Source organism: Eulemur rufifrons, chromosome 25 (genome assembly GCF_041146395.1).
Source record: "Eulemur rufifrons isolate Redbay chromosome 25, OSU_ERuf_1, whole genome shotgun sequence".
Lineage (NCBI taxonomy): Eukaryota > Metazoa > Chordata > Mammalia > Primates > Lemuridae > Eulemur > Eulemur rufifrons.
This window is the reverse complement of record NC_091007.1, coordinates 2,279,463-2,545,829: the sequence shown is the minus strand read 5'-3', so window position 1 is coordinate 2,545,829 and position 266,367 is coordinate 2,279,463. Positions and strand designations below refer to the sequence as shown.

General features: G+C 45.8%; 1 protein-coding gene across 2 annotated transcripts; it reads left to right on the top strand.

The window, feature by feature from the left end:
• Positions 1 to 79,424: 79,424 nt before the first annotated feature.
• On the top strand, positions 79,425 to 230,738 carry SFMBT2 (Scm like with four mbt domains 2). 2 transcript variants are annotated; one of them, XM_069458629.1, is made up of 21 exons: positions 79,425 to 79,517; positions 97,877 to 98,028; positions 106,219 to 106,313; positions 108,350 to 108,590; positions 155,480 to 155,568; positions 157,242 to 157,488; positions 163,479 to 163,576; positions 176,443 to 176,544; positions 180,801 to 180,948; positions 188,779 to 188,861; positions 192,945 to 193,071; positions 203,414 to 203,527; positions 205,882 to 205,924; positions 207,851 to 207,921; positions 210,286 to 210,425; positions 216,344 to 216,453; positions 221,628 to 221,803; positions 222,041 to 222,207; positions 222,514 to 222,780; positions 223,511 to 223,639; positions 226,004 to 230,738. In XM_069458629.1, exons 2-21 carry the CDS (start codon positions 97,929 to 97,931, stop codon positions 226,142 to 226,144), a joined length of 2,688 nt encoding a protein of 895 aa, XP_069314730.1. In that variant the 5' UTR covers positions 79,425 to 79,517; positions 97,877 to 97,928; the 3' UTR covers positions 226,145 to 230,738. The 2 variants fall into 2 exon arrangements, with proteins under 2 accessions (XP_069314730.1, XP_069314731.1); XM_069458630.1 differs by lacking the exons at positions 79,425 to 79,517; positions 97,877 to 98,028; positions 106,219 to 106,313; positions 108,350 to 108,590 and having other exon boundaries at positions 155,501 to 155,568; positions 157,433 to 157,488.
• The last annotated feature ends 35,629 nt before the right edge of the window (positions 230,739 to 266,367 follow it).

Below are 266,367 nucleotides of genomic sequence, written 5' to 3'. Positions count from 1 at the left end.
CTGGGAGACCGCCCGTCCTGTCCCGTGTCCGAGTCTCGTCACTTTGCGAGCCCGCCGGCCCAGGGCCTGTCTGCTCTGCTATTTATTTCACTCCCATCCTCTGAAGCTCAGCCGCCGGTTTTCACGCCAGAGGTGCCAGGACCGCCGGCCCACGCCGCTGCCAGATGCTTCCACGATTCAGAGCCCAGAGGCAGAGCCAGAGCCAGAGCCGGAGCCGGAGCCGGAGCCAGGCCTGGCCGAGCCGGTCAGCTTCCCCGGGGCGTCCCATTATGTAAACCCCAGCTGGGCAGACAGTCCCCAGCCAAGAGGCCCAGGCCGCCGTGCAGCGCTTGGAGCAGTGATCTGTTGTTGCAGGTGTGGCTCCCAACACCGCAGGGAGGGGGTGTTACTAGGCAAGGCCTGTTCCCGCTGCGTCTGCGGCTGCCTTGTCTAAGAGCAGAGAAAAATACTCCAGCGAGATACCCGTAGCTACCACTCCTACTCAGAAAAAAGTTAAGCAAAAAGTATCAAAGTTGAGTTTTTATTTTAAAAATTATATTTTTACTTTAGATAAATACCACTTTCTTTCTCTTCTTCTCTTGCTATAGATCTCTCTCTCTCTCTCTCTTTTTTTTTCTTGCAAACAGTATTTGCCATTAAGTTTTCTGTTTTATTTGGAATTAGTATCTGTGAGCCTGAAACCTCATGCCAGTGCTATACTTAGGACCTTTTCATTTCATTGAAAAACACGGTGTTTTCTACCGGCTACATGGGTAGTGAATAACAAGCTCTTTAAAATAAATGCAGAGGAAAGGAGGAATTCTCTTCCAGATGGGGAAACTGAGGCAGAGTGCCATTGGGTGATTTCCTCCCCCCGCCCCCAAGTTATATAAAAGAGTTAGAGCAGGGCTAGGCTGAACGTCTAGAGTTCATTTTGTTAGCTTTGACATTCTTTCACTATCTGGGTGATCATTTATTTGCCTTGAACATTGATAAATAAGAGGTGGAGTTACTAAATGAGTAATTGAATGAGATTAAGAAATATGTCACAACTAGAGGAGACACATCTCATTGTTATTATAATAGCGAATGTTAACGAGACATAATAATTGACTCATGGGGACCCCGAGCACGTCCCTGTCTCCGAGTTTCAATACCCTCCCTCGTCTACAGAAGAAAAAGCATCTGAATGGGTCGTCTTTGATGGTTTCCTAATTTTAAGTGTCATATTCCCCAAATAAAATGGACTGAACATTCTCTACCCACCCATGCTAGGTGCTTTATCTGCCTCGGTTTGGCTTTCTGGGGACTGTAGGCTAAAGGGAGGGGGTGCGCGTTGGGGGCTGAACCATCACAACAGCGTCAGAGCCGGGCGCTGTGCCGAGGGTGTGGAGACCGGGGCCTGGAGTGAGTTCCCCTCTGCTCCTGTCAGGAGTAACATTAGACATTTAATGGGATCGTGTATCCTTACAGGTGGATTGGGAACAGGGTGCATTGCTTTAAATTTATCTTTTGGCTAAACCATGTGCTGTGAACCGAACGTTTGCGTGCTCCCAAAATTCATGTGCCGAAGCCTAAATCCTTAATATTGGTGGTACTTGCAGGCGAGACCTTTGGAAAGTGACTAGGTCTTGAGGGCAGAGCCCCCCCCCGTAAATGGAATTAGCGCCCTTGTAAGAAACTACACGAGAGAGGTGATCTCTGTCCTGTCTGCCACATGAGGACACCACGAGGAGACAGCCACTTGCAAAGCAGGGGGGCAGCCCTCACCAGATGTCACACCTGCTGGCACCTTGACCAGGGACTTCCCAGCCTCCAGAACTGGAGAAATAGGTATTTGTTGTTGAAGCCCCCCAGTCTGTGGTATTCTTATTCTAGCAGCCCAAGCTAAGGCACTAAGTCAGTCCACATATGAATTCTTTTTTTCTTTCTTTAAGCTACCCAGAGTATACACAAACAATGCTGCTATTAAAATTGAAAGGACTCTTGGAAACCCGAGAACACCATCCAGCTAAAATAAACAGCTAATAAAATAAACACGGCTTAGCAAATACTTACAAACGTAGCTCTAAATATTTATTTCCGTCAGTTTTAAATAGTAAGTAGGGTACAAGATAGTTCATAGTCAAGAGACATTTTCTCTTAAACAAAAACTTGTAAGAGAGTGATGTGTCAAAACAAACAACATATTGGTATGTTTACTTTTTTGAGGGAAAATGGAATCGGGGCTATTGAGAATAAACATGATGAATCTAACTGCACTGCTTGTTCGTGGGAATTTCTGAATTACGTACAATGATGTGTAAACGGACTAGTGACATTGGTAGAATAGTGTTGGAGTAACACAAGTTATGGCAGAGGAAAGCAGGTTTACAGCAGGCATTCCTACGCTCTTCTAAAACCGCCACATGCACGCGAGTATCTAACCTCTCAGTCCATTCCTACCTGGGGACTGGCATCGCCAACTTTGATGACCTTATTGGCACTCGTTTACCTGCCATCTTGCTTGGAGCTTCTTCCCTTTGGCTCAGGGACTTCTCTCTCCATAGGTACCGCTTCCAGCTGTGGTCCTGGCATTCCTCCCTCCGGTTCTGAGGGGTCCTGCCGGATCTTGTGTATAATAGATTTTTCCATTGCGCCATGTTGCATTCTGAATGGAGCGACACCCAGTCAGAACAAAAGCAGACAGGGAACACTCGGCGGCCGTCACTGGTAGCCCGTGTAAAGAGAAAACACACCAACCCCTGGTATGGAGGACTTCGGGTTAGCCTCTGTGGGTTTGGTTACTTTTGCTATAAAATGAAGGGGCTGGACCAGGTCATGTGTAAGATCCTGTTATCTTCACCTTCTGCCCTCAGATGCAGATACTTCCGGAACTGCCAAGTGGTAAATGCAAAATGATTCATTCGGGGACCCCAGTATATTTCAAGTTCCGGTGTCCCGGGCCTGGGGATTCTTAGGAAGACAGACAAATTGACACCTCTTTGGAGTTCTCGGTTTAGAGCAGGACACAGAAAGAATGCAAAGGCTGGAAGCGGGTGTGAGTAACACTGTCAGAGAGCTTTGCCAGGGGTGGCTGTGTGAGCTCAGACGATTATGAAGGTAGGAAGGAGGTCAGGAAACCGTTCCAGAGATGGAGAGTTAAGCTTGGAGGAAGAGGAACATGCACAGGGGCAACCACCAACGTTATGTTTTCTGTGATGTTAGGCGGCTGCGGGCATCTCCCCCCGCCCCGCAGCAATCTTCTCACTGCGCTCGGTCTCAGGCACAGCGCTGGGGGGGTGGCAGTTTCTGAGAACCCACAGCAGAGGACACTTGGGGGATCCTAGGTGCCCCGCTCGCCTGCCCCTGTGCCAGATCAGTGTCCAACCCTGCACCCATGTCACCTGTTCCCTTTCCGCCTGCTCCTGAGACACAGGAGAATGAGAAAGCCGGGGGACGGTCACAGAACTCTGCCACCTGCCCACAGAATCGACAGGGCTGCTGCTGGCATTTGGCAAAACCAAAGTCACCCTTTTCCTGTCAGTGCCTTGGCCTCCCTCTTGGTTGCAAATACCTTCCCAAAAGTTTCCTCTAGTCTGAAACCTCTGTCCTGTGATTCGGCCCCCTTGGGGCTTCTATCTTGTCTTTTATTTCGGTGTCAGACTTGCTGGAAGGACCAGTATGTGAACCCTCATGTTTCCCATCCCCTGGTCCGTCGCTAATAGCATCAGATGCCGCCTCCCTTGGCCTCTTCCAGATGCCGCCTCCCTTGGCCTCTTGCTCTTTGACAAGGCGCTGAGTCCCTTTGCTTCTTTTGTGTGATTCTTTTATTAACCTGTCGTGTGTCCTTTGATGAATTCTTTTCCTCTGCCAACTCGCGGACGTGCCCCAGGGTGCTCCCTGATCCTCTCCGCGCCCTCCCTCAGCGGCCTCACCCCCTCCGGGTTTCCACACCTGCCTCCACAGACGTGCGTGGCTCTGACTCTAAATCTGTTGCGTCCACTGCCCTTTAGTTGTCCTGACATCACCTCAAACGCAGGAGTTCAATCAAACTTTCCATCTTCAAAGTGTCTATATTTTACATTATAGTGTTTGGGATTGGAGATCTGGAAAGAAAGGAAGAAGTTCCAGCACCATCCTTTCCTATTCTGGTTGTTGGAAATAAAGGAGAAATACATACATACATATATATATGTACACCCACCCGCGCGCACACACACACACACACACACACGTGTTGGGTGCATTTCATAGCAAACCAACCCCAAATTAATTTTCATTGACACAGTGTGCTTCCTGAAAAATCCCTGTTAATCATATTATTTTCTCAAAAACAACAGCTGTGTTTGTGCAAGACCCAGTTGTCCTGCTGGCTCACTGGGAATGTCTGATTATATAAGTTGAGACTCCCATGTACGAGGTTTACGGACATGCCCATTAAATAACTTCACTGAAATGCAAGCACAAAATTCCGTAAATACATTTTAGTATGTTTTTTGAAAACAAACGTTATTTGCAATGTACAAGGGCAAAGCAGACAACACCCTGCTCCAGGTCACTGAGTGAATAAATGCCCGAGTGCTACACAGAGACTCGTCCCTCCTGTCCCCTTTCCGGCTGGACGTCCGCCTCCCGTCTCCCGAATCCTCCGGCCAAGACGGTCACATCCCTCTGTTAATGATGACAAGTAAAAGATCGCCCACCACCAAAGTCCGGCTTGTATTCCGAAGGTCCATGTGGAAAGGTACGGAAGAAACAAGCCTTTTCCTGGGAAGGCAAACACAATTTCAGGCTCAACTCAAGAGCAAAGTGTAATTTGCTTTTGAGTCTAGGAATATTCTAGAAGCTAAAAGTTCTAGGACGTGTAGGTAACTACATGTCCTTTTAATCTCTTTATCTGCCTGGAAAAATGAAAACAGAGCATTTGGGAAACTGGTGATGAAGAAACACAGGCTAAGACTGTGTATGTTATCGAATAGCAGTAACATTATGGATTGTTCATGCCATTTGCCCGGCAGAGAAAATGCTTCAGAACAAACACGCTCACTTACTCGTTCATTCCGCTGATATTTAGCACACACTATGTGGAAGGATCGGGGCTGCTTTCCCACCCAGCCCTGAGATGCTGTTTGACGTAATGAGTTCCGAGAACAGGGGACCTCGCAGAGGGGCGGATGGAGCGGACAGGGGCTCACAAAGGAAGGCTTTGTCTCCAGCCTGGGGCCAGGTCCAGGTCTGGCAGCGCGGGGCAGGTTTGGAGGGAAAAAATGTCTCGGAGTGTTTTATATAATAATTTATTCTTCATACAAACTATGAGGAGAAGGAAAATAAGTTACATAGAGGACGTCTAGGTCACTCTCGTCGTGGCGGTGCCCACATCTGGGGTTAGGCTGGCCTGGCTGCAAGGTTCTTCCTCTTTCCTGACTCTGGGCTGCTTTGGACTAAACAAGGGTGGCTTCTACGGCGACTGCCGCGGGCTGCTGGGCCACCTGTGCGCCGCCCGCCCGAGCAGGTCTGGGGGTGACTGCAGGGCAGTCTTAGCCCCCGGAGGCCGTGGTTTCAGCATGGTCTGTTTCCATGCAAACGCGGTGTCCACTGTAAAGAAAGTCATGCTGCTTTGGACACTAGGCAGGGTGGGAGAGGGCAGGGACTTCTGATGGCTGGACATTTGGGGGCCACATCGGGAGGTGCCCTTCCACCTTCCAGGTGTTTCTTGTTGGGTGAGGCTTTTCTTGGACAGAGATGTGGCTAGCGAGGGGAAGAATGTGAGGCCCACGGAGAAGCCTGGGCCAGTAGTAGCTTTCTGAGGCAAATCCCAGTTAGATGGGAGGATGCAAAGCACATCTGAGCAGGCGTGCGGGGGCCTGGAGCGCCGGATGGGCAATGGGATGGGGTGTTGCCACGTCTGGTCTGGGCCCAACCCCCAACCCCCAACCCGGGCTCCATACACAGAAAGAGAGAGAGGCAGAGCTGACATGCATATTTAGTGGCTTTTAAATGTCACTTGTCTTCTTGGGAGAGGCTGAGACAATGCAGCTATTGGTGTGATTAATGAGCCGCTGGGCTGCACCTGGCCGGGGGCGGACGCAGAGGCAGCCTTTTCCAGGGCTGTGCTGTGCGGGGGATGTACCCCAGTTTCTGCAGGGGAGATAAGCAAGTTGCCAGGACAGCTTGGGGGGGGGGGTGGGCATTAAGAATTGAGGTAGCAGAGCTTGAGATGGGTCACAGGCACGAGGAGAGAGTCCTCCAGGTTGGAGGGGGCGGGTGCCGCAAAGAACACCATGACCCAGACCTGGGTGCGGTGACACCCCTGCAGTCCCAGCTACTGGGGAGGCTGGGGTGGGAGTCCAGGAGTCCGAGGCTGCGGTGAGCTGTGATCGTACCACTGCACTCCAGCCTGGGCAACAGCGAGACCCCTGTCTCTGAAAAAAATAAACAAAAAAGAACAGCACAACCCAAAGGTGACAACCTTGGGAAAAGTCTCGTGTGTCCCTGGCCAGCCTCCTTTGCACCTCATTGGGCACCAAGGCTCACTCAGATGAGCGAAGGCAGATCCAGCTGGGAGCTGCCCGTCTTCGGGGAAGGTAACCGGTTTCTGGGGCTCCCCGAGGATCTGCTCCCGGGTCCCTGACTTGTGTCTCCCTGTCCCCTCCTCTGTCCCCTCCTCTGTCCCCTCCAGCGGGCTCCACAGTGGGAGAAGTAAGCGGCAAGTTCCGGATCATTAGGGGACCCTCGACGGATCCCCCTGTGTGTGCTGAACTCTTCCGAGTCCCGGACACTTCGAGCATCTGATGAAATACGAGATCTAGGGACCCTCGCTATTTAAAAAAATAAAATGTCACAGCTCCCGCCAGAGCCCAAGCCACACTGCTTTACCAAAGCTTCCAAAGCAGCAGCGCCCGATGCCGTCGGCAGGTGGCAGTATTCAGCACGCAGGCCAAGGACATTCCCAGGGCCTCCCCCGAGGCCAGGGCGAGTTGAGCCCACCCTTTCTTGCTCCTGGGGTGGGATGGAAGCTCCCACCCAGTGGCCACTGACGACCACACAGTCGTGCAAAGCCAGCCCTGAGTGGTCACCCTCTCCTGCTCGCTCTGCCCTCCCGGAAGCCGCGACACCCCTCGTGGCCGGGCCCTGCTAGGGTTACAGCTGACCGTGCTGGTCAAACAAGGAGAAAAAGCCGCAGGTTGAGCGGAGCCAAGTCCGGTCCCCACGCGGTAGGGTCTGGGCTGCTGTCGCCACAGCGCTGGGGAAGAATGGAGCTCGTTGTGTGGGGTGGAGGGGGCGAGCCAGGAGGTGTTAAGCAGAGAAAATGGTTGAAATTCAAGTCGAGGCGATGCTGGCAGCCCGGCGCCTGCTGTTAGACAGTGCGATGGACTCTGATAAGCAGAGGCTCCTTCCCCACCCGCCAGCCAGCCCGGAAACTCCAGCACCCCCTGGAGAGGGAAGGGCAGGTGGGGAGGGGTGCGGGGAGCTGGGGCTGGCAGGGAGCGTGGCCAGAGGGGCAGGAGGGGGGCTGAGTTTGCTCAGCACCCCCAGGTCGGGCCACTCAGGCTCTGGCTATGGGGCATGAGGAACGTGCACGGGGAAGGCTGCAGCCTGCAGGGCCCTGCTGCAGGGGTGAGGGGAGGAGGGAGGCAGTGGAGGAGAAGCAGGGAGGGCCCGTGTCCAGGGTGCCGGGGTGGGACGCAGAGCCTGCAGACAGACCCCGTCCTGGGACGTTGTCGACTGCCAAACCCTCCCCGACCAGCTGTGAGATGCCTTCCCGCGGGAGATCCAGCCTGGCCAGCACCCACATTTCCCTTTCTGGGCCAGGAGAGGGGGGTGACTGCCCTTCCTGGTGTCATCAGACTTGCGTGGTGAACCTCAGAGTCCTGTGTGTCCATGCACAGCCGGGTGGCGGTGCTTAATGCCACTGACGGAATCTTATCATGCAAGAATATTCAGTGCCATGGGAAAGTGTTCATATCTATTGAACAGAAAAGAGTGCGGCATACACACCCTAGGAAAGACCACAAGAAATGTGCCACAAGAGTAACAGCGATTACTTTTGGGTGGTAGAGGTATAGATGACTTGTATTTCCTTTTTTATATTTAGTAGTATCTAAAGTTTCTACAATGACTATGTAGTACTCCACATGGATATATACATTATATATAACTTTTGTAATAAATGTTGCAAAGGTATTAACAACTTATCCTTTCTGTATCCGGATGCCTGACTTAACACACCCTGACTCGGCCTGAAGGATCATGTTTCAGGCCACGTGGGCTGGTCCATGCCTGATACTCTTCGTGGTTTTGACTAGTGACACTCCATCTTCACTGAAAGTGGTCACTACTGTTTGTCTTCAGTTTACATGTCCTCAGGCTGAAGTTTTCCTCCACCCAGAACCGGATGGCCTCAAAGAGGAATAAGAAGTTTATTATTATTATTTGAAACGGAAAATGATTTTGAACAAGACCCTGCAACAGGGTTGTGAATAATGGTGAAGCACGTTTTCTATTATAAAGTTTATCATAAATCCAGGCTCAGCCCAACCCCCCCCAACCACTCACCCCTGGTCACTGATGGTGCATTTCTGGGGAAAGAGGACCCTAGTAGCTCAGGAAAGGCACAAAATGATGTGGGAACAATATTTATGATTCACACTGCTTGGGGGTGGGGAAGGGGAAGGTGGGTTTGGTGCATAAGCCAGAAATATCTTGAAGTTCTAAGAAGCTAAGGGCCATTCTGTTTCCTATTACTGGTACATCTGGGGCTTAAATAAAGACAGATTATTTTCCATTTCCTGTCCTTTGACTGAACCACACCAGTGACAGCCACCAGCCCTCTTAGAGTCTAAACTTCCCTCTGTCCCTCCTTTATTCGGAGGCTGACTCTCAAGGACAGGAAGCATCAGGACAGCCCCAAGTCGCCAGGGTTCCCAGGCTGTTCACAGAAAACTGGGAAAGCTATGCCCCCCAAGGAGAATGCTTTGAAACACAGGCAGAGCGGGACGTCTGGGGTGGACACCCCAGCAACTGTCTGCCTCGTGGACGCCGCCAGTGGCTCTCTCCTTACCGGAAGGACGTGTCATTTCATGGCTTTAAGGGTTCCTTGAGGAAATCTGAGTCCTCGAGAGAACGTTCTTTGCAAAGGCTGACACACGATGATGTTTCCTTCCTCCCCATGCCCAGCAGAGGGGGCTCGCGGCCAGTTTCCCACCCTGGCCCTGGTGCCTCGTGCTGCTCCATTCTGCTCTCAGAGACCTTTGGAGGTGCACCGAGGGCCACTTCTGTGACCAGGAAGGGCACGCCAAGCATTCCTAAGGATGAGGATCTGGAATGTGGTCCAAGAAACCTCCTGAGCCTGCGGGGGGCGGGGGCAACGTAACAATCACCAGGACAGCGGAGTGACACCAATGCTAGGATCTTGGCCATGTGACAGCCTTCTCCCTGGGGAGCTGAAATCCCCTCGTGCTACCTGTTACCAGGAAACTGGAAGGAACGGGAAAATAAAGCACATAGCTCAAAATTATGTATGTCGTGGAGGGGTGGTGCCTTGGGGACAGTGAATCGAAATCCAGCAGAGGCAACGCTCAGGTATCCGTGAGAGCCCAGAGGAACGTCCTCAAGTCCAGGAAGCTCCCCGGGCTCCCAGTACGGGGGACTCGACTGAGCTTTTGTTTTCTCCCCTAACACGTGTTTGCCAGAACCGCCTCCAGATGAGTATGATCGACCGGTGCGTGTTCCCCTGCAGGGCCGGAGCAGTGGTTCAAGTGTCAACAGCAGGTTCAGTCCGTGTAATCAGCGCTTGAACAGCCAAGAGCTGGCGAGATCCAGTCCTTCCCTGGCTCCAAACTCACGCACTCACTGACCAACCCACTCTCTCTCTGACTTCTCAGATTGTTTCCTATTATTGGCCCATTCTCGGGGAGGGCTCTCGTGAGGTGTGGGATGTTATCAAATGATCAACAGGTGTCCTCAAAATTCCAGCTGCATATAGGAGCTCCCTCTAAGGAATCCCAACCGGGGTCTGTGAACCAAAATGCAGATGCAAGCTAATGGCATATTCGTCGCCCTTAGGTTAATGTAAGTCACTTTCTAAATCCATCCTGCCTGGGCGGGGAATTCCTGGATTGATAAAGGGTTCCCTCCTTCCCCAGGTGTAGTGGTTGCTGGGATGGGATTAAGGGCGGGGCAGCACCACAGTGGAGCGCAGGCCCCATCCTTCTTCCCAGGTGGGGCAACTGCTCGAGACAGACCCAAAGCAGGGCGCCCTTGTCCCTAGAGGAGCCAGAGATCCTAACTATCTGCCTCACATAACCACTTCAGAAAAGCTCAGGAAACCAGTAGAAGACCAAGCCAGAGGCGGGCATTGCTCAGATGGATATTGTGTCTGCCCTACAGCCTTGCACAGACGCGGCCAGTCTGCGAGCCGCAGTGAAAACCTCAATCCCTCCTTAGTGTTTCTCTGGAGCTCCCTCACTTTGCAGTGAGACTCATGAGCCCGGCACAGCTCTGCGGAATCTCATTCATCAGAAATCACTTTAAGGCGAAGCAGGCGGCTGCCGGGGCCGTGTGTGGGCAGATCGGGTATCCGGCGGCTGCAGACTCGGATGAGCTTTGCACAGAGAGGCAGGCGGGGACTAAGGTCTCAGGAAAGAGCCAGGGGTTTCCATTATCCTGGGCTTCCTGGGAAATGCAATCTGGAGATCAATTCTCGTTAAACACAAGTGATACCGATACCTCTGACAGGTTACATCTTAAGTGATAATGAAAAGCGTATTTCCTGACGCTTCGCTGCTGTGAAATGCATCCCTACTTGGGCCACAGAGGAGGTCTCACGCTGAGACCGTCACCGCCCCCCCTCCCCTCCCCCAGGAAGCTTCCTGGTTCCTGAGTTGTCACTCAGCGGTTTCAATCTGATTTTCTTTACTCAAGTGAAATAGAACGTGGCGTTGGCGCTTTGTCTCTCCAACTCCACCAGCGCAATCGGTGAAAAACCAGTTAACATCAGCGTACGCCGCAGAATGAAGACTGCAGTTTGCACTAACACGGTCTTCAGTTCTATCCCTGGACAGAGTTTATTAATCACCAACCGAATCTCACTGAATCTTATAAGCCTCTACAGTTCAGGAGTGGTGTGGCAGCCGTGATGTGAAGTCCTCCCTGCGCGTGTCATGCGGGACAGAGTCTCAGCGTCCGGGCCGTGGAGTGGGAAGCGGAGCTGCCAGGAGCCCGGGGGACGCAGACTTTCAGGAAAGCACGAGAATTTCTACGATGGCCGGGAACAGTCACTGATTTGGCACTTTGGGTGTCAAGTTGTCAGATTTTACCCCAAAAACTTTCTATTGGGAATAACGGGAATGTTCAACATCTCTTTCTTTTGAAAGACAGGACTTATTGATCCTTAAAAATCCCTAAAGCACAGGAATAAGGAACAAAAAAAACCATACCCACAATATGTTACATTGGTTTCCTAGGACTGGATACTTTTTTGGTGTGTGTCCACTCCTGCAAACACTAGGGTGTTTGATTTGTGCTTTTTTTTTTTTTTTTTTTTTTGAGACAGAGTCTCACTCTGTTGCCCAGGCTAGAGTGAGTGCCGTGGCGTCAGCCCAGCTCACAGCAACCTCAAACTCCTGGACTCAAGAGATCCTCCTGCCTCAGCCTCCCGAGTAGCTGGGACTACAGGCATGCGCCACCATGCCCGGCTAATTTTTCTACATATATTTTTAGATGTCCAGATAATTTCTTTCTATTTTTAGTAGAGACGGGGTCTCGCTCTTGCTCAGGCTGGGATTTGTGCTATTTAAACAGACCTTTGCCAGGGACTTATGATGGAAGTACAAAACCTGTTAGTTCGGGGATACAAACAGTCTGTCCTCAAGGAACTTACTGTTTGGTAGAGAAGATAAGAAAGGCAAGTATATAATAATTTCACAATTTAGCAGCTGGGAGAGTTTGAAAAAATGCTCAGATGTGCTCTGCATTTTAGTAAGTAGGGTGGAGGATGCAGACGGGCAGGACTGAGGGAGGAAGGGTGTGATGGGGCCGGCTTGGGGAAGAGGTCACACCCACTGTGGCAGCCCTCAAAGCCAGGATGCTGCCCCTGTCTTCACAGAAGTCCCATCCCTGCTGCAGGTGGCGCTCGCAGACAGCAGGGGGACTCAGCCCCATCAGAGCTTTTTCCTGGTTCTGAGCTAGGAGCAGTAGTGAAATTTTGTCGCCTGGATACTTGGCACTACAATAGAATCGCCGATTAAAATGAGCCGTGAGACCAACTGGGGAATCCACGGTGGCCACGCCTGCCACACTCTGCTTCTGCCAGGGGGAGACTCTTTTTTCAATGACATTTACAAGCCCCAGATGGTGGGTGGCTTGCCACTGCCAAGAAACCAAAGATCTCTTAAAACTCAAGTTCAAATCAAGTTTCTGAATTCCTTGGTGTTCTTTTGTAAAAAAAAAAAAAAAAAAAAAAAAAAAAAGTAGAGTAGGGAAGTGTGCAAACCATTTTCTAAAATCTTGAGCCACGAAAGTTCGCCCGTGTGTGGGTCCCCTTGTCATTACTCACTGTTCTTCTCGCTTTCATCCTGCTCCCGACAGCTACTCAGATCACGTAGATGGGAGGACCCCGCAGCCAAAGCACTCAGAACTCCCTGCGTGCTCACAACGTCCCCACAGCGAGGAACGGAGGTCGAGCACACCCAGTGCTTTCCCTGCGAGAACTTGGGCCTGGTGTTAGCCAGAGTTAAACTCTCACACACAAAAATTGGTGTTATCAGTCCCAAAGGATCCTTGATCGCTTTCCAGCCTGAGTTGTGCTGGGCGGACCGTCCACGTTGGCTTGCCCGGGCTGCGGGGCGGCTGTGTTTTGGAAACACTGCAGGGGCCATGGCAACAGCCCGAGAGCTCCCCGCCTCCACCCGCGGAATGCAAGTCCCGAAGGCGTGATTGTGCAGGACCAGCCACGCTCAGGAGCGACCTTATTCCAGCGAGGAATGAGCCTCCATGTCCTTTGGGCAGTGAAAGACTCCACGGACCCCAAGGGCCACATCTACAGTCCTGGGGAACGAAGGAGGAAAGAGTCTTGCTTGTTTCAGTTCTGTCTTCATCTGAATAGAATATTTAGTTTTGCTTCTCAGATAAGAAAGAGAACTTACGTCAAACTTTCACTGCATTTTTTGTATGCGACATCATGGAGTCCCTGCCGCCCGTGCACCTGCTGTCGGTGTGGTGGCGTGTGCCGCGCCGTGGGATTTTCTCAGAGATGCACCATCTCTACTCTCAGGGAGTTTGCCTTCAAGAGTGGAAAAATATCCAATGAGGCTTCTCCTTGAACCTCAATCTTTACTTTAAAATTACGGACGGAGTGAAATGGTGCGCCTAACACACCACACTGAAAATTTTCTCACCTTCCAATCGATCACAAAGCCGCTATTTGTCAACTAAGGATGGAAAAAGAAAAATCTGTCATCTGTAAATGGCTACCCGGTGGCCCCTGGCGGGTGGCATCCACTTGCAACCCTCCTGCACCCCACGTAAACCTTAATCGGGGTGCATGACACGGCCACAAATCGGCGTGTGCTTTAGAGGACACGGAGAAATTGCAAGATCAAATTATTAAAACACAATTTGAAAAAGACCGCTTGGCATGAAGACAGCACATCAGATTCTAAACCAAAAAGAACCGAGTGTTGGATCGTCTACTCTTTCGGGTAGGTGATGTGACTGTTCGATTCCTCCACAATTCAGTTATGGCTCTGATTCCTCTCAGGTATTCAATCCTTTTTCTCTTTGTCTCCAGGGTGCCCACAGCTGCTTTGCACATCTAACCAGGACATTCTTCAAGTCCTTGGGGAAGGAGGGCGCATCTGCTACCCACTCTGCCAAGGGCATTACTGAAGCCAGGCGGGAGCAGGGTTCTTAAGCAAAAAGGTGGGAGAAGAACACAGATTTCCTTCACACTGGGCTGTGCAGATTAAGCAAGATACATAACCTCCAGGCCACAGTGAAAACAGAGCCCGTGGAATTCAGTGGAAGTCGCCTGTGACAAATCATAGGCGTTGCATTCGAGAGAGCTGGAGTGCTTCCTTGCAAGGACTTTTAAACTCCTTCCAAACAAGTACATGCCAAGGCTGACCCTCATGCGCTGAGCTAATTCTGACCAGCGTTAACTTGACCTGCTGGTGACTTTATTCCCACCCACTCCCAGCGTTTGGAGCAACTTGAAGTAGCCGTTCCTTCCACCCTCCCACCATCCGCTCCTCTCCCACAAAAAAGGAGACGGAGAGAGGGGCCCAGCCGGATTCCGTCCACTCTGCCCCTTCCCAGTTTCTCTCTTTCTCACCACCCCCGGCGCTAAATGCTCCAGTGTGTGTCCTATGCTTAACTCTGCGCAATTACGGAATGATCCGATTCTTCCCAGCTCCAGAGGGAAGACATGACTGCACGAAGATCAGAAAAACAAGAAGACAAACGCAACATTTATTCTCCTGCCTTCGAAGGGCGTCCGAGCGCTCGAGTGAGATGTCGGGTTTTTATAATAGGTCTTGGGGCTGCAGTTTGCTCCCGTGTTGACGTGTAACCCAGGGAGACCAACTGTACGGTGATGTGACCAATGTATGATCAATGCCCACTCTGTGTGAGGCATCGTGAGTGACGCCAAGGGCTTATTATCCAGCGGCGAGGCAGACACACACACGAGACAATTAACTCACTATAGGAGGAAGTATATACGTAGGGATCTGGCAGTGTGGACACAGCAGAAACCGTGTCGTCCAGCTGGCGGGTGGTTCCTAATGATGACAGCATCTCAGCTCCTTGGTGGCCCATTTCTGGGGTGTGGCGTTGGGGGTAGTTGCTAGAAACTCAGCCGGGGGTTTCTCCAATTTCTTCAGTCCCACCTACGTTTCTGGGGGTCATTTGACACCCTGTAATGGATCTCCTCTGCCTGCCCCGCCGCAGCAGACCCTGCTCTTTGCAAGTGAAGCCTGACCAACGCGGCCCAGGGGTCATTTTAGCTCCTCAAGCTCCTTTTGTTAGCCGAGCACAGGAATAGCGGTGAGCTGACAAAGACCCTTCTATGGGGGCCCACAGGGTGAGAAATCAAGCTGAAGCAAACAGAAATGCCACACCAGTGTCTCCTTCTATGACACAAAGGCTAAATCCGCCCAGCCTGGACCCCCTCGGTCACTTCCCACCATGCCCCGATAAGGAATGATCCCAACGGCCCACCATGCAGGACACCAACTCCCCTCCGGAAACAACGTTCATCGGGTACCTAAACCAAGAGCGAAGGGAGCAGGAGCTGCCACTCAAACACACGTGGGATTTGCCCACCAGAAAAGACCCGTAAATGTGTCTTCACGGTGGGAAATGTGGCTTCTCTTTCCCCGATGTCTCATCCTTAAAACCTTGAAAAACTTCAAGACTTTGCATTGGCAGCCAGCTCTGAAATGGGGATGCCACATTGTTAAATGAGCCATCGTTTCTTTCCCCATCGTCCTGGGGATTAGGAACGAGGACAGAACGCTCTGCAAAGCAGTAAGAATTTCAGGAGTCCACCAACCTATCTTCCACCATTCTACTCCCTGGGCCGTGTTTTCATAGCTTCTTACTGTAGAAAGACAAGGAACAAAATCCATATCGTTTATTAGTGTGAGACTGGAAGTAAGTTCCCTCCCAGGGCCGTTGTTCTGTTCTGTAAATCGTGTTACAAAGACCAGCCCGGCAATTCCAGACCACTAGACTCGGTGCTGTCTCCCCAGATGTGATGGGGGCTTCCACGACACGGGGGGACCTCGCTTCAGCATCAAGGCACGTCCTTACACTCTTACTCAGATGTCACAAATCCTTGGGAGTGACGACGTCCAGCAGGGCGTCCTTCCACGTGGTCACTGCGCTGCAGCTGCGGAGCTCTTTTCTAAATCGGGTGTGAGCAAGCCGCCACTGCAGGTGGCATTACCTGCTCCCTTTCTTCTCTGATCATGTCCCCAACGGTGCCCCTCCCTCCCTCTCTGCTCCCCATTCTCAGTGGGGGTGGGGAAGGCTTCCTGGCCCTCAGTGCTGACTCAGCCCCTCCTGCCCTTGGACCCCAGGCCCAGCCGTCCTCCCTGCCCCTCCCTGACCGTCCCAGGGCTCACGGTGCCCACCAGCATCTGCTCCTTGACAGCGCCACTGTCATGGGCGCCATTTTGCATTTGGTCCCCATGAGTCGTTGATGAATGTCTTTCTCCCCCACTGCAGTGTAAGCTCCAAGAACAGGAGCCGGGGCTGGTTTTGTGCCTTGTGTTACCCCCAGAACACAGCACAGTGCCTGGCACACAGTAGGGACTGAGCAGAGCTTTGTTGACTGAATGAATGAATTTAAAAAGGGAAGAATGTTAGAGAATCAATTAAACATAAAAATAAACAGAAAAGGATGGGGCCTGCCATGCAACAGGAAAATCAGACATCTGTATTGTCCACAAAGCCAAAAACACAGGGCGGAGAGTAGTTCATCTCTGTGTGTACCAAGCCCAGCACGTGGCGGTCGGGCCCCATCAGTATTCGTCGAATCAGATGCTATTGCACCAGCCTGTCTCATTTTTGATAACCTCCGCCTCCCCCAGAGCTTTAAAAGAAGCTGACCAATCCATTTTTGCAGATCAAAGGCAAAATGCATTGCAGCATATCCAGGGAAGATGAATCGAGCAGTTTCCCAAAGACACGTTCGTTTAACATTAAACACTGTTCGTCAAGTCGGGATGGAAGAAAGGGAAAATCTTATCACCATGAAATCAGGTTGTCCTGCTTAAAAAGTGCCATGGTGGCAAAGAAAGAGGGAATATCAATTACAGATTCACTCGGGACTGCTAATTGCTACCTGGAGCCAATTTTAGCTGTATAGCAATGAGTGAAAATTAAAGATGTTATGCATATTTGTTTATATAGAAAATTCAATTAATTTTATTAACAAAGGCAGTGGTGTATGTTTCAGAGATGGCTGTTCCGTAAGATCTGATAGGCAGATGTTAGCGGAGTGTATGGAAAGGGCTCTTCGTGCTTGTTTTGACATATCAGAGCAGTTAGAAGTAGGTTTCTTTCAGTGCCGTAATTTTATGACTCTCGTCTGCACTGTACCTAGCTGTACCTAGCTGCAGATGCATCCGATTCTAGGCCCTTAACATGGGAAAGCGTTTAGAAATGAATGAAACATGCATAATATATACGTTAACGTTCTCTACATGGTATTTCTGTCTGTCCCAATGATGTCCACAAAGAAATTGAGTTGCAATATTGTTATTGTATTTATTTTTGCAATAACTTTGATCGTAAGTGATAATGCCATTTCACTCTCACAAGATGAGGACATTAAGGTGGAGAGAGTTTAAGAATCCTCTTCAGACTAAGAGCAGTTCAGTGGGTAACCCGGAAATGTGGACCACATTCATATGCCCAAACCAACGGCATTTTAAAAATAAGCTTAAGTTAAAGAAAATCAGTAAGTGTTCCTGAAATAATTTTATGCCTTTTGTAAATATTAGGTTTATCTCATTTGGCTTTCAAATGTGGTGTGCAACAGGAATAAGAACGACTGATGATGTGTTACAGGTTATTTTATAAACTAAGAAAAAAAATACCGCCTCGATGGGTCATGTTTACCATATTCAGAGTAAAAAGCAACAGGAATACAAGTTATCATTGGAAAAAAAAAAAAATTCTTCTTCTTCAGTTCCACTAACTGAAAGTGGTAAAATCTAACCAGGCTCTCCAAGTACACCTTTCTTCCTTTGGCCCCTTAAGATGTTTCACTAGAGGAGGAGGAAAAAGAAAGATCAGAATTCCATGGCAACGTTTCCCGATTTATTGAGGTGGAAAAAATCAGGGGCAATGATGTGAAAAAAAAGGAACCTATACCCCATACCTCTGTAGGGTCTTTTTTCTTATTATTAATCACAAGACCGAAAGCTTTGAAGCGATCTCCGTTTTCTCCCCGGGGGACCCGTCCACAGCCTCCCTTGTGCAGTCTCTCCCGGAGGCCTGCTCGGTTTCAGTACAAATACCTGAAGCATGTGGCATTGCGATCACGCGAGCCCATTGTGTCCGAACCAATCCATAAAACCACAAATCCGTTGTTTGGGGCATCCTTTGCACAGAGCAGAAGGGCTGAGCGGACCTAGTCTTAATTAGTCATCATTATTTTTAAAGTGGCTTGTTTGGGGCAAGTACACAGATCTTAGAGACGCCTAAATCACTGGATTGGTCTAAGACCGCTAGAAAAATTTACCAAGAGCATTTTCTAATGTGACCTCACATGGACTATTTTAATTTCTGAACAAAAGAGCCCTCCCATCGAAGTAGCCCTTCTTCCTCTCTTCCCGCTGCCCAGCAGGGCGCTCCCGGGTCAAACGATGCTTGCAGGGCTCTTCGCATCAGAACTGTGTCAAACTTGCCCCTCAGGCGTTCCCTGGAAGTGGAGATACACACAGCGTCCCGTGGAAGTCTCTTAAGGCAGATTCTGCCACTCAAGGGCAGAATAAATGCTGTGTTTATTGCTCTGTCTCTAAATTCTCTCTTTGCTTTCTTGCTGCAGGTTACAGGGAAAGGCCCAACTGCCGCCACCTTCTCCCAGGAACACATCCCTGCAGCACCTGGCTAAGGTAGCTCAAATCAGGGAAGGAATCGCTTCGCTCCTTTTACCAAAAATCTGGCAAATAGCTCACCTTTTAATGGGATTGCTCTAGGAAGTAAACTAGTAAATTATTTTTGCCTTTCTTTGGATTGCCTTTATAGTTATGAAAAATAGCTAAGGTCTGGTTATTCATCGTTCATTTATCTGTCTGTCTGTCATCTGTCTGTCTGTCATCTGTTCTGTGAAATGAAATGAGCACACTCAACTGTCTCTTCCGCTGCCTCTCCTCAGGCTGGAAAACTCCAGCCGTATTTCAGGGGCCGCACATACTCATTTCTGTTTCCCTCTCCTTCAACTTAACAACTTAAAAACAAAAACAAAAACAAAAAAAGCAACCAGTTTTGCAAAGCAGACTAATTGAGCACTCTCAGAACACTTGGGCCAAGTCTGCCTAATGAATGCAACAGGGGCTGTGAAGGCATCTCACACAGGGCTGAGGGGAGGGCCCGGGACGCCGGGCAAACCTAACGTTTGCAGAAGCCACCAGGAATGGGGACGGGGGGTGGGGGTGGGTATGCTTGTCTGAATTCCCAGCCTCAAAGTGTTTAAGTCCCCTTCCTGAGGAGCCAAGAGCCATCGCTGTCAGAACGTTGACGTTAATGGAAGTGGACACGCACCGGGGTGGTCTGGGGACGGTTGTCACCGGCATCTCGTCAGCCTGGTGCTAGATCACAGGGAGTGGCCCCTTGCAGGCCTGGGTGACCCCCCCTCCCGCCTCCCCACTTCTAGGTTCAGAGGTGGCCACAGTGGTAAGTCGTAGCCTGCCGGGAACAAGCTCAGTGCTGTTGGAATCTGCAATAACCGTTCCCCGATATGTCCCCACGCCCAACACACACACAATTATTTGTTTAAATTTTAGAGGGAAATTTGAAAAGCATGAAAGGAAGGTTATAAGGAAATGAAGCAGCAGGCTGTTCTGGTTAGAGGCCACAAGATAGGCAAAGGCAAGAGAGAAAGGGGAGAAGGACGATGGGAGGAAAGTTCTGGAAGGTCACAGCAGTTGGGGGCACAGGGAGCTGAGGGCCGTTTGGGCACTTGGTGGCCAGCTCTGATGGCCCGAGTCCACGCTGGCCCCGCCTCCAAACCCAAGGAAAGGCCTTGAAACGTGACCCCCCCCTTTTGCAAAATAGTGACATCAGTGTTTCTGAAAGTCACTTCTCTGCCCTCACCCTCGTGGGAACAGAGGACACGCCAGCCAGCCCAGACCCTCATATCACGGAAGGTGGTCGGCGGCCAGCGAAGCACCCAGATCTGAGGCGGGTTTTCCAGGTGGCAGCGAAACTTAACGAAAATCGAGGGTTTTTCACGGGGACTTAGAGTCTTTCCTTGATTCCTACCGCTCACCTCCAGAAAATCATTGTTGGGTGACAACGTCCCCTCATGTCTGTGGTTTTTAAAACTGATTTCTAAGGAAATCCTGCCCTCTAGCTTTCAAGTCTTAAAATTGAGTTCAACCTGACGGCGCCCCACCTTGGCAGATAAACAGGTGAATGTCGCCATCTAGTGGATTGTTGTCATAAGGCACCTAAATGAAAAGAAAAACTAAGAAAAGGGCTGATGGATTCTCTCGTGTCCTGAGAGCACACCGATAGACGTGTATTGTCACTATCAGTAGATGTCCTATTTCACTTATGTGTAGTAGAGCTTCTTTCTATGACGTCGTCTATGTTTCCTCCCCTCTCCGTGACAGAGGACGACTTAGAGCACAGCCCCTTGTCACTCAGGAAGATCACATGATACGTCTCTAACAGATTTCTAAAATCCCTTCATTTGGCATAAAATCACAAAGCAGCCAATTCTCATCTTCTCGACAATTCCCCCGGGAATAAGGGAGGCCAGAGGCTGCAGAAAGTGCACATACTTCTGACACGCGCCAAAGTTGATTAATCCATCTAACGACCTTCTGTGACAGCAGGAACTCCGGAGCAACCGCGGGACCGGCGACAGACTGCCCACTGCCGATTCCATTCGACTTGGCTCAGCCACTCACCCAACACACGGCGTGGATTGTTTTCTACTGCTGAGTAAGGAAGAGGTGAGAGTCATTCCCCGTCACGAAAATGCACTGCAGGAGTTGGGAAAAACGCAACCGTGTTATAACCTGGACGGGGAGGGACCGTGAGGATGAGTGGAGCCTGCTGTTGTGTTCAAAATCTGGTCACGACGGGGGACCTTCTCAGTTCGTACCTTCTTGCCTAACGTTGAACGTTGAGTCACGTGAATGTATCGGGTACTTTTAAAAGAACAGGTGCTCAGTTAATTTTGTTGAAAGAAAGAATGCATTAGTGAAGGGACATGTGAGTTTGATAAGGACAAATGACTGGGTGCTTTGAGGCTGCCCCGGTGGCCTCCCTCAGCCTAGAGGGTGGCAGCCACTCATGCGCCAGCCTTCCAGGGAGCATCTTGAATGCAGGAACTCGTGACCACAGAAGAGTCAGGGTCCACAGCTCCGGGTGGGGTGCACCCAGGTGAGTGACTCTGGGCATTCCTTCCTTCCCGCACTCACCCCTGCGCACTGTTACTCCGCACAGGTGCCACACTGAGCTCTGAGGACATGGAGAAGAACAGGGAGGCTGTGGTCCCTGCCCTCAGATAGGCTGGATTCTCAGGTACCTCCTGGGGCAGCTCCTTCAGTTTGCCTTCTAGCCCAGCTCTCTTTGGGTGAGCGTCCTAGAGCACTGGCGTGCTGCGTGGCGGCCACCCTCGACAGAACAGGAGCTTCCCACGGGCAGAGAGCAGGGGCCGCTGGGCACACCGCATCCCGGAATGACGCAGGATGATACAGTAGGAGGTTATATAATTAGTATGTAGAGTATGAGCCAGAGAGGACACATAAAGAAATAGACCTCTGATAGTGTCTTTTTTTTCTTTTTTTTTTTTTTTTTGAGACAGAGTCTCACTCTGTTGCCCAGGCTAGAGTGAGTGCCATGGCGTCAGCCTAGCTCACAGCAACCTCCAACTCCTGGGCTCAAGCAATCCTCCTGCCTCAGCCTCCCGAGTAGCTGGGACTACAGGCATGCGCCACTATGCCCGGCTAATTTTTTGTATATATGTGTATATATATATATATATATATATATATTTTTGAGTTGTCCATATAATTTCTTTCTATTTTTAGTAGAGACGGGGGGGTCTCATTCTTGCTCAGGCTGGTCTCGAACTCCTGACCTCGAGGGATCCACCCACCTCGGCCTCCCAGAGTGCTAGGATTACAGGCGTGAGCCACCTCGCCCGGCCGAGTGTCTTGACTCTATAGTTATTTATTCCATAACTCACCCCAAAACAGACCAAAGGGAATTATCCTACTTTTTCTTCTGGAGTAATGCGGTTTGGTAACATAGATACAATCACTTCGTTGAATTTTCAAGACAACCTTTAGAAATATGTTGTTGTCATCGTGGTTTGGAATGAGGGAGTAGGTTCAGAGAGGTTAAGTGGTTTGCCCAAAGCCACACAGGTGGTGAAGAGCTTCGTTAGACTGACCCAAAGTCTTCTGATGAAGCCCTGTGCTTCTGGCATTCCTCCTCCCAGCTTCTCTTCAGGGACTTTAGGGACAAAGCATTGTAGTGTCCTGGGAGCCTGGGGTGAGGACGCCGAGGTCCCCACCTACGAATCTTCTTGTGAGGCAAGTGGAGAGCTGAGTGACTGGAGGTGCCCTCCACCTGGGTGTGGGCAGGACAGAACGCAGGGTCGTGGGTGGCCCCTGAAGTTTACTGAGGCCGCTAGCTGACCCCACAGCAGGTCACCTTACACGATGTAGCCGGTGGCGAGTGACAGGTTGCGTCTCTGGCTGGTGATGCAGTAATTGAGTGTGATAAGATGCCAAATAAAGAGGCAGGAAGTTAACGATGTGTTGCCTTGTTAAGCAGAGCTCGCCACACCTCATTAGATTTAAAAGAGTTATCTGAGACAGGGTAATTATCAGAGACAGTAAAACTGTTGTATTAAAAGATAAAAAAAAAACAGTATCAAAGAGAAATAATTAACTGCTTAATAGAGCATCTCAGAGCTGGTTGGTCCAGGAATCAGACTCTGGGAGGCTGTGGGGGCTTTCAGCTGGGGGAGCCTCAGGTGACATGGTCACTTTGGACCGTGTGCTTTTAAATAGACTCCGAGTGTATACTGGGATCGAAGAATGGAATCTGCATGGAAAAATCAAGGTCACCTCGCACAAACTGTATTGACGGGAACTTCAGTTCTGCTTAACTCGTGTTCATTGGTAACTTCCCGAATGACTCCAGATGAGTGAAGATGCTCATCTGTGTCAAGGAGCCCTCGGTCCCCAAAGCAGGCTGGTTAAGAGAGTCAAAGAGCCTCAGTGGCGCTGCAGGACCACATGCCACATACCGACGTCGAGGTCTACCGTGGACCACGTATGTGATGGTGGTCCCATAAGACTATCATATGGTATTTTTACTGTACCTTTTCTGTGCTTGGATATGTTTAGACACACAAACACTGTTGTGTTGCAGCTGCCTCAGTATTCGGGACAGGCACGTGCTGTACAGGTCTGTGGCCGGGAGGGCCGGGCCGTACCAGCCAGGTACTGTGTGGCAGAACGTACCACCTGGGTTTGCGTGGGTGCACTCTGGGATGTCCACACTGCAAAATCGCCTAGCGACGCATTTCTCAGAACATAGCCCCGTTGTTAAGCAATGCACGTTAAGCATGTTTATTGCTTGGGGAGCTACCCACTGAATCACTTTTCACAAAGCGAAATGCCGCCAAGTCGGGTTGGCTCTACAGAGCCCTGGTCACAATCAGGTAGTTAATGCAAAGAGGCTGTTCCTGTTTCTTTCTCCTCCCCCTCCTCCTCCTCACTCCCTCTGTCCTGTCTGTCTCCTAGTCCTCTCCCCTTGCTGCTCCCCTGTCCGAGCCTTGCACCAGCCGTTGGTGCCACCGACACTGCTTGACCCTGGAGGCGACTGAAGCTCGGGGGCCCTCACTCTTGCTGGGGGGGGGTCCACCGGCCTCATCCCTTCCCCCCACAGCCACAGTGCCAGCAGAGCCCGCGTTTTCTCTCCCTCTTCTGGGCGCCTCCCTTCCTGCCCTTCCTGCCCCTCCATCGCCCTGTCCCCAGAGAGCTTCTGCTCTGCCCTTGCCCTGGCTTCCGATGCTTTGTCCACCCCTTGGGCTTCATCCAAATATATTTTTAGAATTCTGTCTTCAACTGCATCAGGGCCTCCGGTTCTGTTCTCTTCTGACTTCCTGTAGCATCCCACAAGGACGTGCTTTAAAACTGGCGTGCACACTCCGTGTATTATTTCCCTGGAGTTTCACGGGCTCACGTCTCTTCTACCCAATGACCAAAAAGCCCACGGGATCAGTTCTCCTGCACGTGCTCCTCAGTACTTCCCATGTGTTGCTTGTTCAGGAGGTTGCCAATGAGCACGTGAATTAAACGGGATTGAACGTGGCTTATGCCGCATAACCTTGATTTTTTTCACGTGGGTCCCTGTCTTAGTTCCCAGTGCACACGTGGAGTCCATTTAAAGGGGATTGTCCAAAATGACGAATGCAGGCATATTAAGCTCGACTGATTTTGTGGATAGTAGAAAAAGAAAGAGGAAACTGCTTGGGATAGATTAGAAATTGTGTTACTCTATATGGGTCAGATTATTTCATTAAAACTCTTTTTTTTTTTTTTTTTTTGAGACAGAGTCTCACTCTGTTGCCCAGGCTAGAGTGAGTGCCGTGGCGTCAGCCTAGCTCACAGCAACCTCAAACTCCTGAGCTCAAGCGATCCTCCTGCCTCAGCCTCCCGAGTAGCTGGGACTACAGGCATGCACCACCATGCCCGGCTAATTTTTTCTATATATATTTAGCTGTCCATATAATTTCTTTCTATTTTTAGTAGAGATGGGGTCTCGCTCTTGCTCAGGCTGGTCTCGAACTCCTGAGCTCAAACGATCCGCCCACCTCGGCCTCCCAGAGTGCTAGGATTACAGGCGTGAGCCACCACGCCCGGCCAAAACTCTTGATATTTATTCAATTTCTGCCAACGTCCTTCCTAGAGGCAACGTCAAATATATTTAACTTCAGTCAAAATTCAAGACTTGTGAACAGAAAGAGAAGGAAGAAGACAAACAGGGCTTAAATATTGCACTAAAGTGATAACGATTTGGTAGTTACATTGTAGAGCAAAAAAAAAAGAAGGTTTATAGCATCTTTGTTTGTTTGCTAGGTAAAGAGAGAAAGAAGAAACATATACTATGTTTCCAAAAGCCGGGTCATCCGAACAGGAGAGGGTCACGGCTCCTGCACGTTCGCAGTCTCATACAAATTCATTTTACAAAAGGAAATTTTTAAGACCAATAAATGTAGCATGTTAACTTTTTAACAAATAGGTCACAATAGATACTTAGTACAAAAGCACATAGAATTTCCTGAGACTGGTAAAAGCTCTAATCACAGCTTTTTTACAAAGTTGACATTTCAGAAACTTTGATATTTTTTAAGCCTAGACATGTAGTAGTTCAAATGAAGAACTTAGTTCAAGTAATTTCGGTAAAATGGCAAGAAAAAAAGAAATCCTATATTCTCATCAAGTCATGTCCTATAAGTTAATACCTAGAACAGGTATTCTTACCCTTTTGCTAATGGTGGTCTCTTTTAAGAACAGGGTTTCTTAAATTTTCTGAAAAAAAAAAAAAAAAAAAGTTGAAATTTCTGCCCATGTTAAAAAAATTACAGATGTGGACATACACATAATGTCTTTTGAACTCTATTCAGAGGATTCAATAATTATTTTATACCATTCAAGAAAGACAGTAAGCTCCCCAGGTGAAGTCCATAAACCTCAGCTGAAGAAATGTTAATCTAGAAAAAAATATTTGGAAAGAAGGTAGTAAAGGAATCCATAGTTCATTCTGTTGTTTAAAACGATTTTATTGAAAGCAAAATTTATTTTATTTAAATAATTTATTTTAGGTCTGGGTGCTGAATTTTCATCTTTGGGTGGATAAAATAATTTGTTTTCTGAAGCAGAACAAATGTTCATCTTCCAAACATGAAAAAAGAAAGGAAAGAAAGCTGCCCCAAATGTAACACTTTTTACACGTATCGTTTTGGAAATAGCAGCTTGAATGACTGGAAGTCCTCGTGCTAAAAATGGACCCGCGGAACACAGTGCTCTTCCTCCCTCACGTCTCATCTATGAAACGGGGATGGCCCAGAGATATTCCCAGGTGGTGATGCCACGGGACATGATGCCACGGGAGGTGATGGGCTGGCCACACTCTCAAGAGCTGCATTTTATTGGCGACTCCCACACGGTTTTCCTTACAAACCTACTCAGCCCACATACTTTTCCCTTACTGCAAATTACAGCATTTGGGGAAAAGTGTTTTCTTCCATTGTACATATATGTGGCACATTATAAGTGGGTTTAAATTTATGCCAATTGTCCCGGGGGGAAAGGAAACCAGAAATCAGAGAATTTTAACACCCTGAGGTCCCACCCATCTAATTCAGCCTCTTCTTTTTTACAGACCGGGAGAGGGAGGTAGAACGAATCGCTCAGGGTCACACGACTACGTAATGTCAGAGCTGGGACTCGAGTCCAGGGCGGTCCCCACTTTCTCTATTGTTTTCGCAGATGTGCTGGACTCGGTCCAGGGCAGTGGTCGGCAGCAGTGAATTCTAGATGCTAAATGTATGGCTTTCAAAAAGTCTATTTCTTTGTGCCTCAGTTTCCCATGTACAAAATGAGAGCCCAGACAGTAACGCCTGTCATGACGTGAGGTTAATTTATACAAAAAGTGCTGCTGCTGCTTACTGGGGAACAATATAATTTTTAATTGTTGACGAGAAGTCATTTGACAGCTTTCTGGGGTCCCATTGTCACGGTTAAGTGCAATGTGGAGGAGGGATCACCCCCACACACGGGCTCCCTACACCTGGAATAAGCTACAAGTCTGAAGAAACAGGACTGGGGAGGGGGGTGATTATTTTACGTGGAATCTCATTTTCTCAGTCACACCAGGCAGCTCCAAATTTTTCTTCGAGGGCCTTGTCCTTTGACCGGAGCATTGTAGACATCAGGGGAGCGGACAGGAGGGAAGGGGGGAGGTTTCAGAAAGGAGGAAGGAAAATCTACCCACAATGTAACACACTTGTTACAGCCCGAGAAATCCAGGGTGCGAGCAGAAGAATTTCCCTTTTCCCTCCTGTTTGATAAGGCAGCAGAATTTATTGTGCCTGAGCTTTCAAATCCGTTCCTGAGCCGTCAGCGAGGACAGCAATGTTGCCACGCTGCCCTCTCACGACAGGGACCTGCGCTGCTTAGCCCTAAAGTGTCAGTGCAGCGGAAAGCTCCAGAAGAGAGGCGGAGCCACAGCTCCTGGTCCCAGTGCAGGACATTATTACGGGAGAAATTCGGCTGAAGCTATCACTCGCCTCAGAACTACTTAAAAAACCCAGCACCACTCAGCGTCCTTTGTCCTCGCTGCCTTTTTATTTAGGATTGTGGAGAAGTGGGTTTAGGGAAGCGATAGCAGCTCCTCCTCCCTGGAGACAGCAGTATTGACTAACACTGAAAAAGCAAATAGTATCAGATAACCTACTAAAATAAAGCAGGGAAAGTCATTATACTTTTACTTTATTGATCCAGTTCCGGGCTACATGGGGAAAAAAAAACAACTTACATTGTTGAAGCTGGAAATCTCTAAGGCTGCGACAACATGCTGTTAAAAAGTGGTGCATTTATCTACACACAGGAAACAAGACATTATACCGAGCGGGGGCCGTGCTAAATAGCCCAGCAATGTGCTTAACACCAAACAAACAAGAAAGGAAAACAACCTCGTGAGGATGGCGTGTCTACATTTTTAAAAATCATTGGACAGGCTTTCGAATAGATCAAATTACACTTAAAATGCTTTCTTTTGATCCTTAATTGCTTCAAAAATACATTGTTATAATAGTGACATCCTTTAAATAGGTTTTAGGAATAGAGTCCATGCCGGTTTTGCTCACAGTCCTGTACCAAGCTCATTTAATATTTGCAAGTAAATGAATGTTACCCATCATGCTAACATTTAAGGTGTTAACATATTTAACTTTGATAATTGCATTAATTTATAAGTCATTACTAGGGAAAAGATAAACATGAACAATTGCAAGGATTAATATTTTCCTAGTATACACACACACATATATGCATATACCTATGTATATATGTACACACATGCATACAGGGTATTTATAAACACACTCTACATACATATTGCAGCAAAAGCACTTTTATTTGACAGCCTCCTAGTTGTGGCATTTGACATTTACAAAGTAATACATTCCTCCAGTAAAAAAAAAAAAAAAACTTGGATTCAATTGTTTTGATTAAGTCATGGTTTTCTTTGTGGTATTTAATATCATGTTTGTACAAATTTTTTCACAGGCCAGCTGCTACTTACTCATCCTTTCTCACAAGAACTTTCCCAATCAATTAATTAACTAAGAAGCATTTATTAAACTATGTGTCAAGTTCTGTACTAAGAGCTGTATGGGATACAAAGAATAATATATTTCCTGCCACCAAGAAACATAGTTGAGTAGGGGAGACAGCTGTTTTTTCAGGAGTTTGTGCTTTAGCATCATGAAACAATCCAAGACCATGTGAGCAAGAAAGACAAGCACTGACCAGGTATCTACGTGATGCTGAAGTCATTGAGGAGTAAGTCAGAAGGTGTTCAAGACCTTGAAATAGGCTGGGCGCCGGTGGCTCACGCCTGTAATCCTAGCACTCTGGGAGGCCGAGGTGGGTGGATCGCTTGAGGTCAGGAGTTTGAGAACAGCCTGAGCAAGAGCGAGACCCCCGTCTCTACTAAAAATAGAAAGAAATGATCTGTACAGCTAAAAATATATATAGAAAAAAAAATTAGCTGGGCATGGTGGTGCATGCCTGTAGTCCCAGCTACTCGGGAGGCTGAGGCAGGAGGATCCCTTGAGCTCAGGAGTTTGAGGTTGCTGTGAGCTAGGCTGACACCATGGCACTCACTCTAGCCCGGGCAACAGAGCGAGACTCTGTCTCAAGAAACAAAAATGGGCATTCTCTTTTCTCCAGCATACATTCTTTTTTTTTTTTTTAAAGAAAAAAGAAATAAAAAAAAAAGACTTTGAAATAGAAGTAGACTTTAGATATGTGGAGAAAAGGGAAACAGAGGTAGAACCAGGAACCATGTATGACAAAGGATTTTAATCAATGATGTTTGGGAAACCAAGATTCTAGATTTTATCCCAGGACAGACCCAGAACACCAGATATAATTAGACAGTACAGTTTAGCTTCACCTGCAGAAAACAGCTTTCCCTGAACTGTGTTTTTGGTTATTTCCTTGACTAACCTCGAGGCAGTCTTCCAGAAAAAGCTATGTAAAAACCCCAGAACACCTCACTAGTGTTTTCAACAAATGGTGCTGGAACAACTGGCCATCCACATGTTAAAAAAAAAAAGAAAAGAAAAGAATCTAGGCACAGACCTTATACCCTTCACAAAAATTAACTCAAAATAGATCATTTCCTTTTAAATGTAAAAAGGAAGACCATAAAACATAGGAGAAAGTCTGGATGACCTTGGGTTGGGCAATGACTTTTTAGATGTAATTCCAAACGCATAATCTATGAAAGAAATAATTGACAAGCTGAACTTCATTAAAATTAAAAACTTCTGCTTTGAGAAAGACCCTGTCAAGAGAATGAGAAGAGACGTCCCAGACTTGGAGAGAATATTTGCAAAAGACACATATGATAAAGGATTGTTACTAAAAATAAACAAAGAATTTTTATAATTCAACAATAAGTAAACAAAAAACCCTATTAAAAATGGGGACAAGATCTAAACAGATACCTCACTAAAGAAGATACGAATATGGAAAAGAAAAATATGCAAAGATATTAACATTGTATATCATCAGGGAAATACAAGTCCAAACAACAGTGAGACACCACTACACTGCTATTAAAATGGCCCACATCCAGAACACTGACATCACCAAACGCTGGTGAGGATGTGGAACAACAGGAACGCTCATTCACTCCCAGTGAAAATGCAAAACGGTGCAGCCACTTTAGAAGACAGTTTGGCAGTTTCTCACAAAGCTAAACATACACTTACCATGCAATCCAGCGATAGTACTCCTTCGTGTTTACCCAAAGAAGTTGAAAACATACGTCCACACAAAAACCTGCACACGGATGTTTATGACCGCTTGATTCATAATTGCCAGAATTTGGAAGACACTAAGATCTCCTTCTGGAGGTGAATGGATAAATCAACTATGGTACATCCAGACAACAGAATATTATTCAGCATTAAAAAGAAATGAGGCCGGGCGCGGTGGCTCACGCCTGTAATCCTAGCACTCTGGGAGGCCGAGGTGGGCGGATCGTTTGAGCTCAGGAGTTCGAGACCAGCCTGAGCAAGAGCGAGACCCCATCTCTACTAAAAATAGAAAGAAACTATATGGACAGCTAAAATATATATATAGAAAAAATTAGCCGGGCATGGTGGTGCATGCCTGTAGTCCCAGCTACTCGGGAGGCTGAGACAGGAGGATCCCTTGAGCTCAGGAGTTTGAGGTTGCTGTGAGCTAGGCTGACGCTATGGCACTCACTCTAGCCTGGGCAACAGAGAGAGACTCTGTCTCAAAAAAAAAAAAAAAAAAAAAAAGAAATGAGCCATCAAGCCATGAAAAGACACAGGAACTTTCAATGTGCGGTGCTAAGTGAAAGAAGTCATTCTGGAAGACTACACACGGTGGGATTCCAGCTATAGGACATTCTGGAAGAGGCAAAACTATAGAGACATTAAGAGATTGGTGATTGCCAGGAGGTGGGGGGAGGGAGGATGATCAGGCACAGGAATTTTGGGTGGTGGGATTACTCCGTCTGATGCTATAATGACGTGCACCTGTCGTTATGCATGTGTCCGAACCCATAGAAGGCACCACAGCCCGGGTGACCCTAATGCAGACTGTGGACTTGGGGTGATGATGGTGTGTTGATGTAGGTTTATCAACTGCAACGAATGTTCCATCTGGTGGGGGTGTCGATAGTGGGGGAGGCTGTGTGTGTGTCGGGGAAGGGGTACTGGGGAAGTCTCTGTAACTTCTCAATTTTGCTATGAACCTAACACTGGTCTAAAAAATAAAGCCTATTTAATACTAATCACATAGGGGCCAAAATAATCACGGGTTGTAGGAGTTGAGAGAACCAGTCACCAGCTTGCTAAGTTTTTAACCTCTCTGAGCCTGTTTGCGCGTCTGTAAAATGCAGATGAAAAGTCAATCAAAGGAATCACTTTTCTATGGATTAAACTACACAGAGGAGCTTTAATAAATACATATATTTTTAAAAGCCATCTCACTGTGACTTTAACGGTCGCGCTGCTGACGGGAACGTTGTCCACCACGTGGTGCGGAGTGTCCTGTTAGAGCCCAGGGCAGAAAGGCTGTAACCCCAGTGCCAGGAACACCAGTCTGCTCTTCCGGAGTAACTCGCCCTGTCGTCCTAAGGGAAGGCAGACGTCTCATCGGCGCAAAGCCCTCGGCCAGCAGCAAGCGCAAATCCAAACCAGTGGCCAGGAGCTCATCGCATTGCGGTACGTGCTCTGGGTGCTCCCTTCTCCTCCACTCCGCCTCTGCCTTCTGCTCTTCCTTCCTTTCTCCTGATTTCTTTCTCTCTTCATTTGGACTCCATGGTGCACAGTCTTGGAGCCTCCCCAGGCGGTTCCCCCGCGTCTGCTGAGACCTGCACTTTCTTGTCATTTCTGAGCTCCTTGCTGTCTCGTGTCCGTTGTGTCCAGCACAGATTCCGGCTTCGGCCGCTGCCTTGACCTCCCCTTTCCCCGCACCGGACCCCAGGGTGGCGCCTCCCTCCCCGCCTGCCCCTGCCCTGTGCCGGGTGGGTGGGGGCTTCCCTGTCCCCCGCTGTGCAGCGTCTGTGTCCACACTTGGTCCCTTCCGGTTCCCTCGGCAGCTGCTCCCACAGGCCTCCAGCTGTGTCCCCACCCTCGCTCTGGGGTGACAATCTCCAGCTCTGTGTTCCAGAGGAAATCAAAGCCCTGAGACCCCGCAGCTTCCCGCGGTGAGGCCGGCACACGGACTCACTGCTGCGTCTGACCTAGTTTCTTCTTCCTTCCTGTCGCCGTGGACAAAGCGGCCCTTCCCCCTCCGGCCAGCATCTTTTCATGATCTTTCAAGATGTTCAAATCTCTTCTACATAAAAAAAAATCTCCGTCAACCAGACCCCGCCGTCTATCCACTGCCCTGAGCCCCGTTCTGCCGCGTGGTCCCGCTTCGCAGGGTCTGTCTCTGCTGTGTCCTCCTCCGTCCACCCCCCGCTGGCCCACCCCCCTACACCCCAAGATGCCCAGGGTACCAATGACCACCTTGTCACTCTTAGTCTTGACCTCACCTTCCCTCTCGGTAGTTATCTGACGCCGTTCAACTTCCTTTTCTTGCCCGAACGTGATTTTCCCTCGGCTTCTGAGATAACCCACCCCACGGGATTGCACCCCCCTGACCGCCCCAGAGGTTCATGTTCTCTAATCCCTGGGGGTTTTTCTGCCTCTGTCCATCCCTTAAATATCGGCATCCTCAGGGCCCCTCGAAGCAACCTTTCTCCATTCCACAGACACGCAGAACCCATCAGCACCAGGCCTGCAAGGTCGGCATCCACAGCCAGGGACCCACACACGGTGTCAACTCATCCCTTCTCTTCCCCAAACCTGCCCTTCCTTCAACGTTCTGTATCTCCATAACCGGCATCCCCGACCAGTCGAACAAAGTCAGACATAATGGAACGCATGCTGTACGACGATTCTGTTTGCATAAGGTCAAAAACTTACCAAAATGAAACTGTACTTTTCAGAGATGCTTAAGTGCTCAAAACACAGAAAGCTGTGCCAGGACGGCGCACACACTTAGGTGCCAGAAACTACAGGGAAAGGGATTCGGGCTATCTGTTCCCTCTGGAGGGGCTCGGGAAGGGTCTATGGGATGGAGGAGGCTTCTAGAAGGTTCTAGAGATTTCTAGCCACCTCTGCAGACCGAAGGCCACACTGATGGCAAATGAGCCCCTGGCCCCCAGACATGAATGCAACAGGGGGCCCACTTCATTCATTCCTGGTGTGGGCACATCGCCGCCGTGTGCAGGGAGGTGGAAAGGCTCTGCTGGACAGACTTCTCATCAAGGAGCTCCGAGTCCAAAGGACGTGTTCTGTGTGGTGTGGGTTCCACGGTCCACTCTCAGCACTTCCATCTTTTGGAATCTGTGCAAGGGTCTTAGGAGCAGTTTCTGCCCCAGTAACTGGGAGAATTTGAGCCAAGTCCATTCACATTTCCTCTTCCTCTCCCCTTCTTTTCCCCACTCCATCCTCTCCCCTCCTGCTACTCCTTCTAATCCAACCTCTCACTGCCATATGGTGTCTGGGAGCACAGTTTGTGTATCTAAATGTAGAAAAATAAATTATTTTAAAAGCAATGTTTTTCAACAGGCTTTTAGTACATGGAATCCTAAGAGCATATGAAGTTTTGATCTCATTACAGAGCACATATATCATCACTATAACTTCTAATTACAGTGTGTGCGACTTTTTCAAGCAATTATATTCACAGATCCCTTTTTAGAAAAATTTTATGTGCAAAATAATCTTTACATGCTGATGAAATTTTAGCAAGAAATGTTTGCTGAGATGTTATTTAAAAGTCACATTATACTCTGAGACCTAAAAAAAAAAAAAAGGAAACAAAAGGAAAAAAAGGAAGATATTAAAAAAAATAAAAATAGGAAGTCACATTAGGAAAAAAAAAACACTGACGTTATAAATTGATCAAATATAGCTATCTCTAAATTATAAAAAATTGAAATGATTGAAATTATACCAAATAAGTTAAATAGACTCTTTAGCAGTATTATAGAAAAATGTTGGTCATTACCTTTAAGTCTAATCCTACTTCCTTGTGTTCTGCATCAATTAGAACATTAATAGCTTCATCTACATGACAATGTGGTAAGTACAGTAACTTTCTACCTGGCACACAAGCAGATTGTGAGCATCAAATGACATTGTATGGAAATGTATTGTTACTGTTGTTTATAGAAAAATAAATCTTTGAGCATTCTCAGAATTAATAAGTCATCAGCATTAGCAAGTGTGTTGCAAACATTCAGTTTCATTTTACTGAGGCATGAGTTTGGATAGTCCAAACACGGAGGCCATTGTACTAGAACAAGTCGCTTGGCTGGTGAGTAAACTTAGCAGACAGCTTAGACGTAGCCTCGCTTTGACTTTCATTCACGAATTCATTCAAGTATCCACCGACGCCTGTTCCAGCAGGCACCGTGCTAGGGGCAGGTCACGCACGAGTGAGAAAGGAACATAGATAACTCTTTCACTAAACCTGGCCGCTGTCGTAGAGACTGTTGCTTGTCAACAAGAACCCATCGTCCCTTGTTAAGAGTAACAAGGCTGAGGCTGTGCACATGTGGGCCGACTAGTGACGGAACCAAGGAAATGGGAGAGTGATACGAGCTGTCAGAGGTCGGGGGCTCCCTGCCTTGGCTGTGTGTTCGTTCTTCTTCCTGTGAGCTTGAATGTGGAAGCACCTTAAGGTCCCGCTTGAACCGGGCACCTAGCACCACCACTCTGCAGCGGGAATTGGCAAACTGCACCTTCGGGCCAAATCGGGCCAAACTGAGCTCTTGGTGAAGCCACAAGGTGTGTTGGTGTGGGCAAAGCCAGAGTGGATCTGAAGTTTGGATTGTTGAAACCTCAGGAACCAGAGACAGTGTCTGTGATGGGAAATAAACAACTCCGGAATTTGCATACAGAACAGTTTAGAGACGGTGGGCTAGCAGGAGGGGAGCCTTGGAAACCTGCCCAGAGCTGCCTTTGCAGGAAAAAGCACAGTGTTGGCACCTGCATTTTCCATCCGGCAGCTCAGAAGATGTCTCCAGTCGCCAGGTCTTGCGTTTCCTGCACGACCACTAAGTCTAAGCCTCTGTGGCACGTGAACAGGCCACAGAGAAACGGTTCCTTGGTCTTCGGGTTAGAATTAGGAGTAGCAGGATTCAGAAATGTTCTGCCACGTGCTTTGGGCAGGAGCAGGAGACAACACTGTGATTTGCTTATTTTCAAGTCTGCGTTCTGGCTGCCATCGACGATGTTCTAGTGTCACCTTTACGTAGAAGGGACTCATCTTCAATCACATCATGTGGCATTGAGGCAGGACCACGGAACGTCATGCCTGCTGGGCAAGATGATGGGGAGATACGGAAACTGTTGCTTCCCCACGAGTTAAAGGTGACGATCAGCCGGGAAGTCGTCAGAAGACAGGAGCGCAGGTAGGCACTGCAACGGTGCTGGGATGGCGGGTGCCCACAGAAGGCTGGGATGCTGCTGTTGGGCATGCAGAGGGCCAGCCCAGCAGCGCGGCTGCGCAGAGGATTGCGTCCCCAGAGAGAAGGGAAGTTGTCACCATGGGTTTCAGGTCAGCAGCACCTGCAGAGAGGAAGGCAGGTCTGGAACCACGCTGGCCACTCCACCACCCACCCCTCATCCCCAACTTCATGCCTGTGGACTCCAGAGACCCCACACTACCTCGCAGGCCACCAGGACGCTGACGCTGAACTGCGGGAGTCTTAACTCCATACCGCATCCGTTTCACGAATGCCAAGTATCGGAGTTCTTCTAGCTGCACCTTTCGGAGAAATGGGACGCCAGCTTCAGGATCGGGTCCTCAGGGGTATAACCTGCAGGTCCAGGTGGTGCCCCAGCCGCCCACTGCCCATTTTCGAGGCTCTCTTCCAGTAGGGTGCGCCCTGCCCAGCCACAGGCTGTCAGATTCCACATCTCATGGGTATCTAAGGTGCAAGACTCTGTGCTGGGTGCTCTGGGGCATTAAAAAATTAAAAGCCACGACATGACTCCTGCCATCAAAGAATTTATAATCTAGTGAGACCCTTGCAAAGAATGCAATTCGGTGAAGGCTGAGCGTGCTCTTGCTCATGCCAGGAGCTCCATGCTGGGTGCTGCGCAGAGAAGAGGCCTTCCCTGGAGGAGTTTCCAACAGTGCGAACCGAGGACAGACCATCCATGAGGCCCAGGGGCAACTTCTCAGGCAAAGAAAAGATGGATTGCAGCCAAACAGAAGCCGGAGTCTTGGCCCAACGTGAGGGACACGGGTATCAGACTTCGGAGATTCATTGCTTTATTGAACAAACAGCTGAGAATTGGGCTGCTGTTCTCCCCAGCACAGCTGTACGATGGCCACAGTGCGTGAGGATGGGCACAGACCCGAGACAGGAGTCAGGCGGAAGTCCCTACGGGGTCAAACCAACTCTGCACCCACAGGCCTGTCACCACCTGCTCTTTCAGTTTTCTGTGTTGCAACCCAGGGCCACTGAGAGTGGCAACCAGGGAAAAGGGGCCCGGAAAGTTTGAGGTGTTGCTTTGATATTTTTCAGGAGGCATAAAACAATTACTTATCATGCAGATTAATCACAAAGCAGAGGAACATACACAAACCTCGGTGACTTTTTTTTTTCCCTTTTCTTTTCTAACTTTCTTTTGCTGTCACAACTTTTTTAATTTATTTTTTCCAAGCATTTAATAAAGTCTTTTGAGAAACAAGCAGGTCAAAGACTTGAAGGAACATATGCCAACACCACTTAGCAAATTTCCCTCCCAGACATCCACTTCCAACTCAACCATCTGCTGCTCCGTCAGCCCAAGTATTTATAGCATCTCTCTTTGTCCTCATTACCCGGCCCTGCTTTGCGTGCCACGGATTCCAGCCTTGGCCTCCCCGTCTTTGGAAGAAACAACAGGACAGAGTCAACTTCTAACCATCGTGCACTTTCTTTCCATTTCAGACATTGCGACAAAGTGACTCCTGGTCTTAGAGAGATTTGCATCATAGCTGATCAATAATTTGCCAAATACTCAGCCTCTGTAGAACAAAAGCACTTTGGGACTTTTCCCTTCTCATCCTAAGAGACCCTCCTCGGGTGGACCCGATACTCAGAGTTCAGTGGAACAACAGAAAGGGAACCACTGGCATTCAGTCCTCTTTTGAAAGTGCTGGATTCTATTCACAACTTAGGAAATAATATTATTGACCTAGAAAATCACAGGACTGAGAACAAGAGACATTATGCTCACAGCGACAAAGGCAATCAGATCTATTCATCCCGGTCTAACCGGAAGGCTCTCATCTCTGAGCGGAAATCCTCCACCTCAATTTAGGACTGGCCCAGGGACCACGGGTCTGTGGCCCTTTGTAGAAAAAACTTCTTGGCAGCATCAGCTTCTCTGTTCACACCACGACCAGCTGGTGGATGCAAGACCCCGGACAAGGAGTTGGCTTTCCGATCTGTGCTTCCCTCTGCGGGAATCCTAGAGGGGCCAGGGCCCAGCCGGTGCTCACACCGCCCGTTCTTCTTCATGTGATCAGAGGGAAACTCGCGAAGTAGCACCCCCATACTGTTCACACCATTGTGACCCCCTCTGTCCCCCAGTCCTAAATCAAACTGGAAGCAGCAGCTCCTTAAGCATTTGGTAACACAGTTGTACATGTCCCAAGTCTAGGTGGAACTTGCATGACTTTTCTAGTGTTTTAAAGGAACAGGTCTCCCCCAAGAGCAAACAGGCACTTGCTCCTCACCCATGAAGGTGCTGGAAAGGCCCACGGCCAGGAGTACTTGCAAGGTGGCCTTGGATGGGTCCAACGGTGCCCTGTTGTTGGGCCTCCAGGTGGGGACGTAGGGGTTGGTGTCCACCTGCTCTGGAGAGGGGAGTGCGGGAGGGGAAGCCGCACAGGCTCAAGAGTGCAGACAGTAGGGTCTTGGGGTGGTGGGAGAGGCCCCTGGACCTCAGGGGCACCCACATCTGTGCTTAGAGGACACAGAGATTTGGAAGGGTCTGGGGGGAAAAAAAAGATATGAGTTAAGGAATTAAAGGGTGGGGAAACAGAAAAAAAAAAAAAAAACACCCCAAAATGGAAAGAATGCATTGCCTTTGGATTTTGGGTGTTTGAAAGTGTTTTTCATACTGAGTCTTCGATTTGATATCAACACAAACTCGTGCATTTAGTCAAGCAGGAATCATTAGCTTCGTGATCTCTTCCTCTGGGATGTCGAGAGATTAAATCGTTTGAGCAAAATCAGCCTCGCCCCCCCTCCCCCCCATGCGCACGCGCACGCGCACAAGATGCCGCTGGAGCGAGACCAGGAGCCGGATGTCCCAACTGCTAACCTGCTTCTCTGCAACAAGGACCTGGCTCGCAAGGAAAGAGAGAAAGGAGTTTCTGGAAGTCTCTGGGGGCTGCGTGTGAGCCTGTGTACGTTTTATAATCTATGGCTGGCTGGGACATGCGGGTTGATGCTGTATTATAGATTTCTTCCTGGGCTTATCAAAATCCTTGGGTCCTTATAAACAAGCGCATGCTCATTTGCTTCCTGTGTTGCATCTGCTCTGTATCACCCGCTTGCAACATTCCCAGAGATGTGCTTTAGAGCCACAGATCAGCAATTTCGTTGTGTTGCATTCATTTATTTGCTTAACAAATATTTATCGGGTTTCTAACATATGCCAGACACTGTGCTATGTCCCGGGTATATAACCAGGAAACATGACGGATTCACGAAGATGTCCAGGGCTGCGTGTGGTGAGCAGTCACAGCTCGAGAACCTGCCATGAATCCTTCTGGTGGTCAGAGGTGAGCAAGAGTGTCCAGGGAGACCTTATCTTCAAGGACGAGAGCTGGGGCACACTGGTTTGGTGTCAGGATGATCGATCATGCAGGGATTAGAAGAGAAACTAAATGTGAGTATTCGTGTTATCCACTGGAGCCACCACTCATGCAAAAACTTTAATAAATACCTTCCAGGTGTCAAGCACTATGCCAGGTGCCGGGAACACAAAGGATAATTAGAAACAAACCTGCCCCTTGGAGCCTTGCAGCCCAGCGTAGGCTCTGGGCAAAGGGGTCCATCATGGAAAAATAAGTAAATATTTAAAGAATTCTTTCAGTTGAATTGCTGTAAAACTACTTAACGTGTTTAAAGAACAAGATGTCCTCACCGGGGCAAGTGATGACAAGGTATCTGGACAGACGTAAAGGATGCATTTGCAGCCAAGTGGAGTGTCGGGAGCCAGTGGGCAGGGAAGGAGCCGGACCCGGACACACCTGGAGCAGAAGCCACTCCTTCTAGGCGGCTGCAGGCCCCCAGAGAGCAAGACGGGAAGGTCAGTGGCAGGATGACGGTGTCAGAGCACAGGTGACCCCCAAATCGCGACTTCCAGAGCTCATGGGGCAGGAAGTAGAGGCGGAGCTGTTCCCACTTTTGAGGGTGTTGAGGAAACCACTGGTGCATGGAAAGCAGGTTGACTAATGTCCCTTTCTTGGAAATCTGACCGGCAAGTCACAAAGAGCACGAGTAAAAAGAAATGAGTACTTCCATCCAATCAGCCCTAAAACAACATTGTCCTTGTTTATTTCATGATATAAAAGCTGTCACCAAACCTCAGGTAAGTAACTGTAAATGGGATGCCATTGACATTCAGTTGAGGTTATTTGGAGGGCAAGAGAGAGCAGGTTTCTTGGTTAGTTAAAATTAGGTGTGGTCACACATAACAGAAAACCACAAAATAACAGTTGCTTAAGCAAGGTGGAGTTTTACTTCTCTGTCACGAAACTCTACAGACGGGCAAGACAGCCTGGTGGTCGCTAAGGACCCATGCTCTGATCTTTCCACGCTGACATTTTCAGTGCATGGGTGGCTTTCATTTCCAAGGCCACCTCAGGGCCCAAAATAGCTGCTGGGGCTCCAGCTATCACAACTTTAAGGAAGGAAAGAGAAAGAAGAAAAGCAGAAATGCAAAACGGACTCTTCCTAGCAGTCTATGCCTTTCAAGAAAATTTCCTGGACCCGCACTCAGCATTTTCATTTCCTTCTTATTGGCCACAGTTTGGTCACATGGCCATGTGAAACTACAAGCAAGGCCAAGGTAAAAACACAAGTTTGGTCTTTTAAGAAGGGGGAATGGATGGATATGGGGTAATAACTGATAGTCTCTGCTACAAAGTCATGTTTCCTCTTTTCCCTTGTCCTTCTGTCTTCAGAGTCTAGACCTCTTGCATGGCCTCCAACTTCCTAATCCTACCCCATGCGTGGGCGAAATAACGTCCAGTACTGTTCTAATGCTCTAATGGAATATATATGGCGGCGAGATGAGATTAAATAGGCAGATACGAATAGATCAGTTTATTATGAGGAATTTCGAATATTGCTCACACGACCACGGAAGCTGAGAAGTCCCATAATGATCTGCCATCTACAACCTGGAGGCCCAGGAAAGTGGTGTAATTCAGTCTAAGTCTGAAGGACTTGGAACTGGGGGAGCCAAGCCGTGAGGCAGGAAAAAGGGGCGGACTCCCCCCTCCTCCTTTCCAGGCCCTCAGAGGACTGGATGAGGCCACCGACATGGGGAGGGGGGTCTGCCTTACTCAGTCCCCCCTGCCCCCGCCCCCATCAAATGCGAGTCGCATCCGGAAACTTCTTACAGACACACCCATAAGCGATGTTTGATCTGGGCACTCCGTAGCCCAGTCAGGTTGATACATAAAATGAACCATCACACCCCCTCCCGGAAGACTTCCGGGCTTACCCTAAGCGGATGTGGAGTCACCTGTCTCGGTCCTGTGATGCCATAGGTCCGTCTGCCACAAGGGGAATCTTCCCCTCCCTTAGAACAAGGCGCCCCGGCCAGGTCAACCGAACTGGGAGGCAGGAAATCCGAGTTCTAACACTGGCCAGCTATCTATACCTTCACGCCCACGGTCTCTATAACACGAGGACGTTGGAGCAGAGGATCTCCAGCTTGGTGACAGTCTGCGCTCCCCTATCCGAAATTCTGCCATAAAAATGTTATGTCTTTGCCTTAAGGTTTCTCGCCTTCCTTTCCAGTTTGAATGTAAATGCTCACGAAGGGTTAGCATCTGAATCCATTTTTCATAATTTACAGGTTAGCGTGAATTGTTTTGAGAATTGTGATCAATGAAGCTGTAAAGCCTTCATTTCAGCCTCATTCCTAAAAATACAGAAAAGTTTACAAAAGGATAGCTGATTGGGTTTTTTTTTTTTTTTTAATCTTTTACAAAGTGAGGATTCTCTTTCAAACCATTGCTAGGGTGGTTTGCATAGCTCTTTGCAGCCTAATTGCTTCAGAAACGATGAAGTATAATTACCAGCTCTTCTGTGTTTTCTCTGATTTTCGTCTTGGTGCCTGTGTAGGTTGATTTCAAAGCAAGCCTTTGAACGTCAATCTCTTCCACTGAGCCACAGTGAGGAAACAAGATTATGGCCTTGGCTGCCAAAGTAACAGCTGTTTTTTTTTTTTTTTTTTTTTTAAAGTGTCACAAGTTGCTACATACTGTACTTTTTAATGGAAAATCCCCCCATTTGAGCTCTTGTTATATTTTCTGTGGTATCTTGAAACTTCTCTTGGATAGGAGCCATCTGGATTTTTCTGTGGTCTTCTCAAGTTTCAAAATAGTGATACTTAGAAGGTATTTTCCAGGGTTTCCATCAGTCAAAGACTCACAGTTCTGAAGATTGTGTGCTGTTAGGGCAGACAGGATGTCCTTGGCGCTTTGCCAACAGATTCCTGTTGTTTGCCTTTTTAACTCACGCCCCTGGGGTCTCTGTCTTTGTCCCTAGTTCACTGGTTTTCTAAGTATCTGTCCCCTCGGCTATTTGAAATGCTTAGCTCGGGTTAGTGAAGCCTTAGGACCTCCTGATTTCTTGCTTCTGTGGTTCCTAAAAATTAAGACATATTTGTTGAGTATATGTCCACCCAGGGAACAAAAACATAATCCTAGAACAGGCTGTGTGAAAGGGATGCCCGGCCTCTCCTGCAGCGTGATCAGGGAAACATGTACCAGCTTTGGAATTAAACTTACATCCTTAAGTGCCAGACGGCTTTGGGCAAATCACATTTCCTCTTTGAGCCTCACTCGTCATTTGTAAAACAGTGAAGCAAATATTACCTTGCAGGTGTGCTGCCATGCTTAGCTATGATGTATGTGTCTGAAGTGCAAACAAAGAAACAAAACCAAATGACATCTTTAAATTGCCCTTCTGTTGTTGGATACCTCAGTTGTTTTGGTGCCTCATTATTATAAATAATGTTAGAGTAAACTGTCTTGGTTTAGGTTCTGCTATGCAAAGGCACTGGGGTCACCTTAGGTCCTGTCTGCCCAGGGCCCCTCAGAGTTTCGCCTTCTAGTAACCAGCAGTTACTGTAGACACAGTGTGCAGGGAGGAGGAGGGAGGGGCTGGTAAACATATTAGGAGACATTCCAGTTGCATGAAAAGTATAGCGTGGAGCTTTTGATGGAACATGGAGCACTCTCTAAAGGACATCTTTGCTCTTGTGGTCCTCCATTGCAGAACAAGGACATGACTTTAACAGCATCATCAGACCACAGACCTTTGATTTAATGATCGTCTGTGTCTGTGGTCTTGTTGGTCCTAGCATCCCTCTCTGTTTCTAGTCACGCAGACCTGTCATGTATCCCTTTCAAAGGGGTTACATAAGACGCGTGATCCCGTACACAGGTGCATCAGTCCCAGGAGAGGCGAAGGGGTCGGCAGGGTGTTGATGGAGGAAGATGCAGGTGACAGCTGTGCAGTGATCCTGGAGAGCCAGAGCTGACTGGAGCAAACACAGCAACGGTACAGAACAAAACCCTGGCACCGATTAACTCCGGGGAAAACAAAAAGTTGTGCAGAGGAGGAAAGGTAATCATAGTTTACTGCTCGTCTTAGCAAGAATGGCATTTACATGGCCATAATAAGGTAATCACCAAATCTAAACAAAATTATTGTAAAAGACAGGGGACTGGAAATTGTGGGGGGGAGGGGAGGTGAGAGAAAGAGAGAGTGAGAGAGACAGAATACTAAATACTAAGTTTCCAGAGTAATAAATCAATAAAGCAAAATCTGAAAAAAATCTAGAAGCAGCAATGTATGTATTTTACTAGACATGTGAAACCAATTCCAAAAGAAACAGCTAAAAAGGGTTGAAAAGTCTAAGGCATAGAATATTCTTTCAGTTACTTGCATGTATAATTTGGATAACAGTTAAGATGACAAGGGCGAAAAAAGCAGCCAAGGAAGAAACATTAATTGGAGTACTTCTCAAGCAAACATCCTTTAAAAAAATAAACAAAATTCTTTCTTTAAAAATTAAGTTGTATTTTACTTCTGTGACATGAATTTCCTTCCCCTGTTAAAAATAAAAATCCTTTCTACCTCCCCATAGAAAAATATATTCCTAGCCCTAAAAATAACACAACTAAGTCAAAGTTTAATAAACTGTGATGTAGGCTGATAGCTTTGATTTCTTTGTTGAGGCATAATTTACATACAATAAAAGCCATTCATTTAAATGACATTCTGATTTGCATCTGTGCAACCTTTACTGTAATCAAGATATAGATAACGGGGCATTTCCATCTTCCTGAAAAGTTCCTTTGGCCCCATCTCCGGCAATCCCGACCCACAGCCTTAGGCAACCCTGGCCTGATTTCTGTTTCTTTAGATCAGATTTGCGTTTTCTAGACTTCCTATAAAATGAGATGAAATGCACAGTACTGTCTGGCTTCTTTCTAAAGCACTTGAGTTCCCTCTGTGTTGCTGTGTGTTGTTCTTTTATTGCTGATAAGCATTCCAGCATATAAATATACCATCATTTGTTTATCTAAGATAGAAGTTTTTGGCAAAACTTGGGAGAGTTAAATTTTTTTCTTTTTATTCTTCAAGTCTCTTGATTACAAGCTCTTCCTCCCTACCAGGCAAACTCCCTCCACGGTCAATTACCAAAAAGAGAACAAGGAACTGACCGCGCAGTCGGCTGCTTCTGGGTAACCCAGCTCGGTTGCTTAGCAACAAACAAGTAACTGTATTAGTTTAGTGGATTCTGAACAAAAAGGTAATCATCTTTTCTCCCCAGATAGATAGGAGATGATGCTATCCCAAGTGAAGTGGAGGAAAAAATAAAAACCATAAAAATGGACAGAAAACACATCTAGCAAATAGAGACACCGTGGTGCCGTCTGTAGTCCCCCAAGTGTTCTGTTAAGAACCCAGGGATCCTCATGCAGACGAAGCACCATGGTGTTAGGCACTGCTGTGCACAATCTTTTCCAACGCACAAATAAATGATACCCAAAATGAACAACTCAAACAGAAATAGAGAGAAACATGTTAACCTTTGTTAGCCTTAATTCTGCAATGAATGAGATCCACGAGAAATGTTGTCCCATCTGAATGTCCCTTCCGAACGGAAGACAAGAATTCCAGTAGATGTTACCCTCTCCGCTCACCATCCTGAGTCATCGCCTTCCGTAGTGAAGGTGATTGATTTATATCTGTTCACCTGATTCCTTAATCGCATAAAGAACGGCATCCATTTTGCACATTTTGCAGGTGACGTTGCTGACAGAAGGTTTCTTTTTTTAACTTCCTTAGGAGTTATGCCAACCTGTGAGCACCTGGTGGGTGCTTTCATGGTGGGCACCTGCCTCCCAGCACCCAGCACAGCAATCCAAGAGCAAGGGCTTTGCTGAGAGTCGTGGATTTAATGAGCACACTCTCTCCCAGGCATTTAATGCAAAGTGTTTAATAATCAATCAGAGATCGGTTTCACTTAGTTTTACAGGGTTGAAAGGGAGACAGAAACCCTTCACCATCATTTTGCAGCTATTGCTGGCAAGCTGTTTTCCACCCCCCTCCTGACAACAGATTTCTTGGTTTAAATCCTGCCCCGAGGGGATGGGTGTGAAGTGACCGTGCCTGGGTGTGTGGTAAAAGACAGTTTTGCAGTTCCATTTACTGTAGGGGCAAAGTTGACTGCCAAATAATTGGTTTACCTCTCCGCTGTCCCCCTCCCCTTTTCTCAGGATCGTGAGGATCTGTTCTCCCCATAAATGCCTTTAATTGCAGCCTTCAAAAGAAAAGAGAGGAACACATCTTTCAGAGCGGCTATTTTTTTTTTTTTTTTTTTTTTTTTTTTTTTTTAATTTTCAGTCTACTTAAAAACGTTGTGGTCTTTTCTGGTTTTGAGCTGCAAAAGACACCCCCTTGGGCTCTGAGCGGTGTGTGCTGGGGGGGGGGGCACACCACGACAGAGAAACAGGAAGGCGGGCTCTGCTCAGCAGCCTGCAAAACCAGAACACATCCTGGGCCTCACGCAATGAACGAACATCTTACCGCCACACGGTGCTGGCGAACGCAGCTGCTACCCTGGAACTGAGGTGGAGCCACCTCTGAGTTACTAAGTGGCTGCAACGTGTTACTCTCTGCTTGTGACATTTGGTGGCTGTGGTTTCTGCTCAGGGCAGATTTATCAGTTAAAAGAATAGACCTGAAAAGTGCGGCTTTGCACATTAACAGACTCCGCTTCACAGCGGCCACGTTCATGGCAGTTCACCGAAACTGATTTCGCCTTTGAGTTCAAAGGCTTAAGATTCCCAAAGAATGTGTCCGGGTGTGTATATTTCAAGATATACAAAAGAAGAGCCACATCTCTTGCTGCTTAATTTTTAGCCTACTGTTCCTGAGGGGTAGATACTGCTGGAAGAATAAATAATGAAAGCCGTTGGAGCGCAGCAATGTTCTCTAAAATTCAGATTTGGTGTCAGCGGTGGCACGAGGTTTTTGCTGGGTTCCAACTCATCCCTTCTTCATCTTTCTGAGTTTTGATTTCTTTTCTCCTCTCTGCTGTTAAGTTTCTGGCCAAAGAGCATGCAACCGACGGTGATAAGAAAAAGTAAGAAACAGCTCTCCGTGCAGCAGTAACGAAATGGAAACTAAAAATTGCTGCACGGTTAAGACGTGAGCCAGTTACAACATACAGCAACACAATGCCGTGGCATTGGTCCGGCCCCCTGATTCTCGATCGAGTTGGCAGATATTTGTGGGGTGTCTCCTATGCGTACAGCACGATATATACTCATTCCCGGGGCTCAAGAAACTTTTAGCAGAGGAAATTTGTTCTAAACAGAAATTCTCAAAACAACTTGAGGATCCTCCAAGAAGGGTATTTGAGTTGGAGGAAATCAGAGAAATAAAGGGCGTGGGTGTGCGGGGAGGGGCTCAGGTGTGGTCTGGACAGAGAGGGGGACCGCAGGGGGCAGGAGATTTGGAAGCAGAGTCACTAGAAAGGTTCCCAGAATGGTTTGGAGGGTTTGCTGCAGGGCCAGGAGCAGAAGAGGTGGCCCCGGGGGGCCTGCGATCACCCCATGTCTGGTCTTGTATGAACCCATGAACCGAGAATGTTGCTCATGGTGGTCTTGAAGGCGGGGCTGGGGGTTGATGAAAGAGCAGGGGGGTAAACAAATAGTTGCAAATAAAGAGCAGTATTGGGGAGCCATGGGCGGCATGCAGGGGGGTTGGGACTGTACCCCTGCCCCTCGGAAGGCGGGTGGGGGAGCCTAGGCCGAGGGTCCTCCCTACCGGGGCTGTGCCCTTACCTGGGGGGGGGGTAGAAGCCAATCAGTGCCACGTGCTTGGAGCTTCGCCCTTGGCTGAGCCTGGCTAAGGTGCTCCGACATTTCCCATGAGCCACCTGGGAACGGCTTCAAGTCTCTGCAGCTGTGACCACCCTGGGGCAGAGACATCTTCCAGTGACATCTGAAGACTGAGACAGAAAGTGGCTCCTGGTTAAGACCAGAGCCCGGACTTTCCCACCCAGGTGTTTTGACTCTCCTGCCGCTCTGCCACGCGGTCCCGGGATTTCTAACGGGTCCACAGACCCGCAAAAGCGCCTGCCGCAACCAGACCCGGAGCAGATCTGGCTCTGGATGTGGCAGGCCCACCCTGGGACGAGGGGGCAGGGTTTCTCCACCCGACACGTGCTCCCGGGCAGCGGTGTTTGCAGGGCTCAGGGAAAGGCCCCGTGCTCTCCCCGGTAGCCGCACACACTCCCTTGGGAGGGATTCTCTCTTTCGTTCCCCTTTCAGTTTCTGAAGAAACGATCAGAACGTTTGTGCCATCTGCGTTGGGTGGTGGTTTGAACGCAGTTTCGTTCCTGTTTATAAAGGTAGGAAATACTCGAGGCTATATTTAAAAGAGTTTCGAGACTGGCGTGGCTACACTGTTCCTGCCTTACCCAGACAGGTGGCCGTTCCCGGGGACCAGCTTCTTCTCCTGCCTAAGTGAAGATGTGTAGGATTTGAAGAGACGGATTCAGGCTTGGTGAGTGGCTGTGACCGTGCTCTGTGTGTGCATGTGTGTGCGTGTGTGCTGTCTAAGCAGGCATACACACGTTCAGCCACCGCAGGAGCTGCATTACACAGGCGGCAAGAGTTCTATGTAGATCCAAGTTATCAGCCCTTTATTAATAACACCCTGGGTGGAGCTGGAGCCCATTCTACTAAGTGAAGTATCACAACAATGGAAAAACAGGCACCACCTGTACTCACCGTCAAATTGGTACGAACTGATCAACACCAGTGTGCACACCTGGTAGCAACTAACATTCATCGGGTGTCGGGCAGGTGGGAGGGGGAAGGGGGATGGGTTTATTCGCACCCAATGGGTGCGGTGTGCACCGTCTGGGGGATGGACACGCTTGTAGCTCTGACTCGGGTGGGGCAAAGGTGATATATATGTAACCTAAACATTTGTACCCCTGTAATATGCTGCAATAAAAAAAAAGGTGGCAAGAGCGACACATGAAGTGTGTAACAGACCTTCAAAGCTATGTGAACAGGCTCGTTTTAAGGTCCCCCACACTGTTTCTGAGGAAAAGAAACCACTGTCTAACCCCAGATCGTGAAGATTTATGCTTAGGTTACTTTCTATGAGTTACATTTAGGTCTTTGATCTCTTTTAAGTTCATTTTTACACATGGTGGGAGGCAGGGGTTCAAATCCGTGTATTTTTTTTTTTTTTCTATCTGCATATTCAGTTGTCCCAGAACCATTTGTTGGAAGACTCTTCTCTCCCCCATTGATTGACTTAGCACACTCGTCAAAAATCAATTGATCATAAATGAAAGGATTTATTTTTGGCCTCCCAATTCTGTTTAACTGCTCTGTGTCTCTATCCTTGGGGAAGTATCACTCTATCCTGATTATTGTAGCTCTGTAGCAAGTTTTGAAATTGGGAAGTGTGAGCTTTCCCTCTGTGTTGTTCTTCTCTCAGGATTGTTTCGGTTATGTTGAGGTCCTTGCATTTCTGTATGAATTTTAGGATCAGCTTGTCAATTTCTATATAAAAAAAAAAAAGGCAGCTGCGATTTTGATAAGGATTGTGTTGAATCTGTAGATCAGTTTGGGGGATGTTGTCGTCATAAAAACAGTCAATCTTCCAGTCCCTGAACACCGGATACCTTTCCACTCATTTAGGTCTTCTTTGGTTTACTTTAACAATGTTCTTTAGTTTTTAGTGTACAAGTTTTGCACTTCTCTTGTTAAACTTACCCTAGGTATATTTTTAATGCTAAGTGGAATTGTTTCTTATGTTCATTTTCAGTTTGTTCATTGCTAGTGTATAGAAATACAGTTGATTTTTGTATTAATGTATTGATTTTGTCTCCCACAACCTTGCCAAACTCATATATTAGCTTTAATAGATTTATGTGGATTTCTTAGGGTTTTCTGTGTATAAGATCATTTTGACGGTGAATAGACATGATTTTACTTCTTCCTTTCCAATCGGGATGCCATTTATTTCCTTTTCTTGCCTAATTACCCTGGCCACGCTCTCCAGCATGATGGTGAGCAGAAGTTGTGACAGCGGACATGCTGGTCTTGTTCCTGATGTTGGGGACACAGCTTTCAGCCTGTCACCTTTAAGGATGACATTCGCTGTGGGTTTTTCACAGATGCCTTTTAACCCACATCCTAATTTGTTGGGTGTTTTTATCATGAAAGGATGTTGGATTTTGTCAAATGCTTTTTCTACATCTATGGAAACGGTCACATGGTTTTTGTCTTTTATTCTATTAATATATAGACAGCGTACGATGCTGATTAATCTTCATGTGCTAAACCCACCTAGCATTCCTCATGAGAACTCCCATTTCTCATGTACAAATCTCATTTTACAATGTCCCTACTGAGCTTCTGTTGCTATAGCAGTTTAGTCTTTGTCTTAGCAAATACCTGTGTTTACATGTACTTGTTAGCTAAAATACAAAAGTGTGTAAGGGAGTAACACCAAACCGAGGGGAGTGGGGCTTGGGGGCGAAGGGTGGTGGTGAGAACATGTAATGGGGGCCCACACTTGTAACTGTAAAAATGCTTTTATTCTTAAATGCAATGGGGAACTAACAGATCTTTACTATAGTATTCTCTATACCTTTTTGAATGTTTGAATTATTTTGTTTAGAAAATCTACACCAATAGCAGATATGAAAATAAGAGGTACAGAGGGAGTAAATGATAAAAAATTATTTGGATTAAATAAGTCTAAGACCAAACGTAGTAACGTGATAAATAATCGTAGATGGAAGGCTATTTGACTGCACTGAGCTTGTTCTGGAACACTCTTTGCTTCATAGGATAATGATAAGAATGATTCATGTGTATCAAATTTCCTCCCGGAGGATCTAGGGTGAGAATTTTTCACCTTCAGGGAATAAAGTGGTCTAAATCCATAGATTCCCTACTTTCTTAGGTATTCAAGAGCTTCAGGCAAGGAAATGCCTCCAAAATAAAGATCCGGAAGCCATCTAGAGCACTTGGGGACACAATCAGGAGTTTCCAGAGTTTTCCATCCATTTACTGAAACGTAACACTTTTGCTGAACGAGTTTGCAACAGGTCAAGGTTAAGTGAGGACAGGAAATACTGCTCAACTACCATTAAAAAGGAGGAGGCTTCTGGTGAAGATGTCACAATGTGGTTTGAGGAAGCAGGAGTGTGAAGTTTGGACGCTGAATGGATGTTCTAGTCTGAGCAAAACACCCTCTACCCCCCGTGCTCCAGAGACCTTAGGTGAAATATTACAGAAGACCGTGCTTCCAAAGAGTGAAGAACCGTGTGCATTCTCAGGACGTCCAGCTGAGCAAAACCTTGAGATTTCCAGCCTCTGCTGTGCCCTGGACACCAACGTGTACACTTGGCGTGCAGATACCCCAAGGCCAGAGAAGAAGGAATTCCATCAGGTACAGTGAGTGCCCTGGGGATACCGATGCCCCCGTCTGGGAGGGTAAGATCCAAGGAGAAGCTCGTTCCTGCCTTCCTCTACCCTTGGTGCTCACACCCACACGTTTGCTCTATTTTTAAGCAAAACACCAATTTTCTTTAAAAATCCACATCATTTGTACTCTTGTTTTCGGTATTTTGGCTGGTGGCACCTGGTCCTCTCCCCCCTTTACTAAATCGCCCGTTTCCCCCCAATTCTCTTTCCACTTTTGAGATGGTTCTTTCTTTCTCCTGGGTAATGTATAGGCAAAGAGATGGAAGATCTGTTTTAAAATCCTAGACCCGCCTTGGTAAACATAAACACTCCACTTTGGCTGTGACGGGGACTCCATTGTTGATGGGGCAGCGGATGTTGTCTCTACCCTTCCCCATGGATTAGAGTTTACGCTACGAAGCTAATTTTTCCAGGAAGGAAATGGCAGATGCCCCTAAAAATGAGGTGGCGCTGTAGCAGAGGAAGGCGAGGACAGGCGCCAAGCGCCTGCCTCTTACCCAGCACAGCCGGGTGGGGTGTAAAGGTTTGCAAGGCGCCACAGTTGTTGAATATGGCACTTGTGCAGCCAGTTTGCCAAAGGCTAAGTGTCCTTGCTTGTCCTCGAAGTTTTGGAGTCACATATTCAATGTGGAGCCAGCTCAACCCCGTGGCATCTGAAGTCAACAAATAACCAGAATGGTGACAATGGCACTTCACAGGTCATGCAGACAGGTCCCTAAGGCTATTTCAACACCTCTCAAAGCTCTGCAAGCCCTCAAGAGGCAGGAACCCAGGTAGAATAAATCACGAAGACCTTGTCTGGACTGATGATTTTAGGATGTTGAAGGACAGTGACACTGTGGGCCGTGAGCCCTTTGCCAACGCGCCCAGAGCCCCCCGCTGAACGGCAGGTGCATGGCCACGTTACGGAAGATTGCAAATTAGAAACAGAGCAAGTCCCCGTGATAAAATCTAGGCCACAGCATTATAAAATGCTCCCCATCATCTTCCTGACAAACCTAACTCAGTGTGACTGATTGATGCCGACAGGGTATTGTAGAAAAGGGAGAGTTCTAGCAGCAGGAATGAGTTGTGTCTTGCCCTTGAGAAACTTCACTCCTGTTCTGGGGCTTTAGGTGGTTACGGAATAGCAGGGTTTGATTGCTGTTGATCCGAGGAGAGTCTGACATAGGAATGAAGAAATAAAGTGGAGAAAATGCAACAAGCGACCAACCCCGCACCCTGATGCTCCTATGAGCGCTTGTTATTTGACGCTGGTTTTGCTTCACGCCGACTATATAGCGGAGCTAATCTAGTCGGTAGGATGGCGGCAGATGCTTTGTTGATTTGTGTGTTTAAGAAATATTTATTGAAAGCATATTGTATCAAGCATTGTTCTGAACTCTGGATATAACTAAATGGAAAAAGGAAAATCCCCGAGCTCATGGAGTTTGCCAAGTAACTATAAATTCATTCTGACCTTTGAATACTTTTATTTTAGTCTATCGAGTGGGCCTGGGGTAGAACGAAGTCCAACACGGATCCGGGACATCGGGTCGTATCCTGCAGACTGATGGAATTAATGCATTTCTTAAAATACACCTGGAGTTCCACTGAAGGCTACACGCATCTGTTTCTTGGTAAATGAGAAATCAAGTTACAATTCTATTTGCACAATGTGATCTCATTTTGCTAAAACATACGTGCGTAGGAAAAAAGCTCCGAAAGGCTGCATACTTATATTTTAAAAGCCGCCGTGGGATGCTGAGGGCATTTCGTGTTCCTCTGTAGGTCGCTCTGTGTTTCCCAAGTTTAATGCACTGAATGTGTTTCACTTTTGTAAGCAGCAAGCACCCTCTAAAAATTATACATTTTTGCTTATAAATTTTAAAATGACATTTCACATTTGTAAATAATTTCGGGATTATTATATCTTGCTATTTCCCTCAAATATCAGAAAAGTAAGACTGCTCTAATTTACTGGTTCACGCACTAGAAACATAGGGTTAGAATTTACAGTCCTAAAGATATGAGGCCACACACTTTGTTCATTCATCTGTAGTCTTCTTATCCAAGGGAAATTAACGCTAGCTGCCTTGTATTAGTTTAGCTGGTTCCAAAAGCAGGGCACTGAGGCGAGGATTTCGGTCTGGGTAGTTGATTTGGGAAGGGATCCCAGCAAGCACGGTGGGGTGAGAAGGAAGGGAAGCAAGGAAGCCCGTGCTTGCGAGAGGGCTGCCGAGGTGGGCGACCGGGCTCGCTCGGGCTTGGGATCCCAAAAGAATACACGGAGTGTAGCTGACGACCCACTGTCTCCCCAAGAAACAGGGAAGCTGTGATATTTACCCACGAACTTCCACCCCTTGCTGGTTGAGGGCTGCTCCTAAAGGCATTAATTTCCTGGCACTTTTTCCCGTCCTGTGCACAGGATAAACATCTGCTATGGCTGTGATCCCGGCCATTCTGGCTGCTGAAGGAGGCGGATCACTTGAGCCCAGGAGTTTGAGGCTGCAGCGAGCTGTGATTGCACCACTGCACTCCAGCCTGGGTGACGGAGTGAGACCCCATCTCTAAAAAAAAGAGAAAAAAAAAAAAATACAAAGCACAAAACCTATCTACTGTGGCCAGAGAAAGCCCCAAGGTGGAGAGAGACCTGGTCCTGAGCACTGTCTTGCTCCCCCTTGGAGGAGCAGCGTGTGGGCGCTGTGGCTCTCTGGCCGGCCGGGCAGGCGCATGTCGTCAGCGGTGAGCCCTGCTGGCAGCAGCCATGGGTGAAATCCCCGCTCTGGGTGGACTGCAGTGCAAGGAACAACACGGGTCTTGTTGGGGGACCACAGAAAGCGCAGCCCTGTAGTCAATCCCGTCTCGCCCCCAGGGCCGTGGTGGTTCTCAGGTCTGCCGTTTCCAGGGCGAGAGGGGGTCTGGGCTATTTAGGAGACACTGGAGACCAGTAACACACGTAGCCATTACAAGGCTGCATTTTCTAGCTAACAAAACAGCGCCCAGTGCCAAAGAACAGGGAAGTCTTTTTTTCAGCAAGGTTTGCACAAAGAAGTAGGGTGAAAGACCATGACTTCAGGAAGCACAGCTGAAAGAATCTGACATTCTAATAGAAACAGTCATCCATCTCGAGCCTAATTTCAGAAAAAAAAAAAATATATACTAGGTGGTGATTTCCTATCAGGTAGGTGAAACAATGGCCATGTTAAGTGGTTTCAGTGACTTTTTCGTTCTTCATTCAATTTTTCACGCATTCCTTTATTTACTCATTCCTGGAAATGCTCTCTCTACCTTGCAACCTTAAGAGGTGCAGCCTTTGGGCAAAGGTGGTGCAGAGAGGAGGAAGAGCCAGGTGGGACCCAGAGAGGCAGAGCTACCCTCACTTTGGACCTTTGTATGTGTACGTAAAAGGACAGTTTAAGAGCTGAAGGAAGGGCGCCTGTCTTTAGACCAGCTCTTGGCAGAGGGTGGAGTCTAAACAGTATTTTAAAAAAAGGATTGTCCTGTAAATAACTGGTGACATCCCATCACTGCAGAGTGGCCAGAGGGTAACGTTTCCTATGGCAAGTGTGCCCAGCAGTGGTTACACGGATGTTTGTTTTATACAAGCTATAGATAAAACACACTGCTAAATGAGAACCGCCACGGGACAGTTTATTATACTTGTGGTGATTTATAAAAGATCCTCATAAGCTTCTTTAGGCTTAACATCCACACACTAGTGAAAAGTCTTTTACTGCTCTTTTCTGGATTGCAATATGTTGATTTTCTCCCAAGACACCTACATTCTACACTATTTACATTCTACGTTATCTACATTCTACACTAAAAATTTGGACTGTCTCATCAAAGCAATCTTTTCTCCTTGATTTTTAAATAAATTGGTGGGTAGTATTTCATTCTGTCTTTGCATGCTCTTTGAAGAGAGTTTGCAAAATTTTCTGACTGCAGTTGACCATGGGTAACTGAAATCGTGGAAAGCAAAACAGCGGATCTGGGGGGGGACTGCTGTATATGGAACTCTTGGTTGATAGTGTTTTTTTCTTTCAGCACTTTAAAGTTATTATTTCATTGTCTTCTGGCTTGCATCATCTCTAATGAGAAGTCAGTCATTGTTCTTATTCTTGACACCACATTGTTTTTGAATCTTTTTTCAAATCTGACTCAACTGAATAATTTCTATAGACCTGTGTTCAAGTTTACGAATGCTTTCTTTTGAAAATTCAAACTACTGTTAATGTCATCCAGTGACTTTTTTATTTCAGACATAGCATTTTATAGTTCTAGAATTTCCATTTTGTCCTCTTTCAGAGTTCCCTTTTCTCTCCTGAAATACCCCTCTTACCCATTATATCCATCTTTTTCTATAAAAATTTAAAAGGATTATGATAATTGTTTAAATATTCTTGCTGCTAATTCCAGTAACTGGGTTTAACTGTGGGTCTGCTTCTATTGACTATATGTTCTTTTGATTATTGGTCAGCATTTCCTGTTTCCTTGCATGCCTCATAATTTTTACTGTATCTAAAATATAATGAAGATTGAAGTATAGTAATGTTTTTGTTTCCTGAAGAATGCAGGCCTAACCCTAACCCTTTGTCTGACAGGGTGAAGGGTTGATTATTCAGATTCCTTCTAGAGTCAAATTGTCCTGGGTCTTGGCTAAATCTTTAATTAGATTAAGATCATCTATGCTTAGAGCAACCCTCATTCCCATACTACTACTGTCTTTTGGATGCTATCAATATTTGAGCTGGTAGGCTTCCATTTTAGATATTTTTCACTTACTTTGGATTCAATTCAGCAGAGTCCTGGAATCCAAGCATCATAGGAATGCATGAGTCTTTGTAATTTTGTTCTACATCTTAGCTGTTTCTTCACCAATAGATTTTTGTCAAAATTTGAGGGTAAGGGCGAGGATGTGAGAGTTATTGGACCAATTTATTATTGCAATTGAAACACTTCTGTATTCTAATCCACTCCTCTAGCCTGTACTATCATCTACAGCTCAGCTGAATCCTCCTTCTTGCAAATCTCTCTGTCTAGGACAACCCTGCCATAACCTAGATCAGAAACTCTTGTCAGGAATCGAAGCTGCCTGGCTTTATCTTTGCCAATGAAGGATTAGTTTCTATAAAATTCAGTTCATTAAGTTTTCCTTTGACCCCTGATTTTTATTAGGCCCTTGGGAATATGAGATTTTTTTTTTCTCTGAATGTTTCTTGGTGTTGCCTTGAGAGCAAAGGTCTTTCTTTCATGCCCTTTCGAAGTGGAAATCTGAATCAAACATTTAACTTTTTAAAAAAACACATAAAATCACTGGAGGAAAATACAAGAGAATTTGTTTTATAATCTTAAAGTGAAGAAAGGTTTTTCAAAGCAAGATGCAAACCTCAGAGGCCATCCGGAAAATGATTTAATCAATCTCTCTATAGAATGTATATATCTTAAACTTTAATATGGTAAAATATATTGAAGACACATGACAAATGAAAAAATTTGCAACACATAAGACAAAGTTTACTTTAAAAACATATTAAGAGATTTTTTTTTTTTTTTTTTTTTGAGACAGAGTCTCACTCTGTTGCCCAGGCTAGCGTGCCATGGCGTCAGCCCAGCTCACAGCACCTCAAACTCCTGGGCTCAAGTAATCCTTCTGCCTCAGCCTCCCGAGTAGCTGGGACTACAGGCATGCACCACCATGCCCGGCTAATTTTTTCTATATATATTTTAGTTGGCCAGATAATTTCTTTCTATTTTTAGTAGAGACGGGGTCTCGCTCTTGCTCAGGCTGGTCTTGAACTCCTGAACTGAAGCAATCCTCCTGCCTCGGCCTCCCAGAGTGCTAGGATTACAGGCGTGAGCCACCATGCCTGGCCAAGAGATTTTTAAAAATAATAAATGAAGGAAGTGGACAAAGGCAGGTAGCTAAAATAAAAATCATTATATACAGAGTTCCAACATGGAAAGTCACTCAAACTCTGGAAGGGAAGGGGGATTTGCTTTTCATTTTAAACCATATTATTATTTGAATTTTTAAAAACTCAAGGGCCACATAATTTTCACAAGTAAAGGGCGTAGGTTATCACTATGTTACGGAATAGGGCAGTTAGCAATGTTCATTACCAACGGACTTACGCTGGTGTTGTACCGCAGACACATCATGCTCCCTTTGAATATCTTTACTGGGCCGGTCACAAAGCCACACAGGCAGAGCGACGTGTGAATCAATGAGCCAATGAAACTATGAATTTATTGGCAGCATGTGTGAGACATGCAAGTTTGCAGAATCTTTGGATAACCTCAAAATGCTGATAGATTTAGCAAACCTTATTGTTAAAGTTGGCCAGATAATGACTTATTTTGCTGATTTCACCAACAAAGCTAATAGTCCTAAAGGCTTTGAAAAGGTGTAAATAAGCTTTTGCTTTTGGGTGGGGCGGAGCTATTCTTCCAGAACAGAGACTAGCTTGTCTTACAGGAACTGTGACGGCATTTTGGAAACCAAGGCACGTGGCTCTGGGAGTCCAGGGTGTGGGTTCTGTTGTGTTTGCTGCACCCTAACTAGCAGGTGCCTTTAATGGGTTACTTTTCCTATCTGGGCCTCATTTGTCATACGCTGGCTGACGGCGAAGGCTTTTATTCCTCTAAAATTATGTAATGAAAAAAGAAAAATGCAAAACAAAAAATATATATATATATAAGCAGCACCTTCCACATTTTAGACTTGCTCAGGTTCCTGTTTTCCCACACCCATCCTGATGCTAGTTCACTTCCCCAGAGAGGCCCGGCCCAGTTTGTGGACCCGACTTCCGTTCATCTGAATCTGAGTTTTCATCATCCCCGAAATCGCTGGCTCTCTGAGCTTTGGTTGTTTTGATTACTGGAGGGATAGAAGCTCAGAGACGTGCATTAAATACACGTTTCTGGTTTCCCGTGTCATCTATGGATAGATAGATGTCTGTACTTATTTCGTGCCAAATTTTATCTCATTCATTTAGGTGGAGAAAGATTTGCTTGATGGGTTCCCGGGGGTCACCGTGTAGAACTCCCAAACTTCAGCAGGAAGCTGCAAGAAAGCCCAAGTTGTTTTTCTTAGAACTTCAAACGAGCTTCCCCAGTGAGCCTGGGGCAGGCCACGGCACTGTCAGAAAAGCCATTCCCTATCTGTGTCTCTGATGTCCCAGCACACAAGCGCTGAGCTCGGCCAATTTGCTGCGAGCGCGCATCGATTGTCTGATGCTCTGGGCCCTGCGCTGGGGACACAGGGAAGATGAACTGTTAGTTCATTCCGGGGGTTACTTTAGCTCGAAAACTAGCAAGTGAAAGACCATTTGTCAGCAGGTGAAACAGAACCGTGTTGGCGCGGAGCCAAGGGGAGTTCAATTAGGCAGAGACTAATTCGGCTGGGGAAGAGGAGGGGACGGTGCTCGTCCTGCGTGAGGCACAAGCACAATCTCCTTAGAAACAGCTGCTGCAAACAACCGCAGTGCGTGCTCCGCCCTGTCTGTCCCCAACCCCATCCTGCAGAGGAGCCACCAAGGGACAAAGCCGGGAAACCGAGGCCCCTTTCTCTGCTGCGGAAAATGAATCTGCAGCCACACGGCCGCTTCAAACACCCTTTAGGAGAGAAGTGCCGATGCCGCGTTCTCGGGGAGCGGTTCTGCCGTCTTGGCTGGCTTGTCTGTCTGGCAACAAATGCGATGGACAAAGCCACTCCTTTCAAACACAGAGGATGCCTTTATTAAGTCATCTTTCCTTTACACCGGATCTATGGTCTTCAAAAAAAAAAATATGGGGTTTTTGATTGAATTAAATGGTGTGCATGGAGGAGAATTGAGAACTTCTAATTAAGCTTATTTTTCTCTTGTCCTTTAAAATTCTCTTCCTCCCTATTTTTGGATGTACTAATATACATATATACACATAATATACTCATATGTATATTAGTACAATAGTGCATGGTCATTTTCTATAATTATGCATTTAATAGAGAGCTCAGGCTCGATTGTTTTTATTTATTTGTGGTCTTTTTTTTTTTTATATAGGTAGGGATATGACGCCATAGATGATTTTGGAGAGCGCTGCTTTAGAGTCTAGAGTCTGAACCATGATGTCTACCTCTGCTCCTTCCTAGCTAGGAAGTGACGTGGAGAACAAGGAAGCCTTAGACAGTGTGGAAACTCAAAGACTTTCATAACCCAGTTGAATGTTATGAAATGTTTTCAGAGAAAAACACCAATACAACAAAAAATAAGAGCTCAAGGAGAATAAAAACAGTCAATGCAAGTTATGAGTATAAGCATTTAAAGTAAGGATGGGGATTAAATCATTTTACATTTCGGATTATATAACTGTTTACCTGTAATATGTTTTTTTTTTTTTTAATTAGCCATTTTCCAGGATGGAGAGGTCCCCACATGGAGACTGTGGTCCCTGCCTCTTCTTTGTGCGGCTGTGGGGAACCCTGAGGGCTGAGCCCCCGAGTTCAGCCTGCAGATGGTTTGCCCGACCCGCTGGGCACGCGTGGCCCCCAATCCATCTCACTTAGGAGTCATTTGACTTGTTCGTTGAACAGGGTATTTTTATACTGAATCCTCCCTCGGGCTCTGGAGGGAACATAAATCATGGATTGTGAAGCCATGGAACATGCACGGCCTGTGGATTAGCAGATTCCTGGCTCGAGCGCAGAGTCAGCTGTCTACACTGCAGGATTGAAGCTGCAGGCATCCAGTTAGGCCCCGGGTATCTCCTCCAGGTGTGTGTCGTGGCACCCGGCTCCCTCCAGATGCCGCTCACGGCTCTGACTGTTGAATCTGAATCTCAGGCCGGGCCCCTCCCTGCAGCCTCCCCTCCTTCACCTCCCAAGTCCAAGCACAGCCTGAGCTGCGAACCAACTAAGTAGCTCAAGGAAGGCTTTAATGGGAAGAGTATTGATTGATGCAGAGGCCAAACACTACTTGCAAACTTAAACATGTTTCTTTCTTTCTTTTTTCTTTTCTTCTTTTTTCTTTTTTTTTTTTTGAGACAGGTTCTCACTCTGTTGCCCAGGCTGGAGTGCTGTGGCCTCATCACAGCTCACTGCAGCCTCTAACTCCTGGGCTTAAGCGATCCTTCTGCCTCAGCCTCCCGAGTAGCTGGAACTACAGGTGTGCACCATGAAGCCCGGCTAATTTTTCTATTTTTGGTAGAGATGGGGGCCTTGCTCTTGCTCAGGTTGGTCTTGAACTTCTGGCCTCAAGTGATCCTCCCGTCTTGGCCTCCCAAAGTGTTGTGATTACAGGCGTGAGCCACCGTGCCTGGTGACCATGTGTTACTTTTAGAGAATCTGAATGAAGGAAGCTCGGGTCACTGCTTGGGCACGGAGACTGGGCAGAGATTGGGTGGATCACACAGTGACAAAGTCGATCACTGTGCACTCGAAGCAAGGTGCTGAACCAACCAGGCAGGGTGAGGGGCGGTCCCGGGACCTCCGTGGCGCTGGCCACATCTGCTACACAGTGAGAGGGAAAGAGTCCTAGACTCTCCCCACGTGTCTGGGTTTTGTGCTGATGCTTCTCATACTCCACCTACAATCTTTCCCCATAAATCCTCTCGCAGGTGTGCTGTTTGGCTGTAGTTGACCTATTGCTTGTCCTCAGATGCAGTGATATTTCATTTCCAGTTTGTGACATATTAATATTTCACACATTACGGGGATTCCTGGGACAAGCCCCATTTTCAGGAGACAGGAAAGCCACGGTCACTGTAAGGGAGATGTTCCAGCGGCTTTTGGAGTCTTTGGGTTCTAACACATTAAAGCACGTGGTAGAATGCCGATACTCGAAACAGTGAGCATGTGTTTTCTTTTGATTTTTGCTTTCGAGTGGGAATCCATTTTTTTAAAGGACTAATTTGAACTGTGAGCTGCCTCTTGAGTCCCCAAAATGATGCAAACCTTGAACAGAATAGCCTGCACCTCACCTGTCCTTCTCCTAGTGACTGCAAAGTATTCCAAACACCAAGTAAGCCAAGGATACTGCACGCACCATCTTAAAGCGGGAGCAATGTGGGAATAGCGAGAGCATCATTTTTCTTCCCTGCCACCCCGTCCATTTTCCCAGGGTGCATCTATGGACCAAAAGCGTCGGTCACAGTGGTAAACCCCTGATGGAGCATTTCCCAGCCAGGGGTCAGGGGGAGGTGGGGACACAAAGAAAGGGACCTTGCAACCTCCTTTTTCCAGACTCTGTCCTAACTTCATCTGTGCCCCAATTTACAAATTCTTCCCTATCTTCCCAAGCACAGGTTCTTCTGCAAATAATGATCAGGAAATCTGCTTTAGAGGATCGTGCAAAGGTCTGAGCAATGGGGAAAAAAAAGATGCAGGGTTGTGTGTAAGTGCAGGCTTCTCAGCTCCCAGCCGGCTGCGGGCAGCCCTAGCATCTCCCATGCTAGCGGGAGCTCTTTGTCCCCGGTGCTGCTGTGGCTGTGTCGAGTCGGTGAGCATCACCCTAACTTAGGCAGCGCGCCTCCCCTCGGAGCGGCAGTGCCACGCTCTAGAAAGAACATGGGCCTCCGGGGTCTGTCCCACTCAGCCTCGAATTCCAGGCTCTGTTACTTATTAGTGAGCAAGTCATTAGGCTTCTTTGAGCCTTCAGTGTCTCATCACTGAAATGAGGCTAGACGTGTCCGCCTTGCAGGGTTGCTGTAAGTGCCATGTTAAGGGTGCCAGGAGTATACTGGGTTTCCCAAAAATGAGCTGTTCCGACGTTCATACTCTTAAACTGTGACACTTAAGAGAATAGTAAATCAGATTTCTTTTCTTCCAAGGGGACTGCAAACAAGAAGGAGGAGCTGGTCAAAATTTTGGATTAATAGGTTTGAGGCTTAGACAAGGCTACGGTTTGAATATTTGAATCACAGATCTCCACATCTGCAGGATTCTTAATGCCACAGAAGCGCCCTGTGCTTTCTGAATGTCCTTCTTCCTAAGGCTCCCGTGTTTGCCCAGTGGAGAGACAAAATTCCACATGCTGACAGACTGACACACAAAACCCTGACGTTCCTCAGCTACTGTGATAGCCCTTGCCAAAGTTTCAAGCCACAAAAAGAAAAAAAAAAAAACAAAACCCAAAAACCACCCACCCCTTGCCAAGGCTTATAAAAACTGCACAGTAGTTGCACAAAGATTCCAAGCAAGAAATTTCTCCATAACCCCAATTATTTGTGAGGTTGTTCTTTTTTTAAACAGAAAATACGTTCCTTGCTTGAACCAATTGCCGTGTTAAACGTCCGCCTTCATCACTCATTTTTATTAGCAGTCTAAACACAGGCCGTTTCGATGGAGGCCGTGTACGGCACACAATAAAACGGATTCATTTCTCATTTTCCTCTTATTATCTTTCAATTGCTCCGGCTCTTGATGCTGCTGAAAGTGGACATGAAGCGCCGTAGCCATTGCGTTACAGGAACGCGATTGGTGACGATTCCCAACACCCTCGAGCACACAGACGGGAGACACTCTGTCCCCAGCCCCTTACCTTGTCCTGGTCTTCATCACACTTGTTCCATGTTCATCTCATCAAACTGCCCATTTTTCGCAGGACGTTCTTCCTCTCCCGTGTGATACCCCGTCCCCCTCTGGGTCTGCAACTGTCTCGGGTCCTCTTCAGTGAATGTGAACAGTTTTCCCTTAAGAAAATACACACGCAAACACCCTCCACGTTACTCACGTAATTAAGTGTAATTTCTCCAGAAACGAGCCGCCCACAATCACTAAAGACTGAGTCAGAGACTGACTCCCCGAGCTGCGTGCAAATGATACTGTGTGAGGTGGTTTCTGGGTGACAGTCAGTGGTTATGTCACAAGCCAAACAGAGACAGCAGCCCCCAAGGATGCCCTGGCGCTTACTGCGTAGACTGTCACCTTCTCCCCGAGCCCCGTCCACCTTCCTCTGGACTGATTCCACCGCACTCATCACTACGTCACTCCAACGCTTGGTATAGCTTCCTAAAATTGGAATGAATGAGTTTCAGAAAAATAGAGTCTGAAAAAAAAAACAAAAAAACCCCACTTTGGTAATTCAAGTTACTGCCACTTATCTCATGGATAAACATATTTATCTTTTCTTTTTTTTTTTTTAAATAAGAAACGTATGGCAGCTTTCTCTGTGAAGCTCCAAACCGTTTATAATCTCATGGTTCCTGTGGGTTTACTTGCACAGGAGTATTTAACTAAAATGTGGGTCTTATGCAAAGCAGGCAGCATCCGTGGGCCCCTGAGCGACTCATGGCTATTTCTCTATACTTTGTTTCCTCGTTGGTCAAATGAGTATAATGATACCCAGTTCTCCAGGTTGTTGGGAGGAACAAAGAGGCAATGCCCATAAAACACTTAGCACCGTGTCTGGAGCCTATTAGATGTTTCATCAGTGGTGGCTATTGTGTCTGTACCCACTAGCGATGAGGTGACTATTCCGTGACGGGCGTTTTTCTGTGCCATCTTCATTAATCCTTACGATATTTCATATGGTGTCATTATCCCCATGTTACAAAAGGGAAAACTAGCAAGAAGAAGTAAGTTTCTAGCAAGTGGCAGAATTGGGCTTGGACCCAGGTCTGTCCACGTGCCACACCTCACGTCCTCTCCATGCACCATTATATATGCAAGAGCCCGAACCCGACATCTGAGAGAGCTGTGTCTTGGGGCCATTGGAATCTGTGCCATAAATATCTGGTACTTTCCTGCGTTTGAGTCTGCAGTGGCCACATTGGACATTCCTGGGCCCCATCCGGGGCAGAGCTGTCCCACCAAGGCTCCCCTGCCCGGAGCAATGTGACAGGCTCACCCAAGCGGGAACCATTCATTAGTGATTAAATTAGCAAGAGACGAGGTGCTAGCTTCTAAGAGAAGAACTCGTGGATCTTGGGAGATTTATAGCCTGGGAGGTAGGCAGAGGAGGGGTTAGCGGCAGAAAGCTTGTATGACATGATACAAATGATGGCATGTAAGAGAAAAATAGGGCAAAAAAGACAGTTAGGGTCAACTTCAGTCATACAACTTAACTCTGGCTTTTCAAGATACAAGCTCAGCTTCAGAAAATGTGGCAGGGATTTAAAATGATTTAAATATCCATTTCTTTAAAAGGTTGCCTTCCTGGGTCAAAAAGTTAACCTAGCTTTGATTTCTAGCCTTGAATAAATCTTTACAGATGAGATCACTTTCAAAAATCCAAAATGTGCACAAATGAACATCAAGTCATTTGAATAGAAGGGACATCTGGCAGCGTTTGGATTTAGAGCATCCCTCTGGAAATATCACTGACTTAATGATTCATCATTTGAAAGTGATGCAGTTGGGTCAGACAGATTTTTGGCAGCTTCACAAGCAACTGATCCTATTTTATAGAAAGTGGAAAGGGAAGAAAAAGGGGAAGAAAAAGTGGGAGGAAGAGTTGGGAGAGTCTACTATAAAGCTCCAGCCTAGATTCTTTCACATTATCTTGTTTCATCCTCCCATCTGCCTAGGTTACCAACGTCCCTGTAAGCTACTGCACTAGTCCCAGCAATTGCATATCCTGTTCTGTCCTTGTTTCTCTACTTAGGTTCATCTTTTGGGACACTTCTTGCCATATGGATTTGACGCATAGGATTGCCTTCCCAGCTACATGATTGGCTCTTCTCAGATCATCCAACCCACCCTTCTTTCATCTCACATTCCACTTGCCATTTCACCTGCCTCCCTCCCCCTTTCTTCAACTCCAGCCGGGTCTACCAGGGGCGTCCCTGCAGGCCCCACTGCTGCCTGCTATTTCTTAGCCTTGAGAATGACCAGGATGGCACCTCTGCGGCTCAGTGAGGAAAGTGAAACTCGGAGGAGTCAAAGAAAAATTGTTGCTCCAGGTCAAGGCCTCATAGCTAGTTTTGGAGCCAGAACTTGATCTTGAATTCATGTGTTCAGCCTAGTTAACTACTTAAATAGCATATAAATACGGATCCTTCTGGTTCCAAAACTCATGCTTTTAAAACTCTATCCCTCAAAGCACAGAAAACATGTACTGGTTGGATCCTCTATGGTAATTCCAGCCCAAGGTTTCCACCTCATCAACGCTTCGTCTGTGCCCTGGGAGCTGGTAGGTGCTTGATAAAAGTAGCCTGGGAGAATGTGGTTGCAGTTACAGTGGTAACGATTCTGAGTTCCAGTTTAAGGGAGAAAACACTTCTATTGGCAAATACACAGTGGCCCAAATATACCACCAATAAAGACTAGAGAAGGGAAGTCTGACTTTCAATTATCCTTAAATTAAAAGTCTATGCCACGCAGTTGAATATCTGAACAGAAACAATTAGTATCAATCTCTTTATCCATTGTTATCTTCCCCAACCCTTCCACCCATATTTCCATTTTCAAGTTAATAAACGTAAGCCCACTTTAAATTAGGACAATGTTCTTGATTATTTTGCCAGCTCTTCCCTCTGAAAAATGGGTATAATCCGGGTGGTGTTGGTGCAGTCAATAAACGTTAGATGGATATTCTGAGTAAGAGTGTTATGGGGACAGGATGATGGGGGAGGACTGCTCAGCAGGCTGGCTCCTGCATTTGTGGGGTGCCCTGTTACTTAGCCTTCTCTCGCACCCACTCCCCAGTGCCAGCCTTCCCACCTGGGTGCCCCAGGAAGGGAGTATTTGGGCAGAAAGGCTCCCTTCGGCCATGACGGCCGGCACTTTGCCACTGAGGAGACGCCGGCTCATCTGGCAACGCCTGCCACTGGCTGCGTGGCCTTGAGTGAATTACTGAATATCCCTCAGTCTGTGTTTCTTCAACTGTAAAAATGCAGATAATAACCACCTCCCAGGTTCGGGGGAGAAGTCCATAAAAGAATGCTTGTAAAAACTCCTCCCTGTTACAGACACACGAAGAGGACGTGCACAGTAGATTTCTAACACGTCTGCTTCCTACTTTCCTTCTTTCAAAAGCCAACATAGCAGGAGAGACAAATGTTTCCTAATTCCAAAATGAAAACACATGCTCAAAAAAATCACAGCCGCACGCAGATATAAGCCTAATACCATGTAGCGGCTAGCCCAGTATCTTTTAATAATATACTTTATGCCTAACTCAGCAAGAGAGCTTTGGAGAGCGGGATCAATTTTTCTTTATGACGCTTTTACCAAAGGAGTCCATGGAAAATAGGTTAATAGATTTTCCCGCGCGTAACTAGAATGTGGAAACAAAAACTGGGCTGTTAGGAAGCAAAATAAAGACGAAAACCAGCCAGGTTTCTACCTGCTGGATTCAGGATTTTAAACTTTATTAACCAAACCGTTTTCTTAATTGCATCCTCCCTTGGAGAACTGCGAGAGCTATTTATAAAACACTTAGGGCGGCTTTTTAATATAGCATGGACAGGTTTGTAAGGCTCCAGTCTTCGTGTGTGTGTTTCATGGGATCCGTTGGTTCCTTCAACAAGGAAAGCGTTTGTTCTCTTCTTTTCAAACACAAATATCTGCGGCGGCTCTTCATGTGCTTGCCTTTTGGAGGAGGGCTTGTTCTCTCTTTGTTTATGCTAATGTAATAAACTGTCCCTAGGGAGTTCTGGCTAAACATAATATTACATAGTCAGCAACAGAATCAATTATTGTACCAGCAGGAATGGCTAGTTTACTTAATCTCTCTTTTAAAAACAGTCGTTTCTGAAAAGGCATTTAATACCTTACTTACATGGACAGCATCAGGAAACTCCACTGTTAATCAGAAGCATGTTAAATCAAACAGACATGCGTAAGGCGACGGCCAAGCTTCGACAGCTGGATTGACTTTTACAGCACAAAGCTGTAAAAACATTTTATAGGTGGGAGAACCATACAGCAGCCCTGGAGGCGCACACTGGGTGACAAAGCTCGACCTAGATGAATCCAAAGACAGAATTATGCATTAAGTACCCAAGTTCACTTGAATGCACTATTTTTATAGGACAGGAGTACTTGGAAATTAAACACTAATGATGGGAAAGAGTATTTAAGAATTAATGAATAGATAGAAAAGATTTTTTGAAAAGTCCGAGATTCTGAATCGCTAAATGCATGGGTTGATTTATTTTGACAGGTGCAGTTTAGTTTTAATGATTTCAAATAGCACTTTGCAGTAGGAAACCGAAAGTCCTGCTGTGTGTGGATATGTATATGGTCATAAAATCTTGGCAATATGCGTATCACCATAAGTCTTAGTGTCTAAATCTCCATTAAGAGTATGCTGTTCTTCAGGTTTATGTATCAATGAAGTGAAACTACACAGATCTCTTCTGTTCTACTCAATGATGTGACTTTTTGATTATCATTATTTATCTCCAGTTCAGACTACCACTTCTTTCCGAAGAGCACACTGAGAATGTCATCTGCTGGTTGATAAGTCAAGCGCTGGTGCCAATTTTTTAATGTGACTTCGATCTCTCACTTCGCTGTTTGCCTCAGTTTCCCGAAGAGGCAAACATAGGGAGTGGGATCTCCCGGTGAGAGAATTAATTAACATCGATGTAAAGATATTTCAGATCTCGTTCGGAAAGAACTCTCCGTGAGGGAGAATGTTATGCCTGTTACGCCGTACGAGATAAAAGGGAGATGACTGAAGATTTCAAACACTGTGAAAGTTATTGAAGAATTAAAGAAAAAAAAAATCCAGAGGGATATAATTATCTTCAGAAAGACATATATCACCAGACAGACTCTAATACAGTGATGAAAGAGAGATTAAAAGGAAGCTCAGTGAAGCCTTCAGGGATTTGGGCCCCATGTCGCCGGTGAGACTAGCGAGACTCACGTTATAAAAACTCTAAATCAAATATGATCCAGAAGCCGGAATGAAATGAGATCAGTTAGGTTGAAACCCAAAACATAAGACCGCTGACAATCTCTCCCAAACCTTTTCATGACTTACGTATTTTTCGTGCCTCTGATGCCTTTCCTGTGGATCGTAACTGAGGCTTAATCACTGACTCAGAGAGCTCTCCCCGTCCTTTCGAATAGATTTGAATAGCCAGAACATTGAGGAATAGAGGTTGAATTCCTCTCTCCATCAGTCTTCCCCTCCTTGGTAATAAAGTGACATTCCACATGCGGTTGTCTACATAACTTTGGTTTAAATGAAACTTCTGTCCCCTCTCTTTGTGCCAGAGGAACATTCTCGCTTGCAGAACGGCTTGGCATTTTTGTGCACACACAGCGCACTTTGTGCAGAAAGGATCCAACTTCCATCATGCATGAGGCAATCTGACGTCTCATGTTGTCAAGAAACAACTGAAGCCAAAGGGTTCTTTCCGGAAGAGGACTCTAGGATCTGCTCCGGGGTGGCAATTCCAGCTCTGACGCGCATTTCCTGCATGAAGCCAACGCGACCTCTCCTACAGACTTGCATAGTGACCCTCTCCGGGGGCTTGTGTTCGGGTGGGTCCACGTGGTCCTGGAAACGTCTCAGGTTTTGCATTTTTTCCCCCCAGTAATGCTGACCAGTTTTCAGCAATAGGAAATTAGGAATTCTCAAATAAAATCATTTGAGCAAGAAAAAAAAAAATCTTCTTTGGAATAAAGCCCGGCTGAGGAGCAACGATTTTATAAATTTGAAAGGAATGGCCAATTCAAGAGGTAAACGCGGTGGTGTATAAGCGGAAGTGCTGTGCGCATGCTCAGAACTCAGGCAATACCGGTTGAATCATTTGCACGGAAAAAAATGTGTTGAGAAAAGAGAGATCCACGTGTACTCTTACAGGATATGAGCAAATCCAACAAGATTCTCTTATACAATCTGGATATGAATTCAGGCTACTAGAGTTGAATATCAACCATGATCTAAAAAAATTTCCTTTTGACACAGGGTCTCTCTCTGTCACCCTGCCTAGAGTACAGTGGTGTCATCATAGCTCACAGCATCCGCAAACTCCTGGGCTCAAGCGATCCTCCTGCCTCAGCCTTCCAAGTAACTGGGACTATAGGCACATGCTAGTATGCCCAGCTAATTTTTCTATTTTTTTTTTTTTTTTTTTTTGTAGAGACAGCAACCACAACATTTTTAAATTCAGCCTTGATACAAACTAACAAGCATCACTTTTTGGGGGCCAACTATTGTACACCATTACTATCTCTGAGCATTTAGAGAGCTATGTCCATTTTCAATCTGCTTCTAAATACTAATTAATCATTAACCCCTCCCAAGATGGTAGGATTGAGACCAACCGTGTCTAAGTAACCTATAATTGCTGTATCTTCCCCATGGATGGAAATATTAATACAGATGCTTCTGTCTTCCAAATCCAAAAGGAAAAAAAAAAATCTCCTAATAAGTACTTAGCTGATTTGAAGCTGTTTGGAAAACCAATTGAGAAATTGAAATGATGGATAATCATAGTGTACAACTAAGCTGTTGCATTTAACATTTATATTTTTAGAAGAGGATTACATTTTAAATACGGTAGTAATTATCATATCATGGAGAAGGCAGCCTAAAAAAAATTTTTTTTTCCTGCAGTTGCACTTGAGAATCAGAGGAAAAAAGTTGATGTTAGGAAAATTACCCTCACTCAAAGAATGCAGTTTGCCCAAGAAATAGTAGAAATCTGTAGGGATAAGTGTGGCCAGGCATATATTAATTACAGAGTACAACTGGTTACGTAGAGACTGAAGTTACTCATTTCAGCATCACCTGTAACCTCCCCATCCCATAACCACAAAGTAATTAACACACATAGCGGTCAGTGTACTACCCCACGTGTAAAACAGTTTTGTATTTGTCTCTTCATAGTTTCTCATCTGGATTTTAATCTTTTGTGTAGCAAGAATTAGCCACGTGAGTTTGGCGTCTTCCACAGCACTCAGTTTTTTCATCTGTAAAGTAAGGAGATAAAATAAATCCAAGATTCTCAAACTTTTGCGTGCATCTGAACCATCTTGCTAAAACATGGGTGTGAACTCAGGTGGGTGGGGCCAGGGCACTTCTACCCAGCTCCAAAGTGGTGCCAGTGATGCTGGTCCCAGGACCACGCCGGGAAAGGTAATGGTAATTCACTGGTTTCCTTTCATCTCTGTGAGATGTTTCTTTAGATGGCCCAAGGACTCCTGTCTTCGTCATCGAGACGCCTGAATTGTTCGTGGAGTTTAGATCCCATCTTGCCTTCTCCCCTCGCTCCAAAAAAAGCCCACTTTTGGTTTTACTATTACTTGTTTATAGTGTCTCTTTGGCGTGTCTATAACACGCTGGGCACAGTCAAGTTTTAATAAAAACCATTAGCTTGGAAAAAAATAAATTCAGCTCATCATAGTCGAAGATCACAGACCCAGGTGTTTATACAATCACCTCACTCTCCGGCCACGTCCCCTGTCCTACCTTTTCATGTTCTTTGAATACTCAATTAACAACCATGAGGTGACAAATAGTCACTGTATCTCTTTTCAGTTTCTTCAACTGCAGTTTGTCACCTGCAAGTGAGGGAGTGTGGTCTAGACGGCTGAGAGCTGGGATTCAGAGCCCTCAGTTCTGCTGGCGACGTTAGATGACCCTCTTGGGCACCACGACCACCAGCACAATCGTGGTGAGTGCCTTATTAAAGCACTGGGTTTATTTTTATTTATATGCTGTAAAATACTTTGAGACGCTTATTTGAAAAGTACTGATTTACTAACATAAGAGACACACCACTGGGGCCAGGCTGGCTGCGTCTGGAGGCCAGCTTAGTCCTCTGGCCCTGGGATCATCTTGGGCAAGTTACTTACTCTTTCCGTGTTTTGGTTTCCTTATCTGTGAGACAGGGAAAATTGTGCATAGGCTTGTTAAGAGGATTAAGTGAGTTAATTCCTGTCATGTGCTGAGAAGTACACTTGGCACGCAGTGAGTGCAATATGAGTATTTGCTAACATTACTGCTCAAGATCCAACTATTAAATCTCGTTTCAGATCATAGTCACTTATTTATCTATGAAGCAAATGTATATTTCCTGCTTGCTGCATACAAATTATTATTTAACAGCCATGATAATCCCTACTATATAAAATCTCGATAAATTATAAATATTAGATATTAAAATATTATTTTAATTTATTTTATTGTGTGTAAGCACTGTGGATGACACAAAATCGTATGGCAACAATTCTGCCCTCCAAAAATGCAGTGCCTTATGGCGGCGGTGGCGGGGGGGGGGGGCGCGGAACATGTACTTAAATAAATGTAACATAGTAAAGAAGGACTATTACCTACCAAAGTGTTGGATAATATGTTTGATGCTTCCTGTCCACTGCTATTGCAAAACAAAGAAGAAAACCCAAGCAAGTATATTACTGCTTCAGTCCTTGCATTTTATTTAACTTCTAAAGACTTTTAATCTTTCTGAAATTATTTTTTTTAAAGTGGAACTAGTATTATTGCTTTTGTGATTACAAAGGCAATATATGGAAAAGCATGGATTATCTCAGGAAGATTAAGGAAGACAGAGGTAACAGTAATTACCTTCTGGAAGGGAACCAGGGAAAAGAGAGAGCATTAACTGTTATCATGTTTACTATTTTGTATCCTTTAAGTTTTGTACCATGTACAAGTATTATCTATTAAAAACAAATATTTTTCTAAATTAACAGATGCATATTTTTCATATATATTTATCACACAGTGTAGAAAGTTATAAAGTAAAAAGTGATATCACTTATACCACTACCATGTGCTTAACCTTTTTATATCTGTTTCCAGATTTTACCAGGATCTGTGATTTCAGGCATATGTAAATGTATTTTTTTTTTTTTTTTTTACAAAGATGAGATCATAGTATACACAGTGTTTTAAAAATACTCTTCATGTTAAAAAACATAAATCTACAACATAATTTGTAGTGTCTGTATTATGTGCTATTGTATGCATATACTTTAGTTGATTTAATCAACCCCCTATAGATGAGTATTTTCAACAGTTCTCGGGTGACACTGTTACACATGCATTGTATGTAATTGTCTTGTTATTGTCTTAGACTATACTGCCAAAGTTCAATTTCTGGGCAGAGGATTTGCTCATAAAGTAGAGATTTAAAAGGAGCACAGTATGAGTAAAGAAATGAGTCATTTCCACCATTTCTCCCCCGCGGGAGAGAGGTGCATTGTGTTTTATATGCAGTAGCTAAAAGGATAAAATCACTCTGCCTCCCGTGGCTGGAAGGGGTGGGGGTTGTTTACCTCCAACACTATCTTTAGGATGCCAGGTGGGGATCTAGTGGAAGGATGGGATTGGGTCTTAGCAATCAATTATGATTGACATTCCTGGTTGCATTTCATTTTTGTTTCTTGCTTTCCGAAAGGAAATATTTTGCTTCATGTTTGAAGCAGCTTTAGAGTTATTTCTGGCTAATGGACATAAGCTGTTAATGTTAACGTTGTGGTTAATGTTTTCCCTAATGGAACGGGGGTAGAACTTGAAGGGGATCAGAATAGCTGTTTAGATCTCTGAGCCTACCCTTTGCACCTAAGTAGAGAAAAGAAATGGAAAATATTAGATTACATAAAGCCTAATGGCAACTTTTCCTTCTTTTTAACATGAGGAAATTGAGACTGAAAGAGGTTAAATCACTCATTCAAGATCCTGTAGCTGGGCAAAGGCTGAGCAGGATGTAGAATGCAAAGCTGTATCTCGGCGTGTTGCACTTGAACATGTTCTTGCTTTACGCACAAGTGCGGATTCCATGAAATCTATAATTTATATAAAGTGTTCATTTCAGTCTTGTTTAGAGATTCTGTGTTTATGGCATTTTCTTTCCACTTTTAATCCACAAATATTTATTAAGCACCTACTGTGTGCCAGACTGTGTTCCAGAAGTTGGGGAGACAGCTGTAACTAAGACGGAGTCCCTCCTGTCACAGTGCTATTCTCGTGGGAGAGACGGAGCTCTCAAGGAAATAGCAATAGGACACGATGACGGTGACCACAGTCCCATCTATTTTCAACCCATTACAAAAAAAATTGACATTGGTGTTGCTCATGAACTTTCCCTGGCTCTCCTTTTCATTGTAGCCTTTTCTTGTATTGCTAAATGACCCAAATTCCTTCGGTCTTCCATTCCATGTGCTGTCCTTAGCCTCTGGCATCTCTACTCTTATAAATCTTGGGAGTGCAGTTTAGGGAACTCAGGCTCTAGAGTCAGACTGCCTGAGTTCAAATTCTAGTTCCAACGCTCACCGGCTATGCGTCCATGAGCGCTTTGCGTAATTGCTCTCAGCCCCACTGTGGGAGTAAATGAGTTAAGATAAGCACAGCCCTTGGAGGAAGGCTTGGCCACCGTGTGTGCTCAGCCAGTGTTAGCTGCTGTTATTAATTCTCTGGCCTAAGGAAGTCTGCCTTTAGCAAGTGAACTATACGGTTTATTTGGATGCGTGTGTATGTTTTCCAGAATTTCTCATTTGTGCTGTCCCTAAGCAGTTCATTTCTGATTTGGTATAACTGCAAACCAAGACAGGAATGGAAGGTAGGTGAGAGTACTTAAACACAGAGGGCTTTCAGCTGAGCAAACTGCAGTTTCCATTGGTTTAGAGACTTGGAGAATATACAGTTCCACTGTTAAGAGGACAAGCTGAGAACCATCCTGTCCTTGAGGAGCTTGTATGTAGGAGAGATCAGAGTCGTGAATGACGGCGGATGGATTCGTTTTCAGATACTGCGCTGACTGCAAGTTAATTAAAGAGGCAGCTGCAAGGCCACAGGTCCTAGAACATACGCAAAATTCTTGGACCTGTCCACGGGGCTCCTGCTCACAGAGGCCACTTGCCCAGTGAGGAAGGAGGGGGAGCTTTCTGCCTTTGCTCATGCCGTGCCGGTTACTCAAACACTGGAGACCAGAGAAATGGTTTCATTCCAGGGTAAGGATGAATTTTCCAAGAGTCAGAGAAGTCCAGAGATGGAACGGGCTCTCTCTGGAGGGAGTGAGACGTCCAAACAGACTGGAAGCCTACTTGGGATACCGTAGGGATGACTTGGGTATGAGAGAGCTGGTAGACCAGATGACCTTTACTGTGCCTTCAACCTAAGAATCTGATTAGATTCAGGTGACCTGGGTTTGCTCTCTCGGGGAACACGTGGATTTGTTGTCAAGTATTTGAACTGATCACTTTGTTCAGGCTTCCCACCTGGGAATACTAGTACTCCTTGCTTAATTTAGAAGTTACAACTTAATAGCGTATGCTTATGCTGTTAAATATCATCAAACTTTTATGCAATTTATTCTTTCTGTCAAATGGGGCCGAAATAATCTCAGGAATTTTGTACTCACTGTTCCCTCTGCCTGGAGCACTCTGCTCAAATGTCACTTCCCTGACCTCCTCCCATATAAAATGTCACCCTCCCCTCCCTCATTGTCACTTTCTATATCTCCCTCTGCTTTACTCTTTGCCATTGTACTAACCTCCACATGACACACTATATATTCATTTGTTTGTTGTTGATCTCACCTTAATGAAATATACGTGCCCTGAAGCAAGGCTTTGTCTGTTTTGTTTGCTGTATTTCAGATCCTAGAACAGTGCCTGGCACATAGGAGTTCCCCAATAAATATTTGTTGAACGATTAAATGAAAGTAGAGGTTTGTTTTTATTTTTCATTAGTTAATTTTCCTCTATATCTAATTTAAAAACATTTACCTCCTCAAGAAATTGGTTCAGGAAACCTTGAAAAATCTTGGAGTCCCTCCCTGCCCTTGGTATGAAATTAAAATCAAAACCTCCAAGAATTCAGTGTGTTTCAGGGGCACTTACAAGGATAAAAAAAATTCAATCTTTGAAAGGATAAGAATAAAAAACATAGTGCTCTATTAAAACGTAGCTTAAATGACTTATTTTAAAAAAAGGGAGCGATTTTACTTTTCAAAGAAACATGTAAGTACTCTTTATGTCTAACATTCAAAGTATGAATAATTCTGCATGAATATATTTCAGTTTACTTATAAGTAGAGGTTTAATCAAATATAGTAAGGACCTAATTCTTCCCTTACCACTGCTATCTGTACTTCCCAACACTGTTTTCATTAAAAAAACAAATAGCAGCAACAACAAATCTAAAAAATCTGAAGGCAGTCAATAGTTGTCTCCAGCAGGTGGCGCTGCAAATCAAGTCTTTATAGATCTGATAACTTGCTCCTTTGATCGTGATAATGATTTATTCTGTAGCAAGATCATCTAAAGCGACGTATGCAGTGAAAATAAGTATGTTGGGGATTTTGAAGTTGCAATAAAGCTGGGATTGTCCAGCTCCCCACACTGAGTCTCTCATATATCATAGTTGGGCACTTATTAAAGTAGTGGGTACATAAAACAAGTTGCCCACGTGCTTATTAATAAAACCCCTTTTTGATGTGGGATTTTGGTTGCTTGTTTTCATTTGTGTAGTCTATTTTATATTATAAGTCCAACGGGGCACTTTATACTTCTGCACTGTGCCAAATTCAACCTCACTCGGGCCAGTAGTACACACAGAGGAAATGCTGTTCTAGGGTTGCAGACCACATCCCTGACCTGCACCGATTTTGTTTTTGTTTGTGCGTGCGTGTATGTTTGCTGATAGACACCCTTGGTCATAAAGGGGTTGGATTAGAAAATGTAAATGGTTCCAGACAACTTAAGCTCCACAACAAAAAACATCATATGCGTTCTAATGGCACTGACAGTGGATAAGAACTCAGCTTTGTGTGTTTATTGTTAAGCCATTTGAAAGGGATATTTCATATGATATAGACAAGAAGTTTTTATGTGCTATCATATATGTAAAAATACCTAGAATAGTGTCTGGTGCAAATTAGGTACTAAGTAGATTCTGTCTCTCCCTTCCCTGTGTTTAGTAGAGTGGAGGAATAAAAGGCACGTGCCTGACAGCCAGTCCCTGCTCTTCAACTCCACTGTGCCTAATAGAAAGTAAAATTCACAGGTGTCGTACGTGGTAGTACGCTACATCCAAATGTACAAGGCAGTAGCAGCAGAAGGTGGTAGTGACTTTTGTCAGGCTCAGTGGAGAAAGAAGCCACTAGTCGAAACTGCTACATCCCCCATAACCCATCTCAGCCCTTTCAGTAAATGGTCTTAGGAGAGGTCAGACGTTGTGCATTTTTTGATATGCCCTGTCCACTGCCGTTTTTTTTCTCCTGTTGTGAAGGAAGCCCGAAATGCCTTCAGATTATACAAGAAGCAATAGCAATAGTGTGTTTCTGAAATTTGTAGAAATGTATGACAAAGAGCTCTGCTAGGTGATGATGATTTTTGAATCACTACCCCTCACTGTACTCATTGAGAACTCCTAACCATTTTAGCGAGCCATCTTAATGACCTGGGCTTTTCCCAGAATGACTCTCACAGGTACTCTCACCTGAGCCCCGACACTTTCGTGGGCAACCCAAAACCCACACAGTACATGCAAAAACACGACAGTAATAAAAAAAAGAGGCAGGAATATGACCTCCTTTGTAGGGCAGAGGGCAATGGAGGGCCCAACACCTTCCCCTACGGTTCGCTTTACTTTATCACATATATATTTTTCCCTTGGTGACCCCGGAGTTCACACTTTTTGATATATTAAATTGGCAGAGATGGTGTTAGAATACCAAACAAGTTAATTTGTGGCTTCGGGGTGGCGTAGATTGCTAAGCACTCTTTAGAGTCTGAAAGGACTTTACACAACATCAAGTCCAATCCCCTCATTTTACCCCAGAGGAAAGAATGGCTCAGAGAGGTCACCGGACTTACAGAGGTCACACAGATAATTAGTGATGACACAGTGACTGAGGTCATTTGGCTCCCAATGCATTGACCCTTAAGTGCTTTAATTGGGGATGGAAGATAGGGAAAAATGGTGAAAAAATAAAAAAGAGTGTGTTTAGGTTTACTCTTCGTGACCTTAGGAGGTTGATGGAAAAATACTATCTATGTAGCCCTAAGAGAAAACAAGTTTGGTTTAAAGTCTCCAGTAAAAGAGGGGGTATAGCTCAGTGGTAGAGCATTTGACTGCAGATAAAGTCTCCAGTAAAGAGCAGATGGCCCAAATTCTTCAAATATTGGATTCTGGTCCTTTTCCTTCCTTCGTCCTTTCCTGTTAAGCTGGTATGTCTCATGTCTCATTAGAGCGTCTCTACATTAAGAACTCTTAAATATGTCATCTTTAAGACATTTCCTTTTCTCAGTAGGAAGCGATAACTTAAACATGGAATAGATATGAGCAAATTGAGCAACATTTTTCTCGATACGAAGATTAATGCAGTAAGATTTCAGTAATCACATGTCTTCAACATAAATAAATAGTCTGCATATAATTTTTCAATTCTTCAGGAATACTTTTTGTGAAGTAATAAGAAAACAGAATATGAGAAACTTTTCAACTGTTACAGATTTGTCATTTGAGCTGTATCATCAAACAAATGGAATAGTATCAAAATATTTTGCAATTAACAGATATAATTTTAATATTTTGTGTCATTCAGCCTCATTCATATTAAAAAATTCCCAAGTCCTTTTGAAGGCATAACTTAGATCTGAAGCTGGATTTAAAAAGTGATGAAATTCATGGCTTCACTCTAGGAATGAAATAACATCTACGGTGTGATCGAAGGCTAATTTGTGCCAGGATTTTTAGTAAATGTTAGCAATATATAGAGAAATCTTGCGTTAATCATGAGATTTACGTGGCGAACTTTCTCAGAGTTGAAGTGCATGTGGCTTCTTTACTTTGAAAGAGCGTTCACAGTTTTTATCAGTGCTTTATCCTGGGCCTGACTATGCCGGATTTCCCTCCATCTTTAAGTGAGTGTCTGGTTCTGAAATAAAAATGTAAGTTGAAACGTGTTGGAGTGGGAGGAAGGGGCCACTTTAATTGCCTCAGGGAATCTCCTAACCAATTTTCATTTGCCTCATTGTTGTCCTTGGATAAAGGAGAAGGAAGGGAGGTTGCAAAAAGAAAGTCAAGGAACCGTTCAATAAGTCACGTGCAAAAAGCCACAAAAAAGTGGGTGGGGACCACACTGCCAGAAATTTCACTATAGGCAAGGATGAGATTCTTCATGATAACGGTGCAACCACTGTGCACAGTCTCCCACACTCTGGGATCAGGTGTTCTTTTGCATTTGTTTTTATTTTGATGAAATAACGTTTCGTGCATAATAATGACTTGAAACTGGTAAACAAGCCTGGAGACAGCGCAATGGCTGTCTGCAGCTCACGTCGCCAGGGATCGCAGAGAGCGAAAACAAGGTCTCCCTCCACACCCGAGCCGCCCAGAAGCCCTGCGCTGGGCCGAGAGCGAGCGCCCGTCCGCCCCCGCGGGCGGAGCGAGGCCGCGCGGTCCCGGGCGCAAGTGGGAGGGCGCAGCCGCGGTCGCCGGTCAAGGCCACGGCCACCTCGGTGGGCGCAGCGCTGGCCGCAAGCGAGCGGCTCCGGGGAGGGCTCAGCACTCGGGGCCTTTCCCGCCACCGCGCGCTCTGCGCTTCGCCAGGGCACAAGGCGATGACCTCTTGGAGGAGAGGGGCGCCCAGGTTGGGTCTCCCCGCGGGCGCCACTGTGTGTTGAAGGAGGGAGAAGAGATGACCCAGGTGTTTGAGACCTGGGGCCGGAGCCCTGGGGAGTGTCTGGAGCCCACACTCTGGATTCCTGGGGGCTCTGAAGGAAGCAGTTCGGGGGTGCAGGTGGGACGGTTGGTTTGAAGAGTCCGCCTTCATCCACCTTCAGGGAAAAGAGTTCAGGGCTTCGGCTTGGTGTCCCCAAAATTTGTTGACTGGAGAGCTGGAGGGGTCGCAGACGCGGGTTGGAGCTTAAGACTGTGGCGCGCCGCGGATAGCCTTGATCCTAAGTCGCCTGACCCTTCTGGGTCTCGGGCGGCTCCTGTGTCAAGTCAAATGGAGGAGGGACAGGCCGGCGGAAGGCGCTTCAGACCTCGCGAAGCCTTCTCCACGGCGGGAGGAAGTCGGACTTCCCCAGACTGGCAGCCCGCGGGGTCTCCAGGCTGCCGACGCCGGCCCTGGATCTCCGAGCTCGGCCGATGGTTTCGGTGGCGGCGCGCTCCCCAGGGTCGCGGCGTGGCGAGACCCGTTTCCGGGCACGTCCCTCCGTGGTTCTGGAGCAACTCCAGCCCCACTGTCGGGGAGAGGGGCCGCCGGAGGGGGACCCCCGTCCGTCCCGCGCGCGGTCAGGCCCAGGCGCCCTAACTCCATCGTCAGTCCCCAGCCCTTCGGAGCGTCCACCTGCCCTCGGGGTACCCCACTTGCAGACGGCGCTGGGGTGGCGGGACGAGGGAGGGAGGGCGGAGCTGCGAACCAGCGGACGCCTGGAGGACCTCTTGGCCCCCCGGGGCGGGGCGGTACCGCGAGAGGGGTTCATGGGAAAGGGGTGGGAACAGAATTGGAAGACTCGGGCGAGATTTTATCTCTGTGACAACAGAGCAAAACCCCGAGCAAACGTGTCCATTCTGTTTCTCGGGGAAATTCAATCCAGCCCCCATCAGCATCTCCCCGCTGCTCCCCAGTGAAGGCGAAGCCCTCTTCGGAAGCCGTCTTGCCTACCAGGACGTCACCAGCTTTTCTGCACTGGGGACATTTCGTTCGGGCTCTGCCCAGCCGTTGCGCCCAAGGCCCGGGGAGCGCCTCTGCGTCCTCCCCAAACGCCCCAACCGAGTGCCCGCAGGCCCCGCTGATCCCCAGCCCTGCATCGGGCTGCGCTCCCCCCACCCTCCCCCGCGCTCTCCAACACGTCGCCGGGGGCCGCGCTTTTCTTGGGCTCGGGCAAAGACTCTTTTCATGCCCCATGAGAACCGGTCCCGGCCCGGTGCCCCACGAGACGCCGTGGCGAGCATGGTTACTTCTGTCCCGCCCGGCTCGGCATCTCGAAGCAGGCGGCCGTCCCGGGCAGCCCCAACCTAATTTCCTGCCCGTCCGAGCACGGTCCCAAGCACACTTCTCCCGGCCCCTCCGCCCTCCCCAAGGGGCCAGGAAATGTTCAAATCTTCATTGAATGGCTCAATTTCAGTGCAGGGTGGGGCGGAGTGGGCGGGGCCAAGGTTGCTCTTGGGATCAATTTCCTTGCGCTCTTAACGCTTTTGGGCGGATAAAGGGTAAGTTTGTGCACTTGGTGGGCCGAGGGCTTCCCACCGCGGAAACCCACAGCGCCGGGGACGTGCGGAGTGTGCCCAGCTGCCCCCCGCAGACGGGCGTGCGGAAACCCCTGCGGTGAGAACTTTCCGCAGATCGCGCGTGGAGGGAGCTCCGGGAAGGGAGGAAGGGGAGCGGAGCAGGGAGGGGGCCGCGTGGGCGTGGACTAGGCCGGGGTGGGGGGTGTCCGTGTCCCCGGGCGCTGGGGGCATCGCGGCGCGGGCGGAGGAAGGAGTCGACCACGTCCCCCAGGCTAATTGGCTTAAGAAATTTTGCAAGCGCTGGAAAAGGTCGTTGAAGGAGTTCGCGGTACAAAAAAAAAAAAAAAAAAAAAAAATCTTAAAAAAAAAAAAAAAAAAAAGAGAGAGCGAGCGAGCCGGGCATGCGCACAGAGAGGATGCCATATTGGAATGAGGCTGTAGTGGGAGCCGGAGGACCGGAGCGGGCGCGCGAGGAGGTGGCGGGCGGGGAGCGGCGATCGGGCGCGGGCGGGCGGGCGCGGGCCGGCGCGGGCGGCGACAGAGCGAGGCCGGCGCCCTCCCCGGCGGCGCCCAGGGCCCGGGTCCACGCCGAGGGCGGCACAAACTTCCCCAGGTAGGAGCCGCGCCGGCCGCTGTCCCAGCGCTCAGCCTGGCCCGCGAGTGGACCTCCGGCCCGCAGGTTGAGTGCGCCGGTCAGCGTCTTTTTTTCAGCTTAGGAAAAAAAGGAAGCCCGATCGAGCCGCGGTGGCGGGGGCGGTGGGGGTTTGGGGGAAGTGGGGAGGTGGGGAGCGGAGCCCACGACAAGGGCAGGAGAAGAAAGCGACAGCACTTGAGCGAAGCCCCAAACTCCGCTGCGCGCTCCGGGTTGTCATTTTTGCTTCTCCGACCCCTTCCCCGGCGTCTCGCATCCGCGGAATGCCCGGCCGCGCGGGAGTCGGTCCGGAGTTGCAAAGTGTCCTCCGCCTACGGGGGCAGCCTGCCCCCTCCCGCCGCCCACCTTCCGCCCTGTGCACTCATTTTGGCGACGCAGCCTCTCCTGCTGCCTGCCCCGCGCTCCCGCGTCTCCTCCGCGCCGAGGTCTCCTCTTTCTTTTGGTGTGTGTGCGGGGGGGAGGTTGGGAGGGAGAATGGGGGTGGGGGGGAGAATAAGGTTGTGGGAAGGGGGGCCTGGAGACCAGCCAGGGGGTCAGAAATCGCACAAACCTCCGAATCGCCCCTGTGGAAACGTCTGCCTGTGCAGCTGAAATCAAATTGTCACTAGTAGTTTCGGAGCGTGCTCCAGCGAGGGTGATCTTTTTGTTCATTTTTTTTTTCTCCCTTAAAGTAATATCCTGTCACTTGGGGCTTTCTTGTCTCCTTTCATCCGACCCCTTTTGCAAAATCGCTAACCTGATCTGGCCCTGGAGTTTATTTTTTAATGTGCGTGTGTGTGTGTGTGTTGCTGAAATCCGCCAAAAAGCAGCTGGGTGAGCTGGGAGATGTATTTATTGATTGTGACCCGGGGCGGCGGGAGCGGATTAGCCGGGAAAGGGGGGACCCTGGGGGTGGGAAGTGGTGGGTTCGCGGCCGCCGGACGCGCGTCCCGAGCCCGCTTGGGGCTGGTGTCTTTCTGGGGGCGCCGCAGCCGCGGGGACGGGGTGCTCAGACACCGGGCCGGTTTCAACATGGCGGGCCAAGGTGGCTTTTTCAAACTGAGAGGTTTTGAGGTGGGAAAAAACCCAACCAGAGTTTCCGCCGCTTAGTTTCGAGTCTCTTTGGCTACCCCAGGAAACGCTTTAGCGAATTAAGTGGGCAAAAAGGGAGGGAATGGGCCACCCCAGTTTTTCCCGTGGTTAGAGTCAGCGTGTCAAGTCCATTGCTGGAGGGGCCAGGGGTAGAGGGGCGCCGCCGGCCGGGACCGAGGCGGCCAAGCGCGACCGCCGTGCGCGCCCTTGGGTCCGTGCGCAGGCCTGGCAGTGCTGTTGCGGGAGGGGGTGTCAGAGATACGCCCCGAATGTGTGCGTGCGTTTTGGAACCCAGACCCTGCCTTGATTTGACGTGACAAACTGCTGACACGTGGTGCAAATACAGGAGGGCAGGGGAATGATTGATTTCGGCTCTCCAGGAGACGAGCTCGTGCTCCCCTTCCGTGCTGAACCCCGTGCGGGTGAAGCCCGGAGTAGGTGGAGCGAGGAGGTGCTTGCTAAAAGGACTAACTGTCCAGGGTGTCGGGTGCAGTCGCCTGCAGACGCCAGTGGGGTTTTGTGCGTGCAGGGGGCGCGCTGCACTTAGCGCCGCGCCGGGGTGGGAGGTGCGGGGCCGAGGCGCGGGAGGATGAAAGTGGAGGGGCAGAAGGGCGGGGGCGCGCGGATCTGGGCGGCACTTAGGGTGGAGACGAAGAGTTGCCCCCGCCACTTTTGGGTTTCGCGCTCTGGCGAAGGTGGGGGATGGGGAAAGCGTTCTGGGAAGAAATTGTCCCTTGCTCCAGTTGGGCACCGACCCCGGGGGCTGCACCCGAGAGGGGCGTCCTCTGCGTGGAGGGCGCGCGGGCAGGGCTGTCCTCTTGGGGTGTAGTGGGTGGCGAAGTGCCTCGGAAAGGCAGGCATCGTGGGCCCAGCAGGATCTGGGAATGGAGTTTTGAGAAGAAATCCGAGCCAGTTAGAGGAGCCCGAGGGAAAGCAAGCGAATCCGAGCTCAGAGGAGAGCCACCGGAATGCGGGAATGTAGCTCCGCCAGGAGCAGGGGCCCCGACAGAGGTCGCCCGTGGCCAAGACCCGGCAGCCGAGCGGAGAGACCCGGAAAAGCGGGGGACACGCGGCAGCCGCGCGCGGTCCCTAGGGCTGGCGAGGGCAGGTCCGGGCGACCTCCTCGGGACTCGCCAGCCTGTTCGCGCAGCGGCCAAGTCCCCAGAGACGTTTTTAAATAGTAGGGTTTAAAAAGATAGTGTTGGCTGGATCCGTAGTTAGCGCGGCAACGTGGTCTCCGGCGTTTGCTGGAGGGGGACTCCATAGGGTCACTCAGACCCACGCCGCGCTGTCAGAGGGGCCGCCCCTTCGCGGGTGGACCGTGGTGGGTGGGGGGCGCAGCCACCGGGGCTGGAGACCCCGTGGCAGGTTTTCCGTCCCTCCTGGGAGGCTGCGTGATGGAGGATGCTCCGGCCACCACGCGTCTCGTGCCCCACCACACCCGGGGCCGAGGCGCGTCCCCGGTCCTTCCAGCCCGCGCCTCAGCGCGTCCTCCTAGGGGCAGCTCTCCCGTGGGCTCAGCCGAGGTGGAGACCAGCCTAAAATGGCTCTGTGCTGGTGAAATGCAGTTTCAGCGCCGAACCCCTCCCCTCGTCCTCCTGACGTCGCTGCTGACAAGCGCACAATCCACTCCAGCGCCCCGAAACCCCCGATTTTGTACTGGGCTGTGCCGTGGAAGCGAATGTACAGTCGATTACAAAGGACATTCCGCGGGATCCTCGTTCTCGCAGGATCCAAGTTTTCCTTTCTTGTAGGGGGGAGGGAGGAACCGAGACCAGGCAGGAGCCGGGCCAACTACCGCCCCGGCACCGGGGGGTCGGGGCGCACCCGCGCCAGGGGGCCGGGGACCTTTACGCGTGAAAAGCTGAGGGGAATCTGGGGGTCGAGGATGGTGGCCATACCCAGCGATGGCCGCTGACACCGATACTCGTCCTCGGTGGCGTTTGTGGTGTCCGGGAGTCCTGAGACCACGCCGGGGAGCCTGAGCGACCGTTTCCAAAGTTCTGGAGACCAGCTCACAGTTTCGCTTTCGGAATTTTCAGGATCTGGGGGTTTCTGGAGTTATGCGGGATTCCGAGAAGGCCAGGCAACGTTCATTCTCCCGTGGTGCGGCGGCCTGGACTTGTCGCCCGCCCCGGGGTCCCCGGACCTTGCCGCGCCGCGCGGGATTTGGGGCTCCCGGGCCGCGCGCTGCGTCCTTGAGGGCTCCAGCGGCGCCGCCGTTGCCGATCCTGAGCCGACTGGTGGGAAACCACTTTTGAAAAGGGCCAACCCCTCTCAGATCCGGTTCCATCGCCGCTGCTCACCACTCTCCTTCACCCCTCCGTCCTTGCAGCGTGGCCAAGGGACCTGGGGGATCGAATGACGTATCTACACCAAGGGAATGGATCCGGGTTCCACCAGGTCGGACAAAAAGCGTAAACAGGGCTGAAATTGGGCCTCGGAGGCCTGGTTTCCTGCGGAGGCAGAGAGCTCGGGTAAAGCGGGTGGGGGAAGGGAGAGGCCTTGGTGATCGGAATGAATTGTTGGCTGGGCTCTTTGGAGATAGGAGATCGGCTACTTTTCCCCTACTAAGCATTAAATGTGCACACACTCTGCCCTCTCCCTTTCACAAGTAAATACTGTCTCAGATCTTTATTTCAGCTCTTGCTGGGACCAACCCCCCTGCCTGTAAGAGGGCAGGAGACACCCACGCATGCCCCACCCCCACCCCTGCCCCTCCAAGCCTCACCAAAGTTCATACCCTGTGCAGGACCAGTTCCTGGGTCAATACTAAAGAAAACACGCCCCAGGCGCAGGAGGTCTCTCTGCAGCCCCCATCCTGGAGAAAAGAGTGACCCACCACCCTGTTTTGAGGTGTGTTGCTCTAGAAGTGCCAGCTGAGACCTGCTCAGGTGAGAACTGAGTATTTCCCATTTCCCATTAGGACACCCTGACCCTGAACCTCAGACAGGCCATCCGGCTGGGAGATGCATTTCGCTAATGGTGGGAGAGTTTTTCTTCTTCATGGACTAATTTTTTTTTTAACCTTGCTAGTCATAAATAGCTAGCTTCGTGATTCTTATTTTAAAAAAGCCAGAGTAGGTTCCTGAGTCCTCCCTGTTTTCTTTTTATCCTAAAGCTTTCCTGGGAGTACTCCACATTTGACAAATCCCATTTCTCCTTGCTCTAGCTGAGATGATAGCTTTTCACTAGCGCCCCCTAAAGACTCCCAAATTTGAGGAGTGATATGGAGTGATGGGAACATTGCTCTGAGCAGTAAGTATATGGGATTCCATTTAATTGATACAGGATGCTCTTGGGCTCTAAGTCCATACAAGCGAAATTTAAACTCTCCAGGGCCTACACTTAAGCCTAAAAGTTTTTTTTTTTGGTCAGGATATCAGAGTAAAAGGTTTTTTTTTTTTTTTTTTTTTTTTTTAACTAATTTGAACAAATTTACTGTGGGATTTAAATAACTTCTAGTTCTAGTGTACTAGATTTGGATAACATTTCTCTTTGTGTTTCACTGTTTGGAACTTGTGGAGTTCATGTAACAGTGTACAGTGGTCATAAGGAGCTTTTACCCTGCTCTAAAATAAGAACTCATAAAAGTTTTTGTAGCATGATGACATTGGGATGTGTAATTCAGGACACATTTTGTGGTTTTTCTAACCATTCTGACATCTCCATTGCCTCAGCAGCAGCTTATTGTACCTATTCAACAACAACAACAACAACAAATTTGGGGAAATTACACTTGTCACAACAAACCACAAAGTCAATGCGTGCATTCAGTTTGGTGGTCGGCATCTGTCAACCCTCGCTCGTAAGGAACATTCCGGACAGAGAGGGAGGAATCCGGAAGCCGGGCTTCTGGTTTCAGAGATGGTTTGTGTAGCTGTGTGATCTGGGACAAGTGTCATCTTTCTTAGCCTCAGCTGCTTTATCTACAAAATAAGGACGTTGGACTGGAATCTTGCTCAGAGATCTCTCTGCTTCTATCTGGGGGGAAAAAGAAATCCATGATTCAGTACATCTGTGCAGCTCGGCCCACGTGATCGACGTTTCAGATTCGCTTCCCCAAAGTGTAGTGAAAGGATCACTGGCCTTAGGTGACGGTTGTGGGAGCAGCTGGTGAGGTGTTATTCGCTCTGCAGAAGTACAGCGCTGTTTCTGTTAAGTGATTTAAGCCCTACGTGGGGTCATGTTTTCGTACGGGCTCTGGAAAAGGTGAGCGGGACAGAAAATCGGAGGCAAGCACACGTGTAGCCTTCACAGATCACCCCGGTTTGGCATGGGCTGGGCCCGAGCAGGGTGTCTTTGAATACAAGCCGGGAAGAGGTACAGGACTTGGTTTTGCTCTGGTAATTCCTAGGATTAGATGGGACCATTCCAAGTAGCACTCTGTGTCCCACCATCCCAGATGTGGGGGGATGTCGGATCTCACTGGCTGAGGTTTATGATGTGGGTGGATTACGGTAGCCTCTTCTGGCAGCCAATGAGTGAAAATGTGTGGAGCTTGGTGCTCTCCATACTCCCTTGTCTTTAGGTTTGGCCGTGGGGCCGTGCTGCTTCTCTTTGTAAGACTAAAAATTTCCTGGGACAATTCCTAAGCAAAATGATCTTGTTGGCCCAAAACAAGTGCTGGCTGTGTTTACGTCAGTGTAAACAAGATGTTTAATAGGCAGGACCCTGTGTTGTAATTGAGGGAAGACACTCTGCTTGGAACTTTCAGTATCACAAGGAATGTCAAATGATTCAAGTAAGATTACCAAATAGATTCTTGGCTTTGCATGGTCAGTTCAGCACTGTTCTGATGGAAAGATGCCGCAGCACCACTTCCCATCTGCTTGGCCGGTGGTGAATTTTAAAAAAGTAATACTGTTTCAACCGAACACTGATGGTGAGGGTACCTGGCATAATTGATGAGATGACACCTGTAGGCTTCCGTTCATGTGATCAGAGAGATGTCTCTAACACTGATTGAAGAAAGACTCCCTTGTGCTTGTCTGTTTCATTCCTTTCTGTTCTGCTGAAAAACAAACATGATACATTTTGATACATCCAGGGCTTGTTAAAGCACTTGGTGAATTCTGCAAAGTAGGACAAATAATGTCAGCTGTTGTGACTAGAGCAGAGACAGGCGCAGAGTTGTGGGCGTGGCGTTGTGGGATCCAGGAAGAGGAAACGGCTTTTTATACTGTGAATTTTTCCCTGCAGTTGTATTGGCCAAGAAAAAAGAGTATAAAAAGATACTAAAGTATATACCCTCTCTGCTTCCTGCTAAAATTTGGCAAGTTGTTTTTTTTCCCCATTTCAATCAAAACTAATACACGAACTGAATCACTTTAAGATAAAATGCAAGAGTCTGAAATTCCAAGTGCAAGTTCCTACAACGTCTCACTTTAAATATAATTTAAATAAGCACCTACAAGGTGCTCTTTTTAAAGCAGAGCATTTGGATCTGTAGGTCTAGACATTAACAGTAAAAGCATTGTGGATTATTCTGATTTGAAAGTATCCATTTACTCCAAATACTTTTTTTATTTTAAATTTTTATGGATACATGATAGTTGTACATATTTATGGGGGCACCTGTGATATTTTGTTACAAGCATATGATGGATGAGTAATGATCTAATCAAGGTAATTGGGATGTCCGTCATTTCAAACATTTGTCATTTCATTGTGTTAGGAACATTCCAGTTCCTCTCCTCCAAATACTATTTTTTTTTTTTTTTGAGACAGAATCTTGCTCTGTCACCTGGGCTAGAGTGTAGTGGCATCATCATAGCTCACTGCAACCTCCAACTCCTGGGCTCAAGCGATCCTCCTGCCTCAGCTGGCTGAGTAGCTGGGACTACGGGCAAGGGTACACACCATCGTGCCTGGCTAATTTTTTCTATTTTTAGGAGAGACGGGCTCTTGCTCTTGCTCAGGCTGGTCTCAAACTCCTGGCCTCAAGTGATCCTCCCGCCTTGGCCTCCCAGAGTGCTAGGATTATAGGCGTGAGCAGGCGTGAGCCACTGCGCCCAGCCCCAAATATAATACTATTAAAAGTAAAAATGCCTGCTTATGTAAACATCTCCTGTTTGCCAGCCATTCTTCTTATTGGTTTATATTTAATCTAAGTTGAGTTTTGTCATCCTCATTTTGCAGAGGAGACAGGATTCAGACAGCTGGAGTAATTCAGTCAGAGTGACAGCCACGAAGAGAGAGCGCTAAGGTTGAACCCTAGTCTTACGTCGTCTTGAGATTGCCATGGCCTCCTCTTGCTTGCTTACTGTGTGTGAGACATTTTGCCTAGCCCTTTAAACCATCGGCTTATTTAATTTTAATAGGTGAGTGCTGTTCTATTTATTTTATTGATAAGGAAGTTGAGTCTTTGGAGAGGTTATACAAGGTCATGCAAATAGGGTTGGTTTGTTTTTAGTAGTTAATTTTTAAATGGAGTCAAACTAGAGCATTTTCTTTTTGCATTTAGTTCATATGATCATGGCAGAACAGAGCTTTTGAATGAAGCTTAAATCACTGTTTTTAAGTGTGTAAGTGAAAATGCTCCATGTCCCTGGGTTAGAATAGAATGTTGTTTACTATTGTATGAATTGACCATTACAGATTTGAAAAGTGTTGACATTTCATCTTGATTAGAAGGTAATTGGTTTTAATATAAACCAGTTTTCTCCCTCACTAATGTAGGTGAGAATAGGTTTTAAATAAAAGCTTTCAAGTCTGGGGAGAAGTATCGAGTAGAAATGCAAAAGACACTGTTGGAAGCTGGAGAAAGAGAGCTAGAATTTCCGTTTCTAAATAGTGTTGGCCACTGGTGAAAACAGTCTTTTAGGGTGAACTTCAGTTTTTAGTCTGTAATTAGATTTTATTTTTCATTTAGAAAACTGCAGACAAAAACCACAAGCTGCTCTTTCTGCGAGTCCCAGGTAAACACAGTCTTGGGCCGGCCTTTCTGTGGCCTCACCAGCTGGTTGTCAACCCCTTCCCGGGTACTGTCGGCCTTGGGCCAGGGAGCTGGTGGATCAAAAGGTCTTTAGGTGAGTGGAAGTTAATTTCACTTTTTTTAATGCACTAAAGAAAAAGTCAAATTCTGCCAGGTTGAAGTGGCAGAATTTTCATAGCTGGCATTATTTTTAGAAAGTATACTAAATATGGGGTAAATAAACCCTAGTCTGATGGTTAGAGTGAACCAAGTCCTGGGATTTCCTATTCCTGGTTCAGGGCTTTTTGTGTGACCCTGGGCTAAATCTCTTTAATCTTTTTTTTTTTTGACAGAGTCTCTCTCTGTTGCCCGGGCTAGAGTGCCATGGCGTCAGCCTAGCTCACAGCAACCTCAAACTCCTGGGCTTAAGCAATCCTTCTCCCTCAGCCTCCTGAGTAGCTGGGACTACAGGCAAGGGTGCACACCACCGTGACTGGCTAATTTTTTCTATTTTTAGTAGAGACAGGGATCTCGCTCTTGCTCAGGCTGGTCTCGAACTCCTGGCCTCAAGCAATCCTCCCGCCTCGGCCTCCCAGAGTGCTAGGATTACAGGTGTGAGCCACCACGCCTGGCCTTAAATCTCTTTACTCTTCAACCTACCCTCTGTTGGATTTTTCCTATGATGGATGGCAGAATAGAATTCTTGCTAGGTACAAACATATTTTAAAAACATATTTTAAAGAGCGAAAGGCATGTTTACCTAAGATTTGTGGCAAATACACTATCTTTTTTTTTTTTTTTTTTTGAGACAGAGTCTTCTCTGTTGCCCGGGCTAGAGTGAGTGCTGTGGCATCAGCCTAGCTCACAGCAACCTCAAACTCCTGGGCTCAAGCGATCCTCCTGCCTCCGCCTCCCGAGTAGCTGGGACTACAGGCATGCGCCACCATGCCTGGCTAATTTTTCTATATATATTTTTAGTTGGCCAGATAATTTCTTTCTATTTTTAGTAGAGACAGGGTCTCACTCTTGCTCAGGCTGGGACACTATCTTTTTATTGGAGAAAAATCTGACAATTTTGCAAGGTATACACTTAACAGTTGCAGAGGAAGCATTTGTGTTGGCAGCCATTTTTCCTGTTTCCCGTCTCCAGATTGGAAAGGATGTTTCTCTCCAGATGGGCTTTTTTTTTTTGTTTTTTGTTTTTTTAATGTTCTATACTCAGCAGTAGACATCTTGCCTGTGTACTAAACAGATCCACTCCCTGGGCATGTGCAACAGCAAAGGGGACCTGTCACTGGATATAAATGGTACCAATCGATGCGTGGCCTAGGTTGGAGTTCTTCCATTAACAAAGGCAGACATTCGTAGGAGATGGTTGTAAACAGCCTTCCCGTTGGTACTCTTCTGGAAAGAGACACACACATTGCTTCTGCAGAGAGCTGGGACCAATGCACGGAACGGAGTGTTGCGGGAGGGGCAGAGTGATGGCGCGATGACATAGCATGGTGGCACAGCACGATGGGACACTCCCGAGACTGAGGCTGTGTTACGGTGGTGGTGTTTGCATTCGTCCCTGTTGGGAAGGAACTGGGTTTGCCTTTCCAAGGGCAGTGCCGGGGGGAAGAAGGATCTCAGGAAGGAGGTATTTGGGAGGAAGACCAGGGTTGATCCTGAGATGGTTACCCTGCAGATGCCTGAACCTGAGGACAGGGACAGGGGTCATGAATATGCATGAGGGTAAGTCATTATCCTGTACGGTCATTGTTGGTACTAACTCCCAAGTTAAACTTCAGCTGTCTATGGAGATACTTTGGTCATAGTTATATTCTTTCGTAGTACATATCTCGTTTATAAACAAACAGTAAATGTAAAGTCACTTTGGCTATGGCTGTGTGTTGGAAGCTGTAGGTGGCATCACGCGGTGTCGTTTGGCCTGGATTTATTTGCTCAGGACAAGTCAGCGTGAATGCAGGTTGAGAGGTGTCCTCTGTATCCTGCACCTTTTGTCTTCTCTCATCCCACCGCAGCCTTTGGGCCAATTTTCCAGTGGGCCCAATGAACAAGAGGCATTTAAGGCCCCAAGTGTGTAAAAGGGTGCGTTTGAGAGCCTGAGCTCCTCGGTTGATTTGTTGATTTTTTTTTTTTTTTTTTTTTTTTGTGGGCTGGGGTTGTGATTTTTCTGATACTTACTATGTGGCAGGCAAGATCCTCAGGACCTGGCATCTTTCTTCGGGCATTTCCAAGGAGAGGGCTTCCCTGACCCGGTAGCGGAGGCCATAGCCAGGCGGGCTCTTCCGAGAGGCATTTCCGCACCCTGTGCTCATTAAAAAGTAACAGAAGTTCAGCAGCATGCAGCTGCCGGCGGTTTCCTACAGAAGCTGACAGCTTTCAAGAGCCTTCGAGGCTCGATGCCCTGGGGTCTCTAATCCCTGCCAGGCCGCTTCCCCGAGTGTGGGTGGGGAGATGCCAGCAGTTGGATGTCGTCATTTCCATGCAAGCTGATGGCTGTGCCGCAACCTGTGTTTTCTCTGTCTGTTCCCTCGTCCGCTCTCTGGCCTGATTACTGAAAAGTAGCCAATCTGGAACGAAACCCACCCATCGCCGTCCCCCAGCGCTGCCGCTCTGCGTGGAGTCCCAGACAGTGGGAGCCTCGGGACTTGGTCCTTGCCGTTCAGGGTCTTTAAGACCAGCTGGGCCGGGCTGTGTTCTTCCCAGCTGGCTGTAAATTGCAGGACACCCCTCCCCCTTTCCTCCGTCTATCACTGTGGAGTGCTGTGGCTTTGAGCAGTTGATCAGAGTAAGTCTTTGGGTAGCCTGTGGGGCCCTGTGTCAACCGGCCACCTTGTATCTGTTGGGTGGTTCTGCCTGTTTCCCCGAACAGGCTCTGGCACCTCAGCCTGTCGGCCCCTTGCCCAGCCTGGGATCCTTGGCCTGAGGGATCCCCAACTCCTCTTGCCTGTGCAAGCTTTGCTGTTTTCCTGAGGCCTGGCCCAAACCCCCCTTTTCCATGAAAACTTCTGTGACCCAGCTCTGACCATGGTGAGCAGTCCCTTCTTGGAGTCTCTTTCCCCTCCTAGCAGATGGCTATAGCATCTCGTCCTACCGCATCCACTTGGTTTTAATGAGGAAGGTAAGTGAAGATCCACGTTCCCTGACGTGCTTGAGTGAGAGGTGAGAGTGAGGAAGCTTCTAGAACTATCCCTCTGTTTTGCAGCTGAGAACAGTGTTCATTGGGGGGTGGTCAAAGGCCAGGAGCATATTCAGGTGCATGGAGGGTGATATCCCTCTGTAAACCCTGTCTTGAGTAGTTCCCTGCAGAGTCCCTTACGTTTTCCAAGTTCTTTACCAACCAGAGTGAGTTAGGGTGTTTTTATTGACTTTGCATAATGATTTTCAGTCAGCCTCCAGTAAAGAGTAAACTTCCTTCATGCATTTAAATGATATAATTTATAAAATTTGATGTATGCCTCATTTTGGGGATATATCAATTGCTTAAAAATAAAATAAACACCCGAAACGCCCTGCAGTTGTGGTAGGAACCCCCAGCTAGATTGCAGGGCCTCATAGGCGGGGGCTGCCCTGTGGCTGCTGGTCGTCTTGGTTCTGGCGCTGTTCATCGCCGGTGTTTTGGTTGGCTGGGGGGGGGGGAGAGACGTTCTTCAGGTGCTTTGAACTTTGTGGCATCTCTCAAGCATTATTCCTGTGCGGCTGTCTGGCTTGAAGTGATCAAGTCATAAAATGCACTCAGAAAATTAGGCACTGATTGCTAGGCATTATTGATGCATGTGGAGCTTACAGAAGGCTGCCTTGGAAGTTACTTTTTGAGTTCTCATAACTGTATATACAACACATGGTCTAGTTTACCTAAAATGATATATCTATATACACACACACACACACACACACACACACACACACATATAATGGGAGGCACAAATCTAATGTAGACTGTGACGTTTCCTTAGCTTTGTTACAAACTTGGGTTGATGCTTTAATTTATTCGTCTTAGTATTTGTAGCGATCGGGGGAATCCTATCTTTGGGGTTTGTCCAAGCTGTCCAAACCAAGTGTGACTACCTCTGTGCTAATTCGAAAGCTCTTGATTTTTTAATAAAGCCTTCTGAGCAGGCTCAGCCATTTGCTTACCTAAGGATGCTGTTGACTTTTGTGGCTTGCATGTTAATTTCTGGTAGAAGAAATCCTAGCTTGCTACCTTGATGCAAAGACCTGATGTGTAGTAGTAGTTAGCTGGATGTTGCAACCTCATCCTTCTTTATAGCAAATAAATAATTTGTAGGTGAATAGTAAGTAAATGTCCTTTCAAGATGGTGCATTTTGAATTTTTTTCTTCTCTTGAGCATGTAACTTGGAAGGCTCTTGTCTCTCTCATTTTGCATGTTTTTGAACAACTGATTTCACTGTCCTTATACTCGTGTAATATATGCTATTTGGGAGGTTGAGAGCTGACAGAGAAAACTGTGAATTAGGAGACATAGAATACCACTGTGGGACCAGGAGGCTGCCACCAGCCCTGGTATTTACCCCTTAATCGCCTGTTAGCCTCCAACATATCTTATTTCCTGTGAATCTGATTGTAAAAAAATTAGCATTTCTTAGGCCGGGGCAGCAATTTGTGTCAGATTTCAGTCCATTTTGAGTGAAAACCAACGAAGCCTGGTTGGAAAACGGTGAGTAAATTGCTGTCCCGATCAAGGTAAATCAAACTCTGAGCATACGGTGAATGGCAAGATTCCCTGGACCTTCTGCCCCGGACAATCAGTTCATCTCCCTTGATGGTGGAAGGAGGCAGGGCCTGTCTCTTCTTAGAGAGGCTGAGAGTTGGCTGGTGAGCGTGGGGAAGACATCTACTTCGACAGGCATTATTAGCAGAGTGATCTGGGTGACAGCGTGAGGATAAATAGAGAGGAAGCTCGCCTTGGCACTTAACGCTGCTTTTCATCTTCAAAGCCATTTGCAGACGTGGTTCTTCCAGATACTCCTCCGATTCCAGGCTGTTATTTGCATGTGGCTTCTTAGGAACACAGAAGCAATGATTTTCAGAGCCCGAGTTTGGGTCCCAAATTTGCTTGTAGAGCCTTCAAGAAGAATCCTTTTGAGATTTTCTCATTTTGATTGAAATATTTTGAAAGGTCTTAGCTTAGATGCCTGTGCTCATTTTGAAATTCCTGGAGTGTGAAATGAAACAGCTTTCTCTGTGATTTAGACATGCTAGATTTTTCAAGGGTTGCCTACAGCGTGTCTGGAATTTTACAAGCTTTTCGTGTAGACCTTTGCGTTTTATTTTCGATCTGGGGCGTGTTATCTTTTCTGAGTCACGTAAAGAAATACCAAACAACTGCAAACCTTCTCCTGTCGCAGGGTAGCAAGCTTCAAATTGAGTACGTTATTAGTTAGTAAAAACATGATTTTCTCAAACTATGTGAAGGCAGATCAGTTTGGAAGGTCGTCATCGGGGGCTCTAACTCCAGAGAGCCCTTCCTGGGTAGGGAGCCTGCGTTGATGCATGGAGATAAGAATGATTCCTAATGCTTAGGTAGCTTTGTTGCTGCAGTGTAAAGTCTCACTTTTTCATCTGAGTTTGGATAGTTCAAGTTGCACAGTGATAGCTTAACATTTACTGTGTCTAATAAGACAAAATGAAGATGGAAGAGTGGTATATTAGAACTGGCTTAAGGGAAGAAGAGAATTAATAGACTCATGCCTGGAAATCTGAAATTGGAGCTGGACTCATCATCGTTATTGCTTTGAATCTAACAGGAAGATCTTCTTCATTCTAGCCCACGTTTGCCTAATCTCAGGAAAGAAACTGATTCTGTCTCTTTGGGATGCTTGATTCTGAACCAGTGACAGGGAAACACTAAGCCCTTTTGTACTGGAATATGGGTGAATCCTTTGTGTCATCTGACCAAACTAAGAGCAAAGACTTAAAGTCACTAACCTTGGGATTTCCTCCCTGGATGACCAAGCGAGTCTCTCTGCAGTGATCCCTATAATCAACAACCTCCACCAAGTGCTTGGAGATACCAGTCCATCATCAGCCTTTTAATTCCCTACTCTGAAACATGAACAAATAACAAAGTATTCCCAGACGACAGAGGGAAGCAGTGAATGTAAAAAGTAGAAACCAAAACTAAGAGAGAAAAGTAACTTCTATGAAGGAGAGAAGAAAATCTTTAAAAAAACATCATTCATAGTCTCAGGGATATAATAGAAGATTGTGCATCCATGAAGCAAGAACAGGATAGGATGGAAAAAGGGAATATTATGAGAATTAAAGAGAGCTTTTAGAAATTAAAATGTAACACTCAACAGATGAGCTAGTGGGAAAGGTGAGGGAATATTCCAGAAGGTAGATTAGAAAATGAAGTGTTAGAAAGTAAAGGGGAAAATTAAGGAGATGAAGAAAGTCCAGCATTGGAGGGTCTATTAGAAGGAAAGAGAAGATGGAGAGGAGGAAATTAGCAATAATTTAAGAACATATCTTAGAACTGAAGAACATGAATTTCAATCTTGAAAGACATCACTCAGTGCCCTGAAACTCACAGATTACCACTAGACACATCTTTGTGAGATTTCCATACGTTAGAAGATCCCTCAGTTAGGATGGTATCAGACTTCTCAACAATGGAAGCCCGAAGGCAATGGAGAGAAGCCCTCAATTCTGGTTATTTTTCCAACTTAGAATTCTTTACCCACCTAAACTGTTGGTTAAAACATGAGAGTAGATTAGAGACGTTTTCAGCCATCCAGTTTTTCGCGTAAATCCTTTCTTAGGAATCTACTGGAGAGTGTGCTCCGTCAATAGGAGGGAGGACACCAAAAGGGAAGAAGACAAGAGATCCTATAAAAGCGGAAGGGGACTCCAGATCTCAGGATAACACCTGTGTTCCAGGCACAGAAGCAGTTAGTCTAGGTTAGAGCAGAAAAGAAGGCCCTAGTAGACATTACTTGGAGGTGAAATTAATAAAATATCTATTTATCTCAATTTATGGAGAGTTTGTGGAAAATTTGGATTTGTATCCATGATAGATATGTAGAAAACTCATGACCTGGAAAAAAAAAAAAAACAAGACCATTATTAAGTACAGGGAAAAGTTGTGTAAGAAAGACGTCGTCATAGTATACTACGTGGCTCAGCTGTGGCGTGTCAACAGTGCCATAGTAATGCCATCATATCTACCAGGAAAATGAGAGTGTCAGGAAGGGGTTGGGGGAGTGTGGCCTTTCATGGAGCAGTGGTTCTCAAAGTGTAGTCCCTGGACAGCCGCGTCAGCATCACCTGGGGACTTGTTAAAAATACAGCTCATCAGGCATTGACTAGATCTTCTGAATCTGAACCTCTGGGGGTGTGGGGCCCAGGAATCTGCATTTTGACAAGTCCTCCCGGTGATTCTTCCGCACCTTAAACTTGGAGAAGCCCTACAGTTTGATGAAATTACAGGTGATGTGATCTCCTCTCTTCCATTAGAGGTTAGGCTTATGCTGGGTCCCCCTATAGTTGGGGGATTCCTGTTTCACAGAACTAATTTTCCTCACAGTTTAAGCTCCTTGGTCAAAACTAATGTGAAATGTGATTTTTTTTTTTTTTAAACAAATTGAAGACAGCACTTTGCACTATGGATGTCTTTTTGATAAAAACGTAGAGCACCTACTGAGTATAGCAGTAACAATCCAAACATCCTAATTATGAGATTATTAAAAAGGAGCATAATTTGCTAGGATTTGGGATTGGCTGTGTATCAGCGACCCAGAGGTCGAGTGGTGTCAACACGAGAGAAGAGAGAAGCTTATTTCCCTCTGATGTAGCAGCCTTGTAGTCTCAGAACCCAGAACCAAGCTTCCTGTATCTTCCGTCTTCCTCTTCTTCTTGGGGGCAGTCATCTGCACAATCCCAGATCCAGGGGGTGATGGGCAGAGCTGTGCCCTTTCCACGCTATATTGAACATGTTAATCCTGCAAGACTACCCATTGGCTGGAATTTGGTGACTTGATCACAGCCAACTACAAGGAAAGCCAGGCAGTATAGAGGCATGGTAAACGAATTACGTTATTTGCCTGATAATAAAAATGAGACTCCCATTTCAAGTCATGTTTTCAATGAATCTTAATGACACGGGAAAAATGCTTTCTATGTAATGTAAAATGAGAAATGGGTTAGAATTCTATTTATGAACTGAAAAAAAAAATCCACAGAGATAAACTATTAATATCTGGAGAAGATACTGTAAATATAAAATGATCCCCGGGTGTTCGAATTACAAGTGATTCTAATTTATTCCTTTGTGAGTTTATTTTCTGGGATGTCTCCTGAAAGGGTGCCTGTCTTTTATGGGAAGGAAGAAAAAAGTAGACATTGTTGAAAAAGTCAACGTGTGACACATTAGTTGCCAAAGTGAGTGAGTTTTGCAGCCACCTGGATGGACATAAAGCCTCGGCGTGGAGTTGTCACTTGTCCTTGCAGAGTTGTGTGAGATTTCGCTCTGCTATGCCTTTGGGAGCATGCTCTTCGGTATTTGTATTCTCCTCGTTGAGTTCTACTTAAAGTGATGGATTTGGTGCATTTAAACCGAAGTCTTATTCTATAGTCCCAGATTGCCTTCCTGTAGCCTCTGGTTAGAGGCAAATGGATACAGTGGAATCCTTGAGGAGCCATAGAGACTTGAGCACACTTTTCCCCCCTTTAATAAGTGTTGTATAAGCCACTGATACTTAACTGATTTATTAATAGCTAGTGATACTCATGGACCTTTTTTTTTTTCCTTTACAGAAAATCTTTGTACCTGATGACATTTTTGAGGTGTAATGATTTTCTTGAATTTATAAATACATGAAAAAAGAAAATATGACACCTGTAACAGCATTTAAGGTTGCTTCTCCTTTGAAATCGTATTTATATAAAAGCACAGCCCATTCCATAAAAACCTGTGCTGGGTTAGGAAGTTTGCCATGAGTCATTTGTGGAATATTAGGGGGAAACTGTTAAGTCTCCATATGAAGTTTCTTAGGTTTAAAAATTCCTGTGTTTTCTTTTAACTAGCTTGACATTATTACATTAAAACTTTTAAGAGAGCCAAGAATCGATGGTTATTTAGGACGTGTTCCAAACTCTGAAATTCAGCTTACGGGCACAGTGGTCTAGCCGGGCTGTCCAGTGCTTCGGCTACTGGCCACATGTGGCTGTTTAAATTCAAATTCATTAAAATTAAAATGCAGATCCTCAGCTGTGCTAGCTTTATTTCAAGCGCTCAGTAGCCACACGTGGCTAGTGGTTACCGCGCAGGTGTAGAAAGTTCCATTAGATAATGCTGATCTAGAGATACTGAAAACACATAATAAGCCACCAATAATTTTTAATTAGTTTAATATCTAATGAGTGTTCATTAGTGCTCATACATATTTGTATGAGCCTTCAATTTTGACAAAATGTCCTAATGTGTGTGTGTTTTAAGAAGGGTATGGTGTTCCTAAAAGATATTTTACTAGTTTGTGAGTCGTGGAATATCCCATTGGTAGGTGTAATCCACTGTATTCTTTTTTTTCTTCATCTATGCTTGACCTGTTGCTGATTTAACATTCTTTCGACGTATGAAATGAACGAGAGCATTGAATGAAGGAGAGATTTAAAAACACCACGTTGGTTCCAGCTGCTCCTGGTGTCTCTGGGCTCTGCCGTCAGTGAACTAGACGGCCGGGTTCCGTGAGAACGGGCTCTCGCTCTGCCTCTCTTGGTCATACTAGAAGGCAAGTGAGGAATGGCAGTGATATTATAGGGAACGTCTTGTCCCTATTTCTAGTTTGCACAAAAGCAGATTATTTGCAAACGTCGATACTTTGACTGGTTTTGCTAAGAGATTACGTGTGACACTCGAGGGCTTTCTTACTGAGCCGTGTGGTGCGGGACCCCCGTGTGTGATGCCGAGGTCGCAGAGGGTTTGCTGCTTCCCTGCACTGAGGCAGAGGCGGGCCTCGCCCCATGCTTCCGCGGTGGACTGGGAATAGAAATGTAGGTTCTGTTTGTTGGTGAAAAATGTGTCCATCTCCCTGGTGATAATGACCTCTAGAAAACTGATGGTTTTGCCATGCTGCGACCTTTGTTGTTGACCTTGCACAGAGGTGCACCCTTTAGTCTTCATTCCTGGTATTTTCTCTTATCGACATTACATTGCAGCCTAAATGTTGCAATGAAGTGGTGGCAACACTGATAGGATCACGTCATCTTTAGAGAGTTTCGAAACAAGTTAATGTAATTCTTATAATTAAAGTGCTCTGATTTTTTTTTTTGCTTTCTTTCTTTCTTTTTGGTTGCTCTTAGGTAATTCTTCCTGCAGGATGAATTAAAATAAGGGGACGCTTACTCATCAGGAATGGAGAGCGGTTTGTCAGTTTCCAATATGCAAGACCCTTCATCTTCGCCCTTGGAAAAGCGTCTTGGTTCAGCAAACGGAAATGGAGACCTTGATTCAGGTAGGATTTTGTTTTCTAGATCCACCTGGCTTTTTGATATATTGGCCGATATCTTTCTGAAAATGTTCAGGAAACAATGGGGCAACATTTCTACCTAGATCTGACATTCTGCATGTTCCTGGGATTTGCTGTCCGATTTATTTATTTATTTTAAAATCAGAGTCTTGCTCTGTCACCCAGGCTAGAGTGCAGTGGCACCATCATAGCTCACTGTAACCTCAAACTTCTGGGCTTCCTCTTCATTCTCCCCAGTAGCGAGGGCTACAGGTGCATACCACCATGCTTAGCTATTTTTTTTATGTTTTGGAGAGATGGGGTCTTGCTATGTTGCCCAGGCGAGTCTTGAACTTCTGGCCTCAAGCGATCCTCCCACTTTGGCCTCCCAGAGTGCTGGGATTACTGTTGTGAGCCCCCGAGCCCAGCCTGTAGTCCTATTTAAAAGGCTACAGCAGCTTTAAAGTTTATGCAGGATTTGGGTCAGATTAATATTCCCATGCTAAGTATAGCAGGCTCAATTATAGTGAGATGACACATCACTTCAAAATCTCAGTGGCTTAAAGCAGTAAATATTTATAAATCATTACACCATCTCCAGCAGACCTCACTGTGCACCGTTCTCCAGGGTCGGGTGTGTCATGACCGGGAAAAGCAGAGCTAGAAGTCTTGAGCCAGCCATTCGGTGCTCTAGCTCAGAAGAGACAAATGGCTATCTTTGTCCAGCGTCCGTTGACCAGAAGTTGGTCATATGTTTATGCCACAGCAAGGGAGACAGGGAAACAGAACTCTCCCCCATGTGCCGGGGAGAGACAGGAGAACTGGGTCTGCCTAAAAGACACAAGACATTTGCAAAGTGTTGAGCACGTCTTTGAGAAAATTCTATCGTGTGAAAGAAAGTTAGGTGGTCGGGGTTTTTAGTAAAGTGGTTCTCCCTTCAAAAAAGCTGAAAAAACAAAACAATCCCCCCCTGCAACACAACCTTCCATTGAATGTTAATATTTAACTAATGAATTTACAAATGTATCTTTTTCTAAATGTTTACACAAATAGCTGGGTTTATTCAAAAAGAATACTTTTTTTTTTTTTTAAAGGATTGCCCTTATATGTACATAACAACAGATTAAATAAGGACAATTTAACTGTCTGAGTCATAATCATTTGCTGGGGTGAATTCTTGTAAAAAACGTTGCTCATTAACTCAGTGGGAGGCTTGAGCACTGTCTAAAGAAGTTACAGAGTTTGTCTTCACGTTTTGATGAGACCAGTCAGTGACAGGATCACAGATCGCTTGATAGCATTGACCTTGTTTGATGAAGTTTATTAAATTATATCTGTATCTGTAAAACACCTGGGAAACCCTCAAATAAGTGCATGCCTTAGTATGTTGAAAGAGGTTAATATCTGTTTCAAAATCAGCTCAGCTGCCCCAGGTTAAGATTTTCTACACGTACAGTGTATTTGAAGAAACGTCTTCTCCTACAGGGAGAGCCAAATCGTTATTGCCGGATAGAAATATGGAAATTCTTTTCCAAGAAGGCAAAGTCCCACAGACTGAAGGTTCATCCTCATTATTCTACTTCTATTTAAGTACAGATTTGTCCTTTTAAAGAAGCCTTTGTTGTTTCCCGAGTGACGTTATTTTTCCGTGTTTGGAGATCCTGAGCTGTCACTGTAGTTTTGTAGTAGATCATCTGTGCACGTTCGAAGTCTGTCACTGCGTCATTCTCCGTGGTATGTTTTCAAAAGTGCATCAAGAGCCAGCTGTGCGTTGGCTTTTCATGGTCACGCTGCTGCTATATATCTCTCTAGCTTAGTAGGATGCTGAGATTCATTAATGATAATCTGGTGTCAGGAAGATGATTTGTACTGACATTTCCTTGAGGCCGATTCTGTGCGTGGGAAGTCTAGAGCCACAATCATCCTGTCCGCGGCTGGGGGAGTCCGTGCCGAAAGCCCACGTAGACTCACTTCTTGATTAGTTCCTTGCTCTTGGGGGCGGGGGATGGCCTAAAACGTACAAGATGTTCAGATCTCTGATAGAAATAGTATTTCTCAATAGCTCTAAATTATCTTAACGTTGTTCAGCTATTGGCTGGGATCCCACACCCCTTCCCCTCAAGGGGGCTAATCTGCCCTTTCTCCTTGGAATCCCTGTGTATGCTCGTGCAGGGAGGAGAGTTTTAGATGACGCTACAAAGACAGACACTTCTAAAGCGGAAATAAATTGAAAGTAAGGATCTACGACTTGGGAGCGTGCAGAGGCTGACTTCCTTGTAGAAACTCAAATCTCATTTTGAGCATTGAAACTATTAATCAGGTGTGATTCTTCAAGGAGCTTCTTATTATTTTTTCCGACCTATGAAGACACAAAATGTTTTCAGTTCTGGAATCCCTCGTGGGGATGTTTTGTTCTGGGGCCAATGGGGGCGTGCTTGGGGCTGCGCAGATTCTTAGTGCTCGGGGTCTTTTCCTGGTGAGAGCTTCCAGGGGTGGGGGCAGGGGTGGGTTTCCATGTCCCGTATTCCAGAGAAGGCACGTCCAGTGTTCTCCAGCCGGTTCTGAATTGACTGTTGAACGAGGGACGATGGCTATATGAGCACGTGTTCAGACGACATGGCAGGCATCACAATTTCAGGTCCTTGACTTGTGTTAACTCCCTTCACCCTGCCACAACGCACTGCCGTAGCTGCTTTTGTTATCCCCATTTATAGATGGGTGAAATGGGTGGTGTGTCGGACGCAGGATTTCATCTCAGGCGTCCTGAGACACCCGGGGAGCCTGCCCCTTCGGTGCAGGGACGAGGCATCAGTCATCCTGACGCACACACAACACGCACACACACATGTGTGCACACACATACATGTGCACACACATATTACGGGACAGAGGCACAAGTCTGATTCTTTGCATTTTTTCCTGCACTCCACGTCCTGTGCTGGCTGATTTGCATCTACCCAAAAAGCGACTCCACTTACATGACCACCGCTCTTCTCTGAGAAAATCATGGGATCAAAGAATGGAACAACCTAACCGGGTTGCTCCGGGGTGTTTTTCTCTTGGGTTATTTGTGTCTCCCCACCCTGAACCCCAGCCGCTGTGATTCCTTGTCGTGAGGATCCCCGGAAAGGAAAACTTCAGCTGAAAACTGCAGACTCTGAGTCCCATTGCAGTTTTTTTTTTTTTTCCCCTCTCTTTTCCTAAGGAAAACTCACATCATAGCCAGGATTAATAACTGTCTCCCACGTCCTGCAATGGGCACAATATCACATTCCGCCTCCTCCCAGGAAGGCCGAGTGCGTGCCTGACGTGAGCACGGGGAGATGGAGTAGACGGGGCAGACGCATCCTCAGGTCCACGGAGAAGAAAGTGCTGCAGGATTCTGAGTCTTAAGTGGCCATGGTCAAAGCAAGCAGAACAACAGGCGAACGCAGAGCTCCGCAGACTCCTTGGCACTGTTGTTACAGGCCTGCTAAGTGTCACTTCCTGATGAGGAGTGTAGATAAAGCCGGTCGCACATTTAGACGGCTGAGCCTCTGCGTAGAGAGAATTATGCTGGAAACGTGGGCTGGATTCTTTTTCTTTTGGCGTTGGGATTATATTAACTGGAGAACCGCAGGCTCTTCCATTTGGGAAGGAGAGGAGTCAACATTCTTCTTAGAAAAACTCAGACCTGGGAACTTCTTGCTGCGAACGAGTTCTATGTGGCTCAATGCTCTTCCCTTTTTTTCCTAACCTCTTTGAATAGTTGCGGCTTCCCCTGGCTAGCTGATTTTTATGTGTGTGTGTGTGTGTGTGTGTGTGTGTGTGTTTTTTCCTTTTCCTTTAGAAAAACTCTGGCCGTCTGGGTAGCCCTTTGTGTTAGGAGAACTATCCCCCCACCGTGGCGTGGTCTTGCATTTGTGAGCTTAGGTCTAAGGTCAGCAGTGGGCGACTGTTCCTTTCTGTCTAAGCTATTGCTTATATATACTCACAATTGAACTAGTTTCTAAATCTTATGACAGTAAGAAGTGACTGTCAGCATTTAAAATAAGGAAGATTCGATGTCTTCTTTCTTTCTCTTTCCACATTCAAAACAACGCCCAGCACATAAGCATGTGCTCAGAAAGAACTGGGTTCATCCCCAATCTGCCAATTCTCAGTCCCTTTACTGGGTCCTGGGTACAGGCTTTAATATTCAGCCTTGTAAAGGGAGTCTCATTTGAGATTGTAAAATTGTACAAACTCAAGATTTTATTACTTAAAAAAAAAAAAAAGCGATGTATGGGCCACATGTTTATCCCATTGTTCACTGTGACTTCGCTTATACTCCGACTTCTAGTAAGGTATGCTTTTTATGTTTATTACGAAACATGCTGGTTCCACAAATAGCTTTCTGTTTTCTAAAGCTGGACGGCTGCTAACGAACACGCCTGTTTTCTTTTAAATTGTGAAATTTCCTCCGTCTCGGTGCACGGTCGGTTTTCATGACGTCATGGGGAAAGGCGTCCCGCTGGGTCACCGACGGTGGGGGAGACTGTCAGAGTTTCCTTGGTAAAAGGTTTATGGGTTTAAGAGGTTTATGAATCACCTATAAATATTTGCACCGGGTTTATGAGACCTCTCCTCATAAACATTGTGTGTGTTTATCTGTTGCTCGTTGAGATGTCTTTGGAGAGTCAGCTGCTTAGGGCACGCAGACCCCAGCAAGGGTTATATGTGACAGATTTTAAGAGGCTGTATTGTGATAACCTTAAATTTTGTTCATGACTTTGTTGAAACAGCACAGAGCCATCAGAGCTCAGTGTAAAGGTTTTGATTTTTTTAAATCCCGCCCTGGTCTGACGTTTGGGGTACTTTTTAAAGTGTTTTCCCTGGGCCAGCACAGAGTGACGGGGCTGACTGTTCTTCCTGACACCCTCCGGGGACATCCAGTGTCACCCTCTGTCCCCATGGTTAGCTTGACCGAATAAATGAGCGTACTCTGAAGTGTAGAGCCCGTTATGTTGGGAAATGTCGTTTGTAATGAATGACAGTTTGGTGGAAGCACAATTTTTGGTAAAATACTAATAGCATAGATTAGAATTGTACGAAGAATAAAGAGCGGCTACCAATGGTCTCAAAGTCAAAGTTGAGAAATCTGGGCTCCGGTCACCCCTGATTTGAAGTGATAGCATTGTTGAATTTTACTGGGTGGTGGTGACGCGGTGTGCTGGTGGCCTCCCATGCCACGTGCTGGTGGCAGGCAGTTTGTGACGGTTCAGCCTCGAATCGAATGTTTGTGATGTGAAGGGACAACTCGCCCGGCAAGATGGCCCGTCCATCTTTCAACCGCGGTCGTTCTCAGAGTCCTCTTGCCTCCTTCGGGCCAGGACTGAGTTTCATGCCGACGTCTTCCCCGCAGGTTTGCAGACAGGTTCTGGGGGCGCAGCCCACTCCGTTCTCTCTGTCTTAGCCGCCTCCTGTGTCTTCTCTTTGCCTGGTGTTGGCTGTGGAGTGTTTGAATGCTCACCAACACGGAGAGACAGGTGGGTCCGCCTTGAAGTGTGCCTTGGATTCTGCAGGTGGAGAAACGGGGTGCTGGTGGTTTTTGATGCGTGGGGTGCAGCAGGAGAAGGAGGGGGAAGGTGCTTTGTAAGAGCCCCGGCTTTGAAATCAGACAGCCTGCGTTGGGTGCCCGACTCCGGGCTGGGCAGCGGTGGCTGTGGGTGAACCCCTCACCGCTCTGAGCTCTTGCGATGGCTTCTGTGATTGTCCGTCCATCAGGGTTCTTGGAAGGCTTACGAGATATTGCATGGAAAGCGCTGTTTTAGTCCACTTTGTGTTGCTGCGACGGAATACCAGAGGCTGGGTAAAGAGAAGAGGTTTATTTGGCTCACGATTCTGGCGGCTGGAAAGTCCAGGTTGGGGCAGCCACGTCTGGGAGGGTCCCACGCTGCTTCTGCTTCCACTCCTGGGGAAGGTGGAGAGGATGGGGGTTGGGCAGAGAGATCACATGGCAAGAGAGAGAGAAAGAGAGAGAGAGAGAGAGAGAGAAAGAGACACAGACAATATGAGGAAGCCAGACTCTTTTAACCAGCTGCTCTCAGGGAACTAGTCCATTTCTTGGAGAGCCAGACCCCACCCCCGCTGGCGGGCATGAATCTATTCATGAGGGACCTGCCCCCTGACCCAGACACCTCCCACCAGGCCCTGCATCGCCACATCGAGGATCAAATTTCAGTATGAATTTTGGCAGGACAGGCTGCCTCCAAACCACAGCAAGCAGGTGGCAGAGAACTGACACCCAAATACAGTGCTGCTCTGAGGACCCTCCGGGGAGGGGGGTGGCTTTGTGGAGCCAGAAGTGTCCACACGAGCTAGCACAAGGGGGTTGGGAGGGGTCTGGTTGAGCTGAGGTGGGACTAGGAGGGTGGAAACAAATTCCGGACTTTCTCTGCAGCAAGTTCGCTATCCTCAGACACTGTGACACTCTGCTTGGACACAGGCAGATAAATGATGCTGAGTTGACGCCTCTGGTGCAAGAGAAAGCAAATTTGGCAGTCGATGCCCTGTGCTGTCTGGAGTGGGGGGAGTGTCGTGGGCAGAGCCAGCAGGTGCTTCCCTGAGGTGTTTTGCAGAAGGTGACACCTTGGGTGTGCTTCTCTGTGTCTTCAAAGCTCGGAAGTCCCTGGCATCACCGGTCCTTAGCTGGGGGCTGTGGGACCCGATGCCTTTTTTGGGGAGCACATTTCTGCCTGAAGAGCTTCAGCCCCTGGGTGGAACAGAATGTCGGGAGAGCTACAGAGGGAAGGTTTTCTCCTAGGATGGCTTTTTCTTTCTTTCTTGCACGTTCGATTATAAGTCCCTTGACTGGGGTAAAATTGAAGGAGGTGATTCTAAGCAACTTCAGCTTAGAAGGCAAAATCCAAAATAACTTTAGCATCTTCTGGCTTTACAAAAATTATCCTCTTCTCTCAATTTCTGAGACGGTACAGAGTATTAGGAGAGAATTACCCTTCCTACTTACAAGTTAAAATTTTTTAGTAGAAAAAAGGTAGTGAAAGCCTCCAAAATAAGGCTTTCCTCTTAGACCCAGCTGTCCCTAATTCTCCTGGCCCCCTGGGCAGGACAGACACCGTTTCTGCACTAACTGCATGGCTGAAAGCAGCATTTACACCTGGCCGGTGAAGTAGGCTCCTGCTTATAGAACATACACAGGTTGGACCTCAGCATCCATTGGGCCTTGTTGCAGGAGAAGGGAACCCAGATTTTCCAAGCTCTCGTTTGCCTGTTTGGACAGCTCCTCCGGTTGTACGTTGGTTCCTTATGGCAGCCTTGCAAATAGGTTCAAATACCGTGTACACCTTACTATTTCTTTCCATTTGAAACCACGACTTCATATGTATGCTACCTGTCCCTGCAAATGTGTTATTTGGTGCTTTTCAGTTATACAAATTACATCTTACGTACAGCCTTAAAGGTTTTGGGAATTGCCTGGTCTGTGCAAATTTCAAATGGTTAGCATTTTAAGAGCCCGGGTGTGCATCTGATTGTCCTTCTCTTTGTTCCGTGGGATGGGAGGGGCACACGTCTGTTGGTGGGTGCTGCTGCGTCCGGCCGAGAGCTCCATCTCCGCAGCAGGCGAGAGTCGGGGATCCTGGAGTCGGGGGAGGCGTGCCTGGCAGGTGTCTGTTTCTGTCCCTAACTTGCCAGAGTCCTTCTGGGCCTCGTTTGTTTTTTTCTTAAAATGACATCAGAGTCAGTGCTTTGCAAAGTTCCTTGTGGCATCCACAACCTGGTGTATTACTTTATAATCTCCAGCTACAGGATGAAGCCGTGGACAGACAGAGCTGGTTCTCCGTACACAGGATGCGTACTCGGTGCCCGATGGTTTCCCGCAGCCTGGGGCGTCCTCCGTGGCGCATTTCACGCTAACACACGGTCATGCAGCAGACGTACCTTGAAACCAGCCTCGTGTCCTTTACCCGAGAGCACTGAATGTTACTGTTAATTTTGTCAGGGTCGTCAAAGCAGAATTTCCCCGGTGTTGGCCTTTCTTTAGTCAACGTCTCTGAACGCAGCCACGTGAAGCTGGGAGAGGAATTCGGGGGTGCCCTCCTCACCCGTGGAATTAGCTTAACCTCCCGCACGCGAGGGTTTTCTGGTCTCAGGTGAAGGCCAGTCCCTTTCCCGCCTTCGCTCCAGCGGTGATATTCTCCTTTCGTTTTCCCACAGAGGAAGGTTCCAGCTTGGAGGAAATCGGCTTCAACTGGGGAGAGTATTTGGAAGAAACGGGCGCCAGCGCTGCGCCCCACACGTCCTTCAAACACGTACGTGAAGCGGCTCCTCCCTGCGACCCGCATCTGGGGTGGGAGGGAGGGGATTCTCCAGGGAGAAGCCAGAGAACCGATGGGAAGAAAGGCGGTGGGAAGAGGGAAATTCTGCCCAGATTGCATGGAATAAAAAGGGACGGTCCGTGGAAGTTAGTTGGGTTTTCACAGACAGCTGCAGGGAAAATGAGCCACAGGTAAGATTGATTCGAACAAATAAAAAGCTAACGAACTAGGCAAGTAGGTAGAATGTGTAATGTCTTCTTTGTAGGTGTAATGGCTATATATTTTTATTTTGAATTGATATTTTTATTTTGAAAGGACGCATAAAAGTTTTATAGCCGTTTGTGGGCAGGTGAGTCATAGCGGAGGAAATAACCATTAAATATGCTGAGAGCATTTGGACCCAGTCAAAAAAAAGATGCCGTCAATATTGTTCTTTGCAAACAATGTGAATAGTATGCCCAGCAGAGGGCAAGTCCTAGGGGAAAAAAAAAAAATTCAGTTTGTATCAGACTTTTGCTTAGGTGTGAGATATTGGTAATATGTCATTAGTAAGGAAAAGACTCAATTTCCAGGACCCAAGTTCTTAGGTGTCAGTATTGTTTTAATGGAAATGGAGATTTGACTCCGAGACACATCTTTGCACTGGGCTGCCCAGGGTGCAGAGATTTAGCCTGAATATCATAAGCACATTGGAGCACTTTCTTATCCTCTTCTTCCTCTTGGCTCCTTGGCTGAATGAAGAAGCCAGAACTTTGATTTCTTATTTTTATTTATTTTTTTCTTCTGAGGCAGGGTCTGGCTATGTTGGCCAGCCTGGCCTTGAACTCCTGAGCTCAAGCAATCCTTCCACCTCCCGCATGGCTGGGGTTACAGGCATGAGCCACTGCGTCCGGCTTGATTCCTTATCTTAATAAAACATTTTATTCTTTTTGGAGGTGCAGTGTTCTTTTGAAAGGGAATTTAAGATTTCATTTAAATTTGCATGACCTTGTGAAGGCAGGTGGCTTTCCCCTTTCTTTCTGTCTACTTATGCTGTAACGGCCAGTGTGTTAGGAATGTGGCTGTTCAGTAAAACCAAGAGCTAAATATTAAAACGTAGCAGCACCAACGCTTTCCTAGCCTACAGCGTGGCTGTGTGGTCCTGCAAAAGCCATTGTAGCATTTACAGGCTTAAGATGCTGGGATGATTTGGTCGTTTCCTTGGGCAGTTGAGAACAACTTGTTCCTTCCTTTCTGCACCAGTTTCTCTCTATCTGGGGCCACTCCCTGCTTTCTTTGATGCAATCAATTCTCCTGCCTCCCTTTAAGCCACAGTGGAGTGTCCTGGAGGTTGTCCCACAGGACACAGAACGTCCCCAGGCCTGTGTGCCAGGTTTAAAGGAAAAGCAGCATTGGACCCAGGGAAATGCAACTTATAATTCCAGCATCTCCTTTAAGCAACGGCTGCTTATGGACAGCAGGACATGTCAGCTCTGGAATATTATGAAAAAGTAGAAAGCTTTTTGGGGGGCTGACGGCTGATAAATAGCAACAGATTATAACCCTTAATTTAAAAAAAAAATCCATTTTCTAGGGCTGTGCTGTTCCTGAAGTAGCCATGACCGCATGGATCTATTGAGCACTTGTAAAGTACGTAGTCTGGAGTGAGACGTGCTCCAAATGTAGAATACACACCAGGTTTTGGAGGCTTTGTGGGAAAACAAGAATGTCAGATATTTCATTGATGTTTTTAGTATTGATTACATGTTGAGGCGATACAATTTTGGATATATTGGGTTAAATACAATATATGGTTAAAATTAATTTTATCTATTATATCTTGCTTTTTTTCCCCTTCCCCCTTAATGTAGTTACTAGGAAATTCAGCATGACATTTGTGGCTTGCATTATATTTCACTCAGACAAATATATGCCTGTTCCAGGGCAACAGAAGTATTTATTGGTTTAAGGTGCTGTGTTTATAGTAGTTCTTGTGATCTCCTGGATGCATGTGGCTAATAACGGCTTTTCTGTGTTTCTGACTCCTGAAGGTCGAAATCAGCATTCAAAGCAACTTCCAGCCGGGGATGAAGTTGGAGGTGGCGAACAAGAGCAACCCGGACACGTACTGGGTGGCCACCATCATCACCACGTGCGGGCAGCTGCTGCTGCTGCGCTACTGCGGCTACGGGGAGGACCGCAGGGCCGACTTCTGGTGTGACGTGGTCATAGCGGATTTGCACCCCGTGGGATGGTGCACGCAAAACAACAAGGTCTTAATGCCGCCGGACGGTGAGCCCCTGTTTCGAAGGCCTTGATTTGCAAGCGATCGTCCTTGATGCCTGTGGTTGCTGTAGGGGGCAGAGAGAACCTGGTAGAGCATCCCCAAGGGATCAAGCACGAAGGTCTTGCAGCACTTTGAACATCGTCTCTTGGGCCTTGTTAGCTGGAGGGTGCCGGGGTGAGCGAGGAGAGGATGAGTTTTGAGATGTCAGAGCTGGCTCTGGCGGTTGAGCCAGCCGTGCCTTTGGGAAATGAAAGTGTTTGAGCCTCATCCTCTAATTGCCGTCAGAGGGTAGGAAAGGAAGGCTGATGGGATAATACCAGGAATCGAGGTCTTGTTTTCTCTTTGGCGGTTGATTATCTTGCATTTTTTCTGCTCTAGTGAGTTGACATTTCAAACAGGACTAGACAGCATCTTCAGCAGGCTTCTCTAATAAGTCTTGGTCTGTCTTGTCGTGGGGAGGCTGTCAGGGTGTGAAGCATTTAGAAAACCAGACAGATGAAGACAGATGATGTCACTCTCGAGGGAATGATCACAAGCTCACAGATAAGATCCATTTAGTTGCCACAAAGCTGGGACTCTGGAAGGGGGCAGTTTCTCCCCTGCAAAGGGGACATCTGGCAATGTCTGGAAGCATTTCTGGTTGGGGGAATGTGGGGAGGGAGTTGCTACTGACATTTAGTCAGAACAGGCCAGGGATGCTATGCTGCTAGACCCGCCCCGATGCACAGGACAGCCGGATAGCTACGAATTGTGGGCTCAACTGGACATAGTACTGAGGTCGGGAGACCCTGCTGGGAAAGAGTGGGTTGCATATTATAATAAATTCATTAAAGAAACGCCTCCAAATCCATAAGTGAGAAAACCGAGTTCAGCCAAATATTTGAATCTCCACACCCTGTGCTCTGTGTTTCATGATGTGACAATGGCAACAAAGGTAACTTGCAGGCTGTCGGTGCTACCTTACAAGCACGTGCCACATCTTCTCAGCGGCCTGTTTTTATTTCGAAGTGATGTGTAGACTTTTGGAGGTAAAATCCTGAGGTTTATTTTGTCCGTGATGGTAGCAGTGGCCTGAGCTTTCCGAGTATCTGAGTTTTAGCATCTTCTTCGTAGGTTATGATACATTGTTTTTCTGGTTGGCGGGAATGGTCGGTGGTTTTTTATTACCCTTCGTTGTGCATAATTGATCGCCTGCTAAGGAGGGGGCCGTAAACCATGGCTGGAGTTTAAGAGTTGCATTTATGTGACATTTGTCAGGATTGAGTTCGTTGCCTTGGCCGCGGCTGACATCTTGACCCTGGATTGTCTCAGAAGAAGGAGAAAACGGGTCTGCCTTCGTTCCTTCCTTCCCGCTTTGGGTCTTTGCACCTGCTCTCTCCTGTGCCGGGAAGCTTCTTCCTCCCCTCTCTGTCCTCCTCCTCCAGCTGCCAGCGTCTCTGTCTCTTCCTCTGCACTGAGGTCGATGCTGACGCCGTCTGTGCCCGCATGTGAGGTCGAACCCTGTCTGTGCCACACGGACGCCTGGGCACTTTGTGCCCATCACAGTTGCTGTTGTGCTTTTCCTTTTGAGATATAAGTCACATGCCATAAAATTCGTCACGTTAAGGTCTACAGTTCATTGATTTTCAGTATGTTCCCAAGGTCATGCAACTGTTATCACCATCTAATTGCAGAACATTTTTGGATTGCTCCCAAAGTCACTCCCCAATCTCCCCGTCCGCCACAACCCCTGGCCATCACTAATCGACTTTCTGCTTCTGCAGATGTTCCTATTCTGGGCATTTGACATGCATGGAATTCTATCATATGTGTGTTTGGCTTATTTTACTGAGCATGGTGTCCTCAAGTCTCACCCCTGTGGTGGCACGTGTCAGAATGTCCTTCCTTTTCAAGGCTGAATAATAGTCCGTCGCACGGGTCAACCGCATCTTGTTTCTCCATGCGTCGGCTGGTGGACGTTTAGACGCAGTCGTACTTCCAAACGTGTGGTTCTTTGGACAGTACGTTCTACCCACCTGGACAGCCCTTGGTGTGAGCTCAGTCCCCCGGGAACCCAGTGCCAGCACGTACTGCCTGTGCCTGAGGACTTTGCAGCGAAGATTCACTGGGTCCCCAGCTGAGAGATGCCCTCACTGAAGGAGGCTGAAATCCTGCTTACGTAGTAGTCGGAAGTGGTAAGGAAAAGCATCGCAGCTGGTAGCAGGGCAGGAGCTGCCGGCGCTCTCCTTAACCTGCCTCCCTTGCGTTTGGGTTCGACCTGTGTCTCCCATCTGCAAGTGGAGCCTCCGTGTCTGACCCCTCTACTGAAGGACACTTTCCAGGTGAGCACTTGAGATTGGCTGTTGATGGATCAGGCTCTACTTTTGGTTCTCATTCCAGTCATGCATAAGCAGATCGGAGGGGAAGGAGGCATGTTTTGGCCTAAACAGTGCCCTATAATGCTTTTGGGAACGCCTGCATCACTCAGCCCCGGCCCCAGCCCACGTGGGTCCAAAGTGACATTTTTAGATCTGCCTTTGAATTGAAACCACCACTGGGGTGAGAAGATGTGATGTCACATTTGATGATTTAATTTTCTTGTGATTTCTCATTTGTCATAAATCAGCCTCTATGGGTGAACTGTACTGATGGAATATTGGGAAAATACCAGTTCTGGTTGGAGCATTGGAGACCTTCTCCCAGTCCCCCCACTCTGCACACAGACGCCATTCGGACACACCCCCACACTCTCAGGAGGGGACAGACACATGCGTGTCCATTCCAGGGGGCACGGAGGTGGGGGGAGTCCAGAGGGGAAGCGCGGGGGGTGAGGGGGCAGGGGTGGGAGAGTCGGGCTGATGTTTTCATCATCACCTTCATGACTCCCTCTTAAGGTTTGTCACGCGAGTCCCCAAATGCCCTTGGAGAGGATGCAGGGTGGTTTCACTTCTTAATAGCTTCTCTAGTGAATAGTTTTAGAGAGAAGTTCCGGGGTACTGAGTCTTAACACTCTGAGAGCTAATGGGTTCATTGGTAAAAATTCATGCCGTTGCTTGAGAGAGAGGGCAGAGTGTAGTAATCAATTCTTCCTTCTCACTTGGAAGGGACACGTGGCAGCCGTCACAGCTTCAGAAACACCGTCCCATTTGTACCCCACTGACTCTGTGCTATTAGACGAGACACAGCCCCGCACTTACAATGACAAGTTCAGAGTGAAAAACGGGAAAACCCTGGAAAAAGGGAAACCGTGAATGTAACTGAAAGATTGAACGTCTGTTCCAGCAGTCACAAGTTATGCTAATTTGAGGATTTCTTCAATGATTTTTTTTTTTTAAACTTAAAAAAAAAATTTAGTAGGTAAATCAATATAACTTGGAAATCTTTAGTGCAGAGAACAAAGTCAGGAAATAGCAGGTTCATGGGGCAAGAGGTTTTATTGATTGCTGTAGGGCGGAATAATTATTGCTTTGTAACCAGAGGCAGCAGTTGTTCCAGAGGGAATAGCAGGATCTATTTTTTGAGCAAGGATTCTTGTTCGTGTTGTTTTCTGTCTTAGAGAGCTAATATCATTGTAAATTCTGCAGCTAGGCCTGGTCGATCTTTGTTGTGGTTCAACTTGAAAGGCGTCGTGGAATATTAGCAGGAGTCACAGCAATCCACGGTGCATGACGTTGCTGTTTGGGTGGCTCCAAGGTGGGAGAGAGATTTCCTTACTGATCCCGGGAGGCAGGGAAGTGTCAAGGGAGGGGCCTGAGGTCGGAGCCAGAGGTCTGGGTTCTTATCCTGCCTGTGCTGTTAGCACAAGTCCGTGGGAGAGTCCGACCTCAGCGATCCATCTTTTGAAGGAGGGGATTGCAGTGTATAATCACCAAAGAGCTTTCCAGTCTGAAATGCCTTGGTTTGTGCTCCCAGTGAAGGAAGAAAGGTAGAAAGGTGTGGGTGCTAGTCGTCCTACTTAACGCTTGGAATTAGGGTCGGTAGAAGTCTAGCCCAGGAATCTGTCCTAACACAGAAGTGAAGTGTCTGAATTACTGTTGGGGACGATGGATTGGGGGCCACATTCACTAGGTTAGGAAGTTGTCGTGAGTGCCTGGGTGGGATTTCCCTCCATGAAGAAGTGTAGACGGCTGTTCCCAGCCGGACCCCAGAGAACCAGGAGTGTTCTGTCCTTGACCGAGTGGAGTCTGGGCTGTGGATGGCAGCCGGGGAGTGTTTGGGAATTCTGCCCGTTGTTTCCTGGGAGGAGGAAGAGGATGCCTCCCCTTGTCAGACTTAGCTCGTGGAGCTCCAGATCTTTCAGGATGTTTTGGGATTGTCCAAAGCAATCTCCTCTCTTCTGAAGTCACTGCATTGAAAACAAGCGATTTCATTATTTCAGACAATAGCTTTACAATGCACATAGAACTGTTTACGGTTCTGTATTTTCCTGCCTTGCGATTTATAGTTAATTTAAGCTGCGGATTAATGTGGGCCATCCTTATTCCGTTCAATGTCCCAAGGAAGGGAGGAGCTCCAGGATATGTCATTAGGACGTGGCTCCCACCAGCAGAGAACTCCGTCAACAAGGACGTGTTTAGAGAGACCCGGGCTCAGCGGCCGATTGGCCGTTCAGAGAGCGGCGTTCCTGCTCGGGAGCTAATCGGCACTAATCTTTCATGTTAAAAGTATTAAGGAACGTACTACATGAAAGCACCACTAAGTGCCGCGGAGGATTATGGCTCTTATTAGCGGAGCAAAATGTGCAACGTTTTGGCTTGGTAAATCAATAAGGCCTGATTTATTCATAAGCACATGCAAAGCTCGCAAAGGGCAGCTGCCAAATAATTATTGTTTATGGTGATAATGTACGGAAATCATTTAATCCAGTGACTGTTTCATTGTTATTTATTGCGAAGCAGCGACATTACCTCTTAATGTCTGGAGCCGGGGAGCTCTGGAGTTTGAGCCAGTGTCTCGTGAGTTCCTGCAAGGATGCTCCCGTGTGGTTGTAGGTACATACGTGTGGTGATGCGCATCCAAATAAAACCCCGCGGCTTATAAATGGGGGAGTATTTATGAGCACTTTCTACTGTTGCAATAAAAGTGTTGGAATTACGGTGCCTTAGGACTCCTACCGCTAATTTTTATTTTCCCCCGTTATTAAAATCTCTGTCGTTTGAATTGCAAACTCTGCAGTCTTGCCAGAATGACTCAATTTACCATTCAAAGTTAAATCAAAATTAGTGGAGTTAGTTAATATATAACTTATTTGAATAAAGGAATGTTTATTCATGAAGTGTTAGGAGAAAGTGTGAGGATGGCCTTCTGTTAGGTGGGTAGATGCTGCCAAGTTTCAAAGCCTGGTTTCTTAGGACTGTTGTGGGGAATTGCTGTTTTTACTGGGGTTGACGGGAGAGGAAAAGATGCTGGCGGGTGGGTGGGCCGCGGGACTGCGCAGTGGTCAGACAGGAGGACTTGTCGGGCCGTAAACATTGTTTAACTGTGGACCCTGAGAAGTAGAATTTGATTGTGTTTTATGAGACTGTCAAATGTTTAAAATTTATATTTAATATGTAAATGATAGTTTAGTAATATTAAGAAAACTTAATCACAACGTTTTCTTTGGTGGTCTTACATTGTAACTGGAATTGCATGTGTTTATTAATAAGAAAATTCAGTATGTACGCTAAAAACTCAAAGAGCAAGATTAATCCTAACTGGGCGCTCAGAGTGGGAAGCAGAGAGAGACTCGTTAAATACTAGATAGCTTGATGTACAGAGAACAAAATACATTGGGATAAGAAAAGGTAGCATGTATTAATATTTGACAGGTATGGCACTAAATAAGCCAAAAGTCATGGCTATGCATTAAAAAAAAGTGAGTTAGTATCCTGTTGTCAAAACCATTTTTGATAATGTGAAAGAAGGAATCTTCAGGTAGGAAACAAAGTCACCCTTTCTCTGTAGGCACTCAATGGACCTTTCAAACCGATTCACCTGGTTTTGAATTCTGTCTGATCAGGTGGAGTGCCTGCATAGACATTCACCGTGGTGTAGCCCATGTGGGCTTGGCTCGCAGAAGGGCGAGCGAGTGTGCGTATGTGTGTTTGCATGGTTTGATCTAAATAGGAATTTGAAGTCATTGTAGTACGGACCATTTGCAAGTCATGTCTTTTGAAAATGTGGATTATGGGCGCCTTTTGAAAAATGAGAAGACGGGGACAGTTGGATCTGTGTTCCACATGGCAGCCTTCACCTGGATCGGACACCTCTTCAGGTGACCATTCATTTGCCGTCCGGATCTTCTTGCCTGCGTGGGCCTGAACCCGAGCGTCAGGAGGGTTACAGACGTCCTTGTCTCGTCTCGTCCTTGTCCCATCTCGGAGCGTGTGACCGCAGGGTTTCACCTAACCGTTCTGGGCTTCGGGGCCCCTCTCACCACACCCCAAGTGGGACCAGACCAGTCATCGCCAAGGTTTCCGTCAGCTCAAAAATGTTCTGAATATAAGAATTCAAAGAAGAGCAATGAAGGAAGTTTATGAAAGGGCTCTGAAATAATAAGCTCTATGAACAGAAGACCAGGAAACTGTTTTTTTTTTTTTTTTTTAGCCCATGAAAGGAAAAACAGAACAAAGACCAAAAAAGTGAAGGCAGCTTCAATGATCTTCATATAAATCAAAAACCTTTACAGAGGTAATGGTGAATAACTCCATTTACGAGTAGAAAATGAGCGGTCCTTTTTCCTAGAAATACCTGTTTGGTGTTTGTGTTTGTTTTTGGACACTTGCTATACACCATGAACTCCCTTTATTGTTGTCTTGCATGGTGAATAAATGAATCTTGAATTTTATCACGTTTGTGTCATAACTCTGCAATTAAAAACAGTTCCTTGCACCCCCAAAATATTTTCATTTTGTGCCTCCTGTGGTACCAGGTAACTGCATTTAATCCTGTCCTCAGGACAGCCTGTAAGGTGGATGATAATATTCTTATTTTGCAGTTGAAGGAAATGTCACTATTCCCAGGTCAGGCAGCTCTTTGTAGATTTTAAGCTCAGGGTGATTCTTCCCAGTTCTGAAATCAATGCTTTGAAAATAGCAGGGGGGTCGGTAAATACTTATTGATTAAATTATATCAATAAGATTTTAGAACGGTCAGACTTAAAATATCAGAAAAATATCACCAAGAAAAGTTGCAGAATCAGCTTGTTGTGATTTTGAGAAGGTTAGTGTCCGTAATAGTTTCCGCTGTGTCTTCTTTGGTGGCCAATAGACGGGAGAACCGCGGTCTGGAACCTCTTTGCCGGATGGAAATCATGAGATTATGTAAAGTTATGGAAATCGTATCAGATGCTATTTGGGTTTTCTGCGCTCCGTGAAAACTGTGAGCACAAAGCAGTGACTAGAAGGTTTTCCTTTCTCGTGCTAGTCAGAAATGGATTTATTTCCTCTGCCTCTCAGTCCGCAGCATATGTAATTTAAGTCAAGCATGTGTTTGGTTCCGTGTGGAATTTGAGGGGGAGTCCGCGCTGTGTGTTTCCGAGGCCTCTTGTCTGCATCTTTTCCTCCTTAACTCTTTCATTTCCTTAACTGCCCGCGAATATCCTGAATCGTCCTCGCGTGCAGCCTGCAAGGGGAGTCCCACGCCACCTCTGAGCAGACGGGTGCCCCCGGCACGGCCCGGGCTCTGGAACGTGTGGCTGCTCCAGCCTGGCCCTGCCTGGCTGACCCCCTCCGTGTCCCCTCTGCAGCTCCCCTGTGTCCACGTCCACTCTGCACCGGCTGCCCACGAGTCTGCTGGGCTGGGAGCTTCTCCCGCTGCCCTTCCTGCTCTGGCTTCCTACGCAGGCCTGAGTCTCCCGCTGCTGCTTCTTAAGGCTCGTGTCATGGCTTGATGTTCCAGGGCCAGGCAGATGCCCCAGGGCTAGGCAGGTGTCCCAGGGCCCTGCCGTGTTCCATTGAGATTCATTTTGGGGCCATGCCTCTACTCCAGGGCATGCTGGCATTCCAGGGCCATCCTGATCTTCCAGGATCATTCCTCTACCCTACGGCTGTGTCCGTGTTCTAGTCCCTGCTGAGTCGCATTCCAGGGCCATGCTGACATTCCAGGGCCGTGCTTGAGTCCTTCCCTACCTGAGAAGTGACAGGCCCTCCCTGAGTTCAGTGTCCGTGTGCACAGCCCCTGGCCGCACGTACGTGTGCCCGCTGGGATGGCTTACACGGGATTCGCTGATGTGGATGTAGTTCCCGGTGCAGGGTTCTATAACGTGTGCTTAAAAAGGCTGTCGCTGATGTGCCTTCATCGTGGGTCACCTTGGGCTTCTTCCAGGGGGTGCATCTTAACTGTGGTACGGCCTGTCCTCAGCTCTGAGCAACAACCAACATGCCAGGGGTCTTTGATGTGGGCACTACACTGCCACTCGCGGGAGAGGGGCTTCCAGCCCGGGCCCTGCCTTTTACCGAGCTTGGTGTATCCCACGCACAGACAGACATGGGTATTGAAGATCAGCCGCCTCTCCGCTGGTGCCTGTGCCCAGCGCTGGGCCAGGTGTATTCAGTTCATACCAAACATCCTCCCTTGCGGCTTAAGGGACATGATTCTTTGTATCTCCTAAGCCCCTGGGACAAAGGCAGCTGTGTCTGAGTGCTGTGAATTTTGTGGGTTGTGGCACCGTCATTGTCAGAGTGCCAGATAAACTGATCGTCAAATCACTTGTCTCAGAGAGCACAAATATAATAGATTTTTTACCTAATGAAATATCACTTTGCAGTAGTGCTGAGTGTGCTTTGATTCCAGAGGTGCTTAATAATTAGTACAGAATTTGCAGCTGTTGTATACATTGGCTCGGGAATATTTTACAATAGTAAAGAAAATTTAGCTTTGTTTTACAAAGTCAAAACAAAAGTATTTTACGGTTCAAGTAAGGCAAAACAAAAGTATTTTACAACTCAAATTCATAGCATTCTCATGCACATATATATAGCCGTAGGTATGACCTGGATGAAGCTCAATGTTGATTTTTCACATTGGCAACAGGCTGGACATTGAATGCTAGCATTGTGGATAATTCTATTTTACAAACACATTTACTGAGATTAAATTCTGAAAAACAGATTAAAATGTTTAATTTTACTTACATTTTAGATTAAAATTTTTGATGCCCACTAATTATAATTTGTATTTTACTTATTAATGTGAGTCGGTAATTTAGAATATTAGAATAGTAGACTATTTGGAATAGGAGGATGTTTAGAAGGAAAATAGCATTTTGGAAACAAAATGACTAAATGTTTTGAACTTTGCATTTTCTCCAATTTACATTTTTAGATAAAACATATTAAAATGATGTAGATGAAATAATTATAATGGATTATATATTTTAATCCATTAGGTGACTTCCGTGACTAGAACATGAATTTTGTGAAAGTCTTGATTTTTAACTGGGTAGTTAATGATTTTGCTGAAATGAAGACAAAGTAGATAAAGATATAATCATTTATGAATTATGTAAGTCTTTATTTGATTACTCATCTAAACATTGCTGGCCCATCAACAGAATATCCAGACACATGTCATGATAATTACATTTAGTCATCTTTGGCACTGTGCCAGCTCCCCTCATCTGTGAGCTACAGCTTATTACGTACTTTTTGATTGACATTATGAAGATGTATTTGCCAGTGTAGGAAGATAGAACATTACTTAAAAGCCTGCTCACTTGATTGCTGACTTTCAAATCTTCAAACGTATGGTGTGTGGGTTGTGTTCATGCTCTGCACAAGGTACAGGTGAGCCCGTTATAGGTTTTCAGTGGAGCCCCTGTGAACTTGAAGCCTTTCGAAGGGTGACTTGGGCACGGGTGGACTTAGGGAGTCAGGTTCTGCACCCTAAAATTCTGTCTCTTCCGTGAGATTGATCTGCCTGGGACTATACCAGTGGTGTCCTTTTCTTCCTCCTCTGTCCCTGTGTTTCCTCTCCCACTTTGAGAAGAATGTCACCCTGGTGCCTTGCTCTGATGTATCAAGACCTCATACCAGCCTTCCTGGCCGTGGCATTAAGATACATCAGTTTACCTTTTTATGTCTGATCATCACACATTGTCATGTTATTAATGTGTTTTCATCAGGACTAAAGATAATTTTAAAAAATAAGCCAGGCGTGCTTGGTGGCTCATGCCTGGCTGTAATCCTAGCACTCTGGAGGGTGAAGCAGGAGGACTGCTTGAAGTCAAGAGTTTGAGACCAACCGGAGCATGAGCGAGATCTCATCTCTACTGAAATTGAAAAAATTAGCCGGGCACTATGGTGCTTGCCTGTAGTCCCAGCTACTGGGGAGGCTGAGGCAGGAGGATCGCTTGAACCCAGGAATTTGAGATTGCTGTGAGCTATGATAATACCACTGCACTCTAGCCAGGGAGACAAGAGCGAGACGCTACAAAAAGCAAAACAAAACTAAGCCAAAAGAAAATTTTTATTTTATGGTCAAAAAAATTAAAAACAAAATTTAATCGGACACTGCCTGTTTTTTTTTTTTTTAATTGCAGAGAAGTAGGGTAGTGTGAGCAGTAAGACTGCTGGACATAGAAAGATAGTACATTAGGACAGGAGTCTGGGGCACGTGGGATGGTTCTGTAAGTTCAAGGAGAGAAAGGAACTCTATACGGACTGATTGTTAAAGTGGCACTTAGTCGTGTGTATTTTGAAATGCAGCGTGGAGGGTCTCACGTCATTCTATTGAGCGTACTTATGGGAGTGGAGTAGCGGTTTTATTCAAAACGTCATGGTTGTAGAACACAGGAAGTTTCACCCTTTGTGACTGTTTAAATGAATGAAAAATTTTCGAATGCCAAATTGAAATTGCATGGCGGGGAGACAGGAGTTTTTCAAAATTCTTGTACAGGGGAGTGTATGAACAAGAAGGTCTAAGAACCAGTTTTCACAAGTGGCACTCAACCACGGCCCTTCTTTTTCACCCATTAAGGTTTTGTTTTTTTTTTTTTTTTTTATAATTTGCATGTTTAGATATTCTCAGGGCTTTGGAAGAATTTATCATAATTGAGCTGAGTTTCTATTTCCATTGTTGGATTCCTTTGGAAATATATCTGCAAGTCTTTCTGTGAGTTCTTTGCTAATGGGAAAACGAGACCTGGTGGAAAGATCTTGGGTTGATGGATAAAAATTCTCTCATGGGGACCAGCTACTGTTTTGGTCCACTGTACTACCATATCACTGTTGCCATAGAAATGGTAATGTTTTTATGTCAGTCTATGGATATTGAGGTTGTACTGTGTGTCCAGTGGTTTTTTCTTTTGGTGGGAATATACGATATGGTTATGATTAAGCATTTTATATTGAAGCACATTTGGCCAACGGCATGTACTCAGATGAGGAACCCATTGTTGGCGGTGGACGTTGTATATGGCAAATCCTAGTGTGCTTACTCATTTGTTGGTTATTTCTGCTTTGCTCTTGACTGTCTCTGTGTCTTGACAGGAGGCATGGGAAGCTGATCTATCACTCTGATCTCTGGAAGCCTGGGGATTGTCTCTCCTCTTGTCTGGGTAGGAACTTTTCTGAGACGGCACTTCTTTTCTTTTGTGTTTTTCAGATAGGCTGTAGTTCTGCTAAATGGCTTTAGAGGGCCGTTCACCTGTCATGCAAATTTACAAGAGCCAGGGGCTGACCTGACCCTGGAACCCGAGCGCTGACTCTGTGGGCATCTGCCAGCGGCTGTATGGAACGGTCCCTGCGCACTGCTCTCTGCTGGTGTTGAAATAAAATGTGGGCGTCTCTAGACCCTGGTTCTGTACATTAAGGGTTCTCTTCCGGCGAGCGTGCGGGTGGGAGAGTATCGGTGTGAGTCATCCTGCCCGAGCTAGTGGCTCAGCTCTGTCTGTCACCCAGTGGAACCTTGGACAAAAGTCACTTTATCTCTTGGCATTACAGTCTCATCCTTAAAATGACAGATACCTGACTTTGCTCTCAAGGTGATGCAAGATGCAAGTGCTGTCTGTAACCCGTCAAGTGCGAAGGGACCCTTCATCATCACGTTGTAACTTTTTAAAAAAAATTTAATGTAAGGGGCTCTAATGGTCCTTGTAGATAGGCCGTGACAAAGGGGGTGTGAGTGAGCAAGTGCCTCCCCCCAGAAAGGGGGATCCCAGAAACACAGCTCCGAGGCCCCGGGCCTGTCCCTCGCTGATCTCCTGTGCAGGGTACGGACAAACAGTTGCTTCTCTTCCCCGCTGTGGGCTCGGAGAATTTGGGTCACACCACCTTTGAAACAGTTATTTTTGCTTCGTGTTATAATTGTTTATGGATGCGTGATCTTATCCATTTGATTATGAAAGTAAGGCCCTGTGAACAGTCTGTCACCAGAGACACGTATTTCGGATCTAATGCTACCACTTAATTAAATGTGCGAACTTGGACTCGGTATTTCATTTCTAACTTTTGTGACCTCCGGTGTTCCCTTGTGGAAACGGGATGATGAGAACTGCCCCACGGGATTGTTTTGTGCCTTAAATGGGATTTGTATAAACTCCTCAGAGCGGTGCTAAGAACGTAGGCAGTGATAAGACATGTGGTTTTTTCCAATCCTTCATTCTTCTGGTTCAGGCTGGTATTTTATTTCGCCTTTTGATTTCTTGTAGTGCCTTGCACATTAGCTGCAAAGTGGATAAAGAACAAAGCCTCTGTGCAACAACAGCAACACACAAAGCTCATTAGCACCGGTGTGCCCGTGTTACTTATTGGAGAGCTTTTTCTCATCCCACCGCACTCACCGGCGGCAGTGACCGTGTTCGGTTTGGAATACTGGAAGCACCAGGTTAGAAGCAGGGGAGGACAGCTGTTAGTCACACATCCCGGCATCACAAATAAGTGATGTCACACAGCCGGATGGCCAGGGAGGAGACGGGGGATCCGGGAAGAGAGAGCAGTCGGATGGCGTTTACTGCAGGTGCCAGTAGCCCCGCACACAGGTCCGGAGGGCGTGCACTTACTGCAGAGGGAAGTGTCAGCTCTTGCACAGGAAAGAACAATAATTGATTTAGGTGACTTAGTCCTCAAAAAAGTTCTACATTTATTTTATATCTACCAGGTAGGTGGCGACAGCAAAGGCCAACCTCAGGGGCACACAGTGTGGAGGAAAGGAAGATTGTTAAGAGCTGCCCTTCTATGAATTGACGTGTATTATTATAGCTACCGTAGAACTCTTTTATGACACCCAAAGTATAAAACAGTCTTTATTTTGGCTCCTTAAACATGGGAGACCCCTAAGCCAACACAGCGAGCCTGGACGAGTTGACCACAGGTGCACAGGTAATGAAAGATATTTGTATTTTGAGATGCAATGCGCTATGCTGGTCAGCTCACAGCCATGTGGGAGGGCGTTTGGCAGGTGAGCAACCAGAGTGGTGCTGAGATGTGGAGGGGGACAGGTGCCCGGAGCTGTCACGGGGATAGATGAGGCCGGCGTGGAAGGGTGGAAGGGTGGCTGAGTGGGGCTGGCGTTGAGGAAAAGCTCTGTGATAGGTCAGGTATCTGTTGCGATCGATTTTCTGATTTTCTAAGGTGAAGTGTTAAAGGTCCCATCAAGTGGACAGTGCGTCCAGATGGAGCATCCAAGTCACCTGCTCCAGGCCTGGGGATGGGGACCCGCCAGAGTGCACATGATGCCATCAGCAGGAGGATGCTCTTGGAAAAAATCTAGAATCTAGGACAGGGTTGGGAATGAGTCTGGGAGACTCACTAGGAAACATGAAAGCATGACCCGACCTCGCCACCGTGGGGGGCATGAGGTGGGGGGAGGGGGCGTGGGGTACTCCTGGGGCCCTGAGCTGATCGCCCGGGTGAAGCCATCCTGCAGAGGGACGTCTGAGTGGCTTAGTTAACATCGGGAGACACCTGTGAGGTGGTGATATCGCCTTCTGGCCTCTTGGAGATGTGGCTTCCCCGGGGGGGATTTACAGATGAGTAGAGAGGTTCATACTACAGATTTGTGAGACTTCAGAGTCCGACGGAACATTGAGAGTCAGAGAAGGGGACCGACTGCAGGATCTCAGTGTCTTGGGCTCCTTTGGTCTCACACTGCTGTCTCCTTGGAGGGTGTCTCATCCTGACCACGGTGGTGAGAAGACGCGGTACTTACCGCTTCTAAGCACTTGCACACCCTGAGGTCCAGAGGCTGCAGAAGTGACCGTGTCTACTCCCTGCCATTCACGAGAACTCGAATGTGCCAGAGAGCTCTCGGTCAGGCCCGGGCAGGCAGCCGTGGTGTCAGCGCAGTTGCTGTTCCCTCAATAAGCATGAATGTTAAGCACTTTTTAAAAACCTGCCTGCTGTCCAGAGATGAGCACACATCTGGTTACACCCAGCAGCTTTGAGGGTAGAAAGATGACACAAAAAGACGCCTCGCTGTTTGTCTTTTAAAATATTTGTAGCGTATGCAGCAAGAATGTGCAGTAGCCAACCTGTATTTCTAAAGAGATTTAATCAGGGGAAGTAGTGAAGAATTGAAGAGAGATATGATTTTAAGGTTTTTCACAATTATTTTTCTGATTACTTCTTAGGAACTCACAGAGCTGTTAAGTGGAATTGATTAAACAATGTAAATTAAAAAAAAAGCCCTTAATGACATATACACGATGGTTATAAGAGACCCCCAACAGCCCATTGTGGATTATAGGAACAAGTTATAGCCATTAAAATGATCTGTAATTAACTTTTTCACACTAGATAGTTATATCAAGGTGTTAGCTTCTGTTCAGCTTATTTCTTAGAAAAAGCATGTGACACATGTCTTTTGAGACCATCCTAAAGCGAAACAACTCCCCCAGTCCACGCTAACTTGCCCCAAACATAAACAAACAGAAACTCTTTGAAGATCTCCAAAGAAAATAAAATGTATCCAAAACTTCCTGTCTTGTTTCAATGTTTCATTGTCCTGTAGAGATCAAGGGATGGTTTATATGCCTTGTTTAGTGTTATTTGGAGTAATATTTAATCAGATTTGTCTGTGAAATGAAGAAAGCAATCTAATGTGCAATTTGTTGGCCCATCAAAATTAATTTTAGATCCCCCATGAACATGGATCTTTAGATAACTACTGTTAATGTTTTGTTTTTTCCAGTAATATGTATATATTTATGTGTCCTTGGGTGGATTTCTTTGAAGCATTATGAAGGGAGGAAGTTAACATAAATAGCCAACCAGCAAAGAAAAGTCTATTAAAAATGCTATTAACAGAGCGGGGCACTGGTCCTTTAACATTTAAATGCAGTATGTTTAGATCGAATTTGATTTTTTTGAGATGCCTGCCTGCCTAGTTTCCCAGTTTGACTCATCTTTCTACTAACAAAAGAAACCGTTTGGCATTTAAAGGAGTTTTATCTACTCTACCCACATATGAATTCTGTGTGTTCAAATATTATGAAGATTTTTGAGTCGTTTTTAAAAACAAAGAGAGTTGGTTATTTTTGAGTTTTTTTTGTCTTCTAAATTTAATGATCCCCTTTTTTTTTTCCCTGAATCCCCTTTGTATTCTTCTTTCCCAAAATTTCCCTTTCCTGAGGGTTTTTCACTTTCGGCTGATTTGAGGGCTTTGGTTGCATGGTTTATATATTTGGATACAAGTGCTGTTCCAAAAAGGTCTTGAAATACCATGGCTCACATTAATTTAGAAGTTCATTGCTCTTTCCTGCAACTTCTGTATCTGCATAGTACAAGCTGGGTTCTCCTGTGTGTCCCCAGCAAGAGAGAGGAAGAAGGAGTCTGGGACCAGCAGCTCATCTGCCCTTGGCAGAACTCGGTCACTTGGGATTTCAAAACCTGGCAGTACCTGGTTACAAAGGAGACTGGGAATGGACTAGTCTAGCCCTAGGGCTGCTCTGTGGCTAACAACCCTCAGGATGGGGAAGCTGCGTTTACTAAAACAGGGAAGGGTAGAGAAATGCTTTTGGGGACAGTTAGTCTCTGCCACAATTCATTTAGCTAATAAAAATTTTTTTAGGATAAGGATTTCATCTTCAGAAAACATCTCAAGGAAAACATAAAAATCTTAAACTACAAAACCAAATGACTTTTCTTCATTTGGGAGTGAAATGCATTGTCCGTCATCGATACAGCACTTGGATTTTTAACTTGCCGTCTTTGCTGTTGATTGAATACAATGTGCACTTTCTCTTGTGTTAACTTTTAGAGCTATGAATGTTCTACATGCACAGTATTTTCAAGAGACAAATGGTTCTAAAAGGCTCGTTTTAAAACTTAGTGTGTCTTGCTCACACCCTGCGTGATACCCTCTTTTTCGTTCTGTTTTTCCCTGTTCAAGGTGAGTACAAAGAGATCGCCAAGACACAGCATCATAAAATTTTAGAACACCGGGGACAAAGAGACCCTTCCAGTGTCCGGACAGAAAGTAAAAACACAACAGATTATAAACGAGGCTGCTGATTAAAATATGTTGACTCAATTACTTTGCCCAGAGGGATCAAAGAAAAATTACATAGTGTGTATTATCTGATGTGGGGGGTCAGATATGTGGCTCAAAATTAGGCTGGTAGTTCCTGAACGTGGGCTTTAGTCTGGAAGTACGTAAGAACGAGGGAATTTGGGGATGTGAAGAGAACACAGATAAGGTGTTCAGTGTCGTTATTTTTGCCCTAAACACGGTAGGAATTGAGTGCTCAGCTAAGTAAGTAGTGGTGATTGATTCGGTATTTTATTATAGTGTCAGCGACTATTCTTGGCACTTGAAATACAATGTTGAACCAAAAAACGAAGTCTCCGCTCCCATAGGATTTCCATTCCCGTTAGTGTGTGTGTCCCGGTGAAGAAATTGACGAAGGTGAATGGTGGTTATGGAAGACACTGAATGGTGTGATGGTATGTCCCACGCGTCTGAGGACAGGGGAGGACGGACTTCCGTGTTTGTGGCTATTTACTGCTGGGCACACTTGTTGCCTGTTCTGTAGGTGTAGACTTGGCCATGGAATGAAGGATGTAAGAACGATTTTTTTTTTGGAATTAGTAGTTTATTAAACTGTAGGAGACGATTGTGTATTTGGAATGGTCTTGAAGGGGCTCGGTGACTTTAGAAGTCACCTCTCATTCCTCTGACATACATAGCTCCTCCTTCGCTCCCCCAAAAAGGCTCATACAATTCCTCAGAGGACATTTAATTGTCAGTAACCTTGCTTTTTAAAAACATTGCATCCAAGCGGCTTATGTTTCGGATCATTTACTGGTTGTTTTCTGATAGCTCTGGGTAAGACAGAGGAAATGCGGGCATTAGTGATGACGTTTTGAAAAATTGGAGTTAGGTAAATAAACACGTTTTATGTTGTGATTGAAAGACTCGCTCCAGCATGATACTTTTGTGGGCTTTCCTTCCCAGTGACTTCTAGAAGGATGTTCCGGAACCCCCATTCCGCTCCATCCACTAGTCATGTTGGCTCCGGCGTGCTCTTCAGAATGTGCCTGACACATTGGGGCTCCGCTATTACATGTGACAGATGACAGGAGGTGCTTTGTCTACAAGGAGGAACAAACTGACCAGATGGGAGCTTCTGAGAAAGAACAGATGGTGTGTCAAGGGGTCCCCATGGACTGACCCGATCAGAAAGAGGTAGAAAGGCCACAAAGTGGAGATAATGACCAAGGCCACAAATGAGGGTCTCTGGAGCATGCGTACAAGTAAGGTGACAGGATCCTCAAGTGACCTACCCCATGAACATAGTACAAGTCACACCCACCAGCGCCATGACAGTTCACAAATGCCATGGCAACCCCAGGAATTGCCTTACAAGGCTAAAAATGGGGAAGGTTCCCAGTTCCAGGAATTCTCCACCTCTTTCTCAGAAAAACCATGAATATTTCACCCCCCACTCATCACAGAATTAGAGAATCAGCATAAAAGGGAAAATGTTGTTAAACTCAGGGTCTCCTCCACTTGTGGGGGTTTGACCCACTCCTTGTCTGGAATGTTCTATGCTTTAGTAAACTTTGGCGCTTTGCTTGTATCTGCTTGGTCTGCTTATTTGCTCCCTTGACATTTTCTTCCCTCTGGCTCACTTGATTGTTTGAATAGAGTATATGATACATATAATACACAGAATATGTGTTGTCTGTTTATGTTATCAGTAAGGCTTCCCAGGCTGTTAGTTAAGTTTTAGTGGAGCCAGAAGTTACAAGTGGGTTTTCAACTGCCCTGGGGCCAGCAGCCCAACCCCCACGTCGTTCAAGGGTCACCGGTCATTCCAGTGAAGTTCATGCACATTCCAGTTTGTTGAAGTATTGCAAAAACGATTGTCTTGGGGTAAGCGTCGATTTTGTGAGATGAGTTAATTTTCCCGCTTGGTAGATTTCCTGACTGGTTAACCCAGAACCGGACAAGCCAGTGTGTTGTTATTTTTCCCTTTAGCTGTTGTTATTTCTGTACTGGGGGAGGCTGAGGGAGAAATTGGGCTGGTTGAGGAGGGCATCTGTGTGTGGGGCTGGGTCCACGTAGATATGGAAACATCAAAGTTTTACAGACTTTCATGGAAATCTGAGTAAACAGATAGGGCAATAGAATCTGCTTTGGTCTTAAACCTGTGAGATGAAGAAGAGCAAGGATTGGTATTCCAGAAAGCATTTTAAGATGTAACTTGAATTGAACTGAAAACATGCGTGACTGTGGTCCCGGCTGTTACAGACCGAACCTTGACATCTTTCGTCCCCAGATGTTCCCAGGACAGGTACAGTGGGCCCCAGAGGAGGTTGGACAGGGCCCTGATGGTCCTGGGGGCTGGACCTTGGAATAGAATAAAAGGATGCCCTGGCAAAGAAACCCTGTTTTCATGCAGCCTGTGTGTTGTATCTTTGGGCCTAATAATAGTAGTTCTGCACAGATATCCACACAGTCGGTAGGACATTTGAGTACCGTGTTATTTTGCATCTTTACAAGCTTTCATATCAACCATGGTTTTAATGAAGAAGAGAGAAGCTACCTCGTTAAATCAACGTACATATTCAATCAGCGTGCACATTAAATCATGCTACATCCTACCAGTGAAAAGAAATGGGCTATTTTATCCTTTTCACTGGGTTACGCCTAATTGGAGACAGGGAAGTTCTCCAGCAATTTATATTGTAAATAGTTGGATCTAAGGGTGTGTTGTCTGTCTGGGTTCCTTGAATTTTTCTCACTGAATTCCCTCTGTGTCCCTTACGTGTTCACCCACTTTATTCTTAGTGCTCAGTTTTTTCTCCATTGTTGTGCTAAAACTGCACATTCCTTAGGGGCAGTGGTAGCAATTAGTGCCAAGAGTCACTGGTCCCCTATTGGCCTCATGAGTCCGTTGCATTTGTCATTTGATTGCTTCCTCGGTTCCCCCAACTTGCTTCTTCCAGTTGTCTGCTCACTTACCATCCTAATACCTTTTTACATCCGATTTCCAGCAATTCCTCACTTTCTTGCCTAGTGGTACCACCATCTTAATTTGCCAGTAGAGACAAGATAAAATAAAACATTCTCCAAAGGCAGCTTTGGAGCATGGTGGTGTGGCTCTGCCGTTAAGACCACATTAAGTGTTGATTTTCTTTCCCTGTGCGGTCCTAGGCCAGCCAGGCTAGAAGTGCTTGTGTTCAGCTATCGGCTTTTATTATTTGTGAAACTCTTGCGTGAGCCAAGTATTGTTATTGTATCCAGATAGAATTCCAGCTAATTCTAGTGTAAAGAAATCAGCGAGGAGAAAAGGAAAAACATAATTATGCAGGAAAATAGGCTTTTATGACTCAATTAACATATTTTGCAGTGTTTTATGACTTCAAGGCAATATTTAATGTACAAATGATTTAGGATTTTTAACACTGTTGGAACTGAGTTAAGATGGATTGAATTATTAAGTCCTTTAATTTTTATATGTTTCCTGATATTTTATATTAGCAGGTGAGATTTGTTAAAGAAGTATTGGTCCTTTCTTTGAGGTATTTCCTTTGTTTTCTTTTTAGTGGCCGAGAGTCTATTGGAAAGGCCCTGGTTATACATCATGCCAGAAGGCATCAGAGTCAAAAATGTTTTGAGGAGCGATGTAATAACTGAAACAATCAACTTAGAGGGCTGTAGCTCAAAATCCTTGGCCAGTTGCTTTCACGTTTAATCTTTTGTTACTTTATGGTACAAAGAACGTAGTATCTTTTGCCTGATAGGCAGCAAGTATCATTTCTGATTTGAATTTGAGTTTAGCTCATTTATCGGACATCACGAAGTCTGTTCAATAGAGCAGGATGGATTCCTTTTCCACGTTAATGTGAAATGTTCGGTGCAGTTTATGTAGGTGTGTGTGTTTCTGAATATGCTTTTAAGGGTGTTATTTTTTTGAGAAAAGAAGGTATTTATTTGTCGACTTCATCATGATGGTTTGCACATTCTCCATAGCAACCAGGGGTGCATGCATACTCCAGACACACGTGGCTCCTGCATTGAAGGTGACGTTAGCTATTATGGAGAAGTTTCTAGAAGTGGAAGGAGGGCTGTAGGTGATACAAACGTTTAGCGTCCAAAACGTTATACACACATCCTCTTTGGACCCCGTGACCCTAGGGACTTAGAATACTTCCACTTTGGAACCCGCCCTTTAGGTAAGTCTCAGAGTTATCGCTCATTCACCAGGTGCCTGAGACACGCCTGGTGTCATGAGTCCTTAAAACTTCCCTTGAAGCAGCTGTTGGGCTCAAAAGATGATATTTGAATTATTTTCCCCATATTTTATTTGTGCCAGTCTTCCGTTTTTGTTTTTTTTTTTCTTCTCAAGTTGATAACATGGTCAGAAAACTAAAGTATTTACCGCAGACTACCGTGCAATTTCCCTTTGGCGCGTTCTGTGTTCTTTCGTTAGGTTCCAAAGCATCGAAACACGCTGCTGTGCTGGGAATAGCGATGTCGGAGTTCGCTGGGTTTTCTGCCTGCACCTTTTTGTTCTGGCATTTCTGTGATAGATCTTCATGAAATATCCAGGCTTTAATGAAACAACTCTTTTTTTGTAGAGAAATAAAATCAATGAGCCCAGTAGACTTGTTTTTGGTTCAGCTCGTTTTCATAAAAGCATTTTTATGAGCTGGGCGCGAAGTGATGGTTGTTAAAATTTCTCAGACATATACTATTTTATAAGGGCAAATAAACATATGCTGGTTCAATTGAGAAAGTGAGCTTACTGAACAATTTCTAACTTTTTCTGCACCTTTCCTCCCCAGTTAAAGCAAACTATTAAAGAATATGCATGTAAGGAAGAGGTTTTTAATTGCTATTGATACGAGTGGCACTGTTTTTTGCTTCTTTTATGTCATGCCTTTGGGTCAACTCTGTTGTTGCCTTACTCACATGCATTTGTGGAGTCCTCACTCATTTGGGTGTGGATTTAGATGCCCTCTTAGCCTCTCTCACTAGCCCTATTAAAGTTCACCCATTGGAAATGCTTGAAAGAAACAGAATTAACTGGAAAAGTCTCAGCTCTGCAAACCTACAAAACTCAGTGGCCCATCGGTAACAAGGGTCTAGACGGGTAGCATCCGTAGGGGACCACGGTCCGTAGATAGGATCGGTTGCAGGTGTAGTTCCTGCAGGAGCTGTAACCGTTCTCCTATCTTTTCACTGAGGGACACATACAAGGTCCCACATGAAACCAAAGCCGTGTTTCCCTGGGTCTCAGTCACTTTGTCTGTGAAATGGGGGATTCTCCTAGCTTATAAGTCTTCAGTGTTGGCCACGGGTAGGGATAGATGAGTGAACTTTTAAAAAGAGCCCCTTGAGATTCACAAACTACGCACTGTGTGTGCGTGTGTGTGTGTGTGTGTGTGTGTGTAACAGCGGTGGGTGTGGGAACCAAATGCTGTTCTGAAAACTCCCTCCTCGTGGGGAACGCGTTCTGGTCTCCCAGCCCCTCTTAGGAAAATACCTGTGTTTCCTTAACTGAAATGACTTTCCTAAAGACCATTGGATTCAGGAGCATAACTGGATTGATTACCTGTGTGTAAAGGTGGTTGTTTGAGATTACTGTACTGATCACAACTTTCACCTGGTTTTCCTGTTCAGATGGGTAGCGAGAATTACTTCCCTATTAACAAGTAACCCATAGGCAGACTTGTGGGTAGACAGTGCGTTGGGAATTAATTGTGTGTGCCACTGAATGGTGGAAGGTGGGGAAAGGGTCTCGCCCATGGGAGATTTATTAGCTGTGGCTCACACTGTAAAGGCTATTTCTGCACAATAACACGGCTTATCAGGAAGACTCGATAGGCTGGAGGACACAGGTCAGAATACAAGTACCAAAGAAGTCACAGAGCAATATTAACTGAGGACGAGATTTTAAGAAAAAAGAAAAAAAAAAATACCTACCTTTGTGCTGGGCCGGGCATGTTGAGGGAGGGACAGATGTTTGCTCTGTCCAAGGCGCGCTGGCTCGGGCTGGATGGTAGCTGGGCTCGAGGACACCTGGGGCAGCTGCCACTCCCCTCCCGGGGAGGACGTCAGTGCAAGGAGTCAGACAGGGCAGAAGGCACCAGACGGCAGAGATGAGAGACTCTGTCTTTGTTCCTCTGTTTCCTGACAGCAGAAAAACTTTTGATCAGAGATTGGTTTTGTGGAAGCAGCAAAAATTGAACAAGCACATCTGACTTGGGAAGGGGCGTGTTGTCTGGGAAAGAAGGAGGGTGCGAGGGGCGGGGGAGAGATGGACGGAGAGAGACAGAGACAGAGAGACAGAGACAGAGGGAGGGCGTTAGAACTGCTTTAGCTAGGGCGTCTTGGTGGAGTGTTTCTTGCTTGTAATCACGCAGGTTATCGGTTAACGTGTGGTCCTTCCAGAGTGATGTGAGCACACCCCCCGGGGTCATCTGCGTGGAGGATGCACGACCTAACGTGCCACAGGGTGGGTGGTGTGTATCCCCAAGGCCCCCGGGTGCCGGGTGACTTAGCCTACCTGCTTCCTCCATCTGGGACTGAAGCGGTTAGTGAATGTTTGGTCCTCAGAAGTCAGACGATGTGATTCCAATTAATTACGGGGCTGTGCCGAAGTGCGGTTCGACCTTACGAGGCGATGGCAGCGGGAGTCTCCAGATAGCACCCTTGGAACTAGCTGGACTAGTGATTTTTAAAAATAATGAGAAATGTTATAAAGTTAGCTGAGGGTATTGATTTATCTTTTGGGTTGTTAGAAAGCAGAATCTTGAGAAATGGGCTGCCGCGCGGTTGGAAGGGGATAATAGAGTGTTCCCTTGCTTTGTTCAAAGTCCTGCACGAACCGTGCTTTGGGCAGAACGAGAAGGGACTTTTACAGCCGAGGGGGCTCCCCGGGCGGCAGGTTGCCGTCGCTGGCCCCATCGGTTCCCGGAAACCGTGAGGAGGTTTCTCCAGGGGCTTCTCAGACCCTGAGCAGGCGGCAGCTAGGGTGGTGGTAAGTGTGGCTCTAGAATTCTTTAACGTTTCTCCCATTTCGGGGTGGAGTCTGGGTCTTCTCTCCTTGAGTCCGGGTGGGACCCAGCAACCTTGTGATTGCTGGATCCTGTAGGGCACAGCCACAGTGACCCCGTGTGACTTCCGAGGCTCCGATGGAAGGGGATGCAGCTCCCACGGCATTTGCTGGAACACCTGCACTTGTCACTGGTATCATCTCAGAACAGTGTGGCTTCCGGCCGTGATGACGCCAGGCCACACGGGGAGGCCACGCCTAGGTACCCTTGTCAGCAGTCTTTGTGTCTGTCCACTGTCACTGTGTCAGTCTGTGGACTGTTGCTGTGATCGTACTTCTTTTTTTTTTTTTTTTTTTTTTTTGAGACAGCGTCTCACTCTGTTGCCCAGGCTAGAGTGCCGTGGCGTCAGCCTCGCTCACAGCAACCTCCAACTCCTGGGCTCAAGCGATCCTCCTGCCTCAGCCTCCCGAGTAGCTGGGACTACAGGCATGCGCCACCATGCCCGGCTAATTTTTTCTGTATATATTTTTAGTTGTCCATATAATTTCTTTCTATTTTTAGTAGAGACGGGGTCTCGCTCTTGCTCAGGCTGGTCTTGAACTCCTGGCCTTGAGCGATCCTCCTGCCTCAGCCTCCCGAGTAGCTGGGACTACAGGCATGCGCCACCATGCCCGGCTAATTTTTTCTGTATATATTTTTAGTTGTCCATATAATTTCTTTCTATTTTTAGTAGAGATGGGGTCTCGCTCTTGCTCAGGCTGGTCTTGAACTCCTGAGCTCAAACGATCCACCCGCCTCGGCCTCCCAGAGTGGTAGGATTACAGGCGTGAGCCACCGCGCCCGGCCTGATCGTACTTCTATTCAAGGTAGTTTTCTAGTCTTTATTAGCCCCGTGGTATCTGTTCCTACAGCATGAAGAGAGCCGCATGATCATATCACAGTAGTGAGGGTTCAGTGTCTGTGAGCCTCGTGTGAATTCAGGAGCAGGTGGGGAGTTTGGGGCAGAAATGAAAGATGGGGCAAGCTCTCACGTTTTCCAAGCTTCGTGGGCTGTTTGGATCTCACATGGCAAATGTGTGTTATGGTAGAGATTGTCCAGGAAGGGGATTGCCTGCGGTTACAGACTTAGATAGAGGTTGCTCCATGGAAAGATTATAAATCAACAAAAAGAAGTAATGCCTGGATTTAAATGACTGGAGAAGGCGGCCTTATGCTCCTCTGTAGCAGAATTGGGAGACTGCGCGTTTAAACTTTTCTTAGTCACCTTATTCTTATAACAGATTTTTTTTTTTTTAAGGTACAAATATCTTAGTACATAGAGAAGCTTTTTTGTTTTAAGCGTAAAAGAAAGGATGGCCTTAGAGAATGAGTTCCATTTGGAACCATGACGATTTCAGCACTTACTTTATCAAAGAGGAAATTGTTATACAGAGCCCTGCAAATTGAAAGTGAATGTAAACCTCATCCGTTATATAAAATTTAACTCAGCCCAGATCTAGATGTAAGACATAAAACTGTCAAGCTTGTAGAAGAGGAGATGAGAGAAAAGCTTTGTGCATTGGGGTTAGACGAAGAGTTCACAGACATGAGAAAAACAAATTGATAACGTGGATTTCATCAAAATTAAAAACTTGTGCTGTGTGAAAGACACTGAATGAAAAGACAAGATGCAGATTGAGAGAAAAATATTTGCACATCACATACCTGACAAAAGACTTACAGCCAGAATAAAAAGGACTCTCAAAACTCAAACATCCCAATTAGAAAATGGACAAAGGACTTAAAGACACTTCACCAAGAAGGACATGCAGTTTTGGCAAATAAGCACGTGCAAAGATGTTCAGTATTATTAACCATTAGATAAATGCAAATTAGGACCACAAAGAATATTATTACACACCTTTTATGATTAGCAAATAAACAATTGCTGACAATACCAAGTGTTGACGAAGGATGTGGAGGAACTGGAACTCTCCTATGTTCCTGGTGGTGACGCAACATGGGAAAGCTGACCTGGAAACCAGTTTGGCAATTTCTTGTAAATTTAAACATACACTTGCCATAGGACCCAGCAGTCGTGCTCCTGCATAGTTACCGCAGAGAAATGAAAACTTATGCTCATGTAAAACCTGGGACAAATTGTCCCAAACTGGAAACGATCAGACGTCTTTCATCAGGGGAGTGGATAAAACAAACTGTGGTGCATCCATGTGATGAAACACTGCTCAACAAACAAATAAACAAGCAAACACACATCCCACCAGAATGACCTGTTGACACTTGGAGCCCCTTGGGAAAGGTTATGTATTGTTAGATTCCATTTTTATGACATTCTTTCAAAGGGAAAACTATAGATCCGTGGTTGCCAGGGGTTCGGGGTAGAGGGAGCAAGTATTATAATAAACATGAAGGGAGCTTTTCTGGGAGGCAACAGGCATCTATACATGTGTTAAAATTATAGAACTATATACCCCCAAAAGGTCAATTTTATTGTGTAAGAGGGAAAAAAAAAGAAAATGAAAGAAAACCATCGCAGTAATTCCTTTTGTTAATGCAAGAGAGGTGTGGGGAGAACATTTCCTTGCAAGGAAGGCCTGGCTGCCCCCTGGCTGCTGGGGCTCTTACCAAGCGGAGTGAGGGAAAGGAAGTACTGGCCGGCGAAGTCCCTGCAAAGCCCCTGGAGTGGAGGACGGCAGGGAGGTTGCGCCTCGTTTCACGGTAGCTGCCAGGGTCTGCTGACATCCTCAAGCTTGTCTTTTATTTACAGTGACCTTCCAAAAATCTTACCCAGAGAACTGTGTGGAGAAACCTCAGTGCAGCCTCCTTCCCCAAGGGGAAGCAAGAAAGGGAATTTGGTTTGGTTTCAAGGGCACATTTGGAAGAGAAAGAAGAGAGGTTGCTTTTGGGACTAGGAGACAAAGGCTTGACTTAACGTGATTCTAAAGAGCTGGACATTGTGAAATTTTCATTTTCCAGTGAACTTTGTAGAGATTTAACCACGCGAATCCAAACTGAGGCGAATCAGACCCGTACAATGAAATTACCATGTGCTGCTTAGAAAATTAAAGGGTAAACGCCCTAGTCTGTGCAGTGTGAAGGATTTATCTCGAGACAATGCAAATGGCTGTTATTAGCATTCTTACTGCTAACAGTATTTACGCGGGATGCCAGAAATGTTGTGAGTCTTCAGAGCCGTAGCTGCCTAAGCTGATTTCAGAGATGAACGCAGAGCGGAAGCTATTAAAGGAGGTAGACCCGTGATCCCCAGGGGTCTGCAGTTGAGGCTTAGGAGTTTGGGAACTTGCGGGGAGTTGCTGATGGGTGGGTGCCACTGGCATTTCCTGGGCAGGAGCTAAGGATGCCACGTGTCCTGCAGTGCCCAAAACAGGTCCATACCGTGAAAAATTGTTCCTCGTGATCTTGGAATGTCCTGCTATGCACACAGTTGAAAATCCTGTGTGCAGTTAATGGAGCCTGGTACCTAATTCCAACTCTAACTCATTTTTGTGTGGTTTATATAGTTCTAAAACAGTCTGCATGTTTCAGGAATACAGTAAATCAGAGGAAGATTGCTCTTTTTTTGTTTGTGTGTTTGGATCCTTAACAGGAGTTGTTTGCTCTTAGAAAATCATCTTTTCACTGACCGCTGTCCCCGGTGGTATTTGAATACAGCTGTTCACACGTATCAGTGAATGTTTGTTCTAGTTGTATACAGGACTGTGCTACATGTGCTATCTTTGTCTATTGTTGGAAATAACCATACGGAAAAGAGTGTCAACGATATTCAGCTTAATACTGTCTTTTATTTACTTTTTTCTTAACACCTTTATGGAGATATAATTTACATACAGTACAATTCACCCAGGTAAAGTGTGCAATTTGGTGGTTTTAGCATATTCACAGAGTTGTGTGATCATCATCAAAAACTAAGTTGAGAGCGTTTTCATCTGGAAAAGGAAACCCTTGCCCAGTAGCAGGAACTCCCATCCAACCCCCACCCCAATACTATTAAATCCCAGCTTATTTATTGTAAGTAGATAAAAGCTTTGACCACCGTATTCTACCTTCTGGTAGAGTTGTACCTGGGCCTTTATGTACCAAAACACACTTTATTTTATCATAGATTACTTCCCATTTTTTTTCTTATCTCAAAATTTGGGTATTTTATTGTTTTTAAAAAATTGTATATGAAGGCAGGCTTTGTTTAAAGAAACTTTATGTTTGGACATATCGTATGTAAAGAAAAAGTAAAGGAGTTGATAAAAAATATCTGCATGGCGCCTGTGTAGTTCTCCTAAATGCTAACATTTCGACGTACTTCAGGTTGGAAAAATGAACGTAGTTGAGACGATTTGTAACGTCCGTTCCCTGTCCAACACCCTTTCTCTTCAGTGGTCACGCTTTCCTGAATGTGGTGTTCATTTTCCCACGCATGTTTTATGTTGCACGTACATTTCTCCTTAAGTAACGCACAGTGTTGTTGTCAGAGTTTACATAAATGGTATCAGGAGAAATAATTCTTTGGTTTGCTTTCTATGCTCATAGCACAACTTGCCGGTTTTCTTCGTGATGGGCATATATCGTCTTGCAAATTTTCACTGTCGGGAACAGCACCATGGAGGCTGTTCTTGGATGAATGTTCCAGTTTCCTTGTGAGAGTTTCTCTGAGGATGACGAGAACACTGTTCTCTGCAGTGGTTACCATCTAACTGGTAGCACGCAGACGTTCCAGTTTTCCCATGTCCTTGTCAAGGCTTGATTTTTGCTCATCGGATAGATGTGAAACGCTATCTTGCTGTGGTTTTTGTCTGTTTTCCCTGATTGCTAGCTGGATTTGTGTCTCTTCCTGTGTTTGTTGGCAGTTTGGGTTTCCGTCGCCCGTTCTCCTGCACACAGGGGCCCCCTCCCGTTTGAGCACTGTGTGTTTTATCAGACCCTCCTTCGTGCTGTGCCCTGTGTGTGTGTGTGTGTGTGTGTGTGTCTCTGTAAGCATTCTTGCTCTATTCCAAGTTTGCAAAAATTTTCTCGTATATTCCTTGTAGAATTTCTAAAATATTAAAGATCTTCAATCCGTCTGGAATTGATACCCGTGGACAGGGCAGTCGTTGTGCAGGGTTGATTGCTTCCCCTGGAAGCTTCCCCCTCAGTACAGTGTGAGCCCAAACAGGGCCGTTTTCCATGTGTGCCGTGCTGTGGAAAAGCTGGGGAAGTGCTGCTCCTGTTTGCAGTTCTTGGACATTCTGCGCAAAGTTAGAGGTCAATTTGTCATGTTTGGTGAAACCCTCTCCCCTTGGAATTCTCACTGGAGTCGCCTAGAACTTAATATTCATGGAGGCACTGAAATCATTATGGTAGGAGATCAGTTGCATTTTCTAAAAACATATTGCAAATGGAAGCAATTCTATTTTAATTGTCCAAGACTCAGTGCGAAGTGTTGAAAAGCATCCCAGATGAGTAAGAAAGCTCGACCCTCCAGGAGTTCTCGGTTTAAAGCTGTGTCTTTGGAAGTGGACGAGACAGAGTGACAGATACTGGCAGTAGATAATTGTGATTATCCTAAGAAACATATAAACTCTTGTGTTAAAGAATTCAAAGGATGAGGAGACCATATCCTCCTTTGGGTCCGTTTACTTAACGATTGGGCAAATACCTCCACTGTGTGCCTTGAGATTGGGCGTTTTATCCCTGACACTGTTTACCTGAATCATTATGATGCTGATAAATGCTTCAGTGAAACCTTAGGTTCCCGTCTCCTTTCAAAAGGAGAGATACATGTGTCCTTTTAAAAAGAAGAGCCTCCCTCCTCTTCCCTCCCAGAAAGACTGTTAATTTGTTTTATCTACTGAGCAATCGTATAATAAAACTTGTCCTATTATTAATTAGAAAGAACCCATGCTGAGTCCTGAGGAAACTCAATAAGGGGAAGAGCATTCCGTGAAATTTGGAATAGGAGTGTTTTTTAGGCGATTTACTTAAATCTCTATGCTGTTCCCACGGGTGGAGGAACAGGGTGGTGGGGTGGGCAGGCTTCAGTGGGAATTGCTGACTCCTTGGTAATAGGACAGTTTGGAGTTACAGAATCAGTCACTTTCACCTCCCAGCGAAGAATGGTGTTTGCATCTGGCCTGGTGTAGCAGAGGATGTGGACTAGGGGACCGGAAGGATCCAGACCCCGAATCTCTGCTTCGGCACCCCCCAAAACGGAGGTTAGACTCTTGAAGCTTCACTTTCTGGCTCTGAAAAATGGGGGCAATATTCCTAAACCTCCCCGAATGGTGGGAGGAATGCAAATCGGTTCTGTATATCGTAGTGGATCTGGCTGTCAGCAGGTGTGACATGCACTTTTCTCTGCCATTGTTCATCTTACTTCCCATGGTGAAATGGACCCCCTGTTAAGAAAATACTGGAGTGGTTCTCCAGGAAAAAAAAGAAAATCGAAAGAAAGAAGATTTCCAAGTCTCTGCTCCTCTCTCCGTCTCCCTGAGAAGCAGCCTCTGTGCCCTGCTTCTCTCTTGATTTATTGTCTGAGTTGGAGAGCACGTGGCCGCAACCCCGCGGCCCTCCAGTCTGTTTCATTTACACCACGGGGCAAGATATTAGAGAACACTTCGTAACACAATTTGAAGTCCTTTGAGGAAGAACTAGATAAAAGCGAGTCATTAATTAATTTTTAAGAGTCAGCAGCTGCACACTCAGGCATCCCGTTTGATAGGGAAGGAAAACAAGCTCGGTGAATTTACATCGCCGTGCATGTGTGATGGCGTATTAAAGTAAGGAGGGCAATTCATCTTGCCAACTTGGGCTTGTCAGGCTTTGATTTCTCTCTCTCTCTCTCTCTCTCTCACCTAGTTCAATTCCTACAGTTTATATACTACAAAAAGATAAAACAGCAGCAACAAAGCAAAAAACTTCACGCGGTACCATAACCAGGTATCAGTGACTCAGGAGATTTCTTAAGGTAATTCAGAGACAGGTGTATGTTCGTGGAGAATGTTTGTTTCTCCCAAAGTCTAGGTCAAATGAAGAACAGACCTGGGTCCCTTCCGGCTTGAGGTAGGCTGGTTGGCACTTGAGTTCACTCAGGGACCTTGTGTTGGTGGCATTGTGACAGTGTTCGGTCTAAAACTTCAGATTCGAACACAAGTAACAATTTTGCAGACACCCGGGAGATAACCGCTGCTGGAATTTGAAGAAAGGCAGCCTGCACAGTTCCCAGCTCTGTGTTCTTACCCTAGGACTGCTGTGAGCCTGATGAGTTTGGTTTGGTGACTTCTATGCAAGCAGACTTCTATTTTTTGTTTGCATATTTATTGCTTTGCCTTGACATTCTGAGGGATGTAGTTTAAAGATGTCCTCCTGTGCACCTGCTTGACAAATCTACCCACGTACGCTCGGCCTCCGTGGCTCTGACTTTGTCTTCTGCGATCCATCTTCGTGGCTCTGCTTCGTCTGGGTTGGCCTCCTTCCCGTTCCTCAGACACGCCAAGTTCATTTATACCCCGGGGCCTTTGCACGGGCTGTACCTTCTGCCTGGGACACCCAACCCCGGATAATTGCACAGCGGACTCTCACTTCAAATCTCTGCCTGAGTTGCACTTAAGTCTCCCTGCCGTTAAGTCTCTGTCACTTTTTCTATGAAGAATTGAGGACTTGTGTACAAGTACAGTCTGCCCCACTATGGCAGGTTTATTTCTCTTTTTATCATTTATCATTGTCTGATGCACAACATATGTGCCATTGACCCTTCCTCTCCCTGGGCCCAGAGACACTAAGCATCACTGTGTCCTCCCTGCAGCCCCCTCAGCACCCAGGCTATGTGTTTACCGAAGGAAAGATAAGATGTTCTTGAATCGATGTCATGTTGTGGCCCAAGACATATTTAACAGGGTCCCCGTGTCAATTCCAGCTAATGAAAGGTAAATGTTAAAATTTAGCCCGTTCAAGTCCTAAAATTCACTACCAGACCCGGGTGCCTGCCGAACTCCAAGCACTTGGGCATTGGCTGTGCTATGGGTTCGGGCCGTGCAATTTCTAAGTGGGGACAATATTGCCCCCAAACAGGTGAAAAAAATCATACTTTTTAAACGTGCAAAGCACAGATACCCAATGCAGTACATAGAGAGATGTGTGGTACATGTGGTTTTAAAATTTGAGGAGTGAGTGATTAGAAAACATGTCTACAAGGGCTTCTTCCGAGGGTGGTAATGAAAGGAGAAAGAGGTGAGCATCCCTGGTCTCTGGGCGGAGGGTGTCGGTGGAAACAGGCGAGGACGATTCTGGCAGAAGGCCTCCGTCAAGCCCCAGAAATTTGCCGGTTATTCTTTCTGATCCTATTCAGAATTCGATAGTCCGACCTGCATGTGTGACAGCTCCAGTGCACACTTTTGTGTTGAAAGTAATTTCTCTCCACTCAACGTTCATTATAATTCTCAGGAAAAAAAAAAACAACAAAAAACCCTTTTCTTAGGAGGGCGCATGTCTTCATGGTATCGTGCTTCCGTTTGGGGATCATCTTCCAGTTGTGATTGGGAGAATATCGCCTTGTCCTCAGGCATTTATAGCAAAATCAAATTTCTTTCATCCAGAGATAACAGTTTCACCCCCCCCCCACATCACCCTCACTGGGGGTCTTCAAGCATTTCCTTGTTTATTGAATAGAATTTGGGACCTTATTGTGACGTTGCTGATCTGTGCATTTTTGCTTTAGTTTCTCGTGATGGGGTCTCGTGACTGTACCAGTAAACCCGTGTCTGTGTGCCCGGTCCACTCACTGTGGTGTTGGCGGCTCTGTGCTCAGACCGTCCGCGTCCCCCAGCCGAGCCAGGCGCTGCCCCCGTGGGAGTGAGGTGCTGGAATTTGTGTTTCCAGATCGATGAGGAGTGAGCGGTGCTTCCTCTGCCCCCCACGGGGTGGGACGGCGAACAGGTGTCTGGTGTGTGATATTCCTCCCCGCCCGAACCCGCGTCTGCTTTGGTTTTGAGACGGTTAACGGTTTCCGAGGAGCCACATCTGTATGCAGGGGGCTGGCGGCGCTGAGTGGCCGCACGTCAGAGATGCAGAGAGATGCAGACTTAAGTGCTGTCTATTCTTAGCTGCAGTGTTCAAGGCGGGGATGGGAGAGTTTTAGACTCTTTCTTGAGACTCATTCGCTTCCAAACAGCCAGAGCCTCAAAGGTCCCCAACACAGCAGGCACACCTTCCCCCACGCAAAAATAAACAGGGCGCACCCTAGCAATTAGAATATGGCTATTTAATTATACGAGAGTAGACAAGGTGAGGGGAGAGGAAGGGAGGGGCACAACACCTCCCCTTTGCAAAGGAAAAGAGAAAGTCTCTGTGACCTCGCAGGCTAGACCTTGGACTCAACCATCTTACAAGCTTAGGAACCTAGATTGACGTTGTTTCTCTCCCTCGCTGCCGTGCAGCGTGGACGTGTGGCATAATTTATGTCGTCAACATGGAGTATTTGCTCCTAGGTTTTTCGCAGTTGTACTAGAGTCTCCGTATTTCATTATGAAATGCAATTTCTGCGGGTTCTCCTGGGCTTGGCACATTTGCACGAAGCGGTGAGAATGATCCTTCCAGGGACGATGGCTTCAGGTCACATTTGGGAACAGAACTCAGTGTCGTATTTAGTTCCGTGCTCCCAACGTTGGTGGAGGGCTTTGCACTGTTTCACTTCAGCCGTGTGACGTCGCCAACACGGGAACATCCCCCAGGTCCCAAGTGTGTCTGGCCAGTGTTCTCTCCTGTCTGTCTCTCTTCTTCTGGAATTAGGTTATAGAGTCTGTTTACCTGGTAAGGAATTAAAATCTCAGCTTCAGGGCTTTATAATTAACCCTAGGGGAAAAACTACCTCCAGCATAACTTTCTATTCTGGGAGATTCAGTAAATACCGTTTGGATCCACTGATACCCCTTATGAAGACCGCTAACGTGGAGAACAGAGGTCGCAAAGCCGCACCAGTCTACGAATTTGCTAATTCATGATGGGTATTTATTTATGTACGTATGTACAGATGAAGCCCCTGAGTTGGCTGAACACGAGGCTGTTTCTGGCCTGTTGTCCAGGATGTGGGATCCAGGGCAATATTTCTGGGTTCTCACAGTCTTCTTTCCTCTACTAATCGATTTCACTCTGGCTTCGGCGCTCCTCCTCCTCCTCCTCCTCTGTGCCGCGGCATTGCCTACTGATGTCCTGTGCAGACGTGGGGAGTGGTCTGCCGGGCTCCTCACGCTCTGACTGCCGTGGGAGGTGGCCACGGAGCCCCGTTTATGTCCTAACCTCAGCGACCTGAAGGAAGTAGGAGAGTTTGCCTATGGCTTTTGCTTAAGGATAATCTGGTTTTTAGAAATGGTTAAAAAAAAGAAAACATTTTGGGCCAGAGGAATGAAAAGTCTTTTTTTCATTTTCATCCAGGAGAATGAAAAGATTTTCCTTAGTGATTTTCTACAGTGAAAAGAAATAATTCAAATGAGACACAGTTGATCTTTTCAGGCGTCATATTAACACTAGCCTTTCTTCAACTGTCTGCTAACTCCAGCACTTAAATAAATCCTTTTCTTTTTGAAAGTGGCATTTAAAAAGTGCTTGACAAGTGTAGTTACAGCAGATAAATTTAGCTCATGTGTTTTATCTACATAATCTGATTGTAATTTATATATGTTCAGCCTAGATAAAGCAGAGTCGTTTCTTACTACCGAATTTTTCTTTTGTCACCATGATGTGAGTGGGATATTGACTCTAACTGAAGGGTGGTGATTCATCACAGCAGCTTGCAGGGAGATCATTTATTGTTCTCTGTAGCTGAGTGGCTGCTGGCAGAGTCGTGAGTCAGTCAAGATAAACCCAAGTGGGGTAGTCACTCTCGGGTGATGACGGAGGATGTGATAGATTTATTAGCCAAATTCTCTTTCAAAGATTACTTCACATTCTTAGCAGGTGAATTTGCAAATAGAAAAATAACAAGTTGCCATCAGTGGCAGAATCTGTTAGTTTGCAAAGTGGGGGTGATACCAGGGAATGTCACAGTCAAAGATAATCTACCAAGAGATAGTCGCTGGAAATGTTCAGCTCTAGATTTATCTTGTTAAGTTCAAAGAGTGCAATTATGTTTTCAGTTATTCACGTGTTTGATAGACTGGGAAGATAGACTGGGAAGAAGAGATTTGTCTTGTGTACAATTGCATAGATTATATAATGTGACTTTTTTTTTTAAATTTAGAATTAAATACTGGGTTTTGTGTCCAACCCCCCCCCCCCCCCCCCCCCCCCCCCCCCGCCCCAAGGGGAAACTTTGTAAGCCAGGCTGACATCCTTCGCACAGGAAGCCTTTTCTTCTAATCTACCTTTTTCCTCTCAGGAGCTAGTATATAGTCAGGAAATGCACAGCAACTTACCCTTAAAGAAAATTCTAAAGCAAAGAGAAAAAAAATATAGACAGACCTTGCCAAAGGTAAATGTCCATGATTCCTGAGTTATCTTCTTTTTTCATCAATTTTATCACAATTTTTCTATGTTACAGTCTCCTGCAACAAAGAAATATCTGGCCCTGGGTGTCAATGGTGCTGAGTCCGAGAAACCCTGGTCTAAACCGTAGCCATCTCTGGCTTACTAAGGGCGTATTTAGGTCTTTCAGTTTACTGATTTTCCTGGCTGAGTTGTCTTTGGTTTTTCATCGTTACAGACATCCTCTCGCCCTTTGTTGAAATAATAATTATGGGTGTAAGAGGCTGTAGGACATTTAATGAATTGTTATTTTAACACTAGAATAAGATGAAGATATATATTCCTTTATAAAAGTGCAGTAGGGTAAGTAACGAGAGTAAGTCTATGGAGTGTCCCGCTAGCTGCTGAAACAAGTTAAGCTGAGGGCTCAGGGGCTTGATGCTGTTACGTTGATTTTATGGCTCATGTCACAGTCCACTGTGAACTGGCAGACAGCCATTGCTGTACAGTCCCATTCATGGGCCACACATCTTCCATCCCGGCACTGTGCCATCTGCTTAAGGCAGAGTTCTCCTCTCCATTCAGCTGGGAAGGAGAGAGCTTGGAGAAAGCGCAGCTTTGCTTTTCATGGGGAACAACCAGTCCTATGGCCCCAGCCAGTTGCAGGAGACCCAGGCAGGGTACACCCAGCTGATGAGCTCGTACAGCTACAGAACTGGGCCAGCCAGACGCAGAATACATAATAGGTATTGGTCGGCCAACAAATATTTATGAAGCTCCTTCAAAAGGGCAGTGAAGACCAGTGTCCAGCAGTCAGGCAGGAGGAGGTCACTCTCCCTTCAGGGAACAAGGTCAGATTTTTGTTCTGTTCAGTTTTCATCTCATCAGATGAGGCCCACCCACCAGAGGGCGCGCCATCTGCCTTGCTCGCTCTGTGAATGCAGATGTTAACCTCACTCAGGAACACGCTCACAGACACACCCAGAGTAACGTCTGACCGAATATCTGGATGCTCTCTGGCCCGGTCAAGTTGACACCTGAAATTAACCATCACAACCGTTCAGCTTGGGGATCCTTTCATGTGTCTTACGGCCACTTGGATGTTCGTTTCTGGGAAGCGCTTATTTTAAGTCTTTGTCCTTTTTCTATTTTTTTTTCCCTTTTTCCTGCTGACTTATCGTTCTTTATTGACCCTGTATTCGTCATGCATTGCAAATAGTTGGTTATTTTATGATACAGGCATTTGCAACTCGAAGGAGTTCACATGCGGCTGCTGAGTGGGGCATGGATGGCTATAGAACGTATTAGAAAAAGTTGTTTTGGTTCCTCTGCGGTTTCTCTAGCATGTTGCTGTTTTACACCAGATAATAGCAGCTGATCGCAAACTACCTTAGCACAGCTGAAGCTAGTGAGCTGCAGGGGTGCCGCTAAGGACTGTGGCATTGCTCATTCACCTCACACTCTCCCTCTTGGTGGCCTTGGGCCATGTGCTTTGTCCCTTTCAGCCTTGGACTTTTGTCCTTGTCCCCATTGATATAGCAGTCTCAGCCTTTCTTCATATTTCTCTCCGTCAAGTTACCTTCACCTTTTACTTTTTTTTAAGGAAAAGTTTGTATTTATTGTGGTATTTATTAGGTATGTAACATGTCTTTTAATATGTGCTAATGTTATGGTTAGGATGGTTATTATTGTTGTCAGTTTACCTGGCCTTGAAAATTCTTCCCTACACCTTAGTTTTCATAAGCTCTGCTGGTTTCAGTACAAGATTTTGCAAAATGAGAAGCTTTTCAGGAACACATATAATATAAAAGCAGAAATTCCTGCTGCTTCATATACTCTGTGGCTTGTAGTTTTGCTTTATATTGAATGGCCTTTTTGGTGAATGAAAATTCTTAATTTTACTAAGCTGATCTTAATTGATCTCTTATGCTTTCTGTGGCTCTAGTAAGCAATCTTTTCCTCCTCCACATGGATGGCATAAATGTATTCTCCGTTATTGTGAGTGTCGTAGTTTTGCCTTTCATGTGTAAGTCCTTAGTTCAACTGGAATTGATGTGTGTGCAGAGCATGTGGTGGAAGACTAATTTCTTTTCTCTCCATATGGATGAGCAGTTGTCCCAGCACCAGTTATTGAAAAGTCTGTTCTCTCCCCACTAATTTGTGCTGTTAGCTGTAACCATTAATCAAGTTTCTCTATTTGTTTGACTTCTTGGTTCCATTTCATTGGTTCGTTTATTCCCTTTACCATGTCCACACCTTTAACGTTATTACAGTAGGCCTACTTTTGTTATCTGTATGGCAAAGTTCCTTATTTGTTGGTGTTCTTTAAGAATGTTTTGGGTGTTCTTGGCACACTGTACTCATAAATTTTAGAATCAACTTACTTTGTTGTATAAAACATATGTATTGGGATTTGGATTGGAATGGCATTGACTAGATAATTTTTAAGGAAAAGTTACATCTTTATAATATAATCCATGAACCTAGTATACAGTCCTTTTATTTACATCTCCTTTACTATCTTTCTATAAAATACTATAGTTTTCTTTGTAAGGATTTTTTACCTTTTTGTAAGATTTATTCTTATAGATTTTATGTTTTGAAGATAATATAAATGTTATCTTTCAAAATTTACACTTTTAAAGTATTGTTTGCATGAATATTTTTATATAAATTGTGACACTTCAAGGAAATTTTTTCTTAAGATATGCCATATTCACTTACCCATTGTGATTAGGGATGCTTTAGCATGAGGAGGGAGGATTGGTAATTTTAGTTATTGTCTCCCCATACCCAGTAAAAACCACACATGCACTTTTAATTTCAACCAGTGTACACACGTATTGATAATCTAGCAGTTGCTAGCATTGTACAACATGTCCTGGAGCAGTGACAATGTTTTTTCTTTTCTTAGTCATTTGTCATTATTTTCTCTTTCTCTTTTTTCCCCCCCTTTTTGTTCGTTTCACCTTCTGTATCTTTTTTTCCTCTTGTTGCTATTTGTAGCATGTATAAATAGATTATTATTAGTTATTTTAAAGCATTCCTTGATTTGCTGAATCATAGCATTATCTGAAACTTCATTTCCTACCTTTCTGATACTTACTTCTGGGAACTCCGTAGCAGGGGTTAGCAAACTTTTTCTGTAAAAGGCTGCAGGGTAAATATTTTAGGCTCTGTGGGCCATCTGGTCTTTGTTGCATCTCCACAGTTCACTGTTGTAGCAGGAGAGCAGCCATAAGCAACACATACATGAATAAGTATGGCTGTGTTCCAATCAACTTTATTTATGGACAGTAAAATTTGAATTTCATGCAATTTTCATATGTCATGAAATATTGATTTTTTTTTTCCCAACCATTTAAAAATGTAAAAAACATTCTTGGCTTTTGGGCCATACAAACACAGGCGAGTGGGAAGGATTTGGCCCGCTACCATACATAGTTTGCCCAAGCCTGCTCTATAGCATCCTGTGTATACCTCTAACCGAAGACTTATTCCATGAAGTTGTCATTGACTGATGTATTTTTAATGGCTTCTTTTTGACCCCCGTGATCATAAATTGAATCTTCGTAAAATTAAGATACAGGTATGTTTTAATAATAGGCTTTCTTTCCAACTCAGTTGGAAAATGAATCAGGTTTAAGTTGATTTGAAATACTTAGAGTTTAGTAAATACATGAACTATATCAAATGTGTATAATACTGAAGACTTAATTTCTTTCAAATCTACTTAGAATTGTGTTTCGGTAATTGGGGCAGCCCTTAGAGATGGTTTTGTTTAGCTTCCCTGTCCCACCCCTGCTTTGTTCTGAGTGAGGAAGTTGGCGTTTGGAAAGGTTAAGTAATTTCACTAGAGTCACAAAAAGTGTAGAACTTGGCATATAACCAGTTCAATCCAGTACTATCCCTAATCTCATCACTTTGTCTCTCCTGCATCCTTGTAGATAAATTTGAGTGTCCCTAAAAGATTAAACTTTGATAAGTCAATGGTACAGTATTGGTATGGCATTACATTATAATGTTCATGTAAATGTTGCTTAAGTATCTGTTTTTTCCCACGTTAATCTCACGCCCCTCTGGATGATGTTCCTTCATAGCTGGGTGAGGCTCACTGTCACTGTCCACATACTGCCTCGCATAGGGGAGCACCTTGGGAATGGTTCTTTGATAAACGTTACCAAACCGAGCTGGGTCTGTTTGCCCGTGTGCAACAGAAAGCCAGACACCGAAGCACCGGGTTTTTGTGAGAGAGAAGTTTGTTGCAAGGCTGCTGTGGGGGGCCTTAGATCTGTAACCCAGAGCTGGGGGCAGGTTTTATAGCAGAGGGTAATAAGGTGCGATCTGATTGGATATTGCAGTGAGGTGACACAGATAGGCATGATCTGATTGGATCGTGCCATGGGGCTTTGCAAAGGCACCGTCTGATTGGATCACGGATGTGACGTCCGCTTCTTAATTCGGTCCCCGTTTTTTAGTCCCAGCACTTAGGTTCCTCCCGTGGTTGCACTCTTGGCTCATCTGGGCACGCTCAGGTTCCAAGATCTGCAACCTGGGGGTTCCTGGCAACTGAAAAAAACAACTCAACCATTTTATTGCACAAAGTTGAAGCAGATTGGGCTGGTTTAGCGGTTACAAATACTTACTGAACTAGTATCACACCAAGTCAGAGACAGTTTGGTAGATGCTAGAAGTAGGTCTGGTAAAATATCCGTGTTTCTTGCGGGAGTTTATAACACAGTGCAGAGTGGAAGCTACCTTACCACATCAATGCAGATTTAGTAATGCTTTGCTAACTGGTAGTGTCTATCTCTTGTCTATTCCAAACAAGAAATTTCCTTCTCCTTTCCTGAATTTGTTTTTGACACGAACATTTGTAGTTAGGAATGTTCTTTATGATGGATGGCATTTATAGGATGCTTAGGCATAGTTCAGCTAACATTCAGTGTATTTTGTATCTGTAGAGTTTTATGGACTGGCCTGGCACGCAGTTCCTCTCAGCAGTATTGCTATTACTAAAATGTGTTAGGGACCTTTGAAACTGATTTATTAAGGATCCCTGGGAACAAAACCAGTTTGTTAAGTTGGGGACTCCTTGCGACCGTAATGAAAAAAACAAGCCCATTAATGAGTCATTTGCTTGGGCTCTTTCTGTTTCTTTGCTGCCCCTGCAGAAGACCAGTTTCTGTGGCCCTGACTCATGTATGTGAAGAACACATGACTAATCGTGATTTATCCACCTTTCTGTCAGCTCCTTCTGTTAGGCCACACGGGATCCTCAGTAGCAAGCAGGAAGGAGGACTGAGATGAAAGAAAATGTAATAATCTTGATTTTCTCCATTCCCATGTAATCTGTCATCATCGTCTTTTTTTTTTTTTTTTTTTTTTTTGAGAGCCCGGGCTCTGTTTCCTGGGCTAGAGTGCCCAGCATCAGCCTAGCTCACAGCAACCTCAAACTCCTGGGCTCAAGTGATTCTCCTGCCTCAACTTCCTGAGTAGCTGGGACTACAGGCACGCGCCACCACACCTGGCTAATTTTTCTATTTTTTTCTAGAGATGGACTTTTGCTCTTGCTCAGGCTGGTCTCGAATTCCTGGCCTCCCATGATCCTCCCACCCCTGCCTCCCTAAGTGCTGGGATCACAAGTGTGAGCTGCTGCGCCTGGCCTGTCTTCTTCTAATGTGGTGAAAGGATTTAAGTTCCTGTCTGGCTCTTCTGTACGACAGTGTTTATGTCACTGCTTATAAAATCATCCTAAAATAGCACTAAAAATATTTCTTTTCCCTTTTTATTCGTACAGAAAATATTCTAAAGAAATAAGAATTTTGATAAGGAGCCATGTTGGAGGAGACATGTTTCCATATTATTACCATTTGGGGCTGGTTTTAAATTTTAGTAGTTTATTGGGTTGGGATTATTAAAATACTGGATAAGCTGACAAAAATCAAAAAGAGGTTATGATTAGTGGACAAGTGAATTCTAGGTTGCGGTTAGATTAAATGTCTAAATAAGGTCCTGTTTTATTATACCATCCTCTCTTTTTTTCTTTCTTTCTTTTTTTTTTTTTTTTTCCAAATCTCAGCTTACCCCATCTTCCCAGGTGGAAGGGATAATGGTTACAAAATGAGTATGAAATTTATTTCCCTCTACTTATCTGGCATGAACTGCTCCACATAAGTTGATGAATTACTGTTTCCAAGGCCGACATAATAGTTTTTGTTTTGATAAACAACTATAAATTTCGGCTAATATAGTCTAAGTGTTAACAAGAAGAAAACTATAAGTTAATATCTGTTACATTTCATTGCTTAAAAATAATTGTTAGTAGTAAACCTTCATTTTTGCAAACATAATTTGATCTTGTATAATTGATAGAAGAAAATTCAGGGAATTTGTGCAGGCTCTGTTTACAGCTGAGTTTTTCAAGAACTGCCACACGTAATAATCCAAATGAATTCTGTTTGTGTAATAAAGCAGGCAGAATTTATAGTCAACACTCAAAATGAATTACTGACAGCTCCAGGGGCGGCATATTTTATTTTACATATTCTAACCCTCTTGCAAAATTTTTATTGAAGTGTTTTATGATATACTGTGGTAGCAGTTTTGATTTGGTTGTCTGTTTGGCAAATCACAGAGGACAAAACCTTTGGGACTTACTTGAAATTTCCTGTTTGGCTATTGAGAAGAAAGATAAGTAAGTAGAGAGAGTCAGATGCACACTCAAATATACCTCCGTTGTTACTGCTGGCACTTGCAGACCAAATGCAGTTATTATTTTAGGCACTGTGACTGCTCAGGTTTTTCCAAACTGGGGAGGGAAAAGCACGCCATAATTTTTGTCCTTTCTCAACAATTTTCGTTTAATAACAACCTGATTTATAGTTTTGAATCATTATTGCAGCACTTTGGAATGTTCCTTAGAATCAATCACTTTTACTAGACTTTCCTTCTCATAAAAACAAAAAAAATCAAGCCAGTTAATTGCCTAGGTATCTCTGCTTATGGAATAGTCATGGAAGCCACTGTTTGTCATATCGGGAACTTCACCTGGGCTACACCAAGGGTCAAGGGTCAATATCATGGCTAACATTGGAGCTGTGAGTTCCTACTCAGCCCATGGTATGACATTGGTTCTCTCTATGAATAACTGATTAATTCCTGTAACTGATTCATGCTAATTAATTCCCACAGCATTCCTATCAAAGCAAATACTATGACTGGGGCAATATTAAAATTTCAAAGATGAATTCAAACTGTAAGAACTGAGTTTATTGCTGAAATATTTCAACCACACAAGCAGAAGAAGGAGGTGCCCAGCCTTATTAGTGGGAGAGTAACTCTCTGGTTGGAGGTTGTGCAGGGACTTTGGCAAAGGGTTGGGCTGAGGTTACGGGCTAGAAAATTTAGGTTAGAATTAAGAAGGAAGGCATTTCTTACACATGGAGAAATGAAAAGACAAGTTACAAAAGTAGGTCATGAAATAACCTTGCCTGAAGATATGTTTTGTTTTCTCTTGTTTTCTGGTAGACCGTATGTTATCTGACTTGGAGTTGTCGACCTGTGATGAGACCGTATTGAGGCTTATAAAAAAAATCTCTGTTGCTTCCCTCTGTTTGTACTTACCCTGTTTCTTGTGGTCAGTGGCCGGCAGGCTGGTCACTTGGGGGAGGGTTAGCTGCAGTTTGAGCCCAAGGCCATGTGCTATGGCACCAGGGAGAGAAAAAGTCAAAAGACCTCCTGCTGGAAGGTTCTCTCTTTTTCTGGGGAGGTCAGTCGTTTGTTCCATTCAGGCTCTCAATTGATTGGATGAGGTCCACCCACATTAGAGAGGGCACCTTTACTCAAAGTCCACCAATTTAAATGTTAATCCCATCCCAAAACACCCTCATGGAAACATCCAGAATAGTGCTTGATCACGTATCTGGACCCTGGCAAGTTGACACAATAAAATTAACCATCACGGACAGTGACGTGGATACTGTGAACCAATAGCCTGGCTCATTTCATTAGATATTTCAAAGATATATACAAAGGGTATGTTAATGCACATTTTTTTGCAAGCTTGCCTCTTTCTTTCTTTTTGAAAACATGCACCTAAAAGGAATATTGGAAAAAAATTGAATGGAAGCTCCTTGGCTCCAGGAAAGAAAGTAACTTTGCAGGAAGAAGTAATCAAGTATGAGAAAGAGAAACCTAGGAGAATAAAATCTTTAACAAGCAGGTGTCTTATTTCATTGAACTTAGAGCCCTGGGTTTGTGTGATATGTCAATTCCGTCTTGACAGTTTCTCTGCAGAGTGAGCTAATAAAAGACCTGTAGGAAATTGTTCTTAGTGGAGAGGGGAAAAAAAGTGGCTGCCTCTTTGGAAGGGGGATTCTTTAAAAGCAGGAAAATGTTTAAAAGAGTACCAGAAATGTCTATAAAAGTGAGATATTGGCAGTTAGGGAAGGGTTGGAGAAAATGTGCAAGAATAATAGAAATTCCATATTTCACTGGATAAAAATCTCTAACCAGTGAACACCGATAAGGTGTTAAGTTTCATCTAATAGTTTTAGAGGTCATTTATCATCTGGGCTCTTAAAGATATGCTGCAGAGTAATATGTGTTATGCTTGGAGAATGTCGTAAACAGTTTCTGTCCTTTGTGGCTTTTCTTTTGCAAATCCTGATGGTTTCTGATGCCAAGAGCTTCTTGGGCACTTGAGAGAAAGCACTAGGTCTCTTGGGGATTAAGATCCTGTTGTGTAGTACCTGGTATTTCTTTAATCTCTGGGTGCCTCCCTTGTCTGGAATGAGCAGTATTGTTGTTACTTACTGGGCTTTTGTATAGAAGGAGAACTCCAGAAAAATACTTAATGTCTGTCTCTACCTCATGAGATGTTAAGTGCCAGATCAGTCAAATGGACCCATTGCTGGCATTCTAGGTCATATGTGCCAAAACTAGAATTGTAAATGGTAACTTACCTCTAATGCAAGCAGTTACAGAGTAGGCAGATACAAAAAAGAAAAAAAAAAAAATGGGCGTACATTTGTGAATGCTTTTGGCAGTGCCATTGAATTAAATTGTATTTTAATGAAAGATCTTTGTAATGAATATTTATGGTAACAGTGGCTCTTAATCTGAATTCAACAAATTCTGTTTCATCAAAAGATTACTAAAACAGAAACAGTTTATAAAACCCTGTCATCTGTCAGTCCTTGCTTTGCAGCGACAGAAGTTCATTAACGACCTCCTGTGTGCCGGTTGTTCTAGTTGTTGGGTGTGTGGCTGTGGACACAGGGGACGTGGATGGTCCCTAGCCCCCCCAGAGTGGACAGTCAGGTAGACTGCAGACAATGAGCACAAACTTGTAATTGTCATGACTTGAATGTTAGCTTGGATTGCATGCTTGTTAGAAACAACGTTTAAGTGGAAAATCAATTTTTTCCTCACGGTGGATATAGAGATCACTTCTCTTAAGCATAGGACCATTTATCACTTGATTATAATTGTCATTCTTTTGTAATGAGATAGAAAATACATAGTTAGGGTACAATTGTATATTTTCTGGAAACCTTTGTTAGATAGTCATTTCATATTATCTCCATCGTGCCTATAGTTTAGATTATTGACTTACCTGTTTACAAAAGCTTAGGAGAATCAAGAGATTCTAGTGGAAAATCTCCCACGTAGGATTTGAGGCTGGCTCTGGCCCTAGTTTTTTTCTATGAACTTGGGCAAGAGTTAATTAAGACCAAAAGCTCATAGCACTGTTAGGAGGATCAAAACAGATAAAGTAAATGAAAGGTCTTTGTAAAGCATGAGGTGAGTACAAATTTTAATCTACTATCCCATTTTTCTTTGCTTTTGGTCTCAGTAACCTTAGCCACACAGAAGGGCCAACTTAAAAAAGGCTGTAGCATTTGAAAATGATTACTGCATTTTCTAACGATGGACAAGAACAGATTTTTTTGCCCCAAATATTTGTTTTTCCATGTGAGTATGCATGTGTAAAATAAAGAAGGTGGTATTTTATTTGAGAAAAAAAAAATCTAGTGATAAAATCAGATGAACGGATGAGTTGTTCTTTGATGCAAGTGTGGTAAGAACATTGCTATGCAAGGTGAAGCTCAACGTTCCACCCTAGTTTACCCGAATACCTTCCATGTTGGTTTTTCTCTCGGTCTCATGATCATTCTTGGGTGTTGGGTGGATGTTGGCTGAGGTGCACGTTCACGGCTGAAGGAGCAGGTGCTGCCACTGGTCTCCATTCTGTTGGCGGTAATGCCAGAGCTTGTTGGAGGTTTCAATTTGGAAATTGTGGGAATGAATATTATAAAATAACTGGAGGGTTACGTAAGTATATGTAATAATTTAGCATGTACTTATAACAACACAAGGGCTAACGTTTATTCGTGGCTTAGTGTGTGCCAGGGATGGTTATATTTTATTTGCATGTAGAGCACTCCCTGTAAACAAAATGTTGTCAGCACCTTTTATCAGTGAGGAAAGAGGGTAAGAGAAATTGAGTGAATTATCCCAAGTTGCGCATCCAGCGATGGCGGAACATATGCTGGAGCCTGGATCTGCCCCACACCCTTAAGACCAGTTTGCCTTTTGCCCATAACTCTGTGCCTTTACGTTTGGGCTAGAAAGGGTGACATCAAGCCTTTGAAGACCCTAGATAATGGCCCTTTATCAAAGGTTAAGTTAAGTACCATGTGGATCCCAGACTGCCGGCTCTCGCTGTGCTGCGAGGTCAGAGTTGCAGTGTGCAACGGTGGGATTCTGAGTCAAGCGTCTTGTTCTCACCTTTGTGGGCTTTGCAAATTCCTTGGTGCCCTGGGAAGGCGTAGGCCCCTCAGGGATGTGGGTACCACCAAAGGTAGGTTTTTCTTAGGGCTTGGTTTCTGAGCACTTGCAGAATGTTGGCATCCCAGATCTGATAGTTCTTTTTCCAAAGATGTCTCAAGTACGTTCCTTCCTTGTTCGCAGTGCTGACACCTCTCTTTTGGGCCCTGTCATTTATGCACTTGGATAACTGCAGCAGCCTCAGTTTCCCTGCTTTTGGACTCTTGTTTCCATTCAAACCTTTATACTATTGCCACGTTCATTTGATGCAGAGATCTCCTGTGTATTCGGTGTCTGTGTTGACTTCCTGGAGCGCCGATAGTTTTATTCCTGTCACTCAACATTGTTTCCTGGTGCTGTGTGCTCCGAGTGAGCCTTGGTCTGGCTGAATGCGGTACAGTCGTCCCTCTGAATTTGTGAGGGGTTGGTTCCAGGACCCCCCAACAGATACCAAAATCTACAGATACTCAAGTTCGTGGTATAAAATGGAGTAGTATTTGCATAGAACCTACGTGCATCCTCCCATATACTTCAAATCATCTCTAGATTCATCACAATGTCTAATACAACATAAATGCTATGTACATAGTTGTTACACTGTCTTGTTTAGGGAATAATGACAAGAAAAAAAGTCTGCACATGTCCAGTACAGACGCTGTTGTTTTTCCCAAATAGTTTTGATCTTCGGTCGGTTGAACTCGGGGATGTGGAGGGACGATTGGACTTTTCTCCGTTTCTCCTTCACTCCACGCTTCTCATTAGCACAGGCCAGTTTCTTAGTCTGCAAATCCTTCCTCCTTCTGTACCTGTGGAAACGTCTTCTGTACTGCAGAGCCGGGTTTTATTTTTCCAGGTGGAATACTTTTCTGAGTCCTCCAGCCTCGCTGGTCTGTTTCTTCTTGGACTTCCTGGATCATACACTTTATAACATCTTCTTTGCTGTTGGTAGGAAGTTGTTGAATAGGTTGTAAGACTTCAGGACTCCAGAGGCTTTAACCTCCTTGCTGCCCAGGTGCGTGGTAGGTGTGAAGTCACTACTTGTTGGCAGATTCAATGTCTCGATTTCAGTATTTACTTTAAGTGTGGTGCTTAAAATGAAGAAAAATACTGAAGCAATACCTACCTACGGAAACCTCCTGTGGTTTTAAGCTTCTCTGATACTTTGCTGCTGTGTTGAAGTGTTTTCTTCTCCCTTGTCTTGCCAGCAATCAAAGAGAAGTACACGGACTGGACGGAATTTCTCATACGTGATTTGACTGGTTCGAGGACGGCACCTGCGAACTTGCTGGAAGGTGTATGTATTGTCATTATACGTCTAACCTATCTCGGAAGCATCCCTGGAAGGTGTATGTATTGTTAAAATGTATCTCAGAAGCATCCCCGTTACGTGATCAGCCCTAACGGCACCTGAGCATATATCCTTCCGCAGATACATGCCTGCTCACAGATAGCTCTGTGCACATGGCCTGACCTGCTGTTGTCCTGAATTACTTAGGTGACTGATTTGAGTGGCATTGATGATGCCTTCCCTGTGATAAGTGGGAAGTTTGCTCGATGTGAATGTATTTTTAAATAACAATATGTTAGGATATCTTCCCACTATCCTATAAGTCTATTTCCTGTATTAGTAAATGTAAATAAAAATCTTGTAGAATAACTGTTTTGAACAGGTAACCACTAAGCGTGTATATGCACTAATACAGTCTCTTGGAGTACACTGATAAATGATTCCATTAAATATTCTACTTTAGATGCATAACCCCAAGATTTGAATAGACGTGTACTAACTAATAATTGAATTAGCTTCCCTTGTTAAGAACAAGAGGAGAAATGGCAGACTGTATTTAAATGTAGTTAAGACAATTTTAAAATACTAAAGAACAATTAGTTTGGTATCTTGATGATTCGTTTGAAAGTAAATTTATGATGAAACATTTTAATATTTACTATATAAAACAGAACAGGAAAAGAAAGGGTACTATGTCATAAATAAGTGTTGAATTACCAAATCTGCCTTTTTAAGAGTGTCCCTAAAAAGGGGGAGAACTTAATGAATAACAAGGAATAAGGTTTGAGTTTTGACAGAATCATATTCTCTTAACCTTAACTTTTCCCCATCTCATGAATGATATTGGCACTTTAGAGCATCAGTGTCTGATACAGTTCAGCAGGTTGTGTTTGTAAAGATTTGGCCTAATGTATTTGTTATATATCTTAATAGCTTCTATTTTAATTGTTTGGTTAGCAAATCAAAATGACGATGGCTCACCCTTTCACAGGGACAAATTGTCTTACTGTGTTAATTTTTGAAACGTATTTGCCTACAAGGCTGGCTGAACAAACACCCTTTTCATATGCTAACATATGCTAAGAAGGGGCAGTAATTATAATTCTCTAAACCAATTATCAAGTTAGGTGTAGAAATAACTTTACATAATAGTCCATTTAGCTGATCATTAATGCGTGTTAGACACGTCATCGACACACAATCAAGGTTTACTCACATAATCAAAGCACGAGAGGGTCTTGGGTATTAGAGCAGTGGTCATGGTAAGATGCACAAATGTTGAAGAATCATGGTATAAACTGGAAAAATAGACATTTTGCTGCCATACGTTTTTCTAGCTCCAGGCAAATTTGGGTATGACTCTTCTTAAAAGCATCCTAATTTCTAACAAATGCAATTTTAGCTGGGAAGGGTGATTTGTTTGGTGAGAATTTAGCACCAACTGTTATTTTCTGTTGTGATGTTGGTTGTTGGGCTGGGAATTGGGTACGTGGATGTGTGAATGGGAGGGGGGAGGGGTGGGGGGGCTGGCTGTGCCCGGGGTGGGGGTGGGGGGATGCCAGACTGTTGCCAGTAGCTTGGATGATGGTGTGAAAAAGCATTATCTTCTGCTGTCATCTGTTTCCATGAGAACCTTAAAAGAAAGTTTAAAATAAGGAGTTTTGCTTCTGTTTAAACAGCCTCTGCGAGGGAAAGGCCCTATAGACCTCATTACAGTTGATTCCTTAATAGAACTTCAGGATTCTCAGAACCCTTTTCAGTACTGGATAGTTAGTGTGATTGAAAATGTTGGAGGAAGATTACGCCTTCGCTATGTGGGATTGGAGGACACTGAATCCTATGACCAGTGGTTGTTTTACTTGGATTACAGACTTCGACCAGTTGGTTGGTGTCAAGAGAATAAATACAGAATGGACCCACCTTCAGGTAAGGGCCAAAGCTTTTCCTGCTGTGTAGTGTTTTTTTAAAAAAAAAAGATGGTATATTTTCCCAGATGTGTCTCTGGAAAATTTGTTAGCTCTGTGGTATCTTTTATATCTGAGGATATGAATATTAAGCATTTTAACTTCACAGTACTTCCTATAGAGAATAAAACCGAAGACCTCAATCAGTAGTATTCTCAAAAGAGAAAGTAATGTTGGAGGCCTCAGGGAAGTTGATCGAGTTCCTTTGGAATTAGTGGTTCAGACAGGAAAGATACAGTACATTGAGAGGTGGGCATATTCTCCACTTTTTTCTTTAGGGATTTTATAGTCTTGTAAGTAAGCTCCAAAATCTCCATTCATCTGGGTAGCCGTCTGTGTATCCATCCATCCGTCCTTCCCTCTAGCTAATCTTCCTTCCATCCATCCATGCATCCATCCATTCACCTACCCATCCATCCATCTAGTCTTCCATCCATCCATCCACTCATCCAAGCATCCATCCATCCATCCATCCGTCCATCCATCCATCCTCCCTCTCTTCCATCCATCCATCCATCCATCCGTCCATCCATCCATCCTCCCTCTCTTCCATCCATCTATCCATCCATCCTCCCTCTCTTCCATCCATCCATCCATCCATCCATCCTCCCTCTCTTCCATCCATCCATCCATCCATCCTCTTTTTCATCCATCCATTCATCCATCCATCCACCCTTCCATCCATCCATCCACCCATCCATCCATCTATCCACCCATCCATCCATCTATCCACCCACCCTTCCATCCAACCATCCATCCACCCATCCACCCAGCCTTCTACCCATCCACTCACCCACCCATCCACCCACTCACCCACCCATCCACCCACTCACCCATCCAACTGTTCTTCTTTCTACCCATCCATCCGTATTCATCCATCCACCCGTTTATCCATCCATCTGAATTAGCCAAACCACAATCCATTCTGACCAGGAAACAGCACCGAGAAGATCATCATGCTTTTTCCCTGGCACATCATAGATTTTCGTTAGCTTCAAATGCACCGTCAAATGACTTTGCACAGGCTTAACTGGATAGAATAGTGCATTATGTTCTGACATACCTAACTAGTCAAAAATCTCACTGTTTACAAAATAACCATTCGTGAATGTTTACTATGTGCCAGGTGATTTTACATCTGGTATGTTATTTATTTTGATTCCAAAAAAGTGCTGCACGTTTGGTGTGAATTTCATCTCCCAGCAGAGAAAATCGAGCCTGGGGTTAAGCTACCTGTCTGAGGTCCCCTGCTTCGGGGCCAGGTGATGCAATGCAGGTTCCCAGGTGCCGTGCCCATCCCACCCCGTCCCCCTGCGGCCCCTCCTTACCAACCTTTTAGCAGGAAACCCCAGAACAAAAAACGTTGGATTCTTATGGAGTCAAAGATGCCAAGGAAGAAATACATTTCTTTTAGAAACTGCTGATCTTTATTCTGGTCAGTTTTTCAGATATGTTTAGAATAAAGACTTGGCTCTTTGCTTTGTTAAAATCACCAGCATATTTCCCTCCCCTATGAGTTGCCGATGTTAGTCTTGGGTACATGGAGGTGAGGAGTTATCTGTCTTTTCTGTCACTCAGGGGCTTTAACTGAAAAAACTTCCTGGCTCTGTATTGCACGAGTTTGCATCTGTGTTAAATTTGACAGGCACATGGAGGAGTAACGTGGTATTTTATTAGTAGTATTGTTGTCAAAGTTTTGCAAAGCAGCCAAGACCTCCATTTATTTCCTGAGTGATTTTGGGCTGTGATGACAGAGAAAGGGCCTGTCAGTGTTGCGAGAAGAGACCTCAGGTTTGCCCTGGGATTCATAACCCAGCAGGAAAAATTTACTTTGTGCGGGAAGTCGTGTGTATAAATCTCAGCTTAGTGTCTAATTGCTTTGTAAATTTTAGGAGAAATATATACTTGCCAGTGTACAAAGCAGAGGATTGTCAGTCGCCTCTTAGGTTCTCTGTAATGTTTCTTTCCTGTGAAATCAGGGGACTTCGGATCAAAAGCAAGAATGGAATATGTCTCTGTAGAAATTCAGGAAATATTTGCTACGAGCTCTCTCCTTTAGATAATTTGGCATCTTTATAACATAAGAATAAATTGTGTTCACTTAGAATTTTTCTGGACATAAACTGTCCATTTCACTTAAGAGTTCATGGGAATCCCTAAAGATTTTGGAAAAGGCACTTTCATCATCATGAACTTGACTTCCCCGATATTGAAATTGTCAGCAGGAAAGGTTACGTATGGGAAGCAGAAAATAAAAGGTGAAAAGATATTTAAGTGTGACTTTGTGTTCCTCAAATACGGTAGTTACAGGATGAAAGCTGGGGTCTCTTATGTCCTGCCCCGGGGAGGAGAGGCTATTGTTATCCACGTTTTACACACGGGAACAGAACCCGATACTTTGGGTTTGTATAAATTAATTTCACGTCTCAGTGTGGCTTGTACAACTTACATGATAGCACCATTTCCTTACCTGAAATATAGGTGGGAATAACATTTCAGACCTGCCTAGAAAATACTAGGCCAGTTTTCTGATTCCCAAACACCATTAAAACCATGCAACATGTTCAGCAGTAACCGATGGTGAGAAGGAAGGTTGGTGTGGAGGGGAGATGAAAGCGAGGCCTGTGAGTTCATCCCTGCCCTCTGGGGGGTCCTTTGCTCGTACCCCTCACTAATACTGCCACTGTGGTCAAAAATAATCTTTAGTTTTATTTGTTCTTTTTCATTTTTTAAAGATCCTAATAACTCTCACCTGTTGAGTACAAATAGAAATCAGCTAGGAAGTTAGTCTTCAAAAGCTCTGGGAAAAGGTACTGGATTGTGTACTCTGCACCTCTGAGCAGCCTACGGTCATGGAGCCTTTGCATTTCGGGCAGGAATCAGAGAAATAGCGTTGCGGTGCCTGGGAGGGAGGGAAGAAGGAGTCAAAGAAGCCACTGGCTCTGCACAACCGGGATAGTTACACATTGGCTGGGCTGCTGAGTGGCATGATACATGTCACGGGATTGGCATTTTCTAGGGATTCAATCCGTGATCAGAGTATTGTGTTTACACTTTGGTTTTTCGAGAGGTTTAAGTAGCTCCTTGAGGCCCCCGGTCTGTAAGAGGCCCCACCTACGCCCTCACTCTGGACGCATAGGAAGCAAGGTGAACTCTGAGGTGTTCTTGCAGACTCTAAGGGCGGAAAACTTTGAGGTTTTCTTTTTATTTTCTTCTCTATTTATAGAATTTTTTTCCTCATATTTTTTCTCCTTCAGAATCCTTTCAACCTCTTTTTTTTTTTTTTTTAATTCTTGTGTTAGGTAGTTCCTGGAGTCAGGAAGTTTCTGAATGTAACTTAAAATACTTCCTTCCTGAACTGTTTCTTAGTCCAAAAAAAGAGTTGTTGCTTTCTATATCAGTCTGTTCAGGTTCCCAAAACAAAATACCTAAGACTGTGTGGCTTAAACAATAGACGTTTATTTTCTCACCATTCTGGAAGCGAGAAGTCTGAGATCAGGGGGCCGGTGTGGTTGGGGTCTGCGGACAGCCGATTCCTGGTTTGCAGAGGGCCACCCTCTCCCTGTGTCCTCACTCTGTTAAACCACCTGCAGCACAGTCATTTTGAGGAAATGTTTTATGCTCTTTTAATGGTGCTATTCATCGTCCGTGAACTTGACCGCGCAGCCGGGGTGCCCGTGTCTCATGCAGCGCTCACGGGGAGTCGGGCTCTCGGTGCACGGCGTCTGTTAGGGGGTCGCCTGTGCAGGTGGTTGAGCCCACAAAACTGCAGCCGATGGCAGGGTTTCAGAAAAGAGGTATGCCTGGCCGTGGAGTTCGAGTCCATTGGGGGATTTCATATCCTCGGGAAGAAGTAAGACGGAGAATCTTCATATTGTAGGACAGAGGCAGAAACCACCTGGAACCTGGGCTCCTTGTGACATTTGTCTCTGGCGGGGAGGGAGAGGGATGGCACCGTGTGGACAGAGGAGTCAGCGTTGCAGGGAGGACGTGGAGGGCAGCCCTCCCTGGGCCAGCGCGCGGGGTCTGCGTGCCTCCTCGCTGGGTTCTGGCAGTTTGGGTCTGACCCTGGCCTCTGTTGGATTTTCATTCCTGCTAGTCTTGAGTGGTTTTTTGGACCACTCTTTTGCGCTGGTCTCTGTCGCAGGGCCTCCCTCCCCCACTCCGAGACCCCCGTAACGGGTCCCAAGGGTGCAAGCAGTCTTGATGACAGAGTGCAAGAGTGGAGACTGCTGCTTTTCCTTTTTCTCCATTTTTGTGTCTTTGGTCTTGTCTTTGGAAACCCCCATCGTTTTCCGTGAGTTGGTCCTTTTCCGACCACGCCCAGGTGGAACTCTCTCGCTGCCTGCTTCCAGATTGCTGGAAAATGGGGTTTGTTTGTGCTCCCCTGGACATGCAGCCTGTAGTTTGCCAGTTCTCCCCAGACCCTGCGCTGGTGTCCTCTGGGCTTTGCTCCCTGGGGTCCCCTGAGTGTCCTCCCCTCGCTAAGGTTGGATGCCGGGAGTGTGTCCCCGGGTATCCCTCTCGCCCGCGTGGAGCACTGTGTAGGGCTCTGGGAGCTGGTCCCTCTGCCTGCTTGTGGGCCCCTGTGATAAGCAGCGTCTTCCTCGGCTCCCCTGTGGAGGTCGTGCAGTCTCCGCGGAAGTGTGCATTGAGGCCCTACCATGCGCCCCGAAATACGGTAGATGCTACTAGGAACAATCACATTCTCTGTTGGTTCTGACTTAGAAATGCCAAATTGGAAAAAAGAATCCCCCAGAGGTAGAAGAGTATACATGAAGTGCTAGAAAGGATTATAGACAGTAGATATAGGGAGAGGATATGTTGGCAGGAACAAGCCTTTGTGTGTGTTTGTGCAACTTAATGACTCTGGGCAGTGAGCACGTTGATGACTTGGCTAGTTCTGGCAGCATCTCAACACCTATTGTTAATTCTGTCCTGAAAAGATTGAATAAACTGCTAAAACAGGGGCTTAAAGCTCAAGGTGAGTCCAAAAGCTATGAGGATCAAAATATATGGCTCCATGCGAAAAAGCAGACATGGAAGAAATTAAAAATATAGTCCCAAAGGTTTAATGTTGCCTTTTAACTGTGCTTAAATTCATATTCATATCCTAAGTGTCTGCCTGAAGTCATCTGGGTTGATATAGTGAAGGTATAAACATACCTACTTCCAGCGAGCGCTTCTGCAAATCCTATTTTGATAAGGCCTTAAATCTGTTGAGACCAGGCCATAAAATTCCCCTGCAGATTCAGCAATAGGTAAAAACAGGGCTCAACTATTTTTTTTTTTCCTTTCCCTTTTAATTTTGCATTCTGGCTGTGTAACCTCCATCCATAAATCTCTCTCCCCCAGCCGCCTAGGGAAAATACGGACAACATGTGGTGTGTTAAGCAACATTTCAAGTGTAAATATTCAACTTGGTTGGTAAATTTTAATTTACCTTTTAATAATTTTCTGACTTTACAGGGACTATTTTTCGCACACAAGAGCTTAGAGATTTAGTGAAAAATATGTTGTAATAAAGGCAAATGCCAGACAAGCGTCATTCGCAATTTAGGAATGTACCAGATAATAAGTTCCTCATCAGCGGGTGTTGCTTCCTGGGTGATACGTGGAGTTTTGGCCCGTGGATGACTGAAGATTTTGCTAATGTGATTAATACCATTAAATTACTTACAGAATGCCAACAAAATGCATACAAATAGTCCCCGAAGAAGAGTCGTATTAAGTTGATTCTTCATTTCTGACAGCAGAATCCCAAGTTGCCATTTAATTTCAGAAAATCCTTTTAGCAGGTGGCCGTTTGTGGCGGGCGGGGTGTGAACTCTTACGGTGTCTGGGCATGCTGAGCTAGTAGGAAGGACCAAGACAAAAAAAAAAATGCAAGAAAGAACCACCCAGCAGAACATTTGAGTCCTTAAACTCTCGTGTGCTTTGCTGTTGCTACAGAAATCTATCCTTTGAAGATGGCCTCTGAGTGGAAATGTGCTCTGGAAAAATCCCTTATTGACGCTGCAAAATTTCCTCTTCCAATGGAAGTGTTTAAGGTAAGAAGTTGATTCTTAGCAGTCTATCTACTCTTTTCAAGAATAAAATGCTTAAAAAGTTTTCTACATCAAACCCTTTTCCACTTTGAAAAACTACCTTTTGGCCAGCTTGCCTTTTAAATGTTTAAGGTTTTATCTGTTCCATTTTGCTATTTTTTTGTGTATGATCTTCCTAAAGACCCATATGACAAGATACTGATTCAATTTTTTTTAGGTTTACTGTTTTTCTTCATAATGAATTGGTATAGAAATCTCAATTTTACCTGCTCACGTCCCACCCCAGACATAAGAGAAAACATCTCAAGTCTGATTTTGCTTTTTGTTTGGTAAAAATGATAGAAAATGATGCTTCTCGTGACGGTTCAATTTTTGCACTGGCTCCGGAAGCTTGTCCTGAGTGTCTGCTAAGTGCCAGTCCTTCCGCCAGGTGTCCTGCGGCGTGAAGGACTGTGGAACATACCCCACTGACGCGATCGCCAAGTTCTTGATGCTTCTAAAATTGTGCTGCAAACTTGCGTGAAATAAAATATTAAGTTGTGGGCAGGAATGATCCATCTGGGTCAGAGGAAATCCTAGCACAAACCCTGCGTATTTGGAGCTGGAGCACGTGGGAGGCCGCTCCACCCCTCTGGTTTCCTTGGACGGCTCTCGGTGCGGGCGCGGTAGACGGATGTTGGCTTGGTGCTCAGCCCCGAGAACACGCGTTTCTGCAGCGCAGCTGAGGTTTCACAGGGAAGGTGAAATGAGCATGGTGTTTGGGCACAGCAGGACCTTCAGGCTTTCGCTGGGGCGTGGGCTTCCTGGATTTTAGTGACAAGTAAGTCCTCACCCAGGCTGTCAAGCAGTCGTGACAAATCTGCACCTCCCCTGTTTGTAAAATTGGATGCAGTTAAGACCACTTCTTCTTACGGAAACCAGGGGTGGCCGCAGTTGCTCCTTGCTGGTGTCCCAGCAGCCGGGAGGGGAGGAGAGGGCTGGGTGTGGGTCCTCAGTGTGGGTCGGTGCCCACGCCGCAGACCAGGCACCGTCTGTTCCAGCCGCTTCAGGAAGGACTGGGAAGGGGCGGCTGGTCTTGTGGAGGGGCTCAGGGAGGACATCGAGGGGTGTAGCTGCTTCCCAGTCGTCTCTCCATGCTTAGTTCATGAACTCTCGACCACACTGGTTTCAGGCATTCCGGGCTTGTGGCAGCTTCCCTCTGTTCTCTGCCTCCATCTGCACACGTCCTCTGCTCTGTGTCTGTCCCGATTTCCCTGCACTTACAAGGATGCCGGTCATTTGATTAGGGCCCCTGCCAATCTCGTGGGCTCTCACCCTCGTTCCATGGCATTTGCAAAACCCTATTTCCAAATAAGGCCCCAGCCCCAGCTTCCGGGTGCACGTAAACTTGTGGGAGACACTGTCCAACCCAGTGCAACTGCATTGCATGTATGTTCTGTAATTTAAGAAACAACATACTAGAATTCTCTACGAGTCCCTCTGCCTACACGGAGGTCATTAAGTTAGAGAAACTGCATGGGCACGTGGGTTAAGGACCAGGCTATCTTAGCAGTTGTTTCATGTATTTAAAAAAACAAGAGAGACTCTCAAGTTTTTAGTTCTAGCAGATGATATTCTCCTGCATGGTCCAAAAATAGAAATTTAGTGTGTGTGTGTGTGTGTGTGTGTGTGTATATATATATATATGTATATATATACACACATAAAATTTTTAAATGTATATAGAATTTTTTATATATAGATAACTTTCATATATATATATACACACAGATATATATACATACAGAGAGAGTTTTTTGTTTTTTACTCTGTTCCCACTGTTTGATCATCACTGTTTCCCAGCAGGCAGGCTTCTTTCTAGTTTCTTTCATTACAGTAAAAGGAATCTATGTTCGAATTCAGCAGTGAATCACCCGAGATGCATGTTGTTATGGAAAATTGCCACAGTGTTCAGCTGTTACGAGACAGAAGTCAAAGCTAAGCACGTTTAATGGCCGGAGATGAGCAATATTTCCAAGCAGTTCTTTTTATTATTTTTACACGTTAGATGAAATGGGCGTTTTGGTGGAATGAATCTCCTTACGCCGTGTGGTTCTCCGTTTGGGAGACGTGTTCACGGCTGTGTGGTGGTGTCTGTCTGCGTCCGGGCATGTGGTCTGATCGAGCTCATGAATACAAACAGAAACGGGGTAGAAACCAAGCTCATAGTTAGTATTTCTGCTGTTATTTACTCTTGATTTGAGAGATCGCTGGGAGGAGGTTTTGGATACCACATTTTACTGGGAATTCTGACTTACCTTCTTTGGGAAATGCAGATAATCTTCAAAACGTACACTCAGTTGAAAAGTAAATAGTTGATCAAATGGATAAGAAAAAACGTGAATGACATTGAAAAGCTCATTTTATTGAAAAGTAAATAATGAAATTTTTTCTCCCTGAAAACCAGCCTCATTATTTAGAGGCCTAAGAGATTCACCAGAACTGTCCATGTACTGAAAACTAATTTACTCTTCAGAAATCACAGGTGTATAGAGGTACCTGCGTGCCTGTCACGGTGGCCCCGCCCTGGATTTTCCTTTAGGACACGGCTGTCTGCATCACACAGCTGGGTCGTTAGGCTTTCAGAACAAAAAGAAATCTGCTTTTTAAGAATCAACTTAAGGTATCTTAAAAAATAATAAAACCTTTACTTGACGTGGTCGCGTTTCCTGATTTCGAAAGCCATCGTTTAATTAATTTATGACACACCCCAGTGTCCGCTCAAGTGAAACGCCCCGGTTTCCATAGAAGCTTTTTGTGTTTCATAAAGACCCGCTAGGATGTGTTTCTCTCAGAGTTTATTTCTGTAATGCAGCAATGAACTTGCTACAGGACTAATTCCATCTTTTGGTGAACAATGACTCTCTTGCCACAGTTTCTAATTCACTAAGTGTCTACTAAGATATCATAGAAGGATTTGGGGTTATTTAGTAAATTTTAAAAACAGGGCCAAAGGGGACTAGAAAACAAGAGTCTATCGATAATTAATGTAAGGCTTCATGTGTCCGGCACTTACAAGCCTTCTGTGATGGTTACTTTTCATTCACTGCCGTTCTTGTAATTGGTCTTACCGCTCGTTTGCAGATGTTAAATTATGGAAGTTTCACTGGCAACTCTTATATCCATCAAAAAGATCTACAAATAAGAAACAGCAGTTCCCAATTTGCCAGTGAATGGAAATAAAGTATTTTTTTTCCTTAGAGGAATACCAAAATATAGCCCAGGGAAAAACAAACGCTCTCCGACCAAGTTCATTCATGACCACACCTCGTTGTGGCAAGGCAAGAACATATTTGAAATGTCACTAAAGTCTGTGATCGTGTTTTTATCCCTTCAAGAAGGGAAATTGAACCTTTCTGTGTTCATTTAAAAAATGTTGAAAATGGCAGTGTGTTTGAAATTCCAAATACGCTGTTTAGAGATTTGCGCTAAAGTGAAGGGAATTGAACTTGAGGCCCCCAAACCTTGGCCTTCCTCCCGAAAAGCCTCTCTTCTTCTCATGCCTCTCTGCCAGGGACCCCCACGTCTGCCCCCAGGCTTGGGAATTGACTAGAAGGACTCGCAGGATGCAGACGTTGTTATACTCACGGTTACAGTCGATCACAGGGAAAGAATATTAAGTAAAATCCGAAGAGGGCAAAGGTGCAGGGGATGAAGTCTGGAAAACCAGGCAGAAGCTTCCAGAGTTCTCTTTCGGAAGAGTCGCACAGGACACTGTTAATTCCTCCAGCAGTGGGTTGTGACAACAGGTGCCAAGTGCTGTTCTCCCAGGACATCTCCTGGGGACTCAGTGCTCAGGTTTATATTGGGAGCGGGTCACAGAGCCACCCTGTACCTGGCACAGGCCAACAGCCCAGACTCCCGTTAGGAAGCCAGGTGTTTAGTATAAACCCTGTGGTTTGTGCTAACGGTGTAGGTGCAGTGAACCCCTCTCACATTTAGATGTTTTATACTGGTGTAGGCTACTGTCCACAGGCCATCCTCCCAGGTGCCAGCCTGGGGCCCACCTTGCAGGCAGGGCCCTCAGCGAGGACGGCGGCCTCGGGCCTGCCAGGTGAACTCCTCCGCAGGTCTCCATTCCACCCGCTGGCGGATACTGTTGGCTCCCTACTGACAGTACTCAGGCTGCGCATGACACCCTGAACATGCTGCATCCTGTAATGTCTTCGTGTTTTTTTTTTAAGCTTTGAATGATGCACCTGTCGGTGGGAGTGTAGATGTAACCCTTAGGAGGGACTCTCTGTGTTTTAGCAGGTGAGACCTGGGGCAGGGACCAGAGAGTGATGAAGTGTGGCACAGACAGAGAAACTTTTCCTTCTCCTTCCATCTGGTGCAGCCCAAGCGGCGAGAAAGATGTGAGGATGGAGTGTGAGGTTGCGGTTTCTATGGCGACCGATCTCTTTTTCTCCTATTCAGCAGCGAAATGCAGCCAACACCAAAACACTCCTTGCCGAGCGTGGCCTTCAGGTGGGGCCCTTAGATTCTCCCAGACTTTGCTTCAAGCCCCCCCATGTAGAGACAGAGCTTGATTTCTTCGGCCGAGTCATCGAGCAGTAAATGTTTGGGACGCACAGTCGATACCTCAGTCTCATCAAGCTATACCCAAATGGCTCTTAGAAAGGGTGTTTTGACAGTCGGTCGTTTTGTGATTGGACTGATGGCCGATCCTCTGAGATGCCTCAGTGCTGTCAGTTTCACTCGCGAGTTTTCTACCCAGTGGCAGGAACCAGGCTCTGTCGCTCGGGCCTCACCTGGGCCCGGAAACGCAGGTTCTGCAAGACGCCTGCGACATTTCCTCCTCCTGCTGTCCTGGTCTCTTTGCAGGCTTGAAGAGGCTTGTTAAACAGACTCTCTTTGGGGAGGCAAATCCCGGGGAACTTCAGTGTCTTTAATGCCCGTCCTTTGCCACCTGCAGAACCGAGAGGCGATGCTTGTCTGTGCTGGTTCTTCGTGCGTTCTGGGTTCTTGCACAGAACCACATCAATTCCACAGCCGAGAAAGGACCGTAGGGGCCTCTTTTTTATGAGTATTGGAGAAAATCTTATAAGAGGCGCACCAAAGAGGGCAACTTTGGTCAGACAATAAATGCAACCGTAAAAATCGCAAAGTCCAGATATACAGAGAGTTTCCTGTCACAATAGCTTGATCACAGGGGCCTGAACTCTGCTGCCTGCAGTCTCTTAGATAGCAACTGGCTTTTAACTCTGCACATTAAGAATTTAAGAATATAGTCAACTTCCAGTTATCTGCTCGGGGAGTCAGCGCTCCCCAATGGCTTCTGTTTACCACCGATAATTCTGGCTCTTGCCAGCTAACTGCGGTTGCAGAGGAGGCAAGATAATATTCGCGTGAATTTAATGTAATTGGTGTATGGGATTTGGGGGGTGGGATGCTGAGGGAATACATCTCTTGTTTAAAATAGACACATTGCAAAGTGATTGTTGTGCCGTATTTTTTATTTTTTTTCAGATTTTCCATTCCACTCTCCATTAATAAAAATCATTAAGAATAGATTATAATTCTTTCATCTATGGAGGATTTTACTGTGGATTTAAACCACAGTGAAATTGTGTGGAGGCAGGTTTTTTTTTTTTTTTTTACCCCCTTAAAAATACACGAAGATCCTTTGCAGATTAGGTCATCCTTTTAAGCTAATAGCGCCTTTCATGAACAGGCAAGTTAGTTGCAAATTAGCGATGTCTCTGGTGAGGAGACCGGGTCTTCAGAGTTTAAGATCTAACGAGAATGAGGACCACGTGTAATTCCGCAGGCAACGTGGCCGTGCACGGACTCTGGCCTTCAGTGTGCTCCCTCCTGGCCCCGAGAAGCGGCACCCTGAGGAGGTTGGTGTGCTCTGCTGGATTTAAATAAAAAAATGCCACGATCGTTCAGTCCTGTTTTCTCTCTCCATTCCCGCAGACACCCACCTCGCTCTGAGTCTGCTTGTCTTGATGGTGTAAGGTCAAGAGTAAGATAAAATCTGCCGCCAGTTTTGTCTTCAGTTCCGTTTATAACCAGAAGGGCCAGCACGCACAAGGCAGATCAACCTTCACGTGAATACATAATGTTCTGCATTTAACAATTAAAAAAAAAAAAGGAATGAATGAGTTTAGAAGAGTAGAAACCTGACTTAAAGCTCCTTAATATTGAGCAAGGTGCCACACTGCATTGAGGGGTCCAGCAGAAGAGGGCCGCCTCTGTGATCGCTGTAAACCGCATGGTTCAGGTTCAAGTGTAGGAGACTATCGTTCTGCATTTTCTCATCACTGTTTTTTAACTTGGTTTAAGGCACGACTGGTAGATAAAATTGCTGTTGACAGCTGTAAGTAAAAAAATGGAAATGGCTATTGGTGTTCAGCTTATAGATTTTTTTTAATTACCTCTTTGTTATAAATATTTCACTGGCTAAATTTAAGCAAGTTCAATGGGATTGAAATGTCATAGTACTATGGATTTAATAAATGCTGGCATCTTGATGTCTGTTTTTTGACGAAGCTAATATTACAAGAGTAATTTACTAATGACTTAGGTCATGGCTGAATCAAAAAGAGGAACAAGATGATCAATAGCCTTGGATTGTTTTCTTAGCAAGACATATCGTGCCAATAGGAATAAAGGAATTAAAGCGTAGTTCATTATATACCAATTTGAATGTAATTAAAACCTTCCTTTGACTTCGCTGAAGCCTGTTCTTAGAAATTATGCAAATTAATTGAGGCCTTGAAAAGAAGCACATGCAATGTTTGAGTTCCCTTAGACCAAAGAACTGGTGTGTTGGAACTGAAGAAATTATACCGTGTGGTATTTTGGTATAAGTACAATACTCTAAAAGATTTGGTACTTAAAAAAATTGGGCAGGGTAAAATTGCATGTCTTTTTTTTTTTTTTTTTGTCTATTTGATTTCATATCAACATAAGCAAAAAGGAAGAACCAAAACATTGAAGATCCTTGTTCAGATAGCTGCCAGAGGTCAGAGAATTCCCTGCAGCCTTCGATTGTGGAACTCGGGTTAAGAATTTGGCTTCTGCACAGGGATGATTTCACTGCTTTTCTAATATTAAAATTCTCACCAAGTACGTTTTAATTTTGTTGTGTTAATTAATGTGAATACGTTCTCCCCCATGCCACATTCTTTATAATGTCATGTCATGTGAGATGTATTTATCTAATGAAGCATTAGCTGTTTTCAGCGTCCATGATAGCCACATAGTGCATTGTAAGAGTGTAAACTGTGGTTCTTCAAGCTTCTAAAGTCAATGTGGACATGAGTCAAGTTCAAGTAGGCACGTGAGACACGAGTGTTTGCTTTTTCTGTCTCCCCTTTCTCCTGGCTCTCCGTTAGTGATAACTCCTTCATCATCTTCCACGGATTAATACAGTCATTTATATCCTGTGTCTTATAAAGAACTCTTAATATTCACCCCAAGCTTTCTCACCCTGCCAGACGAGTTTGGGTTGCTGCTCACTCATGGTGACTAGGATCAGGGCCGCCCCAGGGCAGGTGCGATTCTGAGATGGCTACGTTGGATTCCTCCGGAATCAGGTCCCGCCCTTTTCCAAGCGTGGCAGCCACGTCCAAGACAGAGATTTCTCGGGAGGTGGATGTTTAAAGCAGTGGGTGACCGTGGGTGCTTAGTGCACCCAGGGTGGGCTCTGAGGTTGTCACAGCCTCCTGACCGCCGGTTCCTAGGTGAAAAAAGTGAGACCACTTAACACAAGAACTGTAAACCTGGGACACCAATACACTGTGGTTTGTCCAGACTGCTCTTTCCTGCCTGATGCTCTGCTTCCTTTTTCTCCCTGCTCAGCTATTTTCTCACTAAATTTCTGGCTTCTCAGTGTCGGGAACCAGACCACGTCACCCACTTTCCTCTTCATTCAGGGCAGGGTTGAGCCTCACACGTGGTCTTTGAAATAACACGGACAGGTTGAGATTGGCGTGGATTTCGCAGCCAGCCGTGTGCTGGATGAACCGCATTGATCAGCGTAACCTGTCCTGGTTAACATTGACAACATGATGAGGAAATATGTATTGATGAGGGATAATTTGTGAAGCACTATGGGCATTTCGTTGCAGACGTTTCTTAAATCTTGATCGATTAATGTACGAACGTACTAAAGTAGTAAAGATGCTTGTTAATTGGTGAAGGCTGTGATTGTCTGTATATTAGCATTTTGGGGGTCCTTTTTGGGGTTAGAATGCTCTGGCATAACTTTTTTCATAAGCCATTGAAAAGTGTTAGGCATTAACAGCAAAAATTGGAGGTTTTAAGTAAATGATCAAAATTACCTAGTAGCAACTTTCTTTGAAATAAAATTTCAGGAGCCTGTAGGTTGTAGCGGTTTTGTCCATTTGTTTTTACATTGGTTAAAAATAAAAGATCCTTTTTGGCTTATGTTTCCCCGTCTGTTGTATAATCTGGTGGCTGGATCCTGGGCTCAGAGTCAGATGGCTTGGGTTGGAAACCTGGCTCCTTTTATTAGCTTTGTACCCTTGCTTAGGTAACCTAACCTCTCCGTGTCTCAATTTCCTCACCGTAAGGTGGGTAACTGCCCACAGTCTGTTGGGGGAGGAGAGTGACAATGTGACAGTGCAGGGAAAATGCTTACAAGTATTCACAGCGTGTGAGTTGCTACTGTGTCTACTCCCTTGATAGTACAAGTTGAGTATCCCAGTCCAAGTTGAGTATCCCTTTTCCGAAATGCACGGGACCAGAAGTGTTTCAGATTTCAGATTTCGGAATATCTGTAGTATGCCTACTGGGTGAGCATCTGAAAATCCAAAATGTGGAATATTCCAGTGAACATTGCCATTGGGCATCATGTGGGCACTCAGAAAGTTTTGGATTTTGGAGCATTTTGGATTTGGGATTTTCGGATTCCGGATGCTCCATCTGTATGTACCAAGCCAAGTTAGTCTCAGCACAGAGGTGCCGCGTCTCAGGCAGAGAGAGAGCGAGATGTGCGTAGGCCCTGGAGGGAATAGCGCTGATGAAACCCGCGTGGAGAAAGGAAGTTGGTGTCGACAGAATCTCTTTTACGACACCATTCCACTGAAAATAAGGTTCCCCGAAGACAGATTGCCACAGTCGCCTGTTAAGACAGTGCTCCAATAAAACGAATGGCGTTTTACTTTTGATCAATATAAAGCTACTTTGGGGCAAAAATAAAAATGGGTCGCGATGAACATGGACGGGAACGACATTGCTGGCATTTATTAACGGAGAGTAGTTTTTCTGTAAGCACTTTAACCGGACTCTGGTACATCTGAGTGAGCAGTGTTTCCCGACTGTGACAGGCATATTTGTAAGCATGCTGAGGATTTCGTAATACGTCCCGATCACAGGAATAACATCATTCTTGATCCAATAATTGCCGAGCGCGAATGGTTCTCCAGAGCTTTGCGAAGGCCAGAATGTCTCTCTCAAATCGCAGTGAATTTTCCATTAGTGCTCAGGAGATAATCTGTTCTGTGAATCATCTTCAGGAAGCAGGAGCTCTGTCTGTCCTTCACATTGAGAACGATTAACTGGGGGTGTCTGTAAATGAATGCACGCACTCAAAGTCCGCTTAACAGTAAGTGGCCCAGGTGATGACGTTTGCTTTTCAATGAGAGTATCTGCATCTTGGCTCATAGACTAGTGCGGATGTGACTTACACGCACGGAACCCAGCGGGTTTGTGTCTTGGCTTATCTGGAAATTCACTGCTGTTGAATTCCTCAATTATCATAAAACCTTATTTCTTAGGAGTGTCAAATGACTTCTTTTGCCTATTAGATCATACTCAAATGCCTCCATCCCTCCGGTATTTAAGGCCCAAGCCTCCCTGAATAAATTTACTGTGCTGCTCTCCCAGAATCTTTCCTTTATCATCAAGTCACGTGATTTTCATATTCCAAGTTAAGATCCACCCCCATAAATCGTTTGTCTGCCGTGATCATGGTGATATTTAGTTTTTATATGCTAGAAGTAAGAGAATTTGTTCTGAAATTTTGGTCTTCTGTACCTGTTCTTGTTTCCTTCTGCCTTTGACAAATGTAGGTTTCTTCATGTGTGTGTATTTCATGCAGCATCTGGTAGCCTGCTGTGGCATACCTGTGCGTGTTTGTTTTCCTGGGGAGGAGTTCGGTGTGGCCGTGTGAGCACGTGCGCTCGGGAGAGAAGGCAGGGACTGTGTGCCGTCTGCAAGAATCGTCCCCACTTAGCCCGGAGATGGAGGTGGATGCAGAGGACACCAAAGTCATTAGCAGCGAGCGTTTGTTATGCAGTCCGCAGCCCCGAGTGGAGAAGGGTTATCTGAGGAGCAGATTGCTAAGGAGAGGCAGCCGTGGCCTGGTCTCTGCTGGACACCTGTGGCCCTGGGGAGGCTGTTGGTGCAGTGCTCCTGGGCCACGGAGTCTCAGCACAGCTTCAGGAGCTGCGATCGAGGGGCCTTCCAGAAGGGCTTGGAGCCAAGGCTCACGGATGGGTGTGGCCTGGGTTGGGACTCCACGTCAGGGGTCCAGGTTGAGCTGAGAGCCTGGGTTGTAGAAAGCACCAGAGGTTACGCGTCAACCTTGCTTAGAAAGCTGGCTCTACTCAGAGAGCAAAGATCAGGGCAGAAGTATCCAGAGCAGAGAGTGGGCACAGAATCCGGAATCGCAGGAAGTGAGAGGACAGCCCTGGTGGTGGACACCGCCGGGCAGGGGGCCCCTCCCCCGTGGCTGGGAGCCGGTTCTCAAGCGTGCCAGCCCGGTAGCTGCGGGTGTGCGAGGGAACGTCGGGGCACGGAAGGAGGCCCCTAGCAGAGGTTAGGTTCATCCGGACCCTTTCTTATAGTTGCAGAGGCGTCATGAGTGCCCGAGGGCATTTCTGTGTTGTCACACGGCATAATAATGACTGCTCCGGCTTGTTGAGTGCATTCAGACAAACTTCTGCTACATCATAATTTTGGAATAATTCCTCTTTTCAAAAGATGAAAACATTTCATAATTAAGTAGAGATAAGATATTTACGTGCAAAATCCATGAGTGTGACTCGGCCCCCACTGATGTGGGTACTGGGGCATTGGGGTCTTGACAGAAACCTGAACTTTGAATCTTTTTTGGACCTTTTTTTAAAAAATTTATTTTTTATTGTTACATTATAGATGTACATATTTTGGGGGGTACACGTGCTAGTTTAATTCATTCATATAATTTGTAAAGATCAAATCGGTGTCATTGGGTTAGCCAACACTTTAAATATTTGTCTTTGTGCCCAGAAACATTCAACTTAATTGTTCATCTTTTAACACAGATGTCAACGAGGCCGTTCTGGTTTAGTTTTGGTGTCTCAGCGCTTGTGGTTGACGGCTCTGCGGTGGCATTACGTTCTGACACGGTTGCTTTCCACTACTTCTCTTTCCTGGCCCACCTTCTGCCAGTCAGCTTTAAAAATAAATGCTTTATTTGCCACATAAACAATAGAAAGTCGTCACCTGCACCTAAGAATATGTCCTTCTGCTTTCCCTCATGCGGGTAATTTTTGTGAAGTGTTGATTGTAAGTGCGTAAGGGATTTTTTTTTTTTTTTAAAGGTTTGGAATGGGCCAGTTCCTTCCATTGGTTTTCGTTGTATTTGGCCACGTCCCTTCTTGTTCTGGCTGGGGCAGTGTTTGCGTCACCCACACCGAACTGTTCCTGTGCGTGCACGCGTGCTGAGACCTCTGCAGGGTGCTGTGTGGGGGGACCTGAGAAATGCAGGGATCTTGTGGGGTCCTAGAGGCGTTTACATTCTGTAAGTTTCTGGCTACGCGGTGGAGAGTTTTCTAAGCAGCTGCTTGTCCGTGGTCTGCCGTGGAAACGCTGACGGTGCGGCTGGCGGAGCCGGCACAGCCCGACTGCGCTCTGTGCGAGCCTCGGGGGCTGGATCCAGAGTGGCATCGTTGAATTAATTAAAAATCCACTTTAGGTTTGTAGTTAAAAAGAAAGTAATAGGCCCCCAGATATCTTTTTGTACTTCACCCCCCCCCCCCCAACGGATGTGTTTGGAAAGCGCAGGATTTATTTGCAGCTGTCCTATCCTCAGGGACAGACCGCAAGTACGTTTATTCGTCCACTGCTGTTTATCCAGCCTGAGTTATGGGGTGACCTCCATCTCAGCAAGATGGATTCTGGCGTGCGGAGTCCAGCCAGCCTCAGCCACTGCTGGATAGCGGACGTGGGTATTGAAATTTGTTTTCTCGAGGAGGCAAGCCCCGTCGGCTCACATAACGTCGCCGTGAGCGGGTTGTAAAACTGCCAGACTCCTATTAAAAGAGGGGTGTTGCTCATCTTTATTGAGTGGGAGTCAGGTTCTGGATTCTTGGGTGCGCACATCTCCAAGACCTTCTGCTCACTACCCGTAACTGGTAAGCTGTGTGCACTTAGGTGCAGGAGGTGGGGGTGACAATCACCCAGAGGGTCCGCACGGAAGCCCTGCGATGTAACTCCCGCAGCAAGAGGCCACGTTTTCCGAAGACACCCTGCTGTGTTCAGGATGACGGATAGCCTCCATCGCTGCCCGCCCCCGGCTTCCGTCGATAGCACCTGGGAAGATCCAAGCCGTGTGATGTAGAATTTTTTTTGCTCAGTGTAAATTTAAGCGTGGCCACAAAAGCTTGCTGCCTCTCCCTTGGAAAAGCAATTTAGGCTGCAGAAAATAATTAAATCCCAGTATCTTGCAATAATTCGACATTTGAAGCGGGGAGGGTTAATTATTTTCATCCGATTTCAGTTGCCCAGTGAAATGCTCAAAGGAGAAATTCCGGACCGTTCCGGGTTAATTCCCGATGCCACCTCTTTCAGTATTGTTCTCTTCCTCCCCGCAGGATCACGCAGATTTGCGAAGCCATTTCTTCACAGTTGGGATGAAGCTAGAAACCGTGAACATGAGCGAGCCCTTCCATATCTGTCCTGCATCAGTGACCAAGGTGGGTTCTCCTCCCCCCGCTCCGGGCCCTTGGCCCCCAGAGTGGATCAAATTAAGTCTTTCAACTCCAAGCCGACCAGATGAAGTATATTCGCCCAGGGTATCAGCAACGCCCGGCGAACCCAAGGCAGATTGCATCTCTGCAACCCAGCGCTGCTTTAAGCTCTTTTTATTACGGGTAGCACAGGGCGAGTCTAATCAAATACCTCCTCTTATATCACACAAGGGCATTTTTCCTTGTCTTCGGATAGTTATCCACCAACGAGGTGCATGTTGTCACCATTCTAAGAGTAGCTATTTTCTCCTGCACGGGTCGTAGTGAATCTGATCTATTTCTATTTAGAAAATACTTGAAAATAGTGAAAAGCAAGTTCTCACCTCCCACGTCTCCTTTTTCTCATCTGCCTTCATTGACTGAAGACAAACTCATGCTTCTAAGATTTGTAGATTCCAAAGGAAATTACCTTTTCATGTAAAGGCCTTTTTATGATGATCTGATAATCTCCTGAGATTATAATATCCCTTCCCCACAACAGACATGTCAGTGACATAACCTATGGTAAAATCTAAATTGCCTGTTTCTGCCGTAAGTATCCGCTTATGAACGGTGGGAGACACTGGGCCTTCTTAGCCAACGTGTGTCTTGGTTTAAGGGCCTTTTGTGTATTTCCGTGGGAGAATGTCATTAAAGATTCAAAAGTCAATTTTATCTTAATTCCTTTTTCTTAAGGGAACTGGATTTGTTGATACAGTCGTTAGTGTTTTAAGGTTATTTGAGTCGAGAGTTTTAAAAATTAATGATATGGTGAAATTGGAGAAATTTAGTGATGATAATGTGTTGAAGACTATGGAAAGTGATTATAATGATGAAATACTTTTTTTCTTTTCTGAATGTTTGTTTCCTTGGTGAACATCAATTACTTTTATAACTGTTTATTTAAAGGGTAACTTTAAATATGTAAGGTAGTTTATTTAAAGAAAGTATTGACTCACGCTTTGTATGAGTGTCTTTTTTTTTTTTTTTTGATACAGAGTCTCACTCTGTTGCCCAGGCTAGAGTGAGTGCCGTGGCATCAGCCTAGCTCACAGCAACCTCAAACTCCTGAGCTCAAACGATCCTCCTGTCTCAGCCTCCCGAATAGCTGGGACTACAGGCATGCGCCACCATGCCCGGCTAATTTTTTCTATATATATTTTTAGCTGTCCATATAATTTCTTTCTATTTTTAGTAGAGATGGGGTCTCGCTCTTGCTCAGGCTGGTCACGAACTCCTGAGCTCAAACGATCCGCCCACCTCGGCCTCCCAGAGTGCTAGGATTACAGGCGTGAGCCACCGCGCCCGGCCTGTATGAGTGTCTTGAGGTTAAAAATCATGCACGTCCCTTCATTTGCCATCCATTAAAAACCTATGTATTTAAAATGGCCTTTGAGGTTCTTTGCTGTGTCTTCCGGTGGTTGTTGGAAGTTTTTCCTACACTGAAGCCTTGCACCTTGCTGACTCCTGGCCAGAAGTCCCCTTTGTTCCCTCAGTGGGTGGCACAGTCACACCAGCTGCCGATCACATTGTCCTCGTGCGGAAGGGCCACAGTGTGCACCTGACCTGGTATTTAAAATCAACTAAACAGAGCTGGTGTGCTTAGCGGTCAGGGGTAGCCCCTCTCACATTCTTATACCTGTAAATAATTGCAGTACTGTAAATAATTGCAGTACGTAATGGCAGAATGTGGCATACAGATCAAAGTATCTTTATCTAGTTGGATGGATGTCCAGTGGTAGTTATTTATAGTTATTCACAATAAATAATTTTCTCAAAATAGACCTCGTTGGGGGAGAGAGAGAGTAGGTATTTTTACTGATTTTATTAGTGTTTTTCTTTTCATTTTACTCTTTCTTCCCCATCTACCTGTGATAAAATACTTAAGTCATGCAGTTTCTCTGCTCCCCTCGGCTCCCTTACGACCCTGTGTTGCTACTGTTTGGGCTGGAGCGTGTGCTTCTGTGCCTTGGAACCTGGGCAGGCACCCCCTCGGGTGCAAAGCTCGTCTTCCTGTCATGGGGCATCAGAATATTCTTAGTGTGGGAGACGTTTATGATTAAATGCATTTCTCTGAGCACTGGAGAATGTTTTAGAGTATCACCTTTGAGAATATTACACATTGTGCTGTCATCATTGCTCATCACAATCCAAATTTCATTTACCCCTTCCATGGGGTTTTTCTTGGTGGCTCCCCTGAAGACATAAGTAAATAACGTTACAGCAAACAGACAAGCATGTAACGGACCTGGTATTAAATGGCCAACCTCTAGCAGTAAAGCGGGATAGTGTTTTCGGTGTTCGTAACAGGGTAAGATACTGAGATGTTGGTAGTATCCTCTGTGTTAAGTGAGCTACGTTGTATTGACAAGAAGAAAGAGGAAAGGATACTAGAAGGAGAAGTCTTGGGTTCTGTTTCTGTGCTGCCGTCTCTGAGCTGTGTGGTCTTGGGCAAGTTGGTTAACTGCTCTGAGCTTTTCGTTCCGAGACTGGCAGGTTCTGGACCAGATGGATCACAGAGCAGTCGTTCTCGCCACTTGGGAACACGAACCCTGATGGAGTTGATGAACCTGACAGCTTTTCCCCCAGAGGTGTGCCCACCTGAGCGTGGATTTGAACAGGTTTTGGAAATTCCTCAGTGCTTGTCTTCACAGGGTCTTGCAGCACTGAGAGATTCGGGCACCAGAGTCACATGTTTTAATGTACATACATGTCTGGGTATGAGTGTCTGCAGGACAGACCCGATCACGGTGATTTGACAGGTATCTACTGAGCATTCACAGGCACTATCCTGGACAGCGGGGACGTTGTCTCTGCTGTTAGGACGCTATGTTTTAATAGGGGAGAGACAGACAATCAACAAGATTAAGGAATAAATAAGTATGGTACGTTACATGTCAAATGCTAGGAGAAAAATACACCAGGGAAGGAGCATCGCTGTGTAGGGAGGAAGGGATTTTCAGCAGGGCCGTGGGGATTGGCCTTCCCAGGCGTATTTGATCCTTTGGTCCCTGAAGTTGACTTTCAAAGGCAAAACCCCAGGCAGTAGTAGAATTACAATGTTTTATTGGAATTAACATAGAGAAGAACAGAAATGAATTTCTCCTCCTGCTTATCTTTGAACTAGATTGCTTCCAGAAAAAAATGAAAGACCCAGGAATTACAGCTTAGTAAAACTCTTAAAGCTTCCTAAGAAAGTCTGGTTTGTGTCTGTTGAGTTGGGAAAGGGATCTTATTTTTTTTCTGGCCAGTTCTGCATACTCGGTTCTTTAAACCCATCACGCTTTTCAGTTTGGGCCCATCTGATTTTTGTTCTCTGCTTTTTCTGTCAATAGGACTTTTTCCTATTTATTTCTTCATGGATGTTTTTTCTTAGATTCAGTGGACATTTATCCAGTGCCTATGGACAAGCCATTTACTATGAGCTTGAGAATACTTTTCATGAATGAAAATGAGGCTGCTGTCCTCAAAGAACTCAGGATCTACTGGGGAAGAGAGACGTGTTGTCAATCCACAGGGAGGGAAGGAGGGTTTTCAACACGGGCTCACGTCTGGTGCTCCGGGAGCACAGAGCAGGGTCTCTTCCTTCCAGCCAGACCAGCGGCGTTGGGATTTGAGATGTAGCTTGAAAAATGCTCTGTAACTCGTCAGCTGAAGCATGGAGTTGGGGTGTTGTGGTCCCGGAAAACGCTGAGCAAAGGCAGGCTTAGCGCACCTGGCTCCGGTCGGGCTGGAGGGCGGGGTGTTCGGAGGAGTGCGCTGCAGGACGAGGCTGGCATTCCCCAAGCCAGATCTGGAAGGTTCTGGAAGGATGTGGTGCAAGGAATGTGGGGCCTGCCGTGGACACCGAGAACCCAGTTTGAGCCTTCACTTCCCACCTTGGCTGTCAGCAAAGCTGGGGTTCGTCCAACTTTGTCAGATTGTCTTCCGGCTGTGGTCATCGGGGTTTACTTCTCTACGTAGTTAATTTTTTCCCATTCTCTCTCTTCTATTTATTCTAGTTATTTGTTTATCTTTCCATTAATGTGACCACAAGGATCCATTCTAACTTTTTAGCAAGTTAGATTAATTTAGTAATAGACACTGAAATCCCAGTTTGTGCCCAGATCATTTTGATGAGACGAATTAACCGCCTTTGGAAGCCGTGCCAGCGTTTTATTCCCGGCATTCTATGTGATTCCAAGGAACTCACTGTTGGCTCTATTTTTCTCTTTTTCCTTTAGGTTTTTAGCAATCATTTTTTTCAAGTGACTATTGACGACCTGCGACCAGAACCTAGTACACTCTCAATGCTGTGCCATGCGGATTCTTTGGGGATTTTGCCAGTACAGTGGTGCCTTAAAAACGGAGTCAATCTCACCCCTCCCAAAGGTTTGTATTCTGTGAAAATTTTCAGGGTTGGAGTGATTCAGGAGGGTGTCTTACTCTCACTGAAGTGCTGCCTTTGTTAATCTGGAGAAGTTTATACTGTCAAAGATTTAGCTGTAGTGGAAATACAGCTAGCTTCTTCATTAGCTTGACATAGGCGTCAATCATAGCAGCTCTGTGTCCTGATGAAGCGTGTGGCCCTGGGCCTCTCTGTCCCCTGGAGGTTCCCCATCAGTTATTGTGTTATTGGCAGCTTTGCTGCGGCTGTTTCCCAACAGAGGGTGCAATGTCGCTAGATGATTGGAGTTAAAGACTCAAAAGTGTCTGAGAAGTGACTTTAAAATTGCAACGCAATACTAATGAAGCCTTTGTTTAGTTCTTTAATTTTCAATAAGATAAATTCTCCCCAGAGTCCGTTTGCTCTCAGATATCCAACAATTTGACGCTATCATACATTCAAATAATTTAAAATTGGGGTCCAAGAATCACATCATTAGTAGTGTCACTGTTACAGTTTACTAATTTGATTTGTTGTCCCTTGTAGGTCTCTTGTTGGTATCTCCATAAAATTCATCCTTCTCAGTAATTTTGGGGGAGTTTTGAGGGCTTTAAGCAGGACTAGCTGGGGTCAATGGACCATGACGTCTATGTGGCTTAAATGGGCCATATGTCAGAGAATTACGATGTTAGGGAATAATTTTCCAAGGGTCTGTGGTTGTAAGAAAGTCAGGCTTTATTTGTTGAACTCCCTTGCCATCTTGTGAGAGTGCAATGTATTTGTTTTTATAATTAAAATGAATTAGCATTTAGAGGCAGTGGTGGTTGCGGTTGTAGTGGTTTTATGGTTTCTTTTTGAAGTAATCTGTTACATGTCTTACAACTCAACACCAGGACGGAGAACCGTGCTGTAGAATTTTTCCAAGCACCATTCTTTACTGTAGCAACGTATGAAAGTCGAGGCTTTGTAAAAAGTTTGTTGTTTTTAACTTAAATCCTGAGATTTATGTAGAGAGTATGTAGGATTTATTGTGCATATTGCCAAGTGATGTCAGATGTTTTCATGTGTGTATGTTTTTCACAAATATATGTTGTAGTTTAGGTTTCTGTTAAAACCATGAATACTGTTATGATTGCGATGTGTTGCCTGATCCCAAGGAGATATTAGGTAGAAAACAGCTCATGAAAAAAAAAAAATCTGAAAGTATAGAAGAGATGTGAAAAGAACATAGATTTTTTTTTTTTTTGTTAACACTGTTTTGACTCTGTTCCTACTGGAAAAAACAAACAAACAAACAAACATCTGTCCCCACACCTTAGAGACAAGTAATCAGAGCTAGCATGGATAGGAATTTTTCCATGTTGCTTTCTATGTAAGTGCCTTCCAAGCAAGCAAAGGATAGAACCTTGGAGATTTCACTCCGTTAGTTTAAACCAAATAAACGATAAGTCAATATTGTAAGCACCATGAAAAGTGATCAAACAAATAAATAGACAGACTCAGCAAAAATGCGTACAGGTTATCAACCTTGACTCGCTACTTTTAAATTATGTCATTAACCTTTCCGGCATGGACCATGAAAGATTAATTATAGAATCAGAGGAGGAAAAGTTCCACCCAGGGGCATCTTTTGTAGCAAATGTTAAGCCTTTAAATTTCTCTTGTAAAAGGCGCGAGCAAAGGCTGAAGTAATTGGCTTACGCGAGCGCTTTGATTTGTCTCTGTTAGGCTGGCCATTTAATAGACACATAAACTGTTAACACGATTTAAGAAGTAAAGGTGTGTTTTAATGATCATGGAGACACAAAACAGGGAGCCCTAATTGGTATTCTCTTTTCCTAAAGAAAAATTTCAGATACCGACTGATGCACTTGGTCTGTTTTGTGGTCCGTTATATTTCACACGTACCGATGCGGGCAGAACATCATACACGGACGCTCAAGCCCTGCCGCCCGGCTTCAGCAGATGCTCACGCGTTGCCGTGTTGATTTGCATTTCTAAAAAATGAAATATGGGACATGAAAGCATCACAGATACAAGTGAAGGCTGAGTGGCCCTTGTGTCCTTCCTTTCCCACACCCGTGTCAAACCTATCCATGGATCCCGTCAGCGTTTGCAGAATCTCACCACCGCTTACCACCACCACCTGCCTGGCTCAGCCCACTGGCGAGTCTCACCCAGTTACTGCGGTGGCCCCAGGTTTAGCTCAGGGGACCTCAACACCGCAGTCACGTTGATCGTGTTAGAACGTAGATCGCAAGTCCCTCCTCTGCTTGGACTGTCCAGTGGCTTCCACCTCACTCAGTGTCTAGGTCAAGACCGTGGACAGCTGGGCGGGGCGCGGTGGCTCACGCCTGCTCACGCCTGTAATCCCAGCACTCTGGGAGGCTGAGGCGGGAGGATCGCTCGAGCTCAGGAGTCCAGTGGCCTCATTTGTCTAGTCCCATTTTCACAGACCAGGCAGCCACTGGTGGCCAGCTGTCCCTGCCTTCTGTGAGCTGCTGGGACACTCATCTCTGGGTCACTTTTAGTATCCGTCAATATTTTTGATGGTTGAAAATGAAGAATCCCCCCCTCCTTTTTTTCTCTTATTCCCTAAATTCACTTCATTCTTCAGGATTTCTAAGATGGTTTTGCTGTTGACAGCTGATACTTATTTGATGTCAGGCTCCATCTGGGGACATATCTGTGTCCCTTAACATTATGTTTATAATTCAAAACAGCATGTTGAACATGGCCCCAGACAGAGAAGTATATTACGTGTCACACCATGACCGATAATTAAATACTTGGCAACATAATTCTTATTTTAAAAGATAGGGGAGGTGGTATGGCTGGTGTTTATACTAAACCGACCGGCCGACCGGTTTCTCTTCTCTTTCCTTGTTTTCCATTGCTGTTTTTTCCTGCACTGACCCATGAACATAGAATAATTCAACTGGAAATTAACGAATGAGTAAATTTTAAAGGTCTGTATCCGGGAGGGCTGACAATTGAACATCACCTGAGAATATAGAGGCAGTTGGAAGGTCTCGAGGGAGGTTGTAGCTGTTTAGCAAACAGCGTGGATGAGAAGAAACGCTTGAGTCAGTTACTGGTGTTTTTGCCGTCCTGCCTGTGAGCCTGTGATGGACAGAAGCTCTTTCGTGAGACAGAAACAAGCAGTGTTTCGAAAGGCATCTCTGGAGTAGACAGACCGGCTCCCAGGGCAGCTCAGCCAGCTCAGGGCTGCGCCATGTCACCTCCAGGGCACCATCCCGTGAAGTGACACCGTTGAGCACGTGGCTTTAGCGGGTGTTCAAGGAATTTTGGTTCTTTCAAAAACAGTAAAAGCTTGGGCTTGAAAGGAGAAAGGTCAGTTTTCAATCAGAAGAGTAATGCATTGAAAAAAACGCCCAAAGGAACGGCTCGATGAGTCACGAGATTTTCCGAGAGAGGACGGAGAACCTGATCTTAGAACGTGGATTCTGTTGCGTCTTCTTTCGTTCAGATATCTGGGTCCTGGTATTTACTAATCTTTGAAGATTGTTGTATCACTCTCCCTTTCCGAGTGAGGTTTGAACTAAAAGTTAAGCAAGCTTGCTATTTGCACACGCTCTTCTAACGTTTAATAAAGTAAACGTTCTCAGGGTGAAGATGATCTCTCCCCTGGGGCTGTTTGCTGTTGAGTCCCACGTGGTGAGATCTTCAGAGCCGTCTTGCCTAATTCTCCGTGTCTCTCTCGTCCTTGCTTTACCCCGCTGTGACACTGCTGCCAGACTACGTGTCTGTCACTCCCAGTGACTGCCAGAGCCTTTTCCACCCTTATCACACCAGCAACTAAACAGAGTCTGGCAAACTGGAGACTTGCAGTGAATATTTCTCGAAGAGGAGCTTTAATTCTGGCCTGTCTCTTTTAGTAGAGAGAGAGATCTTTTTTTCAAACCTGTCCCTTACCCCGTTTCAAGCCACAGGCAAGGGGCAGGCCGCCACCACGATTGTCTCAGGGTGGTTGTGAGTCACTGATTTGCTTCCTCTAGGAACTGGGTAAAATCCGGATCCTGTTGGCAGACACGAAGCTGGAGGCAGGCTGTGCAGAGGCTGTCGTGGTGTGGTCCACACGCCGGACAGACCCTCGGCTGAGCGGCCAGTGCCTTGATGATCCTTTAAAACAGATCAAAGATGCTGTGTTTCAAATAATTTTTATTAATGAAATAATTGTGCCGTCGTTATTGAAAACTTGGGCAATACAAAGAGGTAGAAGAAAAAAGTAGCCAGGAGTCCTACTGCCCAAACGATGATTGTGATATTTATTACTAAATTCTTACATTTCCTCTGGTTTTTTCTTTGCACATTTTTATATAAATCTACTAATTCTGTGTGTGTTTGTAGCAGTCTTTTGATGTAAAGCCATAGCTATTATTTTTTATGAGTTTTTTTTTTTTTTTAACTTACTACGTGCGATTTCATGCCTGCCGTGACATTCCGTGGACCTGGACACGTCTCGTCTCTTTTGCTCTGACTGCATGGAAAGTTGTTTGTTTTTATCCCCCTATTAGCAGCCATGATGCCATAAATATCTTAATGTATAACACTTTTTCAGTTTTTAGGGCCGTTTTTATGGGTTAAGTTCCCAGAAGTGAAATTGTGTCAGAGGGTATGAACAAAACAGTTTTTCCAAAGAACTGTCCGTTGGCATCACCAGGAGCACCACGTGCAGGGAGAGCTGTTTTATGTCCACACACTTGTGTCAGAGGGAGAAGGGTCATCTGCCTCTTCCCTTCTGGACCTGTCCCAGTGGGAACTTCATTCAGAATAAACACTAATAAAAGCTTAAATAACTCTAATGGTTGTGGCTCAACAGTCTCCCGTGGCAGCTTGTTGCAAATTTTAATAGCCTGAGGGGTTTTGTTTCCTTTTATTTTCTTCTCTCTCCTGTTTCCCTCCCTCCCTCCAGGTTTAAAACATGTTTTCCTGGCTACAGTTAAGCCTCGGTACTTCTTGTTCTGTCTTTGTTGATTAATGAACGTAATTGGCCCCTGTTGTCTCTGTTATACAATCCACTGCGATTTGTTTTTACGCAGCAGTTATTTTCTGAGCTGTCACAAAACCGCCTTACAAAGAGAGCTCATTATCGGCCCAAAGGAAAAGAATTTTAAATGATGGAACTGAATAAAGGTCCTTAAGAGAAGGAGGAGTCGTCCTCTACGGCTGTTCACATGTTCAAGAAAATGAGTGCGTTTGTTGTAGGGGCAGAATAATTAATTGTTGCTTAGAACACACCCGGCAAGACTTGATTGTATCTACAAATTATTAGATTGGAAATGGCTCCCCAGAGACAGAGGGTTGAGGGCTGGATATATATCGAAGGGTTGAATGTATTAGTAGATCCAAGAACTTGTTATTTTATATCGTGGGTTGACGTACATTAGAAGTTGGCTGTGGACAACCCAGCTACACATTGATATGTAAGGACTAGGGCTGACTTCTAACTTGGAAAGTTTTATCTGAGCAGATACTGACCATGAAGAACACCCAAATGTCAGGCTGTATCAGAAAATGCTCTGCTGTTCATCTATACAGGTTTTTCCTATCCTGCCTTTCTCTACTCACAAAATTAACTCAGGAAGTAGTGGAGGTCCAGGGAAGAGCTGACAGAACAGGAGATCTTGACTTGAACAGTGTCATTCTGCCACGACCCCATTCCAGTGGGATCCTTGTGTTGCAGAGGTTCGTCTTGTCTCCGTGGATTGAGTTGTGAGGTCTCCCAGAGCAATGCCTTGTTCCGGAAGCTCTCTTCGTCCAATCTCGGCACACTTTTCTCCCGGGGGGAAGGAGAGAAGGGAATTAGTCACAGAGAGACAGAACCAAGTCCTTAGGAGCAGCACTGAGATAGTTAGTAATGGTGACTCTGAATCATAGAACGCGACAGCCACAGCGCCCTAAACCTCTGCTTTTTATTTTGTGCATTTGTGGATGAGGAGGGTCAGGCATGGAAGATTTAACTTACTTTCCCGTGGTTCATCCAGGGACTGGTAGGGCTGGGTCTGAAACCTCCCAATTCCCTTATCTGAGGTTCGGTGCCCTTTTTACTGCTAGGAAACTCTCGCCAGTGTCAGGTGCCTTGGGACTGATTCTTCCGTCTGTCTACAATAACGCAGGGGTTAGATCCAAACCCTCCCAGAGAGACTGTGCTCAAGGTGGAGGGTTACACTAATTGTAAAGAAACTCGCATTGCGTTACCTTAAGATGTGTTTTGTTTTGTTTAAAAATGTTCAGGAGAAAGTCGGTTTGGTCCCTTGCAGAAAGCTCTGATGCAAGAGCCATTTAGCTGGAGGGACAGCTGTGAGGAGAAGGCGGGGCAGGGAAGGGCAGGTGGGAAGGACTTGAAGAACCTCTTTGAAACTAGCTGGAAAGAGTTCGTTAAACGTCTCAAAACTCTGACACTTCTGGAAAAGAATCGTCAGTCTGTACAGAATGAAGCAGATGTCTCAGGGGAGAAGGGGACAGCCCTGTAGCCGATGGTCAGTGTGTGGGACCGGAGGAGGACGGCCGCTTTCTTGGTCAATTGCCCGCCTCCCATCCTTAAGCAAATTGGGTAAACTGAGCTTAGTTAATGGAAATAATACCTATCCTGTGCTGGAGAGCACAGATGGGGGTAGGAGGAAACCAGCATCGTGAGTCTCTTTAAGAAAGAGTCTCTGTGGTCCTTCTGCCACCGTGGGATTCAGCACCTAAAAGTCCTCACATCGAGTGAATTTGCAGTTGTCAAATTTATGACAATATGAAGGAAAGAAATTGGGAGATTTGGGTCAAAAACAGACTTGAGAAATCCCGTATAGATTTATTCTACGTACCTCTCAGCCCATGAAGAGAGCACACAGTGAGTGAAGACAGCAGTGCCGTTCTGCATGCTCTCAGTTAAGTGTAATTGGACTATATTTTTCATTTCCATTCCGCGTTTCCAGGAAAATTTTAAAGGTCTCACTCCCTTTTCCGTGGCGTGCCAGTAATGAACACGCTGGTTTGATTTCGCGCAGAGAATACTCATACTAAGAGGCATTTTCCTATCTACGTTATGTCTTCCTGATCTCTCATCCGTGACTCTTTCTCCCTCTCCTGTCGTGTGTGCCGTGGTGGTCACGATGGATAAATATACTGTGTCACTGCATCCTCCCTGTGAAGTGAAAAGAAAGGAAGGAAGAGAGAGAAAACAAGGAAAGAGAAAAGAGACCACTTTGGTGGGCTCCACAATTCAGTGTAGATGAATAGTTGTTTGTGCAACACCTCCCGTGACCAGACCGCCCCCTGGTGTCACGCCCGAGGCCAGTTGGCCCAGTTCCAAGGTTGCTTCCTCCCCTTCATTCATTCCTTTGGGTGCTTGATCCCTCCAACCCCTGCTCCTTCTTTACCCTCTTCTGTTACAGTTTTTAAAAATCATCCCTTGTCCTGTTTTTCCCCCCCAATAAAGTCTCATGATATCCACAAGATACCGAGAATGAAGTTCGCATGACCTGAGAATTTACCTGCAGGGAGGTCGCAGGAGGGGGCGTTGTCTTTTCTGCAGGTTGAGTTGTGAACGTGTGTTTTGTGCCATTTCCCATCTCCCCACCGGCAGGTGGCGCTGCAGGTGAGCCCACCCTCCTCACCTGGGTTCACGATAAGGATGCCTCACCTGTGCGCAGTACTAATTAAGTCACATTTTCCAAAATACTTCATTTGACTTCATGGACTCTGAAGTGCTGTTAGGCTTAAAAGAACTTTCTTCTTTGGGGACCTGCACCTACACCTCTTATTGTGTCCGTTTGGGCTTTAGCTTGGCTCATGTGGTGTTACCTGCATTTTGTCGTTCACAGGTTACTCTGGCCAGGACTTCGACTGGGCGGATTATCACAAGCAGCATGGAGCAGAAGAAGCACCTCCGTTCTGCTTCAGAAATGTAAGACACTTGCAGAGATGTGACCACCTTTTTTTTTTTTTTTTTTTTTTTTGTAATCATAGATGTTGACCGTAAGTTTTATAAGTCACTTTCTACTGATTGAGCAAAGCCAGAGTCCCCTGCACTGGAGAATCACAAAACTTGCGGAGTTTTTGAAAAGTGCCCCGTTCAGGCTGTGTGTGTGTTAGGGTGCGGCTGGGCTGTGGTAGCAGATAGACTAGCAAGTGCACGGTGGCTGGAGGAGGCCGAAAGTCAGCGGCAGAGTCTCACTTATGGAAGAGCCCACGGTGTTCCCGATGGTTGAGCCTGGGGCCAGAGTCACTGAATCTAGCCAGCAGATGGGAAAAGAGACCAAGTTCTAAATACTATAGCCCGAGAGTGACCCATATTATCAATACTTCAGTTTACTTTCTACTGGTGGCTGCACGGTGCCATCAATGAGGCCAGGAAGTGAGTCTTGCTGGGCTTGTTGCCTAGCTACGGTTCTGTACTGTGGAAGGAAGAGGACAAATTTTGAGGGACAGCGAGCCGTCTGTGCCCCATTAGGCATGCCTTCGCTATGTGGCGTTGTATCGACAGGCTCATCCATAGATTCTTTGCCCCTGGGGTCGATTTTATAATACGGTCTTCAGTATTTTCTTTGATTACCGGTGAGAAGCTAGTCAGTCTTGTGCTTTGCTTCCTTTAAGCTATTATCTTGTTCGAGTAGAGCATATTGGCATGGTACTAGGATGTTTGTGACGTGTAGAATAACAATGAGTGTGTGCGTGCACACATGTGTTCTTGCGTAATTATAGGAGGTGGTTTTATAAAGTACAGTCATGTGTCACTTGATGATGGGGATATGTTCTGTGACATGCATCCTCAGACAGTTTTGTTGTTGTGTGAACATTGTAGAGTGTACCTCCACGGCCTAGATGGTGTAGCCTACTGCACCTAAGCTATTAATATAATCTCATGGGACCACTGTTGTATAATTGGTCCATCCTAGACCGAAACGTCACTATGCAGTGCATGACTGTAGTTTATAAAATTACAAATAATTTGTCAACCCTAGGAACTGTGAAAAGAAATATGAATTATTATCTCTGTTTTTAAGAAAGAGGCTTAAATGTATAGCCTGGTGTGTTCAGCATAATTTTGGTTGTAAAAGTTAATTCCTTATGCTGAGAAAAAAAAGATACAGTCTCTGTTTTCATTAGGATCTGTAGATAAAACAGCGCAGAGCATTCCTGAATCAAAGCCCTGTTTTCTGAACACATTCTCCCAGAGATCCTGGGTCGTTGACACCCCGCCAGTGATTAGTTCTGTGGCCAGAACAGAATATGAAAAATGAGATGAGAAAGGGTTGGCTTAATAGGAAGAAGCTCAAAACCGAGCGTACGTGGAAATCAGATTTTGGAGAATTAAGCCGGTTGGTTCCTGGGTCAACTTTTGCTGGTACATTCTGGAGCCAGTCAGTGGCAGGGCTGGAAATCAGGGCTGCTCACGTGGTCGAACAACCTTTCTGCTGGACAACTCCGCCTTTGCACGACAGCAGCTTGTCTGTAGCGTGGAAGAACTGTGTGGCGTGTGTAGGTGACAGCAACGGCTGGCTGTCACCCATGCCCCACGAGGACTGCAGCTGGTTGGTTCCTGAGGCTCCCAGGGGTTAAGACGTGCAGCGCTGCCTAACCTAACCTCTCCCCGTGTTGGTATCACTTTTGCAGAATCTGCCGGCCTGTCTGCCTTCCATTTAGGACTGTGGAAACCCTCTGTGATAACCCCAAACCCGCCTGAGATGGTGCTTTATGCCCAATAAGAGAAATGATTCCTTCCCTGACCCTCTAGCTTTGGGAAGAAAATCCTGGCATCTTCCCTTATAGGGCGTTACTGCGTCTATGACAACGTAGCTCCACTAAAACGTCTTTTAACACGCCCTCTGCTCCCATTCAGCCAGGAGTTGTCCAAATGGCTTTTAATTGTGGGGCAAGTAGCCACGTTCCCAAGTGGCTTCTGCACTTGCGGGATTTAGCTACCAAGATTAAATCTGTTTTAATGACTTCGCTGCTGTGTTCATTAAGAGCGCCTTTGTTTCCGGCTCTCCGTTTATTTAATAGACAGGACCGCTGGCTGCCCGTTGGCATGTGCATCGCTTTACTGGTGCTTTGCTGAATGTGTTAGCTGGCTACAAGTGTTCTTTAATGGAATGCTTATTATGAATTCATTTTTTAATCACACATCTCGTGTGTACCGGAGGAGAGCCAGTGTGGGATTGGATGCCTGGAACACATTTCCCCCCGGGGATGCTTAACAATCAGAGGCTGTTAGCAAAGGGATGGATGCAGCCAAATGCTTAGGAAATAAACTCCCAGCTAACAGTTTTGCTATTGATCCTTTATCAATTACCCTCAAGCCGTGGACTGAAGTGAAAATAGGTTATGTGGTTGTAGTGTTCCTTTATTAAGTAGGATAAAATGCATTTTAACTTACTTAGAGCTTTTCCAAGCAGACTCTCGAGTTGTATTATCAGAAAGAAGCTCAATGCATAAGAGCTGTGGATGAGGCAGGATGACTTGCAGAAAAAAATTGCCCACCTAGAATATCTTCTGCTCCTATTTCCAAAGAGACATCAAGAAAAGGAGCCAATTGATTTCGTAACATGCACTGGATAATTTTCTTCTGGTTATATGACAATACAGTTGTGTTTTTCAACTTAAGTTCTGTAAAAACAGATGTAAATGTGAAGTACCTTGATTTCTTTACATGAGTCACATAAACATGTATTTTCTTTTGCCTTCTAGGAAGCTATTTATCTTGGGGTATATATTTCAAAATAGACATATGTATATAGTTTTGTAACATGTCTGATTATAATTTATAGTAGCCGGTGATTTTGGAAAATTTCGTATTTATTTAAAAATCATGTTAGGAAGGAGTTTTGCTTTCAGTGTTGGCTGCGTAAGCTTGGACTGAATTGACGCCTCTGCAAATATAACAACTAAACTCAGGACACTGTACCAAAAACTACGTGAGGGACGTGGAGAATGAACAAAAGCAGGCACATTGTGGAGGGGAGCAGGTGGTTGGAAAAAAAGGAACAGCATGGGGTGATTGTCCCATTTATTCAGACTTTCAGCCTGAGGGCAGCCACAGTTGGCAACATATGAGACGACTTAAAGAGTGATATAAAATTCATGGCCTTTCTGGCCTGATGAAGCAGATTACGGAATTTGGGCAACCACAGATACTGGAAAGTGAAGGGGTACTCAGACGGGAGAGAGCCAGGGTTGGGAACCACAGATTCTATGTATAAATTCTGCCTGGATCTTTGGCTCATCCCTGAATTATGTATGTGTCAGGCAGACTCCAAGCAGCCTTGATAAGGATGAAAGAACTCAACTAAGATTTGAACTACTTCTCAAGACACAGAGTTTGTAGTTTGAGTGCAGCCCAGTTAATTGCTTGCTAAAGCAGAAAAACGGACACTCTTGGGAAGAATATAACATAATCCAGAGTCTCCACATAACATTTAAAATATTCATGTTTCAACCCATCGTTTCTCAGGACATGAAGAAATTGAAAAATTAGACTCATTCTCAGTAGCAAAGATTATCAACATAGACTAAACCCAGCATGACCCAGATGTTGGAATTAACAGACCAGTATTTTAAAGCCCCTGTTATAACTAAGCTCAGTTACCTCCAGTGGTGATTCTCAAAGTGTGGTCCTTAGACCAGCAGGTATGATTTTATCAAGGAATATAGGAAAGTAGAAGAAATGGTGTGTACCTCAGCAATCCCATAGAAGTAAAGGTGCATATGGAACTGGAAAAAGAGAATATGTTCACACTCTCACTCATATATCCAATATTAGACACCAACTGTGTGTCAAGCACAGTTCTAATTTCTGGGATACCTGCATGAAGACCACCTGGTTCTTGTCTCATGAATGATGCGAAAGACAAACACGTCAACAACCCTGTCTTATAAATAAGTTGTGTGTGCAGGCGTGTGCATTTCTGTTTCTTCATCTGACCGGCTCTGTTCTGCCCACTGTCTCGCCCTGGCTGTTGGCTCAGTGTTAGTTCTGTTTCTCTTCCAGACATCATTCAGCCGAGGTTTCACAAAGAACATGAAACTTGAAGCCGTGAACCCCAGGAATCCAGGAGAGCTGTGTGTGGCCTCCGTTGTCAGCGTGAAGGGGAGGCTGATGTGGCTTCACCTGGAAGGTACGCACTACTGGCGGTCACTGGGAAAAACGCGGAGCCCGTCTGGAAACAGCAGGGTGTGGGGGGATTCAGCACTTCCCAGAAGCATCTCTCCTGCTTCCCTTACATTTAAAAGGATCTTAAATTATTCAGTGTTCTTCAATAAGTGAAACTAATCAGATATAAATGTATTCAGAGGCTCTCATCTTAACTAATGATTTCATGAAATGAGATGCTGGTGAGATAATTGTGTTTGGAACATAGTGGTCTTTTTACATCTGTGATTATAAGAGCTAATGTCACAATTAAATTAATACGAGTCACTAAAACTGGTATTTGAGGTCTTGGTTATAAGGAGAAAATTATGTATTGGGATTTTAATGTGAATAATACCCTTTACTTTGGTTTCTTTTGTAGGTGTAATTTTTCCTTAAAATAGTAACTAGGGGATGACTTTCTCCCCAAATATATAGTAAATAAGATGTAGGCTTATTTATTCAGTGATGTCAAAACCATTCTTTATAGCTACAGTTTATTTACATATGTTCATATTTTTTGAGCAGAACTTAGATCAGATTTTGGATTTAGATAGAAGATCATGTTTTCCATATGTTGTATTTTCAATGAGAAATAATTAAAATGGATTTGATCTCTGAGGTTTTCACATCTTTCTATGATTTATAATTCTTTGTTTGATTTCACAGTACTCAGTATTTACTTCAAGTGTATATGTGCAAAAACAAAAAAGCATAGTTATGAATAGTAAAATAATGTTAAGTTTCCTGGTCTATAGTTTAAATATTATGACATACTCATACCACCATTGGAATAAAAAGTTAAGAAGGAAGGTCATAGAATTGGTGCAAATATCTTCTCTGTCCTTACTCACTCAGTAAGCAAGTCTAAAAGGCCTGGAAAGTTCTTAGATAGGCCTACGGTCCCACACACTGTAGTCAAAGGCATTGGAAAGTTAGAGAACAGTAATTTTTTAGTTGACATCATTGTGTTGCCAATTTCCAGAAAACAGTTTAAAACATTACTAAAATGTAGGGTTTCAAAATCTATCTGAAATAAACAGAAATTCTCAAAAAGTTGATTTTAAGTAGAATGGCCTTTATTTGGAATTAACCAAAATGTAGACACAGGCAACGCGGTGGTATTTCTGTAGCTACAGGAATAGAATGTGACTTTCTTTTTGTTGCTCCATCTATAGTTGAGTCAACTGCTCTTGGAGAAACAAGATCCCTTCTGTGCTTCCTGATCCCTAAATTTAACTCTCGATCTGACACAACGCTAAGCCATATTTATGAGACTGGAGTCTTATTTGCACTATGAATTTGAAAACAAAAAGTGGTAACATAAGAAGCCCACATTTCATCATTATTATTTAGCACATTATGGTTAGAATTCTTCGGCAGTCATTATTTATTTAGCAGTTTCCACTTTCAGCGTGCTTTACGCCTATTAATTACCTAACACAAACAGCAGCAAGGGTGTCCTGATTTTTATAGGTGGAGAAACTAGCTAAGCCGTTAAGCTCTGCCTGGGGTTCAAATTCATCGCTTTTGATATTTTCTCTGTTGCTTAATTCACCTGACCCTACAGCTTCCCACTTCTTAAAAAGAGTGATGAGCGACATTTAGTGTATATTTGACATTTTTGACAGTGTTTTCTCCTTTTGCTGGTCTACCTTTGGATACAAATATTTGGTTTTATAACCAAGAAATGGAAGTCCGCTCACATCCGATCTTTTTCTTATTCCCTGGAGTGCTTTCATTGCGTGGTAACAAAAATTAGTTGCCATTAGGAAGCACGTCAGAAAATAGATTGTCTATTTTTGCAGACCTTACACGGTTTAAAAAAAAAAGTTTTTGTGGGCTGGACGCAGTGGCTCGTGCCTGTAATCTTAGTCCTTTGGGACGTCAAGGTGGGAGGATGGCTTGAGACCAGCTTGGGCAATATAGTGAGACCCCTTCTCTACAAAAAAATAGAAAAATTAGCCAGGTGTGGTGTCGAGCACCTGTAGTCCCAGCTACTGGGGAGGCTGAGGGAGGATTCTTTGAGTCCAAGAGTTTGAGGTTGCAGTGAGCTACAATGATGCCATTGCACTCCAGCCTGGGCAACAGAGCGAGACCCTGTCTCCAAAAAAGAAAAGCTTTTGTAAGCAATCTTTTGAATATTATCCATTTAATGCTATAATACTATCTGTTGAATATTATCTGGAATTTTGGTCAAAAGTTTGCATCTTTGTTATCACTTAAAAAATATGTTGCATACAAATCAAGTAAAATTCTAGCCAGTTTCCTTGGTCTTGCTTGAATTTCGTTTTCTGTTCTTGTTTTGGTTTGGTTTTGGCCCTTACAGAGCATTTACCTTTTAAAGTGGCACCATAATGTCGCTTAATTTCTCATTATTTCACAGTTTTATGTAGATGGGATAAAATGGTAGAGATTCCTCACGGTCACTCTGTGGCTGTTAAATTATTTTATATGGTGATGGTGATTCTGATTATAAACCGTTTATCCGAGTCTATATAAAGTACTTTGTAACAATCTTGTTAGTTACTTTTATGCCTTAAATAGATCTGAAGTCTTTTCAACGCAGCCGATTGACCACTTTTAGGTAATTAAAATGATTATTTCTAGTTCATATTTGACATCTCTTGAAGTCAAGTCACTCTTGAAGTATCTTTAAGGGGGCTGTCATTGAGGAGGGAGCGATGAATAAACTGTGTGAGATTAGTGTGAGTATTCTAGGCGCATATTTGGGAAGACTTTTAAACTCTCACAAACCGATGGTAGTTAGCCAAGGTCGTTTATGGTGGTGGAGGATGGCGGTCGCTGCTTTGGAAGGTATTCTGCCGCCGCAGGTCATCATGTCTGTGGTCACAAACGTCGTCCGTGTAACTAAGCTGCTTTCAGTTTCGACGTCTCTGGCATCGTGGCTCGCGTAGAGGCGAGGCACAGGTCTGCCTTCTCACAAGCCAGGGGGCTTTCTGTGTATTCCCGATCGTTTTCTTATGGGACAGATGTTAACTTGCTTTAACCCTAAGAGGGTTTTATATCTTTGTGTTGCCTTCTTTGGCTTCTCTTGCGGGGGTCCACCTTCTCAGAACCATTTTTTCCTGGACACTTTACTAAATATATATACACGCTCCACCTATTTTGCACTGCTAAAGAGACCTAGTAGGTTTCTAGCTCACATTTTTAGTGGTTCATGCAACGGATTGACAAGGACTTTGAAGAGGTTAGCATTTTACCCACAGTTCCACAGGAGGAGGGAGATTTTATTGAAAAGAATTATTTTATTTTTTAAAAACGGTGTTGAAATATATGTAACGTCCAATTTACCATTTTAACTATCCGTGCTTAAGGCCACGGTTCAGTGGCACTAAGTCCATCCGCACGGTGGTGGAACCACACCACAGGTGAACGTTTTCATCTTGCAGAACTGAAACTCTGTGCCCGTTAAACTAAGCTCTCCCGCCCCCACCCCGGCCCCTGGCAACCGCTGTTCTGCTTCCTGTGGCTATAAGTTAGCTACTCTAGGGACCGCAGAAGAGTAGAATCATTCAGTGTTTGTTTGAAAATGATTTTTATCCAGATTTATTAAGGATAATAATTGCTTTACGTCTATATACTTTCATCATAATTCACCGTATTGCCTTTTTCATCCTCGTAGGCCCGGCTGCTTCATTGGCAAGAATATTAAGATGCAGGAAGCTCGTGGTTGATGCAGGGTTAGAGAGTTGGTTGACAGAGTGGCCACTCCCTAGTCCTGGACTTCTTGGAAGTGTCCCCAGGCACACATTAAAAGGGTTAGGAACGCAGAGGCAGAACAGGTTTGGAGGGAAACAAGTTTAAATTCAGACAGTTGTGTTTTAAGACATGGATGGGAATTCCAGGTGAGGGTAGGTAGCTGGGAGCCAGAATTTTGATACCGAAGACCTCATCAGAGGCTTCAGAACATACGGGGATAGTGACAATATGCTTTGTTTAAATGAGGAGGAGACTTTCAGGAGCAAAAGGGGTACTAAGGAGATGGCACACCGAACGGGACAGCGGGCAAACTCCGTCATCACACGGGTCGCCGTGATCTAGGGTTCCGCAGGGAAGGCGTAGCAGCAGCAGACGGCTGTGCCCACGACAGTTTGGAGCCCGACAGAGCCAGGTGCACCTGTAGGTCTCTGACAGCTCTGTGGCCTCGAGCAAGTTGCTGAATGCTCTTGAGCCCTGGTGTTCTCCTTTCTGAAATGGCAATGACTTAATTACTCACACCAGGGACGTGGTTTGTATTAAAGCAGTTAGCACAGACCCCGGGAAGCATTTGCCAGAAAGAATGAAGAGGAAATCCCAAGGAGTCAGACAAAGACTCAGCGGTGAGCCTGGTTCCTCCAGGACGTGCTCAGGTCGTCACTGAGCCGCTTCCTGGTGTCCGGTTTGTTTCGTGTGTGAAGAGCATGTGGGGTCATCCCTGGGAGAACCGCCAGCCAGGCTGAGTGGGGCTGCGAGGAGGGAAGCGTGAGACTAAACCTGTCAACAGGCTGTCCCTGGTGCCCGGGCAGACCCGCCCCCTGCTGAGTTTCTGCTGCCTCTCGGGGGTCCTGCCCCCAGGGGTGAGAGCCATGTAGGGGGGCTCGGCACCTGCTGTGTTGGGGGGCACGGTGCTTGGTTGAGCAGAGCAGCGCCCGGAGCCCCCCACGTATAAAATGGGGTAAGACACCACCTGCCTCGGAAAGGCGGTCATGTGTGTTACATTAATTGATCGTGGGAATCACCTAAAACGGCTTCAGAACCGCAGAACAACTCGGTAAATGTCCTCGGTTATTTTTGTCCTCATTACTACTCATATTCTTTTCCTCCTGCTTAGAAGAGATGTGTTATGCTCTATGTCATTTTCCCAAATACCGAGTATTTTGGTCTTTCAGCCGAGGCCAGAATTCCTTTCACGTGACAAAAGTCACGACGACCGGCAAGCTTCATCACCGCCAAGTTATTGAGCTGTTTCCGTTGTGGCCACTGCAGAAATGTTTGAAGAGAGCTTTAGAACGTGAACAGTAAAACCCAGTCTTGCAGTTGTAAATTAAACTTATAAATTCAAACAGGCAGGGGATTTGCCGTTAGAGTTTTCGCACTTTGAATGCATGAAGGGAAGGATGGCCCTGTAGGCTTTGTTATCTGATCTCTTTCTGTTCCAGTTCATTAAAAACAAATATACCGAGAACGAAAAGACAAATAAATAAACAAAAAAAATGAAGAAGACCCAAAGTCCTCAGGTCTGCGGAGAAGTGTCAACATTTAAATTCGGGAAACTTAAACCGTCAACTCAAGTTGTTACCGGCATCTCATGATCTTTGCTTTTTTTGCTGCCCTCTGAAAGGAAATCTAGAGAAAGTACAATTTTTCCACAGTCAATAATGGCAAAAAACACTCCGTACCTGCCTGTCTCCTGTGTTCTCACTGCCACAGGCCAGCTGTCACCATGTTAGGAGTCTCCCTCTGGCTTGCTCGGCTGTCTTCACGGGCCATACGAATACGTCTGTATTTCTCACGGAGTAAAGACCAAACTCCATACCGCAGCGTGCAGCACCCTCGCCCTCGGGGACGCACAGATGCTCCCTGGAGGTGTAATCTTGACACTATATGAGTTTAAAAATATCTTTTCTTATTTTTGCTGGTCTATAAAAATGTGTCTAATAATACAGTCTACCCTGTAGGATGACGGAGGGGGTTGGCTGAGTGAATTAATATCCATAAAGTGCTGAGTGTCAGAAAAGTGAACGTGCTCAGCAAAATGTACATGGCTGATGACATTATTATTAGGTGGCACCTCTTCTTTTCAGATTTGCTACCCTGCAGGAGTCTGTGCTCCGTCAGAAAGGGCCACTTGTGTCCGTGACCATTGTGATACTGTCGCTGATGCTGTAAGCCACCACTCGGGGCTCCATCTGCGCGTTTCACAAAGCAGGATGTTTTTACAAGAGGTCAAGGTTACTTTGTTTGCTACGTGGCTGCTGAGTAGATACAATGTATGTTCCTGAACAAAATAGCAATTTAAGATACAATGTTCCCTTAAGAACTACTGTTTTGCCAACATAATTTTGAGGTAGTGAAATATTTTATACTTGAAGCTAAATTTTAAAAACTCCTTGATAGTTTATTTATCAAATAAACTATGATGTGCCCCTCACATCATAATCAACTGGGGTCCTACTAAAATGCACATTCCTGGGGCCACCCAGACCTGGTGCATCCAAGTCCCTGGTAGCAGGGTCTGGGAATCTGCATTTTTACCCAGTGCCCCTCCCCGGATGTCTCCTAAGCACTCCAGGGTTTGTGAGCCACTGTAGGAAGTCAGTAGGCAAGGTGTGCTGTGGTTCAGAGAAACTGGTTTGCAGCAACCTAGTGCATTTAGGAGACCAGGTGCAGAAAACGGCCCCTTTAACTTTTCCATAATTTGTGAAAATGTCAGGTGGCTGATAAGCTTTTTGCAGATACTTGCAAAATTGAAACAAGGGAAAATGCAAATGTGAAAATAATTATATTTCAGGCCTGTGTGGGTGGTTTTAAAGTCTTCAAAAAGAAGTATGGCCTGTATGAAACGTCTGTGGGAGAAGCTGCTCCAGCAGGTCAGGACACGGGAACAATATTTCCTGGGCAGTTAAAGAAAGCAGTCCAAGAGCAGAAGCTGTCTCTGGGAAGAGGCTTGTAATACTATCAAATTTATCGCGTTCTGAAAGTCGGTGCTTGGTTGGGGGTCTTGGTCGCCAGCAACAGAACTGCCTCTGGCTGTCTTAAATTAAGCTAGGAATTATTTTGGAAGACTGTTGACCTGTGACTGGTGGAATCACCTCTCCAGAAGGCCTTGCAGCAGGAACCAAAGCAAAGCTTGGGTTTTCCAGCTGCCACTGCGACGAACGCGTCTTCTGGGTGACACATTCTCACTTTGGGGGCCGAACTCCTGGAGAGAAAGGCTGAGCCTGCCGTCATCTCACTGTGGCGGGAGGTGGTGGCTACTTCATAATGGAAATTCTGTGCAAAGGGTACGGGGCCCTAATAGGAAGGAGACAGATACTAGATGGCTCTGTCCCTCCACCAAAAAAAAAAAAAAAGAGGAGGAGGGAAGAAAAAGAAAATTGCCCAGCTCAAGTGCTTGCTAAGGCCCTGGAGTTAGATTAGATGGACCATGTTCAAATCCCGCATATGCCACTTACCAAATGGTTGATCTTTCCCGTGCCTCAGTTTACCTATCTCTGAAATGGGGGTGAAAATAGTTCCTATCTGTTAGGGTGGTTGGGAGGATTAAACCTAGGTTGTGGAGGAGCGTCTGGGCCATGGTAAAGGCTGTTTGCTGTTGTGTGAGTCCGTCGGCATCCGCAGAGGAGACAGCGCGGAGCTTGCAGGCAGGGCGTCCGGGTGCGGTTCCTGCTCACGGCTCCTCCGACCGGCTGCTCGTTCTGCCGGGGGTTCACCTGTTCGTCTCGCGGCCGGGCCTGTCGGCACCTGGTGTGCCCTCTAACTCTCAGTGGGGATGTTAAGCAAGGTTAGCTTGTTCCCTGAAATACCTCTTCCCTTTCTTCCCGTCCCGGCTTTTAACGGAGATGAAGAGGTAGTTCCGATTCTCTTACTGTGCACATGGAACTCATTTACCTTCCTCCTGGGGGGCATGGCCCCCGTGTCCCTCTTGCCTCTGGTGCCCCCGAGGCATCTTTCTTCTCAAGTCACCGCTGCCTGCTCTGTCCTCTTCGACTTGCCGGGACTGAGGTAATGACATGACTTTAGGAGTTGATAGGATTGTGTTCCTAGAAGGACACTGGAAGCCATAAGCCGTCTCCTTTTGTCATCCCCGTGTTCTGGATAGGACAGGTCGCCCAGTTGGTCACAGTGCCCATGTCATTGGTTAGAGGGAGCTGTGATACGGTCTCTGCAGTTAGAGGGACGGGTAGAACTTTGTGATCTGCTGGTTCCAGGACAGCGTCCGCAGGAGATAGCAAACTGCGCAACTATTTTGAGGTTCCAAAGGGGATTCTCACTACTGTGCGTGCTTGTAAATTGAGTTTGTGAGCGTGGAAAGTCTTTGTTCTCTCCGCAGTGAAATGATTCATGGCCGTGTAGTTTTGTTTTCGTTGATGGTAACTTGCTCCTCATTAATTCAGAGCTCTACGGCAGCACCATATTTATGGCGGACAGCCTCCTTTCCTTCTCTGGGTGTCTTTCGTTGTGTTGTCATTGTGGTGATCGTGGAGGTTGTGGCTGTAAAATTAGTAACTTCATTCACAAATGCCAAAAACCCATACAAGTAGCTTCGGTCGGATCCTTTCTCCCTTCCCTGTGCCCCCGGCCCCTCATTCCTTCCCCGACAGACGCCCACCGCGCCAGTGTTCTGCATTTCCTTCCAGATCTATTTTATGCCCATACGAATATATGTTATTTCCCCCTTTTCAGACAGATGGTAGTGTACTATATATGCGCAATGTTCTGTGCACTGCCTTTTTTACTCAACAATACATCTTGGAGATCTTTACATGTAAGTCTATAAAGAGGTGTCTCATTCTTTTTTATAGCTGCAGAATATTCCATCGTACGGGTGCGCCCAAATTTACTTAGGCGCTTTCCCATAGCTGGGGATTTAGGCTTCCTGATGGTTTTTGAGGTGAAGGTTCTGGGTAGAGATCAACGAATAGAATCTATACTGAGTGGATGCAGCTTAGCATCGTCATATGTTGTTCCAAGGGATTTTTCTAAAACATGTTAAAGAATATTGCAGTGGTCTTTAGTGGAACATCCGGCTTTGCTTATGTACTTTTGGCAATCCCAGAACAATCAAGGAGGTGCATTGTACGCACTTTTAATGGATTCTTTTGTAAGCTATTGGGTTTGGAAATGAATGAGTTTGTCTTAAAAGCTTATTCTCCGCGTCCAGCCAGATGTGTCTTGTTTTCATAAGGTTGATAAAAAGAAGTGAAGAACTGGTACCCATCATTCAGAATGGGATTTGAACGGTTTTGGGGTCAGGAAAACTTTCCTGCAGGATAAATAAGTCATTTTTCCGTCACTTCTCATTGAATAGATGCCTTAATGAGCCAGATTTGCGATGAGAGAAGGCAGAACTGTAACTTTCTTGAGGGAAAGGCGGCTGACACATCTGAGCTCGTAAATATTGTTTAATTGAATGGGAAACAGAATCAAAGAATTGTAAAGTATGGTAAAGACAGCCTTAGCAATATATTAATGTATACACTCTGCAGAAGTGTATGTATTGAAGCCTTAATACGATGTGATGTTTGAACTAGCAGAACGTTGGAAGATGAAAGTCATAATTTAGGAAGGAATAAGCTATAAAGTTCACTTTACGCTTCCTTTTGAAGTACTGCTTTTAATGACCTTGAAAATCTTATTTATAGCTAAGCATAAATCTGAAAAAACGATGTAGTAGATGATTTTAACCTGTTAGCAAAATTACTGAGTTGCTAAGAAACAAATACTTTACTATTTTTGTGGGTCTGAGAAGGAAACAGTGACCTTGTGTGATGGGAAACAGCCCAGTGGTCCCCTTCGTTGGACCCTTTGGAGAATTACGTGACCTTCAGGACAGGGAGGGTTACTTCTACGTCCGAAGATACTGGCAGAGGTTTTTTTTTTGTCTGTTTTGAGTATAATTTTTCTTGTTTTTCTGATGATTCCTTTAGCACTTAGGTTAAATATCTGTTGAGTCATGTAACGTTAGACAGAAACAATGTCTATTCATTCAGTGTCGCGCTCTAGCCCAGGCGACAGAGTGAGACTCTGTCTCAAAAAAGAAAGAAAGTGATTCTAGTCAAACTGGTAAGTCAGCAAGTTCCTAGAGAGGTTGCTTTGTCTTTGCGCACCGTCATAATCACTGTTTTGAGTTTCACTGCTTCTGGTCCGCTGTGATGTTTGACTGTCTTTAGTTGCAGGTTGATCTTTGGTGTTGGGTGAAGGACGTCATGGTGGCTTAGGTGTGGGCCCTGTGGCCCTACCCCAAGCTGCACCAGGTTCCCTTGGTCTCAAAGCAATTCCCAGGCCAAGGGGATGCTGTTCCCTCTTATAGCGTCTCTGGCTCAGATGCCTGTCTGTTCCAGATTCCTCCTTTCTGCTCCATGTTGAGGGGGAAGTACTTTTCCCAAACCCCCACTTTATTTGAACGCCTCATGTTCTTGCCGTTACATTGTGAGCATTTGTACCTGTCATAAGACTACCTTCCGCACTGCCATTGTCTCTTTTGTTTTTGTTTTTTTTAACATTCAGAGGAATGTTTTTCTCAGTCTCAGGGATGCTCTAGTTTTTTTTTTTTTTTCCCATCTGTTTCTTTGTTGGTGAAATCTGTATCTCTCGTCCCTCAGGGCTGCGGACTCCTGGTCCGGAGGTCATTGTTGACGTTGAATCCATGGACATCTTCCCCGTGGGCTGGTGCGAAGCAAATTCTTACCCCCTGACGACACCACACAAAACAGCCTGTGAGTGAGGCCTGGGCGAAGGGGCTGGGGGGTGACGTCTGCGACTTGCTGAATAAATAGGCAGTTTTGTAAAGAAATTACAGCCAAGCTGTAAAAAACAAAAATGGTTTTAGATTTTCCATTGAGCACTAATGTTTTTATCTCCGTTGTCCTTTAAGTGTCCGCATGAGATGAGCATTTGGAAGCACGTCACAGGTTGACAAACTATGTCGCAGTTGAAGAGAAAAAAATACCTGCGATCTTGACTCCCAGTGTTGTACACAATCCGTCGTTTTGATGGGAAAAAATGCGTTAGATGCTGTATTCTTGTATTAGTTCTGAGAAAGAACTGAATTTTCTCATGAAGTTTCTCCTAAAGGAGTTATAATTGATCCCAGTGATTTACTGACATATTTATAAACACTTTACCTACGCTTGGCACTAATTGGTGAGATTTAACCTTACTTTAAAAAGTGTATTGGCTGACATGCTTTAGATCACAGAAATAACACACAAAACCAATATTAGTAGTTAAACAATTCTGCATCAGGCACGCATGTGCACACACACACACTTATGCACATTTAAATACATACAACAGTGTGGTTTAATGTATGTTATTGTAGGTCATTATCATGAAATGGTATCATTTAAAAATCTTCAAGCCTAATACACCTTTGCGTTTATTATTCCACTCTAATGTGTATCAAAAGTATTATTGAAAATTATGAGTCCTTAAAGAGATTGCATTTCTGTTATTTTCTTTTTGGAATTTATATGCTAGCTTTGCTTCTTCCTAGCAGCCTGTTCTGTGGCACACTTCTGTACATTCTCAGAACATTCCTTTAGACAAAGTTCCATTGCAAGGTTGGCTTCAAGTTCCCTGACGGATTTCAAGGGCGCCCCCCCCCCAGTATTGATTCAGAACAGTATAGGACATTCTCTCTGCAAAGCACAGTGGGTAGTTCAGATGACAGACAGAGGTCAGAGGTGGATTTTAAGGGATTCTTCTTTCCCTATACCATCCTGTTGAATAAATCTTCATCCAATTTGAGTAATATCTTCCCCTCACTTTAAAATATTTAATATTTCTAAAACCTTGAGCGTAGAATAATTATTTTAATCTCAGAGGCATTCTTTTTTCTCCCTGATGCAAAACGATGCCAGTTCTTTTCTCACTCAGCCAGCATGGCCAGCATTCGGGCTCCCTGGGTCTGTCACGGGGTTGGGGCTTCATCATCTCTGTTGTCCATGCTGTCCCTCACACAGAACCTAGTGTCCTGGGGCCTCTGCCTCCTTTCATACGGATTTGGGAGGATGCAAGTGCTTTGAGTTTCTCTGGGGCACAGTCACACCTGGGTTAAGGTGAACACAGTAATGTTTCCTCTTTATTGTACACTTTGCATCCTGGCTGCTTCCCCAGAGTGTCAGACAGTCTCAGGTGTCCCCACCCGATTAACAGAGGCCGAATGACACAAGTTACCCTATATTCATTTTTCACCTCGGAGATCATGAAGTTTACAGCTTTTCATAGTAATAACTGGAATCGAGTACCAAATAAAGTCAATAGTGGATGGAATTTTGTTAAGTATTTTTTCTCATTTATTTTTGCTTGTATTTCTTACACATGCATTTTGCTTTAAAGAGGCAAACTCCCACTCTAAACCTGCCAGACTCTAACAGCTTTTAGAAGTTGTGTTGGAATTAATTTATGCTTATGTTGGAAGATGCAGGGTTATCTGAGCATGCCAGATTAGTATGCCAAAAGCTCTGGTCTATTTTTGTTAAGGCGATCCTAATCAGTTATAAATGTAAACTGGAAGTATTCGTATCCAAAAAAAAAAAAATCATTATTTGTTGGTTTATGTCAGTATTCAACTAGGTGTATTTGCTAGCCACTAATTCTCCTTTCGGCAAAAAAATAATTTTAGTCTAAATGCATGCCTCCGATCCTACTTTGGGAGGGTATTGTTATGGTAACATTATCTCTTTCATCACAATCTCTATGGGGAAAAAAAAATCATTCTGGATAATCGTGCTTGCAACAATTTATCTTGAACGCATGTGTTTACAGGAGGTATAATAGCTGTAGTCTTCTTCTTTCTTATTAAATGCACATTTTAAAATAAAGAAGCCGCTATGGTGATAAGATTAAACGTACTAAGTTCTATTAAGATCTCACATCTGAGGAGCCAATGTCCGCTTTATGCTAGAAGAAATTGATTTAACATTGTGGCATGAGTGAAATAACTTTTCGGTATTTAAATTGTTCCTTTAACACGGGCACTTTTTTAACGCTATAACCCGTTTTTAAAAATGCATTTGCTCCGCTAACAAAGCTGATTCTCTTTTTTCCCTTTTTGCCTATTTTACAGCACAAAAGAAGAGGAAGATTGCAGTTGTACAGCCAGAAAAACAGTGCGTGTTTCTTTCTTTTTTTTTTTTTTATTTTCCCCAAATTGCATGGTAAACGATAGTGTCTTTACCAAGGGTAGGAAGCATGGCTGTTTGTAGTAGAGTTAGCTCACAAAAGGTGCACTAGTAAAGATGGTAGTAAAACATAGCTGCTGTTGTTTATTGTGTACCTGTTACGCTCAAGACACAATGCTTGCTTAAAAGGAATTTGCAGTCCAACCTGTCACGTCTCGGTGTGCCTGATAAACACCCCAAAGTCACACGTGGATAGTGATGACTCTCTGTGCTTGGCGATTCTTAGCGCCCCCCGGCACCCAGTGTGGCAGGTGCCGTTTAGACGTGTGGCCGCCTCTTTCCCCCACCGGGACGTTGTCTCTCTCCCTCTCCACTCTCCGCTGGGCCTGGGAGGTGGAAAACTTGAGTCCGACTCCAGCTTTGCCGCTTCCCAGCTGGGTGAACTTGAGCAAGTTGCTTGAGTTCTCTGCATCTCAATGCCGTCACTGATAAAATACTTATTTCAGGGTTTTTTTTTAATGAAGACTAAATTAGATTCCATGTGAAACAAATGTTATGAACCTTAAACTGCTGAAGACATATAGGGTACACTCCCACCCCCACCTCTGTTTCGGTTGTAATTTTATGAGCAAAGAGTCGGGGCAGAGTGCGTGCAGGCAGGCAGTATGTTTTGGAAAAGGAGTAACTGCTGGTAACATTTGTATATATTGAAAAATGTTTCAAATGCACTAAAATATATATTCTATGCCAAGTGATTCTGCTTGCTTAAGTAAATAAAAATACATGCTTGGAAAGAGAGCTGAAAGTGGCATTTTTCATGTGCAGTACTCAAGTTTAAATTTAAAAAAAAATGAAATTGAACAATAATGGCATTGTTATTTGAAAATAACAGTTTTTTGGGCATATTTTGTGGGTTCACATCTAAATGCCATGTAAATGCAGAGAGATTAGTGACAGGCCCCCAACTGAATCCGTACTTGAATCCATCACTCCGGCATTTGTGGTCCGTGCATTAACGGTCTCCCCTTCACGTGTGTCAGTCGCCTGGAGAGCTTGTGAGAACACAGCTTGCCGGGCCCATCCCCTGAGATCCTCATTCAGGGTGTCTGGAGTGGGGCCCGAGAATCTGCATTTCTAACAAGTTCCCAGGTGATGCTGATGCTGTGGGTTTGGGGACACACTTTGAGAACCCCTGCCAGAGAGAGCTGAGCCCACTGAGATCTCTCGTAAGGGGTCACCTTTGTGTCCATCTCTCTTTTCACCTGTGTCCTGTCTGTGCAGCCAACCTGGGTACCCCTGTGAAACCAGACTCACCTCTTTCCCCCTAAGGCTGCATTTAAAAAATATATATATATTTATTCAGCAATGTTTTTACTGAACTGTAACAGAACTCTGTCCTGGAATAAGCCTACTTTATATTTCAAGAATCACGAGTTTATAGATTTTCTTTTAAGGTCTTGTGTGTAGTGTGGCCATGACCCACACGGGCACAGAGGTCAGAAGTCAAAGGTTAGCAGAGGGTGGTTTCCAGTCAGACGTGGAAGTGGAAAAGTCTAACTTTAATTGCACATAAGTTAATGCTTCTTGTCTAAAATATAATTGAAGACAGTACGACAATTCTAGAAGAGACAAAGCCAGCAGCCACCCAGAAGAAACTCACTGATCACCGGTGGCCACTCGGGGGCACATGTTTCATAGGCTTTGTAGGGTCATCAGAAGAATGTGAGAGCAGCTTTTCTGAAACGACCTTTTTACGCAGCCTTCCTGGTGTTGCTCCTGTACACACAGCCCATCTCATGATGCTCTGACCTTAGATGTCTGCAGTAGTCATTTTAAATTATGACAAGACTTTGGAGTATAACCATTTCTTCTAAAGTGCAGAATCCGTGACGGTTTCCTTTTCTTTATCCACAGGTTGCCGTCCACAGTGCCTGTTAAAAAAATACCTCACGAGCTTTGTCTATTCCCTCACCTGGACTCGACAGGTAAGTGGGTCCCGTTTAGGGCTCTCTGTCCCTTCCCACCCTGTAGCTCTGAGCGGAGACGTCGTGTCTCTACTTTTAGGTCAGTGTGAATATATCTCAGCTTTGAGCTTATTTTTTTTTCCCTATTGCTATTCATTAACAGATACCTATCTTTTTTTATTTTTTAATTTCTAAGCTAAATTCCCTGTGTCTTGTTTTCTGCTTCTTGGCCGGTAGCTCTAGGTAGTTCTAGTCTGCAGGAAAAGGGTCCATGTGCCATTTGGAAATTATGAACCAGGTTAGGGCTGTGTGTTGTGAACCATCACGCGGAGCAGGGAAGAGTTGGAGGTGTCATCGTTAGGCATTCCTTTTGTGGCATTTTATCACAGTTTCGCTGGTATCTTTACACTAATGGTTAGTGCTTAAGTCTCTGCTGGCTTTTGAATTGTTCCCTAAAACCCTTAGTGTTTGCACAGTTGCTTATGAACAATGCATGTTTTTTAATCCGTAAAGTCTTGCATTTTACAATAACCATTGAAAACGCAATTGTGAGCTACCCTCTGACCACCAGATCCGGTAACAGACATGTTTGCGCACTGTCGTACTTGATCAGGAATTCTGTTTTCTAAGCCAGAATGAAACCTGGTCTAAATTGCAGAATGAAAACCTACATGTCATGAAAGAATCCTATTAGTCGAAGTTACCTTTGCAGTAAAGAGAGCAATTTTATGAGTAGACTTCTCTAAAGGTCTAGGTGGGGCTAATCCTACCAAAAAATTTCCGTGTAAGGGCAGCTATGGGCTTACTATTTTGCCTGTTGCCTAGAATTCAAACTTCAGAATGGTTTTTAAAAGAACCATGTCAGCTACACCTTTACAGACTGTCCTTGATATTTTATTCCTTTTCTCTTATATCCAGAAGAATAGCATCTCTACCTCCTACCTGTTGGTTCTTAGTTGAAGTCCTTATGAAAGAAAATAAGCCTTCCCAGACCGTTACATTACCTTCCCAAGTTACTGACAGTATTTATACAGAAATAACCCTGTTCATGTCTCTTAGCTTGGAGCTTGTGTGCAATGGGGGCTGGGTGGTGAGTCCCTTCACCAGAAGTGAAACCTCATTTTGCACTTACAGACGTCAAGAAACTTTAGAGTGAAATCTTATCATTTAATTATTTTGCTTTCTGTCTGTGGCAACTTGAGGTACAAGACCAACAACTTGTCCTGTTCCCTTTCTGAGTTGAAAGAATAATAAGGGTAATGCAAATTTAGGCTACATTTTACCTCCACTGGATTCCAAAATGGAGAAGCCTAACAGTGTCTAGCGTTGGCTTGGCTGTGGGACAGCAGAACTCTGACCTAGCGCAGAGAGGAGCATAAACTGGGGGGGGGGGGGGGGGGGGGGATTGGCCACGTCTAGTAAAACAGAAGATACGTGGACCTGCAGCCAGGCAGTTCCACTCCCGTTAGACACTTGCAAGGATATCTTGCCCGTGCGCTGAATACGATTTCTATATTCGTATTCATTAAGGCCCTGTTGGCAGTACTGAGAAAGTAGATGCGAGTAAGTATCTGTCAGTAAGAGAATAGATGCCTAAATTGTGGTATATTAATTCAGTGGAGTAATATACAGAAATTAAGAATAAATGAACTTCCTAGATACACATTTACCAACTTGGATGTATCTCCGAAATATCATGTTGAGCAAGCAAACAAAATGTTGCAGAAAATCGTTTATGGAGTATTTTAAAAACATCCCAAATGTCATACATTGCTTGTAGGCACACACATACTCAGGTATGCAGAAAGTTTATAGACCTGCAGGCGAATGATAAATTCCAGATGCAGGGGGGGTTGGTTATTGCTGGGGGGATGGTGGGGGCAGTCACCGCAGTAGGGGACACGGAGAATTTAGCTGTGCAGTTGGTGTTTTTGTTTTTGGGCTGCGCTGTGACACCTCAGCTGTCACTGTCTCAGTCTGCATCTTTCTGTGTGTCTTGAACACTGCGTAAGAAACAGTTTGTATGGCGGAAAATCTAATCAGATTTTCTGAGATACTATTGGGGATATAAAATGTCCTGAAATTAGGACACGATGTGCCTTTCTTAAAAGAAAAAAATCATCCGGTTTTCTCTACTGCTCTGTCACAATTTGGAACCAGTGTGAGGCCTCTTAATGAGAGCGCCAGTGACACTAGCCCTCGGGGCTGTCGTGGTCACCCTGAGCCTGGTTTCTTTTATAACTCCAGAGGGCCCGTCAGTCAGGACCTCGGACAGCTCCGTGAGGTAACTCTGGCGACCGCGTGGATCAAGCAGGTGTTTCTCTCATCGGTCCCCCTGGGTCTGGAGTTGTCCTAAACCTCAGCTTTGCCTCTCTTCCCCTGCAGGAACCGTCCATGGGAAATACTGCTGCCCCCAGCTCTTCATCAACCACAGGTGTTTCTCGGGCCCTTACCTGAACAAGGGGAGGATCGCGGAGCTGCCCCAGTCGGTGGGGCCTGGCAAATGCGTGCTGGTTCTCAAAGAGGTAAATCACATGCGCGGCCGCAGTTGGCTTATTTTAACAGGATCTTGAAGCTGCAGGCACAGTTGCCAAAGGAGACCCTAGACATTTGAAGCAACGTAGCTAACATTTACCAACCATTCCTTCCTCGCGGTCCTGCGGACTGGAAGCCAGAGATGCAAAGATGAAAAAAATGATGGTCCTGCCCACGGAAGACTCACAGTCTAGCAGGAGGGACACACATTCCCTGGGAACTGTTGCTCTAGACTTCAATAAAGTGCCCTGGGAAGACAGAGGAAAGATTCATTGTGTGCAGAATGAAGGTTTAGGATTGAGGAGTTGGGTTTTGCAAAGAGGGGTGCCAGCCTGGAGAGGGACGGGGGACTTCACCTGGCAGCGTAGAGCATCCCTGAGAATGGATTGGGGGTGGCATCTGTTTTTGTCCATCCCTCCCCAGCAGCTGCAGCCTGCAGGTAGGAGGTAATGATAAATGCTTTGACGCAGCCATGTTCATGAGGTTTATGGCACGGGCCGTGTCCCAGCCCAGCTTAGGCCGCCCACCATGTGGAGACTCTAATTTTCCATTTTTCTTGTGGCCTTCGAGAAAGGACTCGCAGAGAGAGAGGTGAGTCCTGAGGGTGTCAGTGGAGGCTTCTTCGCTCTGTTGCATTTTTATAGCTTAGCTTCAGGCAGTGCTTGGAGGCAGGCTGGAATTTTGGAACAGTTTCCAAACTCTTCTTGGAACTCTGTCTCTGCCCTTTTTGTTAAACACACCTCACTGCTTTCTCTTAAGAAAGAAGACACCGAATAGAAGTCCTTTATCGATACTGTACTTGATGAATGTGTTTTAATTCCATGGGCAACAGTCCATCGACCCACTGAACAGATGTCTGTTAGGTGACAGCTAGTGGCCAGGCACTGTCGGAAGCGTTGGCTCAGAAACCAAACATGCGGTCCCCTCTGCCTGTTGGGGTTGTCCCTTCTTGTTGGAGAGATGACTTAACGCACAGCTAGATGTATAGTGGGGGGACCCTTGCGAGGGCCAGGAGCACGATGCGGTGGGGACAGAGCAGCGGTGACAGATATGTGACAAATGACTTGATCTGGCTCAGGCAAAGCGCATGGAATCCTGGTCGTACACACAGGTGGGCGCGTTCAGGGCACTCGGGCAAAGGAGGGACAGGCGTGGCTGGGGCACAGGAACTCAGGCTGGAGAGAGTCATAGGTACTAAAGGTGCACATATTTTGAAAAGAAAAGCGGAGCGGATTCTGGCCTGCCTGAGGCTTCAGTGCGAGGTGGAACCGAGCGGATCGGAGGGGCCTGCCTGGGAAAGGCCTTCCTCGGTGTGGGAAGTGATTTGGACTTGACTCTCCGGATGATGGGAAACCCTCGGAGTTTAGGGGCAGAAGTCTGTTTGAGAGAGAAAGTAGGGGTTACAGTTTAGAAGAAACCGATGAGGCTATTGCGGTTATTTATTCGGGGGCATTTAGCATTTAGAGTGTTTAACAGGTGGTCCCTGCCCCAGGTGGGCTTCCAGTCAAGAAGGTAGAACAGACTAACAGAATCTGGCCACATGTGTCCTGGGCGCCACACCAGGGCCGCTGTGAGATCGTGCAGGAGTCGTTAGAAACAGGCAGCGGGGTCCCGGGAGGGGGAGCAGGTGCAGCGGGAGCACCCGGGTGCGGGGGATGGAGGCAGGGAAGGTGGGAGATGCTCACAGGCCCAAAATGTCAGGGCCACCAGGGGTGGACGCGGAAAGGGCCCAGATCTACACTGGGCCTGGCCGTTGTGCTGGGCCCTTCCGCACACGTCGCTGGGTAGCAGAGTGATGCTTTCACCCCACACCTCCGTGCAGTCGGCGTCCTGTCTCGAAGCCAGACAGCGTGCATCTCGCTCAGCCGGAGTGGCAAGTGGGTTCCGAGCTCGAGACATTTGCAGCTAAAGAAAAATGGTGACCAAGGGGAAGGCTCCTCGGATGGGCCCCGGCGAGGCGTTTAAGCCCGGGGACCCATAACCGCATACACTGGCACGGACCGTAGATCCCCGCAGATACCCAGCTTGATCCAAAGAGAAATCAAGCCAGGATCACACGTAAAAATCCTCTGTCACTGTACGAAATAAAACCCCAGAGCTGAGAACTGACTTTCTGCAGTCGGCGACAGCTGTCAGCCGTGGACAGGCTTCTGCTGGGCGATGTTGTCTGCCTGCCTCTGTGCCTGTGTGTGTTGTGAGTGGTAGGATACGGACAAAAACTGCCACAAACGCGGTGAGCCGATGGGTTTCTTTGAAGCCGCCTGCAAGCCTGTCTCCCTGGCACGTTCGGTTGTTAGAGCGAGGTCCCCCCTTTCCTGCCAGCTCCGTTAACAAACAGGACCCCAGCCGAAGCCCCTCGAGAGGGGTGAGCTGTTTCACTTCACTAAATGATGTTTTTAAGTCAAAAGTCATTATCCCTCATCAGTTCCCCAAAAGGTGCCAGCAGCCAGATTTAAAAGCCAGGCCAGAGCAGTTTTCTGATGACAAAACTAGTTTTTTGCTGATGTTCAGCAAACGCATGCGGCAGGAGGAGGAGGGGGCGCTTCAGTTCTGTGAGTGCAGGAGAAATCGAAGTTCCACCGAGCCAATATTTATGCTAATGCTCTTCCTTCAGCACCAGAACCTCTCTGTGGCTTCAGATTTCATTTTACTTAAAGAGAACGAAGCAATTTGAAGCAAAGACAGAGCGTGTCGCTTTTCCGGGCCGTCCGTGGTCTACGGAATTCAAACACTTCTAGGGAGTGTAAAATGCGAGCCGTCTTCCCTGTGTCTGGTCTGCTGGAAATAGACAGCGTCTGCGGGTGTGGATGCCGAGCTGGTCTTCGGCAAGTTCCGTGCAGGCTGCGAGGGGGGTCCCGAGCTCTGTCTGAGGTGGAGTTTCTGGCTAAAGTGACCGTTACTGCGTGTCGTTAGCCCTCACTTTCTGGGTGTTGGACGTGAGCGGGCTTTGGCGGGACCGAGAGCAGTTTCTGGCCGCAGTTCCAGAGACGGTGCGGCGAGGGGAGGTGGATGACCTGGGAGAAGCCGGAGCGGAGTTAGAAGATGGTCCGTTCGGGTCTGGCAGCCCCAGTGAGCGAGCTCACAGCAGGCCGTGGCGTGGAGAGGCAGGCGGGGCCACCACGGGTCCAGACCTATGAGTCGTGCACTTTCTGTGGGAGGTAACGATAGGACACCTGACTTTCTGCTGCCTTTTTTCTTCTTTCTGGTGCTCGAAAGAAGGTTTACAAGAAAGCCACGGAAGCCGGGGAGTTGGAGAGGCATCAGGATTTGGGCTGATTGAGAACTGAAGTGAAGGTGAAGATTTTAAGTGCAGACCACTTGTTCTGAGAAGTTTGGGTCTGAGAAGGAGACGGTAGCCAGGAAGTCCAGGAGTTTCCAAGGACAGTTAGTTTTTAAAGATGCAAGACTGGGACCTGTGTACAGGCCAGTGGGGACAGAGGGGCGGAAGGGGCAGGGGACAGTTGATCTGAAACATCAGTAAGGACAGCATTGATAGCGAGAAGACGGCTACCTCTAAGTGTTTGTCGCCTTGTTTATTTCTCAGAACGTCACTGTGCCCCAGACAGACGACAGGGCCCCTGTGTGCAGATGAGGAAAGTCAGTTACGCATCTTGCCTAAGCACTTACAGCCTCCAAGGGATGCAGCTGGGATTTGGCCCCCGATCTGTCTAACTACATAAGTTATTGTCTCTGACCCATCATACACTGTGGGGAACTTGCATATAAAAAGTATGTTCTCAGGAAACATTTCATGAACTCCAAGACATCCAACGAGGCCTTGTTTTTCTAGCGTGAATTTCCTTCTTGAGGTGCCCCAAACCCCTCACACCTGTTCATTGGGAATATCATTCGTTGATGTCACACCTAAGATCTCTTTAGTTAACGGGGACAGGGTCCAGGCTGCCCTGTCTGATCAAGAACATGGTGCATTGAATTCTGATGTTTTGCAAAGGTGCAACAACTCAGTCTGACCCTGGGTAGTAGTAGTGGCTGTCCACTTGGTTATTTTCGAGGGGTGACTAGAATCCACTAAGATGTCACGTACACAGAAATTATTCAGCTCTCAGTTTCAAAGTTTTATAGGGAGCTTGTTGAATTTGGAGATGAACGATACGGCATCGAGAAAAGCCAAAGTAAACACATTCAATATCAGATGCTTTTTATAATTTAATTGATGCCCGTGTCCAGGCTGACGTGAACTCTGGAAGGCATTTGCTTTTCACAGTCACAAAATGCATCTCGATGTGCAGCAAATGACATGCAGCTCCGGGGTTTTCTCAGCTACACACAATGAAAAGGCTCCATCGAAATTTTTATTGTCTGTTGATAAACACCGTGTGCATTATTGCAGTCACTTCTAATTAGATTTATTTTTAAACTTGGTGTCTGTAAATCATGCTGACAGTAAACCATAAAACCAGACGATTGTTCTAATATAGAGAACGTGAGTGTACCCAGACCGCTGGGACTGCCTTGGCTGAGCCTCACTCTCTTGGTGGGTCTTTAACGGGGCCTTGGAACGTAGCAAAACACTCCCCAGGCAAAGGAAAGACAGTCGCCACGCTGACTGCGTAAGATGAAATATGTTAAGATCGAATCCTTAGTTACAACATGAGAAAGCTTAGTTGTTTTCAGAAGCCAATGAGAGTACAAACTAGGCTGTTACACTCCAGACAACTTCAGACCCACGAAAACTGTGACATGCAAATTCCAGCGACGTTTTTCTTTCTCCACCCTTCCCTTTGTATTGAACTGTCTCCATCAAACACAGCAGAAGTAAAGGTAGTCGTGCCGGGCTCTCACCTACCCCCTCGATAGTATTTTGCTTTGACACGTGGAAGTGGGCCCCGTGTCTGGCATGTTCTTTTACACCTCTTCTGGGATGGCACAGACGCTAGCAGGGGTACACACCACGTGCTCTTCCTGTCCGTCCCTGGCACCTGGCGCCCACTGGGGCCTCATCGGATGGTCATTTCATGGAACCCAACCCCGTAGGTCTCTGCTTTGTGCCCTCACATTTTTTAAGCTCCGTGTCCAAATAGCAGCAGCTCGGGAGTGCGCCAGAACGCGTCAATGTTAGTAGTGGATGACTTGTTTTTTGAAAGGGGGTACCCCAGGGGTCTAAGTTCCTTGTCCTTCTTATTGAAGATGTGTATTGAGGTTACCTGGAATGCCTTACCTGCCCAGAGCCTGCAGCTGGGACTCTCAGAACGGAAATCCCTGGTCTTTCTGGGAGCCCCAGTTAGTGACCTCATGCTCATCATCTTGGACTTGGGACTTGGGGGTGAAGGGGGAGGTTGAGGAAATGTGATGCTGGTTGGTGTTAAGATGTTCCAGACTATCTTACAGTATGCTCCCATCTCTGAGAGAGTTGTCCTAGTGTTATTAATACATGTCTGTAAACTGAGCCAGCACTGGGTGAGTTTCACATAATTTGTCCTTACACGTACCTAAAATCTCTCCAGAAGTGTTGGGACTGATATTGTCTCCGTTTCATTGGTTTCTTATGAAATTAAAAAAAAAAAAAAAATAGAATGAAATTCTCAGTAGCCTGTCCAACCGAAGAGTAATCCTGCTGAAGAATAATCAATTGCTCTTTGGAGGAAATGGCTCAGTTTTCCCACAACCAGAAGAGGTAATGAGAGTCTGCCACCCCTCTGGGGAGAGGTCCGGGCTCTCTTAGCCAGCGTGATCGGGATTGGATTTTACCGCCTTGTATCCCCGGATGGCGAGTTAACTGCGAGCTAGCCGGGGCGGTGTTTGTCTCACTCATTCACAGTCCTGCACTTCACGTGGGTGTGCAGTGAACGCTCGCTCCTTACGTGTCAGCGGTGTGGTTTTCAAAGCGTTCTTGTGCCAGTAGGAACGGATGCCGATGAAGTTCACGGTGCACGTTTTTTCCCAACAGGTTCTTAGCATGATCATCAACGCTGCCTACAAGCCCGGAAGGGTGCTAAGAGAGCTGCAGCTGGTAGAAGATCCTCACTGGAATTTTCAGGAGGAGACACTGAAGGCAAAGTGAGTGTTTCCGGTTCTGGAGGGCAAGGGTGTCTGTAATACTTGGCCCGCTGCTTCGAAACTTGTCGTTCCTCTTGGTGATGCAGCGCAGAGGAACGGCAGAACACGGAAGGACGTTCATCTGCAGTTCTAGTCCTATGCGTAGATTTGTTGGCATTTTTGCTATTTGCAGAGCTGCCTTAAGCCTTCAGATTCCTTTCGTGAAGTTGAGATTTGCTCAACTAACATTTTATTATGTTAAACATTCAGGATAAAAACATGCTGTTTCAGAGCCAATAGATTATTTGATCAACAGGGGGAAAATTTTTTTTTTTTTTTTTTTTTTTGAGACAGAGTCTCGCTTTGTTGCCCGGGCTGGAGTGAGTGCCGTGGCGTCAGCCTGGCTCACAGCAACCTCAAACACCTGGGCTTAAGCAATCCTACTGCTTCAGCCTCCCGTGTAGCTGGGACTACAGGCATGCGCCACCATGCCCAGCTAATTTTTTCTATATATATTTTTAGCTGTCCAGATCATTTCTTTCTATTTTTAGTAGAGACGGGGGTCTCGCTCTTGCTCAGGCTGGTCTCGAACTCCTGACCTTGAGCGATCCACCCACCTCGGCCTCCCAGAGTGCTAGGATTACAGGCGTGAGCCACCGCGCCTGGCCAAAAGGGGAAAAATTATAAAGAGGATGTCCTTTATCATTATACTATGTTCACAAACAGCTCGTAATGTTTGATATTGTAAAGACTTTATGCCAAATGTAAACGTTCTCCACTCTGGCTGTGGACAGTCGTAAGAGATAAAAGGAACCAACACACATGTTTGGTTTGGGTTCAGTAAAATGACAGTGGACACTGGGTTGACATCGAATTGGGTAACTTTGTTCTTTTATTTAGAAATAGGCTACTAGGAAAGGTGACATTTTTGCTTTCCTTTAAGTTTCTGAACCTTTGAAATGAGAGCAGGGACGGTATCAATGTGCTTGAACTCAGCTGTTTGTGTACATAGGAGAAGATCCTTTTCTCAAGATAATTTCACATCAAATTATTGCTTAGAGTTCTGGAGAGGGCTTTTAATATTTATGGTTTTCAAATAGAGTGGATTTTCTTGGTTGACTTTTAAATATCATGTAGATGTAACACATGAGAAATGGCTTTTTCAAAAGAGCAAATCATTTTTCAGTGGGCCAGCATATATCTAAACTCTGCTTTAGAGACGGCACCTGTCCTAATCGTAGTGAAAATCGAGAAATATTAAATAATTTGTATGACCGGTGAGACTGTGCTCTGTGGTTAGCTCACACTGGTGCTGGGCAGAGATGTTGAGATGTTGTGCTGCTAGTCACCGTGTCCTGCCAGCAACCCACGCAGCATTCCTGGTGTCGTTTTTGAACGGCTCTGGAAGTTTAGACTCAGTAAGTCATTTATGGCCGAATCAGACTCTGCCAAATCACAGAAGTGAAAGAGAATGTATGTAGAACGGGAGAGGGTTTGTATTCAGTGGCATGCCAGTGAACGGTGGTTCTACATCTCCTCATTCCCTTCTTTCCCAAGAAATATTTAAATGAGTGTTACATGTCTAATATTCCATATTTTTCTACTTGAAGGAGATGATCAGTGATAGTAGAACATTTTCTTGTAAGATCATAATAGTGTGGGCAGAACTGAGCAAGTGTTTATACGGAGAAAGTTTTCTTCTTACATTAAAACTTTTTCTGGGGGCTGGGTGGGTGGTAGATGATGAGAAATTATTTAATGGGTACAATGTACATTATTTGGGTGATGGATACCCTAAAAGCCGTGACTTCACCACTGCATAATCTATGCATGTAACAAAATTACACTTGTGCCCAGTAAATATATACGAATTTTTAAAAAATAACAAATGCAAATAGAACCCCAATTTTTTCTGCAAAATTCAGTGCAGTCCAAAATACACCTAATGAACACGAAAATAAAAATACAACGTTAAATTCCGTTAAACTCTCCCCTACTCCTACATAAGCCAGAAGGTTGCTGCAGATACTGCCATGACAGGAGAGTTCATTTTGCAAGTGTTTGCACTCACTTTCGTGTTGCCGAGTAGATCAGAGCTCTTATTAAATCCAGCCTGATACAATCAAAACAGACACGATGAAACCCAGCCCTGCCGAATTGCAAAGGCGACATATTACCTATTATATCGAATATGACAGTACGTTCCATGGGAAGATCTTACACAGCAGCTCGTAATGAGAAGACGTCTGTCTGAACTGGCTTTCAGCTGCGCTAGATCATAGCCGCGTCTCGGAGCAGCTGCTAATGATGACAGGCGTGCAGGCGGCACACGCTTGCCTGCGGTACGACCGTGCGTTGAGTCCCCGCTTTCCTTCTGATATAGAACGACAACTTTTTAGATCTTGACAACTTTGCTGTTTTCTTTGGTGCAAATGGGAGCGGAGAGAGAGAGAAAGAGAGAGAGAGCTGGCTTCTTCCCATTCAGCTGAAAGGCAGAAATGTTTTCTGTCACGAATAAATTAACTTACGAGAGGAGAGACCTGCATTTTAGACAATTCGGTGCTCTCGGTTGCTTATGGGAACTGAATCACAAAATTATCAAGAGTGTTGGCAGGAAGAGCTGATGGGAGCCCGTCCGTGGGACAATGTGATTGCTGTCCTTGAGCAGCTAGGGTTTCTGATGGGATTTTTCCTCCTCTGCAGAGTTAAAGACCCATTTGCTCGAGAGGATGAAGGTGTCTTTGAAAAGATTTTGACCTGTGAATAGGATGAAAACGTACACTGTAATCTACAGTTGTTCCTCAGTGATTTTTTTTTCCTATTTATGCAACAGCCATACCTTTTGTAGTACTAAAGCAGTGATTGCAATATTTGAACAACGTGTAAGGAGTCTATTATATTATTAGTCCTCAATGTGTATTGAAAAGCAAAGATTCGCTCGCGGTAGTGCCAGAGGAAAAATGGATTCTAATGTAGTTCATAGCAGCTGCTCTGGAAGAGAAAATGTCTTTCTTTCCAATGAGTATGCTACACTGACCTACATTATTTTGAATTTCAGGAGGAGGAATTTAGGGTATACCTTAGGGGGATTAAAAAAAGAAACAGCCTCCAACTCTGTGCATCTAGAGACATTTAAATATGTTTTTCAACATGTTATAGACTCTTCATAAGAGGAAAAAAAGACTCTTTTTTGAATGGCTTTTGTGATAATCTGTATACAAGCCAGGTGGAGCCTTAATAGTTTTTCCAGTCCTTAGTTATGGTTATTCAGAATATTTAAAGAGATACTATCTTGGTATAATTTCACGTGAGTTAGACTTAGCTGTCACTTGGCAGAGGTGAGAAGATGAAGTTACATTTTTACTTTTATAGGTGAATGGTGCTTAGATCTGTAGAAATATTTTGGTTTCTTCTTTTTCATATGCAGTGGCTAATTTTATGTGTGTTTCTATTTATTTGACACTTTTTTTTTTTTTGGCCTTTTACTCAAGCCTGTATTTTATGAACAGTGGATGCAACATTTGGCTATAAACTGATTTATGTGAAAAAGGATCCTCAAACTGGGAGACTTTTCACGGAAAAAGATTTTTTTATTCATTCGTTAGTTTTTGTTTCCCTCGTTGAGATGTGCGCAGTTTGCTTTCCTGAAACCGTACGCGGTGCATCGAGCTCAGCACATCAGAGACATTGAGGAGAAAGGGAATACAGAGGGGCTGGAGTGTGGAAGAGCAGTGAATAAATATGTAAAACACATTTTTATTCCAAGTTAGAATCTAATTTTTTTTGCTGTTGATACTTAAAAAAAATGATTAGTAGAAAAGTATTTTTCCAGTTTTTAGGAAGATGTAAAAAAAGAACAAGTTGAAGTTTCACATTTCAGTGGCTTCGTGAGATGGAAAGTAAATAAAGACCTGCAATCTTTGCCAACTGAATAGTCCATCGTGATTTGTTACCTGGGATAGCAAATGTGTTGAAAGGCGATTGCAACTTATTTTCAAGTGCTCATGTTTTCAGCCAGGCATTATATACATCACATTACCAGAAATATTCTGATAGAGGCTGTTAAGTACCTCTTTTTACAACAAGAACCCACCCAATCTGCTTTCCAGGAGCTCTGGTTGCTGGTCTTCATTGCACGTGGTTTTTCCTGAGATCGGAGAAAGGTTTTTTTTTCTCAAAAGTGATGAATCGCAAATGCCCATGTCCAGATTCCGGAAGCACGTCTCACTCTCAGTTCTTTGTCATGTTGGTGGGTGGCGGGGAGCAGGCGAAGAGGACTTAATGTTTATTTTTCACCCAGTAGTTATGCTCAAGGAAAGCAATACTACATTTCCTGCTGTTGTTACCAGGTCCTGGGGGAGACATGAGATTAAGTAATATTTTAAGTATTGTGGCAGGAAAGTAGCCATCTCCATAAGCAGTGTCAGTTGTGGCTTTAGGATTCAGATACCATAAAATCAGTTCATTGCGGATAAGTACAAAAGGTGTTTGAATTTCTAGGTCTTGCTTTTCTGGTGCATTGAAAAAGTTTTGCGGGAAAACTTTCACGCCTTTAGTTCTAGATTGGTCTTTCCCCTAAGAGCAGAGAAAAGCACTTAGGATGCCCTCAGAGGATCGTTAGGAAATGTAAGCCAAGAAAGGGGGAGGTGGATGCTGCCCTGGGGGCCCGTCCCCGTCCCTCCTCTCCCCCTGGAGCTGTGAGAGTTGCACAGTCATCCCAGGCCGCGTAGCAAAGAGCTGCAGGCTGGACAGCTTGAGCAGCAGACTTTTATTTTCTGACAGTTCTGGAGGCTGGAAGTCCAGGCTGGAGGTGCCAGGGCTGCACCTCTTGAGGCCTCTTTTTGGCTTTCTGATGGCGCCTTCTTGCTGTGTCCTCACTTGGCCACTTCTGTGTGTGCGTGCACCTGTGTCTTCATCTCATCCTCCAAGGCCATCGGTCCTGTTGGACCAGGGCCACCCGCGTGACCTCATTCGACCCGAATTCCCTCTGTAAGGCCCCATCCTCAGTTACGGTCGCGTTGGGAGTTGTGAGATCACAGGAAAGTTTACAAACAAATAAAACGGAAAGTACTCACAGTATACACTTTGTCGTTAGAGAACGAAGTGACTTGGCTGTGTTTGGAACGTGCTGTACCCGGGAGGCCTGAGTAATGTAACATGTGGTCCTACCGTCGCGTTGCCCTCCTGTTCTCCAGGTACCGAGGCAAAACCTACAGGGCTGTGGTCAAGATCGTACGGACGTCTGACCAAGTGGCCAATTTCTGCCGCCGGGTCTGTGCCAAGCTGGAGTGCTGTCCAAACTTGTTCAGTCCTGTGCTGGTTTCTGAAAACTGCCCAGAGAACTGCTCCATCCATACCAAGACCAAATACAGTAAGTACGAACAGTGATGAAAAACAGCGCGGGCCCAGAGGCCTAACTGCAGTGCCGTGCATTTGATTTTTCTTTCATTTTCTGTTTGGGAATCTTTTGAATAATTTTCCATGGGAATTACTATGGAGGAATTTTTTTTTTTTTTTTTAATTTGCGGTAGCGGCTACCTGTGTGTGTTTAGCCTCGCATGAGGACGGGGTGGGACGATTAAGGCTTCCAATCGCCTTCTCCCCACAGCCTATTATTACGGAAAGAGGAAGAAGATCACCAAGCCCCCAATTGGGGAAAGCAACGTGGAAAGCGCACACCCCAAGCCGCCCAGGCGGAGGAAGCGGCGGAAATCCATCTTTGTGCAGAAGAAACGGAGATCTTCCGCCGTGGACTTCCCCGCAGGCTCGGGGGAGGTATGTCCCGCCCTCAGGCACCTTCCCACGGTCGTGAGGACGCGCAGCGCCCGCCGCAGACGCGACTGCGCTGCAGCGAGGTGGCAGCTGAGGTTTGCCGCAGACGGTCAGCGACGCGGAGTGCGGAGCGCCCGCTCTGGCTCAAAGGGCCGCGTTGGGACAACGAGGTCTGTCTGTGGCCGCCTCCCGGGACAGACCTTGCTCAGGGTGTGCTCGGGGTCGTGGGGCTGTTGGGCCACTGCTGCGCCCACGCCGGCCCCTCTCCACCCGCCCCCCCCTCCTTAAGTCCCTTTCTCTTCTTCCCAGGAAAGCGAAGAGGAGGACGCAGACGCCATGGAGGATGACACCGCGAGCGAGGAGACTGGCTCCGAGCTCCGGGATGACCAGACGGACACCTCGTCCGCGGAGGTGCCCTCGGCGCGGCCCCGCAGGGCCGTCACCCTGAGGAGCAGCTCGGAGCCCGCGCGCCGGCCGCCCGTGGAGAGGACGCGCAGGGCCCGCAGAGCCCCGGCCGCCGCCGCCCCGGCCGAGGGCGGAGAGAAGTGCGCGCCCGCCAAGCCCGAGGGCGCAGAGGTACCGCCGGGGCAGAGGCTTCCCGCTCGCTTCTCTGCAGAGCTCGCACTGCAGCCGGGCTGTGATTGGGGAAACCTGTTTAATATCCAAAATAGTAGCGGCTGCTTTGGCCAAATTCCTGTGTTGGGGACAAAAGCTGGCAGGGATTCCGCCGCTGGGCAGAGGGGTCGTTGAGCATCAGAGCGGACCTCCGAAGGCATCGCCTTTTCTGGACAGCTTCAACCCGCCAGGGGGCCTGTCAGGGGCAGGGAGCCCACCGGGTCCCTTCCACCCTGGGTGTCCAAAATTCCATCTCCGAGTCTCCCATGACCGCCTTGTGTTTGGCTTCCCTGTTGCCCTTTAGAGGATCCCTCTGTGGGGTTATAAAGCATTAAATCAGTAGTGGAAAAGGGGACAGGCACCATCGTCCCACAGAGCAGTGGGGAGCATCCGGCTGTGCCCTTGGCAGCTCTCGTCTCCCGTTGGAGATGCTTCGTTAATAAGCAGGCCCAGGATCTCCCAGACTAGGGTTCGAGAGGGACTGTCACTGTGCCCGTTTTCATTGCCTCTGAGGGCACACAAGTCACTGCCGGGGAAGTCATCCCGGGACGGGATGCTGGGAAACTCACCGGAGACTGGGGGTGCCCAGCGAGAGCCCCAGCAGAGGCAGCCTCCCGTGCAGGGAGGGGGAGGGGCACGGGGGTCTGGCCCACCATGCAGTGGCTGAAGTCCCGCCTGCCTCCCCCTGCAGGAAGCAAAGCAGGAGGAGGAGGAGAGGCTCGTTCTGGAGAGCAACCCCTTGGAGTGGACGGTCACCGACGTGGTGCGGTTCATTAAGCTGACGGACTGCGCCCCCTTGGCCAAGATATTTCAGGAGCAGGTACGGTGGCTCGCTGTGTGTTCGTGGTTTTATGTTGTGGGGCGGTGGGTCACAGCAGGCCTCCTCTGAGCTTGTAGGTGAAGGAGAAGGAACCCTGCAACTTTGCTCGCCAGCGTCTGAGTGAGACCAGCGAACAGGGTGATTGTCGCCGCATGCGTCCGCGCCCTGGGCGTCACAAATGCAGAGATTGGTATAATCACCAGGAGCATTTGCAAAAATTTATAAACTTCCCATTACCTGCATCCGTACCTTTTATTTCTGAAATGTTACGGCAACTGCTTAAAAATTCCATACCCTATAATTTCATGCTGGAAGTGGGATACATTATGCAGTAAAAATCCACTAGATCTGTAACTAAGAAAACACAAAACTCCCAATGAAATTTTGCCTGTTCTTCAACTTTCATGAATCAGAGATATACGGTAAACAGACTGCCCAAGTGAAGGGTTGACTTTAATAAAAAAATTGAGGATAGTTTACAGGTTTAGTTCAGACTGAGACAGGTGTCTCCTCCCTATGGTTCCATAGACCTGAACTGTCAGATCCTCAACTGAACTGTCTGCCGGAATAAATTTAGTTTTTCACATGCTCAGCATAACTTTCACGTTGTATATCTTACCATGTTTCAATTCTTTAAAGTTAGTAGTCGTCTATTTATGGCAATTCTTTGTTTAACATAATGACTGATCTACCTATGTAGTATAATTCTGAATTACATAGGAGCATATTTATAAAAATTACATCAGCTGTGAGTTCTGGTATGTTATCTACATAATCCTTGACAAAAGCTTCTTGCACGCCAAAGCGAAGGCTACATCTGAGAGGGATAATGTGGGATTCTTCCCTCAGTCCTTGACTTTTTGCAACATCAAGTCTGTAGTTTTCTCTTTTGCCCAATCTTTCAGCCACGCGCCCTGCCCTCCCCCTGCCCCGTGGTGAGCTGGTGGAGTGGCTATTGGTGACTGGCGGTCCCAGGAAAGAGACCAAATGCTCTATCCAACTTTGTAAGATAATAAGGCAGTTTTTGCATTTAGTCTCGAGACCTTTGTTTCGGGAGATCATCATTCAGGAGACACTTGAGTGTGTCTCGTGTACTCAGCACTGTGCAGGGACTCACACATGCATCCTGGGTGACTCACGGTCACGTCTGACAGTAGTCGTCACTCTGGTGACGCCCACACGGTTAATTGTCGGCTTGCTGGAGTGAATCAGACTCTCCGGGTGTGGAGGCAGCCTGTCCTCCCGCTCTGTCCGCCTCAGGCACTGCACACCCAGGGTGACAAGCACTTGGCTGTCGGGGAAGTGTCCGTGGTCCTTAGTGCTCTCCAAATGCTGCACTGACCACAGAGTAAAAGCCCTGCTAGGACCATTTAGAAAAGCCTGGAATGAGGTGGCCTTCTTGAACTTCCTATCTGGGGATCTGGAGACCTAGAATTAGCCCTGAAAATCAGATGTGAGGTTTTATTTCGAGTGTACACACAGCTTGATGGAGTTCAGCCTCATCTTCCTCGTTTCTCCCCATGTAAGATTCCCATAAAAGGAGGCTTCTTTGGGAACAGGGAACCTGCCGGAAAGGGGCTCCTCCCTTGGCCCCTGTCGGAAAGCTCTGGGGGGCGGGGGTATGACCCCACTCTCCCTGCAGACCCTGACCCCACTCTTCTCTGGAGTGTCGGGAGCTCCCCCTGCCCTCGCCTCTCCTTTGGTCCACACGCTCTCCCCCTGGCCTTTACCCATGTGACGACTTTTCTTAGAACCTGTGTACAAGCCACATGGCATTCTGGGCAGTGTATGCCTGTAAGTGTGTGTGTGTGTGTGTGTGTGTACATGTGTGTGCGTGCGCACGTGTGCATCCCTCTGTGGAAAGACCGTGCTGTGTAGCGGGCGTGTCTTTCCTTGAGCATCTCCTCACCTGTCCTGGTGGTGAAATGTCCGACCGTGGCAGGGAAGAAGAGAGCTTTTTCTTTCAGTGGAGAGCAATCTTTCAGTGCTCAGATTAAGTCTCAGCATCACATGGGAAGGACCTGGCCTGGTGGTGGGTGCGGGGGGTGTGGTTTGCTCTCCCCAAAAGGCGCGACAAGCTTGGGAAGCAGTTCCCGCAGCAGCCTACCCGGTCCAGCTCTTGCATCTGCCAGGGGAGGCGTGTGAATGTCAGAGTAGCCAAAATGTTCTTAGTAAACAGATTTCATTAACACGGAGATAGACAGTCACCAAGCCAGGCTGTGTCTGCCAGAGCTCCCCCAAATCAGGTGAAACCAGAGCAGCCTCTTCTCGTGTCGGGCCCCGGGATGAAGCCTGCCAGGCACAGGCGTGCCCTTGGTGCACAAGGCCCCTCTCTGACCTTCCTTTCTCTCTCCCCTCCGGCAGGACATCGACGGCCAGGCCCTGCTGCTGCTCACGCTCCCGACGGTGCAGGAGTGCATGGAGCTGAAGCTGGGGCCGGCCATCAAGCTGTGCCACCAGATCGAGAGAGTCAAAGTGGCTTTCTACACCCAGTACGCCAACTGACCTCTCGGGAGGGCCTGCTGTCGCTGCGATGCAGAGTTTGTGACGGTGTCCAGGACCGAAGCTTTGACTCTCTGGGATACGGGAAATGGTCGGTACCTACACGAAGTATCACCAAAAAGCCAGAAGCCCGGGGCCTCCTTCCCCCACCAGCCTGTCCGAGAGTTCCGTGTTTTCAGAGCACACCAAAGGACGCAGCCGCCGCCCCGGGGAGAGCAAATGAAAGGTCCGCGTTGGGCCCCGCCGGGATGTGCACTTCGCCTTGCTCTCGCCCCCAACCGGGCAGCGCCCTCTGAATGGCGTTTCCTAAACAGAGGCCCTTATTCCTTGAAAACGAGAGTGTGACGGGGAGGACACCTCACCCCTGGCCACCAGCGCTAGCTGCGGTCACCCTCGGGCTCACTGGGAGATGCTGTTTCCCACCCCGCATCTGCCTCTGGCTGAGCCGCACACGCCGTCACCGCAGTTTGATCTTGGTGGCATGTCCTTGCTCCGACACAGCTGTAGGTGAAGTTTCAGGACATCGCTGTCAAAAGATGCGCTAAGGCTCCACCCCCCATCAGAGGTGCCTTTTGGGAAGTGTGGGGAGCGAGGGACACGGCGTCTCGTTACACTGGGACGGTTTTCCTGGAGGGATTGAAGCCTCGTGCAGCGATAGCTGTATGCACAGGCTTCCGTGGAACCTCGGCTGCGTCCAGTGTTCTGATTTAATCGTAGTCAGATCAGGGAGTGACTCCCTTAGGGAAGCGTTAGAGTTATACAGTGAAGGAAAAGCTTAATTTCAGAGAGCAGGAGCGGGAAGAGATTTGGGGGAAGTGTTTCATGAACCGGCCAATCCCGTAGCAGGGTCATCACCGCAGACCCCTGCGAGAGCCCCTCTGAGCAGCCCTCAGTTCCACGTGGCTCGCTGCGTATACAGGAGGCGTCACAGTGAGCACTGGGTCTGGCGTCAGCCGCTTCTCATCCTGGCTGTGCTCACATAACGACTGGCGCGGTGATCCTGGGTGACTCCTCGTCACTGTGGGCCTCGGGTCCTGTGAAACGCCGAGTGCGCACACCCAGGAGTGTCACCGTGAGCCCACCGTCTCCCCCTCGCCCGCACCCCACTCGCGCCGGAAGGGAACATCCAGATTGGCCAAGACGCGAAAAAGAAGGAAACAGACGTGTGCGGCAACAGCTTTAACCCCGCGAGTCCTGCAGCTCACTCTGGCTTCGAGGTTGTTTATTAAATTTCTTGGGCAGCTTCGTTAAATCCACTAAGTCATGTGGAGAGGAACCCGGAGCTCTGAGAACCAGCTGCGTCGTGGGCCAGACGTCATCTGCACGCTCCCATCAGCAATTCAGTACGTCCGTTCGAACCAGGTGGACTGTGATTTTCTGACGAGCTGGTTGCCTAAGTACCTTTGTAAACGTATGCAGGAAAACCAAACCTTCTCGCCGTTCCGAGGCGGGCGCTGGGAGCAGAGGCGTCCCGCCCTCCTGTTGCTTTTCCGTCGGGATGACCTTGCACTCCTCTCTTTGCCTGGAGTCTCGACAGTTCCCTAAAGGTCGTGGGGTGGGCTTGTTAGCTGCTTGCATCTTCTGCGACATTTTAAGGCGTGATTGTCTGTTGGATTTTGAGAACTTTGCTAATGCTGACTTTTCTTAACATTCCATAACAGTGACCAATGAATAACAGAAAACTAATATTTTGTGGTTGAGGCTTTTTTGTCTCCCCTGCAGCTGGTTTCTACAGTCAGATGTTAAAGTTTGGGGAGACATGTCTGCCTGGGGACCCCACGTGGGCGGAGTGTGGCTGGCTTGGGTGGGCGGCCTCTCTCCTAAGCGCGACTTTGGACCTCTCCTCGGTTTCACGCGCCTGCCTTGTCCGCCACACGCTGTTGGCCTTAAATGCTCAGCCCTGTGGAGTGAAACCCTGTCACACGGTTGGAAAGGGTGCCCATTTCAAGGTCTGTGGCATTTTCCCCGCACGGGCTCCTTCACGATCCTTCACTGTGGCCTTTTCAAGCTGAGCTGTTGCTGTGGGGACGAGGGAATGTGATGGTCCAGCAGCATGGCATGTGCTGTCGGCAGGAATGTCACTTCTCTCGCCCTTTGCAGTAGCGGCGAGGAGGAGGGGGTGCTGCATCAGAGTGGGGAGAGCGTCCCGGGGTCCCTGGAGCCCGGCCAGAGCGCGGAAGGTGGCCCAGATGGCACGCGGCCACCTTTGCTGGAGAAAGACCCTCTTTGTCCTTCAACCCTAAGTCTCACTCCATCCTCCCTCCGCGTGGTCGTGGTCACTCGTCAGCACAGGCTCCGTGGGCGCCTGGCGAGGAGGAGAAGGCTGTGGCCCGGGCAGGAGAGGGCCCAGCGGGGCCGTCATCACGGAGGTCACTACGTGCCGTCTCTCCTGCCCTTGGGGAGAGCCGAGAGCCATTTCAGGACCGAGGAGGTACTTGGCCTCCGACAGCATCCTCCGGATCTGGGTCTCCGAAAATTTCCGGCAGAGCGTGTGTACAGCTTCCCGTCGGCAGCGGTTCCGCTACGGAATTGCAACGTGGTTTTCATTTCTCTGCAGGATGTCCCTCTCACCAGCTTCTGTCTTAAAGATAGGGACAATTTCCCAGGAATATTTTGCTATGTTGTATCCTCGTTGCTTATGGCAGGAAAACTGGATTTGACACGTGTTACCCCAGCACCACCGCAGCCCCTAAGCCAAAAATGTCTTGGCCTAAACGCCAACACGTGATGCCCCCCTGTGCCCTCCCTGGATGGCACCGTTTCTTCCGTGTCTCTCTTTGATCATCTTTGGGACCAAAGCCCCCTCCTTGGTGCCCCTGGACCTGTGCACTTCGTGCCTCGCTTTACCTCCCGGGACCCGCCCAGCAGGCACCCTGCGCTCTGTGCCGTGTGCGTGCCCTGAGCAACAGAAACGCCACCTCAACTTCAGTAACGGGAGCCCGTCGCTCAACCTGCCTCTAAAACTAACGGAGCTGCTTTCAGCCCCAACTCCTCGACTGCGTTTATACTGTGTTGTAAAAACATCTGGCCCGCAAAAATATAAACATAACAACCTAAAAAGAACAGGGTACTACTAACATTGCAGAACTTCTTTGCTTTTCAAAAACAAAACAGTTAACTTCACACAGAGCTCCCTAGCATGGAGAACTCCTCTGTCACCTTTCAAATTGGATTCCTTTGATCAAAGTTTGAGTCACACGCCGTATTTGAGCTGTACAGCTGCTAGGTCCCTCTGCCTTATTTGATCATATTTGAAAGATTAATTCCTGGCTTCGCTTTGATTTGTTCCTCAGCAAATTAAAATGATCCAGACCTTTAGCACTGCCACCTCTGACCCTTATGATAATCTCTGGAGGGTTTATTTTGATCAGCCTTTTAAAGATTGGCCTCATTTCCCTAATTTATCTCATAGAATTTTGAGTGTTGTGTTAGCTTCTGGGATTTGCCTTCTATCTTACGCCAAACGCTCCTTTCTGAGAGCTGTCCCCCCTTAGTTTTAGAAGCACTAGGGATTTTCATACCTAATTTTGTAGAACACCCATCTGTATTTATTTCTGTACATAGAACTAAAACACAAAACAGCAGTGTTAAAATCTTGGTCGTGGTTTGAGCATTGGTGCTGCTTTGGGATTAAGATGGTGAATCTAGACTTCACTGACTCTATTTTCTGTCTGTAGAAAGCTGTGATCGAGCGTGCAATCATTTGGAAGGAAAAATAGTACCTTAAGATATATTTAGTTTTAAAGAAAGAAATCGTTGGAGAGATGTCCACACTGCCATGTCTCTGGTGCAATAATTAAGTAGCAAGGGAAAGTGACATTGGCAACTATTACAATCTGATGATTCTCTTATTCATTTCTGTCCAAAAGTTTTCTGAAAATATTGTACTCCCTTTAACGTAGTTGAATTTCTAAGCTGATTGATTCTCATAGCTTTTATCACTGAGTGGTCTACAGATACACAAAACCTGAGATGATAAAATGGAAGTGTACTATTTTTGACCCACATAATTTACCTAAAAGTTGTAATTGCTGACATATAGTGCTGCCGTGGATTTTGGTTCAAAGCCTCTCTAAATTCAGGTGATAAATAATAACTGAAACAGTTTCCTGCGCTGAAGTCTTTCCATGTCAGTGGTTTTGTTCAATGACAAGGATCCAGTCCCAGTGAGCATGTAGGTCATGTCACCTAACAAGGGCAGGGCAGTGCTTCGGGTGGCCGAAAAGATACATTGAGGAAAAAGCAAAGTTCTGGAATAATCATTTGCTAAAAATCACCTTAAGATGGAAAAATTTGAGGCAAATTTTTTAAACGACGGAAAAAATAAAAATCTCACTTGTTCAGAACGGGAGCTAGCATGATATCTAGAAGCATAAACTACCCCTCATTGTGAATGTCAAAAGCCCTTTTACTGTTTTGCATTCCAGTTTGAATAGTTGGTATTGAAATTGGCTTCCTATCTTGTGTATGTTTTGGTGCATAAAAGGGAAAAATTAGTGTCTTTACTTTTGAAATTTGCAGGACAGAGGGCATGCTGTTAGTTTGCTGTAAGATTGTATTCTGTATATATGTTTTCATGTAAATAAATGAAAATCTATATCAGAGTTATATTTTAATTTTTATTCTAAATAAAAACCCTTTTTACTTGAAAAAAAATTGTAAGCCACATTGTTAATAAAGTAAAAATAAATTCTGTGGTGGTGTCTGTGTCTTTGTGTTGAAGGTTATTAAATATGATTTTGAGGGTTTGTATGAGTTATTTTTGTTGTGAATTTTTGGTTTGGTTTGGTTTTTGCCATGTGCTAAGCCTCTGTCTCTAGGTTGTTCATAACCATGTCTCTCAAAGTCACCTCCTAGCTCTGGAAATTTCTGCTCAGGAAACTTGTATTTACTCTTTTTAAGAAAAAAAATTTTTTTAATTAATTTATTTTTTAGAGACAGGGCCTCACTGTGTTGCCCAGGCTGGAGTGCATTGGCACGATCATGGCTCACTGCAGCCTCAAACTCTTGGGCTCAAGTGATCCTCCTGCCTCAGCCTCCTGTGTAGCTCGGACTACAGGTGCCACCACGCCTGGCTAATTTTTTAAAAAAAAATTTGTAGAGATGGGGTCTTGCTGTGTTGCTCAGGCTGGTCTCGAACTGCTGGCGTCAAGTGATCCTCCTGCCCCAGCCCTCCAAAGTGCTGGGATAAGAGGCCTGAGCCACCACATCTGGCCTGTTCTTTTTCGTTGTTAAAACATTCCTGTATATCCTCACCTGACCACCTCTAGCCTTCCCATTTTCAGTCATTTTAGTTAGTCTAGGATTACTTGATGCTTTAGTAAAACGGTTGTTTTATTTCTACGAGAGCACTAATTAACCGTGTTTATACATACCATTTCCTTTTAAGCGTCACACGTAGGCTGTAGACGTCCAAGTTAGGAGAGGAAGAGAGACCTTTGCTGTCCTCTGCCACCGCTGGGATCTGTCTCACAGGTGGAACCTGCCCCCATCCTGTCGCCGCAGATGCAGGTAAGGTCACCTAGGGACAGGGACAGGGACAAGGGACAAGTGGATGGGAAGCGCTTGGGTCGTGGAGCTGGAACAAAGCTGAACGATTCTTCCTTCTCATCCCTCCCAGGTCATCTCAAGTCTCTTATTTCACTTCAAATATACTGTTTAAATATATTTATTTTGCCCTGCTGACAGTCAAGCTCTGCATAGAGAAGTCTTTGTTTTGCTTTAATTATGGAAACTTTTTTTTTTTTTTTTTACAGCAAAGCTTTAGTAGCAAAAAGCCCAAGAGGGTAGAATGGGAAACGTGTTCATGTGTTCCAAATACAGCAGACGCAATAGGTAAAGTGTGAAATGTCTGAGTAAGTGGGATCATTGTGTCTCTGTTTGCACTCGAAGATCTTTGAGAACAGAAAGACTAGATAGAAAATAAAAGTGAAAGCTGAGCACTGTTCAGATCCTCTAAATTGAATGAAACAAGGCAAAAAAAAAAAGAAAGAAAGAAAAATCTATATTTCTTTTCATGTTGCCACCAAAAGCCATTTTTAATTCTTTTGCTCCCTGGCGAGGTTGTTTATAACTTTTAGTTCGCTGGAAGTTACTTCCCCTTTGACCTGGGTTTGTGCTGTGACTATTCTGAGTCTGTGAGAGCGTGGAGCTTTCTGGAGGTTCAGAGACTGCATTTAGAAAATGGTGTTTGTGTGGACGTGACCTTGGGTGATGCCGTGTGAAGACTGGACGTTTTATCAATTTGGTGAAAATACTGCATCAAAGTAAGAGATGGGCCACAGAGGCTGACTAGGGAATAATTTCCGCAGTAGGTATTTATGATACGAACCCAAGCCTGGGTTGCAACACGTCCCGTTTAATGTAGTTTGTTGTGTTGAATGGTTAAGCTTTGTCCTGATACAGAGCTGTACATTCAAACACTGTACAACTGTTAAAAAGGAAAAGGCTGATTTTTTTTTTCTTTATTGAGGGTTAGCTATACCCGTAAGATACTATCTACAAAGAGTAGGTTACAAATGATATTAAAATATGATCTCTTTTGTATAAGAAATAAATATATATGCACATATGGAATTTGTATTGATCTTTACATTTAAAAAGTCTCAAAAAAGAGAAAATGAATTGCCACCGTGTGATTTCCCTTGGGATTACAAAATCACGATGGCTATTAATTGTCTGAATAGGTGGCAATTATATTTCTGTTTTTTAAAGATACAAAAGGGGCTTGTCAATCCTTAACACACACACACCCTGAAGGTACTTACTATCATATACTAGTGGTATGCCAGGAAGAGACTACTGAACCATTAAAAGAGAGTCATCATTAGGAGTGAATCATTGTTCTCTTTGTCCCTTAGCAACGGATTACATGGTCTTTTTTCTTCATCCACATGTTAGCACTGTCTCTCCTCGGTGTCATTGACTCTTTGCTCGGCTCACAGACCCCAGTGACAGAAGCCCTCAGGCTAGGAATTCTCATTCCCATTTCACAGAAGAAGAAACTGAGGCCTTAACACATTGGGCAACTTGCCCTGGGTCACAGCCGGGTCCCACCCTCGGCAACCAGGTATTTAATGAACAGTTATTGATGAAGCAGCACAGGACATACTCAAAAGCTTGAGAAACATGAAAAAAAGGGAGAAAAGGCTGCAGGAGGAAGGTTCAGATCAAATGATTTCTTCTTAGGGATTCAGGGTTTTGGCTGGAAGAGGTGGGAGAGGATCCTCCTCTTCTCACGTTGTGGCCACCATGGACAAGTGTCCCAGCTGTGCCCCAGCCCCTCCGACTGCGGCGTAGCATTAACTCAGTAGCCGAGTATAGTGACACTGAATATTTCTATCTGGAACCTGTTGTCATTTAGAATGTCAACTTCTATGACAGGCGAAAGGTGTCACCCTCCACGCAAGCCGTGCAGATCCCATTAGCATTAACCACACTGGACTGGGCGCCACTTGGAACATGACACCCTTTTGTGCGATTGAGCATCTAATGAGAAACAATCACGAGCAACAAAGTAATCCTTTTAATGGGGCTGGGTCCTTACGAAATATGCAAGAACAAATGCTTTAGTCGGTCCCCTGGTAGCAAGATTGGCCGGGGGGCGGCGGGGAGGGGGGGATGATACGAGTTTGTTTTTTAGAAAAGAGCCTTCAGAAGTGATCAGATTTGCATAAGGAGAGAGGAAAACATGGCAGCAGCACAGATGAGAGATGGGAATGACAATTAAGTCTAATCACAACAGCAGAGTGTGACAATTCCAAGTCATCATCTCAAATCAGTATTCTCCCAGACGTGTTGGCCGAAATGTGCTCCAGGGAAGTGGCGCGAAAGCGTGTGCTGATACAGTAGCTCAAACTCACCTGTGCCAGGCACCACCTGTGCGAGTCTGTCTTCAGATAATCCGCCCTACCTGAATGTCAGTCCCTTCCTCACACTTCATACCCCTCCCCTGCTAGTTCGTATCACTCTGTAGCGTACTATAATTGTACTTATTTATCTTATTTATTTTCTCTCTTCCCCACCAGAGTGCCAGCTCCACGAGGGCAGGTAATTCTGTTTCTCTTCTGCCGTATCGTTAGCATCCAGAACAGAGCAGGGGCTCGACTAATAGTTGTAGAATAAATGCAGGAGCTGAGATCTTTCGGTGAATCATCTTCCTGAATCAGCACGGCAGTTCTTTGAGGTGGATACTGTTTCCTCCCTTGACACCTAAGGACACCTTGTCCATGATCAGAAACATGGAATGTTGGAGGGGGGTTCAAAACTCGAGTCTCTCTAAGTCCAGAATGTTCTTATTCTCTCCCCTGAGAGTTGTAGGACAGGAGCTGATTAATAAGCAGACTTTGGTGGAGAGAGATTTTTTCTGTTTTCAGGATAATCAAACTGTTGAGAGGCGTGTGGTGCAGTTAATACAATATAGCCTATTTCTAGCCTAAAAATATTGGATCAGGTACACCTAGCAGTGCTCTTAAAAAGAGTATTTCTTAAGAAAACAGCTTAATTTATCTTCTAGCAGGAGTCCTCTGCAGCCGGGGTCAGTGGAAGGCAGGTGAGTGCTGTCCGAGCTAACATTTGTGGGGCAGGCACCATGGGCCAAATTCCTTGTGTTTATTTCATCCAAATTCTCCCTATCGCCCAGTGCTGACAGCAGCGCTATGAAATGTGGGGTCTGAGGTGTGCTCCTGCCGCCCTGTTCACCCAGAACCCTGGGCGTGTCTTTGTCCACGGTATTCCACAGTCTGGCTACCGACCTGTCTTCCTCACTACCCTGGGAGTTTCTGGAAGGAAGGCTCCGTGTCTTGTTCCTTGTTGAACCTCAGAATCGAGCATGTTGTCTGGTCCCCGGCTTTTAATACATGTTTTAAGAAACAAATCGAACTACTTATTGTGTACCGTCTAATCTGGAAAATGGAGTTCGGCTAAGCTTTGGGGTTTTATAATTTAGAGAAGTGAGATCATCACGTACATGGAAGAATTGGAAAATAATGCAGGACGTTACGTGGTCTAACGCTTGATAACGTGGTGGACAAGTGGTAAGAAGTAAAGCCTCCAAAAAAGGGAAGGGTCGTTGTGGGTGAGTCTGGAAAAGGCTTATTTCTTTATTCATTTATTCAGTGCATTCAAAATGCTTACGACGTGTCCTGAACTCTTGATTTTGGACATTAAAAGGCATAATCCCTGACCTCCAGCCATGTCTGTTCTGGTGGAAAAATCAGTGCTGTGTAGGGTACGCGTTTTGCATGCAACCCCACCCACCGCGCCCTCTCTGAATACTTTTTCACTGACAGCCTCCGGTGTGTGCCACACGGCCAGAGCAGAGCGGACCCCTGATTGGCACCTGGCCAATCTGATTATTAAAAACATGAACCCGGAGACCCAGACACTACAGTAAGTTGATTTCAAAAGAATCGATCTGAAATGGGTGCCACGGCAAACCAAAACCGTTTTGTTGGCAAAATGTGTGGGTACGTAGAGGAAGCCAGTTCGCAGAGAGAAGAAAGTGGGCATGACTCAGGTCGGAGTCCTGAGAAACAGAGCCCGAGAGGGGGATTCTCCCGGCGGAAACCTGGAGACTGGCGAGGACGGGGGGAGAGGGCAGAGATGGGTCCTACTATTATTTCCTTTTCACCAGTGGGTGGCTGAGACACAGAGAAGTTAACTAACTAGTTTCTGGTCAACAACTAGTAACTGACTAGGGACTTGAGAATTGCTCCAGAGTTCATGCACTTGACCTCTAAAGCACATGCTAATGTATTGCCTCTTAAAACACAATCTTAACAAGCCGTGCTATTAGCATATAGTTATCTAATAGTTGGCTTCTAAATTTGTGCATATTTACGTTATAATTATTATCATCTGCTGCATACGTCAAGCTCATGAAAATTGCTCAATAACAACTCTAGTGGGTAAGAAAAATAAAGTTGAAAAAAGCCCCATTTGCTACCCCATTCATCTGTCCTCTTGGTTTGGGGAACTGGGACTTTGAAGAAGGAGCCTGGAAAAAATCCTTCAAGGATCTAACAGGCCAGCAGCTCCGAATGTTGCAGAAAAGAGTATTTTCGGCACTCAGCTCCGGGGAGGCATTCAGTAAACACTGGCTGACTGGATGGAATTAGACAAACAGATTTTCATGATTGACGTGACATCGTCACTAATTGCAAAACCTATTTGAGGAGCAACTTGATGAAGTGGAGAAAAATTAAATGGGCCGGTGTGGAAATGGTATAATGGTGTCAGAACCTTTCCGTGGCTGGGGCTGGAACGGGGCCGGGGAGAACATTGTTATGTGTGGACAATGTGCAGGCAGGGGCCAAACAGAATTTCTTTGACTTAATAATTTTTGAAAACTGTTTATACGATTGGTATATTAAATGCAGTGGAAATTGTTTGAGTCTTGGCAAGAGAGTTACTACGTTGAGTCCCCATGTAAATCTGTGTGCACGTGTAATGCTATTGCAGCATACAGCAAACTGACAATAACTGCGTCGTCTACCTTTCTTATTTCAGCATTAAAATAATATTTAAGATTCTTGAAAATTTTATGGCTGCAAAATGAAATCGAATAGTTTAGTGTCAGGGGGGAAAAGGGAAATAGGAGGGGAACGTGGTTTAACAAATAGTAATGCTGAGTTTGAATTCTGGAGAAATAACCGCGGTCTTTTCCGTTTTCAATTGAAATGCGGCCCTCTGAGATTCTTCCGGTGTTTGGGAAGTCAAATTGTCTTACTAAATTGTGCAGAAATTGATGGATCCCAAACAAATGGTGAGAGTAATCATTGGAGAGTGCACAATAATCTGGCAATATGGAAATTACAAATTATAATATATTCCCCCCAAGTAAATGAAATATGCAAAAGAACAACTGCATAATACAATAGAGTTTGTGTAATCCCTGGGTAGCTACTGTTAGCAAGCTATTTTATCGCAGTTGCATACTTCCTCCGTTAATAATGAATGCACAAAGTCAAGTTTAAAATGAATTATAAAATTCTTTTAAGAGTTCAGTTTTTACATTAAAATGTCATTGCAAAGTATCAAAACGCTGGGACCACCAGTGACATAAATCTTGTAAAATGTCTGCGCACCTCACTGAACATTTTGCATCTTTTACTGTAACACTAACTCTTATTTATGTCAGGGAATCTCTCTAATCTGTTTTCCTACTATTACTGTACACAGTAATCTTGGTCCTAAAGAAATAGAAAAATTTAGCTCTGCCAGAAATGTTTTTACAACCCTGATATTATCTTAACAAGATTGTGTCTCCTTGTATTTATCTGTGGAAGATGATACAGAAATCCAGTCCTGGTGGTGATGATAATATTAATTCAGTCTTTATTCAACAATACTTTGGTGCACGTTCTCTGCTTACAAGCCCCTGAGCTTGGTGTGATGAGAGATGTCGTAAGCCGAGCTCACGGACCTGCCTTTGAGGAGTTTACAGCCGTCTAAGCAGCTGCTGGAATAACAGTTTTAACTACGGGTCGAGTTCTCGTTCTCGAAACAGCATTCACCGTAAGATCAGTGTCGCAGACAACTCCTGATTATTCGCAAATCTCACTCATCTCATCTGCTCAGACCCTGCCTTGTCAATGTCACGGCGCATCATTTTCTCCCACGGTGAAAGGACACAAAGAACGGAGAACTCACAGCAATATGGATGTGAGAAACCTGATGAAAGCTCTGTAGGGAAGTATCTGAACCCTTGGGCGTGGAAGATTGCTGTCTTTCCTTCACCGAGTAACCCGGAATTGCCTGATTCAACGCAACTGTTTGTGTCTCAGGTCACGTGTGAACTTGGTGTGGGCAGATGTTCCTTGTGTATTTTCATCTTGCAATGGCCAACCCTATCTTTATTGTTATTTCCTATAAAGCTTTGGGTAAGTCTTCGTTTCTCCCCATGAGATATGGGAAACATCCTTTTCGGCTACACATCCTCTAATAAATGAGTCACGTAATATTTTCAGAGATGGCATGCCAACCCAAAGGAAGCTTCTGGAATGTGGAGACAAGCAAGAGGCTGAGGCTAAAATGGTATGCCACAGACAACACTTTAAAGGACTAGAGCAAAGCAAGAAGTCATGTCCTTACAGTCAAGCAAGTATCAAATGCCAGGGGAGAGTACACGCGCGTAGGGTAGCAATCATTCCCAACATTGCCTCTAAAAGTAGTGCTAGGCAGAGACGAGCATGTGCACAACAGAAGCACAAAAGCTTCAGAAACTTTTAACCAAGGAGATTCATGTGTCCTCTGATAGGTGCAAAGCCAGTTACCAAGCAAAGACTAAGCGACAGCAGAAAGGTGGAGTTTTACAGAACTTGGCAAACCTAGCAAAGGTGCTGCCAGGATATCCCATGGGTGTCTACTCTGCACTCAATCCTTGTGACGCTTAAAATGCACAAAGCAGGAAACTTCCTTTAATGGATGCAAGATGTATGAAATGCCAGCTATATGAAAATGAATGCTTAATTAACTGGAAGGGGAGTCTTGTAAATTTTAGGGACAGTTCAGAGTTAAACTCAGACAAATGGACACAAGGAATAAATCGAAACAGAGTAAAGCATGCACTTCTGAAACGTGCTGAAGAGTGTGATTCAGAAATCATTTATCCATTTGAAATTTCCTTCAGTGAACCTCTACTACTGTTGCATGATGTTTTCATGTTGTAGAGTATGTGAAAAAGGAAGCTTCTGCTTCTCAAAGAGCAGCGTGTTCAAGTGTCAAAGTCAGTGAATAAGCAGGACAGAGGGTCCAGATTAAGAGAGCTGACTATGGTCCCCTCTGGGGCATGCGGGAGGCTGCTGGGGGAGAAGGTGATTTGGAGACAGCAGAGCCCAGGCTGAAGGTTGGGGTGCAGGAGATGGGCTTGCTGAGCAGAGATGGAGGAAGAGTGAGCCCAAGTGCAAGCCAACAAGGGACAAGCTCACCTGTCAGGCTTCAGCAAGAGTGTTACTGGAAGGTGACAGGTGTGTGCACAAATGCAGGGCAAGGACATTGATGAAACCCCCACATAGGGGTCAGGAGAGAGGAGTAGGATGTAAGTGAGGTGGAAGATGAAGACTTATTGATTACAAAAAAAAAAAAAATTAGTTTCAGTGGAGTATGAGGATGATTTGCTGATACCAGCTATAGTAACCTCTTCCGGCAACCTTGGAAATGGCACGTGTTTGGAAACTCCTAGTAGAACTCACCCAGACCAGCTGGAGACCCCGTGGGCTGTTTCTATGGGCTGTCTTGGCTATCAAAATTTCAGATCTTCTCTACTGAGTACCACTTACAACCAAGCATCCAGCACCGTTCCCCACTGCATTCCTTGTGTTTACTGTACCTTTGTTTGCTGGTGTCCCTACTAATCTGTAAACCCCCAGAGACCACAAACTGCATCTGCTCTCTTCTTTCTGCATCTCCAACCAGGTATCAGAGTTGCTGCTCCATCACTTCTTGTCCACTTCTTGTCCTGATCTAGGAGCCTCTAAACACCTGCGTATTTTTCAAGTGCACATGGAAGGGATGGTGAAGTCTCTGGTCTCCTAGGACCTGATTAGCAAACCAGTACCCACGGTACACCAGAATCGCTCAGAAGGAAAACGGCTGCAACGTCCTCGTTCCCGCAGTCTGAAGTCTCTGACGCAGCTTAAATGGAAGGACACGGTACAGCTCATTTAATTACTCTGCCATTTTAACTGAATGCTCTTTGACTTAATTTTATCTCAATGAGTATTAAGCGTCGGGAGACTCTCCCATAAACACGGAGCTGCCTCTGACAGCTTCTGGGAAGCAGCCCCCAGGGGAGGAGGAGGGTGATTTACAGGACACTAACAGTGCTGCAGAACAGCTTTGGCACCAGAAGTTTCTAGGGCTTAATTACTGCCTTTAAAATTTAAGCCAGAGCTAGGCACTGAGCAGTACCCACCAGAGGAAAAGAGAGGAAAAAAAGGCATGATTGCATAGCAAACAAAAGACTTGTATGCGGGTATTGGTGTTAAATTCTCTGTCTTATGACCTATAAAAACACCAGCCTACGTAATTCATTCTTTCTTTGGCCAATTTTATCCATTCTTTCTATCGTCTCCATTTTCTGTATAAAGAGATCTGACCCCTTTGAATCCAGCTGGAGTAGTCCATCCATTCAGGTGTCAGAAGACTTACCTGCCCCTAAAAAGATATCAGGATTTTTTTTTTTTTCTTTTCCTTCCAGATAGTCTCTGGACAAGGACATAGACATTCCAGTAGTCTCAGAAAAAAATGGTGGCGAACTTTTAATTCTGTGACCCACCCATTCTCCTCCCACCTGCCATGTAACTGTTTAAAATATGCTATATTTTTAGGGGAATTCAGAGATCCCAAAACGAAATGCATAAACAAACCCGCAGATAATGCTGGCTTGCTAGCTGTTTGAACACATCGATTGCCATGTGAGTTGTGTGTAATGCAAGGCTAGTTTTGTGCCTGGGGCCTCATGAAGCAAAACCCTGCAGTTGGTGCGTGAAAATTACTTGTTGATGTTCTTATTGTTGCAATTAATAGTGACAATTCTAAAAACGTGGATTGCGTTGCATATAACTCACGCACTGAAAACAATAAAAAATAACAAGTCAGAAAGAATCATTTTGTTTTAATAAAACCCTGTGGCCCCAGGGAAAAATTTTTTCTAGTGTGGCAGCCAATGTGTTAAGAAAGAACAGTTTACAAAATAAAGGTATTTTTTCCTTTTCCTGTTCCTTTGAAATGGGAAATTGCTTTTCATTAAGAAGAGTTGGATAATGCCCCCAAAGTTCTTCATTTAGTGGGAAAACGATGTCTCTCGCATTCCCTTCTATGCTCAGTTGATTGTACTTTAAGAATTTAGCGGCTTGGGGCCTAAAGGCAATATTCAGGAAACCAGACGGTAATTTCCCGCAGTCCTTAGCAGAGGCTTAAACTTTAAGTGAATGGGACCTGGATTTCAAAGATGTCTAGAAATTCTGAAATCCATGTTGAGCAACCAAACTAAATGTACTGGGTGATCTCTGGCATTCGGGAGCTAAGAGCTCTATGGGAAGAGTCCATGGAGAAGGTGGGGTTCACCACTTTTTACCTGGTTCACCTCATTTTCTCGAGCTCCTCTCCCCTCATGTAGCTTCTGGCAATATTAGTCTCCATATGGTCCCCCCAGGTTCGGAGCACCCCACATGTCTTAGTGTAAGTCTTCACCGCTGCCTCCTCTCTCTCCTTGACTGTTGGCAAATAGCTCAAACATCACCTTCCCTGGGGGAAAGGGAAGAGTGCCCTGCCTTGTCACTACTGCCCTTATCATGGCAAAACCCTATGCAGCTCCCTCCCCATGGAGGGTGAATTCTAGAGATCACGGCAAATGTCTTTGAATTTCCATAGCTGCACAGCCTAGCACACAGTAGGTGCTCAACAAATATTCACTGACTGTCTTTGTCCATTTGAACATCTAGAACAATATACCATAAACTGGGTGGCTTGTAAACAAGAGATATTTATTTCTCCGGTTCTGGAGGCTGGGAAGTCCAAGATCAAGGCGCTGGCAGACTCAGTGTCTGGTAAAGGGCCACTTCCTGGTTGGTAGATGGTGTCTCCTTGCTGTGTCCTGGCCTGGCAGAAGGGACAAGAGAGCTCTCTGGGGCCTCTTGTGTAAGGAAACTGATCCCCTTCAAGAGGGGTCTGGCTCCAAGACCTCATCACCTCCCAAAGGTCTCTAATACTAGACCTCCTAATGCCAAGTTAGGTTTCAACATACGAATTTGGGCAGAGCACACACACTCCAGACAAAGCAGAAAGAAACTGGGTGTGACTAAGAACAGCTCTGTCCCCGACCCCCCTAGTTAGGTTATGTGACATGAAATGGATAATATTGGAATAAAAACGCTCTTGAAAAGCTGCCGCCAAGGAAGGCCCATCACCGAGCAGGGCTTTGAGAGAGGAGAAAGAATCATTTAACAATATGGGACTGTGCTACGCTGCAAGCCTCCTGGGCGGATTAAATGCACGAGTCACGGCGCCTGTAGTGGGCTTGCTGTCCGCTATCCCACAAGGTCTCTGATCCTCGCAGCACACTGTGTCAATTACACGCTCCAGAATTTATGTCAGACCTGCCAGGAGCCAGAGATTGTTCTGTGAGATCCTGAGCTAGAGGAATGGACTCCCGAGTATAAACAGTGGAGGATAACATTTGCATTCTGTGATGCGTGTGTGTCTGTGTGTGTGTGTTTAGGGGTTGGACAACATAGGTTTTCTATAGCCTTGGCATCGTCCTTTTTTAATGAATCCACTTATGACAGAAAGACTCAAAGGAAATAGTTTAGGTCGCTCAAGGATACATTTGTAGCTTTCCAGGAGCCCTGCGGTAAAAGGAACTGCTCCCGCCCACAGCCAAACGGGCCCCCCGTCTTGGTACCGTTGCTGTTGGTTGACCTTGAAAATGTCCTGTCACCTCTCTGGACTTCAGTCCTCTCCTCTGTGGAAAGAGGCGTTTAAACTAGATGATCTGTTTCCAGCTCCCAAATTCTGCAAGACAATGTCTCCTCTTAATATCGTTTCTAACACTATAATAGAGCATTTCGGCTCTACCCACTAAGGATTACTTTATTATATGTTATATTAATAAATGTGCAGGTGGTTAATAAATGGTGAGTTGCTGACTTTTAATTCTAAGTTTTAGCAAGTGATGTTTTCACCCTAAATTTAGCCCATATAACTCATTAGATAAGGACATAAAGGAAGCAGAATGGACATCCAATGGGCTGGATAAATGTTCACCCTGAGCAAGGTCTTCGTTAGCCGATTTTCAGGAAGTGGCGTCTCTAAGGCACTAGAGTCACTTTTTATTTGTATCTTTTACTAAATATTTTCAAAACCATTGTAATCAAAATACTATTGATATCCAAAGTGTTCTCATTTTCGCAAGTGTCTGGGTTCTTGGCAGTCAGTTAAGAATTGGCTAGTGTATGGCACGAAATATTGTTGCCGTGTCTTTTATGAGTTTGAACATATTTGTGATCACAAACTGGAAACTGCTGAATGAGTGTGCACGAGCAGTACGAAGCAGAGTTTATTGGTCACTATGAAAAGAAATGAGCGGTGAAAAGCGCATGCCTACGTTTTATAGATGAGCAGACGGATAAAAACGGACCTGTATTTTATTATAAAGTGAATTAATGGGGTAGGGGGGAGGATCGGGGTTCCTGACTATCTAATTTAATGTCCAGTCCTAAAAAAGAAGACCCCCTGTGTCAGACCCGGGCTCATCGCGTGGGGAGTTTGAGTCTGGGCTGAAATTTTCCACACTGCAGATCCTTGGCGGTGATGGAATAAATTTCAGTTGAGCTGGAAGAGTGAATGATTGGAAATGGGTTTTTACAAACTTTTATTGTTCTATGAGTAAACAGACATCATCGGTCTTCAAAGCCTTTTTTTTTTTTTGTAACCCCAGAGTTCAATTATAGTGTAGCTATAATTCCAGAACTCTCTGAACGGCACCTACATATTATTCTCTGCACAGATCTTTAACTTTAACAGCTATTCATTAGTTCAAGAGACCTTTGCTTTTATACGAATCACAGTTTAGTGGGCACAGGACAAGGTATTCATTCTCCACAGCTGCCACTTTATGGGAACAATCCTTTTTTTGTTGTTTTGTTTTTTAAATTTATGCTCTGACCTTTTTGAAAATGGAACAGACGTTTCCAAAGTTTTATTGGATATTTTCTGAAAAGCTGTGACCCTGTTTTGGCTTCTTGATTTGTAAAGTGGTTCTTATTAAAATATGTAGATCTTCCCACGTTAAAAGGGAGACCAGCTGTACATAAATGCTGCGCAAATGACACCTTCGCCTCCATGCGTCTCAGCATCTGCATAGGTAAAACAAGGATCGTCATATCCGCCTTGCAGGACGCTTATGGGGATGACGCTCCTGTGGGTGGAGTATCTACCTACCTGCTGTAGAAACGGCCTTCAATTATGGTAGCTCTCATTATTATTATTGCTAATGGGACATTTTTGTTGTTGAAATGCCTCCTATTTCCCCAAAGATATGCTATTAATTGTGTCATAAAGATTTGTTTCCCTTGATATCGCAAACAGAACAAATCAAAACTCCCAGGAAACTTCAAAGTGCCTCCCGAAGAGCATTCTAGACTTTCCCAGGTCACTGCACATTGCTGCCCTCTAGAGGTATCAGGTGAGGCGACCTCCCACCAGGAGAGATCAGAGAAGCAATAGATTTCTGCAAGACGCCGCTTTTGCCACATGGATAGGGGAAGCTGTTGTAAACTTAACAGCCACTGTTTAAAGGCGACTATTTATTCGGTGCCTGTCATGTAGCCGGTGCAATGCATAACTTACTGCATCTTCACGACGACTTTATGAATCAGGATCCCCCGTGGACTAATTTTACAGTTCAGAAAAGGCAGGTGCTTGGCCGGGTGCGGTGGCTCACGCCTGTAATCCTAGCACTCTGGGAGGCCGAGGTGGGCGGATCCTTTGAGCTCAGGAGTTCGAGACCAGCCTGAGCAAGAGCGAGACCCCATCTCTACTAAAAATAGAAAGAAATTATATGGACAGCTAAAAATATATATAGAAAAAATTAGCCGGGCATGGTGGTGCATGCCTGTAGTCCCAGCTACTCGGGAGGCTGAGACAGGAGGATCCTTTGAGCTCAGGAGTTTGAGGTTGCTGTGAGCTAGGCTGATGCCACGGCACTCACTCTAGCCTGGGCAACAGAGTGAAACTCTGTCTCAAAAAAAAAAAAAAAAAAAAAAAGAAAAGGCAGGTGCAATATTGTTAAGTCTCTTCCCCAGGGAGATGCAACTATTATGGGGTAGAGCCTGGACTCAAACCTAGACATGACTGATTCTAAAACACCCTTGTCTTAAACATCACGCGGTACTGGTTCTCACGGGCATACTCCTGTGTTCGCAAAATCTGCTAGAAAGGTATTGCCAACCAAAAACAGGAAACAAGAAGTTGTTTGCTCCTACCCTGTTCTTTTCCTTTGTGAGTAAATAACTCTCCTGAAAGCCGTCGGGGAGTCTGTGCTTCAGAAACAAAGAAAAACCATACTCCTTGGTCCTTCCAGGAAAGGATGACGGTAAACCTGTTTGCTGGCACAGGTTAACGAGCGTGTTTATAAGATGCTGTCTTCTCTCGTGGCCAACGTGGCTGCTGCTGTAATCATGTTGAAAGGGAAATAATCATGCTTCTGTAGCGGCTTCAGGAACTGGGAATGAGCAGGTGATCAGGGTGCCCCTTGGCCATTCTGTTACCATAATGATTCCAGCATTTATGAAAGAGACTAATGACTGAAACTGCCATCAACATTTGCAGTGAAAAGACTGCGCGTTGGAAATCGGATTTTCCTCTCTTCTTGCTAATGAGCTCTTTTCTTAAGCTGCCGAAGCCTGGAGTGTAAAGGGAGATCGGTCATTCTTTTCCTGTGTTTTACACCTGCTAATGCCTGTCCTGAAGTTCCAACAACAGCTCCGTGACAGGGGAAGCTATACGCAACCATACAAATATTGTCAGAGGATGTGGCTTAGCTGGGCACACCGTAGCAACTTGAGAAGTGGAATCTTTCATTGGACAAATTATTAAGTGTTTTCAAGTGGGTGTATGTATGTCGGTCGGGTTGTTCCACCGCGGCAGTTGCCGTGGCCAGGAAAAAAGAATTCTTTCTGTTTGTTTGTTTCATGGCCTTGAGACGCAGTTTAACGGTCAATGTCAGACGGTTCTAGAAGAGTTGTTTCTAAAGGTAGCCCTGCTGTTGTCTTTTCTTTAGGTTCCCATGGCAATGCTGTGGGGGCCCTGTTTGGATACAGGGGATTCTTGCTCAGTAACAAATGCAATTCCACTTGGCAAAGACTCTTGGTATACATGAACAAAATGTAAGTGTAGCTGGAGCCGCATTCGGAATTCACTCCAGCGCTTTTTGAAAATGTTTCTTGAGGTTTAAATGGAGGCTTCTGAGCTGAGTCACGAACCATCAGAGCATTTCAACATGCTGATTCCTTGCAACTGTAACAACAAGGTGTGGGATGAGAGTTTGGTGAGTCTCTGTGGTCCATCTACCCCAACTCTCCACCCTGCGGCTCCCGGGTAATCTGTCCCATCCTTTCAGCCTGACAGTTTTGCTTCAAGCTGATAAGGTATATCCTGGTGACAACTTTGATGAAGTTCCTAACCAGAAATTTTTCAAACTCAATGGAGATAAATGTAGGCCCATTTCCAGAAATGATAGTATCTGATAACCCAGGTATTACAAATGACAGTGGAAAGTGGCGATTTTCACAGTAGCAATCTGGGGCGGGGACAGGGAGCCTAAAACAAGATTTTCAGAGCCGTTTTGAAGGGACTTCCACAACTGGTGTCCAGCTAAATCAGTGTGGATTCCTAGCTAAAACTTCTCAACTTCCATGGTGACAGCTAGATTTCTTTGTCAAATTCTGTGTGTAGGTCCATCCAATGGGTGATACAGCTCTTACAAGGCATTCCAGCATTTATGGCCAAATCTACCTCTAATTCCTCAGTATGGTTTTCAATTTTAAATGGGCTAATGTAGTCTACACAGAGTTGGCCTTGGAGAAATAAAAGAACCCTACCTATTTTAATAAATGAAATTATGTTTTCTATTAGAGGTAAATTACTGAACGGCGACCAGGCTGACTGCTGGGCTGAGCACATCACGTACCTGGCAACACAGGTGTTATTGTTGTCTTCAATTTTCCACGTAAGGAGGCCGAGATGCAGAAAGGCTGATTTACCTCTTTAAGGTTGGAGAGCTCGAAGGGGCAAACCCAGTCTGCCTTACTGCAAAATCCGAATGCCTTGCTCCGTAGACACGTACTGCCATGTGCCTCAGAGAAAGGTTTAAAGTTAGGAGGGAAAACAGTGGACAAAACCACCGCTAGCTCCAGCGTGGATCAGCAATATTTTGGTCTATTTCCTTCCTCACGTCCCTGCTCCACGCCTGCTTTCTGTGCCTTCGCTGCAGCTGCTTTGCTTTCCGGGCAGGCACCTCATGGGCGGCAGGTGCCTGAAATCGGGCGGAGGGAGTCAGCTGCGTGAGAGGTGGCCCAGGAATGTTTCCCTGAAGCCAGGTAAGACTTCACGCACGGGAGAACAACAGCAGCAAAATCATCCAAACAGGCAGTCAGGGATAAATGAAAACTGGAGATTGTTTAAAGGATGTGATGGTGAACCCCTTGTCTTTTCTGAATTACTTTGAACCTACTTTCTTAAGTTCATCATATATTAAAAATTCTGGGGTTTAGGACCCTTTGGTAACCTAGAATACAAAATCCCTTTGTAAGACAATTTTTAGCAATAAATACAGATAGGCATCATTAGGCTTAATTTATGTTTGTTTTATTTTATTATTTGTTATTCCTCTTTTTTTGTGTGGCTTTATTGAGGGATAATTGATGTACAAAAAATACGCACGTATTTAATGTGCGTGCTTTGATGAGTTGATACACGCATACACCTGTGACACCGTCTCCACAGTCATGGTAATAAACACATCCAGGCTCCGAGATGACACGGGTGATGGAGATTCTTGGTGTGGAATTCTAATCTCTAGGACCTCAGTTCCTAAATCTGGGACCGTGAGCCTCTGGCAGCTCACAACCCATTTCCACTGGTCTGGAACAAAACGCAGAAAAGGAAATAAGAGTTTTTCCTAAAGCTAAACCCACCCAATTTGAGGAACATTGTTCTTTATTCTCAACTATGTTCTCCTGTCCTCTTAGATGGTAGGGATTTATTTGCAATGGCTTTACTCCACCAAAAGATAAAGTGGCCAACCCCACGACAATACTCCAGATTTAAACTTTTAGTCTTGAATGAAATGAGGTCTGGGAATCCCAGCCCGTGGCTGTCAGCAGAGGGGTAGACGATGGCAGCTGGGACGGCCACCCAGACCTCGGCAGCAGAGTCCCAACTCACACGGCAGAGCGCTTGCTCTCCCGGGCGCTGTTCCCGACGCTTTGCGCGGACCCACTCCTTTAATCTCTACAAAACCCTCCGAGGTGGGCGCCCGTAGGCTTGCTCGTTTTCCAGAAGGGGACACTGAAGCATAGCTCTCCGGAACCCTGACGTTCCTGTGTTCTTGGGACAATTCTCTGACCTACTTTAAATTTGAATCTCATTCCACCGCCGATCGCTGGAACGTAGCGTGTGGGATTGAGGCTGATAGGAACGTTCTCTACGTCCCGGTCACCACCCGGGGTCTCCTCTGAGAAGCCTTCAATGGCTGGCCCTTGCTATGACTTCCTAAGTAGGCCTCTTATTCCGTTTTCATTCCACTCGATTTAGGCTACGGAGGCTGTGCGTATTCCTTGGAAATCACCCTTTCTGTCACCTCTGTGCCAACACCCAAGCCACACGGTCCGCAGGAAGATTCATGGGGTGAGCCTGAGGGTTTGTTCGCATCGTGCCGCAGCTGAGCAATGGGGTCCTTTCATTTCCTTCTCCATCCTGGTTACTTATTGCCGGTACATTTCCCAGTGTGGAAATTAGTTTCAATATTTATTTAGAACTCGACACTTTATTATTGTGTTCAGAAAGTTGCAAAGTGTATTTTTCCTTCCACATCAACGAAATGAAATCCCCCCAAACACACATTTAAAAAAAAAAAAAAAACTTGAAATATTTTTAGAATAATATTAAACCTCAGCAAAAACTTTGTCTATAAATTCGTATGTCATGGAAGTTTTTTCTCTTGACAGACCGTTTCCAGTGTATCTATAGCAGACGAGAATCAGGGCTGGCCCACCTTGGAGCGGGGTAGCATTCTTGTTCTTGACAAAATGCAGTTAAGGGTCCACTATGTCTCCAGACACTACTGGGCAGCCTCGCAGGCTGGGGATTCTTGTTGTGGTGGGCCGCCGCTTCTAGAATGATTGTAGTAGCAATTTTCGTTATTGTTTTCTTCAAAATAAATCTCTGACTGTAGTTATACCCCTGGGACTTTTGTCTTTGTCCTGTTCAGCAGGTGACACAAACAAGATGCAAATCTGTCTGTGCAGAAGAGGTTGACGCCACCAGTTAAATTTAAGGCATTGACAGCGCTCAATGCAAGGCTGTGTCTCGGTCTATATATTTTCATGGGATTGTGAGTAATTCGTTTGCTGTTAAATCCTGACTGTTCCACCTTCTTTTCGGGGATAGTTCGAAATGCACGAACGTTATGACAACCACATGTTCTGAATTGTCTGAGCAGCGTTTATTTTAAATGCTTTGTGCTGTTGTCCCAAACATACTCTGAAATTCAGATAGTACTTGTTCCGATTTGGGGAGCTGAAAATATAGAAATCATAGTCAATGTCTAAAGCCGCGCAGCCCTGAACCGCCCGATCCCGTCTGCTCTGAGAAATCATAGTCAATAACCAAGAAAAGTATGCGCTGTTTCCCACGAGGAGAGAGGAATTTCGGGTTAAAGGTAGTTCTGTTCTTGTCTCTGCCCCTTGACTGGTTGTATAAAGTATAATCCCCCACCCTAACTGAGGATTTGTGGGTGTCAATAATTGTGCTAAGCACTCTGGCTGTCTTTATCTCTTTCGATTCTTAAATATCCCTAGGAGATTGTCACTATTATTTCTCACGCTTTACAGATGAGAACACGCAGCTGGAGATGTTCGGCCCCGCACCCAAGGTCATGCAGCTAAATAGTCATTAAACCTTGAGACGAATGTCAGAGCCCTCGATCCTAACTGTTCTGCCAAACTGCATGTCTACAAGCATTTGGATAATTTAACATCTCTTTTATGGTGTTCAATTCTTGAATTTAGGAGGTTCTTTTCTCCGCCTCCTGTGCAAATCAGGTCTTTGCCCTCCTAGAAACTACCATCTGGCCAACAGGGTGAAGCCTCACCTCCTAACCCATCGCTGTGTCTCTGTGTTTTGTTCTGTTTTCCCCATCCAGGGGCGCCTTCCCGCTCTGGGGTTGACACATTAGAGGATAAGAGACGTGGGCAGGCTGGTTCGTGCCCACAGGGTAGCATGCCTCACTGTGCAGGTCTCAGTTCAGCCTTCCGAAAACAGGATGATGCTCTTTGGAAACGCAGGCTCCACTGGCAGATCTCCGGAGCAGAGGTCTCGGAGGGCAACGCGCTCTGAAAGAGACGCCGCAAACCCACTGCAGACTTCGCTCCCACAGGATGCAACTGCTGTGCCCGTCTTAGGAAAGAGTCGCGCTGGCCAGGTGCTGGGTGCCATCCTCTGAGGAAGCATCCCAGGGCCCTTCAGGAAAAGCAGGTGTGCACACAGCTCCATACAGTGTTTCGTTAGGATTGTTATTGTTCATTTTTTTTCAGTTGCAGATTCTTGTCTCTTGTAAGCCAGAGGTTGAGATTTACGTTGCTGGGTGCTGGGTTTTTAGTTCAGCTTTGCCGTCAGGAGTGAGATTCCCAAAGTATCTTGTTGCAAAAATGGAGGCCATTTTATGCATTTTTGGGACGCTGCATTTATGTCTGAGAACGCCTGTATCCTGAAGGACTCCCGTGTACTGAAATTAACTGAGAACCAAAATCGCTCTGCAGGGCACGGGGAGAGAGGATGAGGGACCACAAAGGAACCTCAGCCAATAACTCATCCAACCCCATGTTTTCCAAATAAAGAAACTGAGTCCAGATATTACAGGCGACTTGTCCACAGCTAGCAAAGGCACTATGTATGGCAGAGAAAGATCTGGACTCCAGATAATCTAACTTCCAGGCCAATAGCAACACTCGATAAGCTCTCGCCACCCACCACCGCAGAACTGAGCAATACTCGGAGGATTCATTCATTCATTCATTTCTATTTTATAATCTGTTGACTGACCCAAGCCACAAAACCTAGAAAACTTTGACTCTTTGCTCTCCATGACCCCACCTATGCTGTCACTAAATATTGACAATTCCACCTCCTAAACATCTCTCCGATCGATCCCTGCCTGTCATCCCTGACGTTGTCTAATTTCAGACTCTAATTACCTTCTAACCAGCCTAGTAATAGCCTCCTCCAAAGATGACATTTCTTCAATTGTGCAACAAAATGCATTGAGAGGCTCCTCTGTGCTGCGTAAGCACTGGTCGCTAGGGACCCTCAGTGAGCCGGACGCAGATTCCCGCCGAAGGTGCTTGTGGGCCGGCGGCAGACAGGTGCTTTCAATGCAGTGAAACGAGCAGCTCTTTGGAAGCAGACGCTGGGGAGCGCCCAGGAGGGAGGATGGTCAGAGAGGGCTTCCTGGAGAGTAAGGCGTCCCTGAGATGTGGGTGACAAGCAGGACTAAGCAAGTGGGGGCAGGTAGGGGACAAAGGGGGTTCCAGAAGAGAGAAACAGCTCACTTTACAAAGGCCAGGAGGTTGGAGAAACGACAGCAGGTAAGACCACAGGGGACAGTGTGGGTTGCGGCTGGGGGGAGGTGAGCAAAGCTGCTGGAGAAGGAAGCAGGGTCACCTGGACGGTTTCTTATTCCAAATGTCTCTACGGGAAAGAGTTCGGGACTCTTATTCTAAGACAGACGCTGATGTCAACACCAGAGCTCCAGGAGACTCTGGCGGGGACAGTGCACACCAGGGGCCGTTGAGAGCGCATGTCCTTGCTGCCCAGCGATTTGGGGATGAGTGGGCTGGAGAGAACGGCAGCGGTTTGTCGTGGTTTGTCGTGGGAACGTGCTGCGTCGTTTGTGGGTTTGCTCCGCTGGCTGACTCTCGTGGTTCGTGATAAAGAGCTGCACGTGCGCACACTTGAGCAGTTGCTTTTAGATTAAAGGAAAACTCACAGTTAACTGCTGGGTGGGCTTCACATTTTACGTAGGCCAGCTCGAGAGACGCTACTGTGATAAACAGGTGCCGATATATTTCAGACCTTTGGCCCTGTTATAATTCACTCAGGCCGCCATGGTGTAGCACTGCAGACCAGGGGGCTTAAATAACAGAAATGTATCGTCGCACAGTTCCGGAGGCTGGAAGTCTGAGATCAAGGTGTTGGTGGGGTTAGTTGCTTCTGCGGGACCTGAGGGCAAATCTGTTTCACGTGTGCCCCCCGGGCTCTGCTGGTTTGCTGGCGACGCTTGGCATTTCCTTGTTGCAGATGCACCACCCAGATCTCTGCCTTTGTGTTCACGTGGCGTTCTCCAGGTGTGTCTGCCTCCAAATTCCGCACACACCCCCCTTTTTTTTTTTTTTGAGACAGAGTCTCGCTTTGTTGCCCGGGCTAGAGTGAGTGCCGTGGCGTCAGCCTGGCTCACAGCAACCTCAAACTCCTGGGCTTAAGCGATCCTCCTGCCTCAGCCTCCCGAGTAGCTGGGACTATAGGCATGCGCCACCATGCCCCACTAATTGTTTTTCTATATATATTTTAGTTGGCCAGATAATTTCTTTCTATTTTTAGTAAAGACGGGGTCTCGCTCTTGCTCAGGCTGGTCTCGAACTCCTGACCTCGAGTGATCCACCCGCCTCGGCCTCCCAGGGTGCTAGGATTACAGGTGTGAGCCACCGCGCCCGGCCTAAATTTCCCCTTTTTATAGGGACACCAGTTCTATTGGATTAGGGCCCACCATAATGACCTTGTTTTAACCTCATCACCTCTGTAAAGTCCCCGTCTCCAAATAAGCTCACATTCTGCAGGGATCAAAACTCCAGCACATCTTTCTGGGGCAGGGGTGGGGAGGGGTGGGGTGGGACACAATTCAAACCACAGCAGCTCCCGATCCTGCCTTCCACTCTTTCCCCACGGTCACCCCATATAGTGGCATCAGGACAAGCTAGAAAGGGAACAGTCTAGGAAACTCTAAAGGGAACATTTAGGGATGATGTAGGCTGGGGGTCTTCAAACTTTTAACAGTTCAGAGTTGAACACAAATATATCTGAAATTCCAACACGTGTCACGGAGGAGCGCTTCTGGCTGGAGCTGAGTGTGGGTTTGATGGGAGAGGAAGTGGCCAGAGTTTTATCTGTTCAGCATCTGCCCCCACCCTACACGCCCCCAAGGCAGCCTCAGAGGGCCTTTGTGGAAAGTTATACTTGAATGAAGTTTCCTTGCACCCTGAAAAATTCATCCAAGACCTGGTTCTTTGAGAAATAGGTGGCAAAATCAGGCCAGAAAACTCTTGGAAATGGGCAACTTAATTAAATTCGATTTCAATGCACGTGGCGTGAGGGTCAACCATGTGTGCCGGGAACATGGGAGAGGCTGGCTTCGTCTCCAAAGCATCTCATGCTTCTTTAGATTAGTGGCACCACTTAAAACTTCTCTGGAACCCCCTGTGGCTTGAAGGACCTGGTCACTTCTTAGAGTCTTGATGGATGGTGATCACACGGTTTTCCTCGGCTTCCCGTGTGGCAATGGGAAAACCTCTTAGGGCCACGTTCCCCAAGTCCACCCGATGGTGCCACCTTGCTGACCAAGAGGACATGGGAGAGCCGTGGTGCCCGGCCCTTCCAAAGTCGCAGGACTTGGACATTCGCAAACACAGGCACATAATGACTCTTTAATAGTATTATTCGATATACAGTTTAATCTTCCTCTGCACATCAGTGTTTATATTAAAAAGGCCATTTTGTTTTTTAATGGGGAATTCTAGGGGGAAATCGGAGCTTTTGCTTGTGTTTTAAGGCTTGAAATGGGATTTTTTTCTTCAATTACATTATCTACCTTCTCTGGAACCTTATTTGTTTCTTTCTGCTTATGCAATTTTGTTATAACAACTGGCAACAAAATGAAAACATAGCCTACAGGAATCTGCTGGCTCGGATTCCCCTGGAAATATGAGTCAGACGCCGAGACGCATATCAGGGAAACTGTGGTTACTGAAACTGTTACCTGTAACTTTCATGTTGAAAGACACCCTTTCCTTCTCCTCCCTGTCACCTCTGCCCTGTAAACGGAGGTCCTTATCTAGATGTGGGAGAAGAGCAGTATGGGGGTCCCATCCTTCCAGAAGAGCATGGAGGGATGTCCCCCAAAGTAGGGAAATGTTCCCTGTCGCTATTATCAAGGGGACACAACAGGCAGATATTCCAATAAAGGCGACACTTTGCATCCATTCCCATCATGCTACACGTTACTGAGCTCTGTTTCTGTTCTGAGCAGGGTCTTGACACCAGAAGACAGAGAAAAGGTAGGAAAACACTGGGTTGGGGGAGGCCACGGTGGAGTTTTAGAAAGACAGAAAGGGGAGGTGGCGCCACTTGCTGACTCGCAGTGGCCCCGGGTGACCTTCCACTTCATACTCCTCCTGCGGCTCATTTATGCTCCTTTAAAACACATATACGGATATATACTTAGTTAAACACATGTAATACACACAGACATGTATTTATATAGTATATAGTTATATATATTTATATGATTTATATATTTACATTATGTATTTATGTTGAAATAAATACACAGACATATCTTTATATGTTTGTTCTGTATATATTTCAAATTTAATTTATTTTCCCAATGTGTCTCTGTTCCTTCTACCTCACTGCTTTTACACTCACCCATCTGTGAAGTTTTAGGAGTGGGAGGAAAAATAGAAACCAGCACTTTCTCTCGGATCTTGGTAATGTTACTAAAAACTGACATTTACTGTGTGCTGTGCTGTGAGCTTCTCACACATTTCTCAAGAGATTATCTCAATCTCCTAATTTTGACCATGGTTCCGCCCACTTCTTTTATTTTCTTTCACTTTATTATGAAATAAAAATCTCCTTCTCTTCCCTGACACCTTTTTCCTTTACTCTTAGCGCATTTCGTATTTCCGTTAGTCATGGGTTGTAACAGAAAGCGAGAACCGTGTCCCATATTTTTTTTCCTAAAAATCTGAACAACAACATTGACTAAAACATCACAGTTCTAGAAATGTGAAGTTCCAATTCCATTAGAAAATACTCATCTAGCCTCATTAAATTAAAAGAAGTTTGAACATAGTATGTTCCAACTCTGCCTGATGGGTTGCTTGTTAATTCTTCGCCTGACACTGAAAATTCTTGGTTAGCCTGAAAATGAGCATTTCGTTCTAACTTCTAGTGGCTGCATCTTGCTTGGGGGGATTTTTTTGTTTGTTTGTTCTTGAGGCTTTGAAATTTGTTGCTCATCCTTAATTGTCAAGATCAGCCAATGATTTAAAGCCCCTAAGCTATTATGGGAAGACTGGGAGCAAAGCAGGCTCAGTAATTCCCACCACTGTATGGGGTGAATCCATTTATAAAGGACAGTGAGAAAGGCCGGAGCTGACACCAGGCTAATTAAGTAAGAAACTCTCTCTGCAGCTCCCTTTGAGACTGAACCTACACCAAGGAACTCAGACAGGCTTGAAATATTTGTTAGTGATTGGGGGCGGGGGCACGGGCCGGGCTGGCTGTGGCAAGGGGCGGAATAGACTTCGCAGACGTTATCTCACTCTGCCATAGGTGTGTCGGATACTATTCCCACTCATCAAGGGCATGAACACGAAATATGGAGGCCAAGTGACCCATTCTAGGACGCTGACATCTCATCTCCAGTAACAAAACTGTGTCAGGAATCGGGCTGATTCTCCGAGTTATTCTCTGAATAATTCTGGTGAAGCAATGGCTCTGTGTATATTATTTTGGGGGAAATTCAGTCTTGTCTTGTCTTTGCTAACAAGTCTAAACTGAGTTAGCCGTGGGTCTATGAATGGGGGTTTCTCTGGATATCTTGAGGGCTCCCGTCTATGATTACATTGTGTCCTTATGAAATAAACAAGCAAACCCGTAATACTCTGTATTTTAAATTCTTCTGCACCTAAAAAGTTACCAGTGGCTACAATTTATTGAGTGTTTTCTATGCTAGTTTGGATTAAGACCTTTATTCATTTATGCTAAGAAAGTATGTGAACATAGGCTTATAAAAAACAAAATCCAGTGGTCCCTTGGTATCTGTGGGGGCCAGGTCCCAGGCCCCCCTGGGATACCAAAATCTGTGGATGGCCGAGTCCCTGACACAAAGTAGCATAGTATCTGCATATGACCTACATACATCCTCCCCTGTACATTAAGTCATCTCTAGTGATACCTCAATTAATTCTATGTATTAATGAAGAGTTGTTAAACTGTATCGTTTGGGGAATAATGACCAAAAACCAGTCTGTACATGTTCAGTACAGATGCAATTTTTTCCCAAATATTTTCAATCTGGGGTTGATTAAATCCACAGGTGTGGAACCCACAGATATGGGGAGGCTGACTGTGACAGCAACTGGGGACCCAGTAATCTTTTCTGCCCCGAGCACGCTGGCTATTTTGCCCGCTAGACCTTCCCCATCTCTGCGTGCTGAAATCCTACCCTTCCTTCAAGGCTCGTCCTGGGGCAGTTTACTCCAGGGAAACTTCTCAAGTGACTTCACGCTCTGCTGAATTCCCACAGCACTTTACACCTATGGTGTGATGTCAATCACTGTGTTTGTCTTGCATATCCTTCTAGGATGGAAGCTTCCAGGTGATAGCGTCTATGCATTTTTTTGTTTTTTTATTTCTCGACAGAATAGAGCTGTGGATGAAGTAGGTCCTCATTACCTGTCTGTTGCCTTAGTGAAACCTCAGAGTTGGAACGAACCACGTAGCCCAGCTCGGATGGTGCCTCCCTCATTTCCCCAACCCCTGTAGCCGCATCCAGATGTAGTTGCGTGATTAGCTCTTGCTCGTGGCTGTGCGCAGAGCTGACGTGGGCCAGGATCTTTAAAAGCCACGTGCAGTAAATCCTCATAATTTAAAATTCAGAAGGCTGAGAACAATGTAGGCTTTGAAGTAACTGAGTTTACAGTAGCCAGAAGTTTTATTAAAAACCGTAGAGCACGCAGCTGGCCAGAGAAAGACAGCTTTCTCTGTCTTGAGAGAACAATGACCATGATGATGCTCAGCGCTGTTTGGATTTTCTAGGTATTTTTAGTCAATTGTGTTGATGATGACGGTGATTAAAACAGCACTCTGCAGCTCCTAAGCAAATGTACACAGCAGAGTGATGATTGTGAAGGGACGTGAAAGTGTCCACTTACTTCCTTTCCACTGGCTAGCGGCAGAGGACTGCAAAGCTAGCAGCCAGTGCCACAAGATGCAAAAGCCTGGGGTCCTGAGTCACCACATGGAACAAAGGACAAGCTGACCGGGAACACCAGCACCAGGCCATTGTGTGAGCAAGAAAGACACTTCTAGTGTGCTAAGCCATTAAAATTTAGGAGTTATTTGTTAAAGCAGCAGCGTTATCTGAACTTCCTTGAGCATTTTCTTTGATGGAGCATTTATTGAACTAGCTCTAACTGTTAGGAAAACCTCACGTTGTGCTGAAAGCTGCCTTCCCATAAGTAACGCCAATCCACGGGCTATCGTTTGGCATTTTCGGCCTCTGCGAATCTATTTCCTCTTCACTGAGACCCCTTTTCCAATATTTGACAACATATACCGTATCAGCTCTAGGGCGATGTTTCTCGTTTCTTCGTTTGCAGCTGCAGCACACAGTAGCAAGTGATTACAGTGCGGATGAGTAAACACACCGTCTCCTACACTGTTGCTCTGTGACTCTCCCCAGACCCCGGTGGTCCTCCCAAGGCTCTTACACCCAGGATTGCCCTAACCTTGGACTGGAGCCATGGACCACATGAGTCAGGCCTTCCTTTTCCAAAGAATAACAGCAGAGATATAACTCGCTTGGTTGCATTCTGGGGAAGATGCCCAACGAGACTGTTTCATAGGAGAACTAAAATATTCAAAAGTGCAGCAAATCACGTAACTCTCGTGCTAACACGACAAGCCATTGCTCATTCATCCCATAATCGTTTGTGGAGTTCCCAGGTTCTCTTTTTGGAGATACAGATGAGCTGGGACATGCCCTGTTCTGGAGTGTCTGCCGTGATAGTGAAAAGTTTGCTTTAAACTGAAACACAGTTTAATGAAGATGGTTACTCGCAAGCCGCAACAGTCCCTGTCTGCAAATTCATAGACTAAACTCTCTGCAAAGTGCTGGCCTGATTCAGTTTGTCCCACAGATGCTTGCCAAGCCCACATGGTAGCACTTGTGAGCAAAGCCACGTGCAAAGAATTTTCCTTTTCTTCTTGTTGCAGTGGTTCTTCGTCCTTGTACAGGATCTGCCTGAGATCAAGCAGTGTGGGCAGAGCTGGGCATGGCGCTGGCTGCTTGGCTCAGCCTCTGTTGAACTGCAGCGTCCTCAGCCTGTGTCATCCGCACGTCCCTTTACAATAGTTACTCGTTTTTATGCATTTCCTTGTGAGCTGCAGAGTGTCTTTTTAATCATTGTCATCAGTGCAGATGACTAAAAATACCTTGAAAATCCAAATACCATTGATCACCACCATAGTCATTGTTCAAAACGTCTGTCTTTCTCCGGTCAACTGAGCACTGTATGGTTTTTAATAAAACCTCTGGCTAACAGGAACTCGGTCCCTTCAAAGCCCATTTTGTTCTCGGTCTCTTGCATTTTAAACGATGAGGATTTATCGTTCAGTTTAGAGAACCGTGGAAATACATAATAATGCTGGTGTCCTATTCCTCCGGACGTTTTCCACGGCAGCTATGGGTAGGGAATGAGGATAGCCAATCCCCCAGCGTGTGCTAGAAGAAATGGAGACCTCGACAAGATGATGCCGCTAATTAAATGTGAGGATGCTTTAGAAAGCCCCACGAGAACAACAAAAACTCTCTTTGGTTTGACTCTTCTCCCATCCTGTCTCAGGAGCAGAGAGAGATTTCTATTCAAGAAGAATAACAACTTTAATGATTGCCATAATTTGTCATTTCAAAGGTTTTGACAGACTTAAAAACTCCATGGAATCTGTTTCTTTGTTTTGTTTTGTTTTTGTTAGGGAAAGTCAAAACGGGTGGACTGGGAAAAGAATGCACAGCTGCGTTGCACCCAGGGCTGCCAGGCAGGGGGGCAACAGGCTGTTTCATGGCTCTGGGTGGGGGTGTACGTCGGTGCAAACGGTTTGGAGGCCCACAAACTACACGCTTCAAAATTTAACCCGTGCACACCCTCGACCCGGGAATTTTGGAGGGTAGGAATTTAACCGGAAAAAACAATTAGAAAGGTACTCAAAGATGTATACCCAACAAAGTTTATAAATGTTTGAAAACTTTTAAATCATTTGTAATAAAAGTGTACGTTGAGTGATGATTATGTGTACTTAGGTGCTAAGGATTTGGAGGTGGCCGAGACCAGGCTCGTCCTTGTCCTTCACCTGCTAGTGTGGCAGGTTTGTGGCCAGCAGGGACATTGTCCGGAAAGGGCCGTCTCGACTGGGTGGGATACATGGCTGGTGCTTATTTCCTGAGCGGTATCCAAGCCACTTAGCAAGAAGTTGGGGAAAGACGACAGAGAACAGGCAGGGTCAGCCCCCGACCCGGCGGAGGGGCAGGTCGGGTGGAAAAGCGCAGTGGGTGACCCGGAAACACTGGGAAGGACCACACGGGATGGGGGAGATGGAACTTCAAAGGACGGCAGGAGCCTAAAAGAAAACGTGGTCCTCTCACATTTTTGCTCAAACTCATCCTCTAACCTAGATGCTACTTTGTCCTCATTTTTTTAAAGGTTTCTTTTAAAAGCTTTGCTTTATTTGCATTTAGCTTAGAATTTACATTCACATAACTTCATCCTTAACTCTTTAAAAAATATTTCACATATTCCAGTGCAGAGGATCGTATGATCGCCTGCCGTCCCCCCGTGATCTAACTGCGGTTTCTCAGAGCGTGACACGGGCCGGGTGCTTCTGCCTGAAGCTCTCTCGCTGCGGACCTCGCTCGCTTTCCTCTGCGCTTGGCGAGGCTGCGATGACGCAGAGTCGCTTTCTAAGGGAGCCCAGAGCGCCTGTCCTCAATGTCAGTTGAGCGACAGTCCTGCTGGTGTCTGCAAAATAAGCCCAAGGAGAGTAGTAGGGTTTTAGTGCGAAACAATGAAGTTGACAACTTATTTCCCCTTCAGAAAGCAAAGGCACGTTTGGCAAATCTACATACATCAGTGTGTGTGAGCGTGAGTGTGTGCATGTGTGTATGAGTGTGTGTGCGTGTGCATGTAGGGGACAGGGGCTGCTAGCAGCGGCTGGAGGGCAGAGTGCTAACTAAGCAGAGAGCACCAGGAATGTGCCGTTCCAGGACCCCAGGCCAGAGGATGGGTGGGGCCAGGCTGGGGCTGAAGGAAGAGGCAGGTGAAGTCCCCACGCCACACCTCCAGTGCTTAATGCCACTGCTCTCTCAGAATGCAGTGCCACCAAGCTCCTTTCCCTGACAAACCCAACCCTCGCATCCTTGCCTCCCGCTGGGAGAACAGCCCCAACCAAAGAGGACTCTAAGGCCAGAGCCGGGCAGTGTAGGACGAAGTGTCGGCCTTTCCAGGAAGCCTGGGAACTGGGCCGTGCAGCCGGGGCCTACCCTGCCGGCGCGGCCTGGGTTTTAGGTGGATTTTCAGGGTCGTTTGGAACATGGGACATGGGGCTCTTAATGAGCCTGCGTTGGAGAGGTCTCGCATCCCGAAAAGGAATGAATGCAAAATGCAAAGGAGCAAATGTGTCGCCTTCCCTCATCTCTTTCCCGGAGCCTCCTCGAGGCGTCTGCTCCCTTGGCTTCCCTTCACTGTTATTCTTGACTGGTGACATTTATTCCTGATGGGTGACATTTATTGAACTCCCACCATGCGCTACCCACAATGCTTTTGGGTATCAGAATTATCCCTGGAAATAAAATGGAAGAGATGTTTTTGTTTTCCAACAGCGCATTGTGCGGCACTGTAGAAATGGCGACATAAATGAACGAGGGGGCCCGGGCCCCTGCCGGCTCATTCTCTTACCACAAAGAAAAGAGGCTAAAATCCCGCCTTGGCTGAACAGCCACCTGCACAGGGCTGGGTTCTGTCGTGTTTCGTTAGTTCAGACAGTTGCGGACGGGACTTGCTGGTCAGGTGATAAGATGGCCAGAGCCTTCTTTCTTGTTTGTTTTTTGCAATGTTTTTAATTGATGTAAAATTCACATAGCATAAAATTCACCACGTTAAAATATACAGTTTTACCCTCTTCACATTTTTAAGTGTGCACTAAAGTGGTTTTAGCCTACGCACAGTGTACAACCGTAACCGCTGTCCAATTCCTGAACGTGCACTGGGCTGTCGGCGCCGTCCTTCATCCCTTCACTCATCCCTAAACGCGGATCGAGAGCTGATCATCGGTGAAGCTCTTACCAGCCCCGGGAACTCGCTGCTGAGCAAAGCACTGGGGTCCTTGTCACATGGAGCCAACCGTGTTGACGGACAACACACTTTAAACAGTCACACTTGGTGAAAACTGTCCCTGGGCTGCTGGAACCTAAGTGCTGTGTAACGAAGAAACCAAGGACAGCCAGGTCCCATATCAGTCATTGCCTAAGGGGAAGAAGCATGCTGGCCGTCGTTACTGTTACTGTTCCTGGCAATAAACGTTTCCCCTGTGCCTTAAGTGTACGCCCCATAAACAGAATTAAACTCAGACTGCTAATGCCTTCTTGGTAGCGTGATCTCTCACGTCTCGACATTGCTGATTGGCACGCAGGAAGCATTTCCATAATGACAAGCACTTTACGGGCATCTCGCTTATGAAGTGGAACATTAATTCGTATTGTTTATAAGCGCACTTAGGTGAGAGGAAGACAGATTATATTGAACCACGGCCAGCCGTTGCCCATCCCTGACTGCAGAGGAGGACCGAGCCTGAACAGCAGCATCTTCCGGAAAGGCACATTGCGTTTCCCTTGATTCCTTTCTAGGGCTGCGGCTAAAATTGTTTCCAGCATTTTTTAGTTCCGGCTAAGGAGTCTTGTTAGGCTTTTTCTAAAATAAAGTAGCTGTACCCTTGTCAGGAGGTAAACAGACAGCGCTATACAAACTGAAAAATCAGGCTTAGAATCAGATCACCTGAGTTCTCAGCCATTTGTGCCTCAGTTTTTTGATCTCTAAATTGGCAAAAGTAGTATTTCTTGCCTGTATTATGAGGTGACTGTGAGTAGAAAATAAAAAAACGGATGTGTGTGCATGTATTTGTATATAGTGTGTAACTTACAAAGATCACGTCAATGTGGTGATGACTCACTCATGGAGTTCTCACTGATGTCTTTCAACTCACGTAGTGGAGAATTGAATAACTTTTCCTATGTACAGTCTTGGACAGTACAAAAAAGGACAGTTGGTATTTTTTCGTGTTTCTCTAATTCCCCAGGAGCTTGAGGGATGTCTTGAATTATAGTTGGGGATTTTTTTTCTAGAAAACGTGTGTGTGTGTTCAGGGGAGAAGGAAAGAACGTCATTGAATGACCAACTGTGGGATTCTACTTGACAATATTGAGCCAATCACAGGGATTTGCTCAATTTCTTTTGGTTCAGAAGTTGCAATCCGCCTTGGGTCACACTGGGCGGGAAGACATGTGAGCTTCAGTCCATAAGCTTTGCCAGAGCCTGGGTGGGGGAGACAAGGTGTGAGAACTGGAATTAGTAAATCACATAACCTCACCTCCTTGGTTTTCTCATGTATAAAACGAGCTCTAAGTTCCATGCGGCTCTAAACTTTCATACCCTGGCAGTTCTGTAATTTCTGACTCTGGTTAGAGAAGTTACTATACAACTTACCCCTGTCTATAATAATCCTGACTCTTGTAAAAATGACATATATGTTAGGATGTTTTCAGATGTAAGTAAAGAAAAATCTTGTAAAAGTTAGGCTTAAACAATAGGACGTTTATTTTCCAACATGACTTGCAGTCTGGGCAGGCAGTTCGCAGGTGGGTTTAGGGGTTTGTGGCTGTCCTCAAGGACCAGGGCTTATCCCGTCTTTCTGGGATTCCATTCTTGGTGTCACGGCTTGGACTTTCTTAGTGTCGTTGCTTGGGCCTTAGACTCATGTCCTCACATTTGCAAGTTGGCTACCCCTGACCTCACTGTGCTCTGACTGTGCTCTGCCCAAGGAGAAAAGGAACATTGCCTCTATTACCCTTTTTATTAAGAAATGAAACCTTTCTTAGAAGTCCCCCTGAAACTCTCAACAGAGACTTTCTCTCTGGCTCATTGGCTGGGATCGGGCCATACGCCCACGCCCTAGCTGCAAGGGAACCGGGGAAGCTTGGAAAATATCTGGGATTTTCAGCTCTTGTGGGAGGAGGTGGCCATACCAGCGGGGAAGCTGAAAGCGGGGTGCATATTATGGCTACAGGTAGGCAATCAAAAATATTTGTCACAGGTAGGAGCTACTCTACTTAATGTGTGGGTAATAGAACATAAATGTATTCATACTCGTCAGTATTAGAGGCCTCTATTTCATCTGTAAAATGACCAAATTGAAATAGATAATCCTTAGGTTTTACAGACCTAAGGGAAGAGGCAGTTCCCTGTGAGCAGAGAACACAAAACGTCCTCCTGTTCATCAGCTAGGGACCTATTTTTGCCATTCTTGACAACTCTAATGATTTGTTTAAACTAATCTCCTTCATCCTTTGGGTGTCCTCAGTACTTCAGTGAATGATAATGTGCCTGAGTTCTCATCAGCACATTAGGGTGTCCCATTTTTGAGGCTTAGATGCCACTTTTATATGCTGATAGCTACACTCGAAGCCTGGGATTACTTAAGCTAACAAGCGGGGATCCGTTCCAGTGGAAACGTAAACAGAACTTTCATTCATCATTGTGCTAATGGTTCTTGCCTAGAACATCCATCAGCGTCCAGTCCATCTTTGGCCCTAATAAATACAGTGTTTTGTTTTATGGCTGCTCCTCTGAGTGTTAATACAAGAAGGGGGTGTTACGGCTCCGATCACACAGGGACGTGATGGGACGCAGGGGTTGCTGTAGGTGACATCTTCCTGTCACTGCCTAGGTCTTCTAGCTGGATGGATGCCAGTTCTTTCTACTGTCCTCAGCCCAGATCCTCCTTCAGCACTCTCGATTTCCTTGTGTATTCAGAACGAATCCCTTGTTCATATGGATATGCTTTGAGTTGGCAAACCAGCATCCTCCAAATGGTGCCCTTGATGCCAACATAAGAGAAATAGAGAAAATGGCAAGGCAAGGTCCTTTGCCTGCACGGCTTTGCAGCCAAGACAGAAACGAAAGCCCATTAACTCCGTCTGGATGGTAATCTAAGGAGTCACGTGAGGACAGATGTTTGTCCATGGGTGGTATTCATCCTGAAGCACAGCGAAGTTTAGTCTAACACTTGATTTAATGCTTTGATTTTTCTTTCTCTGTAATCTGATGTTATCGTAAGCATGAATGTTCCAGTTTGATAGGGCCTCCAGAACAAAATACTACAGACTGGGAGGCTTAAGCAATAAAAGTTTATTTTCTTTTGATTCTGGAGGGAGGAGGATGAAGGTCAAGGTGTCTGCAGGGTTGGTTCCTCCTGAGGCCTCTCTCCTTGGCAAGGGGGCCTACGTCTTGCAGATGGCGTCTTCTCTCTGTGTCTCCATGTGGTCTCTCCTTGGTGTGTGTCTGTGTCCTGATCTCCTCTTCTAATAAGGACACTGGTCATACCTGATTAGGGTCCACCCTGACAGCCTCATTTTAACTGAATTATTTCTGTAAAGGCCCTGTCTGAAAACACTGTCACATTCAGAGGGATTGGGGGTTAGGGCTCTAACATGTGAATTTTGGGAGGTGGGGAGGCAAAATTCAGCCCATGACGATGGAGGTGGTGCTGGCGGAGGGAGTTAATTCCAGGGACAGTCCTAGCGTTTTGGGGCTGCTGCCAATGGCACTGTCCTTTCTCCCGTCTCCTTCCTGCCATGCAGTGTGTTTATGTGGATTAAAAAGGGTCATTAGGGGCAGAGGTGGCGACTAAACCCAAGTTCCACCGTGCGATCACTTTTGCCCCTGCAAGGGTAACGCGGACAGAGGTTAATGACCGGTGGCTGCGCTCACAGCATCCTGTCTCTGGTTCTAGCTGCCGAGGGAGAGAACAGAGCCGGACACACTCCCAGGTTGTGGGTTCTCACGCTGAACCTACTGGCTGCCAGGGCACAACCATGGAGAAGAGAGAACAAGGAGAGGTCAGAGTTCAGACTAAATCACCAGAATTTTGCCTCAAGCTTGTTTGCCTTTCTTTAATTCTCAGTATTCAGATTCTTCTGGCCTGGGTCTATTAGGAGTGAGTTTAAACTGGAGGAGGTGAAAAAAAACTTCACAGGCTGAGCAGAAAAACAATGCATCTATTTATGAACCCAGTCACTCTCCCCTCCCCCACGCAAACACAGTAACGCTACACCAATTTTTTTCCTGGGAAAGATTTTTCTGTCCTTTTTTTCTTTTTTTTTTTTTTTTTTAAAGGGAATGACAAACAGTATTTACTAAAGAAAAAAAAAAAAAAGGAGCTTGTGTCCTTACCGCAAAATAACAGCACTGTAGATCACGCTAACTGAAGGCTCCACGTCTTATAAATACAACAGGCTGCATTACTCTGCGCTGAGTTATTATGTTTCATTGCAGGGAGCAGCGGAGTCTGAACGCGTTAGTGATTCATGCTCGCCTTGGCAGAACATAATGTATACTAATCAGACGGAACCAGGGTACAAGAGCACTTTAAATGCATTTGTCCAGTTAATAGTTTGACTTAATCTGATATTTCATTGGGTCGCCGACCTTTTCATTGTAGGTAATGCAGGGAGGAAAATGTATGGCCGACACCCCGGTGAATCAACAGAGGGCTTCCCGGTTACCAAGCAACGTGCTACCTCAGCTCTGCCTCTGCATAATTTTGCCAATACTTCCTCTTTCCGCTGATGAACTTAAGTGTAGCCCTGTGAGCTTGTGGGTGCGTGCATGCGTGTGTGTGTGTGTGTGTGTATGTATGTGAGCTTGTGAGTGCATGCATGTGTGTGTGTGTGAGCTTGTGAGTGCATGCGTGTGTGTGTGTGTGTGTGTGTGTGTGTTTTGGGGAAGGGCGTCACCTCAGGCACAGCTCATTTATACTGCTTTTTATAGGCACTAAACAATAAACTCCCATCATAAACAACCATGCCAGAGTTAATACTCAATAAACAGTATGGTTTATAAGCAATTAGGGACCCAAATCTCAAAATAAGACAGTTCAGCAGAATGAGAGCATCTACTCGAACGAGGCTGAGTAAGATACGTGGCTTGTTAAAAAGTGTCATAATTCTCCTTTAAAAAGCAATTAACAGTTTGGTGTATTTTGGTCTGCCAAGCACAGAGTATCTCAATCAAACGTGAACACAATCAAAGAGCCACTTCTCAGCTTCACAGAATGGA

Excerpts from the sequence above, each read along its gene's own strand:
- SFMBT2 (XM_069458629.1), top strand. The coding sequence starts at position 97,929 with ATGGAGAGCGGTTTGTCAGTTTCCAATATGCAAGACCCTTCATCTTCG. Across the intron at positions 98,029-106,218 it reads AAATGGAGACCTTGATTCAG|AGGAAGGTTCCAGCTTGGAG; the intron begins GTAGGATTTTGT and ends GTTTTCCCACAG. Across the intron at positions 216,454-221,627 it reads GAGGAGACACTGAAGGCAAA|GTACCGAGGCAAAACCTACA; the intron begins GTGAGTGTTTCC and ends CCTGTTCTCCAG.